Consider the following 211,265-nt stretch of genomic DNA (forward strand, 5'->3'; position numbering starts at 1 on the left):
GGGTGGAGCTGGTCCACCTGAGAGACCTATGAGGCCTGGGCTAGCCTAAGACATAGAAAGGAAAGGAAAGGATCAGGAAGTCAATGAAGGGGAGAGTAAGCAGCTGGGAGGCACCAGGCAGGCTGACTTAACAGGGCCCTGCACTTACACAAGCTCCATGCCTGATTGTACATTCTGCTGTCTCTGTCTTGAAATTCCGCTTTTTTATTAAGAAGCTCCGTGTTTTCATTTTGCACCAGGCCTTGAAGATTATGTTGCCCGTCCTGGATCCTGAGGTTTCCAGAGCTAGTAAGACAGGCCAGCAGGAGCAGGTTTGGGAGAGGAGCTGGTGAGTTTGGTTTGGGACGGCGGGTACGTGAGAGGCTGGAAGTGGAATGCGGGTTGAGGAGACGGGGAAGATTCTATGTCTCCATCTGCAAAGTGAGAATTGCTGCATCGCATCTGCCAGTGCCCAGGTCCACTTCTATTCTGCAGTGAGTCCACACCCCACCACGAGCCTCAGACATACCTATCCTGTGCGCGCCCCTTGCTAGAATACAGCACTTGGGAGCTCCCAGTGTTGTCCCTACATTCCCAGGGCCTGACACATGGTAGCCACTCAGTACCTGTTTGTTGAATGAATAACTGTATTCATGAATACATGTGCACATACAAATCCACATACATACTCACAGGGCTTCCATTGTCCCCACCACGATGTGAACCTGCAGGACCGAATATCTTCCCCTATCCCACTGTCACGGCCCCACACTTCCTCCAAGACTTTTCTGTACCCTGTGTCTAACCTGGGGGTGGAATGCCCTTGCCTCAGTGGCCCTCTCATTGGGGGTCTCCTTTGCAGGCAGAGTTGGGCCGGAGTTAAGGAGGAGCAGAGAGTGGGAGAAGCCCAGGACCCCGGGGAGGTTGGGACAGGGGAGAGGCTATGACTGAATTCTAGTCTCAGCTCCTCCCTCTGCTGATGGCTTCTCTCAGCTCGAACTTCATCTGCAAAATGGGGACGGCAGACAGAAAGGCTTTCAAACTGGCACCTGGCTGCTGACACCGAGGCAGAGTAAATCGAGGCAGGTTTTGAGAAGGCTGCTTCCCTACTCCCAATTCTGGGTTCCCAGCGGTGTTGAAAGTGGATGAGGGGCCCAGGGGATGACCCAGGTGACCTTAAACAGGGGGAGGGAGGCGGGCACTCCTGAGAGGAGGAGGCTGTGGTCCACTCCCAGTAGAAACCAGATGGTACAGGAACTGAGACCCCAGCCAGTGCCTTGTACAACCCACATATAAGCAGGCACAGAAATGAGATGGCCCCCAAAGACTACAGTAACACTCTGACCTCAGGTAGCTTGGGGTGGAAGGAGGCAGAGGACACCAGAGAGAGGGGCCTGGGGAGGGAGCCCGGTGGAGGGGGTGGAGGGCACCAGGGTTCCCCTGCAAGACTACCCTGCCTTCCACTGGCAGGGACTGCTCCCTCCCCCTTCACTCAACGCTGGCTTCCCAATATGAGAATGGAAAAGGGGTGTGTTCCCGGGAACCCCCACCACCCCCACCTGTTTCCTTCACCTTCCTGTGACCCATTTTGGGTCTCTCCAATGTGTTCTGGTCCCGCCTCTATCCCAACCCCCACCCCCATTGCAGCGGTGTTAACCATCACCTCTCAGACCTGTCAGGAGGCCCTTGGGAAGCCCCCAGCAAGGGGGCTATAGTGAAAGGCACCAGGATGAGAGGGGAGATCCGGCAGGCAGGGGATGGGCCGGCTAATGGGCCTCATCCCTCCTCCCTTCACCAGTTCACTTTTTCTATAGCGTTATTGACCCGTCATTAGTTATCCGTCCAAGGTCGACGGGCCTGGCCCAGCCATAAATCACGGCGGCTGGAGGTGGGCTACAGGCGGAGCGATGGTCCCTGGGATGCAGTCCAGAGCTCAGCCCCCAGCTCAGCCCGGGAGGAGGCACAGACAACAACAGTCTCGGAAGACAGCAACAGTCTCGGAAGAGCTTCCCCCGGGGAGGTGGGCCCGCCTTCGTCTCCACGCATCCCGGCCCTCCTCCATGAACCTTCTCAACTTCCCCACGCTGCTCCAGGCAGCCCCTCCCTCCGTCTCTCACGCCTTTCTCCTCTCCCCATCTCTTTCTTCTCTCAGGCTCTGCGTTCAAGGTGGGCGGGGAAAGAGGGATGGGGTGGGGACCTGGGGAGGTGCTGGTTCCCGCCCACTCGGTGTTCTCACCCCACCTGGTCTCCCAGTTTAGAACATCCAGGATCAAGGACAGAACACACCCAGGGGGAAACTGAGTCCTGACCAGGGTTGAGTGTGGGGAAGGGGGTCCCACCGCATTCAGCACCAAAATCACCAGTCCCAGATCCGCGGTTTCAGCTCCCGGCGGGGTGACGGGGAGGCTCTATCCCCCTCGAAGGGCACGCCAGGCCCACAGGCATCGGGCCGCCTCCTGCAGAGAAGAGCGGGGGTTCGCGCTGCAGCAGCGCAGTAGGGACCCTTCCGCCCCACCCCACTCCACCCCACTCCACTCCCACGCCCGAGATCGGAGAGAATCCCGGCCGCGGGTCTCCTGCCCCGCACCCACCGCACCCTTAACTACACCCCACCCGGGCCTTCCCGCGCGGCCGGGCCTCTTCGCCGGTCCTCGCGCGCCCTCTGCTGGCGGCTTCCGGGAAGCGCGCCAGTGGCTTCCAATATCCGCCCCCCAGCGCGGCCCCCAGCGCGGCCCCGCAGCCCGGCAGGCCCCGCACCCGTCCCTGAGGACGCCCCACGAAGCACTCCCCATCCCGCCATCCCCGTTTCTGGGCGGCCGCTCCCATTCGGATCCCAGAGGCCCGTTTATTCCCAGAGGGTAGAGAGTGTTAGGATCAGAAAGGCAGAGCCTGAAGCTGGAGTGGCGAGTGAGGCTCCTCCCTGCGGAGCCCGAGGGGCATCTGCAGCCCGAATTTACTCTTCGCAGGGAGGTAGGGAGGGGGCATCTCCTTGCAGACCGCCCCTCCGCTTGGTGGTCCTGCAGCTCCCATGGGCACGGGGTAACGGAGAGTCAAGGAGGCCCTCAGGTGGGTGGACCCTGGTTCTCAGAGGCTCTGAGGTGGGAAGCTGGCGCTCAGGACTGTTGCCGGCAGGAAAAGGAAGAGCGTGGCCTCTGGGTTCTCCTGTGGTGCCACGCCCGAGGGTCCTGGGCTCCCTCCCCTTTAGGCAGCTCGGGAGGAAGGGGAACAGGCGGGGGGGGGGGGGGGGGGGCGGTGATCCCCTTGCGAGATGCTGTCTGGCTGGCAGGTAGGGAGGGTAGCTCGACCAGAGGCTCTGCTCAAACTGGCCCCAAAGGGCTCCACACAATGCTGGGTTCCAGGCCAGGATGATGAGGGAGGATTCCTCAGCAGAGGCCTGGAGCTGTGGCGAGGGGACGTCTCAGGCCAGGTGAGGCCCCCATCAGGCCCTGTGGTGGAGTTGGCATGGGGACAAGTGATGCATGTGTGGGCTCTGGGGCCGGGCCTGGTGTGTGCAGGAACACGAGGCCAAGGGCTGAGGGGAAAGGGTCAGGTGTGTGCAGGCCCGCTGGGGCCATGGGGGACAGGGTGGGCACGTAGGGATGTCTCTGAGCTACAGAGCCCAGACACCCGCCTCCAGCAGGGCTGGAGCTCAGGAGTGCTCAGGCATTGGAGCCTCGGACACCACTAATTCCCAAATGGAGGTGGAGGGGTCAGGAGACCCCACCTCAGGGCAAGCGGGCAACTGCTGATTCCAAACCCTAGGTTTCAGGACCGGGGACTGTGTCCTTCAACATCAGCAAGGGAACCCTCCACAGACTAAAACGCTCAGGCTCCTTGCTTCAGATAAGGGGGAAGGAGGGAAAGAGGTTAGGACAGAAAGCCCAGTTAGATCTGGGCTCGAACCACTCCCAGAGAGGAGCCAGGGAAACCAGCTGGGCTTCCCGGGTCACACAGATCTGAGCTGAAACCCAGCTCTGTTCCTCATATGGTGTGTGACTTAGGACTAGTAAATAAACCTCTCTGAACCTCACTTTCCTCATCTGCAAAATGGGGATAATACAACTACCAGAGAGCTGTTGGGAAGCCTACATGATATAATCCATGTGCAGAATGGGTTAAGGGTGGACTGGCCAGGCTCAGGAGTCAATAAATGATGGTGAAACTCTGCTGAAACAAACCAGAAATAGTGTACAGCTAACTCGGGTCTCCTCACTGGAGGCTGCTTTCATAACCTGCAAAATGTGCCTCGGTCTTCTCCAACCTCCATAGAAGCTGTTGCCTTCTATCTAGTAGCAATCAAAAACATCTTTGGCTGGTCACAGTGGCTCATGCCCGTAATCCCAGCACTTTGGGAGGCCGAGGTGGGTGGATCATGAAGTCAGGAGTTCGAGACCAGCCTAACCAACATGGTGAAACCCTGTCTCTACTAAAATACAAAAATTAGCTGGGAAGGGTAGCATGCACCTGTAATCCTAGCTACTCAGGAGGCTGAGGCAGGAGAATCGCTTGAACCCGGGAGATGGAGGTTGCAGTGAGCTGAGATCGTGCCATTGCACTCCAGCCTGGGCAACGAGAGCGAAACTCCGTCTCAAAAACAAACAAACAAACAAAAACAAAAACATCTTTTACTGGCGCCAATCCAGGCACCACGAATACATACATTTGAAAAACTCTGGTTTGGGAGGAGGAAGGGAACTCTGGTTTGAAAGGGCATCAGATCAGCCTGTCTGGAGTGCCCATAACCTAGAAGGCTCTGCCTGAGCCAATGCCACAGAAACTCCTCTTGTCAAGAACCCACTCCTGTGAGAGGGAAGCTCACTGCTGCTCACCACGCAGGGGCCCAGACTCCACCTGGGCAAGAGTCACAAATGTAAATGCTTACAGGGTTCGGTCCCAGGTACAGCAGTAGGGAATGGTGAGGACTTCCGGTCCAGTCAGTTACTGCCATGTGGGAGTATAGCGGAGGGATAGCATTAGGATAGAGCACCCAGCCCTCTCCCAACTTCATCCCCTGCTCACCTCCTAGGAGCTTCCTAAGACTCCCTTCCGCTAGGCCCTGTGAGTCTGTTTCCTACTGCTGCATAACAGATTATCACAAACTCTGCCCCTTAAACCAACACCCACTTATGATCTCACAGTGCTGTAGGACAGCAGTCTGAGCAGGCTCAGCTCGGTTCTCTGCTTAGGGTCCCACAAAGCTGAAATCCAGGTGTTGCCAGCCTGGGCTCTTTGCTGATGGCTCTGGGAGAGGCTGCGTCCACGTGCATTCTTGTTGCTGGTGGAATTCAGTTCCTTGTGGCTGTAGGACTGTTTCCCTGCTGGCTGTCAGCCGGGGCTGCTTTTTAAGGACCCTCTCTGACCCTTCTCATGCTTCACATCTCCCTGACTTCCCTTCTGCTACCAGCCAGAGAAAGCTCTTTGCTTTTAAAGATTTCATGTGATTAAGCTAGGTCCTTTTGCCATATAATGTGACATGACCACATGAGTGACACCTCATCACACTCGTACCCACACTCAAAAGAGAGATAATCCAAAGGCAATGATAACTGGGGGTGATCCTTTGAATCCTGCCCACCACACTCAGCCTCCGGGGTGGGGTGGAAGAATGCCTGGGGTGGATCCAGCCCTCCTGACCTCTGAGAGACCTTGAACCAGGGCATATCCCATCTCTGGGCCTCAGTTTCCTCTTTTATAAATGGGGCAAGGGGGCTGGACGGCATCTAAAATTCCTCCCAGGTCCCAAATAAATACTAATTGTAACACAGGGGATGGGGAATTCAGATCCCTTGACTGGGGGCCCCACTGACCATGGAAGAGCAGGACTGCATTGCCCTCCAGCAGCACCCCCATCCCCACCTCCCATAGGGCCTTGCTAGGGACAGCAGTATCGGTGACAGCCACACAGCACAGCAAAGATGCCCAGCATAAGGCGGCCAGCTCCCCCACTGAGCTGAGTTGTGGGCAGGTGGAGAGGCTGCTTCTGTAGTCAGAGACCACAGTGCCTCTGAGGCTCCAAAGACCATGATGGGTCCATTATGGAGTCTGCACAGGGCAAGGTGGGCTGGATCTACTTGGGGGTGGGGTGGGGCAAAGTCCATGTTGGGTGGGCAACAACCCTTCTCCTACCTCTCCATTCAAGCTGGTTTCCAGGCTCCTCTCCCAGATCCATCTTGTCAGTCCTGACCTCGGCTTCTGCATCTCCAAAAGGGCCTTCTCAGGCTCTTCCTGCCCCTCCCACCTGGCCCTAGCTGGGCAGGGGGCATTGACCTCAGCATCCTAGGCCCTCTGAGAGTCCTAATCATCCAGCCCCACCTGCTTCACTCCCCATCTTTCTCCCAGGCCCCTTCTACCCTCCCTAGGTGTCACTTTCAGTTCCGCACACAAGCTCATTCCCCCACGCTCCCACCAAGGCCCAGCTGAGGGGCTGGAAGGAGACCCTCCCCAACTCCATCCAAGCGCGGGAGCTGGGTAAGAGGCGGGGAAATGAATATTAATTTATCATGATTAGGCAAATCCGGCAGGGAGAGCCGATTCCGGCGGAGGAGGCTAAAAAGATGAATTTCAGCAATAAAATTAAATAAGGACGGACGGGCAGCCCCTCCTCCCTCCCGCTTTGCTGATCTCTCTCTTTCTTACAATTTATGAGGCCAATTATGAAGATGAGGTTGGAAGTTCCTGGAACTTCACTAAATGCAAACGGCGGTCCCTGCTGTTCCCATCAAATTAATTAACCGCATGCTATTGATGGCCGCTCAAGGCTGACGCAGGCGGCCCACCCTGCGGCCTCCTCCATGGACATGAGGACACAGGGTCCAGGGCCCAGCCAGGGCTCCACCTGCAGCAGGGACTCCAGCACCACTGGGGACTTCCAGGGACTCCCACCTCCTCCTACCCAACACCCTGCCTGAGCCCTTAATAACACAGGGCCTCCACTGAGACCTAAACAGACAGGGCCACGTGGACACGTGCCCAGGGTTGAGCACACACACACACGCAGAGACTAAATCATGAACACACAGCACAGACGCAGGGTCCAGGAATGTGTGTTAGGCACACACATCCCCCTGCAGTGGAACATGAACACACATATGCATGGGCACTACACACACAACAACCGAGCTGAGGGAACCGGAGCAAGGGGTCGGGGGGAGGTGCACTGTGTCTGGGGCTCTGGGCCTGCTCCATCAGGGCCAGGCTGAGTCCAGCAGGGCAAAGGTGTCACCATTGCTAAGAGGCTCCACTCAAGCAACGGGCAGTGGCCTGCCTTCCCTGGCGTCTGTACTGCCCTCCAGGGGCAACCTCAGAGCCCTACCCATGGCCCCTCAGCCCCTGGGACCTCTCTTCATCTCCAGGCCTGGGGCCTTCTTCAGGGACGTTCCCTGCAGTGTGGGGACCAGGTCTTGCCGAGACACCCCAGTAGGATGATGAGGCTGAGACCTGGCCCAGAGCCTCAGGCCAGTTGGGGGCTTCATCCCTGAGGACTCCCCAGTTCCAGAGCTCAGAAGCAGTACTGCCCTTCCAGAACCAAGGGTTCTGGAAAACTAAGGGCAGAGCAGACATAGGGCCAAAGGCGCCTGTGGCTGAGCCCATCAAGGCCTGTAAGCCCAGCAGCAGCAGGTGCCCCAACATCTGTAACTTGCATGGGAGGCCGCTCCCTCAGATAACAGGGGAGGGCCTGGAAAGGGGCGCCCCTGTTTGGGGTGCCTAAGTCTTCTCCAAGCCAGTCCTCCATCCTGGCAAGAGGCATCCTGTTCCATTTAAAGGGAGAGTAATTCCATGATTCTCCTGGAGAAGCAAGACAATGGGCCTGGGTTTGCCTTTCCCAGCCATTGGAACTGTAGGATGGGACACAGCTGGACTTGCCCACCTTGTGCCCACTCCAGGTGCTGCCTGGGAAGCCCCTGCCCCATGCCCACACCTGCCTTGTGAGCAGCCAGAACCCAGGAGGAAAGGCCGGGGCCTGTCTTGTTTCCCTTTCTGGTGCCCACACCTGCGCTGTGAGCAGCTGGAACCCAGGACAGGGCCTGTCTTGCTCCTTTTAGTGTAGGTCTAAGGTCAAGACTGAGGTCGCCACCCCAGGCCCTGGGAAAAGATGAAGCTCCGAGCTCAGTCGGGGTGAGCAGAGCAGCCCACGGGGGACTTGCATCTTGCACAAAGTGTCAGGAAGAAACTGAAATTAGGGAGGCTCAGACTGAACATGTGGTGGCCCTGGGCTCATGTGAGGCTCCCCTTTCCCCACACACTTCAGAGGATGCCCTCTACCTCACAGCAGGGCTTGCTCACACTTGCTGTCCCTCTGCCTTTGTACAGGGAGAGCCCAACACACAGTCTATTGGGTTTCTGCAGTCACATTAACAAATTACACCAACTTACTGGCTTAAACAACAAAGTCATTATCTCACAGTTCCACCAGCTCAAAATCCAACAGGCCTCCCTGAGATAAGGCCAGGCATCAGCAGGGCTGCCATCCTTCTGCAGGCTCTAGAGTAGAAGCTGTTCCCTGCCTTCTCTGACTCCTAGAGGTTGCTCACACTCTGCTGGAGATCTTTCCCCATCTTCAAAGCCAGAAACTTTGCATCTGACCTTTCCTCATCAAGTCTCTCTGATTGTAGTTTTTTTTTTTGAGACAGGGTCTCACTCTGTTATAGCTCAGGCTGGAGTGCAGTGGTGTAATCTCAGGTCACTGGAACCTCTGCAACCTCTGCCTCCCAGGCTCAGGTGATCCTCCCACCTCAGCCTCCCAAGTAGCTGGGATTATAGGCACCACCATGTCTGGCCACGCCTCGCTAACTTTTGTATTTTTTTTTTGTAGAGACGGGGTTTTGCCATGTTGGCTAGGCTGGCCTCAAACTCCGGGGCTCAAGTGATCCGCCCGCCTTGGCCTCTCAAAGTGTTGGGATTACAGGCCTGAGCCACCGCACCTGGCCATGACTGTTGCTCTTAAGAACTCATGTTTACATTGGGCCCACAGGATTCCCCAGCATAATCACCTCATCTCAAAATGCTTAAGCTTCATCACATCTACAGAGTCCCTCCAGCCAACTAAGGTGACATATTCACAGGTTCCAGGGATTAAGACATGGACATCTTCAGTGGACCATTATTCTGCCTGCCACATGTGGCCTGTCCAAGGACAACCCTGGCTCAGGGACAGAGTGATGAAGAACTGGGCTAGAGCAGGGAGCAGGCTTGTGGGGTCTCTCTCCACCTACTCCAGGCCAGGTGGTGACTGGGTGGTAGGTGTGTGGGGTGCTCAGTTGCTGGACAGAACCCGAGTTCCCACCAGGGCCCTGCAATGGAGTCTCCCTGTCTGGCAGGATGGGAGACTGGGCTGAAAGCCTGCTCAAGAACCAGGTTCAGCGCTAAAGTGCCTTGGAACCCCCAGTACTCACATTTCTTGCTTACTTGGACTCAGAGAACCTCATTTCACCCCCAAACTGGGAAGCCTTTCTCAAGACTCAGAAATCCCTCCATCAGCTCCTCTGCCTCAGTGGCTGTTCTCCTGGGCTTCTGTGTCAGACTGGGCAGCCAAAGGGTCACCCAGATGGGTTGCTGGAGGTGGGGCATGCTCCCTCTTTATCCCACGACTTTGTGTTGCCCTGGCCAGGAGGTAGGACCAGGAGTCTGCATGGTTTCCAGGCAGTCTCTGAATTCTGAGTCTCCTGGGGGAAGGAGTTAAGGCAGATGGGCAGGGATGTCAAGAATGGAGGTCAGACCCTGATTTCACACAAAGAAGCAAGCAGTATCCCTCCCTGCAGTCCCAGGACCTCCCTCTGTGTAGGAAAAGAACTTGGGTGAGCTACTCCATGGCCTGCTGCACACTGGTTCCCTCCACCCCTGGCCCTGGAGGTCCTGTTCCTTGGGCCTGGAGCAGGCTGGGGCAAAAGGAGAGAAGCAACTTCCACATTTGGACCCAGACACGCGTCTTTGGACTTCTGCTGACTCCAACTCTTGCTGGGGACAGCAGCAGGCACTGAGGGACCAGTCCAGAGAGGGACCAAAAGTAGCCTTCACATCCGGGGGCTCAGGCTTTCCCCAGTCCCTCTCCTGTCTACCCAGGCCCACTGTGGCTCTTGGCAGCCATGTGTCTCTGGGAGTAAACGTTCTTGGGGGAGAGGCTCGCCCCTCCAGAAGGCTTCTGGGCTTTTGACTGGCCATCTCTCGGGTTGGTGCTGAGCTGTGAAAGGGCCCTCCAGGTCCTGTGGGCTTCTGATTCCTTTCCCAATATGATCAGTGATGGGAAGACTCCCTGACTTACACGTCAGGGGTGTGAGCTTGAGTTGGGGGGCCTACTCCCAGGCTGCTAGGATCCCATGATCGAGACCAGGCAGACAAAGGCTGGCTCCGCGACTCTGCAAGTTACCAACAGGCATGTCGCCCACCCAGCACACTCAAGGTGGGATTCCCCCTCTGGAGCCAAAGCTGCCCTCACGCGTCACCACCCAAAACCCAGCACAGGGCCTCTCCAGGCTCCTCGCTCCTCCTCCAATACAGTCTCCTTCTGACTCTGTGCCCACTCCTCCTCATACCTAGGCTGCCTGAATCTCCTTCCATGCCCCCACTCCCCCACCAAGTCTCCCTGCCCTGCAAAACAGCCTCAGGAAGCCATCCTGCACTCCCCAGCGGGACCTGCTCTCGTCTGCTCTATCAAACCAAGCTCTGCTTCCAGTCCTCTACCAGCCCAGCCTGCTCCTGACTCCCAGCACACAGTGTCCTCTCTAAAGCTGGTCCTTAATTGTCCCCCAACAGAGCCTGCTGACTCCTCTCAGAGGCAATTTCCCTGCCAGTCTGCCTCTCTCCTCCTCCGGGAAGCCTTCCCTGGCCGCCCATCCCTGTGTACACAGGTCACTATTTAGTTGTTCCTAATGGTTTCCTGAGTCTTGCCACTTTTGCTTATGTCCCTGATAGCCTGGTCTAAGGCAGGGCCTGCAGAAGTTGGTGATGGCTAGATAGGAGCTCCAGGTGCCTGACTCCACGATTCTCCCTGGTCACAACCACTGCTATCCTTGCTGTGAGTTTAGGAGCTGACTCACACCAGTCCTGTCTAGAGGACAGTTAACACAGCCTTTCTGGGCTCCTCTTTTCAGTTCCCATCTCCGTTGTCCCTGCCTGGGTGGAAGAAGGTAGGTAGAAGCTGCAGCAGTTCAGACACCAGGCAGGTTCAATGTCAGATGCACTTTACTGGGCCCCTGGGCCTTCCAACACTGTCCTCACCGAGGCTGGGGCACCCCATTCCCAGCACCACCAGCTGCCCAGGAAGCAGCATGGGTAGAGGGAACACGTGTGGAATGGCTGTTCTCCTACCCCAGAGGGTCTTGGACGATGTTGACAGCACAGCTGCTTCCCTCTCCCCGGCAGCTTCTGTCCCCACCCAGCAGCTCAGCCTTTCTCACAGCAGGGAAGGGGGATGCCTGGGGCTTCAAATCAGCCACCTGCTCCTGCTTAAAATGGGATAAGGGGCCACTTGCAAAATTCCTCGAGGCAGCCTGCTCCTGTCTGGGAGAGGACTGGGTAGATACTGGGAGCCATGCTGGCTCTCGCTTCAGGCCCAGAGCCCTGGGCCCAGCTCGCTGAGGAAGCTGGTGGTTGGAGCAGCAAGGTTTGGCCAGCTGAGGCTGGAGGGAGTACTCCACTGGGTGGCCAGGAGGGGTAGCCAGTCCAACTCAGCTCTCCTCCGCACCCCCAGCCATGGGTCACCAGTCCCGCTCAGCAGGTTCTCGGTAGGGGAGGCCTAAGAGCCTGAAGACATCCTTCTCAGTGGGAGTGGGCAGCACTCGGCCAGGCCCCATCTTGCAGCCATGGGTGTTCCGGACCACAGCAGTGCTGAGGGCATGTTCTGACAGACTCATGCCCTTGGTCTTGGCCAGGGCTCGCATGGAGCGGTTGAAGTGTGCAGAGCCGGTAAAGTAGAGCAGGGCACAGGCAAACTCGCTGTAGGGCACCACGATGATGTCCAGGCGCCGGTGTCGCCACCCTGGCCCTGGGAGCCGGCACACCCCCAAGTACTTCTGTTGCTGACCATTCTCCTCTTGGCTCACCAAGTCATCTGTGAGGAACCCTGGCCCAATAGAGGGGACTGCTGGGAGGGCAGGGAGCCAGGCCTGGGCTATCCCATACTCTCAGGTCTCTCCTGATCTCTAAGCTGGGGCTTGCCCAGGTATTAGCTGGGTGACACTACCCTCTCTGGGCCCTTCTCCTTTTCTGTAAAACATGGATAGTAATTCCCATCTCCCCCATAGTGTCACAGAAAGATCAGATGAGATACTCGGCCTGCAGGGTTCACTGAGCACCTCCACATAGGTGTGGCAGGGCTGCTTCATCTCTCCCTGGAGAGGATTCCAGCCCCGATAGAGATGGGATGCTGGCAAAGCACTGTTCCTCTGCTTCCTGCCTCGGGACTGGAACTTCTAAGGTTCTCCCTCAGGGGCCCCCAGCCCTGTGCTGCCCTCTGTCAACCTGCTCACCCAGAGATGGAGCTCATACCTTGCTGCCGAAGGCTGTCAAGGAGGCGGCTGAAGATACCCCGGTGGGACCGGCCATCTGGGTGAGTGATGAGCACGTCGACATCACCACAGGTTGCCTTTCCCCGTCGGTATGAACCACATGCCACACATAGCAGCCCGGAGTTAAAGGCCTGGGCTGCTTTCTGGACCTGGGAGAGAGCAGTGACAGGTGAGGGGCCGTGGGGAGCTCCTCTCCCACAGCAGCACAAGGGCCTTCCCGGACTCGGGCCCACACCCTCAGCTTATGCCCATTCCCCAATGCCTGCTGCAAGCCTGCGGGAATCCACCGTGGGGAGCTGCTGTTCTTTCCCTTCACTAGGACAGGAGAGAAGAAAAAGCTCACTGTGCAAGAGGCAAGCCTGAGAAGAGATGGGAGAAGGTGCCAGCTCTGCTTGTCAGAGTGGGCACTGAGCTTGCCCCATGGAGCTCTTTAAGAGTAGGGAGACACAGACTCTCTCTGCCCCTGCCCCAGCCCACATGCCCAGGTCTGTGAAACTCCACTTAGGACAAGGGGCCAGTTGCTGAAAGCCCTCAGTCAGGTCTAGGTAGCCCCAGATATCTACTGATTTGGAGCTAAAGGTTTGGAATATGTGAGCTGGGGCTTGAGGCCTGAGCAGGTGGCTGGCAGCATGCGCCAGGCCCAGGCCCGGGAGAAAGTGGAGTACAGAAATACAGCTGCACCTGTGGGAAAGGAGAGGAAAGAAAGCAAAGAGGGGGCAGTTCTGAGCCAAGAGCCACATCCTTTCTTGGTGGGGAGGGAGCTGAGATGGCAACTGTCAGCTGAAGGATTGTCCCTCTGAGGAAAAACAAACCCATTAGCCTCCACCCCTGAGACACTGAGGTTCTTTCATATGCAGATGGCCTCCCGCCTCCACCCCAGGACATGGAGAATTCTGGGGCCCTGGACACCTCAAGTCTCCTGACAGGAGGGCTCTGCTAATCCCCTTACTCCCTTCTTGAGCCTCCCAAGAGAATGGAAGGAGGAGGTCCATGTGAGTAATCCCATCAAAACTTCTATGGCTCGAGCCCTTAAATGGGGGCACAGGAGGCCAGGTGGGAAGCCTCTTTTGTTCCAATGGGCTGGGGACTGACTGAGGCATTCTCCATGCCTGGATACCATGGCGGAGTGACGGTGTCATCACTAGCACCAAGGCCTGGTGATGGGCAGACAAAGAGGCCTGTCCATCCATCTCATACCGGCCTCATAGACTTGTGGCCTGGAATGAAGCTGGAGGCTGATTTCAATCAAACTGGGCCAGACTCCATGGGATCCCACTCTTTCAGAATCCCTGACCAAAGTGAGCAAACCTTGCCTATTACAAGCAGCTCCTAATCCTAATGCCCATTGAACAAATGACACATCTAGCCCTAAATGCAGCCCAATGTCTCTCTAATCTAGCTTTTACATGAACTTAATAGCTAACCCAACTCTAAACCAAACCCAAATCTTATTTCTTGGACAACTACAAATCTTAACTTAAAAGCAACCAACATTAAGAAAATCCTGCTGGGTGCGGTGGCTCACGCCTGTAATCCCAGCACTTTGGGAGGCCGAGGCGAGTGGATCACAAGGTCAGGAGATCGAGACCACCCTGGCTAACACGGTGAAACCCCGTCTCTACCAAAAATACAAAAATTAGCCGGGTGTGGTAGCGAGCACCTACAGTCCCAGCTACTCCAGAGGCTGACGTAGGAGAATGGCATGAACCCTGAAGGCAGAGCTTGCAGTGAGCCGAGATAGAGCCACTACACTCCAACCTGGGCAAAAGTGCGAGACTTTGTCTCAAAAAAAAAAGGAAAAGGAAAAAGAAAATTGAAGCCTAACTTTAAACTCGATCTTTTTTTTTTTTTTTTTTTTTTTGAGACGGAGTCTGGCTCTGTCGCCCAGGCTGGAGCGCAGTGGCGCGATCTCGGCTCACTGCAAGCTCCGCCTCCCGGGTTCACGCCATTCTCCTGCCTCAGCCTCCCGAGTAGCTGGGACTACAGGCGCCCACAACTGCGCCCGGCTAATTTTTTTGTATTTTTAGTAGAGACGGGGTTTCACCGTGGTCTCGATCTCCTGACCTTGTGATCCGCCCGCCTCGGCCTCCCAAAGTGCTGGGATTACAGGCGTGAGCCACCGCGCCCGGCCCTTTTTTTTTTTTTTTTTAAGACAGAGTCTTGCTCTGTTGCCCAGGCTAGAGTGCAGTGGCGTGATCTTGGCTCACTGCAACCTCTACCTCCCAGGTTCACACAAATCTCCCTCTTCAGCCTCCCAAGTAACTGGGATTATAGGTATGAGCCACGGCACCCGGCTAACTTTTTTGTACTTTTAGTAGAGACGGGGTTTCGCCATGTTTGCCAGGCTGGAAATTTTTGTGTTTTATAGAGACAGGGTTTCACCATGTTGGCCAAGCTGGTCTCGAACTCCTGAGCTCAGATGATCTGTCCACCCTGGCCTCCCAAAGTGCTGGGATTAAAGGCATGAGCCTGGTCTTAACTCAATCTTTTTTTTTTTTTTTTTTTTTTGAGACGGAGTCTGGCTCTGTCGCCCAGGCTGGAGTGCAGTGGCCGGATCTCAGCTCACTGCAAGCTCCGTCTCCCGGGTTTACGCCATTTTCCTGCCTCAGCCTCCCGAGTAGCTGGGACCACAGGCGCCCGCCACTTCGCCCGGCTAGTTTTTTGTATTTTTTAGTAAAGATGGGGTTTCACCGTGTTAGCCAGGATGGTCTCGATCTCCTGACCTCGTGATCCGCCTGTCTCGGCCTCCCAAAGTGCTGGGATTACAGGCTTGAGCCACCGCGCCCGGCCTTAACTCAGTCTTGATGGCGCTTTCTTCCAACCCCAAACCAAATCCTACTGACGCTGTGCTTTTACACCAACTCTACCCCAAATCCTGAGCCAGCCTTGCGTGGGCTTTAGAAGGTCCATGCATCTGAAAAAAGACATAAACCTTTGCACATTTGTGCATTTTGGGGAGAATAGAGTCCACAGTTTTCATCAGGTTCTCAAAGAAGTTGGTGAAATAAAAAATAAGATAAAATAAAATAAAACATTAAAAACCTCTGCCCTGACCCACCCTAACCTCAAGTAATACAGATATAATCTACCTGTAATCTAACCCTAACATTAACCCAATCCTAACACCAATCAGTCTAGAATCAAATCCAAGCCTAATAGGCCTGACTACTGAGAACTAGAATCTAGAGGGCTGGTGTTACAGTTCTTTCCTACCACAGCCACCCACCCCACCTCTGGGCCTGGAGCTTCAGTCTCAACTTGCTCTGTGATCAACCTCTGGTGACCCAGTTTCCTCTGCCTGCTGCGCTCCCCAGCTGAGGAGTCGGGGGTTCTTGACTTTGACCCAAGACCTTAGAGCAGGACCTGGCTGTCCTCACTGCTCTGGGACACCCGCTTACTGTCTGCTCAATCTCTGTAGCCTCCTCCCTGGGCATGCGTTCCAGGAAGTCATTGTAATGCTTCAGGCCAATGGCCTGCTGGGTTGTCAGGGAGGCCTGGCTGCGGATGTCTTCCAGACTTCGGAAGCCCTGGAAAAAAGCAGCCAGATGGGGAGCTGTGAGGATCCAGGACCAATGAAGAGGCATGAGTGAGCACACACATGAAGCTTCCATCGCCCCAGGCTCTAGGGAAGGCTAGAGGCAGGACCAACCTAGGGGTGGTTGGGTCTGTACTCAGCAGGACTTGGGAAAGGCAGGGGGCATGGGAAACATGCCATCATCCAGCCCTGCCACTATCCTAAAATACTCATTCGTGATTCCATCAGTCTGAGGATGGGCCTTGTCATCTTCATCCTTACCAAGCTGCCCTGGTGATTGTGGGCAGAGCCAGGATTGGGAACCACTGCTCTAGACATGCAGTGTCAAGGCCTGGCCTCCTCAGGAAGGCCCTTGCTGGTCTGGGGAGACAGAGAAACATACTTCTTGCCCCGGTCTACTCCTTCTTAAGGATACCAAGCAACAAGGCTGTTCTGGGAGCTGAGGGGTCTATATGAGTCCTGGTCCCCTTGAAAAATGGTCTCCCTATACTGTGGGTGCATTTCCATCAAAACACAGGGTAGGGAACTCTGGGGCAGGAACTCTGAGACAGCAAAACTGAAGTAGGGGCTAAGCCAGGGTGTGACCTGTTGGTACCACATCTGGGCAGTCTTGGTCCCAGCTCCCCAGATGTTGGAGAAGAGCTCCAAGACAGGCACACTCTCACTGATATGGTCCAGCTTTCGCAGATGCCCGCTCTCCAGGATCTCTATGATTTTCTCAGCCATCCGCTTCCCAATCCCAGGGATACTGCAGGCCTCCTAGAGGAGGAGGAGGCAGAGGCAAGAAAGAAGAGTGAAGAGATGGAAGTGGTAGAGCCAGTGGAAAGGAAGCTGACTCCTCTAGCAGATGCTGGCGTAAAAGCCCCCGCTGGCTGCTTGGCAACTGTGTGGCTATGTAAAGCTTGGGTGTAGTTGAAGATGAGAATTTTGGATAGAATGAGGGCTGGGTAATTTGTCTTTTGGTTCCCAGAAGGATGGAGACCAGCAATAAGAAGTAGAAAATAATGATGATATTAGTCACCACCACCACCACCATCACCATCATCATCATTCCAACAGCAAGAGCTAACATTTACTGAGGGCTTATTGTATGTCAGGTCCTGTGCTACAGGGACCATTTCACTTAATGGTAGCCCCTTTTTACTAATGAGAAAACTGATGCTTTGAGAGTTTAAGTAACTTGTCTGGAGTCACACAGTTAGTGAATGACAGGAACCAGAGTTCAAACCCTGGTCTGTTAGGCTTCAGAGTCTAAACTTCTTTTAAACAACTTTTTAGGCCGGGCACAGGGGCTCATGTCTGTAATCCCAGCACTTTGCAGGGCTGAGCCAAGGGTGGATTGCTTGAGCCCAGGAGTTCAAGACCAGCCTGTGTAACATTGCGAAACACCATCTCTACTAAATAAATAAACAAAATTACAAATAAAAAACTTCTAATTATGTTAAAAAATTCAAAAGTAGAAAGATCAGTATAACAAACCCCCAAGTACCCATCTCCCAGCTTCAACAACTATCAAGATTTTGCCAATCTGCTTTCATCAATTTTCCTTTTTTTTCTTTTGTGCAAGTCCTAGACCCCATAAAATCTTCACCACTGTACCTGAACCGCACTGGTGACTGACAGCGCCTTCACTAACTGCTGGCTAGTAAAGACCCCTCTTCCCACCCTAGCCCCTGGGTACCTGGTACGAGGTGACAGGCTTATGGAAGCTCTTGAGAGCATTGATGGCCTTGGCATAGCCCAGGGCCCTCCACTTGTCTCCCTGAACACTGTAGGCTTTGGCCAGAACTTCCAGCTTCTCTGTGATATGGAGGTTGTGGTTGGTCGCCTTCTGGCTTGAGGGCTGTGCACAGACCCACTTATCCAGGACCACAGGGGCTGGGCTAGGATCACAATCTCCCTCAAGGGAGGCGGGGTAGTGGCCACTGATGAGGGCTTCCAGATCAGCTGCGCTAACCTGGGTTTCTTCCCCATCGCTGGCTTCATCATCAGAGATGGGCTTGGGGTAGAGAAGAAAAGAAAACAATAAATTCTTGTCCTCCAGGAGAAGGGATCCTTAAAGGTGCGGGTCATCTTCTTTGTGCAGGGGGAGGGTCTTCTAGTCAGACCTAAGAATGAGGTGGGGCCTTCTGCATCAGACTTGGATCACCTCGGGTGTGGGGCCACATTCCCTTTGGCTCACCGCAGTGCCTACCCCTAGGATCCCCAGTGGTATGTGTTAGATACGGCCTAGATGAATGCAGGAGTGATGAGTGTTGGGAAGAGCTATATGGCTTCACAATGGGGTCCTCCTCTCTCCGGGGACTGGGACTTTCTGAACAGTCATCAGGCCCTCCCCATTTCTGTGATCTGCTTCCTAGGGGAAGGGAGCTCTGAGGGATGGAAGGCTCCTGACCTGGGCTTGGGTGTTTGGTGCCTCTTTTGTCTTTTGGGGAGGAGACACAGGCCTGGTGGGAGAAGGAGGAGGAGGAAGCGCTGTCTGAAGCAGGGCCTCATGGGTGCCAGGAGGAAGAGAAGCATCCTGCTCTGCCTTGCTGGGCTGTGACTGGTCCAAGTACCTGTGGGGATGGTGATGGGAGGTTAAGACACCAAAGGTCTCACCCTGTTTCTGTCCCCAGTCCTAATGTATTCTGAAATACTTGGTTTCCCAGTGTGTCCAATTAAGAAAATGAGTTTTTTGAGGTTTTTGGAGTTTCTCTTGAGATAGGGTCTTGCTCTATCACCCAGGCTGGAGTACAGTGGTATGATCAAGGCTCACTGCAGCCTCAGCCTCCCTGGCTCAATCAATCCTCCCACCTAACCCTCATATAGCTGGGACTACAGGCATATACCACCATGCCTGGCTAATTTTTAAATTAATGACAGTTATTTTTAATAATTCAAGAAGAGAGCTCAAGATGCTACTAGAAAACATTGGAAAAAAAGACTGGGATCAGCCCACCTACTGGGGATGAAGATGCTGAATCCAGCTACATCCACCAGCCTCCTCTCCTGAAGGCACAAGCTCAGCCAGGCTGACTTCACCAGCTGAGCACCCGGGGGCAGCCGGGGTAGTCTGAGAAGGCGGAGGGCTCGCTCATAGTCCATGCCTTCATCCACCACAATGTGAGTGACACCTGGGCCCTGGACAGGGCATAACTGGCCACCATGCTGAACAATCTGCTTCTCAAAGAGTTCTGCCCGGGCTCGTCCAATGCCAGTGCGCACAACATGGGCCCGAAGGGAGCTCAGCCACTCTGGGGAAGGAACATCCAGATGACTACTGTCATAACTTTTTAATTTTATCTGCCACCCCCTGGCCACAACTTCTAACATGATCTGAATACAACTTCTAACATGATCTGAATGACATGTTCACAGTCCCCTACCCTGAAAATAAGCATTTGTCTTCCATCCAGGCAGGTTTCCTTCTATATACAGCAAATTTTCTCACAGGCCAGTACTTGAAAGTAAGGGACAAGGATTTTTATACGTCCTGTTCCTTGGTGCAACCTAGAAGTGTCTGGCACATTGTAAGTAACCTGTAAATATCTGCTGAATGAATGCCTCCTCCCTTCTTACTTTGTTTTTGTTTTTGTTTTGTTTTTTTCGTTTGTTTGTTTGGAGACAGTCTCACTCTGTTGCCCAGGCTGGAGTACAGTGGCGTCATCTTGGCTCACTGCAACCTCCATCTCCCGGGCTCAAGCGATTCTCATGCCTCAGCCTCCCAAGTAGCTGGGATTACAGGCATGTGCCACCATGCCTGGCTAATTTTTTGTATTTTTGGTAGAGACGGGGTTTCGCCACATTGCCCAGGCTGGTCTCGAACTCCTGAGCACAGGTGATCTGCCTGCCTTGGCCTCCCAAAGTGCTGGGATTACAGGCATGAGCCACCGCGCCCAGCCTCTCTCCATACTTTGAATCCTTTATCATTTATTCTTTCAACAATGCACATTTCTTGCCCTTACACTCTGACAGACCCGACAACCCTGCCTCCAAAGCCTCTGCTATTTATTTATCAATTTGGCTGCAAAACAACTAACAACAATCCTGGGTAATGGAGGGGGGTTTCTGTCCCAGTCCCCCAGGGCAAAAATTATACTGGTCATTCCCTGAGGGTCCAGGGAGTCTTTTCCAATTGATAGGGGTGTTCAGGTAGAAAAGAAGATAACACAGCAAATGGCCTGTCCAAGACCCAGGACCAAGCTTAGTACAAGGCAGATACAAACAGACCTGCAGTCCATGGACAGGCAGAGTCAGCTCCAATATCTGATTCTGGACATGAACAACATAGGGCTGAAGCACATGAAGGCTGAGGGTTCAAGCGCATGAGGGTTCTGAGAGTGGGTCATCTCACCTTCTGCTTCTTCTCCCTCTTCCTTCCTGGGAATCTTTGCAAGTACTTTTGATGATGCATCAGCATGAATTTTCTTCCGTTTGGGAAACGCCTTCAAGATACCCCTGGGATCCATTGAAGTACGGCTGCATCCCAGCCTGTTGGAGGGTTGGTCAGGGCTGCTGTCAGGTGGAAATACAGAATTAAGGATCTCCAACCCCTTTGCCTATGGAGGTAGGGGGTAGCAGCCCAGTTTGGGGAAGCGGGAGGTTGGGGGGGATCTCTTCAAACCCCGTTAAACTAGCTTTTTAGCCTAGCTTCACACTCCCCAGTCTTTCAAAGTTGGAGTATTAGGGGAAATGAGGGGAAGGCTGGAGCCATCGGGGGTACTTTTAAGGAGTAGGAAACTATACCCATTCCTCAAAGGGGTTGCTCTAAAGATTCAGCACAGCCCTCCTGCTGCGGCCCACTTCGAAGGGCTTTACCAAAATGGGATGCTGGGCTAGGAAATGGAGCTTTAGGGGATGGAGCGGAGACTGGGGAGGACCTGCACATAAACTCCACATACTCTTTTTCTCCAACACAGACTTGCAGAGGAAAACCTGAGGAGGCGGACTTTCGCGGGTGAGTGGGAACGCCCTGCACCTGCCCTGGTCTCAGCCTCTCGACATGGGGATGCTCAGCGCCGCAGCTGCGGGGAGATGGGGCACGGCCGCAGCAGGTGTGGGGAGCCCTCCGGGAATGGAGGAGTCTCGCAGCTGGGGGTGAAGACCCGGGCAGGTGTGGTGTACTCGCCCTGTACGCAGCTGGCGCAGGCCAGGGAATCCCAGCTCGGGGCTAGTAGAGAGTTGGAGTGCCCAACCCCGGCGCCAAGAGTCTCTCTCCAACCGCCAGAGTCAGTCCCTGGGTGCGGTCGACAACAGGCCAAGTTGGTCACCCGAGGGTGGGCAGGAGTAGGCCACTTACCAGGAGAGCCAATGAGAACGGACGAAGGGGGGAAGGAGGGCAAATGCCCAGAATAGCTTCCGAGTCAGCCGGAAGTGACCTTCAGTGGAACGGTTGCCATGGCAGCGGCCGGGCGGGCTGCTTAGCAGAGGAAAGATGGCGGTGACGGGCTGGTTGGAGAGTCTGCGGACAGCCCAGAAGACTGCACTGCTGCAGGACGGTAACTCGAGGGTCCCCGCGAGCTCCTTCGTTTTTTTCCCCCAGGGTCCGGCCCTCCGGGAAGGGCCTCAGGGCCTGGGTCGGCAGAGCTGGAAGGGTCTCGGTGGTCAGCCGGGCCAGGTCCTGCATTTGCGGATGAGGAGACTGAGGCTCACAGAGATGACATGACCAGAACACATGTCTCCGGACACCCCTTAAATTTCTCTACACCATCTCGCCCCGCTCTGAGTTCTGTTGCTAATATAGTAATTTCTTTTACATTCGTTATCTCATTTGCTCCTCACCACTGTCCTGAGAGGCTAATTTTCCACCCCGTTTTACAGAAGAGGAAACTGAAATCCAAGAATGTTTTAGACTTTAGAGAGGAGAGAGGCCTGGGCTCTAGTTCCGACTGTGCCATTAATTCACCACGGGCTCTCCAGTTGGCACCTTTACTTGTTTGGGCCTCACTTTCCTCATCTGTAAAATTAAGTGGATGGACTACCGTTGTTATCTCTGAGGTCCTTTCCAGCTGTAATATTTTTGTTAAGTGAACCTCTAAATGTTTTCTGTGTCTTAAGGGGAGCTAGAGCAAGGACCAAGGGCTGTGCATGGAAGAAGTGGGCACAGGGGCATGGATATCTAACTTTTCCTCACCCTAGGATTGGCCGATGTCAGCCCCCTGTGCACTTGGGTCCTTTCTGGACCCACTGGGTAACCAGGATGAATTGTGTCTGAAGTTCCTGAGACTTTCAAGATAATAGCTGGTGATTCACATTCACAGGCAGAGGCCAATCAGGGAAGCCTGGAGTTTGTGGAAATTAAAATCATTTACTCGTTCGTGCAACATTTAGGGAGGCTTTTACTATGTGCCAAGCTCTAAACTAGAACAGAAAGAAAAAGATATGTTGTCACAGGACTTGGACTGGTTGGGAAAAACATGTATTTAAGTAATAAGATGTGTTAAATAGAGGTTGTAGTCTTGTATAAAATGGTAGGAAAGAGTGAAGGTGTAAGCGACATGTCTTTGGAAGAAGACCCAACAGAAGTGATGATGTTTCTGGGTCCTGAAGAATTAATAAGGCCAGGCACAGTGGCTCACGCCGGTAATTCCAGCACTCTGGGAGGCTGAGGCGGGTGGATCGTTTGAGCTCAGGAGTTCGAGACCAGCTTGGGCAACATGGCCAAACCTCATCTCTTCAAAAAATACAAAAATTATGGCCAGGTGTGGTGGTTCACGCCTGTAATCCCAGCACTTTGGGAGGCTGAGGTGGGCGGATCCTTTGAGGCCAGGAGTTCGAGACCAGCCTAGCCAAGATGATGAAACCCCATGTCTACTAAAAATGCAAAAAAATTAGCCAGGCATGGTGGTGTGCACCTGTAATTCCAGCTACTCTGGAAGCTGAGGCAGGAGAATCGCTTGAACCCGGGAGACGGAGGTTACAGTGCACTGAGATTGCACCACTGCATTCCAGCCTGGGTGACAAGTGAGTAAGACTCTGTCTCAGACAAAAAACAAACAAACAAAAGACAAAAATTTGGCCAGGCGCGGTGGCTCAAGCCTGTAATCCCAGCACTTTGGGAGGCCGAGACGGGCGGATCACTAGGTCAGGAGATCGAGACCATCCTGGCGAACACGGTGAAACCCCGTCTCTACTAAAAAATACAAAAAACTAGCCGGGCGAGGCGGCGGGCGCCTGTAGTCCCAGCTACTCGGGAGGCTGAGGCAGGAGAATGGCGTAAACCCGGGGGGCGGAGCTTGCAGTGAGCTGAGATCCGGCCGCTGCACTCCAGCCCGGGCGACAGAGCCAGACTCCGTCTCAAAAAAAAAAAAAAAAAAAAAATTAGCCGGGCATCACGGTACATGCCCCGTAGTCCCAGCTACCTTGTGGCTGAGGCCAGAGGACCACTTGAGCCAGGGAGGTAGACGCAGCAGTGAGCCGAGATCATGCCACTGCACTCCAGCTTGGGCGACACAGCAAGACCCTGTCTCAAAAAAAAAAAAAAAAAAAAAAAAAAAAACAGGAAAAAAAAAAAAGAATTAAAATAGGTGTTTGCTGAGTGAAGAAGAGGGGATAGCTATTCAAGGAAGAATGACTCACATATAAGGGCCCATATGTGAAGGTGTGAAGGTACGTGCCTGATTACTAGGGGAGTAACAAAACGTTTAGTAATGTTAAAGCAGTCACCCAGTCAGAACAAACCACCTGTAACTATGTCAGGTACTATGCTACATGCCAGGATAGAAGGGAGAATAAAAAGGTCCCTTTTCTCAAGCAGCAATAAGGGGATGTTGTGGAAAATGAAGAGAGGTTACAGATAAATTGGGACATATTGTGATAGATTTCTTATGCCTTGCTAAATATTTAGGACATTTTCTCATAGGACAGTGGTTTTCTGTTTTTATTGTGGTAATAAATACATCACAGAATTTAGCATTTTAATCATTTTTAAGTGTACAGTTCTGTGGCATTAAGTGCATTCACATTGTTGTGCAACTATCACCACCATCTTCAGAACTTTTTAATCTTTCTCAACGGAAATTTTTTTCTTTTTGGAGACAGGGTCTTGCTCTGTCACCCAGGCTGTGGGGTACAGTAGTACGATCATAGCTCACTGCAGCCTTGAACTCCTAGGCTCATGTAATCCTCCCACCTCAGCCTCTTGAATAGCTGGGACTACAGGCATGTGCCACTACACTCAGCTCAAGTGAAATTCTGTACATCAAACGCCAACTCCTCATTCCCTCCTCCTCCCATCCCCTGGCAACCACCATTTGACTTTCCGTCTCTATGAATTTGACTGCTCTAAGAACCTCATCTAAGTGGAATCATACAATATTTATCTTTTTGTAACTGGCATATTTCACTTAGCGTAATGCTTCAAGGTTCATCCATGTTGCCACAGTTGGATGCTTCCAGCTGTGCCGTTAATTCACCACAGGCTCTCTAGTCGGCCTCTTTACTTGTTTGGATCTCACTTTCCTCATCTGTAAAATGAAGTGGATGGGCTACGATTGTTATGTCTGAGGTCCTTTCTGGCTGTAATATCATTTGTAAAGTAAACCTCTAAATATTCCCCGTGTTTTTAGGGGAGATACAGCAAGGACCAAGGGCTGTGCCTGGAAGAGGTAGGCACAGAGGTATGGATATTGTAGCATGTGTCAAAGTTTTGCTACTTTTTAAGGCTGAGTGATATCCCATTGTATGTCTATACTGCATTCTGTTGATTCATTCATCTGTTAATGGACACCTGGGTTGCTTCCAACTTTTGGGTATTGTGAATAATGCTGCTCTGAACATGAGTATACAAAGATCCACTCCAGTCCCTGCTTTCACTCTTTTTGGTCACAGTAGTGTTTTTTTTTTTTTTTTAGACGGAGTCTCGCTCTGCAGCCCAGGCTGGAGTGCAGTGGCCGGATCTCAGCTCACTGCAAGCTCCGCCTCCCGGGTTCACGCCATTCTCCTGCCTCAGCCTCCCGAGTAGTTGGGACTACAGGCGCCCGCCACCGCGCCCGGCTAGTTTTTTGTATTTTTTAGTAGAGACGGGGTTTCACCGTGTTAGCCAGGATGGTCTCGATCTCCTGACCTCGTGATCCGCCCGTCTCGGCCTCCCAAAGTGCTGGGACTACAGGCTTGAGCCACCGCGCCCGGCCCACAGTAGTGTTTAAACAAATATTTTATCAGCCAGGATTTTGTTAAGTTCTTTTGTTAGTAGCATCACAAAATGATAGATTCTACCCTATCCCCAAACTGAAAAACAATTCAGTATTGCATATGTGGTTTGCCTTATCAAACCTGCAGATTTACCCCTGGGTGTGTAGGAGGGATATGGGAGTGGGGGAGGGTTACTCCCCTCCACCAAGAATCATGGCTATTGATATCTTGAGTTGGATAATGAGAATTCAATGTCCTTTTGATTTTTTAAAGAAATAATTCATTGTGGAAATATGAAAAATAAAATAAGTCACATATAATATTACTACCCAGATAATCATAATTTAGTGTTTTTTTTGTTTTGTTTTTTGAGATGAGTTTCTCTCTTGTTGCCCAAACTGGAGTGTAATGGCGCAATCTCAGCTCACTGCACCCTTTGCCTCCTGGGTTCAAGGGATTCTCCTATCTCAGCCTCCTGAGTAGCTGGGATTATAGGTGCCCGCCACCACGCTTGGCTAATTTTTTTTGTATTTTTAGTAGAGACGGGGTTTCACCATGTTAACCAGGCTGGTCTTGAACTCCTGACCTCAGGTGATTGGCCTGCCTTGGCTTCCCAAAGGGCTGAGATTACAGGCGTGAGCCACCACGCCCAGCCCATAATTTATATTTTTATACATAAACTTCTATATTATTCCATGCGTACACTCACAGTTATTTTTTCTTTTACAAAAATATACTAATATACTTAATAATTTATATATACATTTATTTCTAGAATAAATATACTATTAAAACAAAGTATAGATAAGTATCGCATAATCATTGAGTAAGGGAGGATACTCTGAGCGCAACTTCTAAGGCAGTAACCACAAAGAAAGAAAATATATAGTTGACTTTATAAAAACTAAACACCTGTGTTGGGCACCTGTAATCCCAGCTACTAGGGAAACTGAGGCAGGAAGATTGCTTGAGGCCAGAAGTTTGAGGCTGTAGTATCCTATAATCATGCCTGTGAATAGCCACTGCACTCCAGCCTAGGGAACATAGGCAGACACTCTTAAACAAAAACACTTGTTTGGGAAAACCCACTTTAAACAAAGTTAAGGGCTGCGTGTGGTGGCTCATTCCTGTATTCCCAACACTTTGAGAGGCCAAGGCAGGAGGATCGCTTGAGCTCAGGAGTTTGAGATCAGCCTGGGTAACATAGTAAGACCCCATCTCTACAAAAAAATTTTAAAATTAGCTGGGCATGGTGGTGGCTGAGGTAGAGGATCACTTGAGCCCAGGAGGCAGAGGTTGCAGTGAGCCGAGATCACACCACTGCACTCCAGCCTCGGCAATAGAGCGAGACTCTCTAAAAAAAAGCCTCAGTTGGCCGGGCGTGGTGGCTCACGCCTGTAATCCCAGCACTTTGGGAGGCCGAGGTGGGTGGATCACGAGTTCAGAAGATTGAAACCATCCTGGCCAAAATGGTGAAACCCTCTCTCTGTTAAAAATACAAAAATTAACTGGTGTGGTGGCATGCACCTGTAGTCCCAGCTACTTGGGAGGCTGAGGCAGGAGAATTGCTTAAACCCAGGAGGCAGAGGTTGCAGTGAGCTGAGATTGCGCCACTGCATTCCAGCCTGGCGACAGAGCGAGACTCTGTTAAAAAAAAAAAAAAAAAAAAGGCCCTCAGTTTTCCTCATCTATGAAATACAGGTAATGAAGACACATAGGATTATTGTGAGAATTAAATTTGTTAAGACATGTGAAATGCCTGGTGGATTTCGTAAGCACTGCATCCTGTCTGGACTCAAGGCTAGATGCCAAGGGGAGAAGATGGTCAGGCAAGACCCCCTCAGCTCTTCCCAGGCAGTACCTTGGATCAAGCTCCTGACAGGAGAGCCCTTTCTAATGCTTGTGAGCCATCCAAATGATTAAGGGTGGTATAACCTAGGGCTCTGCTAGAGGCCCTGCAAATTTAGGGGTGAGTTTACGCAGAATACCGATTAGGAATGGCTCAAGGGAACTGTATACCAGAGAAGTGAATTGGACAGGAAAAAGGCACCTTGGGGCTCTTATTCATTAAGCATACATAGGGTACTTGTCTACTGGATGTTAGTGCTCTGTTACTAGTTTTACTGAGGGGTCTGCCTGTATCTACTTCCCTACCTATAAAAAGAAAGGGGAAATTACATAGCCACTTTTTTTTTTTTTTTTTTTTCCGAGGTGGAGTCTCGCTCTGTCGCCCAGGCTGGAGTGCAGTGGCTGGATCTCAGCTCACTGCAAGCTCCGCCTCCCGGGTTCACGCCATTCTCCTGCCTCAGCCTCCCGAGTAGCTGGGACTACAGGCGCCCGCCACGTCGCCCGCTAGTTTTTTGTATTTTTTAGTAGAGACGGAGTTTCACCGTGTTAGCCAGGATGGTCTCGATCTCCTGACCTCGTGATCCGCCCGTCTCGGCCTCCCAAAGTGCTGGGATTACAGGCTTGAGCCACCGCGCCCGGCCTTACATAGCCACTTTTAAGCAAATGCTCCATGGGTAGAGGAATTGGGCTAGGAGACTCCCTTAGTTTCTTTTTCTTCTTCTTCTTCTTTTTTTTTTTTTTTTTAAAGACAGTCTCACTCTGTTGCCCAGGCTGGATGGAGTGCAGTGGTGCAATCTCAGCTCACTGAAACCTCCGCCTCTCAGGTTCACGCAATTCTCCTGCCTCAGCCTCCTGAGTGGCTGGGACTACAGGCACCCGCCACCACGCCCAGCTAACTTATTTGTATTTTTAGTAGAGATGGGGTTTCACCATGTTAGCCAGGCTGGTCTTGAACTCCTGACCTTGTGATCTGCCAGCCTCGGCCTCCCAAAGTGCTGGGATTACAGGTGTGAGCCACTGCACCCAGCCTCCCTTAGTTTCTTCTATTCTTTCAGTGGATAGTGCATCAATGTTTATTCATCCTTTCAATCAGTATTTAGTTCAGCTCCTAGTATATGCCAGGAGCCACGCTTGGTCTTTAGGAAACCATAGCATGGGGATGAAACCCCTCCTATCTAGTAGAAGAGAGGCAATAATCAGAGAGTCACATAAATAGATGTAAAATCATAACCAAAGTAAGTGCCATGAAGAAAATGCATGAGGACTTAGCGTTGTGTTACTGTATGATAGGAATGGCCTGGAGATGTGAAGAAGGCAGGGCACTGGCATGGCTAGAGGGAGTGCTTGGCAGGAAACCTAATTCAATGTCCTGAACACATAGGCTTGGTTTTAGGAAGTGGGGAGAGAGAGATAAATATGTTGTCATTCACGGGAAGACAAATGCTTTTTAAAAGTATCATGGTATGTAGTAAACGCTCCACTATGGATATGAGTAAAACATTAGGGAGGCACACATGAGGACGTGATTAATCCTACCAAGGTGGCTGGAGGTGATAGTGGAGGAAGACTTCCCAGTGGAAGTGACATTTGAGCTGGATTTTGAAGGGCAAAGAAGAGTTCCATAGATAGGAAAAAGTATGGAGCTGTTGCTGGTAGAGGAAACAGCAAAGACATGTTCAAGGAAAGCTTCAGAAAGGGAGAGAGTCTCAGGACATGTTTTAAAGTAATGGTGGGTGATGGTTGGCAAGGAGTTTGGGGAGGCCCTGGCTGGGTTCCTCAGTACTCCCAAGGCTGGTGCTGTTTCCCAGATAGGTCCCTTGATCTGCAAGGGACAGGGCAAGGGAGGCTTTGAGGTAAGGCGCTCTCTGTTTTGTGCACAGGGAGAAGGAAGGTGCACTATTTATTCCCAGATGGCAAGGAAATGGCTGAAGAATATGACGAGAAGACGAGTGAACTACTTGGTGAGTGACAGAGGCTCCCAGTGGGCCTTTAGGAATACTTGGTGCTGACCTAAGCACAGTGACCACTCCTAGCCTTAGGCTTGAGGCAGGAGCCCAGATCAAATGTAGAAGCTGGGAGAGACTGAAGCCCTCGAGACAACAATGTTCCTGCGAATAATCTGGGCACCGAAAGTGGAGTGCAAGTCCTTTTGACCAGTAAAATTCATCCCTACCCTTCGCCCCAGACAAATGAGAGAGTAATTCTAAGATGTAGAGAAACAGTTGGGAAAAAACTTTACAGAGGAGGTGGTATTGGAAGTCAGCCTTGTATGTTTAGGAGGGATAAGGGCAGACTTTCACCACAATTTGTTTTTCCTTGGTTTTTTTTTTTTGTTTTTATTTGTTTGTTTGTTTGTTTGTTTTCTGAAGCCACACCAGGAGCAAGCGAGTATCAGAGGCAGAGCTTCTGAGCTTGCCTCAAAGGCAACACTGTAAAATATGGTCCTCATCTTGAAGAACATCTCAGTCCAAGAGGGTCAAAACAGTGATTTTGCAGCGTGGTCACTTTTTTTTTTTTTTTTTTTTTTTAAATATCCAAAATGTGTTTATTGAGGTGGTTTCCCACTCATCTTGATTCAGAGTGCTTTTAGTGCTGCTTCCTTCTAAAGGAACATCCTTCTGTAAGCCTTGCTTTTCCTCCTGTAGGCTGGCAGAGGACAGTGGAGCAGCCAACACACAAAACTACCGTTTGTGCATGGCTAAAGACCGTGTTGACTTTATAGCATCCTGGGCATTTCACATCCATTAAGTAGGAATTGGGGCTTTGCATCAGGCATTTCTTCTTGTGTTTCCTCTTCTCCTCTTCCGGGGAGGGATGAAGGAGATCCTTTGCGAGAGGCATGTTCTCGTGTGGGTAGGTCGTCACCGCCAGAAAAGCAGTGTGGTCACTTTCATTCCTGCAGCGCCTTTCCTCTAAGAACAGGCTCATGGGTAGCGGCTCCAGCTCAGATTTCTGGGAATTATTCGATTTGTCCACTGTGTTCCCAGGTGTGCACATCAGCATTAACCAGCTTCCCAGAGCTAGGTGGCTGGCTCTTTGACCCAGGGCCCAAGGCTGTCAGCAGTGGGAGTTGGTCTCTTTATTAAGTTCCATCTGAAATGCTAAGACCAATGATGGAATCACGGGCTGGTTTATTTTCCTGTCATTATTCTTGGCTTTAATTTCTTCCTGGGCCTGATCGACAGGTAGTATTGGTGAGGGAATTTCTTTTTCCCTTTTTCTGACAGCTCATAAATGTCTAGAACCGACAACGTGGATTACACTGGCTTGCATTCCCTCAGTCTCCAGTCTTAAAATGTTTGTCCTGCGCATGTTCAGTCACACAGTGAAGTGTTGATCCCTCCTTATTATGAGCTGCTTGGGCTCCAGTCCCAATTGGTTTAGTCTGTGCTATTAAAAATCTTGATGTGTTTAGCATATGACACTGATTCGGTGGAAACCAATACAGTAGTAATATCCTCACAATGCATTGTAATTTATAGTGCTCCCAGGGGATGACAGCCTTGGAATGCCTAACAGGGGAGAACTTATGAAAGCAGAGGTCACGTGGACTAGCCACCACCATAACCAGGCCAGAGACTAGCCACAGCTCCCCACTCCCAGCCCCCCATGCCACTTCTCTACTCCTCCACACAGAGCAAATAAAACAGCTATAGCTGCTGCGGCTGTAAAAACAAACAAATAAAACCCGGTGTCTTTGTTGTGCTTGGACATGAAACTGAAATTAAAAACAAGTCCAGGTTTCTTCATTTGTAGCACCATGTGCCCCGATATCCCACATTAACCTGTCATTTCTCCTGGTGGCAGGTGGGGAATAGACCGTGGCTTCCAAACTCCTCTTTCTTAAAAGCGGAAATGGAGGAGAAGACTGTTCACAGGAGAACACTGTTTGGCTAAAGTTGACCTAATAATGATATTAATATCATGACTCTTACTGGGCACCATGCTAAGTGCTCTATGTGAATTACCTCATTTACTCATCCTCATTAAAGCCCTGTGAGGTAGATACTCTTGTCTCCATTTTACATTTGGAAAAAATGGAAGCTCAAAGAGGTTAAGCACCTTGTTGAGAATTATGTAGCTAGTTTCTAAGCCAGGATTTAAGCCTAGTTCTGTCCAATTAAGAGTCCAGGCTTTAGTCCTCAACAACATAGTGCTGGGAGTTGAGAATACTTAAATCCAACTTTCTTTTCTTCTTACTGTGTTTTTCTTTGCCCAGAAAGGCCTGAGTGTGGACTGATGAGCAGACAGGAGGACCTCACTGGAGCCACTGGGCCCAGCTCTAGAACAGCAGATCTTTTTCTTACTCTTCTTCCTGCCCACCACCCCAGCTGCCCTGGCAAAATACTATTCATTATTAATTTTTAAGTATAAATAATCCCAGGGCTTGAGCTGGCTTTTGCTTGTGCATTCTATGAAGCAAAATAGGGACATGGTTTTTGTGGCAATAAATAGGAATAGTTTCCATTTTTCTAGCTAAGTATACAAATTTGAAAATTAGCCAAACCGGTTTTCTGTTAGAAAAACTCAAAGTAATTTACAGACGAAGAATTGCCAATAGGTGTGCGTCAGTCTGGGACAGAGTTCCTCCAGTTGGTGTTAATAAGCATGTTAGTGTCCTATTTTTTTTCCTACCCTCTCAGTGCTATTCATTCCCACCCCCCACAATGATTGCTGCGTGTATTCATAGAGGAAAAAACTGAAGGCCCCATAACAATGATCGGAACATCAAACCAGCCTGAGAAGAACACAGCATGTCCAAGGGGGCTGAGGCTGAAGGGCAGGCCATCCCCCAGCGATTACATTCGGATTACCGACTTAATCTGCTTTGGTATTTGACCGCCAGCCTAACCACCCGAGGCTGCATTTGGAGGATATTGAGCACTTTCATCCCCAAGCACTTCACTGGCTTTATAAATGACCCACTCGATTCCCTTCGGCCTCCTCTGGGATGGGACATGGCAGCTGTTTAATAGCCACATAGCAATGTTGCAGTGTTTTAGGGCAGAAAAGAAGAATCCTGCATCCAGTTTAAGCTGCAGGGAGTATTTAGGGAAGGGGAATGTAATTATCCACATTGGAAGTGGGCCAGGGCTTGGAGCTTTGGGGAAAGAGGCCTTTAGGACGTCTACTTTCCAGCCCACCTGAAAGATGGGGCCTCCTTTCAGCAGTCTGGGACATCAGCCTGCTTCCTGCTGACTTAGGAAAAAGCCCCCAGGCACCACCACCTTTATATATTCCCCATCAGACCCTTCACCAGGGTGGAAAGTCTCCTTTCCAGGGTCTGGCTGGGGCTCAGCTGGGAAGATATGACAGCGGCCCGGGAAGCTGCCCCACACACACCAGTTTGGGTTTAACATATAATCAAATCAGAGTGACAGCAGGTGGAAACAGTCTTCTGTTGCCACAGGAGCCGTCCTTGAGTTCAGGAACAAAGACAGGGACAAGAAAGACAAGACAAAGTGTGCATTTTTACATGTGCGTTTGCACATGTGCACTTGTGCATGGGAAAAATAAGGAGGACTTCACCAAAATCTTTTATTGGGTCTTATCTCTAGAGGGAATGGAAAAGGAGACTTTCTTCTGCATTCTAACAAAGAATTTAATTCTCAAGATGTTTAAACAAAAAATAAAGGTGAAGCAGCCGGAGGTGTCAAGTTCCCTGAGTGGTTTTTAATGTCAGAAGTAAGGAAACCAGCAGCTGACTTTCTTCCTTCTTTGAGTACTTCTTGGGAAGTTTTCTGTGTAAAACTCAAAATTTCTTGGAGTAAAAGAGTGCACAGAAAATCCTGGGGTGGTTATCGTCCCTCCAGGCCACCCTGGTGCTGTATTGTGCATTAGGACACCCAATTTAGCAAGGCTCATGACTTAACGGGGCACCTCACTTATCCAGCCCCAGGTAGTGAGGTAGTCCTCATATTTTACTTTTTCAGATAATCAAAGCTTACCCTTTAAAGGCCAAATATAAAAAAATTAATTGAGCTACTTGAAAAAAAAAAACAGAAACCTTTCAAAATATTACATATGCTTATTGAACACTTTCAGAATAAAGTTTTATTAATAATTCAAATTCTGAATTTGGAGTTACAAGGCCCGGAGTTTAGCTGTGGCATTTGTAAGATTGTCTCCTTGAGCCTCAGTAATTCTTCATACTCTGTTTCCTGGAGAGTAGTGGCAGGGGTTGAAAGAGAGCAGTCAGGGAAGAAATGCTATTTTTCATTTTAAAAGTACAGACATTGGAGTAGATGCTTTCTAAAGGAACTTCCACCTTTAAAATCTGTGATGGTTGTGTTCTATTATAAAGTGGCACCATTGGAGTCTAAGGGTGCTTGTTTGCCCTTACACTAAATGGTCCCAAGTGTTTATGTGGTTCTGACACTGCCGTCCAATGTGAGCTGTCCCCATACCATTGTCAATATGCCTGAGAAAAAAAGTAATTTCCTGCCTTATTCTACACACAGCATTTTATACTTAGTCTGAGCAAGAATCTGAGAGTGATCTTTCCTGTAGTATAGAGTAGGGTACATGGATCTTTTCACAATAAGCTGCTGCTCAGAGGCATTTGTCACTTCTGAGTTCGTGACTGTGACAGAGGCCCCCAGAAGGCTGCTTCCAGTGAAGAGAGGTATTAACACCGAATAGATTTGGATATACTCCTGGTCACAGTCCATTCACTTAAGAGAGAAGTATTTGTGGGGGAAAAAAGTTGCCTATAAAGCATATTTCCAAGTTTTACTCTTCCTTATTAATTTTCATTATAAACTTGGAAATGTGTTTCTAGGGAGAATTTTTGGCCCTAAGAGGTAATAAAATCACACTGCAGAATGCAGCAGACCTTATAAAAACATATATCCAAGGGAAAATTCTAATTTTACAGCACACTTTTGTGTTCAGGTTGTGTGCCTTACTTATAGCGATAAGGGCATTTGGATTTGACACAGCTGCTCCAAAGGTCTAAAGTAAACAGCTGGCCTGCCTAGTGCTGAGAACCTGACTGTGTCTATCAACTCCTACCTGGAAGAAGACACAAACAGAAACAACTATAACCGAGTACTATGCACTTTTTGAGTTGTTTAGCTCCTTAAACAGCTACAGAGGCTGCTGGTCTTTAGCACCAACTGGGCTCCTCAGGCTGGAGGATACCATAGCAGGCAGCCCCCAGATTCCAAATGCAGCAGGAAGGGAAAGGAACTGGAGGATGGGAGGTCACAGCTCAGAAAAGATCCCCCTGCAGTGATGGACTGCATGGTTCCTGAAAATGAAAATCTCAGCAGGGGTTTTCAGGTACTGTCCATTCAACTAGTTTCTTGATTTATAATTTTCATAATATATGCGCCTTAAAATCTTATGCAAGCATCTGGGTTGTTAAGGTAAAATAGAGATGGTTATTTGCATTCTAAAAGGACTCCCTTTTACAAAAAATTCTCATTAGATCTTTTATAAACAGTGCATTTAAAATATGGCATGTGCCTACAATTTTGTTTAAATGCAGCTTTGGGGCGTTTTTTTGTTTTTGTTTTTGTTTTTTAAAGCAAGGTGTACCTGAAATGAGTGAATTTCTATATTTGGACTTTCTGAATCATGATACAGACCTGCCCAACAGCCTTCACCCTCTTCTTTTTTCCTCTGCATGTTTTTGAGGGAAAAAATGTGCCTCAACTCCTTTTTGGGATCCAGATTTTCTCCATTACCAGAAACAACCCTTTTCCTAATTTTCACTTCTTCTCTTTGCTTGAAGCCATACCTGAGGGTTTCTTGACTCCACTTGGCTCCTCTCAGAGCTTCATTCCAGTTCCTTTTGCCTGAGCGCCCATGAGATGCGCTTTGCAGGTTGTCTAATGTTGAAATGCTCTACTGAAATTTCAGAAGTTGTGAGGTCCCTCCTTAAATTAAAGCCGAGAGTAAAGGCCCAACACTCCCACTTTCATCTTGTGCTGGTTACCTAGTGTGGTGCCGGTGATTCGACAGAAAAGAGCAGAGACCCTCTCTTCACTCTCATCCTGATGCTTGCTTCTCTCCCCAGTGAGAAAGTGGCGTGTGAAAAGTGCCCTGGGAGCCATGGGCCAGTGGCAGGTTGAAGTAGGAGAGCCAGCGCCCCTAGGAGCAGGAAACCTGGGGCCTGAACTCATCAAGGAAAGCAATGCCAATGTATGTCCATCTGTCCAGGTGTCTTGCACGGGCTGAGGTGGGGGTGGGCTGTGGGCTGCTGGCTCTTGAGGACAGGGACCATGTCTTGTTCATCTCCTCGCCTCCAGTGTGCCACCTGGACACAACAATCTATAAATGTTTGTTTGAATGAATACAGACATTTTGGCTTGATCATCCCAGGGCGGGGGCTTAGGGCCTGGAGTGTTGTAGCAATAGTAGTGTCAGAGGGCAGCAGTGGAGAAGAGCTGAGGGTCTTATGCCCCGGGGTAGAGCTCTGATGAGGGTGGAGCCTTCCCTTCCCCAGGAACAGTCCTCGAGTTGGATTTGCCTTCTGTAGCCTATCTTCATGCGCAAGGACACCAAGAAGAGTTTCCAGTGGCGAATTCGAAACCTCCCCTATCCTAAGGATGTCTACGGTGTCTGTGTGGACCAGAAGGAGCGCTGCATCATTGTCAAAACAACCAACAAGAAGTGAGTAGCGTGGAGGGCACCCTGTGTGCTTGTGTATGAGCACGCTGTAGGTGGGGTTTGATCTGGGGTTAGGATCATTATTCAGGCTGGTCCTGCAGAGAGGAAGCCCTTCTGCTTCCAGGTATTGGAAGGGCTTCCTCTCTGCAGGACCAGCCTGAATAATGTAATCAGCTCCATCAGGGAAGAGAAACTTGAATGAGTGTCTAGTATAGTACCTGGCATAGACAGGAGCTCAGTAAATATTTGTTGAATGAATGAGATGATGAGGGAAATCACACGACCATTAGCTTGTGGTCTCAGGTGGTTCTGCTGAAAGGTTATTATGATCTTGGTCTCCTGGCTGGATCCAGTCCTTGTTAAGGGTGGCCTGGTGACATCAGTGTCAGAGCTGGCAGGGAGCCATAGCTTGGAAGGCACACCTGTCTGAAGTGGCAGTGACAGTCCTTTAAAGCAGTACTTGACAGCAGTTTAAAGCAGACTGGGCAGCAGTAAACCTAATCCCTCCCCAGACTGAGTGACAGTGGGGCAGATGCTTGGGCTGCTTGGAAATCTCTTGCATAATGCTTCAAAAGGGGTACTCAACTTCCATTTGTGGTCCCTTAGAGGGGAGGCAAACTGCAGGGGTTGAAAGGACAGAAGGTGGCCACAGTGCATTTCCATTTTGGAAATGCATTGATCTCATTTAGGTTTCTGAAGCCCTGACTGATCACAGGAGAAGAGAAATGCCCTATGTGAGGCCCGAAGGGAATGGCCCTGAAATGAGTCAATCTTGACCTGGGCTAGAGAGAATACAGTCTAGGGCCAACTCCCACAAAATAGATTTGTGCATTGAGATGGGAGGTTTTACAAGTTACCCGTCCGCAAGCTGTGAAGCCATTCAACATGCCTCATGGGGATGCCCCCACCCATCTCCTGCTTTACATGCAGTAATGGGGACCCAGCTCCTTGTGCATCTCCTCAGGTGATGTGGTGCCAGTCTCCCCTTCCATCTCCCTCAGGCCCACGAGGCCCACAGGGAAGCAGGGTAGCTCCCAGACTCCCCCATTGCAGCCCTGGGTGCTGCTATCCTCTTGTGACCCCCATATCCCATTGCTTTGGCAGGGTTAAGAGGACAGGGGAAAGGGTGGAGATGGATGAATTAATTTCAGGATTATTGCTGTAAATGCAGCCAGCAGCCCCTGCAGTGGGCCTTGTCTATAAATATCAAGTCATAATAATAAGGGTTTGTGTTTATAAAGCACTTTGAAGCCCTCAGATAAGAGGCAGTTTATTCCCGTTATTGTTCTCATCATTAACAGGAGTCACTGCCTAAAGTGGAATTTAGCAATTTCAGACAACAGAGAAATTGCCTGTAGGAAAACAAACTCCATGCTTCAGCAAGCATTCCCTGGTGGAAGAGGCCTTGGGTCCAAACTGGGAACAAAAGTGCTTCTGATAGCACTTGAATCTGCAGCCCAGCACTTTGTGAAGCTGGCTGCTGCCTCTTTTTTGTCCCCCAGAGGTCACTGTCGAATACAGATATCAGACAGAAATGTGATTACCAGGGAGTGAGGAAAGAGAAGCTAGCTAGCTCACCAAAAAATTCATCTGTGGGCAGATCCTCTGGGTCCCATCTCCTGCGCACATCCAGCCATAGGTGGCGCTGTTGGCCAGGAGCTCCGTGACTAGAGGCCCACGCTAGCTCTCAAGGCAAGTGGGGGTTGTTGGATATTTTTGAAATTATGGGTGAGTCCAGGTGGGATGGGAGTGATGCCCCTGGAGGGGCAGGGCTGAGGGTTGGATTCCCATAGAGGAGAGAGGAGTGTTTCAGGGCCCACTTTGGAACCCACACTGAGCCTCTGGTCCAGTGTCCCAGCCTGGCTCATCCCTGTCCTTCTTAGGTCTCTCCTTTGGGAGGTTACCTAGAGGCTGCTGAACCCTTAGCCAGATCATTCCTGAACTTAGTGGCATTTTTACCTTCTACCTGGAGGAATGTGTTTTATATCTTGACTCCCATTAATTATATAGAACTCAATGGCTATTCCTTTTAAAAAATTAATTTGGAAGGGAGAGCTTTATTTCTCATCAAGGGTTATAGCCTGCATAGACATTCTTTTTTGTTTTGTTTTGTTTTGTTTTGTTTTAAGAGATGGAGTCTTGCCCTATTGCCCAGGCTAGAGTGCACTTCTTGCACAATCATAGCTCACTGCAGCTTTGAACTCCTGGGCTCAAGGGAGCCTCCCGCCTCATCTTCCTGAGAAACTGGGACTATGGTTGCATACCACCCCACCTGGCTAAGTTTAAAATTTTTTTTTGTAGAGTTGAGGGTCTCTCCATTTTGCCCAAGCTGCTCTCAAAATCCTGGGCTCAAGTGATCCTCCTACCTTGGCCTCTTGAAGTGCTGAGATTATAGGCATGAGCCACCACACCCAGACCAGTGTGGCCTCTGGCCAGAAGCCAAAAACTCAGTGGCTACTCCCTTCCACAGTGTTTAGCTTTTTAAGGATACAGTACATTTAAAATCTGTTTTCTGATCATCATGCTATCGGGAGGTGGGCAGGATCCGTACTTTTATTCTTGTGTTATAGATGATTATATAAATGTATATATAAAGTCAGCATGATGAACCAGCCTGCTGAAAGGAAAGTTAGTGACCATCTCTCTTGATGCCCAGGCATCTGCACTTTCCACCACATCACGGCATTTCTCTCTGACTTGACCTCTTCCTTCACCGGGAGGTTCCATACCTGCCCCAGTTCTAATATTCTGGAATGTGGTTACTGACCAAAGCCAGAGTTTCTTTACCCATACTTGCCTTGTCTCTGAAGAGCTGGGTTGGTGACTTTACTTGAAGGAATTGATTTTAGTGTATCATGTCCTTGGCCTCACATATTAGTGAGGGCTGAATCAGGGAAGGAAAAAAGTGCTCTTCTAGGATCCCAGTGTTGAACCATCTATTCCTGATAATAACGTTTGTGCAGAAAGAGGGCTCCTAGCCTCAGCCTGGAAGTTGGCTGCTGTAAGTGGAATGAGCCAGGGTGCAGGAGTGAGAAGTTGTTGGGTTAAATCTGGCCTGTGTCACATATTAGCTGTAGAAGGTAGGCAAGGTTTCCTCATCTATCAGAGAACACTCAGAGCTACTTCACAGATTTTGGGGAATTGGATGAAATCGTATATGTACAGGCCAGCAAAATGGCTGGCCTGAAGCAGGTCCTCAACAGTTCTTTGGAAACTGGAATCTGAGGAGAGCTTGGCTGATTTGACATTGGTGATACTAACACTGTGGGAGGTGTTAATAGGCTTCACTAGAAAAAAGGATTCTGTGGTCAAATAAGTTTAAGAAACTCTAGATTAAACAGGCTGCTCTTTGGTGGGGCTGAGAGCCTTTAGTATGTGTGTGTGATTGTGACTCTCTAGCAGGGGGTGGCTGTGGGTGGGGGTGCCGAGTTTGCCTAGCGCCTTGATGTTTAAGAAGATTTGCCTGCTGCTTTTCTAAGGGCGGACTGGTTGGAGGCTTCTCTGGACCCTCTGGCAGTGTGCAGGTGTGCATGGCACCCCCTCTGAGGTATGTGAGGCACGACCTGAGTGATTGTCCACAGCAGCCCTGCTCCTGCCTTCAGCCTCCAGAGTCTCTCTCCTTCTGATGGCCTGGCCTCTGGTGCCCTTTTGGATTGGAGAAGGGCTGGAATTGGGGAGGGGATACAGTAGAGAGTGTAGAGAGGGAGGCAGTAGGTCATTCCTGAAACAGCCAAAATGGAGTTGTCTGTGGAACAGGGAGAAGATAGGGTACAGAGTTGGCCTGTTCTGGGCCCTTTGACAATGACTTCAAGTTCATCTAGTGCAGCTCTTTTATTTGAAGAAGGAATGTGGAAACTGAGGCCCAGAAATTAAGTGACCTGTCCAGGGTCACAGGGCAGGGCCAGGAGTTCTGCGACAAGCCTTTACTTCAACATACGTCTTTTGAAGACTTTTGACATTCAGAAAGCAAGGCCATTGATGTGTTGGAGAGAGTACCCAGGGGGCCCGCAGAGTGTTTAGATTCCAGGGGAGACAACCTGTTTCATGGTTGAACATCCCCACCTCCTACCCCAATATCTGCCCCATCCTTGGACAAATGCAAATAATCTAGACCATGGTAGGCTATTACTTTGCGGTGAGAATGTGGAGACATGGAGGGGTCAGGAGATTTGGGGGATTCTCACTTTAATACGGGCTTCTCTGTTTACCAGCTTTGTGAGTTGGGCAAGATATCTAACTTTTCTGGGCCTCAGTTTCCTTTTGTTTAAAAGTGGATAATAGAAGTAACCAACCTGAGAGAGTTGTTTTGACAACTAAATGTGTTTAGAACCTGGCACAGAGTAAGCATTAATTTTTTAAAATATCATCTTTCATTGTATGGCTGAGATAGAACAGTGAAGGGAGGTAGGAATGGGGGAGAGCGGGGCATCTGCTGGAAGCCAAGGAACTATCCTGCTGTAAGGATTCAACTTTTAGCAGAAACAAAACAAGGTATGATCAGCAGGGATATGGCCTTGTTTCTTTTTTTGAGATGGAGTCTTGCTCTGTCACCCAGGCTGGAGTGCAGTGGCACAATCTCTGCTCACTGCAACCTCCGCCCCCTGGGTTCAAGTGATTCTCCTGCCTCAGCCTCCCAAGTAGCTGGGACTACAGGCGCCTGCCACCACACCTGGCTAAGTTTTGTATTTTAGTAGAGACAGGGTTTCACCATGTTGGCCAGGCTGGTCTTGAACTCCCGGCCTCAAGTGATCTGCCTACCTTGGCCTCCCAAAGAGCTGGGATTACAGGAGTGAGCCACTGCATCTGGAGGCCTTGTTTCTTCTTCATCTTTTTCTTTTAATTTTTTGTAGAGACAGGGTCTCGCTATGTTGCCCAGGCTGGTCTTGAACTCCTGGCCTCAAGTGATCCTTCCACCTCAGCCTCCGAAAATGCTGGGATTACAGGCGTGAGCCACCATGCCCGCCCTCTTCTTCATCCTTAAATCCCCAGCTCACAGCTCAAGGCCTGGGACACAGTTGATACCCAATAAATGTCTGCTGCCTACTACAGCTGTCTGAGGCTGAACGTTATGACTCTTCCAGAAGCACAGTGGGTCTCTCTGTTGTCCAGGTGCTGGTGAGAAAGTCAAGTACAGTACCCATCATGGAAAAAAAACCCATGTCTGGGGAATGGGGGTGAGAAGGGGGTGGGCTGCCCCAGGAGGAGAAAAGGCAGATGCTCCCTACTCCCTTGAGCCTGACTGTCAGGAGCTTCTAAGAAGTTGTTTAACCTCAACCAATAAACTAAATCCATTACAACAGACTCAAAACCAAGCTGAGCCTCCACGTGCTCTGCCTTCATTCCTCTTGCCTGGAGGTAGGAGTAGTTCAAGGAAAGCAGGTGCAAGCTATGCACCTTAAGTTCCCTCTGATCCTGTCCTTGCTGTTGTGGCCAAGCCCTGGGATTCGTTTTCTGGTCCCACTGCCCCAGCCTAGGGGAATGGTTCGGCTGGGCTGCTTCCCTCCTGGTTCTGCTTTTTGTGTATCTTTGCAGGGAAGATGTTAACACTTCCTAACAAGTCTTTGTGTTCATCTAATCTCTGCTGTTTAACCTTTGACTCTCCCCTATTATCAGTGTCTGCCACCTTTGCTGGCCAGACCAAAGGCCCCAGGAAGAGCCCTCAGCCTGAGCTGGCTAGGAAGAGGATGAGGCAGGCATTCCATCCCCGGTTTGCAGGCAGATGGATCGCCTTTCCCTGGGGCAGAGCTTTGGAAAATAAAGCAACTTGCAGTGCCATTAGGATCCCCCAGCCCCCACTCCTTTTGAACTGTCAGCCTTTAAGTAAACATTCTTTTCCTGCCATGGGTCCCAGTACCTTGGTGGGGAGTGGGGAACCTGGGAGGAGAGGGGCCCCAGAGTCTCTGTTGAACGGAGGGATTTGGGCAGGGAGGACGGGGGCAGAAGTGCTGCATTGATGTCAACTCTCTGAGTCCCCAGGGCATAGGGGCTTTTGAAGTGGACTCAGGGTAGCTGTCACCACAAGGACCAGGCCCCTCTGAAGTACTAAAAGCCCCATCCTCCCCAGGCCTCTCACTTGAGTCTGTTTGTACCTGCCTGAGGTGTTTCCCTTCACAGCCCATACAGCCTCTGCAGCAGAAAGTGATGCCTTGCCCAAGTGACAGGTCTGGCAGCCCCTGGCCAGATCCTAAGCCACATTTCCACCAAGGAAAATGCCAAATTGGTATATTGCTAGAGATGAAAAGGCCATTCATTGTGCTTTGGTGTAGTAAGCATCAGACCAAAGACAAGGAATCTTACTCTAATCTTGACTTCCATCCCAACTGACAACTGGCTGTGAAACAAGGCACATTTCATCTCTCCGAGCCGAGTTCTCTTTTTGATAAGGGGGGTCAAATTTCCTGCGAAGTCTAGTTATACACATTACGAACTGGGTGTTGCTATCTGTTCTTTTTTTTTTTTTTTTTTTTTTTTTTTTAAATTAAAAGGCATCATTAATCTCTGAACCAGCACCTGGAGATGATAAGGACCATGTGTGATGTGTAAAAATGGAAGAGTGGGGACTTGGGGCCAGCCAAGTAGTCCAGAGGTCCAGCTTCCATGATGAGTAACATGGTTTGTCCTCTCAAGGAGATTTCTCCTAGTAGATATACTTTTCCCTCTGGCCTACAAGTAGAGCCAGGCTAACAAGGCCTTGAAAGGCCCCAAAAGAGGAACAGGTAGTTGAGGCCTTCAGAGGACTTCTTATGTAAATGGTAGCAATAGGGCCCCAGCTTTGGGAGACAGGTCTGAATGTCCTTATTCTGTCCGTTGTTAGAACATGCCCCATTTTTCTGGTGTCTCCATGAGGCTTTGGGTGTAGAGGAGTCCAAGCTGCTTGAGCTATTTGTGTGTTCCAGGCTTCTTCTGCCTGTCTTAGGGAGACCCAGCTCTTGAGATGTGAGTCACTACAACCCCTGGTCTAATCACAGAATTATAACTGGGTTCTGTTCTTCTGCCACTGGACTGGACATAAGGCTTGCATTCTATGCTTTCCAGGGCCACTGAGCTCTAAAATACTGGTGTTCTAACTGGCTTGTCTTCTCCCTCTCTGCATGTGTGGAAGGTGTGGGAGAACTATGTAGAAGCTAGGCAGCAGAGGGCCTGATGCCCAGCTGTTGGGGTCACCTTGCCGAGTGCCCCAATGGCCTCTCGGTGTCCCCACAGGTACTACAAGAAGTTCTCCATTCCTGACCTAGATAGACACCAGCTACCTCTGGATGACGCCTTGCTAAGCTTTGCCCACGCCAACTGCACCCTGATCATCTCTGTAAGATTCACCCAGACTTCTTGGACACTGCATCAGGGAGAGTCTTCCTCTTTCCCTGCCCACTTCCCATCCCATAAGAGTCCTCAGTTCTAGCCCCAAGCCCTAGGGTGTGCTTGTGGGAGAACAGACATCTCTAATTCAGCATAGGGGAGAGCAGGGAGGGGGCTCAGGGAGGAGCCTGACCATATAATTCACAGCTAGAAGAGGGTAGAGGATGAAGGGGAAACGGTGGAAATTGAACTTGGGTTCTGGTCCAAGGTCTGCTCCTACTCAGGCACGTGACCTTGAGCAAATCATTCAATCCTATAGACCTCAATTTTCTCGTGCAAATAAGGGGATCAGAAGGAGTAGGGGCCCCAAGTGTGTACGGAAGGAGAAGGGACAGTGACTGAATTATTTTCTTCTTCCTGGCTCCATCCACAGTACCAGAAGCCAAAGGAGGTTGTGGTGGCTGAGTCCGAGCTACAGAAGGAACTAAAGAAGGTAAAGACAGCCCACGGCAACGATGGGGACTGCAAGACCCAGTAGTTGGCCCCTGAGCCTTATACCTCCAGCACAGGGGGTGCCGTGAGACTTCAAGGCTTGGTCCTTCTTGACCACGGCAGCCTCCTGTCTTCTAGGAGCTATCACGGGTCTACAAGAACTGGGCCGTGGGGCACTCCTAGCCAGTGAGTCATGGTCGTATTTCCTGAGTAAAGTCATTCTGAGCTACTTACTGCACAGGGACTGCCCTCTTGTTTACCTCTGTATGCTACCTGGCCCCAGACCCCACTGGCCTCCCTCGGGAGGGTGTGATGACATTCCCTTCTCTATCCCAGGGACCTTCAACATAAAGCCTTCCACAAAAAGGGAGAATGGGGTGGGAGCACATGGCCCTAGTAGGGCAGGGCTGGCCTTTCCCTGCAACCTGTTTACACAAACTCACAGGAAGACCAGGCTGGAGGGAACCTGTGCTACCATAGCTTGTGGAAGTGGCTCAGAGGAAACTCCTGAAGATATGTGGGAAAGGGAACGTTTTAAAAATGCAGAAACCAGCCAGGTGCAGTGGCTCACGCCTTAATCCCAGCACTTTGGGAGGCTGAGGCAGGAGAATTGCTTCAACCTGGGAGGTGAAGGTTGCAGTAGCCAAGATCGCGCCACTGCACTCTAGCTTGGGCGACAGAGCAAGACTCCGTCTCAAAACAGCAAACAAACGAAATAACAACAAAAAAAACAGAAACCTTGGAAATAGAACACAGGATGTTAAGGCATTGTGGGTAAAAAGCCAGAATAAGGGTCATAATGTTGCCAAGGGTGTGTGTTGGGGTAGGGGTCACCACAGGTAACAACTGAGCTCCCAGCAGCCTGGACCCTTTCCACAGTCCCCTCTGCAAACCACAGGTGACCCTCCACACCCCAAAGGCTAAAGAATAGGTCATCAATGGCAACTGTTCCTGAAAAAAAGAAACCTTTGTTCTTTGGGATACAGAGCCATGAGGCTAGTCTTGTCGTTTCAGCAGCACACACAACCCTGAGCTTGGGTCTCCTGTTCCCTTCTCCTGGGGCCTTCTGGAACTATTCAGCCAGTGAGGAACCAGATCTGTGAACAATCAAGCTTTATTTTTACAAAAATGAAAATTGTAGCTTGTCTCAACAGCCAGCCTGAGGTAGGGCTGGCTCAGAACTCAGAACTGCTGGGTTCCCTCTGCTCTTTATTGGTTTCAAAGCAAAACCAGGTCACAGTGCCCCAGGAAGGAACCCCCGGCCCCGAGAGGTTGGTCAAGAGTGAGGTCTGGCTGGTGCCAGTGGGCTATTGGCAGCCTTACCTTTCCTTCCAGGAAGGGGCAGAAAGGAACCATCTGGGAAGGTGGGAGCACCTCACCTCACTCTGTAGGCTATCATGGCTCTAATAAGGGGTATAGGATGGGCCTCTCCAGGCCAGATCCTTGCTCTGGCCAAACAGGGACGCAAGGCCCCGGTTCAGCCGCACTCTTCCAAAGCAGCAGGTCCTGCCTCTCCAACAGGTTCCTGGGAGGGACTGCATCTCTGGTAAGCCCCAAAGCCCCAGGAGTCAGAAGCCTCTAGTGCAAGGTGCCTGAGCACTGGGGTCACAGGCCCAGGAGCACAGTGGGGCACTGGGGAGGAGCTATCACTGCACCCTCCAGGCAAGAGAGGTCCCTGAGTAGCTGGTTTCCCTGGCCCAGAGGCAGGGGTGGCCCTGACGGTCATGGGTTTTGAAAATCCAGGACATGGAGGTTGTAAGACAGCGCAGCATAGAGATGCTTGGTGGTGAGACGCAGGCAGTACACAGGGCTGCTGAGGGGGGTCGACGTCAGCGGGAAGGCCTGGAAGGGAGGGCACAGGAAGTGGTAAGAGCTTTCCAAGTGGGACAGAGGTGTGCCATAACCCAGGATCCCCAGGCCCAGGGGAAGAGGGACATGTGCCATTGTAGGCTTCTTCCAACCCTTTCTAGGCACATCCTTGGCTACCTCACCCTCTCCCAAATGCAGCCCATAATCATGAGTCTTGGCATCCTGGAGAAGAGGTGGGCAGGACACTTACATGCAGGCAAGCCCTTTGGCGCCGGTCCCACAGCCGTACAACACCGTAGTAGGAGGAACCTGTGGCCAGCAGGTGGTTGCCATCTGTCTGCAGGCAGTACAGGGTGCTGTCATGGGGCTCCTCCCACTCCATGACACATTTCCTGTCCAGGAAGAGGAGACGCAGAAGGAGGTTTAGGGTACCCTCCACCTCTGCCCCAGCTTTCTTGGGCCTAGAGTGGCTGAGGGGAGTGTTAAGGAGCCATTCCGGGATGGAGACAGAAGCCGAAATCATCAGATTCATCAAAAACCGAACTTCATGGGAGAAAGCATCTTCTGTAGAGGGCTGTCTCACCATGGCCCAGACCACAGAGCAGATTATGCCTGCACTTCTGTTTGCATATGGCCAGCTACTTATCACTGGACTCAAGAGGGGAGAAGTAACACAGGCCTCAAGAAAGGCTGGGACAGAATATTGAGGGACAGTACCCTGATGGCTCCGGAGGCTCTGGGAAACGCCTGCCTTTGCTAGGGCCTGTTGGCTATAGTTTCCCAAGCCACTGCGACCAGGGCTGCCCAAGTGCAGGAAGTCTAAGCTTGATATGACCTTGCAGGACTCTTCCTTCCCAGCCCTGACATGGAGTCTCTGTGCCCTCTCCCATGGGCCAACCCAGGACTGGAGAAAGGACCAGGATTGGTGCAGACCCCCACCACCTGTCCTCTCTGCCCAGCACACTCACCGGACACTGGTGCGGAGGTCCCAGTAGCGAACATAGGTGTCATAGCCACAGGACAGCAGTGTGAAAGGGGACTCATACATGACATCCAGCACCCCAGCCCCTGGGGGAAAGTCACTGCCCAAGTGTGTCATCAGCTGCCCACTAGGAAGGGAAGGACAGAGTGAGGCTGCTCCACATGGGCCATACACATTCGTTCCACCTTCAGAGGGCATCAGACCTTGGGGAAATGTTCTCTTTCCTCAGCTAGAATGAGACTCAAGGAAGGGGGCTGAGGGAAGAGATGCCCAATTCCTACCCACCTCACCCCTGCCATGAGGCCTCTGCAACCAGTCCCATGTCCCACCCCTCCCCCAGCATCCCAGGCCTCAGCAGCTCCTCCATCACACCTGCGTGCCAGCTGCCACCCACCCAGCCACTCCTCCTCAGGACGATGAATGGGGCTTGCTGAAGGGGTCGGCCCCCCTCACATACACGTACACATACACATACACACACACACTTGGTTACTTTATACTTCTTGATCCTGCAGGTCATGCAGTTCTGAGCTGCCTGAGTCCAATGCCTTAATTCCTGCCTGTAATCTGGGGCTCAAACCTCATTGGGGATAAAGACCACACAAAGGGAGAAGGGGAGTCCCAGGAGATGTTAAAACAAGTAAACACCTTTGTGTTTGGGGAGAGAAATCGCTGAGAAAGCAGCTTAGCGAGCTGTCCCTGGTGTTCCTGGCCTAGCTGGCCCCCAGCCCGGGGCTAGCACGCCTCTGTGATCACAGCCCCCAGCCTGCGGGACTCCAGCCTGCTCCCCCCACCCTCACCCCACCCGGTGGCCGAGAGCAGATTACTGAGAAGAACAATTTCTTTGTGACTGTGTAATTCCCTCCGTGACCGCGGCAGTGGGCAGACCCTTTGCCCTGATGCCAGACCCCTAGCAACCATGTAGGGGGGCCTCCTGTCCCTAGCAACTACCCCTCAACATCAAGTGCACCCGCTAATCCCTGCGGCCAGGGGATGGGTAGAAGTATTGAGTTTCTGCAGAATGACTAGGGGGAATGAAGGAAAAGGGGCACCCTCCAGGCCTGATGCCTCAGCTTCCTTTACCCATGAGACACTGGGCTCTCCCATGCCATGACAGGAGAAACAAGGCCATGGACACTTCAAAGGGATGTCCAGGTAAGAGGCCCTGGCATGGAGTGAGGGGACTTCATGGCTCACCAGCGCAGCTTTGGTCCAAGCAGCATGTCAGCAAAGGGCTTGAGGCAGACAAGGCAGCCAGCCACACGTCTGAATGCAGATGTCAGCTCTCATCCTTCCACCTCATTCAGACCCTGACCCACAACCTCCCTTCTCCCTGACAGAGCTGCCATCTTCCCTTAAGGCCGAAGGAATCAAAGGAGGAGACTGAGGGTTCCTTTCTGCCCCTTCCACCTTTTCCCCTTTGAGCCCTGGGCAGTGAGCCCTGGCCAGGAGCACTGCTGCTGCCAGTGGGGAATTAATCCCCAAGTCAGCACCCCTGCCCCCAGCCTCCTTCTCAGGGAAGTTCTGGTCTTCGTCTCAGTAGCCCAGAGCTGGGCCTGTGGGGAGAATATGACAAGCCTCTGTTGGGGGGCTCCTGAGAGGGATCAGGCAGAAGCCTTCTCCCCAGATCAGCATCCCTTAGAGACTGCTAACCTTGGCTCCCAGAGAAGCCCTGCCTTCCCAGATGGCCACCAGCCAAGATTCAGCCACCCTGGGCAGGCCAGAGCCCTGTAGGAGAGTCAGTCTCTCTCTCACAGGTATACTGGGTGCATGCTGGGTAGGGGCTGTTTGGCTCCACAGTTCTCCTCCCTCTTCCAGATTTGGGGGCCCTGCCCCCTCCATTAGTGAGGCCTTAAGGAATGACTGAGGAGCTCTCCCCTTTAATCTATAGAAGTAATTTCATGTTTGTTTGAAATAGAAGATGAAAGGCAGTGGGGGTTGGGAGGACTGAAGCCCAGCATGGCTCTACCTGCCCACCCTGGTCCCTGGGTTCAGAGGGAAGGAGAGCTGGGCACTCATGGGGCTGCACAGGGACAGCAGTATAAGAGGCCCACCCAGACTGGGCTGCCAACCTGGGCCCCTACTCCAGCATTCATGCCACCACTGGAAAATGTCATGGCCATAAGTATCTGCAGTAAGAAATACAGGACAGCCCAAAGGGTCCCTACCCTCAGGGGGAGACCCAAGGGCCCAAGTAAGCACCAGGCGCTGGGGGCCAACACAAGTCCTGAGAGCCCCTGGTCTGCCCACACAGCCTGGCCAGGAGCTGAGAAGTTTCTTTCTGCTGCACTGTTCTCTGGTTCTCTAAAATGGCCACACACACTTTAAATGGGCCAATAAAAAGATACAATTTCTTTTGCCCTGGGCCCAGGACCCTCAAGGCTCTGTTGTGTGGTGCCTGTGAGGTTAAGTTCAGAGCATAAACTGACACACCAGCCTCTGGGAAAAGGCCCATCTCTTCAAATAGCAACCCAGCAGTGCCACAGGAGCCCTGCTGGGGCTTTGATTTGGGAAAACAAACAGAAATGGCACCGTGGGCCCTTCTCGGCCCCCACCCCAAGACCTATTTAACTAGAAAACTCTAGCTCAACTGCTCTGGTAGAGAGATTGGCCCGACAATAGCCCCAAACTTTGGGGGAAAGGGGGACAAAACAAGCTGTCTGTCTCCTCATCCCCTCCTCCTGAGCTCCTTTTCTTACTGCAAGTGTGTTCTTGTAAAAACGATTAGATTGCAATTTGTATAACGTGGTGACCCCCCAAATTCAGACATTTCACCCCTTTTCTCTGGAAAGAATGTTAAGAATGCTTCTCGGCCTCTCACTGTGGGGGGTGAGGGGGGGGTGCAGAGCCTTGGCTGTTGCACAGCTTGTGTGGGAACAGGGCTGCTGCTCAGAGCCCTGGGCCAAGACGGGAGCAAGGGCCTGCCTGTCACTATAGAGGGCCAGACAAAAAGTCCATTCCCTTCCAACTCCCATGGACAAAGCCCAGGCCTCCAGGAGCCACTAAGTGCTGGGGGCCTCCACACCCCAGCCTCCCCCGAGCCAAGTCCAGCAATTCTCTCTCGACCCAGGGAAACATAAAGACAGATGGGGCCGCCCGTGTGAGCCTGATGAATGAGACGCAGGCTGAGGAGGGGCAGCCTGAGGGAGATCTGTTTCCTTGGCTCTGGCCGTGTGCAGGCTACTCCTGGGAACCCCACTACCTGGACAGGAAGAAGCAAGCAGAGTGTGGCCACACCCCTGAGAGGTCAGGGCCCCCTGGCCCAAACTATCCTGCTGCCCAGGTGACTCTACTGCAGCTGGAGGGAGAGAGATAAGGGGAGTCAGAGAGGAGGGACATTTACATGAAACGCTGACACCCATCACCATCTTTGTGGGGGGCAGCTCACTGGTGGTAGGGGCTGGCCCTAAAGACCTGGATGGCCCACCAGGGACAGGCCCTGAGTTCTAAGCTGGACTGGGCACAGGGGGCAGTCCCTGGCACCTTACCCCTGCCCACCAAGTTTGCAGAGCTAGGAAGCCTGGTGCCCTGCTGTACTTCTCCCAGCTTCCCCTACAGCCGCCTGTACTAGAGCATTCCTGAGTCACCACCTCCTCCACCTCCCAGCCCACAGCTCAGCACGTCTGTGGCTCCCACACCATTTTTCAGTCATTTTTAACATACTGGGTTCCTGATGCTGTTCTCTGGAGACCCTATGGATGCTCATTCCTGCATCTGTTTGGGTCTGTGCTTACCTGTGCACCTGTCTGCCATGTGCTACCTTGAAATGCAACAATGGCTTTTGGAGAGAGAGAGAGAGAGAGGATGGAAGGATGACAAAGAGTTGACCTTCTTCCATCTCTGCTGCCTGGGGGGCAGATGGCTTGAAGGTATAAGCTGGGCCCAACATCGTTGCAAAGAGAATGGGAGGTTTTTCCTCCCTTCTATCTCCTCCTTCCTTCAGTTGAGCATTTTCTGTATACAAAGCATTGTGCTTAATGGAAGCTACAGAGAGATGTAAGCTGTGACTATCAAAGAGACTTTGTCCCTGCCTTCAAGGAGTATTCAATCCAGGGAGAGAAAGAAGTCTGCAACATGTATCCAACTAACAAATCAAAGTGTGAGTTGGTAGGTACCACAGAGAACAACAGAAAATTCTACAAGGGGGCAGTTAAGAAAAGTGAGCATTTCTGGCTGGGGGTGTTGACTGATTCTTCACTGAGAGACAGGACTGTCATAGGCAATGACAAGACACGGAGATGGCCCAGGTGGCAGGAACAGCAACAACAAAAGTGCAGCGCTAGGGCAACCAGGCTGTTTTGGCGGCAGCTGGCAATCTGGTTTGGTTGGAGGCTTGGGAGTGTGCTGGCAGGGTCCGGCCTCCAGGCCACAGTGGGCCTTAAGGTGCACATCCCTCACCTGGCACGAACTCCATGAGTGGCAGACAGCCATGAGGCCTTTGAACGAACAGTGATTGTCCTAGTTCAGGCCCCAATTGTAGATAAGGAAACTGAGAGTCACAGACGAAAAGTGACACTGTCATATAGCAAGGAAGAGCAGAGCCTGAATCCATGATAAAGGCAGAGCTCCTGGAAATCCCGTCTGGTAGCAGCTTTCAGGATGACGGGAACAGAGGGAAGTAAGCTGAAAGGCCTGTTCTCTTTGCTGGAGCCAGATGAGACGGCTGCGAAGGTTACCTGGTGGCAGAGTAGCCACCGCAGCAACAGCTCACATATCCTGAGTCCATACTGTGTACCAGGCAACATGCTGAGTGTTTTATTCGTTATCAGCCCATTTAATCCTCGCAACAGGCTTTGGAGGTAAGTTTCTTAACCCCATTTTACAGATGAGAAAATGAAGTAACGCACCCAGTAAATCTTAGATCAGGTCTATATGCTCCACGGTGCTGGCACTCCCTGCCTTCACAGACAATGCAGCCACTCCATCACTGGCCCCTCAACATCCCCTATTACAGCTGCACAACTGGACTTGCCCCAAGAGTTACCCAGGGCCACCTCCAGCCCTTTCCAGCTCTTTGCAGGTCTTTCCGTCTCACAGATGCCCAGAGGCTTGCCCTCTGGTGGGGGTAGTGAGAGAATCAAGGGGACAGATAGGTTCTAAACGTTAACAATGGAGTAGCTACGGAAGCTTTGCTTGCCTCGGCCCCATCAGGTGAGAAGGAAGGAAGGGCCTTCTCAAGCATACAGCCTCTCACATGCATGTGTCTGTGTGCGCGCACCCCCAGCACCCGCCCGCGCACATGTGTTCAGACACAATGGCTCAAAGGCCAGGCAGCCCACTTTGTACTGCTAACAAGGGGGCCGTAATTACAGGAAGGGGCAGCCGGGCAGATAAAAGGATACAAAATTTCAACATCTGTTGCCATAAAGGGATAAGGAGAAGTGAAACGCAAAGTATCAGTTTGGTGTCAGCAGGCAGAGAGCCAATTTCAAAGAGTTCAGGGGGACAGAGGAGACAAGAAAGAAAAAGTTATGGGGGGAGAAAGAAAGAGAAAGAAATTACAGGGTTCCTTAAAGAGGTAAAGAAAAAAGAATGAAAAAAAGCTGTCAGTAATGCTTTCAAAGGAGAAGGGAGGTACTTTAAAGAGGGGTAGTTCCCGTAATCACCCTGACTGTGGGCCAGGCCACTGCACAGGGTGGGGGCAGAGTGCTGGGGCAGAGACAAAGCCACACCTGGGCAGGAGGGACACTAACAGTGCCCTCAGAGCAGCCCAGCCTGTGTGCAGGACACAGCTTCCTTCTCCAGACAGAAAGGGCTCCAGCCAAGTGTCCCTTACCATTCCATATGTCATCAGATGCCCTGACACTCATATCCTGTACTCAGTTCAGGATACCAAGGCCAGTTCCCAGCTCAGAGGGAGAGTTCTACCAGGCCACAGCCATGGCTGACCAGGTGGCCCTTATCAGTGCTCCAACACTGTGTTCAGTGGAAAGGGCCACTAACTCCAGCAACAGGGGTCAGGATCAAGGAGAGCTTTGTGGTGGAGGTGCTGTTTATGCTGAAGAGTGAGCAGGGTTTCATTAGGCACAGAGGGGGTATTCCGGGCATGGGGTTGGCTTGAGCCCAGGCTCAGAGGGGAAAAACCTAGGGCATCTGTTAGGATGGGTGAGAAGCATATTCTGCCCCTGCCTTTGTTGAAAAAAGGGGAACTTGGGAGCTTTGAGGTGGAAGTGGAGGTGTAACAGGGGACCAGGGATGACCCTGGCCCAAAGGGGAAGGGGAATCAATGGGATGTGTACAGGGCTTGCCACACACACAGGGCAGCACAGGGCCTGGCCAAAGACTCAATACCCTAGGAGCAGCCAGGTCACCAACCACCTCACTACCCCCTTCCCCACCCCACAATCTCAGCGGGGCTTAGGACTGTGGCTGTGGTTGGACCTACTATGACACCTTTTGGTCTGGGATTAAAGGGCTCTCCATCCTGAAGCCCACCTGCCCACAGGCTATCAGGGGCCCAGCTGTGCCCTGTGCTCAGGGCACCAGTGCTAGGTCCATCTTAATGCCCCTTGGCAGAAAAAAATAAAACCCACCACAAGCGTAAGCCCATGGGGGAAGGGGGCATGTGTGATGTCAGGCCAGTCAGACCCACTTGGGCCTTCCAGCCACCAGGAGCTGGGCCCCACACACACAATCAACACATGGCACCTTCCCTGGGGCCTAGCCAAGGAAGGGTCCTGCTCAAACATAGAGGACACAAGATGAGCCTCAATTCCTCCAAACCCCAGGCTCGGGCAGGATGGCTTTGGCACAGTTCCTCAGGGTCTGATGGGATCATAGGGCCTAGCTAGGAATACTGCAGTGGTTGGTCAGTCAAGATGAAGGTACAGGAATTCCTGGCACCTGGGAGTTAGGGAATGGGCTTGAAGACCACCTACCATCAGAAGCAGGAATATTCTGGCACTTTGAGGTTGGGTGAAGGACTCTTTCTCGTTGAGATAGTAATCCCCTGTCCCTGGGCCTAACCCCATGGTGCCTGGCTCCATAAGACAGAAAGGCAGAACAAGAGGAAGGGAGAGGGGCACAGCCAAGTTCCTTGCCACTTAGGCAACGGCTGTGTGCCTGTGACTGCCTTCTGACCTGTGTGCTTTAGTCAACAACTCCCCCTCCATCCCTGTTCCAGCCCAGCCTGCAAGGAGAACAGTCTCTAGAGGTCTTGATGGAATGAGGGGCTGAGGGAACAATGGTGACCCTGAAAGTGGTGCAGGTTCTGTGAGAAGCAGCATTGGCTGCCTGAGGGTGAGCAGCTGAGAGACACACATAGACGTGGGTGATGGCTCCCGATGGGAGCGCTGGTGCCCAGCGGGTGGCTGCAGCTTTGAGTGTGTCCCAGCCCCCACCATCATCCAGGGTATAGCAATGCTTAGGGCAAACTGCCCCTCCAGTACTCCCCGCTCTCCACCCAAGCCCCAGCACATACATAAAAGAGAAAATCCAGGCACTCCTCAAGTTTCAGCGGTGACAGGTTAAAAGCAAAGAATCCATCCAGCACCGCTCACCACCCAGCCCCAAGTCCTACCGGCAGTGCTGCTCCACCTCTCAGATTGGCCTGTCAGTCAGGCTTTGGTGTTATTGAAAGATCAAACTTTGTCCTGCCTGTTCATTACCTTAATCCTATTTTCTACATGGCTTTATTATCTACTTGGGTTTCTCTGGGAAAGACAGCTCTAGAGAGTCATCCTGTACATCCATTTCCTCCCACCAAAAGCAAATGCCTCCACCAGGGCATCTTTCCTCAATCACTGTACCACTTGGTCCTCCAAGCTTCTCTGGGGACAGGACAGATGTTTAAACAAAGCCTGGTTCCTCCCAGTAGATGAACCTGGGGCTGGAGAGAAGGCACTGCTAAGTGGTGCCCAGGGCAGCCCTGCCACAAGGAGCAGAGCCCACAGGCTGGCCAGAAGGGGCAAGGCTGTTTCTTCTCAGGCTCCAGTAAGAACTGAGGCCACAGCTGTTTGTTTGTTTTGTTTTGTTTTTAATTTTTTTGGTAAGAAACAAGGTCTCATCATATTGCCCAGGCTACTCTCAAACTCCTGAGCTCAAGCGATCCTACTGCCTCAGTCTCTCAGAGTGCTGGGATTCCAGGCATGAGCCACCATGCCTGGCTTGTCGCTGTCGCATACCCATTCTCATTAGGGTCCAATCTGGTTTCAATAAAGACCCAGTGTTTGGGGTTGGTGAGATCTAGGGGTTTCATAAGAGAATAACAGTCAAAGAAATGGTGCCTTAGAACTCCATCCTGACCATAAATCTGCACGGAAGAGTACCCTTCACCAAGGCAACCATAGGCAGAAGAGGCCATTCAAAGATTACCCAACCTTTGAGATGATGCTGGGCCACAGTGGTGTATCCAGCCCACCACCCGGCTTGTGTGTCATCCTGGGCCCAGGCAGGTGATGATGCCAAACACAAGGCCCAGTTATGTAACTAAGTAAAAACTTTCATCAGAATGCCCCTCTTGGTGACCCACAGCCCACTGTCAAGAGGCTTCCCTGTGCCAGGAGGTCAGCAGGTTCACCTCCTCCTCCACTAGTCACTAAGACACGGATATTTTGAGAACTAAAAGCCTCCACAAGCCAGGCACAGTGGCTCACACCTATAATCCCAGCACTTTGGGAGGCCAAGGTGGGAGGATCACTTGAGTCAATGAGTTTGAGACCAGCCTGGGCAACATAACGAGACCTTGTCTCTACAAAAAAATTTAAAAATTAGCCAAGCATAGTGGTGCATGTCTGTAGTCCTAGCTACTTGGGAGGCTGAGGCAGAAGGACCATTTGAGACCAGGAGTTCAAGGCTGCAATGAGCCGTGATGATGCCACTGCACTCCAGCCTGGGTGACAGAGCAAGTCCCTGTCTCTCAAGAAAAAAAGAAGCCTCCACAAACTCCGAGGTACTAGTTTGGGTGGGGAGGAAGAGCAGGAAAGGGAGAGCTTGCATTAGTTGAATGCCTCCAAGGTGACAGGCACTGTATGGGACACTTTTTCACAATAATTTTGTTCATACCAGTTCTGTTAGGTAGGGATAACTAATTTCCACTTTACAAATGAGGAAACTGAAGTCCAGAGGGCCCCAGATCACAGCAAGAGGCACAGTAGTTCTGAAAGCCAGGTCTGTCTGGCCACACAGCCAGTTCTCCTTCCCGAGCTCCTCACAGCCTCCCATCACACTGGCCCTGGCACCAGGGGAGGGGCTGCCTCTACCCCAGTCCCATTCAGAAGGAAGGAGGGCCTGTGGCAGGAGTTTCGTAGGGTGAGCTCATGGGGAACAAGTTTCACAGACTCTAGGAGCTCCAGTATCCCAGGGGCTAAAGCAAAAAGCAGTCCTGGGAAGTTTCAGTTAGGCTAGCAACAGTGGGGTACGACTATTGGCTATATTAACAAAAGCAGAAGATTTAAAATGAAGGAGGTGCCAGCATCTGCTACTCATCAGACCACACCTGGTCTGTCCAGTAATCAGTTATGAACATGCCATTTCAAGAGGGATAAAACGAGATAAATTAGAGAAACTTTCAGGTGAGAATGGTCCTGAAACCAATGTGAGACCAACACTATAGGTCACCTATCTAGACATTCCTCATATTCTTTCTAGCCAAGCAAACCCAGCTTCTATGCCATCCCTCCCCGCACCTGCTGCTGCTAATGTGTAGGGGCAGGGGTGGAAGCTGAGTTCTTCCCTTGGCCCAGGAAGTGAATCTTGACTGGTCATTCCATTCCCCTGGCCAGGGTTTGGTTTAGGGCGAGTACTGGAATACAATTTTGACTATTAGATGTGAGGAAAAGTCTGCTTGAAAAATTCCTAAGAAAGGCTTCCTCATCTTAAAAAGGGGCCCCAGACAGGGACATATGCTATTCCTATTTCCCTCTGAGTGTTGCGTTGCAAGCTGGTGGAGCAGCTCTAAATAAGCTTGAGAGCAAAAGCCACCTTGACCAGGGTAGCAAAGCAGAAAGTGAGAGAATCTGGGCCCTCATGATCTCATGGAGCTACTGAACCATCAACCCTGGAACCCATCCAACTTCTGGGTTCCTTGTCATCTAAGATAGTGATAATCCCATTGTTGTTTGAGCCACTTTGTGTTTTGGTTTTTGTTTTTGGAAACAGTCTCACTCTGTCACCCAGGCTGGAGTGCTGTGGCAGGTGAGCCACTGTGCCGGGCCTATTTGAGCCACTTTGAATTAGGTCTTCATTGCAGCCAAAGGCTATGGCTAACTTATCTACTATGTTAATGAGGAACAACTGAAGGACCTAGAACTTGTGGCCTGAAGAAGAGGAGGCCCTGGAGAGCAGAACCAAGGTTTTCAGATATTTAAAGGTCTGTTCTTCAGGAGACAGGTTCAACTTGCTTGTCTCTTGTCCAGGATCCCAGCTTCAGGGAGCAAATCAATCCATGATAAAGGGTGGGCATTCTCACTCACAGAGCTACCGAAAGACGGAATGGTTGTTTGGGGAAGTAGGGAGTTTCCCATCCCTGTTCTTGGATGACTATCAAAAGAGAATGTTGAAGGAAAAAACCATGATTCATTGATTAAAACATCTCGTGTTGTTTTAAAAATTTTGGAAAGACTGACTATAGAATGGATTTTTCAAAACAACAACAACAAAAAAAGCTGTGGCTACTGCTTTCCTAGGGAGATGGAGAAAAATGGAGAAGACAAAGCTCAGCGACTGAGGAAGCGGGTGAGAAGAGCATCCTCACTAGTGCTGCCAATTGTGGCATTTAAGACACAGACTCTGGGGCCTCGGACGAGGTGAAGAGTTCTTAGACTTGACACCAAAGACACAGTCAATGAAAGTCAATAATTTAGATTCCATCACAATTTTAAACATTTGCTCTTCAAAAGACCCTGTTAAGAGGATAAAAAGACAAGCAGCCAGGCACGGTTGCTCACGCCTGTAATCCCAGCACTTTGGGAGGCGGAGGCAGGCAGATCATAAGGTCAGGAGATGGAGACCATCCTGGCTAACACAGTGAAACCCCGTCTCTACTAAAAAATACAAAAAATTAGCCGGGCGTGGTGGCGGGCGCCTGTAGTCCCAGCTACTTGGGAGTCTGAGGCAGGAGAATGGCGTGAACTCGGGAGGCAGAGCTTGCAGTGAGCCGAGATCGCGCGACTGCACTCCAGCCTGGGCAACAGTTAGACTTCATCTCAAAAAAAAAAGACAAGCTACAGATTGGGAGTAGATATTTGCAAATCACATATTTGACAAAGGACTAATATCTAGAATACAGAAAGAACTGTCAAAACTCAATGGTAAAACAAAACAAAATAAAAAAAAAAACTGCTTGCCTCAGCAGCACATGTACCAAAATGGAAATGATACAGAGAAGACTGGCATGGCTCTTGTGCAAGAATGACATGCAAATTCATGAAGTGTTCCATTAAAAGAAAACAATCCGGCAGGCAAAAGACATGAACAGACGTTTCACCAAAGAGAATATTCATATATGAAATATATGGCAAATAAACATGTGACAATATATTCAACATCATTAGCTATTAGGGAAATTCAAATTAAAACATGATGAAATATAACATCATGGTTTAAAAATAGTGAATCCAGGCATCATGGCTCACACCTGTAATGGTTTAAAAATAGTGAATCCAGGCATCATGGCGCATGCCTGTAAGCAGACGGATCGCTTGAGCCTAGGACTAGCCTGGGCACAATGGAAACCCATCTCTTCAAAAAACCCACAAAAAATTAGCTGGGCGTGGTGGCACATGCCTATAGTCCCAGCTGCTAGGGAGGCTGAGATGGGAGGATTTCTTGAGGCCAGAAGTTCAAGACCAGCCTGGGCAATATAATGATAACCTGTATCTCTAAAAAAAAATAAATAAATAAATACAGATTTTAAAAAAGAAAAAAAATAGTGAAATACCAAATGCTGGTGAGGATGTGAAGAAATTAGATCTCTCATACATTGGTGGTGGGAATGTAAAACGATAAAGATACTCCAAAAAATAGCTTGGCAGGTAAAAACTAAGCATACACTTACCAAACAACCCAGCATTTGTACTCCTTGGCATTTATCCCAGAGAAATGAAAATATATGCCCACACAAAAACCTGTACGTGTTGTACTAGCTTTAGTTGCAATAGTCAAAAAATTGAAAACAGCCCAAACGTCCTTCAATGGGGAAAAGAAACTTTGGTATATCCATACCACGGAATACTACTTAGCAATAAAGAGGAATGCACTATTGATATATGCAACAACATCTGTGAGTCTCAAGGGAATTATGCTGAGTTTTTAAAAAGCCAGTTTCAAAAAGTGACATACTGTATGATTCCATTTATATAACATTTTCAAAATGACAAAATTATAGAGATGGAGAACACATAAGAAGTTGCCAGGAATCAGGGACAATGGGAAGAGGAGAAGGGGAGAAGGATGGGTGTGACTACCAAGGAGTATATGAGGAATCTTTGTGCTGATGGAACAAAGAGTTCTGTACCTGGATTGTGGTGATGGTTATCTGAATCTACACATGATAAAATTGCAAAGGACTAGACACACACAGACACAGACCTACACACACACACACACAGTACAATCTGAATAAAGGTCCATGGATGGTACCAGGGTCAATTTCCTGGTTTGATTATATTATATATTATGTAAGATGTTACACAAACACCTTTCCATCTTATTTTTATAACTTCATGTGAATCTATAATTATTTCAAAATTAAAAGTCAAAAAAAAAAAAAAAAAAAACCAGAATGGTAGATAATCAGATGGGAACATGTCAAGCCTGCCAAAGCAGAGAATTGTGAATAAAACCTGCATGTATTTTCACTGTTACGTATAATTCTTTTTATAGGTCTGTAGGCCACCTTCAAAATTTATTTTAGCAAAATCATCTCTGGGGATAGATGGGATTTTATATAGCCACATAGGCACACCTCAGAGAAAGAGTATCATAAATCCAAATTGTTGTTGTTATCATAAATTCTGCATGAAACTATTTACCTATTATAAATTACTTCAACAGTCTTCTCCAGCTAACCCCGAATGATTCCATGTGAGAAGGCACCACAGCAGAGGCCTCCTACTACACCACTTTCCAGCCTTCTCCTGCACCACTCAGCCAACCAAGGCAGAGGCTGGCTCAGCAAGCTTTCCTTCACCTCCTGGGCTGGAAGCCAGGGTGGGCTCAGGAATCTCTTACCTGTTGAGGTCCCAGATTCTCAGGGGTGAGAAGTGCCCGCAACAAGCTGTCCCTGTCACAAAAGAGCTGCCAAACAAAAGGAGAGCAGAATCAGATCTGGCTTGTCAGAACCTGCGGTGGAAATGGCTAACAATGGGAAATGTCGTGCTCATTCCCAAGGGGATTGTGGGTTAAGCCAGAATGAGAGAATTGGCCAAGGGAGCCATCAGAGGAGCTGTGGGAATACATCTGGGAGCACTGTGAGGGGTATAGCCCCGCAGAGGTGCCTGGCCAGAAGACCCACGAGCTCAGCCACAGCTGGCCTGCTGCACAGACTAGGTTGAGTGGTCCCTGCGCACCATAAAAACAGATCTCTAGATGTGACAAGTTTGAGCCCAAGGGAGAGCAAGCCTGTCGGGTTCCTGTTTAGGAAACCCAAGAGCACAATGGCAGGGCACAGAAAAGGGCTCCAAGGAACAGGCTGCTGGGGCTGGAAGGTGATGCCCCTGGTCAGAAGTAGGGACAACTGAGGGGCATTCCTGAAGGTTTTAAGAGCTTGGGGAATCTGGTAATGTGGTATAAGCACAGGGCAGGTATAAAGGCACCAAAATGAGAAAAGGAAAAAATATGAAAGGTGAGTGAATCCCTTGGATGGGTATATGCTAGTACACAGGTGGGGCGGAGTGGGGAATGACAGGGGCCAGGCAGCCAGGGCTTCTGGAGAGTGGGATGGGAGTCCGCCAGAGTCCTCGGAGGCCAATAACGAACAACGCCAAGAGGCACATGAGAAGGAGCAGGCTGACCCTGTTGCCCAGAGTGTCCCTTAGAGCCCTAAAAACCTCGACATATACAATCTGCAGAGTCTCACTTTAAATGGAGGCACAAGCCTGGTGTAAAGGATCCATGCAGTGGGCCAGGCTGGCTGTAGCGCTGGCCTAGAACTTGAACCTATGAGCCAGACAACTCTTGTTAGAGGATTTGGTAGGGTGGAGAGGGGAAGCCTTCAGGAAACCTGGGCTTGAAACTTAAACAGCAAGCAAGCAAATTGACAAGAGTGGTGTCAGGAGCCCTGGGGCAGGAATGGGCCATGTCCCTACATGTCTTTCATGGGGGGGAAGGAAGACTGGACATACTAATAACACATTAGCAATGTGGGGGCAACAGCCCATCCGCTGTGGCCCAGCCCAGCACCTGTGGCTCTCTGATCCCAAGCATGTCAGTGAGGAGATAGATTTCCACAGAGAGGGCCATGGAGAAGTCAGTGGCTTTGGCTGCGGGGGAGGCTGGCCTGCCAGTTGCTGATGGGGGAGATGTTAGGGCAGGCACTGGCCAAACCACTGATTTACAATCAAAATTGCAGGGCAGGTGTCTGCTCTTCAGCCCTAGGCTGATAAAAAGGCCATACGAGCTATCCTGGGGCTTTCATGACTCAAGCCAAGACTTCCTCCAGGGATATGCCCCATCATCCTAGCCTCTTCAAGGCTGCCAGCAGCCACAAAAACTATAGAGTGGGAGTGCCAAAACAGCCACTGTGCCATGCCCCAAGTGACAGCCAGCCTGGGAAGCAGCCAGGGGACACTGAAGAACCAAACTACAAAGTCAGAAGGTGTTGCCCTCTCCTCCCTCCCCCAACATTTTTCTCTTTAGGGTAATCCATTAATAACTGGTAAAGCCAATTACCTTGGGCTGGAAACATAATAGCCACTTGGAAATCATTCGAGCAGGCAATTGGACTATCCAGACTTGAGGAGTGGGGGCCAGGTGAAGGGCGCCAGCACAGACACAGGCATCTTTTTTTTTTTTAAAGGAGTCTCCCTCTGTCACCAGGCTGGAGTGCAGTGGTGCAATCTTGGCTCACTTGAACCTCCACTTCCTGGGTTCAAACAATTCCCCTGCCTCAGCCTCCCGAGTTGCTGGGGCTACGGGCATGCCCCACCACACCCAGCTAATTTTTGTATTTTTAGTAGAGACGGGGTTTCACCATGTTGGCCAGGCTGGTCTCAATTTCTTGACCTCGTGATCTGCCCACCTTGGCCTCCCAAAGTGCTGGGATTACAGGCGTGAGCCACCGCGCCCGGTCAGGCATCTCTTAAGGCCTATGGCAGGCCTCTGACTGGCCGCAGGCCTAAATTAGCATCAAGGTAAGTCAATAGAGAGGGGAGCAACATGGAACTTTAATCTTGCTGGAGGTCAGAGCTGTGAGAGTGGCAGGAATGAGGGTGGGGTGGGGATGTAAACCCCCTTCCCAGGGACTCCTATCCCCCTCTATTCTGGCCCACCAACATCTGGCCCTGATCATCTGCCGCCAGGAGGAGTGCCCCTCACCTTCATACCCTGTACAGGGCCTTTTTTTTTTTTTAAATAGAGACAGGGGTCTCTCTATGTTGCCCAGGCTGGTCTTGAACTCCTGGGCTCAAGTTGATCCACCTGCCTCAGCCTCCCGAATTGCTAGAATTATAGGTGTGAACCACTGGCGCCCAGCCTCCTGTGAAGCGCTTTCTTAACTGCCTGGATGTGACATCTATAAATGTTTATTTCCAAAAGTTGCCCTTTTCTCTCGCCTAACCACTGTGATCAAGGAGGAAAAGAGGGAGAGAAAGTAGAATGTCTTCCCGGCACTTAGGAGGACTTAAGAGTTTAATCAAATTTAACACTCAGTAAAAAACCATCAACAGTCAAGCAGATTTTGAGCAAACACTCACCAGGACTCACACCCAAACCACAGGGCCTTCCCAGGACTCTTGGGGGTCAGGCTCGCTGCAGACACAGTCTTGTACACCTTGAACTACTCCCGACTACCTGTAGCCATTCTTGCCCCCCACCCTACTCCCTTATTCCCATGGTCATTAAGACGAATGAACAGAAGCTACAGACCAGCCACACTCAAAGTCAGAAGATTAGAAAGGGTGTGCCCACATGCAATCTCAGGGTACAACAGACACATGGAGCAGAGGAAGAAAAGGAATTCACTACTCTCCAACACCCAAATGGTGCGTCACATCTTACAATGAGCCCACAAGATAGACATTATTCCCATTGTGCAGAAAGTGAATATGAAGCAAAGGCCAAGCTTCCATGAATGGACTTAAAATACTCTGGCTGCACACAGGACCTGTTACCCCCACATTCAGACTCCTCCTTTGAGACTCACGGGATAAAGCACTTTGAAAAGGGGCTGGTGGGGTGGGATCTGTGCATCACAGGCAGCCTCACTGGCCTTAGTTCTCTAACCCAGGTGATTTAACCCAAACAAAATGCTGTGCTCTGATAACCTGTTCGATTTGAATCCGCCAGATGTCTTGAACCAGATTCTCACATCCCTCACGGTGCTGGCTCCTGTGCTAGGCATGTCAAAGGCTCTCAATAAATACTTGGAGATCAATGAAATGAAAACATATATCATTTCCTCCATGGCTCCTCCCAAGGGATTGCTCACTGAATTTTCCCCAGTAAAGTCCTTTGCTATAACTTCAATTTTGGGTTTGAAAGTGATGAAAAAGCCAGTTCTGCTCAGAAAAGAAAGAAAATTCAAATGGCTTTTGCCTTCAGTCCCATCTCTTCCCTCAGGGGTATTCCAGGGACAAGGACATCAAATCTGTGTTGAACAGGCAGAGGCAAGAGCTGGTGGCTCCCCAGGTAGGCTGACCATCCTCTGAGTCCCTTCCATACTCATGGGACAAATGGCATTTTTGGTTTATCTTCCCATCTCCCCTTTGAGATCAGAACCCTTTAGAGGTTCTTGGGTACTAGCAAGTGTCTAGCACAGTGCCTGGCCCAGAGAAGGCACTCAATACAAATTTGTGGAACTGAGCTGAGAGGGCCTTCCAGAGCCCAAAGCCTGCACAGCTGGGAAAGCTAGTCATGTGCACTGTGAAGCTGGTCCCTCTGCTTCCTAAAGGAATAATTCCCAAATACCAAAGGCTCAAACTTGAATGACACATGACACAGGCATACAATATTAGGGGAGTGAGAAGTCCCTCATAAGTACCGCAACTAGGTAAGAGATGAAAGGTACTGACATCTAAAAATCAATGTCAAAACACACACACTCAGGCACACTAGTACAAGTACACCTATCCCCTCTTAGCTAGAGGGTCTAAAAGTCATTCTGACTCCATAAGCTCTACTCTTTTTGGAACAGAAAGCCCTTACCAGAAGCCAACCTTCTAATTTCTCACCCTGTCCCAGACCTTAACCAGATCTTCAACCTGCCTTACTCATCCCTTGGCCCTAGCTCAGGCAAACCCGGCATCATGCAGACTTTCATCAGGCTCCAGAAGCAGACATAGGAGCCTGTCTCACTAGAGGAAGATGCCAGGGAATTAGGGTTTGTGTATTCAAGTTGAGAAATTAAAAATAACAAGACATAGAAAAGAGGAGAGCAAGGTAAGAAGGAAAATTAGTTGGGCATGGGCAGTCTGAAAGGCAGGTAGATTCCTGCTGCTTCTGCATTAGCTTAGGCCCTCTTAATAACACTAGTAATTTACTGAGCACTTACTATGTGCCAGGTGCTGAGCACGTGTTTCAAAAGCATTATCCTATCTAATCCTCATAACACTATGCAGTAGGTACCACTTTCCTTTTTTTTTTTTTTTTTTTGAGACAGAGTCTCACTCTGTTGCCCAGGCTGGAGTGCATTGGTGCAATCTCGGCTCACTGCAACCTCCATCTCCCAGGTTCAAGCAATTCTCCTGCCTCAGCAACCCCCTAGTAGCTGGATTAACAGGTGTGCACCACCACACCTGGCTAATTTTTGTATTTTTAGTAGAGATAGGGAGTCCCCCATGTTGGCCAGGCTGGTCTCGAACTCCTGAACTCAGGTGATCCACCCACCTTGGCCTCACAAAGTTCTGGGATTACACGCATGAACCACAGCACCCAGCCCCACTTTCCCTATTTTACAAATGAGGAGACTGAGGCTCTGGGAGGTAATTAATTTGCTCTAGCTCACAAAGGTAGCAACTAGTGGACTGGAATTGGAACCCAGTCAGTCTTGATTCCAGGTCCAAGTTATTATACCACCCCTCGCCCAGAAGCTCTCATCTTGGCTACATTTCAAGAGTTAGTCTTGTTTGAATTTCCAGCATCTAGTATAATGCCTGACACACACTGAAAACTCAAATGCTTATTGAATGAATGAATGAATGAATGAATGAATGAATGAATGAATGAATGAACAAATGAACAAATGACTCCACCTGGAAGAAGAAAGAAGCAACTGAGTGGTTTGAGGTGGGGCAGCAGAAGTGGCGTGCTCAGCAGCTGTGTCCCGTGGCTGGCCTAGAGCCGCCCAGCTGGCCCAGGCCCCAGCAGCCTCTGAGCCTGGGCTGACACACTTTGGCAAGGGAGGCCACCAGAGCTGTCACATCATTCACCAACATGCCCATCAAGTGTATTCAGTTCTCTTCAACCCGCATTGGCATTTTAATTACTGTTGGGTAAACTAATTTGTACAAATGAAGGCCAGGCTGCCTAATAGAATATGCAAGCTCTCTGACCTCTGACAGGCACTGACACGAGATACAAAGGCAGCCAAGGAAGGCTTTTTATCTGAGCCTTATTACTCTCTATTACTCCAATTAGTCAGGCTCCAGTGCTCCTAATTGGAGGAAAAATTGCAATTAAATCAATTTTTGATGGGCTGCAAGTGGGCTCCCGAACCGCCCTGCTTGTGAAACACTGATATTATAGCAGCAAAGGTCACAGGCCTCATCGGCACCTGGGGGCCCCCCGATTTCCCTTGGCCTCCTCCTTAAATACCTCAAGGAAACCCCTGTCCGTCCATTGGCTCAGCTGGCAAGGGTAGGAAGGAGGAAGTCATTAGAACATGTCAGGTCTCATTGCTGCTGCCGCCATCTGCTAACCTCCGCCACTGACATCATTACAGCGGTAAGTCCCAAAGCATGAATACAGTGCGAAGGTCAGACAAACTCACTCGGTGAGGGGAAGCCAGGAGCATAGCTGCAGTGACAGCACTGTGAGGGAGGGACCAGTGGAGTGGGAACAGGAGGTCAACAGCAGTCAGGAAGGGGAAAGACACAGGCAGGGGGCAGGTGAAAGTGTGAGACAACCAGTTCCTAAGATCCAGCCAACAGGGCACCCTGGGTCACTAAAGGGATAAGGAAATAGATGTGATGGGAAGAGGGAAAAAAAGAGGCAAATCTTGTTCTCTGTCCAGCAAACATCCCACCTTGCAGGTGGGGAAACGTCCACTTGAATGCCCTCTAGAGCGCAGCTCCAGAAGGCTGCTCCAGTCACATCTGTGATGAGTGGCCAGGGCCATGCTTGTGAAGCCTACCATCCACAGTGGCGTCTGTTTCTGAAGGAGGAAGGGAGGCTCTAGGACCAAAGCTGCAAGACCAGGCAGGGGAAGATAAACACAACTTTTCATCAAACTAAAGCCAAATAAGAACAAGACACCTAGCTGAAGCTTAAAGAAGTTCTATTTCACACAGCAACTGGCATACCATTACCTCAAAGAGACGGTGTAGATGGAAAATTTAAATTCAAAAGCTTAGCCAACTTCACAGATGACTGAACCATAATGGGTTAACAGGGAAAGGAGGATATGCCTTGCCTTCAAGGGGTAAAGACCAAAGCATGTTAAATAAATGATGTTCCATCTACTTAATGGAATATTATACAGTCATTTTAAATGATGTTCCCAAATAATACAAGCAAGATACTTACGATGTACTATTATAAGAGAAAAAAGCGGGGTACAAACAGCACTGTTACAACTACTACAAAAAAGGAGCCTATGCAGAGAAAAGGAAAGAGTGGAAGAAAACTAAAATGTTAAAAGTGATTGTGTTTGGGCAGTAGAATGATAAGCAATTCTTTCTTCTTTTAAATTTTCTTCATTTTTCAAATATTATTTAATGAGTATGTGCTGTTTTTTAAAGGGAAAAACACATTATTTACTTTTTTTTTTTTGAGACAGAGTCTCGCTGTGTCGCCCAGGCTGGAGTACAGTGGCACAATCTCGGCTCACTGCAACTTCTGTCTCCTGGGTTCAAGCAATTCTCCTGCCTCAGCCTCCTGAGTAGCTGGGACTACAGGCGCCCGCCACCACGCCCGGCTAATTTTTTGTATTTTTTTACAGATGGGGTTTCACCGTGTTAGCCAGGATGGTCTTGATCTCCTGACCTCATGATCTGCCCACCTCAGCCTCCCAAAGTGCTGGGATTACAGGCGTGAATCACCGTGCCCAGTCATTATTTACATTTTATAAGAGAAAAGACAACATAACACTCCTGTCCATGACTTGGGGCCAAGGGCAGGCAGACCTGAAGGTGAGTGGTACAGCTAGTGTTAGCAACCATGGCCCTGGCACACCTTCCCCTGAAGTGATGGGACTGATCAGTAGCTCAAGGTTAGACCAAGAAGTCCCAGATCAGAAGGGAGGTGTCCCACTGGCCTCTTTCTCCCAATTAGGCACTGGCCACTAGGGAGCAAGACTGACTCCAGATTCCCACAGCTTCCGGAGGTCTGGGACACCTCTCCCAGTACACATACTACACATATTCTCTACACACACACACACACACACACACGTACACACGCATGCACCTCTCTCTCAACCCAAGTACATTAGGACAGGATGGTGCAAGTAGGCGCCTAGGTCAGGCTCTGGATAGTGTCCAAAGGCTGAAGCTCTTACTGCTTGCTCCCTGCCCCCCAATTGCAACTCCAACAAATAAGGGCCAGCAAAGCAGGGTTTCTGTGGAGAAGTGCGTTCCTACAGTTGGAGAATGCCTACAGAGAAACACAAAATGATTATTCTCTATTTTAACCAAGGGTACAAGGTCAGCCTAACCAAAGATAGGAGAACCTGGCCTAGGCTAGACAAAAGGAAGCCTAAGGTTTCTGATTCACTCAAGAATCAGAAACTTAGAAACTTGAGCAATGGAAGCACAGAATTAATAGAGAGGGAAAAAAATAATGAAATAAAAACAAAAACTCTCAGTACAGTGGAATAACATAAGTTCATTCAACCTATTGAATTTAATAAGGTGTTGGAAGCTGCGGGAAAAGTTTCTAAACTGTATTTCCATCTACATGGCCCCTTAAACAACTGCTCCGTGTACTCCTAAAAGAAAGAAATGGCAACGTGTCCCAGTGCTAAAGCAAAAACTGACTGGTTCAGACTTCCTGGGAAAATGATGATACAATATTAACAAAACGAGGTACCCAACAAGAAGCATGCAAAAAGACAAGCTATACACGGTAATTACTTGCAGACAATATGATTGTCTGCCTAGAAAATCCAAAAGACTCAACCAAAAAACTATCACAATTAATACCAGGGTCAGATGAGGTAGCTGGCATGCTGCATATAAGACTGGAAAGGGGTGCAGGTGTGGACCCCTGCCTCTGCCACCTAGAAATCATGTGATCCAGAGTGAGTTATTCAACCTCTCTATAGCCCTGTTTCTTCTTCATAAGACAGAAATAATAATAGTACCTAGGCATTGGCTTGTTATAAAAATTATATGGGAAGTGTAAATTAGTTCAACCATTGTGGAAGACAGTGTGGTGATTCCTCAAGGATCTAGAACCAGAAATACCATTTGACCTAGCAATTCCATTACTGGGTATATACCCAAAGGATTATAAATCATTCTACTATAAAGGGGACATGAATGAAGCTGGAAACCATCATTCTCAGCAAACTAACACAAGAACAGAAAACCAAACATTGCATGTTCTCATAAGTTGGAGCTGAACAATGAGAACACATGGACACAGGGAGGGGAACATCACACACCAGGGCCTGTCAGGGGGTAGGGGGTTAGGGGAGGGATAGCATTAGGAGAAATACCTAATGTAGATGACGGGTGGATGGGTACAGCAAACCACCATGGCACATGTGTACCTGTGTAACAAACCTGCACGTTCTATACATGTACCCCAAAACTTGAAGTATAATAAAAAAAATTATTTGGGAAAATATGCTTAGAACAGTATATAGCACACAGCACACACCCACGGATATTAGCTATTATTATATACCAGCAATAACCAAGTGTTATTATATATCAGCAATAACCAAGTGTTATTATATACCAGCAATAACCAATTGTAACCAAAACGTAATTAAAAATCCAGGCTGGGCATGGTGGCTTACACCTGTAATCCCAGAATTTTGGGAGGCTGAGGCAGATGGATCACCTGAGTTCAAGAGTTTGAGACCAGCCTGGCCAACATGGTGAAACCCTGTCTCTACTAAAAATATATATATATATAAATTAGCCGGGCATGGTGGTGGGCACCTGTAATTCCAGCCACTCGGGAGGCTGAGGGAGGAGAATCACTTGAAACTGGGAGGTGGAGGTTGCAGTGAGCCAAGATCACACCACTGCACTCCAGCCTGGATAACAGAGTGAGACTCCGTCTCAAAAAATAAATAAATAAAATAAAAATAAAATAAAAACCCATTCACGAAAAGAATTTAAATACTGTAAAATATCTAAGAATAGGCTGGGCGCGGTGGCTCAAGCCTCTAATCCCAGCACTTTGGGAGGCCGAGACAGGCGGATCACGAGGTCAGGAGATTGAGACCATCCTGGCTAACACAGTGAAACCCCGTCTCTACTAAAAATATACAAAAAACTAGCCGGGCGAGGTGGCGGGCGCCTGTAGTCCCAGCTACTTGGGAGGCTGAGGCAGGAGAATGGCGTAAACCCGGGAGGCGGAGCTTGCAGTGAGCTGAGATCCGGCCACTGCACTCCAGCCTGGGCGACAGAGCAAGACTCCGTCTCAACAACAACAACAAAAAACCAATAAACAAAAATCACTAGAAAAGATCCATATAAAAAATATAAAGCTTTACTAAAGGAGATAGAACTGTTGAATAAGTTTAGAAACATCATATTACCAGATGTGAAATCTTGATTATAAAACTGTCAGTTCTCCCCCAATTAATCTATAAATTCAATACAAATTTTTACTTAATCTACTCAAGATTTTTACTTAATCAATTGATTCTAAAATTCATCTAAAAGAGGAAAACCACAAGAATAACCCAGAAGTATCTGAAAAAGAACAATAAGAAGTTGTTCTACCGGATCAAAACATACTTTGTATGATATTCATGCTGAAATAGGTGAATAGATCAGTGGATGAGAATAACGAATCCAAAGCCACACCTATCTACTTGTAGAGAATCAATAGATCCTAAGTGTGGTCTTTAAAGAGAGTAGATAAAGAATGAACTAATCAATAAATGGTATAGGGTCCATCGGATACACATTTGGAAAAAAAAATCAGAGGCCTACCTACTAGCAGACATTGATCCCAGATAAATTAAGGAGATAAACATTAAACTGTATGAAAACCCATAAAGGTCTAAGAAAAAATACATAGGAAAATAGTTTTATAATCTTGGAAAGACATTCTTAAGATAAACATAAAATTCTGAAGCCATGAAGGTAGTGATCGGACAGACCTAACCTACAAATAACAAAAATTTCTACACAACAGAAGACATAAAAAACAACAAGCTGAAAGGAATTACCATACATAGGAGGGGTCTCCAACCCCCAGGTCACAGACCTGTACCAGTCCATGGCCTGTTAGCAACCAAGACACACAGCAGGAGATGAGTGGTGGGCAAGCAAGCTTCAACTGAATTTACAGCCACTTCCCATCACTGGCATTACCACCATGAGCTCCACCTCCTGTTGGATCAGGGGCAGCATTAGATTCTCATAGGAACATAAATCCTATTGTAAACTGTACATGCAAGGGATCTAGATTGTGGCTCCTCATGAGAATCTAATGCCTGAGGATCTGTCACTGTCTCCCATCACCCCCAGATGGGACCATTTAGTTGCATGAAAACAAGCTCTGGGCTCCCACTGATTCTACATTATGGTGAGTTGTATAATTATTTTATTATATATTACAATGTAATAATAATAGAAATAAAGTGCACAATAAATATTATGTACTTGAATCATCCCAAACCCTGACCCATCCCCCTCCCACCCCCAAGGCTATGAAAAAATTGAAAACTGTCTTCCATGAAACCAGTTCCTGGTGCCAGATAGGTTGGGGACTGCTGATATATAGTCAAAAGATTAATACTGAGAATATTAAAAGAGGTGATGGGAGGCCAGGAGTGGTGGCTCATGCCTATAATCTCAGCATTTTGGGAGGCCAAGGCAGGCAGATTGCTTGAGCCTAGGAGTTCAAGACCAGCCTGGGCAACAAAGTAAGACCCTGTTTTATGAAATATGAAAAAAGTTAGCCAAGTGTAGTGGCATGCACCTTTGGTCCCAATTTCACAGGAGGGTGAGGTGGGAGGATCCTCTCCCTTAAGCTCAGGAGGTCAAGGCTGCAGTGAGTTATGATTGCACCACTGCACTCCAACCTGGGCAACCAAGCAAGACCCTGTCTCAGAAAAAAAAAAAAAAGAGAGATGGAGGGGCACCCATCCAGCATCCTGTCTTGGAGCCCATTCCTCCCTACCCTGGGGGGGAAAAAAAGAGCAATCTTATAAATCACAGGGAAAAAGGTAGATAAATGAGTGAAAACTTGAACAAGTAATTTATAGAAAAAATATACATGGCCAAATACATAAGAAATAATGTTAAGCCTCTAGTAAGAATTGCAAATTAGGCCAGGTGTGGTGGTTTACACCTGTAATCCCAGCATTTTGGGAGGCTGAGGTGGGCAGATCAGTTGAGGTCAGGAGTTCAAGACCAGCCTGGCCAACATGGTGAAACCCCATCTCTGCTAAAAATACAAAAAAGAAAATTAGCTGGGTGTGGTGATGTGCACCTGTAATCCTAACTACTCAGGAGGCTGAGACAGGAGAATCACTTGAACCCAGGAGACAAAGGTTGTGGTGAGCCGAGATTGAGATTGAGCCACTGCACTCCAGCCTGGGTGAGACAGCGAGACTCCATCTCAAAAAAAGAACCAAAAAACAAAAACAAAACAAAACAAACAACAACAAAAAAGAATTGCAACTTGGAGAAACAACAAAAATAATTACAAACACATATAGTATTTAGTGTGTGCCCAAGTGCTGTTCTAAGCACTTTCTACCAATTAGTTCACTTAACGCTCAAGACATTCCTACATACTTGATAATATTTTTCTAGGTATGATAATAGTATTATGATTACTTTTTTTTTTTTTTTTTTTTTTTGAGATGGAGTCTCGCTCTTGTTGCCCAGGCTGGAGTGCAATAGCGCGATCTCGGCTCTCTGCAACCTCCACCTCCCAGAATCGAGTGATTCACCTGCCCCAGCCTCCCGAGTAGCTGGGATTACAGATGCCTGCCACCACACCTGGCTAATTTTTTGTGTTTTTAGTAGAGACGGGGTTTCACCTTGTTGGTCAGGCTGGTCCTGAACTCCTGACCTCAGGTGATCCACCTGCCTTGGCCTCCCAAAGTGCTGGGATTACAGGCATGAGCCACTGCACCCAGACTATGATTACATTTAAAAAGTATCACTATCTTTTAGAGTACAGACTGAAATATTTATAGATGAAATTATATGTCTGATATTTGCTTCAAAATAATATCGGAGGGGAAAGTGTGTAGGGATTAATGGAGCAAGGTTAGCCAAAAGTTGGTAATTATTCTACTTTTGTAAATTTTGAAACTTTCCACTATAAAAACGTTTTTAAAAAGCCACCATGGGCCGGGCGCTGTGGCTCATGCCTGTAATCCCAGCACTTTGGAAGGCCGAGGTGGGCGGATCACGAGGTCAGAAGATCGAGACCATCCTGGCTAACACGGTGAAACCCCGTCTCTACTAAAAATACCAAAAAAAAAAAAAAAAGATTAGCCAGGTGTGGTGGCAGGCGCCTGTAGTCCCAGCTACTTGGGAGGCTGAGGCAGGAGAATGGTGTGAACCCGGGAGGCGGAGCTTGCAGTGAGCAAGATCGTGCCACTGCACTCCAGCCTGCGCAACAGAGCGAGACTCTATCTCAAAAAATAAAATAAAATAAAATAAAAGCCACCATAAGCCAGGCGTAGTGGCTCATGCCTATAATCCCAGCACTTTGGGCAGCTGGTGGGCAAATCACTTGAGGCTAGGAGTTCGAGACCAGCCTGGCCAACATGGTGAAACCCCATTTCCATTAAAAATACAAAAATTAGCCAGGTGTGGTGGTGCATGCCTGTAATCCCATCTACCTGGGAAGCTGAGGCACAAGAATTGCTGGAGGCAGAGGTTGCAGTGAGCCAAGATCATAGCACTGTACTCCAGCCTGGGTGACAAAGCAAGACCCTGTCTCAGAAAAAAAAAGGTCACTATGAGGTTTGTACAGCCAAAATTACCCTCCTTTTACAGATAAGGAAATTGAGGAATAGAGAGGTAACTCACCAACATTACACAGCTAGTAGGAAAGGGACTCATGATTTGACCCCAGCCATGTGGGCTGCAAAGTCCACCCCTTAATCACTATTTTATACTCACTCCCTAAATTAGATATCATTTTTTACCTATCAGAGTGGCAAAATTTTTCAAAAAATGGATATTACCCAGTATTCATAAGAGGAAATGAGTAATTGTACACACTGTTTGCGGGTATAGAACCTGATACGGTCTAACTGGAGGGCAATGTGGCAGTGCCTAAAAACTTTTCGGTGCACTTCCTCCTCAATCCAGCATGTTCTTTCTAAGCATCTTTCCTAGAAAGATACCTGACCATATGTAAAAATATGCAAGTACACAGATGTTTCCTAAAGGACTGTTTGTAATAGCAAGACACTGGAAACAACCTACATATCCATCAGTGGAAGGATGGTTACAAACTGTGGTTTGTAAGGTGTGGAACTAGAATGCTGCAGTCAAAAAGAATATGGTAGGATTGGGTGCTCTGACATGAAAAGACCTCCAAGCCTCATAGGGAGATGAGAAATTCAAGCTGCAGAACAAATGTATAATGTGAGTTTAAAACAAAGCAGAACCATATATCTATATATGTACACATATTGATGAAACTATATGATATCTGCTATTTGCTTCAAATGAAAAGATCTGGAATGACACATACCAGACATCCTGCAAAAAAAAGAGTAGGAAAACGGGAGGAGACACAGGTCACTGAAGGAGATTTTTCCTTTCTATTCTATGTATTTTAAATTGTTTGAATTTTTACAATTAGAACATATTTATATATCACTTATGTATAAAACAACAAAATAGAAATTGAGAAATTAAAAGGAGAATGGTAATTAAAATACTCATTTTGAAATTACCTGAAAGATGGGTTGCATATTAGTAGCACACTGAATTAAATGTGATTCTGATTACGGCACAAGCCACACGGTATCTTGGCTCCATCCGGGACCTGACAGAGGCCCTTTACCTGGATGGCTTGCTGAGTGGTGAAAGCCTGGGAACAGCTGCCTATGAGAATTCCACTTTCCCTGCAGCTCTGACAGTGCTTTCCCCCTAAACTTCTGCTTCATAACCACTCTCTTTGTAAACAGATGCTATGCATCATGGATTATACACAGCAAGACTACAGAAGTAGGATCCATGACAATAAGACCTACTGTATCTGTGTACACAATAGGTAAAGACTATCCCTCACAAGAAAGGAGTGCTCCATTTGTAGAGGAGTGCTAGCAGCAAGCCCTGGTGCACGTGTCAACTCCCTGCAGTTTAATCCCAAATCATGCAGCTTGCTAATCATTTTCCTTTGGAGGAAGCCTGGGCAGGCCAGACCTGTGCCATCCCAGGACTTGGTTCCAGTCTCTCTCTGCCCCTCTGGGAGGGTGCTAGGCCACTGCTCATTCATACGACCTCAGGTGTCTGCAACCAGGTTCTTTCTCTGTGCATGTCACATTAGAAGATGGGGAGATTTTGCTAAGGACATCATCAACAGCTTACAAAGGAGGAATCCCTGATTTGCTGACTAGTAACAATGTGAGGGGGAGGAAGTCAAAGGCTGTACAACAGTTCCTATCAGACTCTTCACTTTGTTTAAGAGTTGGTAGCCAAGGTCTCTAAGCTCAGTCACCATTCACATACATACTTTGGGATTGGACATCATCGAGTAATTTGACCTTTATGAAACCAGTAGACACCTATTGTTCTGTGTGCCCTACACTCTCCCTCCATACATGTGATTCCTGAGAGATCCACCATGTTCTTACATGACTTTCCCTCCCTGGCCACAGTTAATTAATCAAGAGATGAACAGCTGACCCAAAACGGGCCTGGGATTTTTGGAAGCCAGTCACTCTCTCTGATTTAAGCAATCAGCTGCCAAACTCAGGAGCTCTTGGCAGCCTCATGGAATAAGCTGGTCAGCTTGGAGAAAGGAAGGAGCTAAGAGCAATAAAGAAAGAGATGAGCACCCCAGAAGGATAAAGCCACGGCAGCACTGTGGCCTCTGGGTTCAGCTAGTCCCAAGGCTGTATTTCAGTTCTGCCTTTGGCTTGGTTTTTCACCTTTGCCTGGGATTTCATGAGCCAAATATTCCGTTTTATTTACGTGAATTTGAATTTGGTTTCTGTCACTTACAATAAATGTGTCCTAAGTAATATAGAGCCTCGGTTCAGTAACTTCTGGGCTTCTCACCCATCTGAATGTCCTCACTGAGAGATGAGCAAAGGGCTTTGCCAGGCCTCTACTGGACACCTTGGGGCCTAAGAAGAGACTTCAACCACAGAATTAATATCTACCTGTTAGGTCTTCTAGGAAAGCAGATGAAACAGAACCACACAGGCTGGCCTGGAACTTCAGAAAGGAGATGAGGTATTCTCTTATACCAACGCCCAAGAACAGTGCCAGGGAAAATCTACCTGCCCACTCCCAGTAGGGGGTGAGGAGATGGTCTGGACAACAGAAAATAACAAGGATGCTGCTTGAGGGATGGGAGTCTAGTCTTCAAGGGACAAGGCCCTGATCTTCAGAGATTTGGTCCCTTGAATCCCTTTTTATGGACTGATGAGACTGAATGTTCTATTGGAAACCACATGACTCATTCTAATGGGACAGAGTTTGGTTTACTCTCAAACCCTTCCATTTTCTTTTTTTTTTTTTTTTTTGAGAGTCTCACTCTGTTGCCCAGCCTGGAGTGCAGTGGCATGATCTTGGCTCACTGCAACCTCTGCTTCCTGGGTTCAAGCAATTCTTGTGCCTCAGCCTCCCAAATAGATGGGATTCCAGGCATGTGCTACCATGCCCAGCTAATTTTTATTTTATTTTATTTTATTTTATTTTATTTTTTGAGACGGAGTCTTGCTCCGTCACCCAGGCTGGAATACAGTGGCACGATCTCGGCTCACTGCAAGCTCCACCTCCCAGGATCATGCCATTCCCCTGCCTCAGCCTCCCGAGTAGCTGGGACTACAGGCGCCCGCCACCATGCCCAGCTAATTTTTTGTATTTTTAGTAGAGACAGGGTTTCACCATGTTAGCCAGGATGGTCTCAATCTCCTGACCTTATGATCCGCCCGCCTCAGCCTCCCAAAGTGCTGGGATTTCAGGCATGAGCCACCGCGCCCAGCCAATTTTTTTTTTTAAGTAGAGATGGGGTTTTGCTGTGTTGGTCTCAACTGGTCTCAAACTCCTGGCTGGACTCACACTCCTGGCCTTAAGTGATCCAACTGCCTTGGCCTCCCAAAGTGTTGGGATTACAGGTGTGAGCCACCCCGCCCAACCTAGACCCTTCCATTTTCTTTTTTCTTTTCTTTTTTTTCTTTTTTTGAAATCGAGTCTTACTCTGTCGCTCAGGCTGGAGTGCAATGGCAGGATCTCAACTCACTGCAACCTCTGCCTCCAGGGTTCAAGCGATTCTTCTGCCTCAGCCTCCCGAGTAGCTGGAAATATAAGCACCCACCACCATGCCCAGCTAATAACTGTATTTTTAGTAGAGATGGGGTTTCACCATGTTGGCCAGGCTGGTCTCGAACTCCTGACCTCAGGTGATCCATCCGCCTCCACCTCCCAAAGTGCTGGGATTACAAGCATGAGCCACCGCACCCAGCCGACCCTTCCACTTGCAACAACCATAGTGCCAGGCATTTAAGAGATAGATAATTTAAATATATTTTCTATGTATTCATCTAATTTTAATTAAAAGCATGCAGAAATGAATAGGAGAATCTTTGAGAGGGAAAAAAGGAAAAAAAAGCATGCATAAAATAATTAAGATGCTGATGGAAAACACAGGGGTTAACTTTACTATTTTCCTCTTTGTTTATATTTGAAAATTTTCAGAATTAAAGGTAAAAAATACACATCCACAATTAAAACCAATTGACTGTGGTCTTTCTTTGTAACCCCAAACAACTTCTTTGTTACAACTTCTTTTATCTCTTCTCCACCCTGACCTGGTACAAATGACCCAAAAACCAAGGGAAAAATAAATCTGACTATAGGAGCAAACTCAAATATTCTACTTCTGAATCCTTCTGAGTGACATGCGCACACAAACACAAAACACAAGAGAAACCAAGCAGAAAATTCTCACATTGCATGTAAGATTTTGTTTTTCTCCAAAAAACAAAAACAAAACAACACACATCACCTTAAGTGTGTCCCCCGAAACCCTCTCACTCTCTTTTTTTAAATGAACCTGGCCCCAAATTAGAAAGACATTTGAAGTTGTAAATCAGAAATTAGGTACGAGAAAACCAAAGCTTATTTATGGAAAATCACATTATGGTGTATCAAAATAATACATGTTATGTTACATAAAAACTCTATAAATATATCACTGTATAGAACATCAATAGACACATATGTGGCCAGGCACAGTGGTTCACACTAGTAATCCCAGCACTTTGGGAGGTCGAGACAGGTGGGTCACCTGAGGTCAGGAGTTTGAGACCAGCCTGATCAACATGGTGAAAACCCTCTCTACTAAAATTACAAAATTAGCCATGTGTGGTGGCACACGCCTGTAATCTCAACTGCTTGGGAGGCTGAGGTAGGAGAACTGCTTGAACCCGAGAGGCAGAGGTTGCTGTGAGCCGAAATTGTGCCATTGCACTCCAGCTTGGGGAAAAGAGTGAGACTCTATCTCAAAAAAATAAAACAAAGTAGTCACACATGTGTATGTGTTTAGGATATATGTCTATGAATATATACACATTCAAAAATTGAAGCAAAACATGATAAGTGGCCAGGCACAGTGGCTCATGTCTGTAATCCTAGCACTTTGGGAAGCCCAGGCGGGAGGACTGCTTGAGGCAAAGAGTTCAAGACCAACCTGGCCAACATAGCGGGACCCTATCTTTATTATTTTTTTTTAAATTAAAAAAAAACAAAAAAACATGACAAGTATCTGAGCCTCAGGTTCCTCTGAAGTCCCATTTCCTTATAGGCAGCCACTATGCAGAGCCTGCCACAGTCAGCTGCCCCTTCCTGCTCCTCTCCAAGCTACAACACCCCTCTGGGACCTCCAAGTTCCAAGCAGTTCTTACTCTCTATAAAACCTCTCCTCCATGCTCTTGCTCAGGACTTTGTCAACAGCCCACACGCCTCCCCACTGTCAGTCTGTAGGCACCAAATTCTACCTCCTAAGCCTCCTTGGTAGGCAAATAACAGCATATTTGCTTTCTGGGAAAAGTCTGCCCCTTGATGTTTAATTTCACCTCTTTGGAACATTGGAATAAAGGCCAAACACATCATGAGCCACAGGGAAGCACTGGGGCCAGGGCAGTGCCTGAATCAATGCCATGCCCACCATCAGTGCCACCAGGCCCTCCTTTAAAGTGCCAAGATTTAGGGCAGGGCTGGGCATGATGCCTATACTACCTGTGATCTGGGGGTACGCATATACATACACACCTGTAAACTACCAGATTATAGACTACTGATGCACGGGTCAACTTTCCTCCCTGCCATCCTCCCCAAATAATATAAAATAAGATCACCTTATCTTTCCAACTTGTGCTACTCCTCAGAAATAGGAGAAGGCAGGGCTTTGCCAACAGGAGACTCTCATAAGCCACATCAGCCAAACTGGAGACCAAGAAAGCAGGTGTCAGCCCAGACCACTGATTCTTTTACTGCTGAGTCTCCACACCTCACCTCATCCAAACAACATGGGAGCAAGACTGTAAAGATTAGTGTGTCTACCCTTCAATTCCTCGCACATCACTCCTAACCCAGGCCCAGTAGGTGGCTGCTGGCCATTCAGCCTTCAGTTGCCAACTGTCCAAGGTGGAAAGCTGTGCTGTGGCTCAACTCCCAGGTGCTGGGATTTAGCCCCTGGGAAGAGAGAGAACATGGGCCCAGTCACAGCCTTGGGAAGAGGTACATGCCCGCTGGGTTGTCCTGACCTTGCTATCCTTTGCTGAGAAGGCACACACACACATACACACAGCCGCGTTTGCTCCCTTCGGTAAGGGGGCACCCAGGATGCTACACACATATGCATGCACTGCATTGCATCTCCACTTGTGCTAAGGAGCAGACAGCGGTCTGTGGGTACACATGTCCCACACAAGGAAACTCCACACAGATCCTGTAGACACACTGTGCCCACAGGGGTCTCTTTACCTAAACTTACTGGGCAGTTGTGATTTTGCACTAGCCCAGGTGTTAAGCCCCTGCAGTTTTCTCCCCCTTCGGCCAGTCTCTGTCCCTCCCTCTTCCCTCCCACGGTAAGTGCTTTCAGGCCACACAATGAGTGGAAGGAGGAGAAACACTTCTATTGAGGAAGGCGTTTTGTTGTTTCATCCCTAAGGGGGCCTGGGGTAGGGAAGTGGGGGGGCCCACAAAATTTCTAATAAGCAGTTTCTGTCCTCAAAGCTAAAATGATTTTCTTTAATTGCTTGGTGGGAACAGTTTATTGTGGGGGTCTCTGCCCTCCCCGCAAAGCCTAATTGACTTACTGAAGTTTAACAGGGGCTTTCACCTGGAGAGACTGCAATTATTCCCCCCATCCCACATTCGTACCTGGGCTCTCCCCACAGGGGGCCTTTGTTCCCCCTAAATACAGCAGTGACACAAATGTCCTCAGCAGCAGGGGAACACAGGGAAATGGTAATTTTCAGCCCAACTCAATTAGCTGAGGGGCTTTTCAGCCTTCCCAGTGAATGGTGGGGAAACTTTGGCATGTGGGAACGGTGAGCTGGGGCTGCTCTGTGCAAGCCAAACAAAAGAGGACTCTGAATTGGGCCCCGTGGTGAGCCAGAGCAGGACTGGTGGGGGCAGCTGGGACTGGGGCCTGGACAAGGGAAAGAAGGTGCTGCCATCTATTACCTATATTGTCATCCTCCCAATCTGCATCTCCCAATCAGGGTCAGTAGGCCAAATAGCTTTCTGGGAAGTGGAGATACTCAAGACAATTGACTTGTACTTAGCACCACAGCCCTGCATTTATGAAGCAAGGAATAGGAAAAAGATGGCGAATTGAACCTGAACAGCCATAGGCCAAGGGAGAGGGCTATGCAACAGGGTGGCCACAGTGCTGGAGCTGCTCTGCTCTCTCCTCTGAAGGCCTGGGGCTGCAGCTCACATCATATTTTGGGCCTTCATGGGCAACTCAGAGTCAGGAAGCTTCAGGGAAAAAGATTCTCCCAGGAATGCCACGACCTTCAGAGCCCTGTCTAGAAACTCCAGAACCAGGCACTCTCCAAGGCTACTCCACTAATAACATTATGATCCAGCAGAACCCAGGACTGATGAAAAGGAAGACAGCTGAGCTGCCCATAGCACAGGCCACTGCTCTATAGCCCTGTCCTCCAGTCATGCCAAAAGAAATGAGATCATGCCTCCATTTGCCACCCAAAACCTCACCACATACAGAGGAATCTCTGACAGCCTAGGTGAGCTATATTCAGGGGCAATCATGGCCGTGGGCAGTAGGAGCAGTTTGGCACATGGTTTGTAGGTGGTGGTCAGGTCACACTTTTTGCCTGTTTGCTCGGCATTGAGATCTAACCATGAAAACTACTGCACTATGATGTGCTACCCCAGCCTGCTCCTTCAATGCCTTGGGCTGGCTGCTAAGAACTACTGTCCACACTCTCACCCCCACCTCAAGCCTTTGCAAAAGAGTTTCAAAGTCATTCTCTATAGCAGAATCTACAAAGAAAAGGGTGACTAGTCTCAATACCCACAGTTCAGATGTGAAGCCAGACCCTGCCCTCACACCACTGCGGCATGGAACAGCCTCTTCTCTTTGCGGGGCAGCCCAGTCCCACAACCTGCCTGAGACAAGTAGGCCTGCGAGATGAGAGGCCCATGAAGATTCATGAAGCGGGTTGCTCAGAACAACTGGCTCAGCTCCCCAGTCCCATCTGGCCTGGATTCTGTCTTCCCATCTTCCTGTGCCCCTGCATCAGTCTTGTGTCCCACTTGTACAGGACACCCTCTCCCCGTCACCTTTTCCTCAGACACGCACAGGCTGCCTCCCTGGGACAAACAGAAGGTCCCGCTCTGGGACTCACCACCCCTTTTTCACAAAACAAGATTTTGCCTGGGCAATCCCTGAGTGGGGAACAGACAAAGACAGGGCTTCATTCCTTCAACAAGTACCCAAGGGCTCTCCAAGCCAGCCCTGTGATAGATGCTGGAGTGTTCAAGAAAAAACAAATTCATATAGGCTTGCCCTTAGGCAGCTTAAGGTCCAGCCAGAGAATCAAGTCTTGAATTCTATTTTTTAAGTTGGAAACAATTCAAGACCATCAACAAGTTCTAATTCCAAATGAGACAGCTCAGCACAGGACGGGGAAGCAGACAGAGTAGCACGGAAGTGAAAAAGCATGAACTCTGGAGTCAGATGCCAGGACTCCAACTCTGGGTGTGTTGGCTATGAGAGATGTGACTCTGGCTGTTTAGTTAGCCTCTCTTAGGTCTCAGTTTCCTTTTGTAAACTGAGGATGATGATGGTACCTAACTGGGAGGATTAAATAAGGTATAAAGTTGTCAGCATAGTGCTTGGCATTTCACTGGCACTCTATAAGTGCTAATCACTCTTGTCATTATTGTGATCATCATCATTGGCCAGACCATAGAGCATCAGTTGAGATTCTTGATCAAGGAAATGGCCTAGTAAAGGGAACCTATACTGTTCCCTTGCAGTATGGGGTAAGAAGTGAGGCCTTGGGTCCCCTGTCCCTATTCTGTAGACCACTTTAGAAAGCTACCGTCAAGACTGATGACAGACAGGACAAATTTAACCTGGCCAGGGCCTCAGGAGATACTGAGCCAACCTGGGGCTTTAAAGGGGCAGACTGGAATTTGAGCCCCCTCAAACTGACCACAGCCCCCTTAGCTGTCTCCTACCCCTCACTCCCTACCATTAGCCTGCTGGCTGGAATGCAGGGGCCCCTGTGCCAGAAGGCCCAAGCTAGGCAGGAGGCCGAGAGGCACAGGTGGTTCTCAGAGGAGATCCCTGGGCTCCAGAAAGCATTTCCCCCACAGGAGCAACAAAGTCGGGGCTTGTTGCTGGTCAAGGCGCCTTTGCTTGCTTGGGCTGGGGCCCAGACTGTGAGGCAGCCGGGCAGGCCAGGGGACGCAGAGCTGGGAGGGGCAGCGGCCAGCCCTTTTGGCACCAGCTTCCTTCTTCTCTGGGTTTCTCACTTTGTTCAGCACGGTAACCCAAAGGAGGCTGGAGAGAGCACTTTTCACTACCCAGCAAATAAAGCCACAGGGAGAGGGAGAAGGATGAAACGTTTGGGGGTTTTACATTTTGGTTTTGGGGTATTTAGTTGGTTTGAAAAAATAATAAAAGGAAGTTGTTTTCTAATCCAATTAATTTCAAACCCAGGACTTAGATCATACATAGCCCGCAGTGATCCCACAGCACCTAATACCCATTATCCCTCTTCTAAGATTTAAAGTCCCAATGGAGCCGGCGTTGGTCTCAAGAGGCTGGAGGGAGGTCTTCTATCGCCTGGTGGGGTGGGTGGTGGTGGTTAGGAATGGGGTGCAAGCATGGCTTCAGTAAACTCTACCACAAAACTCTAGGACCTCAAGTTCCCCAAGTCTACACACATTGATGCAGTACTGCTAGTCATGTGTATGTGTGGCTTTCCCAATGGAGGCTGCCAGAACCCACTTATTCTCAAGAATCATGTTTTCTGGGTCCCAGTCCTGGCCAGCGATGCCTACAATGTGAGGAGATTCCAATGGTAACCTTATCTGTTCCTCTCATTATTTCTACGGAATGGATCTCTCACCCACAGGTCGTTCTGCCCCCATCAGCTCCTTTCCGCCAGGCCTCAGAGTGCTGACCCTGCACCTTCCTTGGGTGACCACCACCTTAGAAAGATGACGGGAGGAACTACTTGCTGGGTAGTTCTTTGAAGTAGGAGAGGTTTACACATAGGCACTTAAGGAGTTGCTAAGCCTGGGAATCCCTTCCCTAGGCAGCTGCCTGCCCATCCCATCCAACCTCAAGTGTAGTTCCACCCACTCACACCATACCAACACTTGCTTTGGAATCAATTTTTTTTCCCCCGATGGCATGTTTTTGTCACGCACTTCTGAAATCCCAAACTGTAAAACCATGAAGATTTTTCTCCTTGGAAAAATAGCAGGACACCAAAAAATGACCAAAAAGTCATTTCATTGGAAGCTTCCTTTCTTTCCCACTAAGCCATTTGGAATAGGATACAAACCTTTCAGAAGAATGATAAGAAAGGTCACAAATTTGCAAATACACTTGACAGTTGTATATATTCCTGATTTAACGGCTGGGTGACCCATCTTACTTCAGGCTTTCACTTCTCCACAGTACCTGTGCCAGGTGCTAGACAACTGCTAGCTGCTGACTTGAGGTACCCGCAAGTCTAGTTTCTAGAGAAAACCAACTTCCCATCCCACTGCCAATATTCTGCTATCGCTCTGTGAAAAGCCAAAGAGCTTAGACCCTGATGATAACCCTCTTGGAATCTGCAGGGAGGGAGATAAAAATGAGCTGCCTCCTATAGGTGCTCAGTGAGCTCATAAATCACAGGTCACCCAATTACCAGGGAGGTCCCTGTCCACTAGGGAAAGGGATTAGGCCTCCATTAGGGATGAGATCTACCAACCAGAAGAAGATATCCTGCATTTTGGGGTTTTTTTTGTTTGTTTGTTTGTTTGTTTTTTCCTGTTTTTATCCTGCATATCTAAAGTCCCAGGTACCTCAGGAAGGTTGGACTAAGCATAGACTTGCAGTGAAAGCAAAGGACAGGTTGGGAGGAAAAAAGCAAAAATTCTAGACCTTTCATTAAGTTACAACAAGCATTGATTTGAGATGATTGAGATTTTGTACCCCCTGCTCTTGGGTATAAACTCTCCCATCACAAAACAATACCTTTTCTCAGCTTTCCTGAGAATACTAAATACCAGATAATTTGATTGACTAGACAGAACTTAGGTTAAGTCACTTCCTTGAGCAAGCACCCTGGATCAGAGTTTTCTGGGGGACTGATTATACTTTGGACATGAGCCCCGGGGCTGCGGCAGCGGCAACAGGTAAAGAAGTCAGAACTGTACAGCCAAGTTCATTATGTCAGGTGATAATCTTCCATGGACAGGACCAGCGCCCCTGCCCGGACAGAAGTTAATGTGCATCCAACCAGGCCCAATTAAGGCCACACTCAACCCAGCCTTTCCCTGGCCCACGATGAGAAGGTCCTGTGTATGCTGGAAAACAAGTTTTGTCAGACCTTTACCCTGTATCTGCATTCCACCATTTTACCCTTTTAACACAAAAGTTAAAATAGTCAAATATCAGATCTCCCAGAAAGTCAGGTTTTCTGATCAGTATTGTTCCTGTCATTCCCAATTCCTCAATCTTGGCCTGAGAAGTGAGGTTCCCATCCCCACCAGAGGTTTTCCCACCTCCTTTTTATCATCAAGGAATGAGGCTTCTAAGTGCCCTCTCACCAATCCATCTCTCCCTCTCCTCTACCTTGCTCCAAACTCTGCTTTAAATCCCTGGGTGCTCTACAAAGTTACCAAGAGCAATTCCTGCTTCTTCCTCCACCATAAATACAATTACACTTTTTAAAGGAAAAAGGCAGCCCAGTGAATCCCCAAAGAGGCTGCTGTATTCTTCCCCTTGTAATGAAGCTAATAATGAAGCACCCTGAACTCTAATTAGTAAGAAATGCTTGTTTTCTCCAGTTGAACACTCCCTATAGATACATCTAATTTGTTTCTATGATTTCATCTCTCTCCTCCATCAAGTTTGCATTTAAAGGTTATGATGTGCCATTGCCCTCCCAGCCAGGCCTTGGCAGAGCAGCCTGGGGGAGTCACAGTGCTTCCTACAACCTGGGAGCCCCAGCCTAACCATCTCTGACATGGCCCATCCACCATTATCACATCCATACACATAAACTGTGTTTCTCTCAGGCTTTTTATGAGCTGTCCACAAAATGGAAGAGAAGGAAAGGGAGGAACAACATTTGGAAAAATTAAGGAGAAAAAAAAAAACAGTAAAGGAAAAAGGAGGGGTGGGTATTGCTGGGAGTGCCTATTTCCCAATGAAAGAAATGTCCTCTGAAACAGAGTGACCCAAAGCAGGAGCTGCTTCTTACTGGTGGGTTCCTTTGGGATTTAGGCCCCTCAAAGACCTTGGACCTCCAGCTTCTTTCTCCTTGTCAGGCCTGGCAGTGTGACCAGCACCAATTCCCAAGACAGTCTGAAGGATGCCAACAGCAGCACAGAGGAGCCCCTGTGCTTGGTGAACCTTGGCGGGATGCCTCCCCAGGGCCACCTCATCTCAGCGGCCAGCCTGCATCTCTGCCTTCCGATCCATATGGAAAGTGAAGACACAGCCCCTTTCTAAAAGCCTGATTCCAGATGATGGCCCCCAGCCCCAGGACCACACAGATGCCAGAGCTATAGCCTGGCCATCGTTGGGGGCCCAGAGACCTTCATCCACTGACTTCCTGACTCCAGGTACTCGAAGTTTTGCTCTCACCAGAAGCAGAGCAGACCACACCCAGGCTGAGGCTCCCCAGAGTCTCCTCCTCCTTGAGTCATGCATAGGCATCTTGTATCTCAGCAAGACTTGGGGTTTGAGATAGGGTACCCACCCAGACCCCATCCCCCAGCTCCTGGTACAAGGCTATACTGCAGCAAGGTGAGTGGTAAAGACAGAAGACAGCCTGCTCATTGGTCATTGGTGGCTCTACCTGTGACCATGCCCAGTTCTCCTCACTGGGGAAAATGCCTCCTCTCAGCCCCTAGTTCCTAGGGACATTCCCCTTCAACTGCCTGAGATGAGCATTTGTGATTTTCTGAAGCTTCCCCAGACACTCTGCCTCTTTTCTGTCTGGTCCCTATTTTCTCCTGTCACTTAACGATTGCAGAGTAGTCTCTGCAGCTGACCTGTGCTCTAGCACCCCTCCTGCCTGCCCCCACCTCCCCCAGAGCCCTGCAAGCAAGGCCCTGCTTTGGCTCCCTGAGGCTCACAATCTGTGCTCTGCCAGACCCAGTCACAAGGGGGGTTTAACTCACTTCAAGCTGGCAGCCCTATAGGGTAGAACTAACCGCCCCCCTCAAGAGGTGGTGGGGTGCCAAGCAAGTGTGTGCTCGAGCATCCCAAGGTGCTCTTGTTTTCTAGGCACCCCACAGTGGTTTGTAACAGACACATGGATGGGGGAATCCTTTGCCAGCCAGAGTTGGCATCTCACCCTACCTCTCAAATCTGCCACCAGCCTCTAGGGCCGAAGACCCTCCAAGAAGAAAAAGCCCTGTAAGACAAAGACTTGAGGCCCCCCCAGCCTGGCCTCTCAGCCCAACACAGGCCCGCATTAAAATCAACACTCCGTGAACACACAAAACTGACAGGGCAGAGGGGGAGCACACATCGGATACAAAGATCGGGCTCTCGAGAGACGCGGCCTGTTGGTCTCCCATGTTAGCTCCAAGTGACTAAGCGCAGGGTGGGAAATAACGCCACTATGCCGGCAAAAGCTCCCGCCTGGGCCCTGAGTTCGGCAGCCTTTTCACCGGGAAGATGCCTCTGCCTGGAAAAAAAAATGCAAGCATTGTGTGGGGACCATTAATGCATGCGCCTCTGCGCATTCCTTCGAGAAACAGGAGCACACCAGTCCCTGAGCCCCCGGCTCTGTCCCCCAGCAATTGTACAGGCCTGGAACACACTGCACATGCCACCTGGTCCTTCCCCCCAGGCCCCAGCTCTGTGAGCGGTGGGAAGGGGCCCGCCAAACACCCTGGCTTCATTGTGCCCCAGAAAGAGGGGACTAATTACTCGCCTACACTCTGGAGCGCCCAGAGAGAAAACAGAGGCCAGTGGGGTGGAGAGGGTGGGAAATGGGTGGGGGGTGAAAGAAGGGAGAGAGAAAGCCACAGGATACATTTCAAAGTTTCTCTAGCAATTTGGGGGTGGGAAAAGAAAGCCTGGTCCTGACGTGAAATCATACAGAGGTCAGGGCTGGGTCTCCCACCGTTGTGAGAAAGTGGTGAATCGGGGACGGTTTATCAAACGATCATTTTTTCTTTTGAAACCGGGAGGCAGCAGCTTGGACAATTCTGCAGATGTGCTTGATGAGTTAGGGACAAAAATGGCCCTTCTCTGCCCCCCTCCTTCCCTCCCTCTATAAGGGCTCCCATCGGGGGTTGCTTCTCCCTCCACTGCCTCCTGGGCCCTCCCCTCCCTTCTTCAGTGGTCAGCTGAGACCCCCACCCACTGCTTGCTTTTGTACTCTTGGCCTTTGGACATACTGACGGGGCCTTTATGAGACCCCAATCAAGACCCCCATGTCACAGGTACCTAGTAGAGACACCAGACCTTTTCAAACAAGGGACAACAAGGAAAATCGGCTGGCCCATTGTCTCTCCTCTGTGCTAAGTGAGATGAAAGGGGGCCGCGGCCCTCTCCCTGCAGCCCGCCTGCCAATCACCTCTAGTTATTAAGGTCACAATGTGTAAATTCTTTTGACCTGCACCTAATCAAAGATTCACCGGCCCTTTCAAATCCGAATGGGGAGGAGGGGAGAGATTCCCTCCCATAAACCCAGCAAACTCTCCCTCAATAAAATTTCTCTCTCTGATTCCTTCTTTGCTTCCCATCTCCACCCCCTCGCTTCTCCTCACTCCGCCCTCCTCACCACCAGCTTCAAACACAAATGACAAGCCCTGTGGAATTACTATCACCAAAATCCGAGGACTTGAAAGTTTTTAGTTAATTCTCTAAAAAAAAAAAAAAAAAAAAAAAAAGTTTTCAGACAGCCATAGCTGCCCAAGCAAGCCCAGAACCTAAGCAGCTCCTATGGCTCTGATACTAAATCTCTCCAAATGGCAACATCTGTGGTCAGTAGCTTTTTTCTTGATCCTAAATCAGTACACATGGAGGAAACAACTGGGATCCACGATATTCCCACACTTTGTCACTTAGCATCTCTAGCTCAGTTGCTGACCCTCCAATCCCTGACTGGTTTTGTGAGCTGAGGGGGAAAAAAATTACCAAGTCCAAAGTAGGCAACCCTCAAGAAGAAAAAAATAATAATAACCACAGGATAGAACAACAGAAAACATGACAACAGCCAGAGGAAAGAACTTGAAAAAAAGGCAAATTTATTATAGTTTGAAAACAAAATGCTAAAATCAAGCAAGGAAAAGAAAATGCTTATAAATCTCCATGCATCAATATTAGGGGTATGCATTTTTACCTTATTGGTGATATCCATCAATCAGAATAGGGAAAAGCCATAATAAGCAAGGCAGAGATAAATTCATTTATGTAAGTTGCCCCCAGAATTATTCATTTGTCCACCATCTACTCTGGCTGGCTGATCTACTCTTCTCCAGGCTCTCAGTTTTCCTCCTGCCTCTGATTGGACATGCTGGCTCTTTGTTTCTCCTTGCTCCACTGTCTTTATTTCTGAGTTGTCCTTTCATGCTAATCCCTCACATTATTTCAACTGTTGTCCCTTTGCTGAGGCCTTCCACATCTCAACCCCATGTCTGAGCTCCAGGCAACCATTCCTGGGCTGTCTCTGGCCATTGCCACCTAACTGTCCCATAAAACAAAATTCAGTCTTCTCAAACCCAGTGCCCCTTCCATCATCAGGCTCACATAGGTACTCGTCTCTTCCCTCTCTCCCTGACATGCAGTCATGTCTGACTACTGATTTTTTCCTACATAGTTTTTCTGAATGCCAAGTTGTCTTCCCACTGTCCCTATGAGTCTGGTCCCTTCCTGCTAACAAAGTATATTCCTGGAAAAGTATCCAAACAGCCTGTCTTTCCCCTCCAAAGAATCCTATATGCTGTAGCACAACATAAACCATTTAACTGTTTCAGTCTGGCGCAAAACGGTCCATAGTTCCCTATTTTCCTCAAGTTAAAGTCAAGCTCTGCTCTTCAACACCCTCCAAAACTAGACTCCAAATTTCCCCTGCAGCAAGCCAGACTTGTCCACTCTGAACTCCCAAACCTACCTTTAGCTTCCCCATCTCTTTGTATGCCTTTGCTCAGACCAGTCCCCTTGCTTGAAGTTCCCTTATGCAATTTCAATACGGGCATCATGTAAATCCCACTTCAACTTCCATGTCATCCATGAAGCTCTTCTGACTTAATAAGAAGGCTACAGCTTTCCTCTGATTTCCTGTCAATAACCCCAGTAGTTGCTAGCACTTACACTGCATATATAACCAAATAAATTGTCGTTTGAGTACATGCAGTGTTTCCCCAATTGCACTATAAGCTCCTACATGGTAAAAATAGTCTCTTGTGTTTCATACTTCCCATGTGATCTTGCACACAGCAGCATTCAATACATACATAAGACAGGCACTCGGGGCCAGGCGCAGTGGCTCACGACTGTAATCCCAGCACTTTGGGAGGCCAAGGCAGGTGGATCACGAGGTCAAGAGATCAAGACCATCCTGGCCAACATGGTGAAACCCTGTCTCTACTAAAAATACAAAAACTAGCTGGGTGTGGTGGCATGAGCCTGTAATCCCAGCTACTCAGGAGGCTGAGGCAGGAGAATCACTTGAACCCGGGAGGTGGAGGTTGCAGTGAGCCGAGATTGTGCCACTGCACTCCAGCCCGGTGACAGAGAGAGACTCTGTCTCAAAAAAAAAAAAAAAGACAGACACTCGGAGATATGTATTACCAAAAAAAAAAAAAAAAGCCAAAGCTTATATTATCCTTTAAAAACAAATTCTAGTATGTTTACTTATTTCTGTACCCAAGACGTCCCAAGCATGAAACCAGGTTTAATGCTGCAAAAGCAAATGTAAGGAAAGATCTTCTGAAAGTGTTGGAAATGTTCTCAAATGGAATTGTGGTGATAGTTGCACAACTTTGTAAATTTTCTTTTTTTTTTTTTTTTTTTTGAGACGGAGTCTCGCTCTGTCGCCCAGGCTGGAGTGCAGTGGCCAGATCTCAGCTTACTGCAAGCTCCGCCTCCCGGGTTTACGCCATTCTCCTGCCTCAGCCTCCCGAGTAGCTGGGACTACAGGCGCCGCCACCTCGCCCAGCTAGTTTTTTGTATTTTTTAGTAGAGACGGGGTTTCACCAGGTTAGCCAGGATGGTCTCGATCTCCTGACCTCGTGATCCGCCCATCTCGGCCTCCCAAAGTGCTGGGATTACAGGCTTGAGCCACTGCACCCGGCTAACTTTGTAAATTTTCTAAAAATCATGGAATTGTACATCTAAATTGTATATTTTAAATGGCTAAATTTTATGATATTTAAATTACACTTCAATAAGGCTATTTAAAAATAGAAAGTAAATGTAGGTCTATGCATCCTTAATTTTACAAATCATGTAAGAAAAAAAGGGGGTATTCTCTCCATAGCTGCCTGATATTAAAATAGACATTTAAATGTAATTTGTTTTTTCTAATTATAAAATAGGATCATTATAAAAAATTTAAATACAAAAAAGTAAAAAGTAAATATCAACAGAAATCCACCATATAAGAAAAAACCCTGAAGAGATATTTAAATAAACTATCATACTATTTTCTGACCTTTTTGTTCATTCCACAATCTGCTGTGACATATTTTGGGTCCATAAATGTACATCCGTATCATCCTTTTAATGGCTATATAGCATTTTATTGAGGGAACATAGTATAAAATATTTTATCAGAACCCTACTAATGGATATTTATGGTTTCTTCTGGGTTTGTTTGTTTCTTTTTTGAGACAGACTCTTGCTCTGTCACCCAGGCTAGAGTGCAGTGGCATGACCTCAGCTGACCGCAGCCTCAATCTCCTGGGCTCACGGAGTCCTCCCACCTCAGCCTCCTGAGTAGCTGGGACTACAGGAGCATGTCACCATGTCTGGCTAATTTTGTTTTTAGATTTTTTTGTGGAAATGGGGTTTCACTGTGTTGCCCAAGTTGGTCTAGAACTCTTGGGTTCAAGTGAACCTCCTACCTCAGCCTCCCAAAGTGCTGGAATGACAGGTGTGTGCCACCATGCCTGGCCTATTTATGTGTTCTTAGTATAACTCTTCGTACATATATCTTGCATAATTGTCTGGTTATTGCCTTACAATGAATTCCTAGAAGTGGAATTTCTGTGTCAAAAGGTTTTCATGTTTTAATTTTGATACTCATTGCCAACCTAATGCAATTGAAAACTCTAATTTTTCCTCTTTTTATTCTTGAACTCATCCTTATCAGCCTGCAAAGAAGGATTTTCCGGGTCAAAGACTTCTAACAACTGGAAGAATCCTTTCAATAATTTGTCTTTTTTTCCTATTAATTTTTTTTTTTTAAATTCTCAACCACAGCTCACCCTGGATACCAGTAAGAGTCCAACTGGCAGGGAAAGAACACTTCAAAGGCATTAACACATGTGTCTCTTCCTCTTTGCCAAATGTTACAAATCTCACCATCATGCCCAGCTGACCCTTCTCTTGGGTCATTTACCATAGGACCCCACCCTAATCACTCACTTGGTCTCCTCCCATTCAGGCGCAGGAGGAAAGACCCAGGTTTCTCTAGGACAACTAAAGCTGCAGCTGCAACAAGGCGGAAAAATAGCAGGAGAAGGAAACATCCTGCATGAGTCGAGTCCTCAGGAGAAAGAGACAGTAAGTCTGGGGTGAGGAGCATGTGCTAAGCAGTGGCTGATTACATCTGGACAGCATCCTAGCGGGAGACTGCTCCTGAGACTCAGGTTCTGATCAGGCACCACAGCTCGGACCTAGGGCAAGATTCGAGCTAATTTCTCTTTCAAAATTCCCCAATCAATGAAGAAGCGAGGAAGGAACACTCATGGTGGTGACAGGCAGAAAGGGTACATTTCACTTTACCCCACACATCTCAGCTTTTTCTTCAGCCAGTGCATGTCACCTGCGCACTGAAGGCCCACACAAAGGAAGCAAAGAAGCGGCCATAGTTCCGTAGTATTCTCTACAACTTGGGTATATTTACACTGGAAAAGCTCACCCTCCACACTGCCTTTTGGCCTCTTTTTGTGTCTTCTTGTCTAGCTCAGCAGCTAGAAAGAAACCAGTCTGAAGCTTCTCACCTGAACACTTCCTCTGCCAACATAATCAAAGTGGTGGCCACCCCATGCTTATCCTATTGGCCAGTATCCCCAAAGCACCCAGAGGCAACACAGACGTGTCTCCAGCCTGGAACCAGAAAGTCACACCTATCTAGAGGTGTGGGAAATCCAGAGAGGAAAAAGGCCCGCTGGCCTCACATTCTACTTCATCAAGCCTGCCCGCTGATCTTAAGAGAGAACACATAAAATGAGCAGCCTTGGCTTTAACACCTTCTCAAAGCAGACAAGCTGCTGCCTTCAAGAGACATGTTCTTTAGCCCACATATGGAGGCTCCAGTCCCCAGGACCATTGTGGACATTTTCTAAAGTGCACTGACTTTGGATGGGGCTACTGTTTCCCAGCCTGCTGTGAAAACCAAAATACTATACCATGACTACCATGGCCATTGTTCTAAAAGCTGGATTATGGCTTTGCTGCAGGAAAGAGCAGAGGAAGAGGCAGCAGGGCAAGCTGAGCAGGCCCAGAGACAAGCCTGAACACAAGTACACGGAAAAGATGGGGGTGAGGAGGTCACAGCAAAACGTGCTCTAACATTATTTTAATCTCTTATAAGGTTCTCTCTGGTTCCTTGAAATTTTCTTCTGCAAATTAAGACCCTGCTGAAGATTTTGGATGTTATCACATCCCAACTGGCACCCCACCTGTCCCCGCTACACTTTTCTGTGCCCATTTATGTTTTCAATTTGCATTACAAACCATGAAAAGGAAAGCTTCTACAGAAAGCAATTTCCTGGGCCAGCAGCTCCTGGACTAATATTCCCTTTGCAATTACCATGGCTTCTGCGTGCACATAGTCACTTCCCTCCTCCCTCCAATCCTCCCGCCCTTGTCAGCACCTCAGATAGGCCTGAGCCAAGCCTATATGACAGGGTCCCACAGACCATGTTACCCACTACTCCCTGTGGAAAATGTCCTGGCCCAAGACAGGAGTAAGAACAAGCTTGGAAATGAGGCAAGGGTCTTGGGTAATCATCTTACTAGGACATCCCAGAGGCATAGGGGTTTCCTCTGAGGCACACAAGCACATAACTCTTATATGAGACAGGAAATAAAACCCCTGCTTCCAAAAGCTCACTATCTGGCCAGGCGCAGTGGCTCACGCCTGTAATCCTAACAGTTTGGGAGGCCAAGGCAGATGGATCACCTGAGGTCAGGAGCTCAAAACTAGCCTGGCCAACATGGTGAAACCCCGTCTCTATTAAAAATACAAAAATTATCCGGCCTGGCGCGGTGGCTCACACCTGTAATCCCAGCACTTTGGGAGGCTGAGACGGGCAGATCACGAGGTCAGGAGATCAAGACCATCCTGGCTAACATGGTGAAACCCCATTTCTACTAAAAATACAAAAAATTAGCCGGGCATAGTGGTGGGCGCCTGTAGTCCCAGCTATTCGGGAGGCTGAGGCAGGAGAATGGCGTGAACCCGGGAGGCAGAGCTTGCAGTGAGCCGAGATCGCGCCACTGCACTCCAGCCTGGGCGACAGAGGAAACTCCGTCTCAAAAAAAAAAAAAAATACAAAAATTAGCTGGGCGTGGTGATGCTTGCCTGTAGTACCAGCTGCTCAGGAGGCTGAGGCAGGAGAATTGCTTGAACCCGGGAGGTGGAAGTTGCAGTGAGCTGAGCTCACGATCATGCCACTGCACTCCAGCCTGGGCAACAGAGCGAGACTCCGTCTCAAAAAAAAAAAAAAAAAAGCTCACTATCTGAAACTTCTAAAGAGTCTTGTTCAAGAAACTGCTAGAGCCGGGCACGGTGGCTCAAGCCTGTAATCCCAGCACTTTGGGAGGCCGAGACGGGCGGATCGCGAGGTCAGGAGATCGAGACCATCCTGGCTAACACGGTGAAACCCCGTCTCTACTAAAAAATACAAAAAACTAGCCGGGCGAGGTGGCGGGCGCCTGTAGTCCCAGCTACTCAGGAGGCTGAGGCAGGAGAATGGCGTAAACCCGGGAGGCGGAGCTTGCAGTGAGCTGAGATCTGGCCACTGCACTCCAGCCTGGGCGACAGAGCGAGACTCCGTCTCAAAAAAAAAAATTAAAAAAAAAAAAAAAAAAAAAAAAGAAACTGCTAGAGAGGCACAGGGATTAGCAGATGTCCAATCCATAGTCAGAGACCTTTTAGTACTGGTCTGAAGGAACAGCCAAAAATATTTATTGGTCTGCTGATGCATAAATGTATTCTTTATTGTCATCATGTGTAAAATTCTAGTCAGCAAAGCAAAATTCAGAATCAACACCACCTTTATGATTCATAGAGTGTCTACAGTCAGCTTCCCACATCAACAGTGTCAACATATTCTACTGGTGTACAACATGGTGCCTATTCTCTTTCTCCATGGTATGAGGAAAATGTCCTAGCTCTTAATTCCAAGCTTCTAACTGCCAAATGGAACTATGGTAATGATGAAACTCACTAAGACTCACTGATTCAGAGAAACTGTCATGGGCAACAGAATTCCTATTCTTGAGCCTTAAGCCCATTATCAAGTGGAGCCACGTGTGATTGTCCTGAACTCAGAGAAGAAATATAGCTGGCACCATGTACTGCTGCCTGGAAGTCCTGGGGACCAGGACTCTGGTAAATAGAAAGGGAGAGGGAGGCCCATTTAAAAAAAAAAATGGTTTGAGGCCAGGCATGGAGGCTCACACCTGTAAATCCCAGCACTTTGGGAGGCCGAGGCAGGTGGATCACAAGGTCAGGAGTTCGAGACCAGCCTGGCCAACACAGTGAAACCCCATCTCTACTAAAAATACAAAAATTAGCCTGATGTGGTGGCATGAGCCTGTAATCTCAGCTACTTGGGAGGCTGAGGCAGGAGAATTGCTTGAACACAGGAGGCGGAAGTTGCAGTGAGCCGAGATTGCACCACTGCACTCCAGCCTGGGCAACAGAGCAAGACTCTGTCTGGGCGGCGGTGGGAGAATGGTTTGAAATGAAAAAGAAAATGAGGAAGGTAAGACTTGAATCTAAATACTGAAATCTGAAATACTGAAATGTGCTCCAAGTGGTCTGAGAGCTGCCTAATTGCAGGACGATGGGGTGATCCTTCTACCTCTGATATGAGCCCCCTCCACACAAAAACATACATTCTGCTAATCCAGCCACAACCTCATTATTGCCTTTTTTACTCATTCTCATTAGAAACCCCTACCCAGCCCCTAGTCTACTTACAAGGGTAAGCTCCATTGGCTCAAAAAACTAAAAACACAGATTTTTCATGAAGATCCCTCTTTTGACTGATCTGAGTGTTACAGCTAACAGGTGGGGAAATCTTCTTAAATATATGAGCATTATCATGACAAGGCCACTGGAACGGATCAGTGCCATAAGTCAGACAGGGCTACAAGTTTCCGCTCTACCATCAGGTTCCTCTTTAGCCTTGACAGATCAAACCCCGAGCCGAAGCAGGCTATAGAGATCAGTTCAGTCTCCAAGCCAAAGGTCTTCACAGTGAGGGACCAAAGCAGCCCTGGCTGGGCCTCTGTCGGCCCGTGTCCCAGATTAATCACCACCAGGAGGGGCCTGGACACTAGCCTGCAATCTGAGCCCAAGCAGCACCTGCAGAGGGGTTGCCCCAGTACCTCCCTCACTCCCCTTGGTCAAGACCCCAGGGCATGAGGGTGTCCACCTGTTCACAAGGTTACCTGGCACAGAAGGGCAAAAACACTCAGCCATCTTGAACCCCGCAGATAAGTCATGGATGGTTTGAGTGGCTTAGTGGAGGAAGGAGGAAAGATGCAGTGACTCGTGCAGTCAAGTCCAGGCTCCAAGGGAAAGGAAACTCTCAGCCTCTGGACAGAAAGAGAGAAAGGTCCCAATGCTTCTCTCTTCACTGTCCAGAGAAGAAAGCTAACTAGAGACCAGCGGTGGGAAAACTAAGCCCTCTGAGGTTATGAAGTAATGAGATGCTTCATGTGTGTTTAGTACACATTCTTGTCATCTACACATCAACAGGGTGCTGATGGGAAGGAGACCAGAGCAGGGATGTCTTTTCAAAATCTCCCCAAATGCTGCCAGATATTTCTGCATGAAAGGAAGCTCAGAAACTTGAGGTTGTAGTAGAGTTTCTTTTGAATGCATAGATCTGGGAGAATAGCTTCGTCAAATTATCTCCTAAATCAGTAAGCTATTTCCAACAAGGTACATAAAGAGCTAGTGACTAAGTATGGCATGCATATGCATATCCATGTTAGAATATACTTTTTAGGACCAAAGGACCCTACTGTAATTACAAATTCTTCTCAGATCGTAATCCCATTTATTTTATTACTTCTCCAAGAATCAGTGGAGTAGGAGGAAGTATTTGTGAGGCTAAAATATAATAATAATAATCAATGGGAGGAAGATAAACATGGAAATCTATATCTTAGAATAGTCTGTCCCCGGCCCTAACTTGCAATATAAGGAGAAATCACTTGAATGGACTGCACACTTTCCCACCTGCCCCATGGCCCAAAGGAAGGAAGGGCAGGAGGGGTCAGAATCAGATTGAAGTGTGTGTCCCTCGAAGAGCTGAGAAAGCACAGGTAAGAGGAGAAAGAGCTCCTACACAGCACCTTCATTTGAGGAGTAACACCCACATCCTGACTATTATATCTTGTACCTCCAAAACTCCAGCTCCCGGAATTCCCTTTGAACCTCCGACTGCAACCCAGAGTTAGGATACAGCAGTGGCTACAATTACACACTTGCTTGGGAAGGGGTGGGGGGGTGCTGCATGTGACAGGCCATGAAAGGTCCCTGCCTATAAAACAGACTGAAAAACAAACCCTTAATTTAAATGTTAATGAAAGTGCTGTGGAGACATCAGAGGCTTCCCGGCTGCTCAGAGAACAGCTACACCAGCCACAGAATTTATGGCTCCCCTTCACCCTCCCGCCTCCCTCTCTGCCTCATCACCCACTGAAATTTAAAGAGAGAAAAAAAAGAAAACTAATTTTAACATTAACTCCATGCTTCCACCTTGGGATGTGATTGCTAAATTATCTGTTGGCAGAACGGTGATCAAAGGCGGAAAAACACAGGCACGTTGTACACACAACCCAGAAAAGTCAGCAGCAGCTAAAGCAGGAAAATTCCCTTTTCCCTTCCTGATGAGCAGAGTGGAAGAAAGAGTAGTGCAGGTAGGGACTGGATCTGGGAGGTGTAGGCAGTGGGAGGAAGAGAAAGATGACTGATCCATCCAGCATGCTCCCAAGGCCCTGTCTCAACCTCATCTGAGAACTTACCACACTCTACTACCTATTTTACTTGTCGGTCTCTCCCATCAGACTATGCTGTCTAGTTCACTGTTGTCTCTCTAGTGACCAGAACATGGTAATGCTTAAGCAGAATCTGAAGAGAGAGAGACAGAGAGAGGAAGGTGGGTGTTGAGGAGGAAGGGAGACAGAAAGAGAGACAGAGAGAGATGGAGAAAGAGAATTTAAACACTAGACGGAGAGATAGAAATGCATCCCTGTTAGCAGGGAGCCAAGTCTGGACACATCAACTCTGTATCCACAGTATTCAGCAGTCTGCAGCAGCCTCTGTTTCTACTTGTAGGGTTTCATTTAAGTCAGCTCTTGACAAGTGGGCCAGTCATGCTGGCCAAGGAAGGAGCTCCCACAAATGGGTTCTGGGCCAGTCAGGGCTGGGAGAGTGCTGGTCTCAGGCCAGCAGCTCAGCACATGAGCCTCCCTGTGCCTATCCTGCCCTGGGTAATGGCAGAAATCCAGGGTCTTGAGGAATTGAAACCCACCCCTGTGGTATTTGTTCCTTGCTACTGATGGATATGACTGCCTGAGAGGCTTGGATATGCACGCGCAATGAACTCCAGGGTGGAGGGCACTGTACTGAGATTTAGCAGGACCTAACTCCAAATCAATGACATCCCCACACTGATCCCTTTCCAATTTTAGCTCGCTGCCAGTTGAACCAGTGGACCCACCTAGAATTACCTGCAGCTTCCATCTTTCTCCGGGTGTCATGATGCCCCTTCCAGCCACGCCAGCCCTGGGCCCTCCATGGCGTCTTTGTCCCTGCGATTCTCTCATCCAGGGCACCACAGGCAGGAAGCTCCCTCCTCTACTCTGCAGTTTCGCAAAGGGGGACACCAAGCCACTCTTTGACTAGCTCTTCAGGTCTTCTTTCCCTAGACAAGACCCAGAAGAAACTACCCCCTCTGCCCCTGACCCCAGGAAAGGAGAAGAGAGAGGTCCCCAAGTCAGCTACAGTCCATGCCATCAGGAGGACCAGCTACAATGCAGAGCACTACAGTCATCCACCTGAGTCTTTCCTCAAGTTATCAAGGTCAGGCATCCCCTTTACACCCAGCTGTCCACAGCCAGCCAGAAAAAGAAAAACTCAGAGGCACAATCTTTACTTTTGATTCTTCCTCCCCTAGAAGCACTTAGTGAGTTATAAAGTCCAGGGCTAAAGGACTGCTGCACCACTGGCAACTGAAAGAATCTGAACTGCAAGTTGGCTACCTCTTTTTGCAATCTTTCAAACCTCTCTGTCAGAGAAAACTCCAGATGCAATTACTTTTCACTAAAGAAAGATGTATTTCAACAGGCCGCTGAATATGCATCTACCACACACACAGCACACAGTAAACCCTGTAGCTACTGGGAACAAACACCCTCCTTTCCCCAAAACCCACCCCCTTACCGAACAGTACACAGTGATTGCTTTCCTTCCAGACTCTCCCTCACCTCTGGGAGAAATGAAGCAAGAAGGGGCAGCTCCTCCATCAAAACCCCCCAGAGGCTGCAACTCACTTTACAAATTTGAATCGGTACATTTCATGCAGACTTGGACTAATCCCCCCAAAAACAAACAGGCCACCACAGTGAGCAAAGTTACACAAAATTATATTGTATATTTAATAACACAGCTAAGTCAAGTTTCTACACCTATACCACTCATATATTTCCCTAATGACAGAAGTGGGAGAGAAGGGATTAAAACCCAAGTGTCATGGGAAGTCTTCCTGACCACACTCACTCACACGATAGCAAGTGTCCTTTGGAGATGGGGAAAGGGTTCTGCTGAGCACTTTTTTTTTCTTGGAGGGCAATAAATATGGTGTCTGCAGAGGGACGAGGAGCTGTGGGCTCCTCTCCCTTCCCCTCCCAGGCAAACAGGGTAGGTAGGTCTACAGATTCACTTCACCACCTGCCTCCCATGACTGGCTTGGAGGGGGCCCTGAAAGCTGAAGATCTGTGTGCATTCACACTCCTGGAATGGTGCAAGCATTCACAGCTACCTAAGTGAGCCTAAGCCTCAATCATATGCTGCCTTCTCCCACCCCTCCCTGTCTCAACTCTGGCCTCCAGGAAAAGAGAATGTTCACAGGTCCCCACAGAGCCTTTTATGGGCCACAGCTACCATCCAAGATGCTGGTGAATAAGGCACAGCAGTGATCAAAGGCCTGCTTGTCCCTCAGCACGCAGGACATGGGAACAGGCTAGGGACCTGGGTACAAACTACTGCCTCTTCTGCCCCATTCCACATGTGGCCCTGCATTGATCTTCCCTGGGCCTCAATTTTTGCCTTTCCCCAAAAGAAAATGACACTCCCCATTCCTCCCCAACCAAGGACAGCCTAGGTTAAGGCACTTAGTATAATCTGGTAATCATTACAGCCATGTGCCTATCGTATCCCCACCACTGAATAAGATCCTTGGGGAAGCTGCCACGTATCAAGTGTTCAGTAAATACACAAGGAGTGAGGTGAAAGGGTAAGAAGGGAAGAGATGGAAAGTCAAAGGGAATGAAGTTAAGTGTTTAATATTTCTACATTTCCTCATACTTTAGTATTTACTGCATTCAGCTGGAAATAATTTTTAAATGGCAATAAAACATATTACACATTTTTAAAAATCTGCTTTTTGGCCAGGCATAGCTTTTCACACCTGTAATCTCAGCACTTCAGAAGGCCAATGTGGGAGGATCACTTGAGCCCAACAGTTCAAGGCCGCAGTGAACTATAATTGTGCCACTGTACTCCAGGCAAGATCCTGTCTCCAAAAAAAAAAGAGTCTGCTTTTCTGTGTTACTCATGGGAAGTTGCTCAGAATTCCATGTGACCTCAGGAGGTTGTATCTCTGAGGCCTGTGAGCTGAAGGTATTCCTGCCCCAAAATTATACTCAGACATATGCCCCTCCACCCCAGGCATGCCTCCAGCATCTCATTCCTGGGTCATCTTAACCTGTCCTTCTATCAATCATCCAGCAACTCCAGGTGAGACCTCCTCTACAGGAGAAGGGTTTCTTTTCTAAGTCATGAATCTTAAAAACAGGATTACTGGTGTTGAACAATAAGATGGGTAGGAGGGTATGTGGGAAGCAGAAGAAAAGGTCCTTGCCTACCACTTTCCTTTGGAGCCTGCTGGTTCTCCTTCTCTGTTTTTTGACTATCTACACATGGCTCTAAGCACATAACCAGTATTAAATACCATCCTCTATGACTCTTTACAAATTAAGAACTCAAAGTAAAGGAAGAAAGGAAAGAAGACATTTGAACACAGAACAGATACCTGCTTTCTCTCAGTTGTGAGGACCTCAAATTAAGCCTCTGGATTGAGGTTTCATGTTTCATACAAGTGCCTGAGTACATACAAAAGAAGAGAAGGTAGAAAAGTCCCAGCATCAAAGATAAATAAGATTAATATGTCTGATAAATTATTTTAAATAGAAGAAAGAGATAAATTGAGAAAAGAGCTGTGCTAGGTCTCCTAACTGTCCAGGTTCCTCCTAACTGCATAAGGGAGCAACAAAGGGCTGAGAAATTGGCAGGTAAACCAGGAGTACTTGCCCTAGGGCCAGTACACTGGCTGCCACATCCCTTCATATTCTCTATGAGGAGTCCAGGGTCTATCACATTACTGACGCTGACAACCATACTCAACAGGAATGGTGGCAGGGAGGGGAACTGAAGGTGGTCATTGAGGGCAGGAATGCTACAGGGGGAAGAGAGATTCCTACTGAGTCCCCACCTCAATAAGACTGCAAAAGAGCAAGGAAAATCCCTGGGGCCAGGAGGAGCCCAGGAAAAAGGTAGAGACTTGACAGCAGTTGAAGCCACTAAGCAAATGCTAAACCAGGCAAGAAAGGATTCTGGTTGACATTACATTATAGCCCTTTTTGAGGATCACTTGAGGCCAGGAGTTCATAACCAGCCTGGGTGATAAAGTGAAACCCTATCTCAATATGCATAACACATATATATTACAGCCCTTTTAGCTTTTCAGAGTATTAATATTTTCATATAAATTATTTCAGGTCATCTTCACAATAATCTAATAAGGTCTATAAAGGAAAGAGTGTTCATATTTAATATAAGGAAACTGAGGCTGGGAGTGGGAATGACTTGTCTGAGGCCACACTGCTAGTTGAAGGCAAAGCAGAACTCATCTCCCAGACTGCTTTAAAGAACAGACCCTGAGGCTGGGAGGCAGTGTCTCTCAAGACTGAGAAAATGAATGAGTTTATTGAAAGGTTCAAATTCACGGTCACATTGAGAAGAAATGGATCTAATAATGAGGTCAAAAGACCCTATCCCAGTATATTCTTTGGGTAAGAGAAAAAGAGGCAGAGATAACACCGGCATACACTCTGGTCATCTAGTGTAAAGACAGAATCTCAAACACAAACTATTTTTTAAAAGACCCCAAGACCTCATTTCTGGAGTTAGGGGAAGATCATCTTAAATAACTGTGGGTCAGGAGCTGACAGAGTGAAAGAATCATCCCAAGGCTGAGGTGGGAAGATGGCTTGAGCCCAGGAGTTCAAGAGCAGCCTGGGTAACACTGTGAGACCCCTCTCAAAAAAAAAAAATTCATCCCAGGGCCAAGAAGAGGACAGGAAGACCCTGAAGATGAATGTGAAGAAAACATAAGGCCTAGGTCTTCACCAAAGATGAGACACATCAAAGCCTTAGCAGAGGGTCTGGCACAGAGCAGATGACTACTAAATGTTAGCTGCTAGTAGTAGTGGCAGTCATATAGTAGTAGTAATGCTAGAAAGCTAGGTCCTTCCCCAAAGCCAGTCTCCAAGTTGTGACTAAAAAACCCAAAATCAGCTTACTGTAATCTTAAATGCTTCTTAATGATGAGGGCAGACTCTGTCCTCAACCTCTTTTATTGACACCATCTTCAATAGTTGTTGTGCCCTATTCTGTTAAGAGGTAGCCTAACACATTCCAGAAGAGGAGGCTGGAATAGAGAAATGTGGGGTAGGGATGCAGGGCAGAGCCTGTTTGTGTTCTTTGGCTTCAATCCATATGCAGGAAGCACACGGACCATCTCCAGCCCTGAGAGCGTCTCTCTACCACCACCTCCACTCCAGTCTCCCCAAACCAGCAGAAGTCCACAAGCAACCATTAAGACAAAGTCACCAGCACACTTGTCACTTCTCACTGGCTATAGCACTTTCCTTCTATTCAGCCTACAGATGCCCAGGTCTGGCTAACTGGCTTTAAAAAGGGCAGCATTAGGAAGAAACGGAGGAGGAGACAGAGCTCAATGGCTCCATTTTCCACTCTCCGCTCCCACACACTTAGCCTCTCCACTCCCTGCTGGTCTTTCCTTCCCTCTTTCCTACGATTGCTAGAATGATTTGTTTTGAACAGCGACAGGTTTATAGGTTAGCCGACACCTCTGCTCTGTGGAATTTTAATTAACTTCTCCCATCGTCAATATGCTAAGGAACGGGGTCTCCATTCTCTGGGGTCAGCAATGTGTTTCAGGTCCTGCTATATCAGCCGTCAAATTGAAGAATTAATGACATGGCTAATCGGCTCTAATTCTTAGAAAGAAAAAAATCTGAAAGGGAGTTGTAGAAGGGAGCAGGAGGAGGGGTGCAGGCTCCATAGGGTGAGGAGAAAGAAGCTGAAGGGCCTAAGCGAAGTGGGCAGGACCAAGTCTCTTATAAAATAAGCAACTGACTTAAACCTAGTGTTGGAGGGTGGCAGCCCTACAGCTTTCACATTTCCATGTGAGTAGGGTGAAGGAAGTGGACGAAGATCCTAGGAAAATGTTGTGATAGAACAGGTATAGGAGAATCTATGTACCCTGAAGGGGAGGAGAGGGATTCTGTCTCGGTTCCAGAGAGCCTTGAAAGCAGAACTCGGGATGCAAACCTCACTTGTCCATAGGTAAGGTTAAAGACATAACAGTCAGGGCCAGGTGCAGTGGCTCATGCACTTTGGGAGGCCAAGATAGGAGGATCACCTGAGGCCAGGAGTTCGAAACCAGCCTGGTCAATATAGAAACACCCCATTTCTAAAAACAAAACAAAACAAAAACAAACAAACAAAAAAGAACAAAAATAACCCACCCCATTTCTAGGGCCGGGTGCGGTGCCTCACACCTGTAATCCCAGCACTTTGGGAGGCCGAGGCGGGCGGATCACGAGGTCAGGTGATCCAGACCATCCTGGCTAACACGGTGAAACTCTCTCTCTATTAAAAATACGAAAAATTCGCTGGGCGTGGTGGCAGTCGCCTGTAGTCTCAGCTACTTGGGAGGCTGAGGCAGGAGAATGGCATGAACCCAGGAGCAGAGCTTGTAGTGAGCCGAGATGGTGCCACTGCACTCCAGCCTGGGTGACAGAGCAAGACTCTGTCTCAAAAAAAAAAAAAAAAAAGAAACACCCCATTTCTAAATATAAAATAAAATAAATAATAATAAAAAAAGAGAAGTAACAATCAGGCCAAACGGTACAGTAAAGCCATCATCAAAGTTTCACAGTTTTGCTATAATAATCAATGTCACTACTTCACATACATGTCTTTGTTTGAGGACCCAGCTGGATCTGGGCCCCAAGCCTCTCCTGATGACTTAAGTCTGTAAGGGATACTCCAGAGGCCATTTTCCAAGGGGAGCAAAGCAGACATGTGAGTTGTAAGAGCAGGTTGGCTGGTGGTGTCACCTTCCAAGGGTGGTGAGAGGCCTCTGCTTCGGGAATGACCCCAGAGGACAACTGTTCCAGAAGGGACACTCCTGGTTAACAGCTGGATTCTTAGTTATATTCTCATATAGTACTCTTTCCTTAACATTTCTGAGGTTAGATGCTTAGGAAATTTGCATTTAGAAGGTTATTTCAATCCCACGCATATATGAAGTGACCTAAACACCTCAAATCTCTGGAGGATTAAAAAAATCTCCAAGACAGTGACTCAAAGCAACCTAGAATACACAACAGGAAGATTTTCTAGCTCACCTGATCTAGTAAAATAAATGCATTATTATACAGGACAAAACTACATCCAAATATGTCTCCCTTACCTGAGTAATGGGCTGATAGCAATGGACCAGACTCGGTCTTCAGTCTGGATGGTGTGTAAGCACTGCCCCAGCCGGCCTGAGGCCAAAGGCCACACCTAGAAACAGGAGAGGAGATGCTCTCGTTGGCATTGCCTGGGATCAGTGGGGAGGAGAGGTGCTCCGGCAGGGGTGACTGTTGGAGGTGGAGAAATGGGGAATCCTTTATGCCCTGCACACACAGAGCTCAGGTATCAGCAGAGGAGCCCCTGCAGCTTCTGGCTCACCTACCCCCACAGATAGGGCCTAGCTCTCCATCCTAACCACCCTCTTTTACTTCCACTCAGAGCCCTTACTTACCAGCCAACTTTATATTGGGGAATCAGAAGTTCCACATTCCTCAGCTGAGACTTGACTGAGAAGAAGTGGGTGGGTGGGGCTTGCCTCTCTTGACAGCTTTCCTGTATTTGTGGATTTTCCTTTCTCCTATCTCTCACCAAGATTTTACTTTGGAGAAGTAGGGAGAGGGAAGAAGATCAAGGCACAATATAGGGGGACAGCAATAGAATCAGGGAGAGAAGTAAAAAGAAAGATGCAAGGGAAGGAAAGAATGGAAGAAGAAGAAAGACTTCCAAGAGGGAAGGTGGTGTGTTGTTGTTTGTTTGTTGATAATGCCCAGGATCCAAAACTATTCACGTCAGCAGGGAATTTAGCACCTAGTGTCACCAAAAGTAGCAGAAAAGCTTAACTCTTTTAAGCTTCCATATCTCCTACAGGTTAAAAATATTGCTTGGAGCACATTATCTGGTCCCTATCAGTCAGGAATGTACATTAGCAGCCACTCTGGGCTTAACTCTAATCAACACTCACAGAGCCCTCTCAGCAGTCAGTGCATTTAGACATCTCCCATTAAGTACAGGACTCCCCCCTCACCTCACCCTACCCTAGATGACACACACAGGGACATAAGCCTCTAACCAAACAGAAAGGAAACCTCAGACATACAGGGCTATCCCAAGACAGCAGCAACAGAGGGATCCAGAGGCAGCCAGATGGATCAGTGACCTCTTAAGGTCCCAGCAGTGCTATAAGGGGAACATACAAAACTCAGGCAGGACCTTAGATGGAAGAACTTTAAAGGAAACATTCCTTGAGTGTAAAGGGTAGGTGATGGAGTAGGGGTGATCCTGGCTTCTTAGGGTCACATGATAACTCTTCCCTATAAAAGGAGAAAGTGTTTCTTAGAGTTTGTGTGTATGATAGGTGTGGGGGATGGGATGATTGTGTGAGTTACTTTTCCCAACACAGTGAAAAGAAAATAAACGTAAGAAGAAGATCCTAAATGAGGAGGAGCAGAAAACAAAGGTAAACACCACAACTTTTCCTGAGTGCCATGATTCAGGCCTGCTCTTTGGACTCTATACCCCTTTGGCAATAACTAGATACATTTCCAATGTACTCTTTTAGGCAGCCCAGCTAAAAAGAGAGCTTTGCCTTTTCCCTGACACAAACTCCCTGGGAGGCAGATTCTTTCTTGGGGGTGAGGAAACACTAAAGATTCTGATTACAAAATCTATGGGGAAGGCCTAGGCCTGAATTCACTAATGTCCTCCATGGAAAGGGAAGGTGGATTCCTAGATTCTGCAAACCACAGAACAAGGTTCCTGGTCTCCAGGAGCGGCTCAGGAAGCATGCCACCAATTCTGAGCATGATCTTAAGAAAGTGGCCCTCCTGGCTTAGCCCAGCAACACATTATCCTCCAGAAACATGAGATTCCATCCTGGCACCTGAGGGACAGGAGTTGACAACAATACGCTGATCCTATCTTTGCCCTCCATGGCCAAATTCAAAACAGATCCAACCCTGGAAAAGATTCAGTGGGAGTGGTCTTTTTATTTTTATTTTTCGAGATTTTTTTTTTTTTTTTTTTTTGAGAGTCTTACTCTGTCGCCCAGGCTGAAGTGCAGTGGCACAATCTCGGCTCACTGTAAACTCCACCTCCTGGGTTCATGCCATTGTCCTGCCTCAGCATCCCGAGTAGCTGGGTCTACAGGCGCCTGCCACCAAGCCTAGCTAATTTTTTTGTATTTTCAGTAGAGACAGGGTTTTGCCATGTTAGCCAGGATGGTCTCAATCTCCTGACCTCGTGATCCACCTGCCTCAGCCTCCCAAAGTGCTGGGATTACAGGTGTGAGCCACCGCGCCCGGCGGAGAGTGGACATTTATACAGTTCTTTTAAAAAGCAGACTGGTGGCCAGGCGCGGTGGCTCAAGCCTGTAATCCCAGCACTTTGGGAGGCTGAGGCAGGTGGATCACGAGGTCAGGAGATCGAGACCATCCTGGCTAACACAGTGAAACCCCGTCTCTACTAAAAAATACAAAAAAAACTAGCCGGGCGCGGTGGCGGGCGCCTGTAGTCCCAGCTACTCGGGAGGCTGAGGCAGGAGAATGGCGTAAACCCGGGAGGCGGAGCTTGCAGTGAGCTGAGATCTGGCCACTGCACTCCAGCCTGGGCGACGGAGCCAGACTCCGTCTCAAAAAAATAAAAAGCAGACTGGTGATATGCATCACGACTTTTAAAATGATCACAGCCTTTAACTCAGTAATTTTGTTGATGAAAATCTATCCTAAAGAAAATAATCCTAAAACAAAAGAAAAACCTAAATGGTAAAATATTCCCTGCAGCCTGCAATTGCAGAAAAAAGCATGCATAGGCTTTGGCATCTGACCAATCTGGATTTGAACCCTAGTTGCTACTTATTATCTTTGATCTTAGGAGTAACTTCTTAGCTTCCGTTTCCTCATCTGTCAAATGAGAAATGATGCCTATCTCAGGGTTATAGTGTGGAAAAGTGGAGATACGCATAAGGCATTTAGCACAGCAGCATAGTATTTGGTAGGTATCAGGCAAACAATAATGGTGGTTCTTATTACAATAAATCTTCCCTTCTAAGCCAGATATGATCTGATCTCTCTACCTTCTAAACTTTCTGGCTCTTTCCCTAGAGCTTTATACTCCACAGTCCTAGCCACTTCCAATCAGCTCCATGGCCAGGTATGCACATCTCTTCTCAACCTAAGGGTAAGAGGCTGTATCTTCCTTACTTCTGAAGAGCCCAGGTGCCTCTGTACCAAGCCTCATACATAGTAGGCACTCGTAAGAAAGAATAGAGAAATAAAGAAGGAAACGAAGGAATGGTTAGTACCAGCCCAGGCTCATTAAGAACATAAGCTATCATCTTTTCACATCTCAGGATGGGGCTGGCCCCACTAAAGTCCAGAGACGCAATCCAAGCTAAGCCACAGAAAACCTGAAACTGAGATTGTGGGAAGGGGAAGGAAGAGGGTTCTTTGGACAGTCCCTAGCTCAGATGTCTTGCAAAGAGATTGTTTTACTTCCCTTTACCCCATAAAATAAATCTCTTTCCTAAAATACAGTACATATTTGGGGAACTCCCCAAAAATAGATGGTTACAGGCAAATATCACTGTAAATTCTTATGAAGGTTCAGGTGTATTAGAAGCCTGGAGAAGCAGCTGTAGAATTTCAGATGCCACTGAAAAGAAATGACGTTTCAGTTATAAAAGACAAACTGAATATAACAGTAATGTAGAAATGGCTCAGGATAACAAAGGGCTGGATGCAAAGACAACAACAGAAAGGAGGGAAACCCAGCATCTGGAAAGCCAGGAAAGAAGAGTTGGCAGAGAGGTCACAGGGGAGCTGCAAACCAGCTGACCAGCTTTCAGGACCAGAGAAGAGAATTCTGTCACTGACCTAAAAGAAATCCTCAGAAGGATTAAGATGGACTGTGGTGACAATTTTAGAAGGAAGAATTTATTTTAGATCTTTTAAAAAATCTAAGATACTAAATAGGGCTAAACCAGTACTCAAACATGAAACTAACCCAATACCTCAAATAAACTTGCTATTATTCTTCAACGGTAAGCAATCCACACCCTTAGATTGCTATCTGTGGTTATAAAGCTTAGTTTTATACTGCTCTGAGTTTCAGACTACAGAGAATAGAAGAAAGAGGTGTCACTGAAAAGGAGGAACTTGGGGAAGCCTGAAGCCATGACAGGAAGATGGCTAGAATAAGACAGGAATACCTAGGTCACACATGCCACAAAAGGTTTCTATGCAAACTGACTTTTGAGCAGTATAACACGTTTAGGTCTGGATCTTTTCAGGGAATGGTACAAGGACAGTGACCAATCAGAAGCCTGAAGTAAGTAGAAAGTAGGGTAACAGGAAGCAAGTGACAGGAAATTCAGTTTCCATGTTGGTTCAAAAGATATGCTGGATTTTTCTCAAGCTTCCTGTGCTGGTGTGCATTCTCTCTGACAGAGTACAAAGTAAGGCAGAAAATAGTAAAGGGAGGAGAAACTTCCATAAAAAGAAGGGAACATATTTAGCCCTTCTTTTTACATAAAATAGCAATATTTCTATATGGAGGTGTAATCACCAGAGGGTACATGCAGTCAGAGAAGTTACTGAGTAAAGATTGCAATTTCCCTCTCCTGAGTCCTCTCCCTATGTGTTTTTGAGGCCCATTTGCTGACATACCAGCAAGCATTTTGTTCCTGTTAGCACTATGGAACCTAGATGCTAGGAAACACGTAACAAGACACTATTGGGCCTCCTGCATCACCAACTGAATTGTCAGCAAAGTTCCCACAGCAACCCTAAAGGACCAGGCCTGTGTAGGCCCTGGCTACAGCTGTTGGGCACATGCCTGGAGAAAGACTTCTCTGTCTCACAGGTGGGAGCCTGTTTGACCCAGATGTGGATGAGTCCATGAAGTCAGGATCATGCTATTCATCAGCCTCACTTTCTTTTATGCTTTGCTTTGGTGGATATCTGTGGACCGGGCAATTTGGCAAAGATGCAACAAACAACACCCCTCTCTCATAGTCTCTACTGCTTACTGACCACATCACTCTCCAGAGAAACAGTGAAAACACATTTTAATTATCAGCCTGATTGCTTATAAACAAGGTGGTGAAAAATTAACCTCCCTAAACAGAGAGCAGGCAATAAGGAGGGAGATTTTAAAATAAAATATTAGGGTCAGAACTCAACCCACAAACTTGAGGAAACGCAACTCAGGGAGGAAAGGCTGCCAGGTCCTCTGTTTTTGAGTTCACGCCACATTGCAAGTGAGTGGCAACCTTCCCAGCCACTGTCCACTCCTTTCCCAGTCCAGTTGGCAGGGACAACACCTGGCATGGCAAGCTGCATGCCAGAGGCACATAAGTGAGTCCTTTATTGTGTCGTTTTCTCCCCCGCCCCCAGCCGATACTCTCAGCCAATCCTGGGACTCGGGGCTCTATCCACCCCACTCCCTATAGACAGGAGAGAGTGATAGTATGTAACGGGGAGACCACCTCACCTTGGCCGTCCTGTCCCTGGAGCCACTCACAATGATGCCTCCTTTGCAATCCACACAGTTCACCTCCTGTTCATGAGCCGAGTACTTGACAGTGAAGGTGCTGTGAATCTTATGAACGCCAATCTTCCCATCTCTAGGAGAGAAATAAGGAGCCGACCCCCAAGAACCAATTATTCTTTCGGTAGGAAGAGAACAACTCTCCAGAAACAGCCTAAGTCTCCAGTGACATCCAAATTTGCTAAGCAATAGGCAATTCAGCCCAGTATGGTGCTGACTTTCTAGATACCTTTACTTCTTCAGCACACCTGGGGCTGAACAGAGCTGAGAGACAAAATATATTTTCCCCTGGAGAATATCAAAACCAGCTTCACTTTTCATTAGAAGCTCTTCCTGTTTTCCTTCTCCAGCTAACCCTATTAACTCTTTTTAGTAAAATCTCTCTGCTTTAAATGGAAAACCCTCCGTCTCCCTCCTCATCCCTTTGGAGTTAAGACAGAAAAGTCAGAGACAGGCAGAATGTCCCCGAAAAATAAGATGGAAAAGGGTGGAAGGAGAAACCTGCAGCACTTACCCTCCTGCACTGATAATATGTGAGTTGGCCAGCACAAAGTGGCAAACGTCCTCATCATGCCCAGCAAAGACTCCTAGAGGCCGACGGTTCAAGCTGGCACCATCTGGACGGAACTGGTAGGCCAGGATGAAATTAGCCTGGGATATGTACAGAGAATCATCCTCTAGCTGCATCCAGGGCATCTGACTGAAACGATGGAAAATAAAATTTAAGTCATCAAGATACAGTATGAAAACTCAACTCCAATCTTTGAAGGGTCTGACCAATCCCTAACTTAGCAAGGATAACAAGGCTTATTATCTATACTTGATATCCTCCTTCAAAATTACCTACCCCTCAGCTATCCTCAGAAAACTAGAGTAATTGAACTTTGTGGTGATCTAATCTTCCTTGGACTTTCTAAAAGAGACTCAAAATTAAAAGACCAACTAAATACCACTTTTAATTGGAGAATATTTAATATTTCAATTACTGGCTACCTGGACTTCTCATGGGTAGGCAGAGCTTACAAAATTCAATGGTCAAGGGGTGAGAAGGGTCAAAAAGAAATCTTCAGCTGGGCACAGTGGCTCACACCTGTAATCCTAGCACTTTGGGAGGCCAAGGCAGGTGGATCACCTGAGGTCAGGAGTTCGAGACCAGCCTGACCAACATGGTGAAACCCCATCTCTACTAAAAATACAAAATTAGCCGGGCATGGTGGTGCATGCCTGTAATCCCAGCTACTCCGGAGGCTGAGGCAGAAGAATCGCTTGAACCTGGGAGGCGGAGGTTGCAGTGAGCCGAGATCGCGCCTGGTGACGGAGGGAGACTCTGTCTCAAAAAAAAAAAAAAAGAAAGAAAGAAAAGAAAAAAGAAAAGAAATCTTCTAGCCAGGTGAAATAACTTTCTTTCATTCAGCATCCTCATCGATTTGAAGTATAAGTGGGAAGTTTCAAGGTTCTAGGATTCCCATACATACCTCTTCCGCAATAGATCAGTTAAGGTATGATGGAGAAAAGAGAAGAATAAACCCTGGGAAGCCCCATTCCCTTATTCTGTTAGAGCTAAGGGGCCATTTTTAAGTGAAAGGAATGAAGCTATTTAGGAAAGGATGCTAATGTACTGATTAGATACCTAGATCCTCACAGGGATATCTACATTTCTGTATTAGAGGGTAAGTGTGGCAATGGAAAAACACAGCCCCAGAGCATTCTGCTACAGTTCAGGGGCTACAGAGAAAATCAGCTCTCACAGGCAACTGATAAGAGAAATCCACAAATAGTTAAAGATTCCCTCTGCAATCTTACAGGAGGAAGAAAGGCTAGAAGGCACAGACAAGTCCTGCGGCAGGGAATGAGCCTTAAGAAGAAAGAAGACTGTCAGATACTAGGCTCTCTGGTGGAAACTAAGTCCCTTTAACAAGGTGGACATCCCACCTGTCCTATTCTACATAGGGGTCCTGGAGTTACCAGGTCCCAAGAAAAGCACAGGGACAGCTGATTCATCCCCAAGAACAGCCACCATCTCCTATTGCCAAGCCTGTCTGAGCAAACTGGGCTGTGTTTCTTCCCCAGACTCAATACAAGCGTCATGGGAATGTGGAAAAGTTCTGCAAATTGACTTGACGGGCCATTAAATGCAGCTTAGACTTTGTAGTAACTGAGTTTCTGCTCATGAGGTTTTTACAAGTGTGTGCATATATTACATGGAACATGTGTAGAGTGTGTACAGATGCCTGCTTTCTCACTCATTATGCACATTCCTCTTGAATATCCCCTTGCGTGAGTGTGTGGCACACTCAAGTAGGCAGCAAACAGAGAGGGTGGGAATTTTTGTGTTTAGAGCCATCTGGTAAACAGCCATTTGCCTAGGACAAGAAACCAGGTTCATGCCAGGTGAACAGTGGAGAATCCCAGGGCAGCCTGGTAACTGTTCTGTGTGTTTATTTGCCAAACTGCTTGAAACTAGCCCCAAAGGCAATGTGGGAAGCAGAGGGTAAAGTCCTTCATCATAAAAATCCGTCTTTCTCTCCTGCAGTTTCTTTACCATCACCACAACCACTACCCAATACCACATTATTCACAGCATCTGATGCCAGTGAAACCAGTGGAAACTGGACACAAGCAAGCAAGAAAGGTTCATCAGATGAAGAGGCCTGCCTGTGTCTTCAGCACAAGTATAGGTCACTCCAGAATGTGGAATCATGATGTTCCTTATCCATTGCAACCAATCAACAAGGAGCAACTCTTTGGTAGGGAGTCAAATAATAACTATGAAATCATTTAGCATCAATGAAGCATAAAAATCGGTGGCATTAGCGGTGCCACAGGCATTTTCTAAATTTCCTTATACTTGTTCTAAGCTCTAACTCCTGTAACATATGTATCCAAACCTTTAGATCCTACCCTGCCTTTTAATAAAGTAGGGGAGAGGACTCAGGGAAGCCAAGAATGAAGAAGTAACTCCATAGAGTAGAAGATTTAAAGAAAAATATTTGTAAAATAAGATTAATTGAAACCTTGATTTCATTTATTTCCTTTGATGGCATAAGTTAACAGAGGTTACCTTTGAGTGGTGGAGTTACAAGTTAGTTTTATTTTCTTCTTTAGAACTTTCTTTTTCTTCAAATTTCTAAAATAAGCATTGATTTCTTTATAATCATAAAAAAAGTCATTTGTTAATGTACATTTCTTGTATTCCCTTCTTTAAATGTGAAAAAAGTTGTCCTTCTGATGCCCCCTTTGTGGTATTCAAAGGCTCACCAGTGCAACCCCACCCAAGATAGCCCCATTAGCCTCTATGTAGGACCAGATTTTTTACTTTCCATTATGCTTTTATGTCCCAAGTAGCTTTAAAAAAGTCAAGAGGCTACTTGCCTGCATCTCCACTTCAGCAGAATCGCCTCTCGGCAGCGCCCCAGTCTCCAGTTCTGAGACACCTTCACCCGTTCCTTCACTGGGACACTGGTCATCCTATGTCCAGACAGAACAAATAATCCAATCACTACAACTTATTGCCAACCACAGAAAATTCCATGGGCTTACTGAGTCAGGATTCAGGAGCATCCAGAATACAAGTAAAGAGATTAGGAGACCAGGAAGGAGTAACTGTTCTCTCTCCATACTTGACTAACTAAAAAAGCCAAGGAGAAAAGCCTGTCCTTTAAACTATTAAAAATGTCCACAGTGATGCCAAAGCAATCTAATGGAGAATGGATGACAATCCTGGAACCACTGGACGTCCAGATTGGGGAAAAAAAACAAATGAAATGAACCCTGACCCCTACCTCACACCATACAGGAAAAGTAATTCAAAACAGGTCATAAACTTAAAATCTAAAACTATAAAGCTGTCAGAAGAAAATACATGAAAACATCTCTTTGACTACGAAGGTAGACATAGATTTATTAGGACACAGAAAGCAATAACAGAAAATAAAAATCCAATAAATCAGACTTCATCAAATCCAAAACCTCTGTTCACCAAAATTAATACACAAGCCGTCATCTGGGAGAAAAGATTCACAGAATGCATATCTGACAGGAGTTTGTACCCTGATGAGGAAGTCCTCTCTGTATTTGTTCATATATTTTTGGAAGACCAATAAGAAACTCTCCTACATTGTTGGTGGGAAAGCAAAATGGTACAGCCATTTTGGGAAAAGGTCTGGCAGTTTATTATAAATCTAAACATATTATGTACTCTATGAACTAGCAATAACTTTAGAGAAACAAAAACACTTACACAAGAATGTTCATAGAAGTTTTAGTAATAGCCAAAAGTGGTAAACAGCCCAGGCATCCATCAACAGGAAAGTGGATAGACACACTAGGGTAGGTTCATATAATGGACTACTACTCAGCAAAAAAAGGAAAGAAGTACTGGTACACATTGTAATGTGGATGAATCACAGAAACATTATGTTGAATGAAATAAATTTTACACAAAAGAGATCGTAGTGTATGATTTCATTTACATGAAGCTTGAGAAGAGAGACAACTAACCTATGGTGAAAAAAATCAGAACAATTATTACCACCAGGGTAGGGATGGAGACTGACTAGCAAAGAACATTTGGAAACTTTCTGAGGTAATATTCTATATTTAAGTCTTGAGGGGGTTTGGGTTATACAAGTGTATATGCATTTGTGAGAAATGGACCAAATGTGCAGGATGTGGTGGCTCACAAATGTAATCACAACACTTTGGGAGGCCAAGATGGGAGGATCACTTGAGCCCAGGAAATTTAGGTTACAGTGAGCAGTAGTTCCACCACTGCACTCCAGCCTAGGCAACAGAATAAGATTCCCTCTCTAAAAAAATAAAAGAGAAAAGAAATACATCAAATGATACACAAGATTTGTGCAGTTCACTGAAATATAAATTCACTGTATATATATTTTTCTTAAAAAAAAAACCCATAAACTAATATAGTCAATGATATGCATGCACATTGAAGCCGTTAGGGATAAATGTACTGATATCTGTAACTTATTTTGAAATGCATGATAAAGCAAATACAGCCAAATATTAATTGTAGAACCTAGGTGGTGCATATATGAGTGTTCATGGTACAATTCATTCAACTTTTCTATGAGTTTTAAATTCTTCAAAACATTGGAGGGTGAGTGTCAACAGTACTTTCTGGGTGAGCTGAGTTAACAGCAATAAGACAGCACACAAGCAACACGAATGGCACCGTTTGGGGATGGATTAATAGGCAATAGGGAGAAGAGCTCTAAGCCCCTTGGAGAGTACACCTTTGAAGAGAATTTTGAAATCATGAGCAAGAATTTGAAAATTCCATTTTAGGCTCCCATATATCTCCTGTGTCTCCTTAGCTTGCCCCACTGCCCATACAAGGTACACTGCTTGGGACACAGAGTGATAACTGCCACGTCTGCCTGGAAATTTGCTGGCCAGGGAGAGATACACTCATTTCTTTTTTTTTTTTTTTTTTTTTTTGAGACGGAGTCTCACTCTGTAGCCCAGGCTGGAGTGCAGTGGCCAGATCTCAGCTCACTGCAAGCTCCGCCTCCCGGGTCTACGCCATTCTCCTGCCTCAGCCTCCGGAGTAGCTGGGACTACAGGCGCCCGCCACCTCGCCCGGCTAGTTTTTTTTGTATTTTTCAGTAGAGACGGGGTTTCACCGTGTTAGCCAGGATGGTCTCGATCTCCTGACCTCGTGATCCACCCGTCTCGGCCTCCCAAAGTGCTGGGATTACAGGCTTGAGCCACCGCGCCCGGCCTACACTCATTTCTTCCAGCCTCTACTTATACCTTCACATTTACCACATTTTACTAAAAGCCAGCAAGCAAGTCCGGCTTTCAAGATTCTAACGGACACAGCTTAGAAAGAATGGTTTTGGCAGGCAGAGAGAAGATACCTAATTCATTTTTAGCTAAATAATATTCTGCCTCCTGGTGTTATTTCATTTATTTATTTGTATAGAATAATTATTTTTGGTTAGTAAGGAATAAATGCACAGGATTTAAAAAAACACACAGATAGTATGAAAGGTTAACAATGCAAAAGTGAGTCTTTCTCGAAACCCCTAGCCAAGACTCTCCCTCTCTAGAGGCAACTATGTATTCACTGTAGACAAGTATATATGCATGTTGCCCAGGCTGGTCTCCAACACCTGGCCTCAAGCAATCCTCTTGCCTTGGCCTCCCAAAGTACTGGGATTATAGGCATGAGCCACCACACCTGGCCAACTGAATATTATTTTTAAATGATATAGAATGTTATAAATCTCTCTGGATCATTATTCCAATTACAATTTATTTAACCAACATTTAATGTGCTTACAATATGCCAGGCACTGTTTTCATTTGCCCAATGCCTTATGCATATCAATAAGTGCTGATAAAGAGCAATTATATTTCTTATATTTCTAGAAAGTATATTCCTAGGAAGTATATTCTTTTCACTTGGAAATAAGCAATAAGCAACTGACTTTGATTTTAAAAAAAGAAAGCAAGAAATGGCCCAAACTGATATGAATTTAATAGATAACAAACAGAAAATTGTAAACTAAGGAAATAAATCACTTTAATTAGTGCTATTAGGTTTGTATGGCACGTTGACTTTATTAGAAAGAAAGGAGAGAAGGAATAAGAATATGCATGGCTAGAAAGAACACTGGAAGGATAAAATAAAACACCCATAGTTAACTGTGGCTAGTCAACTTTGGGTGTTTTTATTTTCTCCTTTATGTTTTTACATATTTTCTAATTTTTCTTTTTCTTTTTTAAAAATTTTTAAATTTCAGTAGCTTTAGGGGTACAAGTGGTTTTGGTTACATGGATGAATTGTATAATGATGAAGTCTGGACTTTTAGTATACCAGTCACCTGGGTAGCGTATGTTTTGTACCCAGTAGGTAATTTTTCTATCACTCACCCCCCTCCCACCTTCCTCCCTTCTGAATCTACAATGTGCATTACACCACTCTGTATGCCTGTGTGTACCCATGCCTTAGCTCCCACTTATAAGTGAGAACATGCAGTATTTGGTTTTCACTCCTGCATTACTTCATTTAGGATAATGGCCTCCAATTCCATCCAAGTTGCTGCAAAAGTCATTATGTCATTCCTTTTTATGGCTGAGTAATATTCAAATACTCATTAAAATAGTAATAATAAATGCTGTTGATAAAACTTGTTGAATATCAATAGAGAAAAAAACTGATTTAGATTGCCATCTCATATCACAATATAATAAATTCCAAAAATATGAGGGTGAATTTAAAAGTTTAACTAGGGCCGGGCGCGGTGGCTCAAGCCTGTAATCCCAGCACTTTGGGAGGCCGAGACGGGTGGATCACGAGGTCAGGAGATCGAGACCATCCTGGCTAGCACGGTGAAACCCCGTCTCTACTAAAAAATACAAAAAACTAGCCGGGCGAGGTGGCGGGCGCCTGTAGTCCCAGCTACTCGGGAGGCTGAGGCAGGAGAATGGCGTGAACCCGGGAGGCAGAGCTTGCAGTGAGCTGAGATCCGGCCACTGCACTCCAGCCTGGGCGACAGAGCGAGACTCCGTCTCAAAAAAAAAAAAAAAAAATTTAACTAGAAAAAAACAAGATATATACATATTTCAATGACGAGCAGAGATAATTTCCCAATTGAAATGGGGATAAAAGAAATTATTCTATTGAAGCAACAGAAATGTATCAATTATAAAGTATTTGAGTTTAATGCTATTAAATTTGAAATGCTACATAAAGGGAAAAAAGATTAAAAGCAACAGAGTAGGGGAAAAATTTTAACTAACACTATAGACATAAGTTTTATCTCTAAAACTTTTAGGGAGCTGATAAAAATCTCTCAAGATAACACCCTGTCTCCAATACCCTATCATCCATGTCTGACAGAGGATAAGGACAGTCACAGTGTTCACATGGTAAAACACTGGAAGAAACATCCCCCAAGAATAGTTTACAGGTATGTACATTAAAACAATTTTTAAAGTACCACCTCACATCTATTAAGTAGAAAAAACTAACACTAGCTTTAATTTGATAGAAGAGTATGGATTTGGTTACATGTTGCTTACAGCACATTCAGCTGGTACAGTCTTTCAGAAAGGAATTCTGTTAAGACAAAAGTCATTAAATGACAGCTTATGATCCAGCATTTCTTCTTTGAGCACTATATCACGAAGAAATAATTCAAAAGAAAAAAATTTTACAAAGATATTTATAGCTGCAGCTATATATTAGAGCTAAAATCTGGAAACAGCCTGAAGGTCTATCTGTGGGGGAGAATAGTATACTAATGCAATGGAATATACTGCCACTAGAAATTACAAATGTGAGGAATGAAAAACATTTTGGCAACAACTATACCAAGTAATGGTATTTTTAAAACAAAGTTAAATTTATAAAGGTAGAGGTGGGGAGACACTACATAAAATTATGTCTCCATAAATAACAGGTTGAGGCCAGGCGCCGTGGCTCACAACTGTAATCCCAGCACTCTGGGAGGCCAAGGAGGGTGGATCACCTGACATCAGGAGTTCGAGACCAGCCTGGCCAACATGGTAAAACCCTGTCTCTACTAAAAATACAAAAATTAGCCAGGTGTTGTGGTGGGCGTCTGTAATCCCAGCTACTTGGGAGGCTGAGGCAGGAGAATCACTTGAACCTGGGAGGCAGAGGTTGCAGTGAGCCGAGATGACACCATTTCACTCCAGCCTGGGTGACAGGAGCGAAACTCCGTCTCAAAAAATAATAATAATAATAATAATAACAGGTCTAAAGATGTTAATAGATGGTGCTTTATTAAGTGATCAATTGTTGAAAATATATCACATAATTGTTGACGGTTATGTCTTCCTATTTACCTTTAACTAAAGAGCAGATTGAATAAAATTGAAAAAGCACAGAAGGCAGGCTCAGGAAACTGGGATCTATATCCCAATTCTACCACTTACTAATTATACAACCCAGGTAACTAACTTCTCTAATTATCCATTTCTTTACCTATAAAATGAGGATAATATTTCACACAATTGTTTTCAAAAATGACACCTAAAACGAAGTACAGCATATGTCATAAATCACTACAAAAAAAGTTAATTATCTTTACATAAGTATAAGTAGTAGATAATACCCATTAATGGTGTCGGCACTAATGTGACTCTAATAATCATTCATTTTTCTTCTAACTAGTTTAGTTATAACTATTAGAAATTGTTCCTCCAGTCTGGGCGACAAAGCGAGACTCTGTCTCAACAAAAAAAAAAAAAAAAGAAATTGTTCCTCCAATATCAAACTTTCTTATCTTTCAGGCTGAACAATTAGGACTTGGCTATACACATGTTAAGGCTAAAATCTTTTACTGAATTATTCTATTGGGTGAATGTAGTCCCTGGTTTAAAATCACTATAGAGCCACCTACACTACCAGACTACTACTGAGGACAGTAAAAGATACTTAACAGGATGGGCCAAAGGAACTGAAATCTAACCAAAAAAAAAATAGACTTCCTGTCTACTCTTATCTGCAAATCCCTCCCAGATATAAAGGAAGAAACTGTTTACAGTTATGTCTCTTCTCTTGAATTAGGTCTAAAATTAATGAGTGGTGATGAAACTAAAAAGGGAATATTCTGGATCATAGCAGGAAGAAAACAAAAGCAAAAGAATGAATATATTTCCTGAATTGGAATAAGGACAGCACTTCTCTCATCTCCCTGGTCACTTAACTGCCATGTGACACTTTGCTAGGGGTCAAAACACTCCCCTGAGGGTTTGATCATAGCACCAAGAAACTTTCAAAGTTGAACTTTAGAAGCTGCTACCAAACAGCAGGTGCAGGCATCCTCTCCCAAGATGAATATCATAATCAAAATACTTGGCTGTAGTCCTTCAAATTTAGACTTTGAAAAAAAAAAAATTCAATTTGGCTTTGACTTGAAAAAGTTCTACTTTGTTAAAAACAATTTAACAGCTCAGCTTTTTCATATCTTTTGTCTAACCATCTTGAATGGTTACAGTTTCCCTAGCTGTTGGCCAAATCATATCTATATCTTTATTGGTTTCAGCACCTGAAAAATCCAAAGAAATTTTAAAAATATCTCCTTTCTCTGAAAACAGGTATCCCTCCATCCCTATGGGAATGTGTCACTGCCAGTCAAAGGGGGTCAGTAGAACAAGGCAGCAGAAGAAAACTACCTGAGAAGACAGAAGTAGGTGCCCCTTGGAATTCACCAGGGACCCTTGCTCCCATCCTTGAAGCGGCCTCTGGCCAGCCATTTCTCCATATGGTTACTAATGTAAAGTGAAGGTGCTCCTCTCAAAAAAATGATTAGTGCCCTGTAAAGAAATCTCTCCATGGATGTTAACACACAGAGGACCTGGCCCCGTGGGCCTAGCTGAACTGCCATTTTCCCAGCCCTCCTTCTCTTGCCTCAGGCTCATTTTTCCACTAGGCCCCCTCCCTCTCAGCTTTCCGGCACTTAGTAACCATTAGAGTTTGCATTCCTGGGCATATGACCTATTTTAAACAAAAACAATACAACATGCACCCACAGTAAGCTATCTGGCCCCTTAAAATCTTGGCAAGTGAGTCCAGAGGGACAGAAATTAATCTAGGCAGTTATCTAGAATGACCTTTCATTTCCCCTCTCCTTGTTCACACCCCAAAACCAAAAGCAAATAAATAAACCTAGTCTGAAGAAAAATGGCTGGGGGGAAGGAAGGGGAAGTGTAGGTATATGGAAGAGGTCTCAAACTACATATCTCTGAGATCAGAAAACTCCTGGAACACAGACCAATTTCCTTCTCTGTCCCATCTCGCAGCTTGATTCCCCTGGAAGCTACCAATGCTGACCAACTGCATGGATGGCATGATTTCCATAAGCATAACATCCTGCTGATTTGGACAGAAACTTAGGAAAGGAAAGTGTCTCCAAGTGTAGAACAAGGCCATATCAAGGGGCACTGGGCCAAGGGTTACATACAATGCTTGGGGTTTGGAATTTTATTTTAATTAATTTATTTTTTTGAGACAGGGTCTCACTGTGTCATCCAGACTGTAGTGCAGTGGTGCAATCTGCGCTCACTGCAACCTCTACCTCCCAGACTCAAGTGATTCTCCTGCCTCAGCCTCCCAAGTAGTTGGGATTACGGGCACATGCCATGACTACCCAGCTAATTTTTGTATGTTTAATAGAGATGGGGTTACACCATGTTGGTCAGGCTGGTCTTGAACTTCAGACCTAAAATGATCCACCTGCCTCGGCCTCCCAAAGTGTTGGGATTACAGGCATGAGCTACAGCGCCAGGCCTTGGGGCTTGGAATTTTAAATTAACACTATATCTTGATTTCTCTTCTTTCTCTCCAGATTTTTCCCCAGATTGCCTGTTCTCACCAGTTCTTCTATCAATGCTAAGAATTTGGCTTTAGTGTGAAGTACTTAAGCAGTCAAAGAACCTTCTAACTTTTCATTTATACTTGCATTAGCCTGAATCTTCCAATAGCTTCAGTAGCAGAGGTTTATAATTAAGGTTCAAAAAAATTAATCAAAAATCTTTATATCATGTTAAATTGCTTATCCTTTTGGCTAAGGAACAGAGAATAGCCCCAAAATTCAGAGTGAAGGGAGACTGTAGGAAACATGCCAGCATGAGGACAAGACCATGCACAAAGAGGGCATGGAGCTGACTGAACTGACCCACAGCTCCCTTGAAAGACCCCCAACTGTCAACCCACTTTACCCATTCAACTCACTTTTCATGCTTCACACTATGCAACTGGACTCCCACCAAGCCAATCCCTTCCACGTTCATTCATACACCCACACTTTCACCTATATTGCCAGCCCCAGCCTACCTTTGCCCCTGACTGCTACTTCTGGGGACTAGTCAAATTCATCCATTCTTTAAAATCTAGATAAAGCCTCTACTTCTGTGACTCTTCCAAACATGACATCTGAACTGTTAGAGGGAACCTACCATACACCTAGGCATTGCTAGCTTTTCACAGCTATACATCATCTTTTTTGTCTAATTTAGTCATAAATTCCACAGGATCAAGTCTTAAACCACTTTGTGCTTCTAAAAGTGGCTCTCAACCATCACTGGGCAGACAAGTGATATAGCAGTAACCCTGAATAAGTGCACCACCAAATTTTAAACAATATATAGAATTTATTTTTGTTCAACTAACAATCCACACTTTTACAGGGATTTCTATCAGACATTAAGCCAAAATATTGCCCATGATACAATTTGCTGAAAATAAAATAAAGATTGCATGTTCAGAGGAACATATATGAACTTTACCTCAAAGGATATAAGAGAACAAGGTCAGGGCTGCAAACAATACTGTTCAAACAGTAACACACCAGAGGGTGAACAAGTAAATAGTATAAATAATCATGAACAGGTTTTTCAATTTTCTGAAACTTGCTTTTAAAAAAAAAATGACGGCCGGGCGCGGTGGCTCAAGCCTGTAATCCCAGCACTTTGGGAGGCCGAGACGGGCGGATCACGAGGTCAGGAGTTCGAGACCATCCTGGCTAACACGGTGAAACCCCGTCTCTACTAAAAAATACAAAAAACTAGCCGGGCGAGGTGGTGGGCGCCTGTAGTCCCGGCTACTCGGGAGGCTGAGGCAGGAGAATGGCGTAAAAACCCGGGAGGCGGAGCTTGCAGTGAGCTGAGATCCGGCCACTGCACTCCACCCTGGGCGACATAGCGAGACTCCGTCTCAATAAAAAAAAAAAAAAAAAAAAAAAAAAAAAAAAAATGACATTCACCTTTAATCCTTTAATGTACTATCAAAAATTCTAACATCATACAAAACTATGTCTTTAACACAAAAAGGGAGAACCATGGTCCTAGCATAATAGGTATTTTGATAGACATTGCTAAGGCCGGGCGCGGTGGCTCAAGCCTGTAATCCCAGCACTTTGGGAGGCCGAGGCGGGCGGATCACAAGGTCAGGAGATCGAGACCACAGTGAAACCCCGTCTCTACTAAAAATACAAAAAATTAGCCTGGCGCGGTGGCGGGCGCCTGTAGTCCTAGCTACTCAGGAGGCTGAGGCAGGAGAATGGCGTGAACCCAGGAGGCGGAGCTTGCAGTGAGCCGAGATCGCGCCACTGCACTCCAGCCTGGGCAACAGCGTGAGACTCCGTCTCAAAAAAAAAAAAAAAAAAAAAAAAAGACATTGCTTAGGAACTGCTTAAGCAAGAGTTTCCAAAAACATCGTTCTCCATTTGACAAGTCACACTTTGAACAATACCTGTAGCTCCAAAGGCCCTTCCTTAAAATGTATAACATACCACATCTTCAAGAATTCAACCAAAGCCTCCAAATTCTTATTCTAGAGAGGCTCAAGGGAAGAAATCTGAGCAGATAAAGTATCTTAACATGGCACCCACATGTCAAAGATGTCTAAACAGTTTCAGAAGTACTAAGCATAACCCTGGTCTTTTATGTGCATGAGCTTAAGATTCAGAACTTGGCTGTGTTCACATCCTTTTCCTCCTGGCTTTGGTTAGGCTCTGTATTTGCACGGCACTTGACCAGTATGTGTGTTCTGCAAGATGTTAAAGAGATATTTAGCAGTGAAAAAGAGAATTTTATGGTCAAAACATTTTGCACAATGCTGGCTGAAACAAAAATTAAACAGGTCCCTCTATCACAGGACTTGCCAGTGCCTTTAATACCCAATGGACATTGTGATCCCTAAGAAAGGGAATGTGGCGCATAGCATTTTCCCCCACTCATTTGATTACAGAATTAGTTTTTCAGGAATCCCACAATACAACTTTTGGAAAGACTGATCTGGTACTTTCTAAAAATGAACAATGGCAAGAAAGATGTCAATTTTGGGGGGGCAGGGAGCGGTGAACAGGCCTTCCTCTAAGTGAGTCATGAATTAGGCACTAGCAGACTAAGAGGTAAACTTTGTTCTCATACCTTCAAAATGACTTTTCCCTAGACTCCTCATCTGATATGTGAGAAATAATTATACTGCTCTGCTTCCCAGGGTTGTTTTTTATTGTTTTTAATCATGAAACTGTGTTCTATATTAATCATCAAAACAGGTTCTCAACCCAAGTGACCAGACTTCAAAATCCCTGGTGCCCTTCCAGCCTGAATGAAGGGATGAGGAGAATATGAACCAGACGTCACCCAGAAAGTTTTTACATCTCCAGCTTCTAGGCCATTATGATAAAGTCAAACTGCATCCAAGATAAGGGATGAAGTTCTCCCTTAGCAACTCACTTCTGGAGGGGACAAACACACATACCACCCATATCTGAACCTTGATTCAACTTTTTGACGTAGACTTTCTAAAGGAAAACTCAAAGAAACATGGGAGGTCAAAGCTGGAACTACAGGGAAAAAAGGAAAAGAAGTACTCAAAGACTATTTCCCTTTCTTTAAGGAGAATGAACTCATTACAGGGTTAGTGAGCAGGGGAAATATCATTCCTTTCAGTGAAACAGCTTTCCAGGAAAAGTATCTCAACATATTTACTATAAAACAATTTAATTTCCCTGTCCCATCACCTGCCACCCCATCCTCATCCCCCCTACAAAACCCACAGATTGTGGATTTCCTCTCATTCTTGGCAGAGTTACCAGAAGAAATACAATACCCCCTTCGGACTGCTCCCAACAGCTGCTGGAAAAAGACGGGGGAGCTGGGGGTATCCCTCCAAAGCTGCCTCTAAAAATGACCATTCCCCCTTCCGACTCATACAGCCAGTGAGCATAAGACTTCTATTTCTCTGCTTTCTTAAAGCAAGGGGAGACCACAAAAGCAACAGCATACCCTAATCCAAAATACTTGCTTCCGGCCCATCTGTTCTCCTCAATATGACTCTAAACTGAAGCTTCTGTACAGTAACCACCACTCTATTTCTCCCCTAACATGTAACTATTAAAACAATCCTCTAATACCTCACGAAACCAGTATTTCTTATTTGTTTGTTTAATCTACCAATCTCCAAGTTAGGGTTCCTATCAAACTCCTATTCACTGTAATTTCCCATCTCTGCCCACCTGTCCCAATACCACACACTTCATACAAATAAGAATCCCCCTATAGTCAAGAGACTTGAACAACAAAAGTCTAGGAACAAATTCATCAATGGCTACCCTACACCTCAGCCCTTGCCCAATATCATCACACACTAAATCCTCTTCAATTCTGTCTAAAAACGCCCCATCACCAGGCAATAGAGAGACATCCAATTATCCTTCAGCCTCTCAGCTGAGACCACCAACAAAGAAGTTCATGAATGTCAACTGGGGGCACAGGCAATATCTCTCTTTGCCAAGGAGAAACTAGAGAGAACCTCCAGCATCATTCCCCAAAGGTGACAGCTAGGGTTGAGTGAAGACCGTGAAAACTGTACAAGAGCTGGGGGAGAAAATATAATGTAAGGAATGATTTGGAATCAGGGGCAGGAGAAGGCGGAGGGATGCACTGGCTGACCCCAAATGTCTTTTCCATCTCTAACTCCTATGATTCTTTGACCTCCAATTTTGTGCTGTGGACAAGGAATGGAAAGTCAACAGACATGGTGATGTTTTGAAAGAGCCTGGCAGTCTGCTCTTGTCATTTAGTGGCCTTTGCATGTATTTTTTAAGGTGTCTCCAAGCCCTGTCTTCATTTCACAGTTGTCACCTTTCTCAGCAATTTGAGCTCATGTCAAATACCAAAAAAGAAGACGAAGAAGAAAGAATGTGTTGGCAATTAATTGTGGGCTAAAGAGGGGCAGCAGGCACAGGGGCCCATTGGGTGGGCCCAGACTTCCAGGGAGGGCAATGCGGACAGTCTGGATAAAATGAAGAACTGACTCAAAACTGAGACAAGGCAGCCAAACCTCTAACAGGAGGTAAATTCTTTCTCCAGATAGTCTCCTACTCATTTTTAGAGAAAGCTCAAGTATTTACATGATTCAGGGTACATAAACATATTCTTAATTACCATAACCATCTTGATTCAATTGATTACAACTGGAGTTCCATCTGAGCAAGACTGCTGAATAGGAAGGACTTTCCTCAAGAGTAAACCAAATCTTAGGATTCTCAACCTTGACTCATGGTTGACATACCTGAGGTAAATTCTGAAGCATAGCAAAAGTCAGTTTCTGCAGATCAAAGTGGGGAGTCTGCCAATTTTCACTGAAAATTCAAAACCCAATTTTCTCCTCTTTTTTTCAAATAGTTGATCTCATCTTAATTTTCAAATATTTTTGGAGCCTGGTCTCAAGAAGAATCTGCCTAAATTTCTCACTGTTCCATGGTGACATGTCAGGACCAGAAACTAATCCAGTGCCAGGGTCAATCCAGAGCTAAGGTTAAGTTGTCACACACAAGTAATTCAAAAATAATTTTTTAAAAAACCTGTATACTGACTCAGTGACCTCACTGTCAGTTGGGGATTTCAGCAGCTCAAGCACAATCTTTACCTTAGATGAAGGTTCCAGGTGCAAAAAAAAAAAAAAAAAAAAAAAAGTATGGAGTACTGAAATATTTTCAGAGCTCTCATTACAGTATGAACTTATACTACAGATTGCTCATCTCACAGACTGTAAAGACAGTGGGTTTCTCCATGTTTCTGCCTTGAAAGCTAGAAAATTCAGCCCCTACCATTCAAGTTTTACAAGACTGGAAAGGATATAAACAGCTTCTGTATTCTCATGGTCTTAGAGAAGGCTTCTTCCATTCTTCCAGTTCGCATTTGGAGGTAGTGACTGCACTAGACCATGTCCTGCTTCCACAGGTGTACTGTTTTATTTTGAACCTGTAAACTAAACTCTATTTTATTAACTCATAGAAACTATTAGAAATAAGGCCTTTCCAAACGCTAAAGACAATAAATACATCCATATACGAAATCATTCCATGAGTCAGAGAACAAATAAGTGACTCTCCTCCCTGGGAAAGGCAGAAAACTGGAGAAAGCCTAAGCTACTTTGAGTTGTTAATTGTTTTCTGAAAATCACAGTTTAGGCCTTAAATGTAACCAGTTAGCAATACCTTCTCCATTCAGAGTAGGAAACTAGTTAGGAAACTATATGCTTTCTGGGCCAAGAAAATGCTCTTAGGCACAATCATTTCAAAACAAATAAACACACTCTGCTTATCTGTGTCTATCTCACCACTCTGGACGTTAATCATCACTGAAATAGATACCCCAGGCCCCCAGCCTCAAAGAGCTCCAAGGCTACAGGACCCCTCCACAGGAATGAATGTACATGCCAGGACAAACACCTCAGGAGCCTCACTCCCTAAACACCTATTGTTAATTCCAGGCAAATCTATCATAGGCAAATGCAAGACAGCACCCAGATACTGCTCAAAGGCTATTTAAAATAAAATCCCTGTTTGACAATATGTAGCACTTCATTCGGGAGGAAGAGGATCAAGTAAGCTTTCTTTAACATAAGACTGGCAACAGAATCTTTTAAAAATAGCTTTACATGCACAGATATACTTTTTCTTTCCATTATTTGCATTTGTTAATTTTCAGTATCAGAATTTGCAGATAGCACTCCTGTTCTTCCCCTGTCATACTGTCTACTTCTTGCATTCAGCCTACATTATCAACTGACAGCTGAATTCCACTGTCTTGTTCTTGTGAACGAACTAGGTTAGTTTGTCCTGTTACTCTTTAGGGAAAATTTGAAAGACTGCTATATGAAACATTTCTTTGATTTTTATTGTTATATTCAGGATATTTCTATTCCAACAGGCTTCATAAAATCTCCACACAAAACTGATTTTAAATCAGACAACTGACGCCAACTATCTTTGTGTCCCTTTAAAAAGAAAAAAAAAGCTTAGTACCTTTTAGTGTTCACTGTTTGGGCAAAAGGGAAGCAAATTATTTGTTTGTGGTTTTAAAGTGGCCAGAATGCCTTCAAGCACAAGTATAAGACCATTAGCAAATCACAAGGAACCAAAGCAGTTCATCTTACTCAACAAAGCTATGATCAGTTAGGAACAGCCAAACTGAATGGGACTTGCCCTGGGCCGGAAGGTCAGTAAACCTTAGCAGTTTGTGTTTCTGAGAATCAAGAGGCTCTTCATCCCCAAGTGCAGGCCCTAAATCCACAGGTTCTGCTGTCATGTTTCCAAAAACATTCAGGACAGGTGAGAGAAACCAAGCAGAGTGTGTGTGTGTGTGTGTGTGTGTGTGTGTGTGTGTGTGTGTGTGTGTTTTCCCCTTTGTCTTTAGGCAGCACCTCTAAGTCAAACCATCCCCACTTTTGCTATATACAGACTACCTAGAGGAGAACCCAAACAATTAAAAAGTTCCATTTTACAATTTATTGAGTGCTTACTATGTGCTTAATGCTGTACTAGCCAGCATTCTACATTTAAGCCTCATTTTATCAGGCAAGGTTATTCCCATTCTTTTTTTTTTTTTTTTTTTTTTTTTGAGACGGAGTCTCACGCTGTTGCCCAGGCTGGAGTACAGTGGCGCGATCTCGGCTCACTGCAAGCTCCGCCTCCCGGGTTCCCGCCATTCTCCTGCCTCAGCCTCCTGAGTAGCTGGGACTACAGGCGCCCGCCACCGCGCCCGGCTAATTTTTTGTATTTTTAGTAGAGACGGGGTTTCACTGTGGTCTCGATCTCCTGACCTTGTGATCCGCCCGCCTCGGCCTCCCAAAGTGCTGGGATTACAGGCTTGAGCCACCGCGCCCGGCCTATTCCCATTCTTTATAGGTAATAAAACCTAGGGCCAGTGAGGTTATGTGGCTTCTGATCAAATCCAGTTTTGTGTAATGCTGATAAAAACTCATCTCACTTATCTAGTCTGCAGTTAATTAGCCCAAAGCATGAACAACAGCCCTGCCACTATCCAAGCAGCCATACTCTTGCTGTACTTTGGGCCCGGCTTTGCTGACTCCCTAAGTGGACTGGGGTGCATGCCTTCTTCCTTCAGGGATGACAACCACCTCTCTCTGTGGCTTATTAAGTCTCTGCAGCTGTCCAGAAACGGACCACACTGGTAAACATTCTCTCCACCTGCTGTAACACGCGTAACTTCTTCCCTCAACCCAGAAAACCCGAGCAGTGACCCTGCTCTTTATCAAGTGCTATGGTAAAACAACTTCCCTAGAAGGCCAGGACACCTTACCCTAGGACACAGGCGAGAAATCAAAACACACATGTCTAATAAATAATAAAGCCATATCATTTGGCAATCTCAAAGCATTTTACACCATAAATTCACTTTCATTTTTGTTATTACTGCTACAGAATGTAGATTCATTCCCAGTATCTCTCTTTTAGAGCATTTGAAAATAAACACCAATTCTTTCATTCATTCACTCAATCTCTATATGAAGAGAGAGAAAGCCAAACTTTGCCTTGGCTGGCTTGGGTTCCAGTTGTTTTAGACTTCCCTTATAGGTCAACTGATAATATTCTTTGAAATAGTTATTCTCATAAGAAAGGAAGAGAATAAAAAACTATTTCTGCAGGTGACAAGACCGCATGCCCAAGAAGTCCCAAGGAATCATTATCATGAACAAAATCATCCTAGAATAAAAAGAATAAAAAACCATCAAATTCAAAATTTACAAAAGTAATCTTCTACATTCAGTAATACCCAGCCAGAAAACATACCAAAGAGAGTATATTTGCAATAAAAACGAAATGCATAACATATTCAGAAATACACAGAAGTGCAACAACAGATATGTGAGAACTTTATCATGAAAACCACAAAAGTCCTTGAAAAAGTACAGAATTTTTTTTTGACAGCGAGTTGAACAGAAGTGTAAGGGTGACACACACACATAAATCCAACAGGATAATCTTACCCTGACAGATTACTAGACTCCATCAAAAAGTAACAATATTTAAAATAGTATGGAAATCGAAAACTGTATCAGTGACACACAATGAAGAGTTCAGATACAGATCCAATATACACACACATATGTATGTGTATATACATGTGTATATTATATCATATATATATATAAACTTATTATATGGCAAAATAAGCTTTCCAAAACAAAGGAAAAGAGAATTACTTAACAAAGTTGTAGTGATAACTAAGGTAGCCGTTGAGGCTACCTAACAAGAATAGTAAATTGAATTCACCTCTTGCACCAAAAGTGATATTGATGAAAGTGTTAGCTATTAAAAAATCAAATTAGGCCAGGCGCGGTGGCTCACCCCTGTAATCCCAGCACTTTGGGAGGCCAAGTCAGGCAGATAACCTGAGGTCCGGAGTTCGAGACCAGCCTGACCAAAATGGAGAAACCCTATCTCTACTAAAAATACAAAATTAGCTGGGTGTGGTGGTGCATGCCTGTAATCCCAGCTATGCAGGAGGCTGCGGCAGGAGAATCGCTTGAACCCAGGAGGCGGTTGTGGTGAGCCGAGATCACACCACTGCACTCCAGCCTGGGTAACAAGAGTGAAACTCCATCTCAAAAAAAAAAAAAAAAAATCAAATTTGTAAGAAAACCAGTGGGAAACAGATTTATCAGGTCTGTGGAGGAATTATATATTTCTCAGCTTTGGAGAAAAAAAGAGAAAAAAAAAATCACAAAAGACTGGCAGAGCCTAATAAAGTGTAAAACAGTAAAGTAAAATGAATTGACCGGGAAAAATATCTGGATCAAAGATGACAGACTAGATTCTAACATCTAAGACCCACAAAGATTCCAAATTTATAGGAAAAACACGAAGACCCCGGTAATAAATGAGCAAAGAGTGGGAACAGACAGTCTCGCAGGTGAAACAAACACATGGGAATATATTTATCCTGGCCAGTGGCAAAAGAGATGCAAAATAACACAACTTTGGTACCTTAAATGACCACTAAAGTAGCAAAGATTTTCTAAATTCTCACATAAAATTTGTTCACTCTGTGCTGTTTCCACTATAAAGTGGTACAGCACCTCTGCAAACCATAACCTTTGCTATAATGCCACCTTGAGATTTTATCCTAAGGAACTAATTTTTTTTAAATCTATATGGTATGACATGTGACTTATACTTCAGTAAAGCTGTTACTCAAAAATGCATCATTTCATTATTATCTATAATAACAAAAAGCTGAACATAACATGTAAGTTTAATAGTAGAGGGATGTTCTTTAATCTCATTATGGGACAGCCCACAAACATTTACTATGTACCTATTCTGTCAGGATCAGTAAGATAGCAACTATGTGTGCAACTGAAAAGTTTTTTAAATTAAAATAATTGTCTAGAGGTGATGGTATTATGGCTTTTTATGTTTTTAAAAACGTTCTTTAATGTCATAATGTACTAGAAAGAACTACTTTTTAAAAAATGGGTGGAATAGGGGGCAATCTGAAAGCTCTTACTCCCTCAATTCCCTACATGTTTTTTCCTTCCTATTTAACAGCTTAAGTGGTTCAGAAAAGTTTTTCATTCACAGGTCTCAGACCCTACCAAAAACAGGCCAAATTGCAATACCATGTCTTGTGCACATCCTGGACAGACTCCAGCCTCCTGCCTCAAGCAGGCCCCCTTTTTCGTATCGCTCTGCCTGTATGAAGTCATAAACTATGGCTGAACACTGGGACCGAGGGGCCTTGCATTAAGGTCCGAGCCCTGAAGCTTAACAACCTTTAGAAGAGGGTAGGGAGGATGAAAGATGAAAGTCCACAAAAATTCATGATAGACCACTTAAGGAACCTGGGTCCTAGACCTGGACTGGAGGAGTCGTCCAAAGCACGAAGGAACCACATAGACCAAACTGGCTCCTCTGGGGCTAAGGAACCGGGGCAGCTAAATCTCTGCAAAAAGACACAATCGAAAGCTTTAGGGAGTGCCTAAGATGGCTAATTGTGAGGAGCGGCCCACCGGGGAGGGTGCCTACTGAGGGATGCTCTCGGGAGGCTGCCTCAGAGGGAGGCCTTGGGGAGAAGGGGCAAAAGGGCCCCCGAGAGTGCTCGGGAAGGGGCGGAGGCGGAGGCCAGCTGTAGGCCTAGGAACTCGGAGTGCGACACGACCCTGGGCAGACCAGGCCGCGGCGCCCCGCCCTTTCCCGGGACGCGGGGCCGGCCCGGGGCGGGGAGCGGGCGGGCGAGCGGACGCTTACAGGTCGGTGCCGAGCCGCGTGAAGCCGGAGTTGAGCGAGGCCCGGGCTATCCGGCGCCAAAGCAGGTCGCAGCTGGTGAAGCGCCGCAGCCAGCGGCACACCTGGGCCAGGCGGCCGAGGGCCCGCATGTCCAGGTAGGAGCAGATGAGCAGCAGCAGCTCCTCCGGCAGGCGCCAGAGCGCGGGCCCCGCGGCCGGGCGGGCGGCCGACTCCCGAGCCGCCTCCTCCTCCTCCTCCCCGGCCTCCGCCGCCATGGCCACCCCTGTCCCCGGGATGTCGGCCCAAGCCTGACCCCCTTGTCTCTGTGCTCTTCCCGGCCTGGCGCCCTCCCGCCGCCTAGCCCTGACCCTCCATGCCTCCTTCTTCCTATACTCTCTTCCTTGTGCCTCCTTCCCGGCCCCTGCACTCCCCTCATCTCCCTTGATGATGCCTCTCGCCCCTTCCTCCACGCTTCCGCCTCCCTCTGCTTCCTCCCTTGGGCATGCCCTGGCTCCCGCCTCAGCCCCCGGCCCCGCTGCCTCCTTCGCCGTCTGTGGCCCGGGCTTCCCTTCCGCCCCGCTTCCTCTTCCGCCTTGCCCCGCTCTCGCTTTTCCCTTCCCCTTCCCCTTCCTTCGCTTCCCCCTCGCCACCCTCCCTTCCTGCAGCTTCCTCGCCTCTCCGCCCTCGCCCTCGCCGGGCCCGCCGTTCCCGGGGGGCCCCAAGCGGCCCTGGCTGCCCATGAGCGGCGGCGGGGCCGGCCCGACGCGGAGCCCAGTCCGAGCCGCCACCGCCGCCGCCCCGGGAGGAGGCGACACCATGTCGGACCGGGTCACATGGGGCGGCGCGGGCCGAGCCCTGGGCACGCCCCTCACACCTGCGGCCTTGGAGCCACTTCGGGGTGCCGGCTGGGGCCGGGGCGCGGACACCACCCCCGCATCCCCGGAAGTGCTTGGTGGAAGCACAGGAGTTCGAGTTGCAAACACGTGAGGCCGGTTTCAGGGCCCTGCCTAAGGCCACAAGAGGACCCGCTGCCCTCAGGAAGCGGCCAGTTGGAGCACCTGTCCTCAAGAAGCCCATAGTTGGGTGGCCTTCCCCCTCTAGGAGCCCTCCTCTTCCTCCAGTGATGCCTCCTTTTCACGGGCCACATGTGAGGGCCCAACGAATCTGCAGCCCTAGAAGTTGACAGATTCCAAAGCTTAGGTTCTCACACAGGCCTGGAAGCACGGTCCTGGCCTGAGCTTGGGTATTAGACATATTTGGGGATTTGCAGTCTTCTAGCTCCTGAGTCCATAACTTCAAAAACAGTCATGTATCAGGAAATGGCACAGCTAGGGATTCTTATCAGTCACCACCCAAGTGCAAGTTGATTCTCCAAGGACTCAGCATCCATTCTTCATACCACCCATTCGATTCACATGGCATTAATCTGAAGGGAGAGCTACTGAGGTCTAGAACTGTGCTGTCCAACAGTGTCCTCCCTAGTCACATGTGGCGGCTGAGCATTTGAAATTTGGCTAAAACAAATTGAAATGAGCTATGAGTGAGAAATGCACACCAGATTTTGAAGCCATACAAAAAATGCAAAATATCTCATTAATAATTTTATATTGATTACATGTTGAAGTGTTAATATTTTGGATATGCTGTATTGGGCTAAATACAATATATTTTATTTTATTTATTTATTTATTTATTTTCGAGACGGAGTCTCGCTCTGGCGCCCAAGCTGCAGTGCAGTGGCCGGATCTCAGCTCACTGCAAGCTCCGCCTCCCGGGTTTACGCCATTCTCCTGCCTCAGCCTCTCGATTAGCTGGGACTACAGGCTCCCGCCACCTCGCCCGGCTAGTTTTTTGTATTTTTTAGTAGAGACGGGGTTTCACTGTGTTAGCCAGGATGGTCTCGATCTCCTGACCTCGTGATCCGCCCGTCTCGGCCACCCAAAGTGCTGAGATTACAGGCTTGAGCCACCGCGCCCGGCCAATACAATATATTTTAATGTAACTACTAGAAAATTTAAAATTATACATGTGACTTGCATTTGTGGTTCGGGTTATTTTTCTATTAGCATTGGGCTAGGCAGTAAAACTTGGAGGAGGGGAGGAAGATGCCTATTTCTGTCTGTTTATCCTGTACTCCAAAGCCAGATAGGAAGGACTGGGGAGTTTTCTTTTGTACTTATCTACATCTTAACACCCATTTTCAGGGAGCGGGAAAGAATAAAAATCGGCCCCGAAAATTATTCAACACCTAGCATAGCCAAAGGGAGACCTAGGAAGCAACTACATTGTATTATGGTGCTGCAAGAAGCATCGTGTAACAAGGTCAGACCGGAATCTGGCTTTGCCCTAGAATTACTTTTTGATCTTAGCAAAACAACAACAAAAAGCCCCACCTATCTTGGCCTTTTAGTGTTCTCAATCTGTAGTGGAGATAATGCCTCTGCCTTACTTTCGAGGGATAAATGAGATGATCCCTGTAAAATGCTTTGAACTCCTCTAAGAAAATTCTTAATAATAGTTACAGGTCAAATCCTGTTACAAAAAAATGCCATCCCTCCCCCACCCCTCCAAATGCAACAAAGACTTTGTGTAGAAACCGATTTCCAAACTCAAGACAGTGGTTTATTAAAAGCAATATTTTATAGATTTCAATGCAGCCAAAGAATTTAAGCCATCTTTTAGAGATCATTATAAAGAAATGTACTTATTCACAGGTATCACACTGTTAGAAGACTATTGAGGCAGGAATACTTAGGTGGCATCATGAGTTCAACATTTATTGATTTTGCTACATTCATGCACTGTGAGCTACTCAGGAAGGAAGACAGATGATATATGGTTCCTGCATTTTGTGTTTAGATTTGTGTTAGAGATGTTTGTAATTTCTTACGGTTTGAGTACCTTTTAACTCATTTAGGATACATAGTAAAGCTGAGTAGTTCATCTATATTCTATCCATTTTTAGTGGAGGCACTAAAACTTCTTTAACCCAACTTAAATTAGAATTAAAATCCATAATCACACAAGTGTAACTTACTTTATTTTCATTAATGGAGAAATTAAAGAATCATTTGAAAACATCAAATCAGCCAGGCACGGTGGCTCACACCTGTAATCCTAGCACTTTGGTAGGCAGGGGCAGGCAGCTTGCCTGAGCTCAGTTCAAAACCAGCCTGGACAACACGGTGAAAACCCATCTCTACTAAAAAATACAAAAAAAAAATTAGCTGGGTGTGGCAGCAGGCATCTGTAGTCCCAGCTACTGGGGAGGCTGAGGCAGGAGAATTGCTTGAATCTGGGAGGCGGAGGTTGCAGCGAGCGGAGATCGAGCTACTGCACTCCAGCCTGGGCGACAGAAAAAAAAAAAGAAAAAAAAAACAAAACATCAAATCATCCTCTTTCACATTCAAACTAGAGATCAGGTAAACTCTTAGCCTAGAATTGTAATGCAATGATTTCCAAAAAAGTCAACATACTGTGCAGGAAAAAAAGCAAAGCCAAAATGGAAAATTGGCATATAATCTGTTATTTGGTGGTGATGTGTGTCCCTAATTTACCAAACGTGATAAAGAAACAACAAAGAAAAAAACCTTTAGCCTTAGCTCAGAGAAGCAGCTAGAATTTTTCATCAACTCTCCCTTTTCCTGCCCCCAACAAAGAAAAATCCAATTTTGGATGTAAACCAAACTTTTAAAAATTGTATCATAAAATTTACTTTTAAAAATCTTTTTGTGGTAGAGTGTCAAAAAAAAAAAAAGCAACTGAAAAGATGTGACTGAAAAGATGAGTTTATAATGAAAGTAAATGCATGTCTCCATGGAGGACCTGAATAGCATTTTTCTATCAAAGAAAATAAATATATTAATACTCAGAAAAGAGGAAGTTAGAAAGAGTTTAGTGGCCTTGACCATCTTTTTTTTTTTTTTTTTTTTTTTTTTTTTCCGAGACGGAGTCTCACTCTGTTGCCCAGGCTGTAGTGCAATGGCGTGATCTCGGCTCACTGAAACCTCCGCCTCCTGGGTTCAAGCAATTCTCCTGCCTCAGCTTCCCGTGTAGCTGGGATTATAGGCACCTGCCACCACGCCCAGATAATTTTTGTATTTTTAGTACAGACGAGGTTTCACCATGCTGGCCAGGCTGGTCTTGAACTCCCGACCTCAGGCCATCCACCCACCTTGGCCTCCCAAAGTGCTGGGATTACAGGCATGACCCACCCCGCCCAGCCCAGAACATCTTAAAGTAAAAGTCATCGACTCCCTTGAAGTTCAGATTCAGGAATCATCATGAAATAAGGTAGGGAGGTGAAATCTACCTTTGTTTTCATAAAGCTTTTTTATTTTAAAAAATTAATTTATACATTAATAAACTGAAAACATTGAACACAATATTGGCTGGAGGCTGAGGCAGGCCGATCACCTGAGGTCAGGCTGGTCTGCCTGGCCAACATGGTGAAACCCCGTCTCTACTAAAAGTACAAAATAAGCCAGGCGTGGTGCCACGCGCCTGTAATCCCAGCTATTCAGGAGGCTGAGGCCAGAGAATCGTTTAAACCCAGGAGGCAGAGGTTGCGGTGAGCTGAGATTGCACCACTGCATATCAGCCTGAGTGACAGAGCGAGACTCCATCTCAAAGAAAAGCCCGAAGACACAATATAAATTTTATAATTTGGTGGGTATTTAGAAACACTAACGTTAATTTACCCTTTTTTTTTTTTTTTTTGAGACAGCGTCTCACTTTATGCACCCAGGCTGGAGTGCAGTAGCATGATCTTGGCTCACTGCAGCCTTGACCTCCTGGGCTCAAGCAGTCCTCCCACTTCAGCCCCAGAGCAGCTGGGACTACAGGTGCCTGGTTAATTTTTTTATTTTGTTGACGAGGTCTCACCATGTTACCCAGGCTAATAGTTTACTTTTAAAGAGGATTTTAAAGCAGAGATATAGTTATTTATGTTACTGTGTACATGTAAGTGACATGCATAATGGTGATTGTTGCTGTTATAGGTAGCACATTGTATATGTTTAGGATTGTAAAAAGGCTAGAATTTTGTGTTCTGGCCATTCTTATAAACAGAAGACAGAATCACCTATTCACACATTCATTACATTGGTGCCCACATACCCATTGGTTAAACCCTCAGGGCCCCTCAGGAGCTGGCAGATTTAACAGGAAAATTATTCTGAGATGAATGAGAGAGATTATTTTGTGAATGACAGATTTCAATATCATATGTGGGCCCAGATGCTCACCATTATTCCTCTATAATAGCATTGGCTTAAATTTACTGTAAGTACTTACTATATGCCAGCCACTATTGTAAGAGCTTTCCAGCCAGCCACGGTGGCTCACACCTATAATCCTGGCACTTTGGAAGGCTGAGGTGGGAGGATCGTTGAGCCCAGGAGTTGAAGACCAGCCTCCAGGAGTTCAAGAACAGCCTGGGCAACACAGGAAGATCCTGTCTCTACCAAGTAATTTTTAAAAATTAGCTGGGCATGGTGATGCACATCTGTGGTCCCAGCTACTTCAGAGGCTGAAGTGGGAGGATCAGTTGAGCCTGGGAGGTCAAGGCTGCAATGAGCCATGATCACACCAAGGCACTCCAGCGTGGGCAACAGAGCAAGACCCTGTCTCAAAAAAAAAAAAAAAAAAAAAAAAAAAAAAGGTTAATCATGTAGACTTTCAAACTCTTAATGCTTTTCATAATCTTTTTTCAAAACTTCAAAGGGATTGTTAGGAACTAAAGTGTCTTGCAAAAGAACATTTAGCTAAAATTTGGTAATTCCTTCATTTTGTTTCAGCTTCATTTTCTTCAATTTCTTCATTTTGCTTCATCCTCATTTAGTAACTATGTACGGTATGTGTGAGCCTTTTGTGTAAATTTATTTCTCTGTGTATATATGCAAAGGGAAGGTTTGTGGAATAATGTTAATAATGGTTATTTTTAGGTGATAGAATTTTGGGATTTTACTTTGTACTTTTCTGTATTACTTAATTTTTAAATAAGAAGCATGTACACATTTACAAAATAAAATCTATTAAAAAAAGAGTTGCCATGAGTCTATACACCATGCAAAAAGGAATTTGGTGATTTGAAGCCTAGATCATTGCCAGAGTTTTAACCAGCTACCCAAGGTTCCTCAAACCTTATTTAAATAAGGCTGGGTGTGGAGACTCATCCCTGTAATCCCAGCACTTTGGGAGCTGAGGCAGGAAGATTGCTTGAGCCCAGGAGTTCAAGACCAGCCTGGGCAACATAGTGAGATCCCCATCTCTAAAAACTATAAGAATAAATTAGGTAGGTGTGGTGGTGTATACCTGTAGTCCCAGCTACTCGTGAAGCTGAGGCTGGAGGATTACTTGAGCCCAAAATGTTGAGGCTGTAGTGAGCCATGTTCATGCCACTGCACTCCAAACTGGGCAACAGAAAGAGACCTTGTCTCAAAAAATACTAAAACTTTAAAAATTAAAATAAAATGTGTTTCATGTAATCGTAAAATAAACAAGTTAAAAGTCTTAGAAAGGAAAAGAAACAAGAAGTCTCACAGTGAATGCTGTATTTGTAAATATTCAAGCTTCTCAAAAATAGAGAAAGAGACTCTAAAATGTTATTTTCAGAAATTATCTATTGGGTTGGTAGTTTATATCTTGAAATACCACCAAGATCTGCTCTGGTTTTATATGAATCCATCTTCTTTGCCATATTCAAAGATAAAATATTTTTACCGTCCGTGAAATAATTTTAAGCAAGTGCTATTCAAAAATAGTTATTTTGGCCAGGCGCAGTGGCTCATGCCTGTAATCCCAGAACTTTGGGAGGCTGAGGCGGGCAGATCACGAGGTCAAGAGATCAATACCATCCTGGCCAACATGGTGAAACTCCGTCTCTACTGAAAATACAAAAATTAGCTGGGCATGGTGGTGCACGCCTGTAGTCCCAGCTACTCAGGAGGCTGAGGCAGGCGAATCGCTTGAACCCGGGAGGTGGAGGTTGTAGCAAGCCAAGATTGCGCCACTGCACTACAGCCTGGCGACAGAGCGAGACTCTGTCTCAAACAGATAAATAAATAGAAATAAAAATAGTTATTTTATGCAGAAGAAAAAAGACTGGAAGGAAATTGATAAAAAGCTAGAAATGGTTGCTCGTGAGAGGTGTAATTATGGGTAGTTCTATCTGCTGCTGCTTTATACTTTTCTTGCATTTTTAAAGTCTTCTGCAGTGAGTATGTATTACATAGATAATCATTTTTTAAAAGATAAAAAAAACCTCAGAGGTATTTACACCTACATATAAGAAAGAACTTAATTAAGCTAGTTCATTTTAATATTTTTAAGGGAGGGCTGCACATAGTGACTTTCTTTCAAAGAGTACAATATGGAAAGGGGATGGATTGGGAGGGCAACTCGACAGTGGAGAAGCCTGACAAGAACTACCTCAGCCGGGTGATCAAGGTCAGCATCACTAGTCATAAGTCATATTGATAGTAGGTCTTGGTACAATATGATGAAAATGGCAAGTTCATTAAAACTAGGAAAGCTGGCCGGGCACGGTGGCTCAAGCTTGTAATCCCAGCACTTTGGGAGGCCGAGACGGGTGGATCACGAGGTCAGGAGATCGACACCATCCTGGCTAACACGGTGAAACCCCGTCTGTACTAAAAAAAATACAAAAAAAATTAGCCGGGCGAGGTGGTGGGCGCCTGTAGTCCCAGCTACTCGGGAGGCTGAGGCAGGAGAATGGCGGGAACCCGGGAGGCGGAGCTTGCAGTGAGCCGAGATCGCCTCACTGCACTCCAGCCTGGGCGACAGAGCGAGACTCCGTCTCAAAAAAAAAAAAAAAAAAAAAAACTAGGAAAGCTGAGAAACTGTCACAGCCAAGAGGAGCCACAGGAGACATGATGACTAAAGGTAACGTATCCTGGATGGGATCCTGGAACAGAAAAGAAAAAGGACATTAGATAAAAACTAAGGAAATTGGATTGGTTTGTTAATAACAATCATAATATTGTAAAATGTGATAATAGCAGTGTATGGAAACTCTCTACTATCTTCACAATTTTTCTGTAAATCTAAAACTGTTCTAAAAAATAAAGTTTTTAAAAGTTTCATCTTAGGATGGGTGCGGTGGCTCATGCCTGTAATCCCAGCACATTGGGGGACTGAGGTGGGCAGATCACTTGAGGGCAGGAGTTGAAGACCACCATGGCCAACATGGTGAAACTCCATCTCTACAAAAAAGACAAAAATTAGCCAGGTGTGGTAGTGGGCACCTGTAATCCCAGCTACTCAGGAGGCTGAGGCTGGAGGATTGCTGGAGCCCAGGAGTTGGAGGTTACATGAACTATGATCCCGCCACAATGCTCCAGCCTGGACAACAGCTGTAAGATATTTTCCAAAGGGTCACACAACATCATTCCAAGACACTGTCCTAATTTTACAACTGAGAAAAATAGACATTTCCAATCACTAATTTTTATATAAATTATATATGTATATGTGTATGCATTTAAATATATGAAATGTAAACGCATAGCTATGTCTACAAAAGTTAAGGATCACGTGTCTATAATGAACAGTAGAGCAAGTAAGGAGGTGGGCAGGTGGGCAGGATAGAATATAAAATGTAATTTTTTTGAGGGGAAAAAAGATCTCCAGGGGTTTTGCCAGTTAGTAATGCTGTTATTAGTATGCAATGGGCTTCTTTGTGTCAACAGTGTACATTCCAAGAGATTTTGAATAAAATAGAGAGCATACCATCAGCATTCAGATCTAAGATTAAATTCCTGTATTGCCATTGCCATGTGACATCAGATTTTATGATTTTTCTAAGCCGGGCGCAGTGACTCACACCTGTAATCCAAGCACTTTGGGAGGCCAAGACAGGCAGATCACTTGAGGTCAGGAGTTTGAGACCAGCCTGACCAACATGGTGAAACCTCATGTCTACTAAAAATATAAAAATTATCCAGGCATGGTGATAGGCGCCTGTAATTCCAGTTACTCGGGAGGCTGAGGCAGGAGAATCCCTTGACCCTTGGGAGGTGGAGGTTGCAGTGAGTCGAGATCGTACCACTGCACTCCAGCCTGGGAGACAGAGACTCTCTCAAAAAAAAAAAAAAAAAAAAAAAAGATTTTGTTATTTTTTTCTGCTCTCTGCCAGTCAGAAGACTGTCATTTGGTAACAGATGATGGAAGATAAAAAAAAACGTGCCGGGCGCGGTGGCTCAAGCCTGTAATCCCAGCACTTTGGGAGGCCGAGACGGGCGGATCACGAGGTCAGGAGATCAAGACCATCCTGGCTAACACGGTGAAACCCGTCTCTACTAAAAAATACAAAAAACTAGCCGAGCGAGGTGGCGGGCGCCTGTAGTCCCATCTACACGGGAGGCTGAGGCCGGAGAATGGCGTGAACCCGGGAGGCGGAGCTTGCAGTGAGCCGAGATCCGGCCACTGCACTCCAGCCCGGGCGACAGAGCAAGACTCCGTCTCAAAAAAATAAAAAATAAAAAAATAAAAAAACTTGAAGATGAAGGGAACCACAAAACCTTGTGAATTTTTCATGATCACTGGGGATTTCTTACCTTGCCTTCAGATTCTAGTTATTTTTAAAAGTGTAAATAATCAGTCACCACTAAGATAGAGTATGTACAAATATGACCTTATGAGTTCTTTTCCAAAAAAAGAATGAGAATTAAGTTCTAGAAAAAATTTGCTCCTAAGCATCTTTAGTTTTTCTGGAAGAAAGTGCCAGGTTAAATATAAAATTCTTATTTCTGGTTCTATTGTTATTACTACTATTTAACAATGCCAAACTTTAAGTAAATTTTTTTCATTTGAGACATTTATTACACTGAATGAAACCATAGGATATCATTTATTTACAGTCCTAGGTTTCAAGTCCTGTTAAAAATGTGGAAAAAAATGTGAAAAACCCATAGGACAACTTTTCTGGAGTATCGTTCAATTACATTATCTTCAACAGATGGTGGATTGGGTTGTTAAATATAAACACAAGTTTTAATGTGAATGGAACAAGAGTAGATCTTAATTTTTTTGTTTTTCACTTTAGTAAAAAATGTATACACACATACTCAAAAACATATATACGCACACACATATATACATAATATACACACACACACCCACCAAGTTAAGAGCAATTATAGTCTTTGGACCAAAATTTTAACTGTTATCCTTTGAGAAACTATGTCACTGCTTCTAAAAATATATACTATAAAATGTGCCTTTTCTCCTTTCTTATAGCAGCTGTTGGAAATATAAATAGATGAATGAGGAAAATCCCCTATGTTTAAAATCCACCATGGAGAGAAAAGCAGGAAGAAGTTCAAGCTAGCCCCTGGGGATTTTCCCAGGTTCAGCAGATTGACCTGGAAACAAGGAGTGCAGCTTGAGCTCTTCTTCCTTTAGCAGCACAAGCACTGGTCAGAGAAATTTCCAAACACATGGAGCTTAGTGAGACCACCTGCTCCTAACACAGGACAATGGCCACTGGACCACCAACTCTGTTGCTTCAAGTCAACACCAGCTCTCCTTCACAACAGATGACAGGCTTTCCGCTAGAAGAGTTTCCCAGTAAAAGAGTGAGCAAAGAAACACTAAACTTCACATCTGCAATAGAAGCTGATAAATGAGAAGTGAAATGGACAAATTAAAAAGCTGAAACTGAAGTCAGTCTTATAGTAGAATCAAACAATAATTACATCGATATCAGCCCTGGCAAGACAGAGTTAAGAGCTCAAATTATCTCTTAGCAAGGATATGGGTCTGTAAGTGCTATGTAGCCACTAATGAGTAGAGAGGAATTTTTGCCCAGGTGCTCATGCATTCCTTACACTGCTCAGTAGATACGTGGCACAACCGAGCAACTTTATAATCTCTCAAGATCTCCATCTCTGGCCAGGCTCGGTAGCTCACACCTGTAATCCCAGCACTTTGGGAGGCCAAGGTGGGTGGATGACCTGAGGTCAGGAGTTCAAGACCAGCCTGACCAACAAAGTGAAACCTCATCTCTACTGAAAATACAAAAATCAGCTGGGCATGGTGACGGGCACCTGTAGTCCCAGCTACTTAGGAGGCTAAGACAGGAGAATTGCTTGAACCCGGGAGGCAGAGGTTACAGTGAGCCAAGATTGCGCCACTGCACTCCAGCCTAGGCAATGGAGCGAGACTCCATCTCAAAAAAAAAAAAAAAAAAAAGATCTCCATCTCTTGGACCATACAACAGTAGGAGAGGAGCCACAATGGTCAGACCCAATAGCTTGCCTAACTCCTGTAAAAGAGTTGAGGTCAACCAGATGTTGCAATTTTTCTGATTTGAGTCTTTAGTCATGTATGAGATAGCATGTTGGAGCATGTTGGAGTTTAATTAAAGGTGTGTAAAGTAATATTGAATTATATTTTGCAGGGGTAAGAGAATTAAAGTTAATATCAGCTATTAGAAGGAAATTATTGATGCTGTGTGTGTCTTATGTTAGCCCATATAAGAAATAAATGAACAGAATTTTAAGTGTTTAAGCAGTTATGTCATGACTCAATCTAAGTGGGATCCATGAGGAGACTGAGAGGAAGTAATTGAAAGTCTTGGGCTACACATGGTGGCTCATGCCTATAATCTCAGCCCTTTGGGAGGCCAAGGCGGGTGGATCGCTTAAGCCTAGGAGTTCGAGACTAGCCTAGGCAACATGGCGAAACCCCGTCTCTACTAAAAATTCAAAAATTAGGCCGGGTGTGGTAGCTCACACCTGTAATCCCAGCATTTTGGGAGGCCGAGGCAGGTGGGTCACGAGGTCAAAAGATCGAGACCATCCTGACCAACATGGTGAAACCACTCTCTACTAAAAATACAAAAATTAGCTGGGCATGGTGGCCTGCGCCTGTAGTCCCAGCTACTTGGGAGGCTGAGGTGGGAGGATCGTCTGAGCCTGGGAGGCAGAAGTTACAGTGAGCAGAGATGGCGTCATTGCCCTCCAGCATGGGTGACAGAGTGAGATCCTGTCTCAAAAAAAAAAAAAAAAAAAAGTCTTGGTATCATACAGCTTTCACAATGCTGGTTTTTAAAAACTATAAACCTGGCCGGACTCGGTGGTTCACGCCTGTAATCCCAGCACTTTGGGAGGCTGAGGCGGGCGGATCACGGGATCAGGAAATCGAGACCATCCTGGCTAACATGGTGAAACCCTGTCTGTACTAAAAATACAAAAAATTAGCCTGGCATGGTAGCGGGCGCCTGTAGTCCCAGCTACTTGGGAGGCTGAGGCAGGAGAATGGCGTGAACCCGGGAAGCGGAGCTTGCAGTGAGCCGAGATCGTGCCACTGCACTCCAGCCTGGGCGACAGAGCGAGACTCCGTCTCAAAAACAAAACAAAACAACAACAACAAAAACTATAAACCCACATCACTTTTGGTAATTTTTTGAAGTTTTAAAACATTTAGAAAATAAAATTTAAATTATTTTTCAGTAGTCCTCCATGTTATATATGAAATCACTTATTCACAGTATCCAAGATAGAGTCATAAAAACAACCTGAGAAGAAACAAGACACTGACAGAGAATAGAAGTGTTGGGAACAAATATCTCCCAAACTGTTTAAATAAATCATGGAATATCCGTCGAATAGAATAATCAGCTATGAAAATAATGGGAAAGATTGTACGGCCGGGCGCGGTGGCTCAAGTCTGTAATCCCAGCACTTTGGGAGGCCGAGACGGGCGGATCACGAGGTCAGGAGATCGACACCATCCTGGCTAACACGGTGAAACCCCGTCTTTACTAAGAAATACAAAAAACTAGCCGGGCGAGGTGGCGGGCGCCTGTAGTCCCAGCTACTCGGTAGGCTGAGGCCGGAGAATGGCGTGAACCCAGGAGGCGGAGCTTGCAGTGAGCTGAGATCCGGCCACTGCACTCCAGCCTGGGCGACAGAGCGAGACTCCGTCTCAAAAAAAAAAAAAAAAAGAAAGATTGTACGTATCACTAGAGAAGGATCTCTAATATACATTAAGTGAAAAAAAGAAAAAGCAAAATTCAGAACAGTGTGTATAATATATTGCCATTTGTGGAGGGGAAAACTGTATTTGTGTGCTTTGACTCATGTATACCAAATATCTCTATAAAGGTACCCAAAAACCTAGTACCAGTGTTTGCCTGTAAGGAGGGGAATTTGGGTGGATGGGAAACAGAATTTCTTGTCAATTGTATACTATTTTATACCTTTTAAATGTTTATTAACTCTTTGCATGTATTACCTATCGAAAAGCGTTTCATCTCTAAGGGGACTCTCTAAAAAGTGAAAGGGCATTTTTAGAGCATGTTTTGGGTAAATAGAAGAGTCCATAATGAAAGAAATTGTCCTTATTTTGCAATAGAGAGCTATAGTGCAGAAGGGAGAGTGGGGATTTGCAATGTGTTAACTGGGATATCTGAAGGTAGATAAAAATTCTTACCCAGATTGTGAAAATAGGATAATTATTGACAAAAGGCAACAGAATAAAATTCATTCATTGCATTTAAGTAAGCAATGATATGTTAGGAAATGGACTAAACGGGAAGAAAATACTATAACTCAACCAAAAATTATAAAAAGAACAAAAAATTATGAAATAAAGATTCAGAATGTTCTAACATCACAGTAAAATGTATAAATAAATTTTCAAATGAACCCTATCTTATATATATATCAGTAAAAAAAGTTTCAATTTCATAGAACCCTGACACACACAAACGCATAAACACCCAAAACACATACACACACATACAGACACTATAAAAAATCAATGAGACCATTGAGATAATTCTGGACTTTTATGGCTATTTCTTTAATAAAGGACATTCTTTGCATTTTTACTGCCCTAAATTTACCTCTTCAAGTCACAGCAATGCTGATTGAGCTTTTTTCTTTTTCAGTTTTGTTTCTAACCAAATCTTTTGTACATTTCTGGAATTTAAGCCACCTCAGTTACCGCTTATCTATAACACCATTGCTTTGAGGGATTAAAGCAGGTTTTTTGTAATACACTTAGATCGAGTTATCTAAGTTGAGAAGAATATCCTGTTTGAGTTGGGAAATCTTTTTTTATTTTTTATTTATTTATTTTTTGATCTTGAGTTGTTTTGATTTCCCCTGAGAGCAGTAATCTTCAGCAAGTGATATTTCTAAAAACCCCCAAACACACCACAAAACATTCCAAGTGATTTTAACTCCTGAATGAGGTTGGGCTACCTGAGTGATTCTCTCTCTTCTCTTCTTTGGCAGAAAGGATTAGAAACCTCCACAGAACTTGCTCTCTATTAAAGTGGAGTGCTGTGCATTCATTGGCAAGAGGTGAATTGTTTTCAGATTACATGTGAAAGAGTGTGTGTGTGTTTCTTTCCCACATCAAAGACTTGGATGGAAGCAGTTCTGAGTATTGCCAGGGATGCAAGAATTGGTGCTAAAGTGATTAACAAAATTGCTTTTCTGCAAAAGAAGCACAAAACATTACCTAGGGATTAGAGGAGGAGAGGGCAAGATTAAAGGTGATGTTGAATTTGGGTAGAATATCTTATCCATCTTTTTCAAATCATGCTTCGAGGATTCTGTGCCCCTCCTTAAGGAAACCTGAACAAATCAAAGTGTTGCTTTCTTAAGTTTTGTACACAGAGGCACTGACAAGGTAAAATTAAAACTACTAACATAAGCAGCACTAGCACTTATGAAGTGACCTTTATATCTTTATCTCACACTACAAATACATTTCGAATGTATTTTATTCAGTATACACCAAAGACTCCATGGATCAAAGTCTCTTTGATTTGTAATTGGTTTGTGTGTCCACCTGTTGGACATAAATGATAGTGTTTTACAGGATTTCTGGGGTTGTTGTTCAGTTTTAATAAATCTTGATTTGTCTAGCATCCCTTTTTAAATGTATCTTCCACAGTCAAAACATTTGTCTAACCTAAATATTTAAAAGCCATAGAATCTATAATTAAATAATGAAAGAAAGATACAACAAACCTCGTAATTCCTAGTGTATGGAATTATTGTAAGGGGTAGCTCTGAAATGCCCCCACAACATTCTCACTCAGCATTTTTTCAGTCTCTTTCAAAAACCAAATTCAGTTCCTTGCTTCTTCCAAGAAGTCCTCCTGACTTTAGTCTCCAATCAGAGACAGGCGGAAACATATAGGTACAGATAGCTGTTCTTGTGTGAATAAACCTCTTCCTCCTTGGTTTCTTGCTTTAAAACATTAAGTCCAAAAGAGGAACAAAACATATATGTGGATAGGTGGCAAAAACATCAAGTTGAGCAACATAAGCAAAATAGATTCAGAGCAATACATACAAAAATATTTAACACAAAACAATATTGTGATTCTTTAAGGATTATATGTATGTAGAAGTACAAAAAATAGAACAGAATTATGTACCTCAAACTCATGGTAGTGGCTGCCTCTGGAAAGGAAGCAGGCAAATGAGATTTAGGGTAGTAGTAAAAGGGAATTTTAGCTACCTCTGTAATGTTTATTTCTTTTAAAAAGAAAAAAAGCCATTAAGCTAAGATGATTCACTTAGGCATAGTTAGGGAATGTGAAGTGTCATTGAAATTCTTGTCTAAAAAACACAGCAGAAGTTTGAGATCTCGTCTTTGTCCTCATAAACTGTTCTTTCATGTAATATGTAGATTTTTTTGTGTGTCAGACACTAGTTATGTCTCGCTTTCTTGAAACAACAGTAAAACCTGTTTCAAATCAATTGAATAATTCAGAATATTTGTTGCCTCCTCTTTGCCCACAATAACGTTCTTTCTAAATTAATATACTGTGATGATGGGACTTTATCTTTGTGTGTGTTCTATGAAGAAAGGGACATGCTGTGAGTCCTTGGTAAAATGAATAAATAGATGAATAAATAAATAAGCCCTGTTTGCTGGCCACCCTGCATGCAGCAGTTTGTGGGCGATTTCATTTCGAGAGGTTGCCTATTTGACTTCTTCGCTTTCAGGAACTTGTCGAGAACAATCATTTTTTATCTGTCTTCCCCTTGGGGTCCCGTAAGGTCACTAGACATAAGATAGCTGTGAAATTTGACATTGTTCCCATTTAAATGCTTTACTCCAGCAAGTGCAAGACTGCGGGTGCTTCGGTGCGGGGCTTGCCACGGCCAGGCCGTTCTGAGACTCGCCAGCTCTCCAGGCTTCAAAGCCTGCCATCCTTGATCTCGCTAAAGAATGTTTTTGAATTCTATGTCCATCTAGTGGTTGCCTGCAAAGATCTACTTGGCTTTTTCTTTCTTCCTTTTCTTTCACACTTGATCAGTGAGATTCTGTTTGTGATGGGGGTTTGCCCCCCTCGGTCTTTAATTCTTTCACAGGTGGTTTCAAAGTGTCTATCCTCCGCCACTGCTTTCTATAAACAAGCAGGAATTCGGGAACTGCAGTTACTGATGGCTTTCCTCACAGGGCCATTCTCCTCTCACTTTGAAAATAGACTGTTTTGTGGACAGTAAAGTACAGTTCTTTTTCACAGATAAGATTAGAGGCTTGAGAGGAGGCTGAAGGGAGGGGAGTGTTTTCTTTCCCTTTTTTCTTTCTTTCTCTCTCTCTCTCTCTTTTTTTTTTTAACCAGAGAGCCTTTGTGTTCTAACTCATTTTACCAAATACAAGAACTTTACTTATTTTACACTCAGTTGCTCCTTTGGTTAAGGATGACATGGCACCAAGTAGAAGTAGCTGGGAATTTGCTGATTTCCTCATTAATTCCGGCTCCAGCATCCTAAGTGTAAGGGTAAGAGTTGAAGATCAAGTGGTGACAGGAACGAATGTGATTGCATACCCAAGAGATCAAATTATATCAACTCTAGCTAAGGATTCTGATCTGCCATGGGGGTTGAGATATCTATTTTATCACCTCCTCTCCCTCCGTGGGTTGAAAAATCTCTCTCCAGGCCGGGTGCAGTGGCTCACGCCTGTAATCCCAGCACTTTGGGAGGCTGAGGTGGGCGAATGACCTGAGGTCAGGAGTTCGAGACCAGCCTGACCAACATGGAGAAACCCTGTCTGTACTAAAAATACAAAATTAGCCAGGTGTGGTGGCACGTGGCTGTAATCCCAGCTACTTGGGAGGCTGAGGCAGGAGAATCGCTTGAACCCGGGAGGTGGAGGTTGCAGTGAGCCAAGATCACAACATTGCACTCCAGCCTGGGCAACAAGAGCAAAAACTCTGTCTCGAAAAAAAAAAAAAATTGTAACTACCATATATCTAGCAACCCCACTACTGGATATACATCCAAAGGATATAAAATCAGCATGTTGAAGAAATATCTGCACCCCCTTCCCGCCCCTGCCCTGTTCACTGAAGCACTATTCACAATAGCCAAGATACGGAATCAACCGAAGTGTCCATCAAAGGATAAATGGATAAAGAAAATGTGGCATATATACACAATGGAATACTATTCAGCCTTAAAAAAGAAGGAAATCCCGTCATTTGCAACAACATGGATGAACCTGGAGGGCACTATGTTAAGTGAAATAAGCCAAGCACAGAAAGACAAATAACACATGGTCTTACCTATATGTGGAGTCTCCTTGAACTCTGAAACAGAGAGTAAAATGGTAGCTTCCAGAGGCAGGGGTTGGGGTGATTGGGAAGATGTTGGTCAAAGGACACAAAATTTCAGTTTGTCAGGAGAAATAAGTTCAAGAAGTCTATCATACATCATGGTGATTATAGTTAATAACAATATATTGTATACTTGAAAATTACCGGCAGGTGCCTGTAGTCCCGGCTCCTCAGGAGGTTGTGCCACCTACCAAAAAATGATAAGTATGTAAGGTGATAACACCTGTTAAGTAGCTGGATTTAGCCCTTCTGCAATGAATACAGCAATTAAGACATCATGTTGTATACCATAAATATTATAATTTTTACTAGCCAAATAAATAAATAAAAGTATATATACAAAAGACTATATGGGAGGATGGGTAGTAGTTTTTTTTTTTTTCCTTTTTCTTATCTTCTGTGTGTTGGTTTTTTAAATCATTTAAAAATTGTGTTTTGGCAGGGCACGGTGGCTCACACCTGTAATCCCAGCACTTTGGGATTGCCAAGGTAGGCAGGCTGCTTGAGCTCAGGAGTTTGAGACCAGTCTGGGCAATATGATGAAATCTTGTCTCTACAAAAAATAAAAGATTAGTCAGGTGTGGTGGTGCGTGCCTGTAATCCCAGCTACTCAAGAGACTGAGTTTGGAGTTTCACCTGGGCCCAGGGAGGTCGAGGCTGCAAGTGAGCCGTGATTGTGCCACTGCGCTCCAGCCTTATAGAGCGAGACCCTAAAAAAAAAAAACTGTTTTAATCACATTACATGAGAATTACATAAATACATTTGCCTTGTAAAAAAAATAAAACATTACTGATAAAATTAAAGTCCTCTTAAATACCTCCCTCAATCTTGTATATCCCTACACATATATTTATATATGTACCTGAACCCACGAAAATTATATGATTCGTTTGTACATATCATTTTAGTAATATTATTTTCAACTTTTTGTTTCTCTCAACGCTATTTATTTTTCCTTTCTTTCTTTCTTTCTTTTTTTAGACAGGGTCTCACTGTATCACCCAGCCTGGACTGCAGTGGTGTGATCTTGGCTCAGTGTAACCTCCATTTCAGGGCTCAAGTGATCCTTCTGACTCAGCCTCCCTAGTAGCTGAGACTACAGGTGCATGCCACCATGCCAGGCTAATTTTTGTATATTTTTATAGAGACAGGGTTTCACCATGTTGGCCAGGCTGATCTCAAACTCCTGGGCTCAAGCAATCTGCCACCCAGGCCTCCCAAAGTGCTGAAGTTACAGGCATGAGCCACTGCACCTGGCCTCAACGCTATTTCTTTTTTTCTTTTTTTCTTTTTTTTTTTTTTTTTTTGAGACAGAGTCTCGCTCTGTCGCCCAGGCTGGAGTGCAGTGGCCAGATCTCAGCTCACTGCAAGCTCCGCCTCCCGGGTTCACGCCATTCTCCTGCCTCAGCCTCCCAAGTAGCTGGGACTACAGGCGCCCGCCACCTCGCCCGGCTAGTTTTTTGTATTTTTAGTAGAGATGGGGTTTCACCATGTTAGCCAGGATGGTCTCGATCTCCTGACCTTGTGATCCGCCCGTCTCGGCCTCCCAAAGTGCTGGGATTACAGGCTTGAGCCACCGCGCCCGGCCAACGCTATTTCTTAGACATGTTTTCATGTCATTATTTTCCACTTTTGTGTTCTCTCTTTTTTTTTTTTTTTTTTTTTTTTTTTTTTTTTTGAGACAGAGTCTCACTCTTTCACCCAGCTTGGAGTGCAATGGCGTGATCTCACTACAACCTCCACCTCCCGGATTCAAATGATTCTCCTGCTTCAGCCTCCTGAGTAGTTGGGATTACAGGCGCCTGCCACCATGCCCAGCTGATTTTTGTATTTTTAGTAGAGACGGGGTTTCACCATGTTGGCCAGGCTGGTCTCGAACTCCTGACCTCAGGTGATCTGCCTGCCTCGGCCTCCCAAAGTGCTGGGATTACAGGCGTGAGCCACCGCGCCCAGCTTTTGTGTTCTCTTTTTAATTATTATCTTCTTTTAAATTATTACATTTATTCCATAGATAAATTGTTGTTTATTTAGCCAGTTTCCCGTTGATGGGCATTTAGGCTGTTGGCAGTTTTATGCTATTATAAATAATGCTGCATGGACACCATTTGTATTTTTTACATTGATCTAAATAAAGTGTGTTACATTTATAGGGAGAAAAAATATTTGTAAATATTTGTAAATATTTATTTTAATTTGAACTGGAACAAAGGCCATGACTTTAGGTATTAATTCAGTGTGTGTCCCCATCTTCCAAGTGGCCAAGGTTGTCCAAGACACACATAATGCCTTTATACTGTTGATGTGTTAGAACTAAGTGATAACGCCAGGCGCAGTGGCTCACGCCTGTAATCCCAGCACTTTGGGAGGCTGAGGCAGGTGGATCACCTGAGGTCAGGAGTTTGAGAACAGCCTGGCCAACATGACAAAACCCCGTTTCTACTAAAAGTACAAAAATTAGCCGGGTATGGTGGCATGTGCCTGTAATCCCAGTTACTCAGGAAGCTGAGGCAGAATTGCTGGAACCCAGGAGGCAGAGGTTGCAGTGAGCCAAGATCGTGCCATTGCACTCCAGCCTGGGCAACAAGAGTGAGACTCCATCTCAAAAAAAAAAAAAGAACTAAGCGATAACACTTGCCCTCCATCTATTATTTTTTCCCTCACAGAATTCAGAGCAGTATAAATCCGTCAACTCCCCAACTTTCAGGATCTGTAGGAGAACTGAAAAGACCAACCACTGCTACAGGTAAGGGATTGAATCTCACTCCTTCTAAAACCTCAAATCATAGGAACTGAGACCTGGAGAGAGATTTTTCTTCCTTTTTTTTTTGTTTTTTTTTTTGTTTTTTTTTGTTTGTTTGTTTGTTTTTTGCACTCAGCTGGTAGTTCCAATTTTAATTCTGGGGAGGAACCTCCATACTGTTTTCCATAATGGTTGTACTAATTTACAGTCCCACCAACAGTGTACAAGGATTCCCTTTTCTACATCCTCACCAACAATTATCTTTCATTTTTTTATAATGGCCATTCTGACTGGTGTGAGGTGGTATCTCATTGTGTTTTCAATTTGCATTTCCCTGATGATTAGTGATGTTAAACATTTTTTCATATACCTGTTGGCCATTTGTATGTCTTCTATTGAGAAATGTCTATTGGGGCTTCTTTTCCCATTTTTGTATCAGGTTATTTGTTTTCTTACTATTGAGTTATTTGAATTCCTTTTATATTTTATTTATTTTTTTAATTGTTTAATTTTTCTTTTAGAGTCAGGGTCACCCAGGCTGGAATGCAGTGGCACGATCATAGCTTACTATAGCCTCAAACTCCTGGGCTCAAGCAATCCTTCTACCTTGGCCTCTCAAAGTACTGGGATTACAGCCATGAGCCACTACACCTGGCCAAATTCCTTGTATGTTTTGGATATTAACCCTTTATCAGAAGTGTGGCTTGCAAATGCAGTCTTTCTGGTGATTGTTTTCTTTGCTGTGCAGAAGCTTTTTAGTCTCATGTAATTCCATTGGTCCATTTTTGCTTTCGTTGCCTGTGTTTTTGGAGTCATATCCAAAAAAATCACTACACGGACCCATGTCACAGAGCTTTTCCCCTGTTTTATTTTCTAATAGTTTTACAGTTTCCAGTCGTACGTTTAAGTCTTTTATCTATTTTGAGTTAATGTTTGTATAGGGTGTGAGATGAGGGTCTAATTACATCCTTCTGCATATGGATATTCAGTTTTCCCACCCCCATTTATTTGAAAAGACTGCCCTTTCCCGATTTCGTGGTTCTTAGCATTTTTGTCAAAAATCAGTTGAGCCGGGTGCAGTGGTCCATGCCTGTAATCCCAACACTTTGGGAGGCCAAGGCAGGAACACTTCAGCCCAGGAATTTGGGACTAGCCTGGACAACATAGCAAGACCTCATCTCTATAAAAATAAGTAAGTAAATAAATAAATAAAAATCAATTGACCATAAATGTATAGATTTCTTTCTGGGCTCTCTATTCTGTTCCATTGGTCTATGTGTCTGTTTTGTTTGCTTGTTTGTTTCGTTTTGTTTTGAAACAGGGTCTCACTCTTTTTAGCAGACTGGAGTGCAGTGGCAAAATCATGGCTCACTGTAGCCTCAACCTCCCAGGTATAAATGATCCTGCCATTTCAGCTTCCCAAGTAGCTGGGTCCACAAGCATGTGCCACCATGGCTGGCTAATTTTTATTTAATTTTATTTATTTTTATATATATATATATATATATTTTGCTAGAGACAAGGTCTCCCTATGTTGCCCAGGCTGGTCTTGAACTCCTGGCCTCAAGTGATCCTTCTGCCTCAGCCTCCCAAATTGTTGGGATCCCAGATGTGAGCCACCCCACCTGGCTGATTACTGTAGCTTTGTAGTAGATTTTGAAATCAGGTAGGGTGGTGCCTCCAGCTTTGTTCTTTTTGCTCAAGATTGCTTTGGTTACTCAGGGTCTTTTGGGGTTCCATATGAATTTTGGGCTTGTTCTATTTCTGTAAAAAATGTCATTGGTGGCCGGGCGCGGTGGCTCAAGCCTGTAATCCCAGCACTTTGGGAGGCCGAGACGGGCGGATCACGAGGTCAGGAGATCGAGACCATCCTGGCTAACACCGTGAAACCCCGTCTCTACTAAAAATACAAAAAACTAGCCGGGCGAGGTGGCGGGCGCCTGTAGTCCCAGCTACTTGGGAGGCTGAGGCAGGAGAATGGCGTAAACCCGGGAGGCGGAGCTTGCAGTGAGCTGAGATCCGGCCACTGCACTCCAGCCCGGGCTACAGAGCAAGACTCCGTCTCAAAAAAAAAAAAAAAAAAAAAAAAAAAAGGTCATTGGAATTTTGATAGGGATTACATTGAATCTGTAGATCACTTGGGTAGTATGGAATTTTTTTTTTTTTTTTTTTTTGAGATGGAGTCTCACTCTGTCGCCCAGGCTGGAGTGCAGTGGTGCCATCTTGGCTCACTGCAACCTCCACCTGCCAGGTTTAAGCAATTCCCCTGCCTCAGCCTCCTGAGTAGCTGGGACTACAGGCACGCGCCACCATGCCCAGCTAACTTTTTGTATTTTTAGTAGAGACGGGGTTTCACTATGCTGGCCAGGCTGGTCTCGAACTCCTGACTTCGTGATCTGCCTGCCTTGGCCTCCCAAAGTGCTGTGATTACAGGCATGAGCCACCACACCTGGCCCCAGTATGGACATTTTGACAACATTAATTATTCCAATCTGTGAACACAGGATATTTTTCCATTTACTTGTGTCTTCTTCAATTTCTTTTTTTTTGAGACAGAGTCTCGCTCTGTCATCCAGGCTGGAGTGCAGTGGCGTGATCTCGGCTCACTGCAACCTCTGCCTCCTGGGCTCAAGCAATTCTCCCCTCCCGAGTAACTGGGATTACAGGTGCACATCACCGTGCCCAGCTAATTTTTGTATTTTTAGTAGAGACAGGGTTTCACCATGTTGGGCAGAATGGTCTTGAACTCCTGACCTCAAGTGATCTGCCCTCCTCAGCCTCCCAATGTGCTGGGATTACAGGCATGAGCCACTGCGCCCGGCCACCTTCTTCAATTTCTTTAATTAATGTTTGTCTTCAGTGTACTACATTAAATTTAAAATGTACTATAAAAAATTAATGAATGGCGTGGTGGCTCATGCCTGTAATCCCAACACTTTAGGAAGCCAGAGCCAGTGAAGCCCAGGAGTTCAAGACCAGCCTGGGCAACATGTCTAAACCCCATCTTTATAGAAAATATAAAAATTAGCTGGGTGTGGTGGCAGGCACCTGTAGTCCCAGCTACTCGAGTGACTGAGATGGGAGGATCACTTGAGCCCAGGAGGTCGAGACTGCAGTGGGCCATGATTGTGCCACTGCACTCCTGCCTGGGAGACCCTGTCTCAACAACAACAAAAATTAATTTTTTATTGTGGTAAAATATACATAACATAAAATGTACTCTTCTAACCATTTTTAAGTATACAGCTCAGTAGCATTAAATACATCCACATTGTTAGTATGACCATCACTAATATCTATCTCCAGGACTTTTTCATCCTCCCAGACTGAAATTCTATTCACAGTAAACAATGACTCCCTATTCCACCCCACATCCCCCAGTCCCTGGTAACCACTGTTCTACTTTCTGTATCTATGTATTTGACTATTCTAGATACCTCATTTAAGTGAAATCATACAATATTTGTCTTTTTGTGTTTGGCTTATTTTACTTAGCATAATGTCTTCAAGGTTCATCCATGTTGTAGCATGTATCTGATCATTCCCTTTAAAGGCTAAATAATATCCCATTGTATGTATTTAGCACATTTTGTTTATCCATTCATCTTTAATGGGCATTCAAGTTTTTCCACCTTTTGCCTACTGTGAAGTATGCTGCTATGAATATTGGTGTACAAACAGCTGTTCGAGTCCCTGGTTTCAGTTCTTTTGTGTACATACTCAGAAGTGGAATTGCTGAATCATATGGTAATTATATGTTTAATTTTCTGAGAAACCACCATACGGTTTTCCACAGCAGAGGCACCGTTTTACATTTCCACCAGCATTATACAAGGGTTTCTATTTCTCCGTATCCATGCCAACACGTTGTTTTCTTGTTTTGTTTTGAGACAGGGTCTCACTCGCCCAGGCTGGAGTGCAGTGGCATGATCACGGCTCACTGCAGCCTCAACTTCCTGGGCTCAAATGATCCTCCCACCACAGCCTCCTGTCGCTGAGACTGTAGGTGTGCACCACCACACTTGACTAATTTTTTGTAGAGATGGGTTTTTGCCCAAGCTGGTCTCGCCAGCCTCAGCCTCCCAAAGTGCTAGAATTACAGACGTGAGCCACAGACCAAGCGCTGTGTTTTTTTTGTTTTTTGTTTTTGAGACAGGGTCTCGCTCTGTTGCCAAGGCTGGAGTGCAGTGGCACAATATATGTCTCACTGTAGCATCGGCCTCCTGGGCTCAAGTGATCCTCCTGCCTCAGCCTCCCATGTAGCTGGGACCACTGGCACACACCACCACACCTGGCTAATCTTTGCATTTTTTGTAGAGATGAGGTCTCACTTTGTTGCCCAGGCTGGTCTCGAACTCCTGAGCTCAAGCTATCCTCCTGCCTTGGCCTTCCAAAGTGCTGGGATTACAGGTGTGAGCCACCCTGCCCACATGTTTTGTTTTTATAATAATGGATGTGAAGTGGTTATATACTTTTAAAAATTAAACAGTGAGGCCGGGCACAGTGGCTCAAGCCTGTAATCCCAGCACTTGGTGAGGCCAAGGCTGGAGGATCACCTGAGGTCAGGAGTTCGAGACCAGCCTGGCCAATATGGTGAAACTTAGTCTCTACTAAAAATACAAAAATTAGCCAGGTTGTGGTGGCACACACTTGTAATCCCAGCTACACGGGAGGCTGAGGTGGGAGAGTCGCTTGAACCCGGGAGGCGGAGGTTGCAGTAAGCTGAGATTGTGCCACTGCACTCCGGCCTGGGTAACAGAGCAAGACCCTGTCTCAAAACATAATAATAATAAATAAACAATGGCCTAAATTGTAACTAACATAATGTTAACATTTTTCTATATCATTAAGTGTTCTTCAGGGCTGGGCGCGGTGGCTTTCGCCTGTGATCCCACACTTTAGGAAGCTGAGGCAGGGGATCACCTGAGGTCGGGAGTTTGAGACCAGCCTGACCAAAAGTAGAAACCTTGTCTCTACTAAAAATACAAAAATTAGCTGGCCCTGGTGGCACATGCCTGTAATCCCAGCTACTCGGGAGGCTGAGGCAGGAGAATCGCTTGAACCAGGGAGGCGGAGGTTGCGGTGAGCCAAGATGGCGCAACTGCACTCCAACCTGGGCAAAAATAGCAAAACTCTGTCTCAAAAAAAAAAAAAAAGTTCTTCAATAATGTCATTTTATTGGCTGTGCAGCATTCCACTGAATAAGATATACCATAACTTAACCAATTCCCTATTATTAGAAACTTAGGTGTTTCCAAATGTTTGGCATTATAAGAGTGCTGTGTATTCATATTTTAGACTTTGCTTTACATTTGCTTATAAATTCCTAACAGTGATATTGCTGCATCATCGAGCATAAACTTTTTTAAAGTTTTGAAATCAATGTCCATTTTAAAATGAAGTTTAAAAGAGGGATGGGAGGACAGAAGGAATTGCTACTGCTGCTACACACTTAACACCCAAGCAAACATCTATTGAATCAGTTGAGAAATTCCCACACACAATGTAAAGAGTGAGCATTGTCTGTTAGTCCTCCAACAATTTGTCTTTCACCATTGACCTACATTGAAACCTTCAGGCCGGGCGCGGTGGCTCAAGCCTGTAATCCCAGCACTTTGGGAGGCCGAGACGGGTGGATCACGAGGTCAGGAGATCGAGACCATCCTGGCTAACACGGTGAAACCCCGTCTCTACTAAAAATACAAAAAACTAGCCGGGTGAGGTGGCGGGCGCCTGTAGTCCCAGCTACTCCGGAGGCTGAGGCAGGAGAATGGCGCAAACCCGGGAGGCGGAGCTTGCAGTGAGCTGAGATCCGGCCACTGCACTCCAGCCCGGGCTACAGAGCAAGACTCCGTCTCAAAAAAAAAAAAAAAAAAAAGAAACCTTCAGCTTAGGAAAAGAATGTAGGAGCCTCTTAATGGAAGGCTAGATTCAGTGGTACTTGGGGTGCTGAAATAGCCTGTGTGTGAGTATTTTCATCTCTGTAGTTCACTACTGGATCCAGGACCAATCTAAATCCTTCTCACTTTGTCCACTACTGAAATATGATGCTATCTCTGTGCTGGAAGTTGCAGAAGTATTTAAGAGTACCCAAGAATAACACAAATGAGAAAATAAACTGAATAATAAGTTCAGTACGAGGAAACATCCAAGAGTAAACGACGGGGTAGTAGCTTTCTTCCTCTGGAAGAAATTTTTTTTTTTTTTTTTTTTTTTTTTTTTTGAGACAGTCTCCCTCTGTCACCCAGGCTGGAGTACAGTGGTGGAATCTCAGCTCACTGCAACCTCTGTCTCCCAGGTTCAAGTGATTCTCCCCCCTCAACCTCCCAAGTAGCTGGGACTACAGGCATGCGCAGGGACTACAGCCGTGTGCTACCACACCCTGCTAATTTTTGTATTTTTAGTGAAGACGGGGTTTTGCCATTTTGGCAAGGCTGGTCTCAACTCCTGACCTCAAATGATCCACCAGCCTCTACCTCTGCCTCCCAGAGTGCTGGGATTTCAGGTGTGAGCCACCATGCCCAGCCCAGAACTTATTATTAATTGGTATAGCTTATGCCCTGCCAAAGCCTTAGACTTGGGAATCCTGAACAAACTTCAGTTATGTCACTCTATTACTCAGATACCTTGAGCTACCCAAGGGCTTCCTGGTCAATCCAAACCCTCTTGCCTAGCACTCAGTATTCTGGCTTCCCCTGACCTCTCTGCATCCTGACTGCCCCAGCATGAAGCCTTCCATTCCATCCAAACTGACCTATTTCCTTTATGCCAAACAAGCAGCATATATTCTGGAAAAATCTTTGGACTTGGAGTTACACAATGTGGATTTGAACCCTGGGTCTGCCATTGCTTTATTAGGACCCTGGGCAAAATACTGAATCTTGCTGCGCTTCGGTTTCCTCATTTGTAAAATAGGGATAACAAAGCCTAATTTGTTGTACTATTATGTATATGTTAAACTGGACAACAGTATGTAAAAGAAGCTAGCGCAGTGTTGGATATATACTGAGTGTTTGATAGATAATACAAAGGTCTTGTTTGGCCTCTGAGCCTTTGCTCCAAACTGTTCTCTTTCTGAAAAAGTCTTCTCATATCTGAATCCTGCCCATCCATCAAAGCAAATATGTTTTATCCCTCTTGAAAGCCTTCCCACACCAATCCTAAGCACTCCCTGACTTTTCTTTCGATTTGGCATTGGTCATTACTACCTGGTGTTAGTCATACTTTTGACAGTGTGTTTTTCTTCTCCAAGTGACCTGTCAAGGAGCCAAACTTTCTACTTTTTTTTTTTTTTTTTTGAGATGGAGTCTGGCTCTGTTGCCCAGGCTGGAGTGCAGTGGCGGGATCTCAGCTCACTGCAAGCTCCGCCTCCCGGGTTCACGCCATTCTCCTGCCTCAGCCTCCCAAGTAGCTGAGACTACAGGCGCCCGCCACCTCGTCCAGCTAGCTTTTTGTATTTTTTAGTAGAGACGGGGTTTCAACCTGTTAGCCAGGATGGTCTCAATCTCCTGACCTCGTGATCCACCCGTCTCGGCCTCCCAAAGTGCTGGGATTACAGGCTTGAACCACCGCGCCCGGCCTACTTTTTTTTTTTTTAAAGACAAATTCTCGCACTGTCGCCCAGGCTCGAGTGCAATGGCAGATCTTGGCTGACTACAACCTCCATCTCCTGGGTTCAAACGATTCCCTGCCTCAGCCTCCCAAGTAGCTGGGATGACAGGCACCTGCCACCGTAACTGGCTAATTTTTTGTATTTTTAGTAGAGTAGTAGAGACGGGGTTTCACTATGTTGGCCAGGCTGGTCTCCAATGCCTGACCTAGTGATCCGCCCGCCTCGGCCTCCCAAAGTGCTGGGATTACAGGTGTAATCCACTGAACCCGGCTATCTGCCATCTACTATTTCTTCCCCCAACCCCACTTTTCCACCTCCATATCAAGAATGTTTGCCACATAGTATATGCTAAGTATTTACGTATTTATTTATTTTTGAGACGGAGTCTCGCTCTGTTGCTCAGGCTTGAGCACAGTGGTGCGATCTCAGCTCACTGCAATCCACCTCCCAAATTCAAGGATTCTCCTGCCTCAGGCTCCCAAGTGGCTGAGTTTACAGGAGCACACCACCACACCTGGCTTATTTTTTATTTTTATTAGAGACAGGGTTTCACCATGTTGGCCAGGCTAGTCTCAAACTCCTGACATCAATTGATCTGCCTGCCTCAGCCTCCCAAATTGCTGGGATTACTGGCGTGAGCCACTGTGCCTGACCCTAAGTATTTATGACTGACCCTTTTCACTTTCCCTGTGCTTCATGACCTGCCTGTGTCAGTAGGTCCATAAGGCTTGCCTCAGTCCTTCTAAATGGACTCTCTCCTGAGGCAGTTTTCAGAGAGCCCTGATATCAGTTTGTCCTAACAATAATTAAAATGAATGCACAGCACCTCCTAGCTTACAACAGTAGCCTGTAAAGTTAACAGAAAGGATGTTATTATTCTCATCATCCCTATTTCTCGAAGACTAAGAAAGGTCAAGTGATTTGTCCAAGGACCCAAAGCTAATGTACAGGAAAACTGGAAACTGAACTCGATCTACTGCTTGCAAAGTTCATGCTCATGGGCTCCCATCATAAAACCTTCTTCTGTATTTAACTGTTCATGAACATTTGTTAGTCTCTAAAGTAGTATTATGGTTGAATTTGAGGTCCTTGCCTAAGAAGAAAATGCCAGTGTTCCTGGGTATAGTAACCACCCAAAGAAACCTCTTCAGTGTTTCTGGGGGCATGAAAGGAACACAAACAATATGCCAGTTCGCGGAGAAACGCTCCAGGTGAGAAATTTGTGTGAATTATTTTCTTGGGGCCCGGAATGACACCTGGGCATTGGTAAGAAGGTGCCCTTTCCCCTACGCCTTAATTAATTGTGACTCAGAGCAGATCTCTTAGAAATGGTTCCTCTACTACACTTGTTACCTCTTTGGTGACCTTCTGTCCCTATCCCTTAAGGCTCAGGGACTTCTGCTCCAAGCCGTGGCTCTGGCACCCCAGGAGGTGTCCCCCTGTGGTCACCATGAACTAGACTCCCTCCAGCAAAGGGCACAACACTCGCCACAGCTCAAGGGCATCTTGGAGTACAGCTGTACACAATCCAAAAGAATCACAGGGGCCGGGCGCGGTGGCTCAAGCCTGTAATCCCAGCACTTTGGGAGGCCGAGGCGGGTGGATCACGAGGTCAGGAGATCGAGACCATCCTGGCTAACATGGTGAAACCCCGTCTCTACTAAAAATACAAAAAACTAGCCGGGCGTGGTGGCGGGCGCCTGTAGTCCCAGCTACTCAGGAGGCTGAGGCAGGAGAATGGCGCGAACCTGGGAGGCGGAGCTTGCAGTGAGCCGAGATCGCGCCACTGCACTCCAGCCTGGGTGACACAGCGAGACTCTGTCTCAAAAAAAAAAAAAAAAAAAAAAAAAAAGAATCACAGGGGATGCTGATTAGAAGAGATTCAGAGGGACATCCTATCGCTACCCGGTTCTCTAGCACACCCGCATACCTCCCAGCTACACATTTCATCCTGACAGCTCAGCAGGCATTCTTCAGACTTAGGGAAGGTGTGAGTCCACAGATAGTTCACCTGCAATCCAAGGCAGAACCATGTCTCTCAGCTTCCTTGGTCACTGAGTAAGCAACACTCTTTTTGTACAGAGTATAGCTCTACCCTTTGTCTCATTAAAAACTCTTAGAAGCCAGCCTTGTATGGTGGTTCAGGCTGTAATCCCAGCACTTTTTTGGGAGGCCAGTGCAGGAGGATTGCATGAGGCCAGGAGTTGAAAGCCAGCCTGGGCAATATGGCAAGACCCTGTCTCTTAAAAAAAATTCTTTTCTTTTCTTTACTTTGTGTGTGTGTTTCATTTTTTGTTTTTGTTTTTGTTTTGAGGCAGGTTCTCACTCTGTCACCCAAGCTGAAGTATAGTGGCATGATCACAGCTCTCTGTAATCTCAACCTCCTGGGCTAAAACAATCCTCCCACCTCCGCTTCCTGAGTAGCTGGAACTATAGGTGTGAGCCATCATGCCCAGCTAATTTTTTATTTTTTGTAGTGATGGGGTCTTGCTATGTTGCCCAGGGTAGTCTTGAACCCCTGGGCTCAAGCTATCCTCCTGCCTTGCCCCACCAGAGAAGTGCTGGGATTATAGGCTGAGCTACCACGCCAGGCCAAAAGTGTCTTAAAAACAAACAACTCTAGGAAGCCAAATGAATCCTGACTCAGCTGTTGCTGTAGATTCTGTTGATAACAGTTGCTTAAACTCAACTCTGTCCCCACCATCCCACACTTGGATGCTAAGATCAAAGTTGCCTAGTTGCTTCCAGATTCGTTCAATATGCATTTATTGAACACTACTTCCTAGGTAACTTGCCAGGCACTGTGAGAAAAGGTGAGGTACAGAATCTTCTCATTTTTTTCTCATCCCAATTTCCACAGAAAGTCCTACTTTCTCACAACCAATAAGCCTCATATCAACAGCAAACTCCAAGTTGCACAGAGACTGTCACATTCGCAATCTTCTTGTTTTTCTGAAACAAGCATTGGCATAAACAGTAAAACAGCAACGACTTAGGCCATGCTCTTGCCTATAATCGCAGCACTTTGGGAAGCCAAGGCAGGAGGATTGCTTGAGCTCAGGAGTTTGGGACAAGCCTGGGCAACGTAGTGAGACGCCCATCTCTATTTAAAAAAAAAAAAAAAAAACTTATTTATACTCTAATTATTCTGGGTCAAAAATGGGAGTTTGAACTCAATTCATATACTATTTTTGTAGATGGTTACATATAATCCTAGGTATCATATTTATCAGGTATCTATTTCCCCGTCTCTTTTTTTTTGAGGCAGGATCTGTCTGTCACCCAGGTTGGAGTGCAGTGGTGCAATCTCAGCTCACTGAAACATCTGTCTCCTCGATTTCAGTGATCCTCTCATCTAGCCTCGCGAGTAACTGGAACGACGGTTATGCACCACCACACCCAGCTAATTTTGTTTTTTGTTTTTTTGTAGAGACAAGGTGTCACCACATTGCCCAGGCTGGTTTCAAACTCCTAGGCTCAAGCAATCTGCCCATTTTGGCCACCCAAAGTGCTAGGATGACAGGCATAAGCCACCTCGCCCAGCCTCCCCACCTCATTTGGTGAAACCCCCTCTCTCACTATGCTATTCCTATTAATTTTCCCACACCCTCCATTCTGTCTCAAACACTAAGAGTTCAAATGTCTCTTCTCCAGTGATCTTAACCTTGGGACTTAGAATTTTCCCCTATTTCTTAACAGTACCTCTCCTCCCTGGCTGTTCTTTAGCATAACATCAACTCAGTCAAATGAAATAAACAAACATTTACAGAGTGAAGGGGAGGGAAAGATGGGAAGGGGACAGCTGTGATTACTGACCCATCCTGCCCCAGCTTTCCCTCACTAGGAGTGGTTTTGGGTACAAACTCAGAATGGCAGTTAAGAAGAAAAAAACCTTGTTTCTTATGCTTTCTTAAAGACCAGCAAGGAACAATTGGAATTTGAAATGTAAAAAACAATATCATTTACAATAGCACCAAGAAAAATCAAAACAAAACAAAAGCCACTTAGGCCCAAATCTAACAAAATAAACACAGGATCTATATGAGAAAAACTACGTAACACTGGTGAAGAAAATCAGAGATCTAAATAAAGGGAGAGAGAGTCTATGTTACAAGATCAATATACAAAAGCCAGTTGCTGTCATATACTAAATACCAGAAATGAACAATTGGGATTTGAATTTTATTTTATTTTGTTTTATTTATTATTATTATTTTGAGACAGGGTCTTGCTCTGTCACCCAGGCTGGAGTGCAGTGGCATGATCATAGCTCACTGCAAGCCCCACCTCCTGAGCTCAAACAATCCTCACCTCAGCCTCATGAGTAGCTAGGACTACAGTTGCACGCCACCATGCCTGGCTCATTGAAAAAAAAAAATTTTTTTTTTTTTGTTTTGTTTTTTGAGACGGAGTCTTGCTCTATCGCCCAGGCTGGAGTGCAGTGGCGCGATCTCGGCTCACTGCAAGCTCCGCCTCCTGGGTTTACGCCATTCTCCTGCCTCAGCCTCCTGAGTAGCTGGGACTACAGGCGCCCGCCACCGCGCCCGGCTAATTTTTTGTATTTTTAGTAGAGACGGGGTTTCACCATGGTCTCGATCTCCTGACCTTGTGATCCGCCCGCCTCGGCCTCCCAAAGTGCTGGGATTACAGGCGTGAGCCACCGCGCCCGGCCTAAAATTTTTTTTTTTTAATAGAGATGGGGTCTTGTTATGTTGCCCAGGCTGGTCTTGAACTCCTGAGCTCAAGAGATTCCTCCTGCTTTGGCCTCTCAAAGTGGAATTACAGGTGTGAGCCACTGTGCCTGGGTGGGATTTGAAATTTAAAAAAAAAAAGATAACAATTTATAAGCCTTATTTCTTGGAGTCATGTGGTTCAAGTGAACACCTTAGCTTGGTGATTTGCAGTTTCAACTTGACTGTGTCCTTTAGCCAGAAATCCTGGGATTGTTGAGACCTTTCCATGTAGTAGCCCAGACCTCATCTTCAATTTTGAGTCAAAATGACTTTTTGAGCGGTTCTAATAGTCCCTGGATTCCTCTGAGGTACTATTTGTTGCCATTTTTTTTCTCCAAGTCTCTCTCATTTAGGCAGCCAAATTTCCCTCAGAGACTTCATTCCTCATTTTCAAACCTTTCTGCCTCTTTTTCTTCCAGCTGGTTCCTGAACTTCAGTCTGACATTTCCAGCAGTACCTCCAGCCTACAGCCAGTGTCCTGCCTTTGTGGCCTGTTTCCCGGCCATTGTCTGGCTTCTCTGTTCTTCATTCCCCTTTATCTCTACTCCTTCCCTGCTCCTCCCCAGTGCACAGGTCAGACATTTAAGGGTGGACGTATCATGGACAACTCTGATTTGAGTTGTTTTCTCTGAAACAAATATTTGCATATGTGACCCCTCCCCCCCACCCCCCCCCCCCCGCCCCGGCCCCAGCCATTTACCATATGGCTTTTCCTCCATCCCAGCCAGAGGAACTCTCAAATTCATACATATTTTTGGAAATGAAGTTTTCCCCAGATGGTCTCTCCAAAGCACCAAAGCAAGGTCAGAGTTTGTGCATTCCTTCAAAGGTTCTGGGCAGGGGTTAGAATTACTCGTGTTTTCTTACTCCCATCAGCAGTTATTTTGTCAGTGCACCTGATAATGGGACAAAACCTGATCTTTCTTAGCTAAAAACACACCAGAGTTTGAGGGAGATGTCAAACCATAAACTGGTGTCCCCAGGGAAAGGAGAGAAACCTGCTCAGTTGCTCAAATAATTTCAAACCAAAGCCCCTAAGGATACTTCCACAGGGAGAGAAAAAGACTATGAATATTAGAAAGATGATGAGCCAGGTGTGCTGAAAAGTTTTCTTAGTCATTCTTAGCTCTAGAAGGGGATGGGGGCAGCCCCACATCTCTACTGGGAAACATACTTCCCCTTTTAAATCAGGAAAGAAAAAAACAACAACATAGCCCCAAATAGAGAATGTTTTCTTTTGTAACTGGAAGCAAACATTGCTGATGGCTTTAACAGCTGTCTGCCAACGTGGCCTGAGCAGCAGGCAGCTCAAACATTTTCTGAGATCAACACATGTACAGACGTACAGTATATTAGGTCAAATTATAAATCCAGGAATAAAAGAACAAATAAACAAGTTTCGGCTTTCTCTAGGCTTCTGCGCCCAACACCAGCTAAATTAGCCTCTGAAGCAGAGGAATCTGGATTCCAAGAAGGCAGGTTTCCCAAAAGTTCAAGTCAAACTTCCCTCTGGTAGGAAAAGAAGGTGCCGTTGTAGATTAACTTGCTGATGACTGACCAGGTCCGGGCTGCTGGGCCTGGCTTAGCCAAGGCTTCCCTGTGTCTTAGCCCAGCAGACTCTGAGGATGTGCAACAGGTTAACGTTAGGCCTGCCATTGACTTGATCTTTGACCCCAGTAAATCATTTAATATGCCATGTGCCTTTGTCCATATGTTAATGTTTTGTGTAATTTGGATGAGAATTCCAGCAAGTCTGGGTGTGCCACCCATTAGGACTAAATCTTTCCCTTTGGAGCTTCTAGGAGGAACCTTCTGGATAGCTACATTGCAGAAAGCTGAAGTATCTCGATGAACCAAATTGAAATGCCTACAGATGGTAAGACCAGCCTTGCCTGAACTGTGACTGAGATGTAAAAGAATGAATTTTTTCCTTTGTTATCAAAACTGACACAAAACTTTTAGTTTTGCCTTAGGGCAAGAAACCCACCAGAATGTAATAGGCGGGAGAATACTGGCTTCCACCACTCTACTAGTTATGTGACCTTGAACAAGTCACGTTGGCTAAGCTTCTACCGATGTTAGTGGGTCATGAAATCAGTGAAATAGACTGGAACTAAAAAAAAAAATTTTTTTGAGATGGAGTCTTGCTCTGTTGCCCAGGCTGGAGTGCAGTGGCTTGATCTCAGCTCACTGCAACCTCTGCCTCCTGAGTTCAAGCGATTCTCCTGCCTCAGCCTTTCGGAAGCTGGGATTACAGACTCCAGCCACCAAGCCCAGCTAATTTTTGTATTTTTAGTAGGGACAGGGTTTCACCATGTTGGCCAGGCTGGTCTCGAACTCCTGACTTAGATGATCTGCCTGCCTTGGCCTCCCAGAGTGCTGGGATTACAGGGGTGAGCCACGGCGCCTGGCTCTAAAAATATTTTAATAAAATAAATTGAGTAGAGTAGAAAATACCAGGATTTAGTCCACAGTAAGGGGAAGTGCATGTGTGTATGTATGTTTCCTGGGGTCATAATGAACAATAAACATTCTACTATAGGAAACTAACAAAAAAGTTTTCAAGCCAGTGGCTTAGCCCAGTGGTCCCCAACCTTTTTGGCACCAGGAACAGGTTTCATGAAAGACAGTTTTTCCATGGATGGGGCGGAGGGGCTGGTTTTGGGATTAAACTGTTCCGCCTCAGATCATTAGTTAGATTCTCGTAAGGAGTGGACAACCTAGATCCCTCACATGCACAATTCACAATGGGGATCACATTCCTATGAGAATCTAATGCCGCCAGTGATCTGATGGGAGATGCAGCTCAGGCAGTAATGCCCGCTGCTCACCTCCTGCTGTGTGGCCAGGTTCCTAACAGGACACAGACTGGTACCAGTCCATGGCCTAGGGGGTTGGGAACCCCTGGCTGAGACCATAGAGCTTCAATCTCCTTGCCTATTTGTTGGAAATAATTCATTTTATATGCATACGTAGATATACATGCATATACAAATACACATGCATCTAATGAGCACCTACTCTGTGTCAGGCCCAGTGAGGAGTGTGTGAGGTATACAGGCATGACAAGGTCCTGTCCCCGTGGAGCATTGGCTAGTCAGGGAGCCTATCATAAAATACTGGCATAGTTATTTCACTACCATTGTGATTAGGGCCACAAAGAGACTTACAAAGGGAGAAGAGAGTGTGTCGCAGGGTTCCTGACCTGGGCTGCAAGACCAGGGCCAGCCTTCCTGAGGAAGGGACATAGAAGGAGGCAGAGCGACCGGGCGCGGTGGCTCAAGCCTGTAATTCCAGCACTTTGGGAGGCCGAGACGGGTGGATCACGAGGTCAGGAGATCGAGACCATCCTGGCTAACATGGTGAAACCCCGTCTCTACTAAAAAATACAAAAAACTAGCCGGACGAGGTGGCAGGCGCCTGTAGTCCCAGCTATTCGGGAGGCTGAGGCAGGAGAATGGCGTGAACCCGGGAGGCAGAGCTTGCAGTGAGCTGAGATCCAGCCACTGCACTCCAGCCTGGGCGACAGAGCAAGACTCTGTCTCAAAAAAAAAAAAAAAAAAAAAAAAAAAAGAAGGAGGCAGAGAGTGATGCAGGCAAAGAACTGGGGGCATCCCAGGCTGAAGCACCAGCAAGTCTGAGCAGACCCTGAAGAAGGAGTAAACCATGCTGGGCCTGCCCCAAAGGCTTCTGTGAGAACGACCAAGGGTGGTGACAGCCAGCGGAAACACAGTTTCTGTAAACTGTAGAGTGTTATTCAAATTTGACCTATTATTTAAAACAATGAATATAAACATGCCTTAAAGGTGAGTTTAGCAGGGTGCGGTGGCTCACGCCTATAATCCCAGCACTTGGGGAGGCCAAGGAGGGTGGATCAGCTGAAGTCAGGAGTTCATGACCAGCCTGGCCAACATGGTGAAACCCCATCTCTACCAAAAATACAAAAAAAAAAAAAAAAAGAAATTAGCTGGACGTAGGGGTGGGCGCCTGTAATTCTGGCTACTCAGGAGGCTGAGGTAGGAGAATCACTTGAACCTGGGAGGCGGAGGTTGCAGTGAGCCTAGATCAAATCACAGAACTCCAGCCTGAGCTACAGAGTGAGATTCTGTTTTTTTTGTTTTTTTTTTTTTTTAAAAAGGTGAGTTTAAGCATCCTTTCAATGACTCTTTGCCGGATTCTGTTCTAGGTTCTGGGAATACAGCATTCAGTAAGACAGACCCTCTGTCCTCCATAAACACAGAGAATGGTGACTTCAAACAGCGGTAAATGCTATAGTGAAATACAAAATTTGGCAGAGGAATAGAGAATAATGGAGGCAGGGGAGGTTCTAGACAGGAAGGCAGGACTCTCTGAGTGGGTGAAAACCACATATGAATAAACTACCTGGCATCCTCTGACAATGTGACCTTGGATACATCACCTAACCTTTCAAGACTCTGTTTCCTCATCTCACAGGACTCACCTGAGAATTAAATGATAAAAGAAATGGAAGGCCTCCAAATACAGGTTTGAGTGAATAATGTTAAACAGTGAATATTTAATAAATGCTAAATCATCGAGTGCTTTAATCAAGAACGAAAGTCAGAAGTTTTTTTTAACAGTCCGGGTGCAGTGGCTCATGCCTGTAATCCCAGCACTTTGGGAGACTGAGGCAGGTGGATCACTTGAGGTCACGAGTTTGAGACCAGCCTGGCCAACATAGTGAAAACCCATCTCTACTAAAAATACAAAAAAGTTAGTGGGGTGTGGTGGTACACACCTGTAATCCCAGACACTCAGGAGGCTGCGGTGAGAGGATTGCTTGAATCTGGGAGGTGAAGGTTGCAATGAGCTGAAATGGTGCCACTGAAACCTCCACCTCCCGAGTTCAAGCAATTCTCCTGCCTCAGCCTCCCAAGTAGCTGGGATTACAGGCATATGCCACCAAACCCAATTAATTTTTGTATTTTTAGTAGAGATGCTTTCACCATGTTGGCCTAGATGGTCTTGAACTCCTGACCTCAAGTGATCCACCTGCCTCAGCCTCCCAAAGTGTTGGGATTACAGGTGAGAGCCACCACATCCAGCCAAAAAAAGGTTTTTTTAATTAAAAAAGAAATAATAATAATAGAGTGCTACTAATCTGTCATTTAAGATACTAGGAATATGTTTAGAAAGATGTAGAATAGGCCAGGCGCAGTTGCTCACGCCTGTAATCCCAACACTTTGGGATATGCATACATAGATATACATACATATACAAAGGAGGCCAAGGCAGGGGATCACCTGAGGTCAGGAGTTCAAGACCAGCCTGACATGGAGAAACCCCGTCTCTACTAAAAATACAAAAATTAGCCAGGTGTGGTGGCGCATGCCTGTAATCCCAGCTACTCGGGAGACTGAGGCAGGAGAATCGCTTGAACTCGGAAGGTGGAGGTTGAGGTGAGCTGAGATAGTGCCATTGCACTCCAGCCTGGGCAATAAGAGTGAAACTCCATCTCAAACAAAAAAAAGAAAAAGAAAAAGAAAAAAAGAGAAATATGTAGAATGACAAGAAGGAAAAATTAGGCCTTCTATTTTCAGACAGGCTAGACAAATCCTGCAAAAGTATTCATTATTGAACTCTGTGACAGTTGGGTCCTCTGGGCAGCAGTTGCAGAGACAAAATAAGATTTTGGGGGTTGGGGGCAGTAACCCCTGTGAAAGTTAAATGAGGAAGGAAGCAGAATTGGGTAGGAAAAACCTCAAACCATGATGTAGCATGTATCAGAAATTCCTTCCTTTTAAATGCTGAATAATATTCCATTGTATGAATATATCCCATTTTATTTATCTATTCATCCATTGATGGACATGTGGGTCACTCTCACCTTTCAGCTGTTGTAGATAATGCTGCTATGGTCATGGGCGTACAAATGGCTGCTTGTTACTCTGCTTCCAATTTGTTTGTGTATATACCCAGAAGTGGAATTGCTAGGTCACATGGTACCCATATGGCTATTTTTTTATTTTTTGAGGAATCTCCATACTATCTTCCATAGCATCTATATATACCACGTTAAATTCCCACCAACAGTGCACAAGGGCTCCAATTCCTCCACATGCTCACCAACACTTGTTATTTTCTGGGTGTATTAGTCCCTTCTCATGCTGCTATAAAGAACTGCCCAAGACTGGGTAATTTATTAAGGAAAGAGGTTTAATTGACTGACAGTTCTGCAGGGCTGGGGAGGCCTCAGGAAACTTACAATCATGGTGAAAGGGGAAGCAAATATATCCTTCTTCACATGGCAGCAGGAAGTAGAAGTCCTGAGCAAAGGGGTAAAGCCCCTTATATTAATAAAACCATCAGATCCTGTGAGAACTCACTCACTATCATGAGAACAGCATGGGGGTAACTGCCCCCATGATTCAATTACCTCCCACAGGGTCCTTCCCATGATACATGGAGATTATAAGAACTACATTTCAAGATTAAATTTGGATGGGGACATAGACAAACCATATCATTGAGTTGTTTGTTTGCTTGTTTGTTTGTTAAATAGTAACCACTCTAGCCAGGCTGGCATGCAGTGGCACAATCATAGCTCACTGGACTCAAACAATCCACCCGTCTCAGCTTCCCAAGTAGCTGGTACTATAGGCATGTGCCATCAGGCCCCGCTAATACATTTTTTGTAGAGATGTGGTCTTGGTATGTTGCCCAGGCTGGTCACAAACTTCTGGTCTCATCCTCGTGCCTTGGCCTTTCAAGGTATTAAGATTACACATGTGAGCCACTGTGCTTGGCCTTGAGCATCTTTTTATGTGCTTATTGGCCATTTGAATATCTTCTTTGGAGAAATGTCTATGCAAGTCCTTTGCCCCTCCCCCCCCTTTTTTTTTTTCTTGAGACAGAGTCTTATTCTGTCACCGAGGCTGGAGTGCAGTGGCACAATCTCGGCTCACTGAAACCTCCACCTCCTGGGTTAAAGCAATTCTTCTGTCTCAGCCTCCTGAGTAGCTGCGACTACAGGTGCCCGCCACTGCACCCACTAATTTTTGTATTTTTAATACAGACAGGATTTCACCATATTGGCCAGGCTGGTCTTGAACTAATGACCTAGTGATCCACCCACCTCAGCCTCCCAAAGTGCTGGGATTACAGGCGTGAGCCACCATGCCCGGCCCCTTTGCCCTTTTTTTTTTTTTGATAAGGAGTCTCATTCTGTTTCCCAGGCTGGAGTGCAGTGGCATGATCTCGGCTCACCACAACCTCCGCCTCTCGGGTTCCAGCAATTCTCCTGCCTTAGCCTCCAGAGTAGCTGGGATTACAGGTGCACACCACCATACCCAGCTAATTTGTGTATTTTTAGTAGAGTCAGGGTTTTACCATATTGGCCAGGCTGGTCTCAAACTCCTGACCTCGTGATCTGCCTGCCCTGGCCTCCCAAAATGCTGGGATTACAGGCGTGAGCCACCACGCCCAGCCTCCCTTTGCCCATTTTTAAATTGAGTTGTTTGTCTTTTTGTTGTTGAGTTATCACTTCAGGTGATCCGCCCGCCTCGGCCTCCCAAAGTGCTGGGATTACAAGTGTGAGCCACTGCACCTGGGCATGTGTCCTCATTTTGTAGATGAATCTCAGAGGGGGCAAGTAACTTGACAGAGCTATTAAGTGGCAGAGCTGAGTTGGACACCAGGCAGTAAGCTCTACAGCTTGAACTTTTAACCACCCCCCGAACCCCTTTTCTTACCCAGCTCTTCTCTGGCACTTTTAGCCTTCTAAAAAGTCACATATTGGCCAGGTGTGGTGGCTCATGCCTATAGTCCCAGCACTTTGGAAGGACAAGGCACTTTGGCCTTTTGAGCCCAGGAGTTCAAGACCAGCTTGACCAACATAGCAAGACCCATTCTCTACCAAAAAAAAAATAATTAGTAGGGCATGGTGGCGCGTGCACCTGTAGTCCCAGCTACCCAGGAGGCTGAGGCAGGAAGATCACTTGAGCCTAGGAGTTTAGGCTGCAGTGAGCTATGATCACATCACTGCACTCCAGGCTGGGTGACAGTGTAGGGCCCTATCTCTTAAAAAATAAATAAAAAAGAAGGGCCGGGCATGGTGGCTCATGCCTGTAATCCCAGCACTTTGGGAGGCCGAGGCAGGCGGATCATGAGGTCAGGAGATCGAGACCATCCTGGCTAATATGGTGAAACCCCGTCTCTACTAAAAATACAAAAAAAATTAGCCGGGCGTGGTAGTGGGCGCCTATAGTCCCAGGTACTCAGGAGGCTGAGGCAGGAGAATGGCGCGAACCTGGGAGGCGGAGCTTGCAGTGACCCGAGATCGCGCCACTGCACTCCAGCCTGGGTGACAGAGCAAGACTCCGTCTCAAAAATAAAATAAAATGAAATAAATAAATAAATAAATAAATAAGAAAATAAAAGTCACCTATTAATTTTTTAAAAAGTAAAGACTTTATTTTCCCTATCATCCCAGGTCTCTAGAAAAATCATTCTCTTCTTTGATCTTTATTTCAAGAATTTATTTCAACTTGCTAGGATTGCCTATAACACATTGTACTGTGGCTGCTTCCATATGTGACTATCCATCTCCCTCCACCCTAGCTCCAACCCTCCTTCCCTAGTAATAATAAACTGTGAGCTGTTTGAGAGACTATATCTAAATATCCACATAGTGCAGCACTTAAGAGTGCAGGCTTAGAGACCAGACTGGTGGGGAAGAAGTCTGTTCTGCCACTTACTAGTTATATGACCTTAGGATCTTTCCTTAATCTTTCTAAGCCTCTGTTTCTTTATCTGTAAAATGGGACTAATAATAGAACCAACACCTCACAAGGTTGTTGCAAGGATTAATGGAGATAACACAGTAAAACACTTAGGATAATGTTTAACACAAACTAAGAACAAGATAAAAGTTGGCAAATACTCTATGCTGGAAAAAAATAAAACCAGAATAAACACTCAACACACCACCAAGTGGAAGAAAAATTGTATGGTGTTTGTTTTGTTGGGGTTTTTTTCCTAAGGCAGAGATGAGTAGGCTTCAGCCACTTGGTTTTTCTTTCTTTAAAATGCACTATTGGCAGCATCACCTTCAGCCACAGTCTTTTATAGAAGGAAGGGATTGGTCAGTAAGGGATGACCCAAGGGGGTACCAGAATCCCCAAATGACTTTCCCTTTCCTAAGGCTGAAGGCTCTGTGCTGCTTCTGCTTGGGTTTAGGCCATGCCAGTCCTCCTCCTCTTCCTTTCTTTCTTTTTTTCCCATCCCTCCCTCCCCGCTTCAAACCCTGGGAAAAAAAAATGAAGAGAAGCACACCAACCAAGAAGCCTTTTCACTTCATTGTGTTTTCCAGCTAGACCTGAACAGACGGCAATCAATTCAACTCTCTCTCACCCTCCCTTCTCTCTTCTTCTCTCATGTCCTCTTTGTGTGTGTGTTTTTTTTTTCTCTTAGGCTGTGTCTTCACGCTTAGGAAAAAGCAGCTACCTCCCAGCAGTATGAAGATGCAAGAAGCTGCAGTTGCCTGTAGCAAACACAATCTGATTGTAACAAGTCCTCATGGCCCTTGGTACATGGAAAGGTGGACAAGCAGGGAATCCTGTTTGGATTCTCTGAGAAACTTCTCAGCTTGACCACATCTGTTCCAACCTAAGTTTGGCTACAAGGAGTCACACAGAAAACCTTGCTTTACTACTTCCTCTGGCCAGGAACCTTCTGAAGTTTGCCCCATCCCCAAGCAAGGAATTTTCATTCCAAGCTTGAGCAAATCTGGCCTGTTGGACTTGAAATCAATGAGTGTGAAGGAAGAATACACCTTTTCCATTTTCAAAGCAGCCTAGTGGGATTTTGGTTTTTTCCAACAGGGTAACTCCAAATCGGTAGGGCTTTCAAAGATACAAATTTCCATGTCCCCAGCCCAGCCCTCATTGAAGAAAAATTTCCTGGTTAGGTTGGCATGTGTGGAAGTTTTAGGTGTGCAAGTGAGAAATGTTGAACAAATAGTTAAACCTGAGCTATGAATGAAATTAGTCTAAACAAGATTCTCCCCTATCCCCATGCTGTACTAGTTACACTCCTTAATTCCTACCCCAAACATATATTCAAAAATAGCTGCTATTTGTCAAACACCCAGTAAGTACCAGGAACTGAGCTACATGTTTTATTTACTTACATTACTCATTTTGTCTTCACAACTATGCAAGGTAGAAATTATTTATTGTTTCTTTTCTTTTTTCGCTCTGTTGCCCAGGCTGGAGTGCAACGGAGCAATCTTGGCTCACTGCAAGCTCCGCCTCCCGGGTTCACGCCATTCTCCTGCCTCAGCCTCCCAAGTAGATGGGACTACAGGCGCCCGCCACCACACCCGGCTAATTATTTTTGTATTTTTAGTACAGACGGGGTTTCACCGTGTTAGCCAGGATGGTCTTGATCTCCTGACCTCATGATCCACCCTCTTTGGCCTCCCAAAGTGCTGGGATTACAGGCATGAGCCACTGCACCCAGCCTTATTGTTTGTTTTCTAAGGCACAGACAGGTTAAGCAATTTCCCTAAAGTCACTCAGTTCAAATCTCATTCCAACAATAACATGAGTGAATCTTAAAATCATCATGCACAGCAAAAGAAGCCAGACGACAAAAGAGTATGTACTCTATGGTTTCATGTATATGGTATGATAGAAAGTGCAAATTAATCAATAGTCATAGAAAGCAGACCAGTGGTTGCCTGGGGATGGGGCAGAGGAGAGAGGGATTACAAAGGAACATGAAGAAACTTTAGGGTATGATGGAAATGCTGATAATCTTGATTGTTATAAGATTGTTATAATGGTTTTGCAGGTATAACCGTATGTCAAAACTGACCAAATTGTACACGTTATATATATGCAAGTTAATGTGCCTCAAGTATATCTTGATAAGGTTGAGACAAGGTACAAAAAAAGCTGGATGCGGTGGTGCCTGTCTGTAATCCCAGCAACTGAGGCTGAGGCAGGAGGCTCACTTGAGCCTAGAGTTCAAGACCAGCCTGGTCAACTTAGTGAGACTCTATCTCAGAAAAAAAAAAAAAAAAAAAAAAAAGAGCTGAACATTACCCTGATCTGATCACTATACATTACATGATCAAATACCACTATGTATCTCATACATATGTACAACTATTATTTGTTAATTTTTTAAAAAAGCATGGGGGGCCGGGCGCAGTGGGTCATGCCTGTAATCACAGCACTTTGGGAGGCCGAGGCTGGCTGATCACCTGAGTTTGGGAGTTCGAGACCAGCCTGACCAACATGGAGAAATCCCATCTCTACTAAAAATACAAAATTAGCCGGGTGTGGTGCCGCATGGCTGTAATCCCAGCTACTGGGGAGGCTGAGGCAGGAGAATCGCTTGAACCTGGGAGGTGGAGGTTGTGGTGAGCCGAGATGGTACCATTGCACTCCAGCCTGGGCAAAAAGAGTGAAACTCTATCTCAAAAAATAAAAAAAAAAGCATAGAAGTAACTTTATCAATTTGTTTTGTGAATCTGACTTACATGCAAATCCTTGGGACCTTGAATAAATGTACAGATCCTTATCATGTTCTAAATGAAATCATCCCTCCCCCCAAAAAGCATAAAAATATCCCATCCCTAATCATTTCTACAAATGCATGTACTCTTTGTTATGTCTGATATCATAGGGCTTAGCCAGACTCTGGTTCAGACTTTTATTTTATCATTATTATTTTTGAAACAGTCTCACTCTGTTGCCCAGGCTAGAATGCAGTGGTGCGATCTCAACTCACTGCAACCTCCACTTCCTGGGTTCAAGCAATTCTCTGCCTCAGCCTCCCGAGTAGCAGGGACTACAGGTGTGCCCCACCATGACCGGCTAATTTTGTATTTTTAGTAGAGATGGGGTTTCTCCATGTTGGCCAGTCTGGTCTCAAACTCCTGGCCTCAAGTGATCTGCCTGCCTCAGCCACCCAAAGTGCTAGGATTACAGGCATGAGCCACCGTGCCCGGCCAGGTTTAGACTTCTGTGCTGTTGTCTCTGGGTCCTGTTGGGGTGAGAGGACCTAGCTGTTACTGGTTTTTCTCACTGGAAATTCCAATTAGTGAGGCCTATGATTCTAGAAATTCTTTTGCAGCACTCACAGTTAGGTCTGCTACAATGTCAATGTGATGCTAATGATTATTTAAACCAGCAGTTCTCAAATTTTTTGGTGTACGAGTCCTTTCACACTCATGAAAAGTATTGAGGACACCACAAAGCTTTTGTTTATTGTTGGTAATATCTATCAGTATTTGCTCAGAAATTAAATCTGAGAACTTTTAAAGACAGTTAATTCATTTTAAAAAATAATAAACCATTACATATGACATAAATAACATTTTAATTAAACATAATTATATTTCCCAAAAAAATAGTAAGCGTCCCATTGTTTTGCATTTTTGCAAATTTAATTTCTGATTCCATAGAAGATCTGCTTCTCCTATTTGCTTCTCCAATCTGTTGCAACATCACATATTGTGTAGCATCTGGAAAATTCCACTGTCTACCTGTGAAAGAATGAGAATGAAAAAGGTAAATAACATCTTAGTATTAATAAGAAAATAGTTTTTTTTATTTTTTAAGATGGAGTCTCGCTGTGTCGCCCATGCAGTGGCGGGCAGTGGCGGGATCTCGGCTCACTGCAAGCTCTGCCTCCTGGGTTCACGCCATTCTCCCACCTCAGCCTCTTGAGTAGCTGGGACTACAAGTGCCCGCCACCACACCCGGCAAATTTTTTGCATTTTTAATAAAGACGGGGTTTCACCGTGTTTGCCAATATGGTCTCCATCTCCTGACCTCGTGATCCACCTGCCTCTGCCTCCCAAAGTGCTAGGATTATAGGCGTGAGCCACCGCGCCCAGCCAAGAAAATAGTTTTAACCTTGCAGACCCCTGAAAAGATCTTGGGGACTCACAGGGGTCCCCGAACCACACTTTAAGAACTGCTAGGGGCCAAGTGTGGTGGCTCATGACTGTGGCTCAGTCCCAGCACTTTAGAAGGCTGAGGCGGGCAGATTGCTTGAGCTCAGGAGTTCGAGATCAGCCTGGGCAAATTTCCATGGCAAAACTCCATCTCTACAAAAAATACAAAAATTAGCTGGGTGTGGTTGTGTGTGCCTGTGGTCCCAGATTCTTGGGAGGCCAAGGTGGGAGGATTGCTTGAGCCCAGGAAGTTAAGGCTGCAGTAAGCCATGATCGTGTCACTGCACTCCAGCCTGGGCAACAGAGCAAGATCCTGTCTCAAAAAAAAAAAAAAAGAACTACTGATCTAAAGTGTTCAGGACCATAAACTATTTATTCCAGTTCTTATACTACCACCCCTACTATTTTACCTCTCCTACCTTGTGAAATCTTGAGAGACGGAGGAAGAAACTGGGGCACCGTGAAGCATCAGATGGAAGGCTGTACTAATAACTCCCCTTCAAAGTCCTTTCCACCCCTGTGAGTCTGTGGCATGGGGTATTTTTCTTTTAAACAAAATCAAGAGAGCCAAAGGCTCAGCAGGACCTAGATGCACAGGATGGGGGGACTAAAGCACAACAATGGAAACATCACAGAGTTTCCTTGTGACCCTCTTGCAGAAAGAGGAACAGCTGCCTCCTCTCAGGGCTTTGCTCTGGTTTACCCCATAGTGGGTGTCAAAGCAAGAACCTGGGGTCCTGAGGGAAGTTCAGACAAATCTGAGCTCTTACCTGTTCCCTAAACAAGTGCTTGCTGGGCTAAAGCCAGCATTGGTCCAAGTCCTCATTCCAAATTGAAAACTTTGGCCCCTGACATGGGGTAGAAAACGGGGCATATATTTAGGAGTCAATAAATTGCAATGTGAATTTTGTTACTCCTTTTTACAGAGTATGCAACCTTGGGTAAATTACTGGACTTCTCTCTCTCTCTTTTTTTTTTTTTTTTTTTTGAGACGGAGTCTCGCTCAGTCTTCCAGGCTGGAATGCAATGGAGAGATCTCGGCTCACTGCAACCTCCGTCTCTCAGGTTCAAGCAATTCTCCTGCCTCAGCCTCCCGAGTAGCTGGGAATACAGGTGCCCACCACCAGGCCCAGCTAATTTTTGTATTTTTAGTAGAAACAGGGTTTTGCCATGTTGGTCAGGCTGGTCTCGAACTCCTGACCTCGGGTTCTAAGGTGATCCACCTGCCTCGGCCTCCCAAAGTGCTGGGATTATAGGCGTGAGCCACAGCGCCCAGCCTCATTACTGGACTTATCTAAACCTCAGCTTCTTCATCTGTAAAAGGGAAATAATATCCTTATTTTTTTCTCTTTATTTATTTGTATTTTTTTGGTGAGACAGAGTCTCACTCTGTCACCAAGCTGAAATGCAGTGGCGCAATCTTGGCTCACTGCAACTTCTGTCTCCTGGATTGAAGTGATTTTCCTGCCTCAGCCTCCCCAATAGCTAGGATTACAGGTATGCACTAGCACGCCCAGCTAATTTTTGTATTTTTAGTAGAGACGGGGTTTCACCACATTGATCAGGCTGGTCTTGAACACTTGACCTCAGGTGACCCACCTACTTTGGCCTCCCAAGGCACTGGGATTACAGGCGTGAGCCACCACGCCCGGCTTCTCTTTATGTTTTAAAAAGAGATGGCTCTGGGCATGGCGACTCATGCCTGTAATTTCAGCTATTTGGGAGGCTGAGGAGGGAAGCTCACTTGAGACCAGGAGTTTGAGACCAGCCTGGGCAACATAGTGGGACCCTGTATCTACAAAAAATACAAAAAAAAAAAAAAAAGTTTTTTAAATGTCAGGTACAGTAGCTCATGTCTATAATCCCAGCACTTTGGGAGGCTCAGGTGGGAGAATTGCTTGAGGCCAGGAGTTTAAAACTAGCCTGGGCAAGCCGGGCGCGGTGGCTCACGCCTGTAATCCCAGCACTTTGGGAGGCTGAGGTTGCGGATCATGAGGTCAGATCGAGACCATCCCGGCTAACATGGTGAGACCCCGTCTCCATTAAAAATACAACAAATTAGCCGGGCATGGTGGCGGAGGCCTGTAGTCCCAGCTACTCAGGAGGCTGAGGCAGGAGAATGACATGAACCTGGGAGGCGGAGCTTGCAGTGAGCCGAGATCATGCCACTGCACTCCAGCCTGAGCGACAGAGCAAAACTCCATCTCAAAATAAATTAAAATCCCAGCTACTTGGGAAGCCAAGGTAGGAGGATTGCTTGAGACGAGGAGTTCCAGGCTGCATTGAGCCATGGTCACACCACTGCACTCCAGCCTGAGCAACAGAGCAAGACTCCATCTCTAAAAAGAGAGAGAGAGAAATGGGGTCTCGCTCTGTTTCCCAGGCAAGTCATAGTGCACTGCAGCCTCCAACTCCTGTGCTCAAGGGATCCTCCCATCTTCCCCTCCTGAGTAGCTGGGATTACAGATGTGCGCCACTGTGTCCAGCTCATAATATCCTTCCGAAAGGATTATTGCACAAATTCAGTTCAATAATATATGTAAGAAGCCCAGTACCTGGCGTATAACAGAGGCTCACTTTTAATGCCTGTTATACTTTTACAGAAAATCAAAGGGCAAAGTGGAAATGTACCACAGCTTCCAGCATTAGACAGGCCTGGATTTGAATCCTAACAACACTGGCTTTGGGCAAATCACTTCACCCACCTTCTAGAGTTATTGTGAGAGGTGATTGAAATAATGCCTATAAATCACCTGGTATCTAGCCCATGTCCTACAAATGACCACTGTTACAACTGACCATTTGCATCCGGGGCTATAGGGGACCCCCTCATCCCCAGGGGCAGCGTCTTTGGGGGCTAGCCCTTGGTCCCTGGACACAGGTTAGGATAGCTGGCTCTCAGGCTTCAGAGAGTCCTTTTCCAAAGGAGTGAATCGAGTACTCACTTGGGATTTCCCATTTCCAAATATTCACCAGTTCCCCTGTCTCCAAATATTGCACAGAGGCCATCAATGATAGGGGCGTTAATGTCCAGCGGAACTGTTCCCAAGGCAGAGGGAGAATGGACACTGTGTGTAAACACTTTACTCCACACAGGGGAGAGGCTGTACAGGGGCTCTGGAGTCAAGACTCAAATTCAAATCCTGGCTCTCCCATTTCTGTACTAACTGCGACATAGGACAAATTACTTGGCCTTTGTAAGCCTACTTTCTCATCTGTAATTGGGAACAATGATAGTACTAGTGCTAAATATGAAAAGCTCTTAGCATAGTACCTGGCACACAGAAAATATCGATCCATTTTATCTATTATTATCACTACTTCTATTATTTTTACAGCCAGATCCCAATGTTTTCACAATAATCCATATATAGCTCACATTCCTACCTAGACATGCTCAGGAAGGGGCAGCATGCCTGTGAAAAAAATTGCTTATTTTCACTTTTATGTACTTTCAAAGGTTTCTTTAGCAAGCACTGGGGACTAGGTAATATAGAAAACTTTCAAAAGAGGGAGAGGAGAGGGAGAGGAGTCGGGGGTAAGGGATGAGAAAGGAGAAAAGACAGGAGAAGCAACGGAAGAAGGAGAAATTTAAAAACTCAAGCTGAGGCCAGGTGCGGTGGCTCATGCCTGTAATCCCAGCACTTTGGGAGGCCGAGGTGGATCACCTGAGGTCAGGAGTTCGAGACCAGCCTGGCCAGCATGGCAAAATTCCGTCTGCACTAAAACCACAAAAATTAGCCGGGCGTGGTGGCGGGTGCCTGTAATCCCAGCTACTTGAGAGGCTGAGGCAGGAGAATCGCTTGAACCCAGGAGGCGGAGGTTGCAGTGAGCCGAGATTGCGGCTCTGCACTCCAGCCTGGGTGACAGAGTGAGACTCTGTCTCAGGAAAAAAAAAAAAAAAGAAAAGAAAAGAAAAATAGGGAAGAGAAAGGAAGAGGTTGAGAGAGATAGGAAATGGCGACAAGACTGAAAAAGGATGGAGAGTGAGGAGGACAAAGAAGGGTTGAGGGGAGCCATAGGAAAAGAGGAGTCCATTGAGAAGAAGACAGGATGGAGCCTTGGTGGGATGTCAGAGTGAGCCTGGAGAAGATGGAGAAGGAAACGGAGTGGGGTCTCGGAAGAGTCAGAATCAGCTGGATGTGATCCTAGGCGCTGAGGAGCAAGGGTTGGAGTGTAGTTGGTGTTTGTGATTTATTTTCTTGCTGTGAAAGCATGGACCATGGGGATTGTTATCCATGGAGCTATCAGCCAACTACTCAGCATGGCAAGAATGTCTGCCTGAGGGAAGCTGGAACTGAGGTCTGACTCCTTATGGCTTGAACCATGTCCGTGTCAGCTTACAGCTGAGGCAGGATTGCCATGTTCAGATTATTGGTGCACTGAATGGGCTCACCCAGCACATCTTTGCAGAGTCATCGACAGTTTGATCTAAAGTTCTTTTCCCTTTGAATCATGTTGTGGTCTGTAGGATTTTGATTTAAAAAAAAAAAAAAGATGTATTTTGTTACTAATGTAATGGTTTCACAGTCTTTATCTTTTTTTTCTCTAAAAAATCTGAACAGATCCTGTGTTTGATCTTAGACGTTGTAGACTAGGAAGGGCAGGGGTGTTTTTTGTTTTTTTGTTTGTTTGTTTCCTTCTTGGGTTTTTGCTGGGGCCCTAGAGTTCAATCTCTTGAAGGAATGTTATTGGAGGACATGAACATATCAGAAAGGAAGTAGCAATGGAATAGTATTCAGCAGTAAAAAGGAATGAAGAGCTAGGCGTGGTGGCTCACACTTGTAATCCCAGCACTTTGGGAGGCCAAGGCGGGCGGATCACAAGGCCAGGAGATCAAGACTATCCTAGCTAACACAGTGAAACCCCGTCTCTACTAAAAATACAAAAAAAAATTAGCTGGGTGTGGTGGCAGGCGCTTGTAGTCCCAGCTACTCGGGAGGCTGAGGCAGGAGAATAGCGTGAACCTGGGAGGCGGAGCTTGCAGTGAGCCAAGATCAGGCCACAGCACTCGAACCTGGGCAACAAAGCGAGACTCTGTCTCAAAAAAACAAAAAAAAAGGAATGAAGAACTGATGCATGCTACAACATGGAGAAACCTTGAAAAAATTATGCTAAGAGAAAGAAGCCAGTCACAAAAGACCATATATTGTAGGATTCCATTCATATGGACTGTTCAGAATAGAAAAATTCATAGAGACAGAAAATAGGGCCGGGCGCGGTGGCTCAAGCCTGTAATCCCAGCACTTTGGGAGGCCGAGACGGGTGGATCACGAGGTCAGGAGATCGAGACTATCCTGGCTAACACGGTGAAACCCCGTCTCTACTAAAAAATACAAAAAACTAGCCGGGTGAGGTGGCGGGCGCCTGTAGTCCCAGCTACTCGGGAGGCTGAGGCAGGAGAATGGCGTGAACCCGGGAGGCGAAGCTTGCAGTGAGCTGAGATCCGGCCACTGCACTCCAGCCGGGGCGACAGAGCGAGACTCCGTCAAAAAAAAAAAAAAAAGAAAAGAAAATAGACTAGCGGTTGCCAAGGGCTGGGGGACATTGAGGGGAATGAGGGTGACTGCTAAAGAGGTACAGGGTTTCTTTGGGGGATGATGAAAATATTCCTAAAATTCTTGTGGTGATGGTTGCACAGCTGTGGATATACAAAAAACCCACCTTAAATGGGTGAATTGTATGGAACTATTATTATTATTGGAGGCAGGGTTGCCCAGGTTCTGTTGCCCGGGCTGGAATGCAGTGGCACAATCTCAGCTCACTGCAACCTCTGCTTCTCAGGCTGAAGCGATCCTCCCACCTCAGCCTTCTGGGTAGCTGGGACTACAGGCACACACCACCATGCACAGCTAATTTTTGTATTTTTTGTAGAGAAAGGGTTTCACCTTGTTGCCCAGACAGATCTCAAACTCCTAGGCTCAAGTGATCCACCCGCCTCAGCCTCCCAAAGTGCTGGGATTACAAGTGTGAGCCAATGTACCCGGCCAAATATGTGAATTATATCCAAATAAAGCTGTTACCAAAAAAAGAAAGAAAGCAAACAAAGAAAGGAGGGAGCAAAGAAGTAGAGGTGGTATCATATCTAATTTAGGGAGCATAGAATGGGTCAGTCTGGCTGGCATTTAAAGAAGCAGTTAAGAATGAAGCTGAATCTAAACAACAAAGGGCCAAAGAATTTCACATCAGAGTTTGGACTTCATCTTACAGCTCTGAGCTGCCAAAGATAGTAGCCACTAGCCATATGTGACTACTGAGCACTTAAAATATGGCTAGCCCAAATTGAGGTGTGCTGTAGGCATGAAATACACACCAGATTTTGAAGACATAGTGAAAAAAAGAATGTAAAATATCTCATTAATAACTTTTGCAGTGATTACATTTTGAAATGATAACATGTGGGATTTATTGAGTTAAATAACATGTATTATTACTGTTACTTTTTGAAATCATGTTTATTTGCAGGGCATAGTAGCACATGAATGTAGTCGCAGCTACTCAGGAGGCTGAGGTAGTAGGATCACTTGAGCCCAAGAGTTTGAGGTCAGCCAGAGCAACACAGCAAGACCCATCTCAAAATAAATTAAAAGTCTATAAAATCAACTGGGCGCGGTGGTTCATACCTATAATCTCAGCACTTTGGGAGGCCAAGACAGGAGGATTGCTGAGTTCCATATCAGCCTGGGAAACATAGTGAGACTCCATTTCTTTAAAAAAAAAAAAAAGAAAAGAAAAAGAAAAAAAGGAAGGAAATTTAAAATTACTTATGCGGCTCACATTATATTTCTATTGGATAGTGCCATTGTAGATAGTGGGAAGCCATTAAGGATTCTTGAATTACAAGAGGGATTGGCAAATGTTTTCTGTAAAGGGCCAGATGGTAAGTATTTTAGGGCTTGAGGGCCATACAGTCTCTGTTGCAACTGTTCAACTCTGCTGTTGTAGGACAAAAGCAGCAATAGACAATAACGTAAACAATTAGTATAGCTTTGTTCCAGTGCAACTTTATGGACACTGAAATATGAATCTCATATAATTTTCACATTATGAAATATTGCTCTTCTTTTGATTTTTTTTCCCAATCATTTAAAAGTATAAAAGCCATTCTTAATTTGTGGGCTATATGAAAACAGGTGGTGAATGGGATTTGGCCCCAGGCCATAGTTTATTAACCCACAAGTTAGAGAGTTAAGCTGGAGTCTGAAAATCTCTTTCAACCACCAATACCATTGGTGCTATCCCCACACACAACCATACAGTGCTTGGAAAATTCCTTCCTCTTTGCAAACAGCATGGATTTGCATAACATTTGATCTGGAAGGGACAGTAGGGATCAAATACTCCTATCTTATCATATTACATTTGAGGAAACTGAGTCTCAGAGAGGTAAACTCACATAAACAAGGTCACATAGCAGTGAAGAGGTTCCAAGTAACGGGAGTAATGGTGAGACTATCCAGCAGCTGGCAAAAAAGGAAGGGTCTAAAGTTAGACTGAGTACCCAGGCTCCATTTAGTGGCTCCAAATTCTAGCTCATTCTTCCGTTAGTTCATTAATTCTTTCATTTACCACTTATTCCTTTTATTTTATTTTTTGTCTTTTGAGACAAGAGTCTTACTCTGTTGCCCAGGCAGGAGTGGAACGGCATGATCTTGGCTCACCGTAAACTGTGCTTCCTAGGCCTCAAGCGATTCTCTGCCTCAGCCTCCTGAGGAGCTGGACCACAGGCATGCAACCACCACACTTGGCTAATTTTTGTATTTTTTGTAGTGACAGGGTTTCACCATGTTGCCTGGGCTGGTCTTGAACTCTTGGGTTCAAGTGATCCACCCACCTCAGCCTCCCAAAGTGGTGAGATTATAGGCAGGAGCCCCCCTGCCCGTTTTATTTCTTTTCCTTTCTTTTAACTTTATTTTATTTTTAGAGACAGGGTCTTGTTCTGTTGCCCAGGCTAGGGTGTAGTGGTGTGATCATGACTCACTGCAGCCTCGATCTTCTGGGCTCAAGCCATCCTCCCACCTCAGCCTCCTGAGTAGCTGGGACTATAGGCACATGCCACTACACCCAGCTAATTTTTTAACTTTATTTTGTAGAGACGGGGTCTTGCTTTGTTGCCCAGGCTGGTCTTGAACTCCTGAGATCAAACTATCTGCCCGCCTTGGCCTCCCAAAGTGCTGTGATTATAGGCATAAGCCACCATGCCCGGCCCATCACTTATTTCTTAAGACTGTCTGGATGCCAGGCCCTATGGGAGGCTCTGGAAAATCAGACATTAATTAGATTTGGTCACTGATGTTGAGGAACTCGTAGTATAGAAAAAATATATTTTAAAACAGATACCTTGAGGGAGGAGGGAGGGCACAGATATGCTGGAAGGGTAAGGGAAAAAATCTCTGAGGAGGTGTCGCCCAAGCTATGATAAGAACAGGTAAAAATTAACCAAGTGAAGGAGGTGCGAAGAGTGTTCTAGGAAAGAAATAGCATGTGCAAAGGCCTGGAACAGCGAGTGCCTCAAACGCTCAGGGAACTCTGAGTAGATCATGGTGTGGAGGATTAAGCAGGAGCCAAAAGTGGGAGAGGTGAGCCTGCAATGTCAGCAGAACCCACAACTTGAAGATCTTCTGTGTAAAGTTAAGAAACTTCATCCTGATCATGGAAAGTGGTGAGGAAACACAGAGAGGCTTTAAACAGGGAAGTAACAGTCAGATTGAGTATTAGGAGAAAATCACATTGGCAGCTTGCCAGGCAGAGAGGAGAGAAAAAGATTCCATGGGGAAAGAACAGCCTGTGCAAAAGGCTGGAAGAACGCAAGGACCAGTTACAGCGAGTGATCTGGTGTGACTCAAGCATGCAATGCATGGCGAGGAGCAAGAAGACAGAAGCCTGGGAGGGAAATGCGTACAGATGGTCGAGGGGCTGAAATTCCAGGCTCAGGAGTTTGGATTGAATTCTTCAGGTACTAGACAGAGGCAAGAATCTCATGGGACTAAGTGTGAAGGTAGGACACAGACCAAAGGTCAAGTTTTCGTAGCTCTGCCATTTATTAGTTAAGCCTTCGTTTCCATAGAGGTACAACGGAGATAACAGCCATGAGGATTAAGCAAAATAATGTATGAAAAGAGCTTATCACTTTTTAAAAGCTCAACGTACAGTAAGCACTTAAATGTTACCTCTGAAACCTAAGCAGGACATAATATATCCAAGGGCTCTCAATTCCTACATGAAGATCACAGGCCGGGCGCGGTGGCTCAAGCCTGTAATCCCAGCACTTTGGGAGGCCGAGGCGGGTGGATCACGAGGTCAGGAGATCGAGACTATCCTGGCTAACATGGTGAAACCCCGTCTCTACTAAAAATACAAAAAACTAGCCGGGCGTGGTGGCGGGCGCCTGTAGTCTCAGCTACTTGGGAGGCTGAGGCGGGAGAATGGCGTGAACCCGGGAGGCGGAGCTTGCAGTGAGCCGAGATCACGCCACTGCACTCCAGCCTGGGAGACACAGTGAGACTCCGTCTCAAAAAAAAAAAAAAAAAAAAAAAAAAAAAGAAGATCACGGGACGTTCTGCTGGAGGGAAGACTCTGGGGTGGGATGCCTCTGACCTCTTATTTTTTTAAAATTCTGGCTAAGTTTCTTTTCTTTTCTTTTCTTTTCTTTTCTTTTCTTTTTTTTTTGAGACGGAGTCTCGCTCTGTCGCCCAAGCTGGAGTGCAGTGGCACGATCCTGGCTCACTGAAAGCTCTGCCTCCTGGGTTCACGCCATTCTCCTGCCTCAGCCTCCCGAGTAGCTGGGACTACAGGCGCCCGCCACCGCGCCCGGCTCATTTTTTGTATTTTTAGTAGAGACGGGGTTTCACCGTGGTCTTGATCTCCTGACCTTGTGATCCGCCCGCCTCGGCCTCCCAAAGTGCTGGGATTACAGGCATGAGCCACCGCGCCCGGCCTCTTTTTTTTTTTTTTTAGATGGAGTTTCGCTCTTGTTGCACAGGCTGGAGTGCAATGGCGCGATCTCAGCTCACCGTAACCTCTGCCTCCCGGGTTCAAGCGATTCTCCTGCCTCAGCCTCGCGAGTAGCTGGGATTACAGGCATGTGCCACCACGCCCCGCTAATTTTGTATTTTTAGTAGAGATGGGGTTTCTCCATGTTGGTCAGGCTGGTCTCAAACTCCCGACCTCAGGTGATCCACCCACCTCAGCCTCCCAAAGTGCTGGGATTACAGTTGTAAGCCACTGTGCCCAACCTAAGTTTCTATTTTTTATGTAGAAAATAATTGTGTGAGACCACAACCACCCTCGTTTGGGGATAGTTCTCTTTAAGAAACTCACAGGGGCCCTCTACAGTGGGCACCTGTAATCCCAGCACTCTGGGAGGCTGAAGTGGGAGGATTGCTTGAGCTGGGGAGGTGGAGGCTGCAGTAAGCTGTGATCACACCACTGTACTTTAGCATGGGCCACGGAAGCAAGACCCTGTCTCAAAACAGAGGAGCTCAGAGGAACTCATACACCACACCTCTGGCATTATGAGTGGCTTTCTGTAAAGGAGAGCACAGAAAGCCAGCAACTCATTTTGAGGGTGGTGGACATTCTCTCCGGGACCTGGGCTTTTTGGGCTCCCATAGTCCTCTCAACCCTGAGTGTCTGTTCACTTCATATGCATCTTAAAATGTTCTGTATGTGCAGAATAATTTATATATCATATGTGAGCCAGAAAAAGTATTTTATGTTTGTATTTATAGATATCATTATGTGTCACTTAATAAGGGGGATATGTTCTGAGAAATGCATCATTAGTGATTTCCTTGTTGTGTGAACATCAGAGTGTGCTTCCACAAACGTAGATGGTACAGACTCCTACATAGGTACAGCCTATTGCTCCTGGGCTACAAACCTATACAGCATGTGACTGTACTGGATACTGTAGGCAGCTGTAACACAATGACAAGTATGTGTGTATCTAAACATATGGAAACAAAGAGTATACAGTAAAAAAATACAGTATTATAGTCTTATGGGACCACCATCCTATATGCAGCTGTTGTTGACTGAACATCATATGACTTTACATAGAATTGTTCTTAGAACCTGGTTACTGGGTCTTCTCCAGGGTAGGAAATGCTGTGTGTAGAGACAGAGGTTGCAGGGAGATTGCGAGGGGTACAATATTCTGTTGTACCCTTTGAAGTACCATGTAAACATATGATCCATTTAAACAAAATTTTTTAAATATGAAAGCATGGCTGGGTGCGGTGGCTCATGCCTGTAATCCCAGCACTTTGGAAGGCCAAAACATGTGGATCACTTGAGGTCAGAAGTTCGAAACCAGCCTGGCCAACATAGTGAAACCTCATCTCTACTAAAAATACAAAAATTAGCCAGGCATGATGGTACATGCCTGTAATCCCAGCGACTCATGAGGCCGAGGCAGGAGAATCACCTGAACCCAGGAGGTGGAAATTGCAGTGAGCTGAGATCACACCACTGCACTCCAGCCTGGGCAACAAAAGTGAAACCACATCTCAAAAAATATATATATATAAAATATATATGTATATAATATATAATATGTATATAATATATTTTATATAATATGTATATAATATATTATATAATATGTATATACTATATAATATGTATGTATTATATATAATATGTATATAATATATATGAAAGCATTTTTGCTTTCCTTTTTTTTTTTTTTTTTTTTTTTTTTTGAGACGGAGTCTCGCTCTGTCGCCCAGACTGGAGTGCAGTGGCGCGATCTCGGCTCACTGCAAGCTCCGCCTCCCGGGTTCACGCCATTCTCCTGCCTCAGCCTCCCAAGTAGCTGGGACTACAGGCGCCCGCCACCACGCCCGGCTAATTTCTTTTTGTATTTTTAGTAGAGACGGGGTTTCACCGTGTTAGCCAGGATGGTCTCGATCTCCTGACCTCGTGATCCGCCCGCCTCGGCCTCCCAAAGTGCTGGGATTACAGGCTTGAGCCACCGCGCCCGGCCGCATTTTTGCTTTCCTATAACAGAAGTGTACCACATCCGCTGTTGGTTTACTCTTCAGTTGTGCCTTCCAGCACCTTGTTCTTTAGTCCAAAGCCAGAGCGGTGAAGGAAAGGGTGACAGTCTTGCATTCCATCCCCCACTGCAGGACTTAGAACCTTTCTGTGACCCAGGTCTCCCAGCTGGAGAACGGGGAGAGTGGCACTTGCCACATTCCCCACAGGGGTAGCATTGAGAATTGGCTATCTACTGGTAAAGAATTTCAGGATCCGTGAATAAAAGGGAATATATTAACACAAAATACTCCTGCTTTTTAACCCCACATAGTTCTAAGGAAATCTAATACAAAGGCTTGGGATCCACTTACAGTTGCTGTACTAGAAGCAAATGTTAATTAGTGACATTGACAATCGTCATTTTCTTTGTAAACCTACTTGGTGACTGGAAGCTGCAGGAATCTTGTTATATGAGCCTTCTGTCTTTGAACAACAAAGTCTCAGTCTGACCTTCCTGAAACAGACAAGAAAGCTGCCCACCTCGATTACAGGCCTCAGCTGAGAATCAGGGTTTGGTGTCCACACAGTCTCTCTAGATTGCCTGGCTGGGTCCAGTGACTGTGTCTTATCTTTTAGCGAGGCTCCCTGTTTCCTCCTCCAGTGCCCTCTTCTATGGTGGGATGCACAGAAGGCATTTAATAAATGATGACTGAGCCTGTGGCTGGCTACCTCCCTGCCTTCAGGAGTGCCCTCACTTTATAGATGGGGAAACAGAGGCACACAGAAGTGCAGTACTTTGCTTGAGTTCCTTGTTGGAATACCTGGTTCAGGCAGGAGTCTCAGTTCAACCCCTAATATTCATCTCTTCTACTCTCCGAACAGAGAGTGCTTGAGAAGTTCCAGCATTTCCATCTTCAAAGTCAAGAAATAGGAGAAGCAGTTGTAAAACAAGACCTGAAGCTAAACAGTCTGGGTAGATGACTAAGCCACCGTCCTTCCCCAGGCCTCAGTGTCCCCATCTATAAAATAATGGTTTGGATAGGATGATCTCTCAGATCCCTTTACGTTGCCTATGGGTGTACACCACCCTGCGTTCACCAGCCAATTGAGGCCATTCTTCTTCTTGCATTTCTTTACCTCCTTGAGTTTCTCATGAGTTTCAAGGGGGCGCTGTGAAACTGGTTCCTGGGCAGCCAGCAGGCCCTTCCTTGGAGCTGCCTGGCTGCTTGGTTTCCCTGATGGTAACCAAGCCCTCTCTGTCTTTCCAGGAACCCAGACCTTTTCTTATTGTTGCTGTCTGTTTCCATTTGCTTCTTTTATTCTCCAGGTTTTCCTTGACTCTGATGTTTTTCCCCCTGCTGCACAACAAGCCCTTCTGATCTCTGTGAAAGGCAAACCCGTGTCATTCTTCCAAATCATCATTGTATGACATGTTTTTATATCAGCCGGACAAAGGAGCTATTTGATCAGGGGGTATGGTGTGTGATTGTAAGAAATTCAGCTAGTCGGTGGCAACCATTGTTCCCCAAGCGGCTCCCTGACCCCATTCTGTTCCTGGAAAAACTCCCTGAGAGTGGCCTCTATTCATGGAGTAACACCAGTCCCCAGCCGCGCTCCAGGAGCATGTTCAATTCCTAGCAGTGTCACCGATAGCTGCCCGCAGCCACCCTTTAACTCTTTCATCAGCATTAGGTTTCCAACCCCACAGCTGTTATCACGGCCGTGAGCTCAGGGGGTTAGAGATATAGGCATGCTCTCTGCTCTCCCTCTTATCTTGGAGAAATTCAACCTTCCTTTGAAATGGTCATTTGGAAATTACCCGTCTGCTGCTTTCAGCGCAGCAGGCCTGGCTAGCACGCCTGCCCTCCTCGGTTTTCCCCTGAGGATAGCCTCCCAGTGCTGCCAACTCACAAGCCCTGCTGCTCGGTGGCCTCCCTCCTGGTATGGAATCTAGTGGCACCTCAAAACCATTTCTGATTGCCTGAGGTTGAAGTGTGGGGCCCCTCACCCTAGCCTCAGAGTCCTTGCCAGATTGTTCTGGAAATGAGGAAATACTTCCACACACTAATGAATATTACTTACTCAGCCTTCCCTTTTCTTTTTTGCAGTACACACTGGGCCCCTATATGTGTAAGACCTTGTGTCAGGTATTGTAGGAGAGACAGAATTGCATAAAAATTGGCCCTTGGCCCTGGGAACTCCATCCATTACAAGAAATGAAGCAAGTAGACATGAATCCGTAGAAACATCCATAACATTTAATACTGGGTGATTATTTGAAGTGTCTTAACACCTAACAGCATTGGAATTTTTCTCTTTTTTTTTTTTTTGAGATGGAATTTCGTTCTTGTTGACCAGGCTGGAGTGCAATGGTGTGATCTTGGCTTATCGCAACCTCTGCCTCCCAGGTTCAAGTGATTCTCCTACCTCAGCCTCCCAAGTAGCTGGGCTTACAGGCATGCACCACCATGCCCAGCTAATTTTTTTGTATTTTTAGTAGAGGCAGGGTTTCTCCATGTTGTTGAGGCTGGTCTCGAACTCCCGACTTCAGATGATCCACCCGCCTCAGCCTGCCAAAGTGCTGGGATTACAGGCGTGAGCCACCGCACCTGGCCTCCCGTGTTCATTTTACAGAGACTAGAAAAAGTGGAGGGACCTAAATCACTCAAAGCCAGTAGCTGAGCAAAGGCTCAAATGTAGAGTCTCTGATTCATTTTTCTCCTGGTTCATTCTATTAATTCATTGACTGTTCCTTTGCTCCAAGAAGCTGGCAGTAGATTAGACTGTTGTCATTTGTCTGTAACTATTATCAGGAAGTCAAGACCTCAAAGCTAATACAAATTTCAACGCAAGAGTCTAGAATCCTAAATCATGCTCCTTGGCCTCATCCCCACACCAGTGTTTCTGTGCCTTGAGTCAACAGAATGGCCTCTCCAGTAAGAGAATCTCAGCCTATCTCAATTCCGCCTTGGCTCCAGGGAAACACCCACAATACAACAGCTAAAATATTAAGGTCTATACACAGAGTGGCTGAAAAATTTATTGTCCAATGTACCGATTCATGCTACAACATGGATGAACCTTGAAAACATTATGCTGAGTGAAAGAAACCTGACTCAAAAGGCTGCATGTTGTATAATTTTATTTGTATGTGTAGAATAGATAAATCCATAAAGACAGAAGACAGTAGTTGCCAGGGGCTGGGGAGCGGGGGAATAGGGAGTGATTGCTAATGGATACAGGGTTTCTTGTTAGGGTAAAGAAAATGTTCTGGCTGGGAGTAGTGGCTCATGCCTGTCATCCCAGCACCTTGGGAGACTGAGATGAGAGGATCGATTGAGCTCAGGAGTTCAAGACCAGCCTGGGCAACACAGTGAGACCTAGACTCTACTAAATATTAAAAAAATTAAAATTAGCTGGGCATGGTGGCTTGCGCCTGTAGTCCCAGCTACTCAAGAGGCCGAGGCGGGAGGATCATTTGAGCCTGGGAGGTAGAGACTGCAGTGAACCGTGATCACGCCACTGTACTGTAACCTGGGCAACAAAGTAACCCCGTCTCAAAAATAAATAATAAATAAATAAATAATGCTCTAGAATTAAATAATACTGTTGATTATAAAACTTTCTCAATATACTAAAAGTATGAATTACATACTTTAAAGGGGTAAATTTTGTGGTATGTGAATTATATCTCAACCACAAAAATGGAAAAGATGGAGGAAAAAAATACCACCAAAAAAAAAGTTTGTCATCCAAACCAGGACTGAGGCACTGTTGTTTTTGAGACAGGGTCTCGCTCTGCTCCCTAGGCTGGGGTACAGTGACCCAAACATGGCGCACTGCAGCCTCGACCTTTACCTCTGAGACTCAGGCAATCCTCCCACTTTGACACTTTTGAAGTATTAATAATTACCCTGGGAAAAGATGTATAAACCAGGACATATGGTGACTCTAGCTAAGGACAATGAATGAGAGCTCTGTGTGCTCTCTCTGTGTGCCACCTGTCTTTACATCTTCTCTAAGGAGCTTAAGCAAGAGCCTACCCAGCCAAGAATTCTGTGGCCACTGGTGGCCCTAGGGACCATGTGTACTGGTACTCTCAGCTCTCGTTGGCTCTTCTGCTCCCAAATTCGCCATGTCATTTGGGATTCTGCGTCCCAAATAGGACCTCCTTTTTTTGTAATGAGCTTTAAAGATTTACTCTACTGACATACATTGGACCTCTGCCTGATCACCAGATTTTCATTCATCCATCCATCCATCCATCCATCTATCCATCCATCCATCCATCAGTCAATTATGTGGTTTCTACTGGTGCCAGGCAGTCGGTCAGTATAGCAGCTGAGGAATACAGATGGATAAGTTAAGTTTTCTTCCCTCAAGAAATTCACTTTCTATTAAGAAGGCCGGCATTTTAAGTAGAAGGCAGTGAAGACATTTCCAAGCTAGAAGGATGTATTGGGTACAAGAAGGCCCAAAAAAGGGGGAGGTTGGCTTTTCCTGAAGGTGGGACTTTCCCCATGCCCACCTCTGCACATTCCAGAGAGACTGATGGGACCTCATTTGGCATCCCACAAGAAGAAAGGAGAATGCTTTCTCTGTCTTTGGTTTCCTCTCCTGTTCCCATGCTCTTCTCCCATTTGGTGGCTGCTCTTAAGTAGCCTCTCACTCCCCCCAGCACACTGGGACACTGCCACTGACTGGCATCTCTGGAGCCTCTTTCCTGGAGGCTCAGACTCCCATCCTCTAAATGTTGTCTGGCCCTTTTCTTCTTAAGTGCATTGTGTTCTTGCCCATTTTCCTGCCCACTTACAAAGGCTTATAAGGTTAAGCCATTTGCCCAAGGTCACACAGCTGGTTAGTAACAAAAGCCAGGCTAGAACCTGGGTTCAACCCTCAAAGTGAAGTCCTTCTGAGCTGCCAATGAAGGATTTTGTTTTCCTAACAAAGTACCTTGTAACCTGAAGAGGTGAACCCCAGGCAATCTCAGATCCGCTTTTTTTTTTTTTTTTTTTTTTTTTTTTTGCTAATTTAGCCACAGCATAGGCCATTCCAGGGGTGGCAGAGGTCATAAGTAGTAAGTAAATGATTAGCAATCCCCCCACCCCACCACGGGTGCAGGTCAAGATCTCAGCACAAAGATTAGGTTGGAACTTCTAATCTCTCCCAGCCTGTCTGCGTAATCCCAGTCCCCCGCCACACAGTTTGGGACCCATCTGACAATGGAGTTTCCAAGACTGGGCAGAAGGAGCCATGGGATTCGGTTCTCCCATGATACAGAAGAAAAAGTTCACACGTCAAGAATTCAGAGTCAGAAAAGCTTAGCGGTTAAAAACCTGGATTTGAAAGGCCAACAGATCTGGATGTACCGATTAATTTAGAGACAAGGTCTCGCTCTGTCATCCAGTGGACTCAAGTGATACTCTCACCTAAGTCTCCCGAGTAGCTGGGACTACAGGTGCACACCACCTCACCCAGGTAATTTTTTTTTTTTGTAGAGACAGGGTCTCACTTTGTTGCCCAGACTGGTCTTGAACTCCTGGCCTCAAGTGATTCTCCCACCTCTGCCTCCCAAAATGCTGGGATTGCAAGTGTGAGCCGCTGTACCTGGCCCAGATCTGGATTTAAATCCTAGCTGTAAAACTTTGGAAGGAAGAAATTCCTTTGCTTTTCTGAACCTCAGTCACCCCAGTGTAAAATGAAGATAATGTATTCAGGGGAATAAACCCTCATGAAGGTAATAACTACCTCATAGTACTATTATGAAGATGAGATGAGATGAAGTGTACCAAGGCTTAGAACAACTCTAGTAGACAGTAAGGACTTAATAAATGGCATGTAGCTTTTGTTGTTGTTATCTTTTCTCAAACTATCTCTAATCTTAGAAGGCTGGGTGTGGTGGCTCAAGCCTATAATCCCAAGCACTTTGGGAGGCCAAGACGGGCGGATCACGAGGTCAAGAGATCGAGACCATCCTGGCTAACACGATGAAACCCCGTCTCTACTAAAAAAATACAAAAAACTACCCGGGCGAGGTGGCGGGCGCCTGTAGTCCCAGCTACTCGGGAGGCTGAGGCAGGAGAATGGCGTAAACCTGGGAGGCAGAGCTTGCAGTGAGCTGAGATCAGGCCACTGCACACCAGCCTGGGCGACAGAGCGAGACGACTCCGTCTCAAAAAAAAAAAAAAAAAGGGTCCAGAACTCTGGGGACTGTTGGCCAAGTTTCCCCAGATAATGTTTGCAGCCCTCTTATTTGCCCCATAATGGCAACTTCATTCATTAATTTACCAAAATGTATAAAGCACCTACTATATTCCAAGAATACTTGAAACATAGTTACAAATAAGAAGTCACAACTCACTGTTGTAAATAGAATAATGTATGAGACCAGAGGATTTCCTGGGAGACATAATAGAGAGTAGAAAAGTTTAGGTCTCGAATGGTATGTAGGAGTTCACTAGGCAGAGGGAGCAGCACATGAAAACAAACAAATGCATTGAAAAGCATGTAGCATTTGGGAAATGGTGAAAAGTTTTGCATCACTAGAACCTTCCAGAAAAGAGGAAGGAAGCCAAGCTCACACCTGTAATTCCAGCTAGTTGAGAGACTGGACGGGAGCATGACTTGAGCCCAGGAGTTCTGCGATATAGTTGCCTCTGTCTCAAAAAAAAAAAGTGGGATCGGGCAAGGTAGCTCACGCCTGTAATCCCAGCACTTTGGGAGGCTGAGACTAGCAGATCACAAAGTCAGGAGTTCGGGAGCAGCCTGGCCAACATAGTGAAACCCAGTCTCTACTAAAAATACAAAAATTAGCCGGGTGTGGTGGTAGGTGCCTGTAATCCCAGCTACTCGGGAGGCTGAGGCAGGAGAATTGCTTGAACCCGGGAGGCGGATGTTCCAGAGAGCCGAAATCGCGCTGCTACCACTGCACTCCAGCCTGGGCAACAGCAAGACTCTGTCTCCGGAAAAAAAAAAAAAAGCAATGTGGATGGAGGGAAGTCTGAGAAGTTGTGGTCAGATTGTGGAGGGCTCCCTATGCCTAACTCAGGAATTTGAACTTTACCTTGTGGGCAAAGGGAAACTGGAGATTTTTGAGACTGCGGGTGACTTGATATGCTCCTTGGCTTTGTTTAGAAATTTTTCTTCTGGATGCTTTGTAGTGGAATGACGGCAGAAGGAGCCCCCAAACTTTTGGGACAGGGAAGGGGATGCTGCCCCACCAGAAAGGCAAGAAAGTGCTGCTGTTGCTCTGGTTTCCCAGAGAGAGGAGTCAGTTTCCTCTCCACTTTTTGCATGTGCTCTTAGTTTATCTAAATTTCACAAAGGTTCTGAGAGACTTTCAAAGACTTCAGAATTTTTGCTTTCACAAAACAGAGCTGAGGTGACATCCTCTCAAAGTTCTTGGCACTACAAAAAACTAGTATTGATCTTGGTGTCAGGAAATCTAATTTTATCTCTAACTTCTTTCTCTGTGGTGTTTGAATTTTTAAAAAATATATGTGTTTTTTCTTTCTTCTTCTTCTTTTTTTTTTTTTTTTTTTTTGAGACAGAGTCTCACTCTGTCACCCAGGTTGGAGTGCAATGGCGCGATCTCGGCTCACTGCAAGCTCCACCTCCTGGGTTCACGCCATTCTCCTGCCTCAGCCTCCTGAGGAGCTGGGACCACAGGCTCCCACCAACACGGCCGGCTAATTTTTTTTTTTTTTTTTTTTTTTGTATTTTTAGTAGAGACAGGGTTTCAGCGTGTTAGCCCGGATGGTCTCGATCTCCTGACCTCGTGATCCGCCCGCCTCAGCCTCCCAAAGTGCTGGGATTACAGGCATGAGCCACTGCGCCTGGCCAAAAATATACGTGTTTTTAAGGTAGAGATGGGGATCTCAGTTTGTTGGCCAGGCTGATCTCAAACTCCTGTGCTCAAGTGATCCACCAGCCTCAGCCTACCAACGTGCTGAGATTAAAGGTGTGATCCCACCCCCGGATCTTAGTGTTTGCATGTTGTATTACTTTTTATCCTTTTACTTTCGGCCTATTTATGTCATTATGGGTTTAGTTTGTTTGTTTGCTTGTTTTTGAGACAAAGTCTCACTCTGTCTCCCAAGCTGGAGTGCAGTGGTATAATTTCAGCTCACTGCAACTTCCGTCTCCCGGGTTCAAGCAATTCTCATGCCTCAGCCACCCAAGTGGCTGAAATTACAGGCACATGCCACCACTCCCAGGTAATATTTGTATTTTTTTTTTTTTTTAGTACAGACAGGGTTTCACCATGTTGGCAAAGCTGGTCTTGAACTCCGGGCCTCAAGTGATCCACCCGCCTCAGCCTCCCAAAGTGCTGGGATTATAGGTGTGAGCCACTGCGCCCGGCCTTCTAACTCCTGATTAATTAGCTGTATGAGCTTGGGCAAGTAAATCTCTGTTCCTCAGTGCCACTTCCCTTCATCAGGTGGGAACTCTCCCCTGACAGAAATTCTCCAGCACCGTGTTGGCACCTGTCTGGGGTCATTTTTGTCATTACATTCTGCTTTGCATTATTAGTTATTGTTGTGCTTTGTAGAGTGGAAAGAGTCTGGCATCAACAGATCTAGCTTTAAATCCTGGTTTGGTCACTTACCAACTGTATGGTTTGGAGAAGTTATCTAATTATCTGAACTCTCATTTCCCCTTCTGTAAGTCTGGAATATTGATACTTAACACATTGGGTCATTAGAAGGTCGATAGAAGGACTAATTGAAATAAAGTATGGGCTGGGCCCAGTGGCTCATGCCTGCAACCCTAGCACTTTAGGAGGCAGGAGGATCACTTGAGGCCAGGAGTGTGAGTCTAGCATGGGCAACAAAGCAAGGCCCCATCTCTACAAAATAAAAATAAAAAATGAGCTGAATGTGGTGGTGCCTGCCTGCGGTCCCAGCTACTCAAGAGACTGAGGTGGGAGGATTACTTCAGCCCAAGAGATCAAGGCTGCAGTGAGCCCGTGATCCTGCCACTGCACTCCAGCGTGGGTGAAAGAATGAGACTCTGTCTAAAAAAAAAAAAAAAAGAAAAGAAAAGGAAAAAGAAAGAAAAGAAATAAAGTGGCTGGGTGCAGTGACTCACACCTGTAACCCCAGCACTTTAGGGGGCTGAGGTAGGCAGATCACTTGAGTTCAGGAGTTCAAGACCAGCCTGGGCAACGTGGTGAAACTGTCTCTACAAAAAATACAAAAATTAACTGGGCATGGTGGCATGCAGCTGTAGTCCCAGCTACTCGGGAGGCTGAGGTGGGAGGATTGATTGAGCCCGGGAGGTCGAGACTGCAGAAAGCCATGATTGCACCACTGCACTCCAGCCTGACTGAGCGAGACTCTGTCTCAATAAAAATAAAAATAAAAATAAAAATAAAGAAAGTATGGCCCGGGTGGGTGGCTTATTCCTGTAATCCCAGCACTTTGGGAGGCCGAGGCAGGTGGATCACCTGAGGTCAGGAGTTTGAGACCAGCCTGGCCAACCTGGTGAAACCCCGTCTCTACTAAAAATACAAAAATTATCTGGGCGTGGTGGTGATCTCCTGTAATCCCAGCTACTCAGGAGGCTGAGGCAGAAGAATCACTTGAACCTGGGAGGCGGAAGTTGCAGTGAGCCAAGATCGCACCATTGCACTCCAGCCTGGGCAACAGAGCGAGACTGTCTCAAAAAAATTAAATTAAATAAATAAAGTATGTAAACAGTGCCTGAAACCCAAGGCACTCACTAAAAAACATTTGTGTGAACATAATATAGACCTCCCACCACACGCACATACGGTAGTAGTCTTGCTACGTAAGCACTTAGCTTAAAACATTTATATAGTGGGGACTTAGTGCCAATATTGCTATTGCATTTATGCCTTGGTTTTCTTATCTTTAGGGTAATGATACTATCTGACTTAATGCACTGAATAGCTAGAATAAAACTGAAAAATATGCCCATTTGTAATTGCCTCTTCGACATTCAACCATAACTTATGTATGTAGTTTCTCTTACTAGACTGCAAGCTCCCTGGAAACAAGAATGAATCATTGGTCTCTCTGTAGAGAGAAATGTAATGGAGCCTAAGGCTTGGTGCATGTGAGTGGAAAGAATCATTCACAAGCCCCACATTCTACTTGGAGCAGTCCCCAAGCTGGGAGCTGCCTCCAGCCCAGCCTACTGTCCCCTTCCAGTTGGTACTTTTGCTGGCTTTACACAGGTCAAGTGTAGTCATCACCCAAGTTTACTTCACGTTTGTCTTGAAGATAGTGTCCTAAGCTTCTTAACCCGGGCCCCAGTCACGAATGGCAGCCAGAAGCCTCGCCTTGAGCTGCTGAGATGTTGAAGAAGCGAGCAGGGACCAGCAGGGTCTCTCTCTAACTGCAGCACAGAGCCAGTTCTTGGTGCCAGTCCCAGAAGATGGTCATTCTGGGAAGCCTGAGCTTGGGGGCTGCAGATGAAAGGCCAGTTGGAGAGTCCGCAGCATCAGAATAAGCTCCCAGCCTTAGCACCAGCAAAATGACCCCTTCTCAGAGTCCAAAGCTGCTGCCCACTCAGCAGTAGCACAGGGAGGCCCCTGCCCCTGGGACCCATCCCAACCACCTCGCTTTGCCCTCATCCCCAGTTGGCTTAATTCCAAGGATCCTTCTAGACGGATTGGGATTCTCAGACGGCCTTCAGAGCCATGCCAGGGCCACATAACAGCTCAGCCAAGCACATTGATGCAGCGCAATTTGGTGGGTCAGCGCTGGAGGGCCTAGAGCTGCTCTGCAGCGGAAGTTTCCCTGTTGGATCCCTGGAAACCTCAAAGGCCACAGCCCCTCTGAGACACCTTCTAACCTGCATCTGTATCCTTGGAGGCAGGCAAGGAAGGGGTTGAGCTTAAGATAATCTACTCAGCCCGCTGAAGGCTTCCTCTGAGGGCTCTGGGCTGGCTAGGAAAAGGGGAAAATAAATTCTTCAAACAACAACCCTCATAGCGTGTACTGAGTGGATGCTGTGCCCAGCACTGTTCTGACTACCGGGTGTGCTTTCTTGTTGGCCTTCCACCTATAAGTAGGCACTATTGTGAATCCCATTTTACACATGTGAAGACTGAGTCCTAGAGAGGTGAAGAAACTTTCCCCAGGTCACAAGGATCCCAGCTAGACAAATGACCACTCCTAGCCTTTGTCTCACATCATGGCTTGAAGGGGAAGAAAGAGTTTATTTTGAAATTAACCACGGTTCTTGGGCTCTCCTGCAGGATTTCAAGTGTGCAGAATGCGGCCCGGCAGAAGGTGCATGAGTACTTCAGAGTGCAAAAGCCCTGGGTTCAGGTCCAAAGTCAGCCACTGCCTAGCTCTAACACTTCAGGCAAACTGCTTCAGTCAAATGGGGCTAGTAGTTCTGACCTTGCAGGGCTATTGTGAGGATCAGAATAACACACTCAGCATGCCTGGCAGCTGGTGGGTGCTCAGTACATGGTCGCCATAGCTATTACTCTCCTCTGCCCTCCCTTGGCTGAGCGGGTGCAGGCCCTCATTGATGCAGGCGGCCCCATCACTGACTGCTGCAGCAGCCCATTGGAGTAAGTGGAAGCAGCTGGGAGAGAGGTGGGGGGAAGAGGGGAAGGGAGGGGATAGCTTGAGAGCTTGAGTGACTGCAGGCCAGCCCTGAGGGCCTCATGGGGGATATAGGCCCTAGCCACAGGTGCACCAATTACTCTCCCCTCAAAGAAAGCCTGGGGTTCACTTCTCCCCCACCCCCGTTTTCCCACTCTGCTCAGCCCTGACCTTTCTACAGAAGGCAGTGGCAGCTCCGCAGCACCAGTCCGCTGGCTGGTCGTTTGTCTTCAGGTTTCACAGCCTCCCTGAGGCTCCCAGTGCTTTGCAAGTTTTCCCTCCCTTTCCCAGCCACTTCCCAGTTAGCCTGGGAGCCTCTTAGTGGCAGCTCGGGTTTCATTCCTGGGAGCTTTGTTCCAAATGGAAGTTTCTGGTTGGGATAATCCCTGGGTGTGAGTGGTCAGTGCAGGAAGAGCCAGGAGCCTCTCTGGGAGGCAGTGGGAACAACCCCACCAGTCCAGGTGCTCTGAGGAGGGAGCAGAGCTGGGCTTCTTGTCCTGCAAGCACCTTCCCATCAAGGCCCAGGGGCTGACCCTGGGCAGCAGGCCTGGAGCCCACCTATCTCTTCTCTGGTAGGTCCTTGCCATCATCCTCTCCTGGATGCCCAAGAGAGTTCTGAAGGGTTCAGACCCTCCATCTCTTTTACCACCTGCTACAGTCGAGATGCCAGGCACAAGAAGCTGAAGGGACCCCGATCCCTGAGTCATCCAAAGCAAGTATTGTTTATATCTATTTTATAAAATAGGCTTCCATACAGGTTTTGCTCAGGAAAAAAGTTTCTGTTGCTAAAAAAAAAAAAAAAAATTTAAGCAAATAATCTAATTCAAACCCTTTACATTACAGATGAGGAAATTAAGGTTCAGAAAAGACAAGTTTTTCCCGGAAGATCCTACAGCAATTTCATTCTCATCTGTCTTCTCTGTGAAGGCTTTTGTGAGCCGCTCAGGCACAGTGCCTGGTGTTAACCCACGTGTTACCTGTGCCATGTTGTATGGCACACTCAGGTTCACTACTCTGGGAAGCCCAATACATGGGGCAGCCTGAAGGCAGGGACCTTGCCACGTCCACCCCGCTCTCTCCAGTAATTCAAAACTCAGTGTGCGTGGAATTCAACTGCTACTGAGCCAAGTGGAACTGAACTCCAGCAGAACCAGCCCAGGGTCCTGTCTTCCACCAGTTTTCAGCTGCCTGAAAACCAGCCGTGGCCAGCACACTCAGCATTCCTGCCCCCGTCCTCTAAACCCCAGCATCTTCACACAAACCCTGCTCTTCCTGTCTCAGCCTTTCCCACTCCTCATCGGGAAGGCCTGTCTAAACATGGCCATCTGCTACGTGGGAGGCCTTGGGAGTCAGGGATCTATCCAACCTGTGCACCATTGCTTCCCAACGCTCTACTGCCTGGCATATAGGAAGTGCTCAGTAAACCCATATTAATCAATGCAAGGCACTAGGGAAAGGAAAGCCTTGGTATTTGGCTAGGAGGAAAGGTCAGAGCCTTGAATGTCAGCTCTCTGTGTTCTCAATGCTTGTCTCTTGTTCTGTTTTTCCCAACTCCGGCAACTCAGGCTTGACTTTTCCCCAATTTGCGTGGGCTTATTTGGAGTGAGAGGGAGGGGAGGCAAAGCCGGATTTCTGAGGGGCAGAAAGGCAAGAACGTGCACACTGGCCCCCAAGATAGGCAGGGAAACCATCCCCCTTGCAGCCACCACATCATCCATCCATCTCAGTTCTCCCAGGTCTTCAGGGGCCCAGGCCTTTGGCAGCCACACCTGCTTGGATGAGTGGAAGGGATGGGGAGAGGCCAGTCTCTGTGTGCATGAGGGACCTTGCACAGCCTCTTTCCCAGCCTCCTGGCTGCCTTAGGCCCTCGGCTGCCAGAGCGGTTTCCCCAGGAAAGCAGCCTCCTTGCAGACTCTGCTCCTCGGTGCCTCTCTGATGATGCCACTGTGCAAACCTGGGCTCCCAGGGACTTAGCTTAGGCGGCCCACTCCCTCTCCCAGATTCCCTCCCGGCCGTATAGCCGCCATCATTGTTAGGAAGCATCGTTAAGGCACCCGCTGGACACTTGACACACTCATGTTAACTCAGTCCTGGCAACTCCTGCGGCGGAGTGGTTCCCTGTTGTGCAGGTGAGGAAGTGGAGGCTGGGAAAGGTGAGCTGACTTGTCCCAGTCGGCCAGGCAGTGACAGAGCCAGGATTCAAGCTCAGGGCTGCTGGACTCCAAAGCCCTTGCCCCTCACCCTCACACCAAGCCACTTCTGATTTCTGGCCGCTCCTGTGGCCCTTTCTCTGACTTCCTTCTCTGACTCTGCTGAGGCCTGGGGGATGCCACAGCAGTGTCAGAGCGAATGCCAGGGGTAGGGGGAGAGAAAAAATAGAAAATCCCCTTTTCTTTCCATTCCCTCTGTCTACCCACCCTGCTGGTCTGATGAAAGTGCCCGGATGGGGGCCTGCTTCCTGGGGCCAGGTTCCTGCAGAGGGCCTGCCACCAATACCAGACCCTCCCATCCCTCACACACTCATACACACTCGTACCAGGGTTCCCCAGGCCAAAATAGCAACTTTAGACACCAACTGCTTAGGCTCTGACTGCCCCCCACACTCAGCACAAAGCTCTGGCTTTAGCCATTTGGTCACTTGGCTCACCTTGTTGTCAAGTTTTCTTTTCCCAGAGCCCCAGCTACCCATCACACCTCATTTAAGGACACCCCGGCTGGGCACGGTGGCTCACGCCTGTAATCCCAGCACTTTGGGAGGCCGAGGCGGGCTGATTACGAGGTCAGGAGATCAAGACCATTCTGGCTAACACGGTGAAACCCCGTCTCTACTAAAAAATACAAAAAATTAGCCGGGCCTGGTGGCAGGCGCCTGTAGTCTCAGCTACTCGGGAGGCTGAGGCAGGAGAATGGTATGAACCCAGAAGGCAGAGCGTGCAGTGAGCCAAGACCGAGCCACTGCACTCCAGCCTGGGTGACAGAGCGAGGCTCTGTCTCAAAAAAAAAAAAAAAAAAAAGGACACTCCTAGCAGCCACCCTCCCTCCCTGGGCTGCTGTCATCCCTTCTCAGGAACCTCCTATGCCAGTCAGCTCAGGAACCCCCACCCCCAGCCCCCCAGGGAAGATAAGACCTGCCTTAAGGGAAGTGACTGGAACTTGAGCGCAAGATAGAGAAGTCAGCCCAAACCCTCGGAAGCCTAAGCCCCAGCGTCCTGCTGACCTGGCCTGTTCTATCGGAACTGAGATCAGGCAGCTCCTACATGGTGTATTACCCAGGATGAATGTTTTATGAGTTTGCTCTTCATTACCGAGGGCTCCTTGCAGAGGGTGGGAGCGGGAGGGTATAGAAAAAGCCCAGGGAGAGACGGGGCAGGGAGACGGGTTGGAAGAGCATGGGGTGGCCCAGGTGTCTTTATGATGAAACGGGGGCAGTTCTTTGTGAAGAAAGATTCTGCAGGACTTGGTGATGCTTGTCATATTGAGATGATTGAATGTCAGAGGCTAGAAACAGGGAAGAGTCCAAGAAGGTGGTTTTGGAATCTGGGTTTTTGGGGAGCTGTGTGTATGGGGGCAGGGGGACAGCTGGAATTGGGTGTTGGCCCAGGCCACCCCCACCCTCTGAAGTCACCGACCAGTCCTCTAGGAAGTTGGCCTGGGTCTCAGGACCACAGTGCTGTGGCTGCTGCAGGCTTGCTTTTCTGCCATTCTCAGGTCCCAAGCCCAGGCATCTTCCAGACCTATGGGGTCAAGGGAATGGGAGGCAGCACACTGGGCAGAGCTCTATTCAGGCTTCTCCATGCTCCCTGAATGCCATGCCCAGGCCTGGGCCCTTGTTCTGAGCACCTCCAGCCGGGCCCTCACCTACAGCCCATCTGAGCCTTCATGACTGGGGACCTAGCCATATCTCCAAATGCCAATGTTGGGGACCTTGGTCAGCAGGGCAGAATGCTGACTGTCCTGCCCCAATACCCACTCCTCCATACACAGCCAGGAAAGGAATGGAAGGAAACGCTCCCCAAACCCACCCAGGGGCTGCAGCCAGTTCCACTATTGCCAAGAGGGGACTGAGGAGGGAGCTGGACCGCAGACAGAGTCGGAGCCTCGCTCAGGGCCTGCCAACGGGGAGAGGGGTGGGTTTTGCATGAGGGGTCAGCTCTGGGGCCTACCCAGATGGACAGCTACTTCTTGAGGGTCAGCAAGAGATCCAGATGGGGAAGGGGGCAACCAAAGGGACCTATTTGCACAATCCTCCACGGCAACGTGGGACTTGGGGATCCCCCTGGAGTTCCTGCCAGCTCCCCATCTGTCTTGCTACCACTTACTCCTCCTCTCTCCTCTGCTCTCTCTGGCTGTTAATTCCCCTTCACTCTCTCCTGTGAAGTCCTCTGGTTGCTACGGAAACCCAACCATGATGAAGAAAGCAGAATTTGGGGAGGTTCTGAGATGTCCAGACCAAAAGGCCCTGCCTAGATGTCTGCCTGTCCGGGTTTTGGAGACATTTATTGCAGCTTGAAAAAAATGATGGGGGCCGGGCGCGGTGGCTCACGCCTGTAATCCCTGCACTTTGGGAGGCTGAGGCAGGCGGATCACGAGGTCAGGAGATCGAGACCATCCTGGCCTAAACGGTGAAACCCCGTCTCTACTAAAACACAAAAAATTAGCCGGGCGTGGTGGCGGGCGCCTGTAGTCCCAGCTACTCGGGAGGCTGAGGCAGGAGAATGGCGCGAACCCGGGAGGCGGAGCTTGCAGTGAGCCGAGATCGCGCCACTGTACTCCAGCCTGGGCGACAGAGTGAAGACTCCGCCTCAAAAACAAAAAACAAAACAAAAAAAAAAAAAAAAAAAGAAAAAATGATGGGAAGCCTGTGCCAGACAGCCTTGGACGTTTTTTAGTAAGCAGTGCATGTCGGATGGGCAAAGAGAAGTCACCCATCTCAGGACCATCCTCAGATCTCCCTGCCCTTCAGACATTTCCTAACGCCTGGCCCATGGCCTGGATCCAGAGGACTCGCAGCCTGACTTCTCTGCAGCTGTCTCAGAACCTGCTCTATGTGGATTGCTTGCACAAATGCTTGCTGAACACCCACCATGCGCTGGGTACCATTATAGGCACTGGGCGTTCATCAATGAGCGATTCAAACAAAGTTCCTGCTCTCCTGGGAGGTAAGGGTAGAGTAGACCAAAAGCAAGTAAATAAAAACACAGGATAAGATCAGACAGTGATAAGTGTAATGTAGAAAACAAAGCAGAGGCTGAGCATGCTGGCTCATGCCTGTAATCCCAGCACTTTGGGAGGCCGACGTGGGTGGATCACCTGAGGTCAGGAGTTTGAGACCAGCTTGGCCAACATGGTGAAATCTCATCTCTACTAAAAATACAAAAAAAAAAAAAAAAAATTAGCCAAACGTGGTGGTGCCTGCCTGTAGGCCCAGCATTTTGGGAGGCTGAGGAGGGCAGATCGTTTGAGGTCTGGAATTCGAGACCAGCCTGACCAACATGGTGAGATTCTGTCTCTAATAAAAGTACCAAAAAAAAGTAGCCAGGTGTGGTGGCGCCTGCCTGTAGTCCTAGCACTTTGGGAGGCTGAGGCGGGAGGATCATCTGAGGTCTGGAGTTCAAGACCAGCCTGACCAACATGGTGAAATTCTGTCTCTAATAAAAGTACAAAAAAAATTTAGCCGGGTGTGGTGGCGCCTGCCTGTAGTCCTAGCTACTCGGGAGGCTGAGGCATGAGAAATGCTTGAACCCTGGGGGCGGAGGTTGCAGCGAGCCAAGATCATGCCACTGCACTCCAACCTGGGCAACAAAGTGAGATTCCATAAAAAAAAAAAAAAAAAAAACAGACAGTGACAGCAGAGAGACCCACATCATGCAGTCGGCCAGCCAGTGATCTGGAGGAAAGACATTCCAAGTGGCGAGAACAGCAATTGCAAAGGCTCTGAGGCTCCCTGGGCTTGTTAGAGAAGCTGGAGGAAGTGTGTCCAGGGAGCAACAGGCAAGAGGGAGAGCAGGGAAGGAGTGGAGTTCCACAGGCAGAGCATGGAGGGGCTTGTGCTGGCCTGGAAATGAATTTGAATTCAAGTGTGGGTATGGTGGGAGTAACACAATCAGATTTGTGTCTTGAAAATTCTGGCTTCTGAGTGCAGAATGGATTGTAGGGGGATAAGAGAGGAACCAGGAACAGCAATTGAGGTTGCGGGTGGGTACTGCCATAAGCCAGACAAGAACTGATGATGGCTTGGAGCAGGGTGGTAGCAGTAGATAGGTAGATAGGGTAGGCGGTGGATGGATTGGACTGGAGAGGTGTCTGGAGGGAAGGCCAGCAGGACCTGCTGATGAGAGGCAAGGGTGATGCTCCCAGGTTAAACCAGCCCTGTTTTTTGGCCACCTCCTCTCAGCCCTGGGGTTGAGTGGGGGGTAGGGAGTAGGGAGACATGATGACATGAAAATTTTCCCTAGCCCCAGGTAAAGCTCTGGACTCAGAATCCTTCTGTCCTTCCCCTAGGTCATCAGGCCACAGCACTCTCTGCTTTTCCTCCTGCCTACCTCGTGGGCCACACAGTTTCAGTCTTCTTTGCCAGTTCTCCCTCTTCACCTGACCTCTAAATGTTTGGAGCACGTGGAGGCTTGGCTGGCTCCTCTCCTCCATCTCTGCTCACTCCCTAAGGAATCCATCCTGTCTCCTGGCTTCGAAAATCATCTGTGTGCTGAACACTCCTGGATTGCTATCTTCACACTAGGCTTCTCCCCTGAATTCCAGACTTACACACAACTGCCTACTCATCTCCTCTTGAATATGTATGTGGTCATCTCATATGTAACATGTGCAAAACCAAACTCCTACCCTTCCCCTCTAAATCTGCCCATCCCGGAATCTCCCCCATCTCAGTGAATGACGCCTCCATCTTTTTTGTTGCTCAAGCCAGAAACCATGGAAACTCCTAGACTCCTTTCTTTCTACACAAGCCACATCCAAATCCATCAGCAAATCCTGTTATCTCTACTTGCAAAAAATGTCCAAAACCCCACTCTCTCCTCACCATCTTCCATTCACTATCTCTCACCTGATTATTGCGGTTACTTCATAACTGCTCTCCCTTGCCCTGCTACCTTGTAGTCGCAACACAGCAGCCAAAGCAACCTTAGGAAGACTTAATTCAGATCATGTCACTCTACTGCTGAAAACCCTCAGCGAAATTAGCTCTGCGTGGTGGCCCATGCCTGTAATCCCAGCTACTTGGGAGGCTGAGGCAGGAGAATCGCATGAACCCAGGAGGCAGAGGTTGCAGTGAGCTGAGATCACACCATTGCACTCCAGCCTGGGTGACAGAGGGAGACTCTGTTTAAAAAAAAAAAAAAAAAAAAAACCCTCAGTGGTTTGCTGTCCGAGTCCAAACTGAAGTCTTTTCGACGGTCCCACATGATCTGCCCTTCGCCAGGTCTCTGCACCCCTTCTGTCTCTGTGACTTCACCTCAGTTTCTGTCATTCTCTACTACCCCCAACTCCCAACTGCACACCCCCAAGACCCTCCCTTAGCTGTGCTGCAGCCGTGGTGGCTTGCTTCCTGTCCCCCTAATGCAGTGTGCCTTTGCAGTGGCTGCGCCCTCCCCCTGGATCGTCCTCCCCCAGGTATAGGAATGCCTTACCCTGATGGAGTGTGCTCAGACCCAAAGTTATCCACAGGCCTTCCTGACAACCTTGCTTAAAATTGCCACCACCTTTCACACTCATCCTCTTCTCTGGAATATTGAGATGACTGAATGTCAGAGGCTGGAAACAGGGAAGAATCCAAGAAGGTGGTTTTTGAATCTGGGTTGGTCTCTGTGGTGGTTGTCACTGTCTGATGTGTCCTCCCCCACTAGAATATGGGCTCCAGAGTAACAGGCATTTTTGTCTCTCATTTTCTGTTCTGTCCCCTCACCCAGAACAGAGCCTGGCACATGCTAGGCACTCAGTCAAGATTTACTGAATGAATGAATGGAATTAGGGAAAGACCTGCAGCCCTCAGGAGGCAGCTTGGATCTGGGAGGGAGACCTGATTTCTAGGACAGCACCAGCTTTGACCCCAGCCATGGGTCATCTGGGCTGCAGTTGTCATCTGTGGAGGGTGGGGAACTCCCGAGGCCCTTTGTAGCAGCAACATTCTAGAATGATGCTTGACTCTGGCCTCACCTGCTTCCTTTTGGCTGAGGGAGGAAGGGAGGGGTAGAGGTAGGACCTGGTGCTGTGGACAGAGAGAGCTCTTGCTCATTCTTTCTAGTCAAGACCCAAGTGGACTTTTTACTGGCCTTGAAAGGAAAGGCATTTCTGGTTCGTACCTGGCAGGAGTCTGGGAGCCCTGGGTGAGGGAGGAATGAGCCAGGGGGTGCAGCCCCAGCTGCTGAGTGGGGACAAATAGAGGCCTGGCCACTGGGCCTGGGTTCCTCCTCATGGAGACCGTCCTTCTGGGGCGTTATGGGGAGGGAGAAGGAGGATAATTGAGGTGAGTAGTGGGGAGAGGGAAGGCTGGAAAGGGCCTAGTGTGTGGATCAGCTGGGCTCACACGCAGGCCCTCAGTGGGTGTGCGTGGTCAAGCCTTGAAGCAGCCCTCAGCCTGCCCCTGGGCCCTCGCAGCCAGCACCAACTCCGGACTGAGTGGCAGGGGGCCTTTTGGTTGAGAGAAGCCCAGTCCTCCTCCCTTTTCTGGGCCTTGCAACAGTTCCCTGCTTGTTTTCCCCGAAATAAATGGGCTGAGCATATTGGGCCGGCAATAACCCCTTGAAATCAGTTGTTATCACAGTTAACAACCAGTTTGGCTTCAGTTCAGGCTGTTAACTATCAAACCACTAAGTGCCGGTAATGATTGATTCTTGGCCAGTTGCAGCTTGAGTGGGCTGTAAAACCCCATTAGTGAGGGCTCTGTGGAGGCAGCGGCTCAAAGATAAACAAGTTGATGGGTGCTCTAGCCTGGCCTAGCCCCAGTGCTCTGGGCGCAGCTCCCATGGGTCCCTGGCCTGGAGTCCTACCGGGAGTCAACCTCTTCCCAAAGCCACAGACAACCTCAAGGACCAGGTCCCAGGTCCCACCCTCCTGTCCCCCTCCACATCCCCTTTCCCCATCCAGGTGTCTCTTTCTAGAAGTCAGGTCTGGCTCTCTGCAAAGCTCCCCTCTTCTTCCATGATGTAAACATGGCACAATCCCATTGTCACCACCCTGGAGGACTCAGGCCTCCCCAGCCTGGGGGCTTGAGGATTAGCTTTGGCCAGGGCCAGCCTTGGCCCAGCCTGGCCCCACGTTGTGGCCAGGATCACAGGCGGAGAGCCTAACATTCCACCCCCACCAGACTCCCTCCTACCCAGTGCCTTCCCCCAGGAATTGCTCTCAAACAAATGAAATGCGGGTAATTACTGGGCTAGGGGCTGGACAGGAGACCGTGCAGATGAAAGCGTTTCCTGGACGGTCCCTTCATTTGCATGGCATCAGAAGCTGCTCAGAAGGTGTGACTTTTCCCACAGTGAGACCCCAGCTCCTTGCACAATAAAGCCAGGCTGCTCACCCAGAATTAATTAAAGGGGGAAGGGAGCAGAGGAGGGGGCGCTAAGAGTGGGGGGAACTGGAAGAGAGACATCTAGGGCCCCTTCGCCACATCCAGTGTCTTCGCACCAGCAGAAACCCACTGTCTCCAGAGTCCCTCACCCGCTGTGGCAGGCCACAAGAGGTGGGTGAACAGGCCAGCCTCTCTACTGCCAGGCTTCCCGCTAAGCCTCGAAATTCCTGATCTGCCGGGGTGGGCTAAGCCTGGGACTTGGGCCTGAAACTCTGGGAGGAAGACTTGGGTTGCTCCCTACCCCAGGAGATGCCAATGGACAGAGCCCTAGAGGAGCGAGGTTTCTAGACTGGCTCAGTAGCTGGGCTGTGGGACCAGCCCAGGGCATCAACAAGGAAGGCAGCAGGAGCAGCCCCAATGGGAGGCCTCAATGATGAAGGCTGGGCCAGCTCTGCGCTCAGGAAACTGCTGTGGGGCCTGGGTTCTTCCTCCGTGTCGCGGGACACCGGTCTCACCAATCCACACGCAAACACCCACCTGCACCCTTGCCCATTCCCTTCTCTGCCCATACCATGACCTGCTCCTCCACTCCCACAGCAGCCCTCTCTCCCTCCACACACGGCCTCCTGCTTCTCCCCAAGGCCATGACTGCCTTTAGTTCTGCTCTGGGCCTATGAGCTTCCCTTCTGGTGCCATCCGGTGCCCAGCTCCTCTCCCGCCAGGCCCATCCTCCGACGCAGGAAGCCTCTTCCTGGAAGACAGTTCCCCAGGCTCCTTGCAGCACTGGAGCTCAGTGCTTTCTGCCCACAGCTATCTCACCAGATCACCCAAAGTTAACACTTGTCCCACATGACAATTGTCAACACCAGTCTTGGTGGTCCCCCTCCAATGTGCCCCCACCTTGGACCCTGGCAGTTGCTCTTCTCTTTTATTTTCTGCAGCCTGAGTCTCAGAAAGACCAAGTTCTGGAATCTCCAATCGGTCTCCCACATGGACCTAGGCACTCAGAGAGGCGTTTTTTAAGATGATTAAATCTATGA

At 46.8% G+C, this 211,265-nt stretch overlaps 4 protein-coding genes, 1 long non-coding RNA gene and 1 other non-coding gene across 69 annotated transcripts; 3 read left to right on the forward strand and 3 right to left on the reverse strand.

The window, feature by feature from the left end:
- Window positions 1–608: 608 nt before the first annotated feature.
- On the reverse strand, window positions 609–21,352 carry POLL (DNA polymerase lambda). 50 transcript variants are annotated; one of them, XR_012418147.1, is made up of 10 exons: window positions 21,128–21,345; window positions 20,354–20,514; window positions 18,959–19,253; window positions 18,413–18,575; window positions 17,699–18,016; window positions 16,603–16,776; window positions 15,881–16,009; window positions 12,463–12,631; window positions 9,372–9,641; window positions 609–2,435 (listed from the first exon to the last, which is right to left on the reverse strand). XR_012418147.1 is itself a non-coding variant. In XM_045361419.3 (10 exons), exons 2-10 carry the CDS (start codon window positions 20,466–20,468, stop codon window positions 2,388–2,390), a joined length of 1,470 nt encoding a protein of 489 aa, XP_045217354.1. In that variant the 5' UTR covers window positions 20,469–20,514; window positions 21,128–21,345; the 3' UTR covers window positions 609–2,387. The 50 variants fall into 50 exon arrangements, 46 of the variants coding, with proteins under 46 accessions (XP_045217354.1, XP_073858649.1, XP_065377384.1 ...); XR_012418149.1 differs by lacking the exon at window positions 9,372–9,641 and adding an exon at window positions 4,862–4,920 and having other exon boundaries at window positions 15,846–16,009; XR_010578077.2 differs by having other exon boundaries at window positions 15,846–16,009.
- Window positions 21,353–21,381: 29 nt separating this feature from the next.
- DPCD (deleted in primary ciliary dyskinesia homolog (mouse)) lies at window positions 21,382–43,621 on the forward strand. Of its 7 annotated transcripts, none has more exons than XM_074002563.1 (6): window positions 21,382–21,497; window positions 28,860–28,940; window positions 35,003–35,127; window positions 35,465–35,598; window positions 39,075–39,142; window positions 43,325–43,621. In XM_074002563.1, exons 1-5 carry the CDS (start codon window positions 21,434–21,436, stop codon window positions 39,139–39,141), a joined length of 471 nt encoding a protein of 156 aa, XP_073858664.1. In that variant the 5' UTR covers window positions 21,382–21,433; the 3' UTR covers window position 39,142; window positions 43,325–43,621. The 7 variants fall into 7 exon arrangements, with proteins under 7 accessions (XP_073858664.1, XP_015311329.2, XP_073858665.1 ...); XM_015455843.3 differs by lacking the exon at window positions 39,075–39,142 and adding an exon at window positions 42,799–42,901; XM_074002564.1 differs by lacking the exon at window positions 39,075–39,142.
- On the reverse strand, window positions 21,589–132,321 carry FBXW4 (F-box and WD repeat domain containing 4). 9 transcript variants are annotated; one of them, XM_005566246.4, is made up of 9 exons: window positions 131,522–132,321; window positions 112,830–112,925; window positions 109,972–110,157; window positions 109,401–109,533; window positions 104,029–104,123; window positions 59,345–59,410; window positions 46,161–46,301; window positions 45,443–45,584; window positions 44,482–45,225 (listed from the first exon to the last, which is right to left on the reverse strand). In XM_005566246.4, the coding sequence occupies exons 1-9, from the start codon at window positions 132,316–132,318 to the stop codon at window positions 45,106–45,108; spliced, it is 1,776 nt and encodes a 591-aa protein (XP_005566303.3). In that variant the 5' UTR covers window positions 132,319–132,321; the 3' UTR covers window positions 44,482–45,105. The 9 variants fall into 9 exon arrangements, 6 of the variants coding, with proteins under 6 accessions (XP_073858635.1, XP_005566303.3, XP_065377380.1 ...); XM_065521308.1 differs by having other exon boundaries at window positions 109,972–110,153; window positions 112,826–112,925; XR_012418144.1 differs by lacking the exon at window positions 104,029–104,123.
- LOC102142441 (small ribosomal subunit protein eS27-like) lies at window positions 29,513–30,115 on the reverse strand. The gene has a single exon (XM_045361424.3). It carries the CDS (start codon window positions 29,980–29,982, stop codon window positions 29,566–29,568), a length of 417 nt encoding a protein of 138 aa, XP_045217359.2. The 5' UTR covers window positions 29,983–30,115; the 3' UTR covers window positions 29,513–29,565.
- LOC123566969 (U6 spliceosomal RNA) lies at window positions 57,452–57,558 on the forward strand. The gene has a single exon (XR_006689683.1). It is a non-coding gene; the product is annotated as a U6 spliceosomal RNA (small nuclear RNA).
- Window positions 131,477–143,032, forward strand: LOC135965178 (uncharacterized). Its single transcript, XR_010578078.2, has 2 exons — window positions 131,477–131,655; window positions 141,761–143,032. It is a non-coding gene; the product is annotated as an uncharacterized lncRNA (long non-coding RNA).
- The last annotated feature ends 68,233 nt before the right edge of the window (window positions 143,033–211,265 follow it).

The sequence above is a fragment of the Macaca fascicularis genome, chromosome 9 (assembly GCF_037993035.2).
Source record: "Macaca fascicularis isolate 582-1 chromosome 9, T2T-MFA8v1.1".
NCBI lineage: Eukaryota > Metazoa > Chordata > Mammalia > Primates > Cercopithecidae > Macaca > Macaca fascicularis.

Excerpts from the sequence above, each read along its gene's own strand:
- DPCD (XM_015455843.3), top strand. The coding sequence starts at position 21,434 with ATGGCGGTGACGGGCTGGTTGGAGAGTCTGCGGACAGCCCAGAAGACT. Across the intron at positions 28,941-35,002 it reads GAAGACGAGTGAACTACTTG|TGAGAAAGTGGCGTGTGAAA; the intron begins GTGAGTGACAGA and ends TTCTCTCCCCAG. Across the intron at positions 35,128-35,464 it reads TCAAGGAAAGCAATGCCAAT|CCTATCTTCATGCGCAAGGA; the intron begins GTATGTCCATCT and ends TGCCTTCTGTAG.
- POLL (XM_045361416.2), bottom strand. The coding sequence starts at position 20,468 with ATGGATCCCAGGGGTATCTTGAAGGCGTTTCCCAAACGGAAGAAAATT. Across the intron at positions 18,576-18,958 it reads AGCATCTTCATCCCCAGTAG|GTACTTGGACCAGTCACAGC; the intron begins GTGGGCTGATCC and ends CCATCCCCACAG. Across the intron at positions 16,777-17,698 it reads AGCCTGTCACCTCGTACCAG|GAGGCCTGCAGTATCCCTGG; the intron begins GTACCCAGGGGC and ends CTCCTCCTCTAG.
- LOC102142441 (XM_045361424.3), bottom strand. The coding sequence starts at position 29,982 with ATGCTGATGTGCACACCTGGGAACACAGTGGACAAATCGAATAATTCC.
- FBXW4 (XM_005566246.4), bottom strand. The coding sequence starts at position 132,318 with ATGGTGTCGCCTCCTCCCGGGGCGGCGGCGGTGGCGGCTCGGACTGGG. Across the intron at positions 104,124-109,400 it reads CCAGGGACAGGACGGCCAAG|GTGTGGCCTTTGGCCTCAGG; the intron begins GTGAGGTGGTCT and ends TCCTGTTTCTAG. Across the intron at positions 46,302-59,344 it reads AGAATCTGGGACCTCAACAG|TGGGCAGCTGATGACACACT; the intron begins GTAAGAGATTCC and ends TTCCCTTCCTAG.